Source organism: Pelmatolapia mariae, linkage group LG8 (assembly GCF_036321145.2).
Source record: "Pelmatolapia mariae isolate MD_Pm_ZW linkage group LG8, Pm_UMD_F_2, whole genome shotgun sequence".
Lineage (NCBI taxonomy): Eukaryota > Metazoa > Chordata > Actinopteri > Cichliformes > Cichlidae > Pelmatolapia > Pelmatolapia mariae.
The window spans coordinates 19,129,437-19,373,229 of NC_086234.1; the positions used below are offsets into that span (position 1 = coordinate 19,129,437).

Sequence of the window (243,793 nt, forward strand, 5' to 3'; positions counted from 1 at the left end):
TACATGAAACTTTGTCTGTACAAAATCACAGTGACTCACTGCATGGGATCATGCAAACACTGCACAGTTTTCTCTTACAAAACTGTGACTAGACACGTTTATTACATGGCTTGATTCTCCTGACCTAGTTGTCAGCACAACAGCTGCGAATAGACGTTGATTCCAGTCCTATATTTTCATGTATTTTGTCCCAGGAGACATGCACGGTGCTCACTCTTTCCCTCCTTTTTTTTAATTATGAATAGAAATGAGGCAGAGAGGGGACTGAGGTCTCAGGAAACGTGAGTCATACATGGCACATCCCCAGCCCTATGACCTTTAGTTTAATAATGACCACTCGCTTTTATAAAGCCTGGCATTAATGAAAAGCTCCATTATTTATGACGTTCTATATATTAATGTGAATAATTTTAGTAAGCTAGAAGATAGGACATTGATAGTTGATATGTAAAACACTATTTAAGGAAACTGTGCTGAAAGCAAGAAAAACTTACAGTCAGTATTGAAACTGATCCATTAAAGAAATCTGGATTATATGAAATGTTAAAGTTATTATAGTTAGTTCAGCTGGTGACTTAGCTGGTTTTTAGCAAAAGATTTAGGTGTTACTCTATGCTACTTTTTTTTGGCCCACTTTCTTCCAATTTGAGGATATATTTGTCTGGATGAAAAGTGGGCCAGAACCTTCCCATGAGCCTCCACATGTAGACAGGAATTAGATTTATTACCCAGAGTGCCCCATAGGGGAACACTGTCCCATGACCTGTCTAGGCAGAATCGATGAAACATAGAAAAGAGAAAAAGAGATGAAGTTACAGCTATTTTGGAGAGAGAGACAGCGAGAGCATCTTGAAAAGAAATTAAAATCCAGAAGAAGAAAAAAGGAGCACACAGTGCAGAAGCAAGATGATCGGTGAATTCTTTTATATAGATAAGACATGAAGGGCAGAGAAGCTCTACTTGTTTTTAGGAGGAAACATGTCAGCCGTTCTCAGCTTTTAAAACTTTTTAATTCAGAATATGAAAATGAAGCCCGCATAACCCCAACAGATTTAAAGCAGCTACAATCAATCGTTCCGTGCAACAGCAACCATCCTCACTGACAGCCATCCATCTGTCTGCGTTTCTGATCAACAAAACTTATTAACTGATTAATTTCTACAGCATATCTTGTTCGCTTCTGAATCAGTGAATTCACTGCAGTTTCTCTTCCAAGTCCAGATGGTTGTGGTGATATGATTCTCAACTAAAATGCTTGTTGAGTGAATAAAAACACTTTTTAATCAGTTATTTTCGTTTTTCCGACAAATGGCTCTAATGCAACATTGTAGGTTTGCATGGTGACCCAAATTGCCACTGTGACTGCATCATTTACGGTCACAGCTGGCAGCTGTTTTCAGCAAAAATCTCTTGAACTCCTGCTGTACATTTTCTACTCTCACCAAACAGCAGACAGACACAGTTAAGCCCCTTATTTGACATGCACTCCTTTTCATTAATCTGACAACATTTGAACAAGTCGGCTTCATGTTGGTGTGAGCGCCCTGGTCACTGTTCTCTGAACAATAGTGAGAACAGTCTTTCTAGGTCAGACTATGCAACAGCTTTGCATCACCTGCGATAGAGCTTCACCCATATAGGATTTTTTTAGACCGATACTGATACCGATATTTGTTGATAGAAAAATCCGATACAAACTTCTTTCAGCTGCTCCTTTATTCAGATTGTCACAGTCACAGTATTTATTTTTTAAATTGATCACAGATTTGTATGTGGAGATTCTTCTCAGAGAGATTTGTGTCTCCTCTGCAGTTCAAACCAGGAATCCCTCACGCCTTAAATCCAAAAATCTGATATATTGGCCGATATAATTTTTTTTCTTTCAGACACATGAAACAGAAATATGATGATATAGTTCAAAAATAAGCTGGTGTTTGATTTGTTTACACTCTGACCAACTCTGCTTGGATCAGTTGGTTCTGTTTGTGGCATTCCAAACACGTTACCAATAGGGAAGCTGCACAGTGCCCTCTAATGGACAAACTACACCACACTGACACTCATAACACAGTTAAAGCATGTTTCTCCACTCTACTTTCTTTGCTTTTTACATTTTCTTTTTGCAGATTTTATAAATGCCAGTACCAATATATTGGCAAATAGCTAATATCGACTGACATATCAGCTGATAGTCTGGTATATCGACCCTGCAGATATAAGGGTCCTTGTGGGTTCTAATTTCCAACACAGCAAAAGTCTGAATGGCATGCTGTTACACTAACTGCTGGGCATCCTCATGGCATAGCAATCCAACTTCTTCTTCATTGTCTTCTGCTGATGCTTCTCTTAAGGAGATGCCACATTGGGTCATCTGCCTCCACCTCAACCTAAATATGTCATGGTCCTCCAGTTCTCATGGGCATCTCTGCCTGCTGTTTCTCTTTCTTCCTCTCTGTCTCTCATGATGTGTGTGTGTGTCTGGATAACCACACCTTACCTTAAAGGGGCGGGGTCTTCCTGGATTTCCGCCCTGTTCATCATCAGCTAATCTGCTGGCAGCGTACTTAAGCTGGAGGCAACCCTTTATTGCTTATCTGAGTGTTGCACTGCGTTAGTAAGCCTGCTGGCCTGTAAGTCTGTTTTCAGTTGTTTATCTAAAGATTGCTAGTCTCTCATTTCCTCTGTGCAGGATCCTGGATGTTTCCCTGCTATGGTGTTCATGTGAGAGACACAATTGTAAAGGAAACTCTGCAGACTTGGATTTACTAATGGACCCACTACCTGAAGACCAAAAGATCAATGTATTAAAAGAACGTGAAAGTATTTTCATCATTTCCTCATAACTTCATAACTGCAGAACCTAGTTACAGGAAGTCAGAGCTGAAAAAAGCAAAAATGACAACCAAATCAACTTCACACGTTGTTACTGGCCTTTAACGTAGATTCAATGTCCAAAAAGGAACAATTTAATGTCTATGATGCAGAAACGAGCACCAATACCTTGTTTTGTCCTCATTGTTGATGTTTTATCTATTTTCACCTTATAGTCATGATTCCAATGATGGGATGAATTTTCCTTTAGTTCTAAATGACAGAACACTGTCGCTTGAATAAAATGATAATTCTAGGAATGTTACATGTCTGAAAATGCTTTTAGTGATCAGCTGGTGAACACAGTGAAGCATTTTGTTGCCAAGGAGGAGAGGAAAACAGAGCTAAATACAGAGGGCATATTGGACCCAAATTCATCAGACAACTGGAAACATGTGTCCAAATAAGTGTCGGGGTAGTTTGGTTTCTTTCTATGGCAACAGATAGCTGTGAGTCATATTAACTCAGTGTCACAGTTTGTTTCGTCTGTGAGCAAATTAAAAACTAGTGTGCCGACTTTCATTTATCAACTCATAGGGCTGATGTTAGCCGTGCCATTTCTGTTATGATAAAACAGAAAATCAAAATAATTAATTTACATTAGTTACGTTTTTATTAATATATATGAACCACAGATCGTAATTTATTCTCATCATGTCAGCTAAAGCAAATTACCGACCTGTCTGGTTCTCTCCACCCTGTCATTCACTGGCTATTGATAATCTATCAGCAGGCTCCACTTTGTGCTGTTCTGAACTGGAGTGATGGATGGTGTTAGAAAAGCAATTTACAATCAGGAAGTGGAAAAATACATCAAAAGGTTCATCTGGTGACAAGCGGAGTGTGTACGTTTATGTGGATTGGTGCTGGAAACAAATGAAAATAGGCTCTGAGGTTTGTTTTATTCATTTTAATGCTACTTATTTTATATTTACAAGTGATTAAAAGGTGAAATGTCTTAATAATGGGTAGCTGCTTATTCTAGTAGCTGCAATGACGTGGAAGTAGAGATCCTGTTTCAGAGTTGATGTATAACATAACTAATTTTGCATCAAATAAAGGTGGAGGTAAGGTTAATATTGACATATGCAAAACTTTGGTTTATAAAGTCCCATATTTGAAGCCTTGATTTTAACATTTAAGCCACTGATGGTTTATTTTTGGAGCCAGATGTGAACATGTTTGGGTGAAAGCATCGAGTGCTTATCGGCTAACTCTAGTCAGCTTTGTTATTAGAAGCTACAGCCAAGAACTGCATGGGTGCAATGCAATCCAGCATATAAAAAAAACCTCAAAGCAGCCACACCCCTAATAATGCAAACATTAAGCCTTAGTTGCATGTAAGTAAGTGACATATTTAAAGGAAAATCCCTTTGTGCCATTGTTTTAAAGATGTAAGCCAGTAACAGTGACCAGCTACAAAAAGAAATTCTGCTGTGAAGTGGAGAACTTGGGGTCCTAAATGTTGCAGCTTGGTTGATTCACTAACTTTTACTAATTGTTGTCCTACAAATGTACCTCATAGCACCAAAGCACCCTAATAGAGCACTTTTCTCTCAGACTGCTGGTTTACTTGTGGTTTGTAGAGTGTCTAAAATTAGAATGGGAGGCAGATCTTCAGCTTTCAGGCCCCTCTCTGTGGAACCAGCTCCCAGTTTGGCTTTGGGAGACAGACACCCTCTCTACTTTTAAGATTAGGCTTAAAATTTTCCTTATTGATAAAGGATATAGTTTGGGCTGGATCAGTTGCTCCTAAATCCTTACTTAGTTACACTGTAATAGGTTTCTTCTTCACTCACTATTGTCACTCTCTGCATTGAATTATTCAAGATTCAAGATTCTTTATTTGTCACATGCATAGTTATACAAGTATAACACGCAGTGAAATATAACCTGACATGCTCCTCGACTTGTGCAAAAGGGGGGAGAGAGGAAGAACATTATATATTATATACATTAGGTGAATGTGCAGTGGTAGCATTGTATGCAGCAAGCAGGTGAATTCTGTACATTAAGTGAATTAAATAAGAATAGAGAGTCTGAATTATTGGTTATTAGCAGAGGTGGAAAGTAAGGAAGTACACTTCATTACTGTACTTAAGTACAATTTTCAGGTTTTTGTACTTGAGTAGTTTTTTTCTAACTACTTTTTAACTTTTACTCCCTACATTTTTAAACAAATATCTGTACTTTTTTACTCTCTACTCTACTCTACTACTTACATTTTTAAAACTTCTCCTTTAACGCATTTGAGAGAAGTTATCATTTCGCCTCCAAACATCAAACCGATTTGAGCCTAAACAGTAACACGTGAAAGGCAGTCCTGTTCTTGCACCAGAGGATGTGGCATAAAAAGAGATGCGGCAAAGTCTAGCTAGCTCTACTGAAGAGGAGCGAGCATAAAGGGAGTAATGTTGTTTTAAGTAGCAGGCAATTTCAAATGTAACATTCCTATCAGCTCAACAAACATCAGCAAACGCACAAACTGTTTGTGTGCAGTTTGTCACACAGTGTGTTGCTAGCTAAAGGTTCAACTGCTGTATTTCACAGGGAGAGAAAAGAAAGAGAGCTAACTTCATTCAGAGATGGAGAAAGATAAGAAATACAGGACAGGAGAAGAAGAAGAGAGGTTAGATTTAGAGGTAAGGACTGCTCAGTGGGGTTTGATAAGCTGGAAATTTAAAGCTTACATGTAAGTCCTCATGTTTTTAAATCAGATATTGAGTCTATACATGCGACATTATGGGTTTTTTCACATTGTGAAACATACTGAGGTAGACTAACTGTGTTATTTAAAAACTGCATGAAAATCCTCTGCAGGTTAGTGCAGGATAAACAGGTTGCTGTACTGTGATGGATTTAAAGTAAAGAACAGTTTGTGACTGGTGCACAGTGGCTGTGGTTTCATGGTCAGAGTTAGGTTACATAAAGTGCAGCAGAGATTCATATGAATTTTAGCTGATGATGCTGAGATCCATTTACTAAATTCCAACTTTATACCGTCTAGGAAAAAGACAACATAAACAGTGTACTGTCAGTGTAGAGGATGGAAATCAGCCAGGACAACTCATGAAACATCTGCTGACATTTTGTTGAATTCAGTTGTGTACATCCACAAAGAGCAGCAGGTCAGCTGATCACAGCCTGCACACTAAGAAAATCTACTGGAGCTCTCAATAGAAATTATCATGAGTTATGATTCTTTTCCCCACGCTGAACCATTACAACGAATTTTAGGGTTCTTCCACCTGCTGAATCCACTTTAATCACTTTAATCCCCCTGACTGTACACATTTTCCTGTTTAGAGGTAAAGATGCCCTCTACAATGTAGGAAACAGAAAATAGATATATATATATTTTTATTTTCCTTCGTTTTCCTCAGATTCAAGCTGAATATGATTAGAATTTTTAAAAAGACTAAGGTTTTTATTCTACTGATATTATTTTATCATTATGTTAATATAGCACAAGGTTCAGCTAGCTTTGCACAAAATGGAAACATCCTCCAAACTTTTTACTTTCTTACTTTGAATACATTTCAGAGTCTGTACTTTTTTACTTTTACTTGAGTCGAGAAGTTGAATCAGTACTTCAGCTTTTACTGGAGTATTTTTTAACAGTAGGATTTGTACTACATAAGTACAGATTGTTTGTACTTTTGCCAGCTCCGGTTATTATCATCTCTGGCTCTCTTCCACAGCAGGTCTTTGTCCTGTCCTGTCCCCCCCGGTTGAGACAGATGGCTGCCACTCCCTGAGCCCGGTTCTTCCTGTCAAAACAGAGTTTTTCCTTCCCAATGTCACCAAGTTCTTGCTCATAGACCAGGTCAACAAGTAGATCACCTGGTCATAGGCGGTCATCTAATTGTTTTTCCTCTTTATTATTGAAGAGTAAGTAACTTACAATATTGAGGTGACTGTTACACATAGATCAAATTGAACTGAAATGTTATTAGGTAAAATCTACCTTAAAACTGTAATTGAGTTTCTTGAGTAACTTTACTTTCCAGCATTTAAGTAGTTATGGCAGTTTATAGGATTGGTAAGTTTTGGGGCACTTTGCTGGTACTACATATCAGGTGTCACCATATCTAAAATAGTGTCCTCTTATGTTTACAGTGCTTATTACAAACACACAACATGCATCAGTGTGAGTGGCGGTCTCTGTTTGCACAGCTCATGAGAAATGGTGAAAAGCAGCTTATGGCTCCTGTGTTTGTTCTTGTAATTACCAAAACTCATTACGCAGCTCCTCAAAGTCCCCATGAGCCACTGTACGAAGCAACAGTAGCAGATGGTTAGCACATGTTTGTGTACATACAGCACATATATAGGTCAGGTACGCCACAGTAACTGGTTGCCATGGGAACTGGGTATCAAACATGAGTGCAATCTCTCGGAGAAATCGACTCGTGGCCGAGCTCTCGCTCCCACACCTCTAATCCCCCTTTTAGCACTTAACCATTTTGGATTATCCCAAGATTATGATGGAATATAAATTTAAATGTATGAGCTTTGGAGGGTTTTCTTGGAGAGAAGGGAGATGAAGCATCACTTTAGATTAATAATCCAAGGCAAATCTAGCCAACGAGAAGCACCCTTTTATCTTCCCTTTGCTTCCATTAACCCTAATGAACTGCAAGCAAACAAACAAATCACACACTTTGACCTGGAATGTCATTATTTCCTCTTGGTGCCTGTCTCAGATGTGTTCATACATGACCTTGGGCATTCACAGGCAGCACAAAGGGATTCTCCCTGCCTGTCTCTGCCATTCTCCCATCATCACACACAGACTTTATACACACACACACACACAGTCACAAATGTTCGCTCTGTATGGTGAGAGCACGTGATTGGATGCAGTGAGCTGGTGATGCATGCTGAATGCTGATGAGGTTCTTTCTTGAAAAAAGGAAAGCGGTAGAAAGCTTCCTCTGTGCCTCTAAGACAGAGAGGACGGAAAGGAGAGGGTGGCATTCATCAATGTCAAACCCTGCTCTCACCTCCTGGTTAGCCTGTACTGGTGTGTGTCTTTGTGTACCGCCACATATCGACACACACAGGCAGGAAATGCTTTCTTGCACTCACGTGTCACTCTGATGTTTTGGGGATTTTTTTCCTCATCACCTAATTCCTTGTCTTTATGCTTCTGAGAAGTGAAGTATTCAGAACACTCCAGCTCTTTCTCCGCTGCGTTGTCCCATGCCTTCCTGCTGTGGATGTATACACAAGCTGGCTTTGTCCTCACGGTGGCCCAGTTTTTATGTCTGCCCAGGCTAATGTGGTGAAAAATTAGCTTGAGGCACACCAGGGAAGGTTTTCGGGTCAGCGGCATGCAAAGCACTTTCTGGTGTGAGACAGCTGCATATATGGATATTGAGAGTTAATACACAGGATTAACAACCAATCATCTATAAGACCCCTGTGTGTCAGGTCAGGTTATTTAGGTCAAGGTCTGAAGTAGCAATTTTTCCTCCATACAAAAGACCTCCACCGTCGTCTTTAAATTATTAAAATGCACACCATTAAATCTTTTACATGCATCTGTTTTTAAGAATTGTGCAATACTCATAGATTTAGTGAAATTAATGACAAGAAAATCAAACATAAATACCATATTTCCATCGTGTTTTCTACATTGTTGGACCGCCACACTGTTAATGGCATCACTTTATGGTGCCCTCGTTTTCTGCCATGACTTAATGCCATGTGACTGAACAATTAATGCCACCAGCTGTTTTTGAAGCAGCTGATGTCCATGGCAAGGGTAGTGGAAGAAGACATAAATTCCACACACTGCAGTTTAAACTTGCATGATGACCTGAAACTTTCCAGTTTATGTTCTGTTTTTTTATTTACTTCTACAAAACCAAATCTGAGAAATTTGGGATGCTGTGTAAAATATAAAAAAAACACAGGAAAAACCCAACACAGAGGGTATATCAAGTGATAAAACTGACACGTTTTATTCTTTCATGAGAAATATTATATCATTTTGAATTTGATGGAGGCAATACATCTTAAAACACGGCTTGGACAAAAAAGACAAAAGCCTGGAAAATAAGGAGTACTAAAAAACACAGCTGGAGGAACATTTTCCAGCTAATAACACTGTTATTAATTAAAGGTCAGTAGCATGAGTGGGTATAAAAACAGCATCTTCGAGATCTTAGAGAGGCAAAATTGTGAAGACTTATATCTCATCAACCGCTTACAAAAATTTGGTGAAATCTCTGTACGTGCAAAGTACAAAGTCGAAAATCAGTCTTGGATGTCTGTGATCTGTGGGCCCTCAGGCAACACTGCATTATAATTGGGCACTATCAGTCAATCACTGGGAGTTGAACACTTCCAGAAATTACTGTCTGTTTGTTCACTGTACCATCTACAAATACAGCTTAAAGCTTTATCGTTGCAAAGAAGAAACCATATGTCGACCTGTCGTCTTCTCTGAGCCAAAGCTCGTTTAAAAAGGACTGAGACAAAATGAAAAACTGTGGTCAGACCTCTGGAGTAACAAGGAGAGAGAGCCTGCAGCTTATTGTCAGTGCTCAGTTTTTAAAGCCTGCATTTCTGATGGCACCTGTGTCTGTAAAGTTGACAGCATGTACAGGTTTTAAAACAACATATGTTCCCATTCAGGTGATTACTTTTTCAGGGTAGGCCCTGTAAATTTCAACAAAACAATGCTAAACTCCATACTGCATGTATAACAACAGCATGGTTTTGCAGTAATAGAGTCTGGATGGTGAACTGCCCTGCCTGCAGTCAGGACCTTTCTGAAAACATCATGGGGAAAAAAACTATGACTAAGAAATCCCAGGACAGTTGTGAAGCTACCGGTCTCCTCAGTTCTCAGAGGTTTATGGCCTATTGTTAAAGAAGAGCAGGTGCTCCAGTTTTTTGTTCTTCTTGTTGTTTTTTAGAGATATGTTACTTCCATCAAATTCAAATTGACTCAACATTTTTCTTAAACTCGTTAGTTTGTTAACCTTGTCTGTGTTCTATTGTGAGGGGTTTATGAGATAAGCAAATCGTTGCTTTCTGTTCTTATTTACATTTTACCCAGCGCCCCAACTTATTTGGAACTGGAGTTGTACTTATAAAGGTGTTGATGTTGAAGATTTCCTCAGCTATAATAGGCCTAATCTGCTCATATCCATTTAAATATTTGCACGACACAGGAGGGCGAGACCACACAACTGGAACTTGCTTTAGGGAACTAATTCCAGAGTAATTCCAATTTAGTGATCTGCTTGTGTAATGCCATCTTTAAACACTAACAGTGCACAACTGACAGACATCAGAAATCATCAGTAGTATTTATTGGCAATAAAATAAATCTTTATTCTTTATTCTTTAATTCCTGCCGTCAGCCGGTGTTAGTTGAAGACTCAACAATTGTAATAAATATACAGTACCCTTGAGATTTGGTTGTCAAATATAATCCTCGGGCTGTCTTAAATGTTAGAGTAATTAACTACTCCACCACTATTCATTTATCTGGTGAAAGGATTTCATAAGATTGTGGTTTAGAAAGTTTAAAGAAATCCCCACGAAGGATATGCTCTTAGATTGACTTCAGCAGGTTATATTCTGCTCTGAAGTTCCCTCAGGTTAGTCACTCTGCATCCGAGCACAATTTTGAGCTTCGGTGTGAGGAGTAATTCTAATACTGCAATACTGCAACGTGCCTTGCTTTGAGCTGCAGGTGGCCCTCTGTGCTGAGTCTGGGCTAGGATGCTCTGTGGTTTTATTAGACCGTGCTCACTCTGGCATTTGCACCACACTCCCAGTGGGTGAAAATATCCTACCAAGCATGCTTTTGCTTTTGCTGGCCCTCACCTTCATCTGATGGCTGAATCAGGGACGATGCCGGCTGTGCTCAGATCCAACACTCACATCCAGTCGATGTCACAGTCTTTGCTGTGATCGGAAAGTGACACGACAGCACACTCGTCTGAAATAAAAATGCGCCGTCCTGCTGTATTGTGCTGAGTCGAGCACACTTTTACACCACTAGTTTTTGTTTCTCTGATGAGTAAATACACCAGATTCAAGGAAACACAGGGGTCAAGGTCTATGAGGAAGAAGACTCCGTATTACACTGAACGGGTATTTTAAAGCTATACATAATTAATAGTTTACTAGATTGGTTACCTCTAAGAATTAACTGAAATCCAATTATCTCACTTAAAGTCTCTTCTGGACAAATGAGCCCGGCATTAAATCTTCATGTTAATTAAATCCATCTCCAGTGGTATACATCCCAGCATAGCATACTGTCTTTCCATATTATCTGTGAGGAGGAGCATTTTCCACCACAGGCAGGGGCCCGGTGATGAATCAGAGGCGATGACATCTAAATCGTGAGTCATCAAAACAAACCAGCCAAATGAATTAGATGTACCTTGTCAATGGGCTGACTCCTGAAAAGAGAGCACCCCTTTTGACAGCAATTCAATTGCTTGCACTGCGGTAAAAAAAGAAAAAAACTTTTAAAAAAACATACCGTGTGCACACCACAAACAAAACGTGTACATCATTAACATTTCAACTGACCTTTTTCTGTGTCAAAATACACCCGGTGATGTCAAATAGCATAACACACACACACAGAGGCACACAAACACCATCAAATACCACCCACCCTTGAATCAGAGTCACGTTTAAAAGGCTTCACTTCAGGGAGCCACAGTTATTAAAGGCACTTTTACTTATTTTCCCCCAGCTGACAGTCTCATTTCATCTTCGGTGCAACCCATCAGACACACTCCAATGATTATAGGGCCATCTTGTGGTGCTCATAGGCAATAAACCCAGTCACCAAGCACTTCAAAAACACCTCTAAAGTCTTAAAAACAGGAGGAAGCGTGTGTTTTTAATGATGATGAGCAAAAATCACAGAAGTTGCTCAAAGTTAAGTCTTCATTTCATGTTGAACATCCAAGCTTGCCACATATCTAATGTGTGATATGCATCATCTCCACTTCCCTTTTGGCAGCTCATATTTTTAGGTTAGGCTGCGTGATCTTGCTGACACCTTCATCTTACCCCATCCTCCCACCTCCCGAATAATGCCGTCATATGACTGCCTTCATAGGAAATTATCATTAGAAAGGAATTTTCTCAGTTTTTTCTCTTTTTCCTGCCTCTAACATCATCACACACATGACAATAATCTCCCTTTATACTCATAAATGTGTCTTTAATGATGTAATCTCATTCACCTGAGCTCAAGTTGCAACGACCCCAAATCCAACTGTATTTCAAATTTATTACAATCACACTGGGACAACGTTTGCTACGACAGATGCTGATGTTCATAAAGTGAAACTATTGTAGGTGTGGCTGGGAAAAAATGAGTCATATAAGGGTGGCATATAAACATGAGATTCAAACTAAAAAAAGAAAAAGTTCAATCATACTTCCATATTTAGTTTTAAATTTAAATTAAGAGAAATTTGTGAAAGATAAAAAGAAACCTAATGCTTGACACTTACTGCTAAACCAGTCGCCCTAATAAAAATATATATTAGGAAAGGGATAAAAGGGGAAAAGAATACGCACTTTCATCATTACAAAAACACCCAACTGCAGTGATTTTGCAGTTTCTAGAGAGCAGAAATGAAACTGTCTCATTCACTCACGGTATTACACAAACAGTGTCCTTGGACTTGGTTGGTGTGGTCAGTTTTGTATCAGATGATTCCTCTGGGAGCTCAAATCCCAGCAGAAGTCTGCAGGAGTAGCGAGGGCGAAAGTACCACAGTAACTTTGGTGTTTTGGGACTTTCATTTTCACAAATATTAACCCTCTTCAGACACTCTGAGTAGCATTGAAAGAAAGGGGAAGAAAACTTGTACAGAGGAAATTTATGGTTAAAGAAATCTCCTGAAATAATCATTAAGATTATTATCATTTATACTGATTTTATTTTAGTAACTTTTCTGTTACTTTTCTTGAAAGTTAAGTAAAGTTTATTTATAAAGCACTTTTCACAGATATGTAGTCCCAAAGCTTTGTACTATGAAAATAATACAAACTATAAATAACTGCAATAAAATATAATAGAAAATCAATAGATAGATAGATAGATAGATAGATAGATAGATAGATAGATAGATAGATAGATAGATAGATAGATAGATCCAAGTTGGTGTTTAATTTTATTCAAATTATGCTGTTTATTTACATTTGGAGGGCACTGCCTATATATGAATATAATGATTTATATTATTTGAAAAATGAAGCAACCTGGCACATTATTAAGCCGGGGCTTTTGTTGTGGGGGTCAGGGGCCCCATGTCAGTGGTCTGCTTGGCCCAGTTGGTGATCCAGCTTTGTATTCATCTCCCCGTGAGTTTTTGTTATGCCTATGCCCAAAAACAAATAGGAGCTTTATTGTTGTGCATGAGGCGTATATAACTAGATATACCTGCTCAGCTTTCTAGTCCACAGAAATGCTTGTGAAGTTGTGCTTTTTAATGAACTTCTCTTTAAAAGACAAACCAGCAGTAAACAGTGTAACCTGGCGCTGGGAGGGACTTGTGCTTTCATTGAAGTGTTACTGAAGCCACTCTCCCCTAGTTCACAGAGCGGGGTCAGGGGCCCCCTTCAGGTCTTTGAAGGCGTCTTTCACGGAAGATTATTAGGCTGCTTAGCGCTGCAGACAGTCAGTCAGACAGACATATTTACAGCATTCACACACAGCTGTGGACTAAACTTTGTTTTCTTGTTTTTTCCTTCCTGCTAGCACTGCGTCTCTCTGTTTCTTTCTTTCTTTCTTTTTTACTGGCGTTTTGTCCTCAGCTGCGACTGGCCTGAGCCTCCCTGGCAGGCATCATCCCCCTCAGTCAGTCTGACCGCCCACAGCACGGTGGTGGTGTCGGAGGTGGGGGGAGAAAGTGCTGCTTTGTGAATGACGGGAGCGGCAGAGCACAGAAAACAAACTTTAGCAATAATATTTCCGACGGGGAAGTGATTTTACATCCACTCGAGAAGTTTGAGCTGCCGAACCAGCGACACCTGGACGAAGAGGACCGAGAAAAATCTGTAAGTCGCGACGCTTTTTAGGACCTTGTGTGGCAATGATAGAAATCAGATTGACAGCCTTTTTTTTCCTTCTTCTTTTCGACGGAAAGATGCATGCATAGCAGCCTAACCGTGACCGGAATAACTGCAGTGAGATGGGAGATAATTTGGTGAAAGAATTTAACTCCACAGGCGTTTTTTCCCTTCCTCTCTCCAACCAAGAAGAGTGACTGCCGTGCAATCTAATGTAGCCTCTTTAACACACATTAAAAAAAAATAATTAAAAGCTAATGTTAAATACTGTGAAGATTAAGCTTTAGATTGACTCAGAAATGGGATAAGTAAATAAGAAAGGCTGGGAATGCTGATGCCTCTCTCGCATAGTTCAAACTATATGTGGCCGTTTAGTTTCTTAATGCCATTTATTCACTTGTGTGGCATTTCATCGTTTCATGCAAAGTTTCCTTCTGCTTGCCTCTGCGTTTCGCAACAATTCATGACTCATTCAGAAGACGTGCATTCCCACTGTCACCATGAACGAAAAAAATACACTCATAGAGGACTCATTCATGATATTATGAGGCTTCTCCTCAAGTGGTGAACAACTGTGAAATGTCACTCAGTCTTATTAATACTCCTTAACTAAGTTTATTTCACTGAGGAATGCAACTGGTGGTCCCCCCCCCTCTTTTTTTTGTCTTTGCAGAAGCTTCCGAGCTGCTTCAGTGAAGCTGTGAACCATGGCGGTCAGTCTAGCCTGCATTGCCTGTCTCTGCCTGGTGGTGATGGTTGGAGGTGACCCCTGCCTCATCATCAGCGAGATCAATGCTGACAACCCAAGACTGGACACCACTGAGTTCGTGGAGTTGTATCACACCAGCGGACAGCGGGCCCCGCTGGACGGGTACACCCTCGTGTTCTATAATGGAAACGGAAATATAGCCTACAAGGTGCTGGACCTCAAGGGCCACAGCACGGATGACAGAGGTTTCTTCTTGGTGGGCTCGGTGGACATGCTCCCCAAACCGGCCATCCTCCTGCCGCCAAACACAGTCCAGAATGGCCCAGACGCCATTGTCCTCTACCGCACATCTGCCGCTCGCTATAATGAGAAGATGAACGTCACGGCTGTTGGGTTAGTGGACGCCGTCGTCTACATGACCCGCCGTACTGGAGGTGCAGAGTTCCTCGCGGAGATGCTCACGCCCGGGGAGCCGGCTTTCGTCGAGGATGAAATGGCGCTCGAGGGGGACGAATCGATCGAAAGGTGCCTGCTGTCTGAAGATCGGTGGGGCTTTCAGGTGTCCTCACCCTCCCCTGGTCAGCGAAACAACTGCACCCCTCCTACTGCTCCGTTGACCATCCCTTTAATTACTGAGCTGAAGCTAGGCGGAGGGCAGGTGGAAGGGCTGGTGGAGCTGACGGAGGCTCCGTCTGCAGGTTCTCTGGTACTGGTAGTGTGGGATGGCAAAACAGACCGGGTCAGTGTCAGCGTGGACGTGGACGTGGACACCTCCAGGAACGGGTTGATCTCTGTAACCATAGAGAAGAGCTACATGAAAGGTCAGTGTGTACTGATCCAGTGGCTTAATTATTGTAGTTTAAGCTTATTGTTTGTGGGTCTAGGTTTCTTCTGCTTTTATAGGTTTGACGTGTGCGTTGGTCATTTTTCATTCGTCTTTTCTTATGGCTTCTCAGGAGATGAGTCTGGGGCAGTGGCCATTTACAATGGAAAAGCTACAGACTTTCCTGTAGGCAGTCCACTGAGCCAGATACAGCCTCTAGATGCATTTGTGTATGCCGGACCCGGAAACAAGCCTAGTGCCAACCTCACAGAGACTCTCATACCAGGCAGGCAGCCGTACCAGCTCAGCAACAGGCAAGACTTGTTGACAGTTTAGTGTTTTTTCTCGATTTTAAGCCAAAAATTAAAACTGTAAAAAAATATATCTATATATATTTGTGTGTGTGTATATTTTAACTGTCAGCAATATTCTGTGGTCATTTTTGAGCCAGTAGTTTTGTTGTGCAACATGAGGCTGAGTCACTCAATGGAGGGGAGAGGGTCAGCTTGTGACCAGTGTTCCTCTTTTCTTCACTGTGTGGTCACAGCAGAGCTGTAGTGAGAAGTAGCCTTTGACTTGTGCTGATATTTGCACTTGAATTTGAACACTGCATTTCATTAACGCGTCCCTGATAAAAATATGACCGTGTTTTAGAGCTGTTTTAGCTCTGTGTGGATGTACTTAAGTGCTCTGAGCGGATGAATGTATGGTTTACGTGGGAATTCTGACCTACAATCAAAGTTATCAAACTTTATGGAATTAATTAGTTCCAAATTCCAAATGACATTTTACTAAAGCCAAAAATGTCTTAGCCTGATGGAAATTTGTTTGCCCATAGTTCACTATGATTGCTCTCCATATGATTTCTTTATTTTGTCAGTTTGAGGGAGGGCGGCTTCTATCTCAGTCGCTGTGGTGTGGCTACCTGGGCCAGAGACCCTGGCATCTTCTGGGAGGCTCCACAAACTCCTGGGCTGCCCAACCAGTGCCCCTGGCCAAAAATCTGCCCTCACAGCAATGGTAAGTGTTTTGAATGCTTTCCAGGCATGCATGCACGTTTTTGGATTAATCTAATGGAAAATCTTAAGTGTTGATTATACTCCATTGCAGACACACATAGCTAGAGTCCTGATGGCGATGTAGCAGTTCCTGTTATACTTCTTCAAAGTCCACTTTAGGTCTGCCACCTGTGGCGTGTGCATATTTGGTGTATTGAAATGCAAACTCTCAGCAGTGTCTCAAAAATAGGCAGACACGCATACGTCCACATGGATGCTTGTGCTTACGGTATGATGGTGAAATTTACATCACTCAGACCTGAGTAAGTTCTCAGATGTAAGAGGGTTTAAAATATAACAGCAGAGGCTTTAATTTACAACTCCATTTCTAACCAGTATTGAAAACAGCTTGTTGCTGGGTCTACAAATTCAAAATAAAACTATGTAAAAGAAGGTGAACAAAATCTAGAAAACACAGCTCCCATGTAAGTTGGACTGAGGCATAGTTGAAAACTGGTTTTGGAAATCACACATACCGCATCCTCTTAGCTAAAGAGAAGGAAGAGGAGTATCCTGGTTGTTGTCAGTACACAGTTCAAAGGCCAACCTGTGTGATGGTATCTGGGTGCATCAGAGCACATGGCACCATTGATGCTGAGTGATACAACAGGGTAAATAATCATTTGATCCCCTGCTGAATTTGCAAGTTTCCTCACTTTCCAAGAAATGACCAGTCTAATTTTTTATGGTTGTTTCATTTTAATGGAGAGAAACCAAATATCAACCAAAAATCCAAAAAAACCCCACATTAGATAAAACTTATAAAAAGATTTGCATGTTGTTGAGTGACATGAGTATTTAATCCCCTAAAACCCAGCCAGAATTCTGGCTCGTACAGATTTATTACAATCAATCAATCAATTACAGATACTCCTGATCTAAGCTCCTTATGTGTATAAAGGACACCTGTCCACAGAATCAATTTCTTCCACCATGGGTAAGAACCAAAGGATGTCAGGGACAGTACTGTCAACTTGCACAAGGGTGGAATGAGCTACAAGACCATCAGGAAGAAGCTTTGTAAGAAGAACTGTTGGTGCGATTATTCAGAAATGGATGAAATATGAAATGTCCATCAGTCACCCTCAGTCTGGAGCTCAATGCAAGATTTTGCCTCATTGGGTGATGATGACTGTTAGAAAGTTGGTGGATCATCCCAAAACGACAAGGGAGGAGCTTAGTTAGAGATCTTGAAGGCAGCTGGGACCACAGCCACCAAGAACACAAATGCAATCCATTACGCTGAAATGAATTGAAATCTTTCAGCACCTGCGAGGTTCCCCTGCTCAAGTAGGCAGATGTACAGGCTGTGTTAAGTTTACCAGTGAACATCTATATGATTCACTGAAGTCTTGGCAGAAAGTGCTGTGGTCAGATGAAGCCAAAATCAAGCATCAACTCCATCCGCCGTGATTGGAGGAAGATAAATGCTGAATATGACCCAAAGAGCACCACAGTCAACGCCCCACAGTTATGCTTGGGGCTGTTTTTCACAATGGACCATGTGCAATAAAATCTTAGACAATAAGCTCCTTCCCTCAACCAGAACGTGGAAGATGGGTCATGGATGGGCCTTCCAGACCCAAAATATACCACCGCAGCACCAAAGGATTGGCTAAAGAAGAAGCACATTAAGGTTAGTGACTTGGCCAGTCTTCAAACCTCAGTCCTTTAGAAAATCTGTGGGGGGAGCTGACACTTTGAGTTTCCGAGTGGCAACCAAAAAACCTAAAGGATTTAGAGTTTCTCTGAAGAGGAGTGACGAACTACAGGAAATGTCTTAGCGCTGTGCTGCCAACAAGGATTTCTCCACCAAGTACTTAGTCATGCTTTGCTTGTGGATCAAGTATTTATTTCACTCAGTGACATGGAAATCAATTTATAACTTTTGTTTTTTTTTCTTTATATTTGGTTGATATTCTGTTTCTGTCCATTATGATTAAACAGGCCATAAAAATTGGAGACAGTTCATTTCTTTGTGAGTGAGCAAACTTACAAATTCATCATAACATGGAATAATTATTTTCCCCATTGTTTATAGCCTGCAGGTTTTAAACTGCCAAACTAAGAAGACTTATTTTCAGGTAAAGGCCTGATGCCACCAAACCACATTTTGCACATATTCCAACAACATGACTCCAGATGCTAAACTGCGCTGGTTGGAGTCCAGATCTTAGTGCGTCGTGAAACAATAACATGACAAAAAAAACAAGGTTGGATTCGTGGTGTATGAAAATTGTCATCCATGAGTCATAAATAGTAGAACAGACATGTGAATGTATTTATGAGAGAAGACTTTTCTGTGTAGTAAATAATGCAGCTGGCTAAAAATGCTTCATCCTGCTGCTCACCCACCAAGTTTTTGTGGTGCCTTGGTGTGTGGTATTGTGAGGATTTGCCAGTCTCTTCACGCGACGAGTCGTCACATGCACCATCCCAACACAACTGGCAGGAAGGATATCGGTTAGCAGCTTTGACTCCAACAGATGGGAGTGCAGCAAGAAGACGTATTGCCATAATAAAAAAGCATCCAATGAGTGTCCGTGGGAAAATCTGTGTGAGCTATTTGCAGGGAAAGACAGTTTTTGATTGTTGAATTCTTTGGCACGTGTAACATAAGGAGCTACATGCATAGGCATGCAATCATGGATGCTTTCAAATTGTTTTTTTTTTTCTTTTCATCTCGTCGCAGGAATTTTCCCAAGGAGACGATGAATTTGGTTATTCAGAATTTGCATGCTGTTATAGTTGTGACCAGACGTTGATGCAAACGTTGAAATATTATGTTGTTTAGATAAAACTGGAAATGAAAGATTTTATGTAGATCATGTGATTAGAGGGAAAGCTCAGGAGAAGCTGGAGGTTTATTATCTTGTCTTATGTCCCAAGACAATAACCTAAAGCTCGAAGTGGGATTGTTGAGCATATGTGGCTCAATCATTTCTGATTATCATGTTTTGTCATGCCAACATGTGCCTTTGATTAACCTTTATGCATGTTTTTGCAGCAGGGTTGATTTAAAAAAAAAAAAAATCTATCTATCGGTCTGTCTGTCATTTATTTAAATGTTTTAATTATTTTTTAATTATTATTTTACTTGTTGTATTTTAATATTTTATTGTTATTTTAATTTAGCTTTATTTGTATTTTCAGTTATTTTTTATTATTAAATATTTTTTGTTAAATAAAGCTTATAAGAAAATGGAAAATTGAATGTCCACTTCACAGGTTATACATAAAACCAAAAAAACTAAATGTCCCACTATTTATAGGAGAGAATCCTTTAAAAAAAAGAAAAAGGTTACTGCTCACAAAGATAACAATGCAAGAGTTTTGTCTGTGCAGCTGTTATGTATTTACTTAATTATGACCATGGTGATTCTTCCTAAGGCAGAGATTTGGGTTGTTTATCCTCTGTGACAGTGTGTGGGAACTGTACAACGCCCGCCACTTTGCACATGCTCTGTGTGGTGGTGGCTGCCTAACAAATGCGCTGTCTAGGCATGCCTTCACAACCGTTAGGATCAGACAAATAAGAAAGAACTTTCAAGGAGTTTGTAATTAGTCAGGTCGCAATAATGATAAAAAATCAAATCCATTTCTTTAAGGCCCCAAAATAATTTCAGTTAATTGCTGCTAAAAAAAAAAAAGACAGAAAAGTTGCTGAAGTCCTCAAATTACCAAGTGAATATGAAAGCAGTCACACTATGTATGGTGGATGATTTTTTCTTTTTTTGGGGGGGGGGGATAAGTGGTCAATTTGTTTACTGTTAAGAGTTAAAGTTAGAACTGTAGCCAGTTTGATTGACAGGCATGCAATCATGGCCATGTGGGCATGTGACCTCACCTCATGAGTCACTGAACTGATCATCTCTATTGTGCTGTTGCTGCCTTTTGTAGCGTTTTTATGTACTTACCTGTCAAATATTATGGTTCGCTGTGTGGTACATCCACATGGAACTTGCTAGCATTAGCTAATAACTTAGCAGTGCATGTCCTCATCCAAATATGGTCAATTCTGGCTTAAAAACAAACAAAACAAAAAACCCTGTCATGGTTGCAACAAAACATTCAGGCTTAAAAATCCAAATTTCAGAAACTAGTAGGTAATGTCATGAAGGCTGGGTCCATGAGCTGTAAATGTGGTGCATGAACATTTTTCCACAATAACATATCACTAAACTGTAAACCACAATAAATCAGAAAGTGACACATCCAAGAAGTTCAATTAGATGTACACACGTAATCAGACTTGGCAGGAAAGTCATGACGGTTAGAATGATCAGCAACCTTGTGCTTTTTCCATTGTTGGCTGTCATTGGTCAGAGTTCAGTGAGGTGTTTGTATTTCTGCATTGTGAACTTCCAACCTTCTCAGTGAGGGATTTTAAGTTGGTTTTAGGATAAATTAGGTGTTTACTTATGATGATTAGTAAGGCAATGAAGATATGAGTTGGTTTTATGGGATATGGCTGTTTATTCTATAATGGTGGAGCTGATGGATGGAGGGTTTTGTACCCTCGAGCAGTGTTCTCATTGAGCACCCAGATGGCCAGTGGGAAGAAGCTTCTCTTGAGTCTATCCATGTGCATCTCCGGGCTAAAGTAGAGCTTTCCTAAAACAGGCAGCTATCCCGGTGTTTGGGGAAATATGGTCCTCATTAATAAATGATACTGTGCCAGTCTTATTAAGCATGTAATGCTATAAAAATTCATGTTTTGGTACTTCATTACAGAAGTCACAGTTTGGGACAAATGCAGATATTTTCAGTTTCAGTGTTCTGTTGCATCCCTAAATGATAACCCACTGCATAAATATTGCATGCGACACACACACACACACACACACACACACACAAAAGATCAGCTAATGTACTTGTTTTTACGTTTACATACAAACGTGTTAAACCCAAATCTTGTCTCTCCTCTGCATCACATCAGAATCATCTTTCGCTGCTCATGTAAAAAATATCAATAGAATCTCTCATTTCAAAACAATCAAATATTTTCAGACTGCATAACCTATTTTATCACGTTGGAAATCATTTGTGTGTATTATTTAACACTGGCTGTCATTTAGGTATTAATAGATTGTAGGTTAGGTCTTATTAGCGACTGCTGCAGTAAGCGGTGTTGAAAATAAAGAGACTATGAATCTTGTGATGTATTATTGTGCGACTGATATATAATAGTCATTAAAAAATAAATGTTTGTGTTTTGAATAGAATTTTTATAATTCAGTATCCTAATATAAGCATGTACAAGATTTTGAAGACTTTATGAGATATGCTCTGAATGTGATGCCAGCAGTTACCTGTCCAGGTCTGCTGTTGAGGGAATTGCTCTTCATTTGTGGATGAGTGAACTCTGAAGCTGATGAACAAATCAATTATTAAATACATAATAAATATGTTAAGGACTTCCTTACATGTGTTTCCATAGTGCTCTGAGGTGCAATCATCTATTTAAGAAGTTTCATATGTTTTATCTGGAATATTTTTAACATTGCTCTGTAGTATTTTCCTTCTGAAGCAGCTATGTGATGTTTCCATTAAGGTTGTTCAGCCCTATGACAAATCAAACAATCTTGAATATGATGACAAACGTGATCAGTGAGATCACTAGTAGTAGAGGTGACATCATCATTACTTTTACCACGGTGTTATGTTTCATGATTGCACTGTATGTGGGAGTTTAAGAGTGGACATCGTCAGCTGTAGGAAAACATCACCTTGTTTTTGAGCTCCAGTGGCCTAATAAAACCCTAATAAATTCCTCCTTTTATGCTCCAGTGGTTCCAGGAGGCACAGACTCGCCGCCTCACCTCCCACCCTGGGGCAACACTGACTTCCTGATCAACGAGCTGAACACTGATACACCCGGTGCAGCTGAGGACGGGGAGTACATCGAGCTGTGGCACCCATCAGGCCGCCGAGTCTCCTTGCAGGACATCTGGATACTGCTCTTCAGTGCGCACAATAACAAACCGTACAGGGAGATCAGCCTGAGCGGACACTTCACCACCTCCAAAGGGTATTTTCTGCTAGGCAGCGACAGGTTGGTGCCAGCCCCATCGCTGCGCCTGCCTCCCAACACCATCCAGAACGGCCCAGATGCTGTGGCGCTCTATCGCAGCCCCTTCGGCCCACCGTCAGCCGCGCAGAGGGGGATTCCTACTAAAGGCCTGCTGGATGCTGTGGTTTATCGACAGAGAGGGTCAGACAGGGAGGCACAGGAGCTGAGTAAAGCTCTGACTCCAGGACAGCTGCCACTGCTGGAGGACCCGGAGGTTCTGCCTGGCGATGAGGCCCTTAGCCGTTGTAGAGGCCTTTACCCCTATGACCTGTCTGCTTTTTCAGTGAGTGTTAACATTTCAGACAATAAAGCACTAAGTCAGGATTGGGTGGTTTATTATCTTTTCTGGTTTGTCACAGACATTTTTGAAGTTAATATAGGTCTGCGTCTTGTGTCATCCCGTGTAGGTGGCTCCACCAACCCCTCTGAGGGAAAACAGCTGCCCTCGCCCTCCTCCTGCCCCTGAGGGTGTGGTTATCAGTGAGGTGGCTAGCAACCACTGGACCAATCACAGCCAGCAGCGGGCCTTTGTGGAGCTTCACGGGCCACCTATGACAGACCTGCAGAGCTTGGTACTCTCTGTGTTTGACCAGGAGCGTAGTGGGACTGTCATTGCCCTTCCCTTGACCGGATCTATTGACCGGGACGGATTTTACATCATTGGAAATGTCACCGGTGCAGGTGAGAGCAATTGAAGATTTTCTTTCTTAAAACCAACCAAATCTATTTGTCTCTCTGACTCACCTCACTTTTTTTTGTCTGTAACCGGTTCACCTTCTCTCTCTGCATAGATCAGACCTTCCCAGAGGGCTCCACGATTCCCGTGCGAGGAGCTGTAGTCCTGTGCTACGACCTATTCAGCATCTGCAGGGCTGGAACCGCTCTGACCAACTCCAGCCTCAGAGATGTGCTTGTGTTCAGTGAGAACCGGCAACTGCTGTCCTCTCTGTCCACCACCAGGGGGAGACAAGTAATGCCAGCTCTCAGGTACACAGACATGACTCAACACATGAATCACATACTTTATAATTAACGATGCCACTTAAACCACAGCTTTGTAGAGATATTTCAAGACTTTGTCATTAATACAAAAGATGTCCTTATTCACAGGAAAAAAGATCCAAAGAACATAAAACAACACTTTTAAACACAGAAAGTGACCATTTATTTAGCCTTTTCATACGTTTTAAGTAGGCATAGCTGCCTCCATTGCTTTAGACAAATATAACTCACTATAGTGAAATATAACCATAGAAACCTGGAGCAAAAATGTTTCCTAGTCACAGCAAATGCCATATTTGATTAATCAAAGTCTGTCAGACTTGCACATGTCTATGATTTGATCAGAAAAACACATTTCAAACATGCATCACTTCAGGTAATTAGAGCTTGGAAGTGAAAGTAGAAAACCATTTTCCACAGGTGGCGGTAAAAGGTTCAATCAGGAACAAACAGCTGGAGGCGTGCGTGTGTTTGTGTGCGTGTGTTTGTGCTGAACTGTGGAGTTCTGCTCATATTCTATCAGCACAACTTTGGAGAACAAGAGGAATGACTGCCAAATGCAAACAGACATTTGTTTATAGGCTACACCATCTGACCGTACAGCAAAATAATAGTTGTTTTTATTAAGAATTTTATTTTGGGGGGCTTCAATTTTTTTTACACTTTCTGGAAAAGATTGGCCTGATGGACAAGTGCAGAGATCAACAGAGGTCAGGGTCCAAGAGGCATAGCAGAGTGTCTCTGAGACAAGAAGATTGATGAAAAGATTGATAAGTGTCTGAAGTGATGCACACTATAGTGCAAGTCTTGAGTCACCCCACATATCTTTATATAATTTTTTTCCAAGCAACCAGATTTTCTTGTTCTTCTTTTAAAGTGCACTTCAGCAGTGGCTCTCCAGGCTTTCCGAATGTTTTCCAAAGTTTTTCTTTGCTTGGCTGCTTTTTCACTCACTTTCAGCCAAGTCAATATAACTGACCATTTTCTAAGAAATAGTTTTTTGTTAAGCTGTTTAACACTGACTGAGTCAGACAAGCATTTAAAAATGTACCTAATGCACCTTTGGCATTTTGAGGAATGCTAAATTACACAAGAAAGAAGGTTTGTTCAAATCACTGTCAGTATGTGTGCCATTCAAAATCAGTGTGCTCAAACATGTGCTGTACATGCAGGTCAGTGGAAGATGGTCCCGTCACACTTAGCCGGTGTTCATGCTGTGAGGTGAGGAGCCCCTCATCCTGGACCACCTCGTCTCCCACACCTCACAGCACCAACCTCTGTCCTAGCTCCACCTTCTCAAGTCAGATTGATCTTTGCCTCGGACCGCTGTCCACTGACTGGCAGGAGCAGGGGGGAGGTAAGGCATCTTAAAATGAACGTTTATAAAAGTAAAAAAAAAATGTTATGGATTATGGAAATTTACATGGAAGTGGCCTATACCTGCATTCTTTCTGACTGCCAGCAGAGGGCAACTCCTATGTTTGCAAAAAGAAGTCCAAATTTATGAAGAAATGCAAAAACAGCCTGATTTCTCATTTTTGACATAATCAGACATTATTTTCATAGTAAATCTGATGTTAGTTTGTGCTCATTTTTAGCGTCATTGAACACAATTTAATGCCCATTTCGTTTTGTTTGTCAGATTCATCCCTTGCTTGTGGCGTCCGGCTTAAAAATAAATAAATTAATTAATAAAATCAAGATGACAATAACCTAAATGGTAGTCTGTAAACTAATGGATGATGACATGGTGGCTCGTGTGGTATTTTATGTATAATTTTACAGTTTCAGAGATGCATTGCTTTTGTTTGTTGTGGGGTTTTTTGGTCTCATTATAACGCAGTAACTAAGAGCTCACACTCTCTTCTCTGTTTTTCACAGACTGCAGTGGTCTAATCCAGGGGAAGGGGGTCTCTGAGGTGGCAGACTACTTAGAGCAGCGATGTCATTGTGGCATTTCTGCTCTGTATCTCCAAGGTGAGCCACTTTTCCACAAAACCAACCACCTAGGCTCCTATTCAATGAAAGACTGTAGTAGCTCATCCCTGTTCTTTGAAACAGCTCTAGAAACTTATAGTTGGAGAATGAAATCATTAGGAGATAGGCGGGCTCAGGTGTGGCTTGTTTCCTTTCATCATCATGCCCTATGTCCCTCATAAACACTGAAAAACTGCCACAAATGCTGCTGCTCAATAGTAAGCTCCAACCTCCCAGGTTTACAGAGTCTATATGTATACAAAAAAATGCACATCCTGAGCAATTTTTTGTAGAAGGTGAAAAATGTGTCTATCTGTTCTTGTTCAAGGGGCAAACTTTTCTTGTGTGTCTGGCTGGCTGCGAGTTTCGGGGAGCATTCAGGCTCTGTCGGCCCATCAGAGGGCCCTGATCATCCAGACATCGCACATGAACCTGTCGTCCACCCAGGGAGACGTCTGCTCCTCCCCCACTACCGGTCGTTACACAAGCACATGTAAGAATGACCTTGCAGCAGTTCAGCATCATTGTTTCAAAAAGATTAGCTACAGCAATCAGTCAGGACCCTGTAGTCTGCAGTGTAGTGCTCAATTTAGCAGGAAACCTGCATCATAACCTACCTCGTTACCTGACGTGCACCTCCCGAGAAATGTAACTGGCTGGCTGGCACATACCACACAGTAATTAGCATGTAATGCAGCACACATAAGCATAAACGTCATCGACTACTTAGGTAGGCTATGTAAGAAATACAAAGACTTAATCAGGCATAAGTCTAAACTTCTAAATTTGGTTCTTCAGGTCCCAAATTCCACTGCATGAAATCAAAGAAATTTCTTGTGTCTCCACTTGTTTTAAAAGGTAATCGTGGCATGACCTGTCAGATTTTGGCACACAGGAATTTGTTGTACATACCCTGACCTCTGGTTCAAAAGGCTCATGTAAGACAGAATTTGCCTCTTTGAAAACAAAAATTAACAAGTGTAAATCTGTCAAATGTAAAATAGTGGAAAATGTAAAATTTGGAGAGCAACCAGCCTGCCACGAAGTCTGAAAGTACTTAAAGTAATCATTATGATCCTAAGTGTTAACTGCCATCCTGATACTACGTTTAATTACATACAGTTCATTTTTAAAGTACTGTGCTGCCACACTTTACATCTTGGCTTTTATTGTGAAACAGTCGCAAGAAATGTGACAGCTGGTGATTGCTCATCAGAAAGTTATCAAAAAAAAAAAAGTGGAAATGGTAATTTTTAGATTAGAAATGCTTCAGCAGGCTTATTACCTTTAACTTTACTATGTCTTGCTCTCTGGGGGAAATTATTAGATCATATAATTAGATCATTGTGTTTCATGCATGATTTATAAAGGTGAAATACTGATGGACCTCCCTAATTAGAATGAAATCTGACCTGCTCTTACCTGTAGTAACAAAAAGGAAATGAGAAAATAACTTGTTATTATGTTATATTTATATTAATAATAATTTCTTCTGTTAGTTTAAATGTTGGAACATTATGCATATTTTTATAGTAGGTACACACTTTTTACAGTGGTTTAAACAAGAGTATTTTAAAAAGTTCAACATAAGAAGTGAAAGACCCTGATTTAGATTCAACACAGCAACATTTAAGCCCAAAAATGTAATTATCAGTCAAGTAAAGGGTCTTGTGCCTGTGAATTTTGGCAGCGTAAGGAACGATTTATAAAGAACTGATCCCACATACAAATACAAATACATGACTAATAGTACAAAGTGAAAATAGACTGAGGAGAAAATAATATGCTGTTAATTAAAAACTCTCCATAAGACAGTTGGAGTTTCTGTTACGCTGCCATGTGAAGTGTAACATCCACCTTCCCAAAGTTCCAAACAGCCACAGGAACAACTTGTTAGAAATGTTAAAATATGTTGTGTGCTTTGGAGATTTATAGGAGCTGGAATGAGAATCGGGGCTAGCAGTGGGCAAAACAAATAAATCTGTAAAGCATTATAAGCTAACCAAAGAGCACCAAACAAATCGAACAAATTGCCTCCTTATCTAACATAAGCATGAGAAAACCTTGTCATAGCAAATAGGAGCTCACCCCCTCAAACACCTTCCGACTGGCAAGAGCTGCAGGTGAACACAGGTGTGGCTGGTTGGAACGTGGGAAAGGCGAATGAACCACCTGTCTGGAGCGATGGCTGCGTTGGCTTTTTGCTGCGTGTAGGAGGTTGAATGTTGCAACACCAATCTCGACCAGGACAGTGTAACTTATCTTTGCTCTTCTTTTTAGCATCTGCCCTGGGGTTGCAGATAGGGCTGATAGTAGCTGTGATCCTGGTGCTGGGACTAGGAGCTGCTCTGGTCACATATTTCTACAGGAGGAGGTGAGATCTCCTGCATCAGCCCCCCCTTTCATACTACATATGAATGTAGATTATAGACATTTTTAAATATCTTATCACAATATGGCTAAAGCCTTTTATGGATGTATTATTTGCTATATAAATCTTTTCAGAAATTTGTGTAATCGTTTGATTTGTAGTGATTCCTGTGATTTAAAATATGTGTGACAGAGTTCATAGCACCACAATGGGCACTGCTCATTTAGCCAAGACCACTTGTCCAAGTTATAATCCAGCCTTGAGCTCTGACTTTTGGGTGTACACTTCCAGCTGTGAAAGATTGAGTAAATAACAGTTGTAGTCAGACGTTTACATGTACTGACTGGTTTTGGAACACATAAAGCAGGCTAACATGAAGCTGCTGGATCAGCCTTCACAAAGTCCTGACCTCAAACCTGTTGAAAATCTGTGGACTACTCTTACAAGCCGGGTCTGTGCCAGGAAACCAACCAACCAATTTAAATGAACTTTGACCACACTTCTTTGCACAATTGGTAAATATCCAGACAGAATTGTAAGAGAGGCATCTGGCCGAAGTGCTAAGAGACATTTAACAAAATATTAGTTGGTTTCTGTGTTTATCTCTGAGCGTGTATATATTAGAGGTGGATTAGAGAAAATCCAAAATAAATTCAAACTTGTGCTTCCACTTCTTGTTTTTTAAAGTAATTAAACACAACCATTGCACCATGGAGAAAGAGCAATTTAAAGAAATCATTAAAGCCCCAAATTACCATGAAGTTCCTGCTCATCTGAGTGTCTGTAAACGTCTTCAGTAACTATTTATAAAAATTGACCAGCACTACTTGTGAAGTTCCATGACTGTTGTAGCACTCCTGCTGCATTTAGATTACATTGAACTCTTTTTAGCCACTTGCATGCATGTGTTTCAATTTAGCTGCAGACCTCAAACATGCACAGAGTTTGCACAACGTTGCCTGACGAGCTGACCTGAGTTTCATTTTGAGGATTACGGTTAGTAACGAGAGCTGCAAGCCAGACACCAGATAGCAGTGTCTAAGCCAGGAGCATAGGCCAGAACTGGGTTCCTGCATGTAGTGCACATGGAGGAAGACTAACTGATTATCAAGGATGAAAAACTACCACAGGGAGGAAGTAAAACTCACAGGACTATATAAAGACCAGTGATTAAAAAAAAAAAAAAATCAGGAAATGACTTCACAGAAATCCATCTGTCTGCGACTTTCTCCTCTAAATGAAATTCATGAGCTAAGGGGTCACCGTTGGGACTAGCAGGAGTGCTGGAGTCCTAGAACTTTCTGATCACACATTGTTATGTGTTATTAGAGGTATATTAAGTGTATCAAAGAGTGAAACAACACAAGAGCAGATTTAAGGTTCAAACATCCACATTTTCAGGTTTATGGATTGCAGGTTTTGTTTTGAGACACTTTTTCTCAGCTGTTTAAAAAATAAATGTTTTACATTTTGTAACGCTGCTGTGTGCTTTCTCAGGCGTCCTCTGGACTATTACACCATGGAGCTGAGTGAGCACGGGGAGGGACTGTCTGATCTATAATCCAGGCTTTGGGCCAGCAGCTTTTTGCATGTGGTAGTGGCCACGTGCAGGGGAGGACTTCAGCAGAGAGAGAGCTACTGTTGTGGGTAATCAAAGGGTTAATTTGACCTGTGGGTAACTAAATGTGCGGCTGTTGTGAAACAAACGCCACCAAGTGTCCTTCTGTCAAAATGACTTGTAATTGTTAACTATGTGGTTGCATCCAGCGTGTGCGTGACGTGACATTTTATAGCTTAAGTGACATGAAATTAGGCAACCAGTGTGCTGCGTCTTAAAAGTCATAACCTTCTTCTTCTTCTTCTTCTTTTTTTTCCCTAAGAATCGACGTGCAACCTTTGCCTGTGAACAGTGCTGGTTACTACTTTTAAAAGAAAGGAAGATATAAGAAAGGGATTTATTTTTAAGTACTTGAGTCCTAAATAGTTTTTCTTTTATTGAGTCGTTACTCGTTGCTATGAATGAAGCTTTTAAATTAAGACATTTAAAACAACAATGCTTCTGATTTCTGCAGGAATGCCAGCTGGCACTAAAGTGTTTTTAACACCAGGCTGTATAACAAGATTACATTCTGTTCACGTCTTATGTTTTTGACTTCCTGCCTTGTTTTTCTGCTCTATATTTTGATAGATGACTTTGAACTGTAGTCAAAGGGCCTGATTGCCCTTTAAATGTGAATGTCTCTAACCTGTAATGAGTGTCTGTAACCACTTTTGTACTCTTGGTCAAAGAAAACTGTTTACAGTGTCTCGTTTTTGAAAATTAGAAGAAGGGATTGTGCGAGACGTATGAAGTAATTCCTTAAATAGGGAGAATTTGTTTATAAGAGATGAAATAATGCTTATTCTGTGTTTCGCTTGTGTTCTTAGCGGCTCGGAAACCTCTCTTGTGCCTTTGCCCGGTGTTTCGTTTGATCAGTTGTTTCTCCACTTAATAGAGGGGACAGCACAAATTAGCCATAAGTGTCAGTACTACAGATATGACGTTGGTATTCTCAGGGGGGGAAGACATTCTTAGCAGTCTGAAATGATAAGTTATTGCAGGGATGCAGAGAGAATTTTATCGGTTGAGTTAGTTTGAGTTCACTTTTAATAGATTATAAATATCAGACCTAAAATAGTCAAAATTGCCAAGATAATGTGCCATGAATGAGCATGTGTATGCTTTTTTTGATTGTGTTGATGTGCTGTTTGCCTCTTTGTGTTGCTTTTCTCATCAATGAAATGACCCCCCCACCTCCCTGTACCTTTCTCCTCAACTCTAATCTCACAGTAATATTTCTTAATACAACCATGTAAAGCTACATCAGTCCTGTCAAATAGGATTTCAGTCAGGACCACTTATTTTTTATGTAGTTCTAGATAAGCTTGTAAATAAGTGGAAAGCCAGAGCTGGAGAGAGCAGCAGAGATCTGCGTCAGAAACAGCATGAAGAAGGAGGAGCTGTGGGTGGAGGTTTGCACATGCAACGGCAAGTGTATGCAGGCTAAAGCAGCTTAAGTAGCGTGGCCTAAGTAAGACTGGATGCACAGAACGGTATCAGCTATGCTATCAGGTGACGTGGGCTCGCGCCGAAATCAGATGTGAGGCCGAGCTAGACTTCGTGGGCTACTGTGCTTGATTTATTTTAGAGATGCGCTGCTGCTTTCATGCGACTTCTTTTCTTTTACGTCAATTTAGCCAAGTCAAGGCAATTTAAGTTTTTTTTGTTTTTGTTTTTTTTAAGCGTTCGCAGTGATTTAGTGGTGTGGCTTTCCACCTTGTAATGCCCGTTAAATGTCTTTTCTGGTATATTTTAGGTTTTTGTGAAACGCAGTGCATGTTGATAGGTTAGAAAATGAAAAGACAGGATGAAGAAGTTGCTCTTCAAGATTACAGATTATACACGGACATGCAAATGAGCTCGCCGCCGAGTGCAACTTTGATGTCTCTAACCTAAAATAAACAATTGTGAGAAAATGGCTCATGTAACACTACTGCGTGTCGGCTTCTTGCTTTATAAACCTGAGCTGACTCATTCACAGATTTGGGTTTTGCAGTATTCAAAGTCTAACAAAACTAGGAGTGAAAACAGAAGCGTGCGAATGTGACTGAGGACTAAAATGGTGTGTACATGCAGCAAATACTCTCAGAACTTTACACAACAAACAACATGTCACAAAAAAACACTGGAAAAGTTAAAAAAAAATAAATAAAAAACTTTTTATCATCTGCATGCACAAGTCATGAATTACAATATGTTTTAGGGCTGTTCGATATAACGATATATATCGGATGACGATATAAAAACATCTATCGTTTCATTTTACGCTATCGTTTGTTTCGTGGTGTCGCAAAATAAACTGTTTATGGCAATATTTTTTCATTGTTTTGATGGTCAGTGTAGTGGCTATATTAATTTCTTAAAGTTCTCTCTTTCTCTTATATTTTATATAACCACACTACGGATGGACAAGCGCCTGTTTTTATGCGTTGTGGTTAGCAACAACGACGGTAACAGCATCGCGTGTCCCCTTGTTTATGTTCCACATAAACCTTTCACAATAAAGCTCAAGATCCTGTTGAGACTTTTCAAAATAAACTGAATGACGTGAAAGAGCAGATTATTTACGGATGAGAAGTGAAAAAGAGCCGCCAGGTGCTAAAAAATAAACCTTAGACTAAAACGTTAGAACAGGCTTTTCCCCGCAGCACACCGTGTAATAAATACTCACAAAGAAAACGGTGGCCGTTATGTCTAAAAATGTATCGTTTCATGCATCGGTTAAAACACTCGACTCCAGCTACATGACGCGCAGCTGGAAACACTTCCCGCAAGACTAGCTTCCCGAGATTCACAGAATTTACAGAAAATGTTACATTTTTGTGATTTATATCGTTATCGGGACGATAGAATTCTTATATCGGGATATGAGATTTTGGTCATATCGAACAGCCCTAATATGTTTCTCTTTTTTTTTCTTCTTTTTTTATGATTTATTTTTCATGTTTTTCCTCAAACGTTTTGCACATTTATTTGAAAAAAGAAGTCAATAAATTTGAAATATGTGCAGTTATGTTTCAGCAGTCTTTTTTTAGTACAATGTGACAACCTGAAATAACATGAATTAATATAATTTTGATTGCAGATGTTCCTACACTTATGTATGAACACAGCAGGCGCTGTTAATTACTCATATTTGCAGCATGTTTACTGTTTATCACCTTGCTCTGTTACTGCCTGACATGTTAGCGACCTGAAGCTCTTTATGCTTCCTCCTATTGACCCTTGATGTGTCGTGTCAGCCCTCTGCCTGTGGTTTGACAGCATCTGCACAGCGATGAAGAGACGGGGCCTGCAGTGCGGTTTTCAGGTTTTGGAGAGCATGACTTCGTCTGCACACACAGGAAGCAGTTACTTTTTCTCTCTCTTATTGTCACTGTTCAACCTGCCAACCACAGTGCAAAAATGCAGATGAGGCACGACACCGGAAAGGAGGTGCAGCACGAAGCGGTGTCTCCAGCAGCAGACTTTAGACCTACTTCAGCTGCTGTGTTTTTGAGGCTCGCTTCACTCGCCTGCCAACTCAGAGTTGTGTTATAATCTTTAAAGATTCGTCAAATTTGCACTTCTACTCTTCAGATATGTGCTTTCTGTGATAATCATGTGGCTACTTTATGAGACCGCGGTAAAGGAAGCATCTTTCATCCTTTGAAACATTCAGACAACTTCCTCTAACCCATGGTGAGTCACTCGAGTTTTCCTACTTTTTTTGTTGCAGAGCGTCTGACTTCATGCCATCAGCAGCTTAAAGAGTCGTAAACTTTACTTTTCCATCATGGCTTTGAGTCAGCATCAGCTCCTGCTAGTGAAAATAGAGTATGCATAGTCTTAACAGGCTTTCACTTACTTTTACAATAAAATATGATACATTTCCAGCAAACACTCATATTCCTGGCTTTTAATTCTTGCTGTGTAATGCTGGCATTTTTGTTTTTGCTGCTGCAAAATACTGTAGTTTGGAAGATTTCATACCGTCTGAGGCTCCTAATGATCTTTACTGACTTATCTGTGCTGGATGGCCTTTTAACAGTGACGTGTACTTTATTTTGTATACAATAGTTCTAAAATATCACATGTAGGACCTTATGAGGCTGCTAAGGATATAAACTTTCCTCTGGCTACTAAAACTGTCTTCCTTTTAGAGACATGATGCAATAAGCAACAAACCGCACAGGAAAGCATTTGCAGTTTCCCGTTTTCTCGGCACAACCTCAAACAAAACTTGAATTTTTCTTTGCACTACTTTCGCTCCGCTTTAGTAAAATTGCAGCGAAAACAAGAAGAAGCTCCTTTCACACTTTTCATGTTCATGCAACAAACTGTCAGCTTAATAATGTTTAATAAACTGTGAGCAGTGCAGGGAGAAGATATTTACTTTTATCACACAAGGCAAGGTAGATGTACTTCTTTCCCTTAACAAATGAAACGGCTGTTTAAAAGCATTTTGTATTTACTCAGGTTATCGTTGTCTATTATTCAGATTTCTTTCCTGATCTGAGGCCATTTAAGTGTAACATGCAAAAAACTAAGAATACAGGAAGGGGGCAGATACTTTTTCATGTGTATAGTTTACATATTTGCCTGTTTAATAGTATGTTTGTGTGTGCACAGTCTTCTGCAAAGTCCAGGATGTGCACCAAGCACAACATTACCGTAAATCTGGTTATTTGAAAGGCTGTGCACACTCATGGTTAAACTAGTGGGTCTTTCCAGCGGATTAAACTTGAAAAACTTAGCCTGGGCACATTGTGCTCATCTCATTTGTCTTTAATTTATAAAATCTTTTTGGTTCTTGAAGTTTGGGGATAATATGTAACTCCCCAGCAAAGCTGCATCAACTTAAAAGAGGCAAACACTGCACAGGATCACCAGCAATGTCTAGTAAAGGGATTATAGATTCTTAGTCCATGTTGTCGTGTCAAAAATAGGCACAAAGACCACTGGAAAAATAGCTCATTGAAATACAGTTTCAATAAGATATAGACAAAACCGACAACAAGCATCCCCGGGGGATAAACAGACTTAAATATAATCGAGCAGCACCAGCGACTTGGGTCCTTGGGGGGCAGGCAACCTAAATTTATTGAGAAGGGTCTTTCAAGATAACTTAATCGGTAAGTTCCACTCCGTGGTCTATCCTGGCAAAAGAAAAAGATCAAAAAGTCTGATCCTTCTGGTTCTCTCCCTATTCCACATCTCCTATGTAGACCCATTGCTCATAACTCTCCTACAGGGCCCCGCAGACTTGTGTATCCCAAGCCAGCTAACGCATCCTTCTGCCCTGAGAAAGGCCTTAAGGGGGTCCAGGTGGTGTTTGTCTCCTGCTGTGCTCAGAGTCACAAATTTTGCATGTGGTGAACTCTTCATACAATATCAACACAAACAACAAACACAGTGTTCAACTTGTGCTTGTGTTCTCATAAGGTCTCATAAGCATGTGTTACTGAGGTGAATGCAGGTGTACCTTTTTAATAAACACACTGATTAATTGGAGGTGACTAAGTAAATAATAATGATACTCTGCACACATATTTCTAAAGGAACTGGTCGAAATGATAATGATGATGCTTTAGACTTTGAGTTAAAGGCGAAAATTCATATTTAACAGTGTGCAAAAAGTGTTTATTAAACTCTAACAACATAGCAGTTTAATTTCTCACTTTTATTATAAATATGTATTAGGGTTAATAGTAGCAGTATTATACAGCAAACTCTTCTTCAGAGCTTCAGCAGGATGACTGAAGGCAAAACTTGTTTGATTGGCTTAACCCCCATTGATCACAGCCCATAATGTCCGGTTGCATGCATTAAGTAATGTGTGTGTGTGTGTGTGTGTGTGTGTGTGTGTCACATAGATAAAAGCGGGAGCATCAACGGTAGACATATATCAGAGTTTCTCATGGAGAAGACACATTACGATTCTATCCTGGACCGAAGCAAACGCATTACGTGGCAGGACGACTGCTATGTGGATCTTCAGTCTACGACCTCATCGCAAGCAGAAACGGAGGGTAAGAGTCGAAGTCGCTGTGTCTGTAATGGTTTATTTAGCCTTTTAAAATAATGTTTTGGCAAAAATTTAATAGTGATCGTTAAGACAGCAACATTTAGTTCAATCAGTCGTCATCAGTGGAAGTAAAGTGTACTAATACTGGCATCTAAATACTTCATTACACGTAAAAAATCACGTAAGTACATACAGGTTTATACATACATATATTTTCAATGTCGTGCATGCATGTGTATCTGTCTGTGTATGTTTGTATGAGTGCATAGGTGTGGGAACTTATGTATATGGGTAAATTTATGTATATATATATATATATATATATATATGTATACACATGTAGGTATGTGTATACATATATATATATATATATATATGTATACACATGTAGGTATGTGTACACATATACATCTTTGTGGTATGAACACATATATCAAGGTTATCAGCACTGATATTGCTTCTTTTTTATCTAATTTGATTCCATTTACATCTCAGTACCCTCGATCTGTCCCCGTCTATCTGTTTCAGCTTGCCGTGTTTTGCTTGTTGTCTGTCCTCGTCCTGAGCTGCTGTTCTTTTGTTAAAAATACAATTTATGAATTGACAAAAAAGGACGTAGTGCGTCAGTGATAATGGCAGGATCATAAAATTGACTTTAAATGAAGTAGTTATTTTAACATTAGTGGTGCACATCATATTCTGCTCTTATCAGCAGTGTTGAGCTGCAGAGGTGTCATCTGTAGGACAATCTGATCTCTGTGGTTTAGCTTTCAAGTCTTTCACCATATGGTTTGCAAACAAGAAAACAATGTTATCACGATTCAAGATGCCGACTTCTGCTGTTGGAGAAGAGAAAAAGTAGAATTGCATGTAGAGAACAGAACTGTTCTCTTACAAATATGAAAAAATGTTGTAGATTTACCTCAATCTGGCAGTTTTATACCTGAAAAAGCGTTAAAGTGTGGAGATGTTCATACTGTGTGCAGTGACAGGTGCTGTTTATGGTTAGTGTGTTTAGCCTGTCACCTAGTTACCATTAACAAAACTCTGACACAGTGCTCACCACGTCCGCTTGCAAGTTTCCTGTAGGGGCAAACCCTAATACTTCTCAGTAAGTTTGCAGGTTTTTAAAAAATCACTTTGATCTCCATCCAACCATCCAGCCGTATGTCAGCTCCGAGCAGCAGTCTGAGCAGAGACTTTGATTGATCTTGTAAATTTAGGAAAAGATTAAACAAACCTGTCAATCCTGGGATCTCATTAGGTAAACACTTGCTTGGACATTCGCCAGTTTTTAAGCTGAAGATTTTCTGATTTAGGATTTTTAAGCAAGATCAGAAAAATGTGCGATCATAGCAGATCCTCAGTTTTCAGGTTTGTATTTCAAGCTTTCCTGTAAACTCGCTGATGCTCTCTCTTTATTCTTTCCTGTTATTTTTTCCCGCTTTGTTAAGAGACATTTACACCGTTTCTAAATGGCAGCTTGGTGGTTTTGATGGATTATTGAAGTGGTTTTAAGGACACCACAGGCTCTGATTGTGATGTGGTGATTTCTACTTTCCAAGAGGAATGTGAAAATATTTATCTGTCTCTTGGTGTTTTACACAACAAAGAAGAAGCTGACGTGTCTGTAGGGAAAAAATAAATGAGGCAAAGGCATGTTATTTCTTTACAAAATCTGGTGTCCTCTTGTGTGCAAAGTCTTTTACCATCATCAGACTTTTTAATGAGAATAAATATCCGACAAAAACACAAATAATCATGCATTGTCCCAGCTTAAGGAAGTATCTTTGCTCATGAGTTAACACCACAATAATCTCATCAATCATAAAAGTCCTAAAAGTGTTCTGTTATTCTTTAGATCTTGGTTGGATCCAAAAGCATCAAGACCAGCTGCAGAGCTTTATTACGCCCTCCTTCCTGGGGGAGATCTTAACCCACATGAGAAACCTGGATGTGCTCAGTTCAGCTGAGGAGACCAAGGTCAAGGAAGCAGGCCGACTGCAGGATCAGGTTAATATGCTCACCACTATTGTCACCGCCAAGGACAGTCAAGGCTCTGACGTCCTTCAGGGTTTTATAGAGAGCTCAGATTCTCAGGTTGCCCAGCTCATCATTAACCACGGTAAGAGGCTGCTACTCTCTGTCCTGTGTAATTCTTTAAAATGGTTATGGGGGGTATTAGCTCAGGCAACGAGTCTGGAGGAACGAAACTGCAAAGAAAATAAATCAATAAAATAATATTCTGTTAATTCTGCCTGGTTCTGCCGGAGGTTTCTTCCTGTTAAAAGGGAGTTTTTCCTTCCCACTGTCGCCAAAGTGCTTCCTCACAGGGCGCCATATGATTGTTGGGTTTTTCTCTGTATGTATTATTGTAGGGTCTACCTTACAATATGAAGCACCTAGAGGTTACTGCTGTTGTGATTTAAACTGTATAAATACATTTGAATGGAATTGAATTAATTTGCCATTTTTGTTTACTAATTAATAATTTTTCAAATGTTTATTTGTTTACTTATTTCTGCTTTCTTGCTTGCATATGGAGATATGTATATGAAATGTAGATATTAATACTTATTCTGCCAGTTTGGTTCCTCCATAGACCCGTGGCTTTTACAAGTGTTTCTATAGTGTTTAGTGTATGATTGTGTAAGTTTAAATGCAATATTTCAAAGCACTTTTCACTCACTGGGATCAAAGCTTAATACAAAATTAATGTTCCATGTTAGTGTCCTTTTTCCAGAGAATAACTGGGGTGAATTTCTTTTGTTTTTGTCTGTAGATGCCATGGTAAAAGAGCACAAGGAGGTCCTCTTACGCCGATATGAACAGTACAGAGACAGAGACTCAATCAGCTGCCCCAGACTTAACATCTCATCGAGAACCTTACTACTTGTCGATGGACTTTCTGACCTCCAGCAAAAGGAGCATGACCTGATGCAGGTGGGAGTGACTCGAGGAGAGAAAAGAAATCATCTAAGGCAGCTGGGGTTAGCAAAACTGTTTGAGCCCCTCACCCGAGTCAGTATGCCTCCTAGGGTCTCCCTCACAGTTGGGGTAGCTGGTATTGGCAAAACAACCTGGGTGAGACACTTTGTCCGGCAGTGGTGCCAAGGGATCATCTGTACAGACATAAACTTTGTGCTACCGTTCACATTTGCTGAGCTGAACTTGGTGGACAAGCTTTCTGCTGAGAGGTTGGTGAAAATGGCTTTTCCTCATATATTCGATCCCAGTCTGGTCCTGAACAGCTCCTGTCGGACTCTGCTCATACTTGATGGTTTGGACGAATTCCGCTGCAAATTAAATTTTTCCGACGCAGCTCCTTGCAGCGACCCAAAAAAAGAAGTGCCTATTGACGACTTAGTCACCAACATCATTCGAGGGAATCTGCTTCCCGATATAGCAGTCTGGGTGACTTCCAGGCCAAGACTAGCTTCCCTTATCCCCGGAGGTCTGGTTGACAGGGTGACTGAGATCCCAGGATTTAGTCCCAAGGATATAGAGATCTTTCTGAATCACCATTTCTCTGAGAAGGATTTTGCCAGGAAAATATGGTCACACTTGGAATCCAATAAGATCTTGATGGTGATGTGCTACATACCCAGCATTTGCTGGATAGTAGCTGATACTTTGTTATACATCATGCAGAATGAAGCACAGGAGAGTCTTCCGAGGACTTGCACTGAGCTGTATGCCAATTTCTGTTCAATGAAAGCAGAATTGGGCGAACCAAGAGGCAGAGAGCCTGTAAAAATGGAGCAACTTCACGGGAGCAATCGGAAACTGCTGGGGAATCTCGGACGACTGGCTTTTTATGGGCTTCTTAAACACAAGTATGTCTTCAGTGAACAAGACCTCAAGAACTATGGGATTGAGCTACTGCTGACTCAAAGCAGTCTCGGTTCTGGAGTTCTTGTTCGGGAGGAGTCAACCATCAACACGACGTACCGCTTCACACATTTGACTCTGCAGGAGTTTCTTGCAGCTACCTTCTACCATGTTTCCTCAAAGCGGGCAATCTTTGACTTGTTCTCGGAGAGCTCCATGTCCTGGCCCAAGATTGGTTTCCAGAACCACTTCAGAAGTGCCTTTCAGCACTCACAACAAGCTGAGGATGGTCACCTGGATGTGTTCGTACGCTTCCTAACAGGCCTGCTGTGCTCAGCTGCAATCAAACCTTTTGCTGGACTTCTGGCCCTCGGGAAAGACGATGGCAACAACAAGGCATGGGCAGCAGGGTTTTTGCAGGGTCTGTTGGTCAGCGGGGGTGCTGTGGTCTCCCTGCGTGCAGTCAACCTAGCTTACTGTTTACAGGAGCTGCAGCACACAGAGATGCTGCGGAGTGTAGAGGAGGATTTACGGCTCGGCAGTCTAGCAGGAAAGTTAACCCGGCCTCACTGTGTGGTGCTGGGTTACCTGCTCCACGTGTCTCCAGAGTGCAGCGAGCAAACCAACCTGACAGCCTCTCTGAACGCCTCGACAGTGAAATGTTTGCTCCCGCAGCTGCTGTACTGTAGCCATCTAAGGTGAGCTTCTCAACCCAAATACAGTCAATAAAAGGAAAACTCCAGATTCAGCGGTTTTATCTGCTCATCAGGTTGGAGAATAATCACTTTAAAGATGATGTCATGGAGTTGCTGGGAAGTCTCCTGAGTGCCAAAGACTGCCATATCCAAAAAATAAGGTGAGTCTTTTTTTTGTGGTAAAGCATCATATGAGGAACAATCGTTCTGAACAACTGTATCACATCAAGCTGCTTTATAAACTCAGACAAACAGCGGAGCTTTTAAATGAAGTTATGATTGACCTTGCTGACTACTCTCAGTGGTTGTGTGACTGTATGATTGGTGAAAGTATAATTGTGGTTGTAATTATTATTAATACCTCGAACAACATAAATACAATTTCTTTTATCCCTCCATCAGTCTGGCGGACAATGCCATCAGCAACAAAGGAGCCAAAGCCCTGAGTCGAGCCCTCTTGGTGAACCGCACGCTGACTTCTCTCAAGTGAGATCTGCACTGTTTGATGTCTGAATAGAATGAACAAATAAAGTATTTCCAATTATCTGTATATAAAGGATAGCTGCTGCCCCCAGGTCTGGAAAGTATATTTTATGGTGTCAGTAGCTAGTTTTAATTCATTTATTACAGATGCTCAAAGCCAAGTAAGATAAGATAAGATAACCTTTATTAGTCCCACACGTGGGAAATTTGTTTTGTCACAGCAGGAAGTGGACAGTGCAAAAGTTATGAAGCAAAAATTAGAATAAAATAAAATAAGAATAAATACAGTACACAACTGTACAGAATAGAATAAAATAAAATACTATATACAGTAGAATAAAATAGAATAAAATATACAATAAGATAAAAATAGAATACAAATGCTATATACAACTGAGTAAAAATACAACGATGCCAGAAAAGATTATTGCACATTAGTGTTATTGCACAGGAAAGACCTGCGAAATCTCTCCGTCCCACACCGTGGGTGCCGCAGTCTCCCACTGAAGGAGCTGCTCAGTGCTGTCACAGTCTCATGCATGGGGTGGGAGATGTTGTCCAACAGGGATGACAGCTTAGCCACCATTCTCCTGTCACTCACCACCTCCACTGGGTCCAGAGGGCATCCTAGAACAGAGCTGGCCCTTCGGATCAGCCTGTTCAGTCTCTTCCTGTCCCCAGCAGAGATGCTGCTGCCCCGGCAGACCACACCAGAAAAGATGGCTGAGGCCACCACAGAGTCATAGAAGGTCTTCAAGTATGCTCTAGAGGAGCTATTCCCAGTCAAGAGTGCTGTGACCCATTTAATAAAACAGGAAATCTCATGGTGCCCTCCCAATCTTAAATCTTCACTCTAATCAAAATACAGGAGTGGGAGTATTAAGGCCAATAGGTGAACCACCTGCCACTGGGACACAAGCTTCAATAAAAGAGCAGTGAATTTAGGTCAGAGTAATATCACTAATAACCACCTCCAAGTACCAGTTTTAATTCACTTTTTATTTAAATCAATTAATATAAATAAGTAACTGTACATTATTTTTGAGTCATTTCAAACTCAATTTCTTGGGAATCACTGCTCTAGAGCTTGGCTAGCTGTTAGTGTGCAGGGTCTCAGTTTCTCTTGTGTCTAGATTCAAAAACTAAGATGGCAGTGGATAAATTGCTCACACTAAGGCTTTAAAAGATGAGTAACCATGACAACATGGGGGCTACTTCCATCTTTTATATACAGTATATAATGTTTTCCAAAAACAGAACCTTGTAATAAAAATGAGTAACCTGAAATGGGGCAAAGGCTTTTAGTTTTGATGTAGTATAGTCATTCAAGAGTTGATCATAATACTTATTAATAATAATGCTAAACCTGCATCTTATAATTTACATCTTATTATTGCTAAGTAGAGTTTTAGTAAATCATCTAATGACCTGTTTATGTTGTTTTAGTCTTCGGAATAACAACATCGGCTCCAAAGGCGCAAAGTTCCTAGCAGAGGCTCTGAAAATGAACCAAGTCCTGACATCAATCAAGTTGAGTATAATTGCTCTACAGCTTAACTGACACACACAGAATTCCAGTTTATTTATTCTAGTTGGTGTATTTGCTCAATTTCTCCGACTTCTCATCAGCTTTCAGAACAACGCCATCGAGGAGGAGGGTGCTCAATCGCTTGCAGAAGTGCTGCAGTGCAACCGCAAACTGGTGTCTCTGAAGTGAGTTTGGTCTTGTTTACAGATGTTGTTTTAATGAATGTCCCGTAGATTAATGTGCATCTTTTTTTTTTTAGTATACGGAAGAATGCAATCGCAGCAGGTGGAGCCAAAAGGATTGCAGAAGCACTGAAGACCAACCGGACTCTCACAAAGTTGATGTAATGCAGAATTAATATTCATTCAGTGATCTTGGAGATAATGTACTGAACTTCTAGCCCATATGGAAAAGAAATAGTAAAAACTTATATGATTTACTCATGAAAGTGGCCACTTTCTCATTACTTTCATATATTGTTTTAGTAAGTATCCAAAACATACAAGTTTCATTATATAATTTTTCAAGGGATCTTATATCTGTTTTCACTCTTGTATGCTTTTCATACAAGTTTCACACAAGACAGATACAAACTTTATAAGATTTATATATATCTTTTCCATATGGGAGGCCACAACATTTAAAGACTAAAAGTTGATCATGACTTCTTCACATTTTTGCAGATTGATGAGGTGTACAGTTATGATAGCTCAATGACACACTAGCTTGTTACTAGGCTTCATTTGATCTTGTTTACCACCACACCTGAACCTGGTTCACATACTGATAACTCAGATTAATGGCTTTCTTTCTCCTAATGTGTCGGGTGTATTTGTGTTCTTGCCTGCAGTCTTTGTGGTAATCAGCTTGGGGATAAAGGGACGGTAGCTCTGGCCGAGGCTTTGGCGGTCAACCACACTCTTCTCTCACTCCAGTTAGTATCTTCTGCCCATGAGTGCAATGCAAATGCATTTTAATAGTGTGGGAAGTGACATTTCAGTTCACGCACCACAGAAGGGGAAATGGTGTTTGCTTTGAATGCTATTCATTACAGCTGCATTTAACTTTTCATCTCTTTTCACAGACTTCAGAGTAACTCGATCAGCAACAAGGGAATGACAGCCTTAACCAAAGCACTGAGGCTGAACCATGGCCTTGTCTCCTTGAAGTAAGGACCAAGCTTAAAGTTTCACTCTGTTTCCCTGTTTGTGCTTGTGCATTAACCCAAGAATATTTTGTCTTTTTTGGGAGAACGTGATTTTCCAACAAGCAACTGTCAGTTAAACTCAGAAGAGAGTTACTTTAGCTAAGAAATGATTTAAAAAGCTGATGTTATTTTGAGCTTTAGGTGACCAATCAGTGATCTGGGTCAGTTCTTTGTCTGACTTAGCTTCAGTAGGCATCTTGAAGTCCATGCAAGCTTTTCCTCAAGCTTTTCTTTCTGTGCAGATTAATTTTATTAGCACTGAAGAAAGTTAGCATGTTGTTTCCCTCTGCACCTCCGACTCTTTATGTATGGCTAATTAGCTGCAGACTTTGGTTCAACAGAATAAAGTTTAAATGCTTTTACAGTTACATCTGCATGTTTTGGACAATTACAATTTTTTCCCCCATTATTCTGCCTCTGTACACCACTACAGTGGATTTTAAATCGGTCAAGATGTGATTACAGTTTAGACTTTAATTCAAGGGGTTTAATTAAAAAAATAACAATGTAAGAATTATAGCCATTTTATACATAGTCTACCATTTTAAGAAGCTCAAAATTAATTGGACTTAACTAATAAAAAAAATTAAATAAAAAGATTGTTTTTAATACTTGGAGGAAAGTCATTTGCAGTCAGTGAGTACCTGCAGGCATCACCAAATGCTGTTTCCTCCCTTTTTATTCTTACTTTTTCAGAACTGTGCAGTTTCTTTTAGATGTTTCCTGGCGAAGGCTACGTTAGCCTTCTTATTCTTGAGTGTAGTTATTTGCACCTTCATTTTAAACCCTCTCTATTTCCATTCATGAAGGCATGTGTTGACTGCAGACTGATATTTATACGCCTTCCTCCTTGAAAAACAGTTTTCACTTGGTTAGATGTTTTAAAGGTGTTTGGGGGTTTTTTCCTTTAACCATAGAAATAATTCTGTCATCATCCACTTTAGTTTTCTTCTGTGGTTTTTCTTTTTTTGTTGCGGAGCAGGGGGGCTTTGCATTAAGATGGCTGTAATTCCTGATCATTTAAGGCACAACTTTTGTTAAACACCTTAAAAGAAAACTGAAAGTCTGCACGTCATTCACACTTGATTATTTGATATAAAATCCACTGATGTGGTGTGCTGAGGCAAAATGACAAAGATTGTCTCGCTGTCCAAAAACCTATAAAACTAACTGTATCTTATGTGCAGTATATCTTATCTGTTAGACACATGTGATCAGTATTCATATTTTGTGTCTCAAAAAAGGGAGTGAAAAAGCCTCTCTTTGGAAAAGATTTGCCAAATTGACAGTATCTTGGCATTTTAGTGGCTGTAAAGTTGTCATGCTTGTGTCTTATGTCACTTTTCATGTGTTTTTCTGTCTATTTAGTCTGAGGGAGAACTCCATTGGGGTAGAGGGAGCAAAGAACATGGCCCATGCCCTCCACGAGAACAACACTCTGCAGGACCTCGAGTGAGTCAGCTCGTTAATAGTAGTACAGTATCATCCCTCACAGAACTGCGGGAATACCCGACTGTTCAGTAAATGTCACTCCCCCAGATCATGCCGTGTCATACAATACTGCTGCATGATGAAAAGCACAAAAACTGCGAGATAACTGTTTGTATTGTGTAGCTCTTTGAGGTAATGTGGGGACATTTCCAACATACTGCAACACTGGCAGCAGCAGCCATATTCTAGCGTTATAATACTTCCTGTATTCACCTTTTTCCAGTGTTATTTTCAAAACTTGAAGCTTCTGTGAAAGCAGACATGTTGAAAACGCTCTGACAGTCTTTGCATTACATACAACAGTGCTCATATTTGTGTTTTTGTTTGCATATTTGTGTGTTTTCCAGTCTCACAGCCAACCTTTTACATGATGACGGAGTTCAAGCTATCGCTGGTGCAATCAAGTTTAATCGAGGCCTGACCTCCTTGCAGTAAGTGGAGCTTGAATCGGAAATAAACACATCCAAACAGATGCACACAAGTCTGAGAGTAGAACTGGTCTGCACTGCACAGCAACCGATGCATTCTCAGCGATGTAATAAAGTTCTAGTAAACAAAGCAGGATATTTATACCTATATCTTTAAGCACACACTCTACCCATAACCCCGATAAGGACAAGTGGAAGAGAATGAATGGTTAGAGTCTTTGATTCTGAAATGTGGTTGAGCAGAAATTTGAGCTAAATCAAAATAGTAAACGATTTGGTTCTTATGTAGCACTTTTCTACTCTACTTGAGCTTTTAAAGCGCCTCATTCAACACGCCTCATTCAACCATATTTTTTCGACACCTAAATTCTTTCTGTCTAAGATTCACACGCTGATGGACACATTGGAGAGCAACTTTAAGGTTCGGTATCTTTCCAAGTATACTTCGGCATGCAGACTAGAGCATCCAGGGATTGAACCAGCAACCTTCTGATCATCATTAATAAATCTTTAATGAATTCAAGTGTATTTGCTTAATAGTGGATCTCTTCTTATCCTCTCTTTTCACAGTCTGCAGTGGAATTTCATCAAGTCCACGGCCACTAAAGCTCTGGCCCATGCACTCCTCTCCAATTCCACAATGCAACTCCTGGAGTAAGACCAACAAACCTTTTTCACTCCTTTGTTTGTAAATATATCGATCTCACCCAAAATTTCAAAACTCTTTCCTGTCATCAAAGCCTGCGCTGATATTACTTTGAGAAAATGACTCGCTCCAGGCTTTGAGTGAACATGTTTCATCAGCAACCATGCAATTATGTAAAACTTTATCCGCGAGGCTTTACTGTTATTCATAGCAGTTTCTGTGTGTGTTTCTATCTCCATCCTACAGTCTTCAAGAAAATGCTATCGGGAATGAAGGTGTCACTTTTCTCGCTGAGGCTCTGAAAACCAACTCGTCACTGCGCACTTTATGGTTGGCATAACGAACGTATACGATGACAGATCAATCATTTTTGTGGTTGTTTAGGTTGAAAATATCAAAACTGAGGACAGAAGTCTGTTTTTATACGTATAGAATAAATATAGAACTGTGAACAAACATGTCCTGTATGTGTGACCCTTCTGTGTTACGTCTCTTCAGTCTTCAGGGAGTCTCAGCAGGGACGAGTGGCGCCATTAAAATGGCAGAAGCTCTGATGACCAACCAGACCCTGCAAACATTAGAGTGAGTACAAATTTTTCCTTGTGTCAACCTTTCCTTTGTTTTAGCCGCATATCATTGACACGCTCTTCGGCAGTTTAGCTTTGTCAGTTAAAGCCGGCCTAATCAACAGCAGAGTGAAACCAAGCAGCACTCGTTAACTTCTATCTGAAATTAACTTCTAGTCTCTTATCTGTCTGCTTCTAAAGATTAATAGTTTTTGATTGGTTCCTGTTATGAACTTTGTTTATCTTCATTTGAGAATCCCAGCATGCAATTTAAATTTACTGATTGCAGTCTGGCAATGGTGTGTCTGCTTGAGGTAGATATTATTTTAAGAAGGCAGTTAGTTGTCTCTAACAGATCACTGACAAGTCATGATTACGATCACTGGATCAGATGAGTGCGGATTAAATTTCCTCCCTGGAAATGTTCGTTATTTCCAAATGTTAAACAATAAAAGTGATGATTCATCAGAATACCTCCAGACCTTCTCTTTGTGAATAATGTGAGAAAATTCAGCACCTAATCCTCATCCACTTTGAGACTATTTAAGCTCTCCTGTTGCTTGATGATTAAATGACTCGGTGTGTTTTAATGGCAACTTTATTTTTCTTTATTTTTTTCACATGTAATGACTTGTCTATATTCACTCTGATTTTATAGAATTAAATTTAAACATACCATAAAAATATTACAATGCATACAGCCATGTGAAAAAGAAATGCAATAATCCCAGTAATGTGAAAAACACCGAACTGCTTCTATAAGACTTAAAAGGCAGGTGCTGCTAATCAAATACACTTGATTAACTGATCATCAGCAAGTGCGAGCACCTCTGTAAAAGCAAAGGTTTTGGCATTTTGCTGGTTTGGAGAATTCAGGTGTGTTAACGCAATGTCACAGTCTTCCCAAGAGTGAACGGCCCACCAATTTTCCCTGAGGTCAGACCATGCAGTGCTCAGAGAAACTGCAAAACAAACCAAGAGCTACATCACAGACTCTACAGGCCTCAGTTAAGCATTACATTTCATGATGGTGCAATGATAACAAGATTGAACCAGTGTGGCTTGTTCAAAAGGGTTGCCAGGACGACACCTCTTCTCTCTAAGAAGTGGCACAGGTTAGGATAGTAAAGTTGTATTTGAACAAAACACAAGATTTCTGGGACTTTGGACCTCATTTACTAACAATGTGCACTCAAAAATCCGACCTTGTGTACAGACAAATTAAAATCTGGCTGTCGTAGGAAATTTCTACACAATGTTTAGAATTACAGTTATTTTTTATTTTAAAAAAAGCCTTGATATTAGTGCTGGATGTCATCACTTACAGTCTAATTTCTTGGCCCTCTCTCATGGATGCTGAAAAATAGAATTCAGTGAGTTTCTTATCACAGATTGACAGATATGGTCCTCTTTGTTCTTTTTCTCTCATTCAGTTAGACTTTTTTATATCAACTTTGAGTTCCAAGCAAGTCTCAGGGGATGTGATATCCCCTATGTGATATCAGTAGGAGCCCCACTTTTCATTTTTCTTTTAAACTGTTGAAAACACTTTGGAAAGCTGTGCCTTTTCCTCTTTGGACAATTGTTTAAGTTTCTTCAGTTGGATTTTCTCCTGCTTTCCTCTTTTAGTGGTGCACGGTTCTCTCTTGCAAGATAGTAACTGCTTTCTCTGCTTTACCTGGAAGTACTAGAGTTGAATGTCTTGAGACCGGTCTTGGTCTCGAGACCACTTTTACGTGGTCTTGGTCTTGTCTCGGTCTCGGATCCCTCGGTCTTGTCTTGGTTTCACTGTCTCGATCTTGCTGTCTCAGATCAACATAGTGGTCGGGAGATTTGGAGTCAACAGTATCCATGACACACAACGTAACGTTCGATAATGTGTCATGCGCAAAAGCATCAGCTCTAAGAGCCGTGCTTAGAGAGTGCTTTGTAGTGAATCAGAAGAGTCGACTCCCATTAAGCAAGAGCCAGCTCCTCACTTAATTTCCTTTCACTGCTCAGCTCTCACACAGTGACAAAGTCTCGTCTCGACTTTGTCCTGGTCTTGACTCGATCTGTCTTGGTCTTGGTCTTGTCTTGGTCTCGATACCCTCTGGTCTTGGTATTGTCTTGGTCTTGTTTTAGGCGGTCTTGACTACAAGTCAAGGAAGTACGTCTGAATGACATGGAGACGTGACAATATCCAGATTTTATGGAGATTGCAAAAGCCTCTTTGTTTAGAAAGAGTCTGATTTATCAACATATAAACTGTGGTAAGAATAAAAACAAGCTGGTGCACATGTTTCTTAAATCTAAGAGTAATTTTGCATAGCCACTTGTTTGTTTGAATAGAGTAAGAACTCCATGCACATTAAATGAAGCTCATTGTCTTTTAAACAGAAAAGACCAAAGTGGAGATGTTTGGCCACAATGCACAGAGTAACATTTGGGGAAATTTGAACACAGCACAAACACTTCATAACAACTGTCAATCACTGTGTTGGAGGGATGGTGATTTGGCCTTGTTTTGCAGCCACAGGATCTGGACACCTTGCAGTCCTTAGGTCAACCATGACCTCCTCTGTACCTGGAATAATTTTGGAATCAAATATGAGGACCAAAATTCTTCCACAGTGATGTGAGACACTGATAAAGTCATGCAGAAATGATTATTCCTGCTAGAGGTGACTCTACAAGCTACTGAAACATGCAATGTAGTTAGTTTTTGATCAGTAATTTGGCATTTTTGTTGATCTTATTGTACATTTTAAATGTAAAATCTCTTTGTTTATTCAAACAACTTTTTTTTGCAGCAGTGAACAAAGATTGGTCAGCAGATTTAAGAATGAGTTGGACTGCCTCTTATATGCTAACCAAAACAAACTTTCTTCATTAGTGACTTTTTATCTCAAGATTTTCTTGATGGGTTTGTCATAACTTTTCAGGAACTTCACTAAAAGGATAATTAATTTTTTTTTATAAGCAACAAAAGAGACAATTAAAATACAATTGCCTCTGAACAGAACAACACCGTGCTAAAGAAAAACAGGAGCAAAGAGGAATATGCGCCAGCTATGGACGGAAAAGTGTTTGAAAGATTTTCAGAAAGAAAACAAAAGAAGCGTTCTAGTGTGTGAGCTCTCTGTGACTCCCATTTACATTTTCCTTCTGCTGAGCAGTGTGCACACAGCAGCTCATTGCAAATTGTCGTTTTTAGTCCTGGTAAACAACCAATTTCACCTGTCATTGGAAGACAGAAGAGAAAAGTGAGAAAAATGATAGAAGGCTCATTTTCCACTATGTTTTTCAGTCTGCGTGGGAACACTGTAGGAATGGAGGGAGCCAAGGCCCTGGCCAACGCCTTGAAATCCAACAGAAGCCTCAAGTCACTGAAGTAAGCACAACTGGAACTTCATTTCATGACATAAACTACATTCGTATATATTCAACCTGTGGTAGAAAAGTAAATGCACCTGCTGATTTCATTGCTTTTACTCTGTCACGTCAGAGCAGCTTCACCCAGTGATTTAAAAAAAATTATAATATGTAACCTGTATTTTACGCTATGACTTCAGAAAGAAAATCACTTTAAAGCAGCAGCCTCCTCCAGGGTTCCTTACTGCAGATTGACATGCTGCCTGATTTATCTGTTTAATCAGGGCTTAAGTTTATTCTCCCACACTCTCCTCCGCTGTTCATCCATTATTTGGTTAGCTGCAAATAACCCCAGTTACAGAGATGCATGTGTGCTGAACTCCCTGTTTTTGTTTTTCTTCTGGAATCCAATATTCATCAATATCCAGACCTTTACATTTGAAATCTATAGAGTTACTCACAGATATCGCTACATTTGATCAAAAAATAAATCTTCTGTGTGTGATTCATCAGTCTGCAGGAGAACTCTCTGGGCATGGATGGAGCCATATTCATTGCAACAGCCTTGAAGGGAAACCACCAACTGACATACATCAAGTAAGTTTTCTTTTACCGTTTATTTATAATTATTTATCCGTTTATTGATTTGTCGTATTAAAACTGTTCCTTCAGTTTGCAGGGAAACGGCATTGGAGAATCTGGAGCTAAAGTCATATCTGATGCTATAAGAGCCAGTGCTTCCGGCTGCGTGGTGGATATCTAGCCCACCAGGGAGAGCAGCCTTCACTGAGGAGGGTCATACTACCAGCACGGGGATAACAGCTGCCTTTGTTATACAAAGCAAATGTAAACTATGTAATTTAACTCATTCTGTATAATAGTTCTGACAAGTTATTTGGTGCGTTGCATTTTTATATAGATTCTGTAATATTTATTAGGTGACTAAACAGCTGTTTTGAAGTTGCAGTTCAGCTTTAGACAAACACTTGAGAAGCACAATATGTAATGTAATAAACACACATTAAGCTCAGAAAGTTAAAGTAAAGCAGAATTCCTCCATTAAGATGCCATTTTGTACATTTGCTCTGTTTGCACAATTAAATGTGGCAAAAAAAAGTTATTTCAGGAGGACCAAACTGGTTTTATAACCTTTGTTGTTCTGTTTGGTTTATTATGCTTGTCTTACAAGTGTTAAATACCAGAAATACTGACATGACACAAATACACTCCAACTGAGCAGAACTGAGTAAAACTTTTTATTTATTCCAACGATTTTTGTTGCAGTCGACCTTATTGGAAATGAGGCTTTTGGCTTTTTTAAGCCTGCATGTTATAGATGCAGTTATTATGATGTTTGGAGCCTCTGGAGACAATGAACTGAGAAGGAGAACATGTATTTAAAATTGTAAGAAGAAAACGATCTGTGTCCTTTGACCCATATTCAGTTTGCTTTGTGGACCATTATGGTAACAGCAATCCAGTTCATTATTTGTCCTGGCGTGTTAAGCTAGCACCTCAGTGTGCCAATAACAGCATGCATAAATATATATATATATATATATATGTATATGTTTTCCAGTAATAATAAGAGGACATGTAATGTGTACAGTTTTTGTGACATATGTGGAATGTAAATATATGGACTTAATTGAAACAGTACCTGTTAATAAATGTGTTATATACATGAAGAATAAACTTGACAGTCTGTGGTCATTTAAATGAAAAAATTACATATGTACACCAGATTCTCAGATCAACAATTGACAAACACGGGTTCCTTAGGGAGCTGCAGGTGGAGCTCTGACATCTCAGGTCTGATGTGATACTGAAGTGAGTATGTACTGTCATGGTGCCAAGATCTAAAGAGCCTTCGAAGAAAAAGCTGTGGATAGTGAATAAATGACCGTGTAGAAAAGCAGGGGCAACAGTTTCCAACAGGAAGAAGAGTAAGAATCGACTGAAGTGTCAATTGCAGGAAAAATGGTATAACAGAGGAAAAACACAATGAGTAAAAAGACAAAAGTCTGTGCCAGTTTAAATACTGCCAAGTGTAAATGAGTGCAGATTTATCTAAACTGTACTAGTCTCCCATTATCCAGACCTCCCACAGTGACAGGTGTGGAGTCAGTCAATACTTGAATATTTTCCAGTTACAGAAGTAGCCTTGTACACTGCAGGTGCAATACAAAAGCATTTATCTGCACTGATCACAATTTCAAGCTGTTCGAATGTTCTTGTGAACAATTATACCCACTGCATCAATGGAATCCTAGTTGCAAAGCCAGCACAATGCAATCTAGCTCCATTAAAGAGCTCATGAGTCAAATTCTTGAGTCTGAGTAAAGGAGAGTTTTTTTAAAGGTCAGTTTTCGTCTTCTACTCAGATTATAAAGCTGAACCCCACAAGAGGCAACGTTTTCCTTTTGTCCCCGGAGCTCCGCACATGTTCGGCATTGAAAAGTGCAAAATTATTATCGGTATTCTAACTGAACAGCCTACTCTCTTTTCATCTTTCCTCAACACAAAGAAACAATTCAGACAGGCATTTCGAAATTACATCAAAAGGGGGAAAAACAGGCAGCAGAATCAAAGATATGAAAAGATGCCAAAATGTTCTCAGAGAGGTCGTGCTCAGGCAACCTTTAGTGTTGTTTATCTCTTGGGATCACGTCAGTGTAATCATTTCTTCTTCTTCTTTTTTTTTCTTTTTTTTAACAGAGAACAGTCATGAAAGCTCATAGCTGTCATGGTCTCATCATCGGTCTCAATAGAATGGCTGGTTTGTTTTCTTCTTGTGTGTGTTAGAGTTTGTGTGCATCATGCACATCGCTATCCACCTGTGTTTCTAAAACTCTTACTTATGGCTATTTATGACTCAGTATGTTATTTAATATTAATTTTCATAATTAGAAGAGTGCATGTTTTGTACCATCATCAAAACTGTATCTTCATAACTCAGCAATACACAAGATGAGGCGTCTAAATAAGAATTAAAAAAAAACTAATCTCTCAACGCTTGTTTAGCCCAGATTTCAAAAAGACGTATAAGTATATAATGTTATAATTATCAGCTACTATTATTTTATCTGAACTGAGCAATAAACCAGATAAAAAAGACTGAGAAATCAGATGAAAACTCTGAGTAAGGGCAGGTGGATGATAGATAACAACAAACTACAACCCTTTTCCAGTTAGGGACAGGTCTAACAGTCAGGCTTTGAAATGAAGGCTTCCTATATCTGACAATGTATTTATATAACACATAATACAATTAATATACACAGACTTGAATGATTTGTGAGACTCATGATCTGACAAGAAACTAGAAACCCTTATTTAAATGTTACTCTAACATTTAGAAGTACAAAGTGTAAAACTGATTATATATATTATATATAAGTTGTAAACTTACTTACTCACTGATATGTGACGACAGCTCAGAACACATGCTCATACAGAATTACTCATACCCTCACTAGGGACCTTACCACCCTTGGTGACCACAGAGCTTATCCATGCCTAAAACTGGCCCTGGTTCAATTTGTCAGAAAGTTCAACATCTGCCAGCATTCTGAGTCCAATAAGGCACTGACCTTCACTGAAAGAGACAACCATCATGGTTACTGTGCAGCATGCCGTATGTGGGTTCAAAGTAAGCTTTAAGGATAAGTCTGTGTAGTTATATGGCAATAGAAAGCTTTGGTAAATTCATTATACAACCTGCGCAATGATAACATATTAAGCAGTGATGTTAAAAAAACAACAACAAAAAGCTATAAAGTGTTAGCATTTCATTTGTCTTGTCACATTCTAGCATAGCTCTGCAAAGTATGTCAGTATTGTGATTACCAGAGCCCGCTGCCCACAGCAGGCAAGAATAATAATAAATGTCACAATAAACAATAAACCTCTCCATTGTGGCAGGGAGCACATGTCAGGCACACACACAGGTGAGGAAATTTATTATGAAACCATAGAGAAGCATACAATAACCCTATGTACATACAGAAGACTAGAGCCTATTCAAATGCATATGCATATTTTTACCAGGTTTAAAAAACCAAATTCGCACAGCATTCAACAGTCAGTTTTGTAGCAAAGATAGCATTGTGAAATTTCTGCTTAATAATAATGTTAAACCGCTCAGCAGCAGCTCACAAAGGCATGAAGGGTTACATTCATCTGGGTGCACAAATATAATACCCCAAATGTGACTCTGTGTTCAGAGGTTTAGGTAATAAATGAATTCTCAATAAACAAAGTGCACTCAAAATGCTCAAAATGTCTGTGAAGGTATTCATTAGGGGAAGGTTTGTAAGTCTCTTCTGCTCCATGCTGGACTAAAAACATGTTTTTAATTACAAGGTTGAAACTAATCATTCTGATGAGGCCAACAAAGGGACAATTATAACAGATTTTAGGGGGATGAAACTTATTAATACTAAGCAAACTGGTGGTTAACAAACAAGTAATGCTTTTTTTTGCTATTGTGATAGCTAATCACATTAGCTAATAGCTCATTTTGAAAAAAGCACATTTTTTTAAGTATTGGTTACTACTATGTAATGTAATTTGGCTTGTGTTAGAATTTAATTAAATAACTAAAGCTTTTAAATAAATGGTTGGGCAAAAGCTCAATATTTGTTTGCAAAAATAAAGTGTAGCAGAAGCAGAAAGCAGCATAACATGGCAATATTTCAATATTTGTTCATCCAGTCCGAGACACGGTCAGTGACACCCTCAGCAGTTGTAAGTCACTATGGAAAAAATGTTTATTTTCTGACATAAATAAATAAATCTCAGCTTCTGGTTTGTTGGTGAGGGGTGGTATTGTACAAGTAGGGGAGGCATCATTGGGGCCACTGCCACCCCTGCCACTACTCTTGACACACCCCTGCTCCATGCTTCGATTTTAATCATGGAGCAAAATACAGACACAGAATTGTAATTACGTATGACTAAGACAATATACTACTCAAAAAGATTTGATAGTGTCACTTAATGTACATTTAATCAATGGATGCTTTGACAGCAAGAAAACTAAAATTTTTCAAACAAGAGAAAAATAACATAGAGTTATAGTCTAAAAATAACACCAAAGGAGAAATCGGTACATTCAAAGGCAGATGGTGGGCAGGGCATCATGGATTCATCCGTGGAGCTTCAAGGTGCAGTTTCTTCCACACACGCTCAGGACCAACCATCTCCACACAGCATCTGAGAGCAGCAGCAGTTCATTTCCAAAGGACGTAAAAGCTGTAAGTAAATACATGTTTTCTTTGTTTTCCATAACCTGTTAGAGCTGTTCCACAGATGTCCCCAAATACTGTTGTTATTTCTTTATATAAAAGGAAAGTGTTAGAACTCTGCATAAATATGCTGCAGGACTCGATTAACCATTTTTATTTACTAACGTAGCGTCGCATTTTTAAGGGAATTTCCGAGGTTGAAAATCGACATATTTAAAAGAAAAAAAAGTTCATGCTTTCTTGAAAAATTATAGCTTCATATTTTATTTGGTGCAGCTTAAAAGCATTGCCTTTGCAAGTATAAAAACTGTTATGTTTTTAAGACTTCATACCTTCATGCTCCTCCTGTTTGCTTTGAGTTTCTTGCTCTAATAGTTTCATTCATCTTTGTGTTCCTGTTAAAATGCATTAATCTTAATGGGAAGACGCACAGCTGCTGTGTATCCCTTCACAGCAGTCCTTTCAGTGAAACTACACAATATTAGGAGGTTAGTTTTCATCTGGTTTAATGAGCAGTTTAGGATAAACTTATTTTGGATTGGGGTTTAAAAAGCTGGAATGAGCATGTAGAGATCCCACACTTGGAAAGAAACATTTGTGAGGGAAATGCTGTGCTGTGTTTATCTTTGCAGTGCTGGAAGCAGACAGGGTTTTTTTTAATAGTGGACTCTGTCTGAGATGATTGCTGATATCAGGGCAGCAAGGACAGCTATGTCCCCTAAATGCTTTTTTTTTCTCCCTCCACTGTTTAGTTCAAATATTTTTTTTTCTGTTAATCTTCTCATTTGCTTTTGAAGCCATGACTCTCATGCAGATGCACAGTTTGCCTAAGTTATACTTGATGAATAGCCAGCACATCTCACAGGATTATTACAGTTAAACTGCCAAACAAACACCACTGAAAGATATTTTAACTAACCAAAGAAAGAAAGAAATACAACACTGCTATTTTACTACACATGACCCCAGTTCAATGAGTATGTGCTAACTCTCTAATCGCCTTTACCATTGGTTGAGTGGGGTGGCCAGAGGGGTGTCGTGAGTCAAGCCTGAGGTAACCATGGCCACACTTAGCAAGTCCCTGGCTCCAGTTGTTTACAAGAATCACATTTCTGTCTTTAAGTTGTAGTTTTCTTTGGATTTTTTTTTTATCACTACGTGAGTGACAGGCTAGAGGAAGCTCCACATGGGGCAGGTTAGAAAGAAACCAAGCCCCATGTGATGCTTCACACTGCTGCAGGGGATGATTCAGAAATGCCGCCTGCCAGGAGACAGAAATCAGTGTTTTGGCAGCTTATTGGTACACAATGGCGGGCTGCACTCAGCCTAAGGTGGACCTCCCACAGATGGTTGGGACACCGAGCCCCCTGAGAGGCTTTTGCTAATAATGGAGTTCCTGTGCAGTAGCACCAGTGGGTTAACCTTTAGCCATGTGACACAGCACAGGGGTAGAGAGGCGGGGTATACTCTGGACAGGTCGCCAGTCAGCATTATTGTATTTAAGAAAGTCAAACGTAAAAGTTAAATTGCTGTCTGGTCAAAGACTGATAATGAGATTTAAAAGCAAAACAAAAAATACATACAGTATAAAAGTATATATCCCTGGAGAAACCATGGGGTCAAATTTGACCCCATGGTTTCACTAGAAAACCAATGGGGTCGGCTCTGACCCCATGGGTTCTCCAGGGTTAAATAAGTCAGATTTTAAATGAGTATGTGCACGTAATCTTGTGATTGAGTTTTTTTTTTTTTTTTTCATTTTTATTACCTGCTAAAATGTTTGTTAGAGCTCTGATCTTTCTTAGTTCACCATTTTTCAGACTACCAGAACAAATCTGCCCGACACATTTGTGAACAAGTATTTGCATTCGCAACAAAACCTCATTTTGCTGTAGGCAACTTCAGAGGACAAAAGTATTGACTGATTTGAACTTCTGAGGTAGCTTCATTTCCCGGTGAAAAGGCCAAAATTAACTATCAAAGAGCTACAACAAGATTGTTGAGCACTGATCCACAAACTATGAATCATGAGCTGACTGAGCTGCGAGAGGCCCTTAAAGTGAAACGGGCTGAGAATTTTTAGTTAAACAGGATGCATAAAGAGCGAAGCAAACCTTGCAAAGCCTGCTAGTTGAAAGAGCAGATATGTGCATCAAACTAGACAAGAACAAGGTGACAATAGGGAAACTCAGCAAATCGGAGGGCCCAAAAAGAGGAATTCAATGAGCTGAGTGCAAAAAGGATGCAAATTATGCAAAAACACTTGAAAGGAGCAAAATAGGAATTCATTTGACAAAGAAGGAAATGTAAAAAAATACAAAGAAGCAAATTGTTGGAAGTCCAGAAACCACTTGTACACGAAAAGATCGAAGTGATGGAAGAGTGGGAGAGAGTGGTGATCCTTTGCAAACCCAAATGGTGGCATCCTGAAAACCACAGAGACAAATGATTAGCCTAGCCAACACAGCGAAAATGCACCAAAAACAGGATGTTGCCATTGAGTCATTTTGATCTTTTATTAGTTTGTTGAGGCTAATTCCCCATTAACAGATTTACCTCCTGTAAATGATAAGATATAAGAGTTCAGTACAAAAACAACCCTAAACAGAATAAATACAGATAACAGAAATAACCATGAAGTTGAATAAAGAACTGAGACTCAAGATACTGCCAAATTTTGGCATTGCAGTAATTAATAAATAAACTAAGAGCTAAATTAAACATTATATAATAGAAAATAATCCACCAGTCCACAAACCGAAAACCCTGGGTTCAAAGCCCAGGACCATGACTGAATGTGTTTTAAAAGTGTTTTACCTTACTGTTAACTTGAGCTTCAATGCCGTGGTTGTATTATTAAGGGTAAGTTACTCCTGTGTGCTGATGGAGGCGGAGGTCTGTGCACATTAAAGTCATTACACTTCACTCAACTTTCAAGCCATTCTCAAGTGCTTTTGTTTGATTTTTGTTTGTGATGTAATTTTATGATTTCCCCTTTGACGTCTTGCCAGACCCCCCATGTGCCACCCCATTTATATATTTTAGTACCATCAGAAACGATTAAACTTAAGCAAAATTGGTTGAATTAAACTGAATAAATTAAAAATATCCAGGACTACAGGACAAAAGGTGCCGATGGTCGGTGCTTTTGGAGCTGTAATAGCTCAGATCCATTTTGAAGTTACTGGAGTGCTTTGGAAAAGATATGGCCATTGAAGTTCAATTCATGGATGAAAAATCACTCTCTCAAATGTTCTTACGCTATGACCATAACCACTTTCTAACAACTTACTTCCATCCGTCACAATTATTGTACTTCACTGACTCCTCTCAATCTTGCAGATAAAGAAGAACAAGTCTGCAGCGATGGACGTTACTCACAACTTTATAGTGCTGACCTGCCTGCTGTTCCTCCAACCTCTAAAGGTTAGCCAGTGAAAATAGACAAAAAAGATATCTACGGCTACATCTCTTCAATTAATCCTCTTCATGAAACAAGCCAGTTTAGCTTTTCTGGTTATCACCTGTTTTAATAGTTTTTGTTCTGATTGGTTGCCCTTCATAAACAAAAGGTTTAAAGTGAAGGTCTGAGCCTGAGAGCGAGTAAATCATGATAGAGCGAGATCTCCTCTTTGACATCATGTTCTGAATAGTGTTTTTATATGTTGAAATTTCATTACAGGTTGAAAAGGTGACCGGTAAAGTTCTGGAGGAGACTTATCGAAAGTGGGTTCAGTACAAAGACGACTGTTTCAACACGATAAGAAATGAGTCACTGCCTCAAAGTAAGCAACTGCGTGGTAGAGGAAATATGGCAATATGTGATGGAAATAGCAAAGGAGTTATTGAAATGTTAAATCAAACCTGGAGTTTTCTCCTAAGTTTCTTTTTGTTTGGCCTTCCAGCGGGCTTGTTCTGTAACCGGACGTTTGACAGGTATGCCTGCTGGCCAGATACTCCTGCTGGTGTTATGATCAACATCTCATGCCCTTTCTACCTGCCCTGGTATGACAAAGGTAACAACAAAAAACTGAAATATCTGTCAGTTTGTCCTTTTTCCCTTTCAAAATGAAAGTAAAGCATACACTAAGTGTTGGCAGTGAGAGCTTAACTAGAAAACAGGAGATGGTGCACATTCTGTCAGAGCTAAGCCAACTGCAAATAGAAGTTATGCTGATCATCTACAAACCAAATGTTTGGATGCTGTGTAAAAAGCAAATATTTATGAGATATGCAAAAGGATTTACATATCTCATAAATCCACGTTTTCCACATAGAACACAGGAAAAAATTAAAATGTTTAAACCAAGAAAATATTCTACAATCTAAAAAAAAAGTTGGGCTGGGCCCATATTTATTTTCATTTGTCATTCATACGATCCTCATTCAATCCATAAACGTCTGAGGACTGTGGAGACCAGTTACTGGGAGAAAAATATTTTCCTTTAGTCCAAATGAATTGCATCAATGAAAAAGAATTTCAGGTTTTTTAAATTTCAATTCATTTGACCACAGAACAGTTTTACACTTTGCTGCTTTCCATTTTAAATGCACTTTGGCCCAGAGAAGACAGCAGTGTTTCTGGATCATGGTCATATCTGGGTGGTGGTTCTTCTTCTTCTTCTTCTTCTTCTTCTTCTTCTTCTTCTTCTTCTTCTTCTTCTTCTTCTTCTTCTTCTTCTTCTTCTTCTTCTTCTTCTTCTTTCTGGAAGAGTTGCAGTGACTTCCAGGACAGAATAAACTATGGGTTTTTATACAGTAGCTTTAAGTCAGGTTTTTTTCCTGTGTTCATCAATCATGAACATTATGCATCTTTATGTTTCTTTTCTGTGAGCAGTGATTTAGCTTGCCTCTGCATGCTTGAGCCCCCAGTTTCCCTTAACTGGTACTAGGCAGGTGGTGACTGAAGGACTAACTGTGTTTCATCCAGTGTCCCAGGGTGTTGTGCGTAGGCGATGTGGATATGATGGCCACTGGGAGAGAGAGGGCAACGGACAGGTGTGGAGGGATATGACACAATGTGAGGAGGAAAAAGAGGTTGCGTCTCAGGAGGTATGGCAACAAAGTAGGTTTTTTTTCCTTTTTTTTTTTTCCTCTGTGGGGAAACATAGTTTCTTTTGTTTAGTGCTCAGTGTGTGTTAAAACTGTGGTCATTTCTTATCAGACACAGGTCTCCATGAGTAAACAACTCAACTCATTCCTGACAATTTGACTTGTGGAACAATAAAGTATCAATTTGTATGGCACTAAATCACAGCAATAGTCACCTCTAGGCTTGTTTTATTAATAATATTAATAATAACACAGTTGTGTACAAGAGCGTAAGGGGTTACACAAGTTCTTTGTACAAACAAGAATACATCAAAGTCATAAATACATATACAAAATGCACATTAACCACTGAACAAACAGGAATATAAAAAAACATTCAGTCCTGGAAAAAACTAAAATGTGAAAAAATCTAAAAATCTAAAGAATTTATTTTTAAAACTTGGGTAAATGCAACCTATGACGACCTGCTAAACATGACACACTACAACATATCGTTGTTTATCAAAAGCTAAGCCAAGCTTCAGCATATTTGCCTTTTCACAGTTTTGCCAAAAACTCAGTGAACTGGAGCAACTTTGTAGATGGGCTGATAAAGTCAGACAGGAAACAAATACTTCAACTTATCGCTCCTAAAGGTGGTTCTACAAGCTACTCAATCACTCTGTGTACTTCATCTTTCACACATTGCTTCTGCTTTTCGGGTTAGCGTTTGTGAAATAAATATCTACACGGTGTAAAATATCAAATGTTGTTCCATTGAAGTTTTTTTTTTCAAATGATGTCATATATGGCTTCAGCTGTATGATATGTTACTGGATGTGATACCAGTCACTAGGGTTTATTCCCTGCCTGGACGCCAGTGGATCCTGGTGATTGCTGGATCTCGCTGAGTGAAACTGGCTGCAAAAAAGATACTGTAGCAAAAACCTCCTAATGACTCCCGCTAGTTTTTCACACTTGTCTACAAATACTCATTAACTACAAGCCAAGCAGTAATAAAATTTTAAAAAATACAACACAGAAGGTTAAAAGTTAAAGTTGCCCCTCAGTGCTGCAGTCAACGAGTTTCAAAGGGCAAAACGTTTACTTTGAAGTCAAACGGTCTCCATTTCCATTTTGTCTTGTACTTTTGAAAGTTTCAATAAAGCTTGAAGAGTAGCTGCTTGTACACAAGTCCTTCACTCCCATTCAAACTACAACTTCAGCCACATTTCTTTCACCCTGCAAGAGTCTGAGTCACTGTGAAAGCTTCCCATGGCTCCCATATAACCGGCAAATCATTCATTCCTTCAAAATGGCTCAATTAAGAAAATTATAAGCCTGCAGTGAAAAGAATCCAGGACGGCTTGCTTCCAAGAGCACTGGTGTATTCAACTTGTCCTGATATGGTGAATGACAATCATCTGATAATGCCAGAAGTTATTATCTGCAAACAAAGCAGAGGCCCTTCCTGATTTGGCTTTTATTCACTCTTCACTTTAAGTAATTTTATGACTTAATAAAAGTGAAAATTTGTCTTTACAGCTGTGGTTCAAACAGTTAATGGTGAGCTTCAGGATGCTGTACACTGTTGGCTATTCCTTGTCCCTCTTCACGCTTATAACAGCTCTCATCATTCTTCTAAGCTTTAGGTAAGTAAGCTCTCTGACAGATGTGGAAATCTTGTTTTTTACTATACTGTCAAACAAAACTCCACATAACATAAAAAGTTTGTAAAAAGTCTGCTCAATTCTGATCATCAGATCATCACATAACATGCTGAAACTTTTATTTCCTAACTCAGTGACCGCTGCTAAGATCCTTAATCCAAGAATCTAAAAGCACAATAGTTGTAAATTATGTTCCTTTGTAAGTCAGATATTTTTTTTAAAAGCGCCAGAATCCACAACATGTTTTTAAATCCAGGCAATTTGAAATTGTATTACTCTGTGTTCCTTGGCAGGAAACTGCATTGCACCAGAAACTACATTCACGCTAACCTCTTCCTGTCCTTCATCCTGCGAGCTGTAGCGGTCATTGTTAAAGACACAATGTTGGAACATCACTGGGGAAGAGAAATCATGAAGCCGACTGATGTGAGTGAGATGCTCAGTCATCAGGTACGTCTCGAAATTTACTGCTAATTATTTACTTAGATTATTTGGCAATAGATCAATATGTAGAGCGTACTGCTTTGATGCTAGTGCATTCAGATAACTATGTAAAGCATGTTTAAAGACCACTCCCATGGAAATGGGTGGCTAATTTGCAAACTATTTTATGAAAAATAGCAAGTTTTAGGAATTTTACAAGTGCCATGCAAAGACCTTTGATATGCAATTTGTATTTTTTATGGGTTTTTTTTTCCAATTTCTTTTAGGCTGCTGTTGGTTGCAGGATAGCACAGGTGATCATGCAGTACTGTGTCCTGGCCAATCATTATTGGTTCTTCGGAGAGGCTATTTATCTGTACTCAGTGCTTATTGCTTCAGTCTTCATTGACAGCAACAAATACCTACTTTACATCTATCTCGGTTGGGGTGAGTTCCATCTCTTTGTAAAAAAAAAGAATCATACATTCAAGGGGTTAAATCTGCTTTTTGTCGAAGAGCACTTTATCATGGCAGTACTTTAAGCTGACATGTTGCAGAATAGTAGAAATTTGTCACCACTACGCCACTGCTCCTCTTTAGCGCTGCCTTTACCTGAGCACTCAAAGGACAAAGCACGCTCTGCATCAGCAGGAGAGCTTTTATAATATGGATACCATGGAAACATACACACAGCATGCTATTTCATTCTTAAACTTATTCTTGAAACCTGCAGTACTGCACCTGGTGATCTCTGATGCTTTCACATTAGGAACTCCACTGTTGTTCGTTGTTCCCTGGGTGGTGGCGAAGATGTTGAAAGAAAACAAAGAGTAAGTGATTGTGTAGACGTGTCCTCATGTGACAGAGCACTATGGAGAAGGGGTGGTGACAACAATTTACCTTTTTTTCTTAGGTGTTGGGCTGTCAATGAGAACATGAACTACTGGTGGATTATTCGTTTCCCGGTTCTTTTAGCTTCACTTGTAAGATGATTTCTGCAAATAGTCCCAGAAGTCTGCATTTATATTGCATGGCTCATAGTACTTTGCATGATATACATCTGAATAAATAACAATAGATATTATGATTTTCTGATCAACAGATAAATTTTCTGATTTTCATGAAGATCCTGAAGGTCATATTTTCCAAATTGCGAGCCAGCAACCCAACTCATTACCCCGATTACAAACTTCGGCAAGTTTTCTCAACATTTGTTTAGTGAGCTGGATCAGAGAGAGACAGATAATAGTTTGTGCAATAGGACAAGTTACCTATCTGTTTAATTTTCATTTTTTTAGGCTCGCCAAGGCAACTCTTACCCTCATTCCTCTGTTTGGAATTCATGAGGTGATTTTCGTCTTTGCTACAGATGAGCAGACGACAGGCGTTCTGCGCTACATCAAAGTGTTCTTCACACTTTTTATCAGTTCCTTTCAGGTACGCAAGAACTTGTGAGTGACCGCTGGTTTTGCAGGCACACTGATCAGCCATGACGTTAAAACCAAGTGCGTGATACTTCCCCCTCTGATGATCAGACTTCCCTGGATGCTTGTGTGGAGTTTTTTTTATGGTGTGACAGGACGCTTTGTTCACCTCAGGGAGGCACCTCAGTGTCGTGGTCTGAGTCTTTGGCCCAGGTTTTTGAGTTTGTTTGGACTTTTGAGATGGTTATGTTTAGTTGTTATGTTTGTTGATGTTCTTTGAGTTTTAGTTATCTTCTAGTTTTGGCTATTGCTTTATTTCATGTATGTTCCCCTTTTCATGTCCAATCTGTGTTTTGTCTCCCAGGTCTGTCATGTATTTCCATCCCCTGTCCTATTATCAAGCTCACGTCCTTGTGAGTCTCACTGTGTGTGTCACTTCCTGTTTTACTTTGACAGTTCCTCGTCTCATGTGCATTATGTTCAGTTTTGCTTCCCGCTTCATTAGTCGGATTTGTTCCAGCGGTGTTTCCACCTGTTGCCCATCCTTTCTTTATTCTGTGTTTATTTAAGCCCTCAGTCTCCCTCACTTTCTTGTCATGTTGTCCTCATACTGCGTTTCATGTTGCGTGTGCGTGACTGTCTGTTAGTTAGTCAGAAAGGAGCATTAGTGGTTCAGTTAGTTTACTCCAGCTCTGCTCTGTGTTAAAGCTGAGTTTTGAGTTAACCCTGTCTGCAAAGTCCTGCATTTTGAGTCCTCTCTCTGCCACACAGCATTACATGAGAAGTCAGGGAGTACACTGGTGGTGTGGGGCCAAAGTTTGTGCTGTGACAAAGCTGTGACAATGTGATCATTGTAATTCTAAACACATGTCAGAGACTTTAATGTTGTGGCTGAGCAATTTATGTTTGTCACTGGAAAAAAAGAACAGAAAAGCTGCCTAGATGTGATCTAATTGATTCATTAAGTAAAGAACATCTTGCTCAAACTAAACTGGACTATTTTTATGAACTGGTCTCTCCAGGGATTTCTCGTGGCTGTGCTCTACTGCTTTGGCAATAAAGAGGTTTGTTGTTTCATTTCTTTCTCAGAAGGTGCTAATAACTGTTAGCCATAAGTGATTTTGTAAATAACAGACAAAATACTTAAACCATGGGTGTAAAAGTATATTTAAATGTTGAGACGTTGTTCTTAGGGCCGATGGGACATTTGGAGTTGTCAAGGTGCAACAGCGTCACAATTTAAAAAAAACAGGCAGTATTGTTTCTGTATTTTTTTTACTCTAAATGTTCTGTTGCAGGATTTGCATCCTTAATCCTTAATTTTAATGACATCACAACAAATGAGCTTTAAGTTTACATCTAAACTGCAGGAAGCTTTATGAAAAAGAACATTAATTCTTAAATAAGTTATCGTCCTCTTTGGGTGCAGGTGCAGGCAGAGCTGAAGAGGAAGGTGGGCAGCTGGAGAATGGGGACAGAGACTGTATGCTGTGGACAGTGACTAGCTGTGCTGGATCCTCGAGAAGACAATTTTTCCATTGCCACAGTGCCACAGCGCAATGGATCCTTTGTGTCAGCAAGTCGACCGGTGGCTGATTGTTCCCTGAGTCCTGGTAGTTCACACATTTTGAGGCATCAGCAGCCACCAACCTCTCCACAACCACACACTTCTTTACAGCACTTTCCATCAGAGTTAGAGAAAGACAACATCCAAAGCCATGTGGATCAGGATGCGAGTGGATTGGACAAGTCACAGGGAATGCAGGTGTCCTTCCTCATTCATCTTAAAGACCCTGTGGAGCTACTCCCACATGTTGTGAATACAGATTCAGACTGAATACAGCCTTGGGTTCATTGTACATTTCATTTTCGGTGAATAGTAAATGAACTGGTACTTATATAACACTTTTCCACTGAACAGTAATTATTATAAGCTTCATTCACCCACTCACTGGCACATTCATACAGCACGTTCTAAATATCACATACACACATTACATTACATTACATTACACTTGGATGGCTGCATCAGGAGCAATGTGGTGTTCGGTATTTTGCCCAAGGACACTTTGTGCACTCGAGGAGCCAGCGATTGAACCACCTACTGTAGGATAATCCACTAAACCTCCTGAGTCCCAGCTGGACACTACTTAGTGTAGTTTGAATGTTTAAAACTGTGAATATGAGGATGCACTTTGTAAAAACAGGTGACAGCGACGAGTTAAAACATGAGATAGTACATGAGAAATGAGCGTAATAAGCAGAATAAGGATTGAATGAGTATTTGTTTTTATTGACTCTTTTAATGTGTGAATAAAGCAGCTCTACTAAAAAGTTTATACATCAGCCAAGCAAATAGATTTATGGGTTGATGTGACCTTTCTTCTTCTTTTGGTTGCTTTAGTTGTCGCCACAGCAGATCATCAGCCTTCATCTCACCCTGTCCTTACCATCCTCCTCTGTCACACCAACCTTCTGCATGTCCTCCTTCACTCCATCTATAAGCCTTGTCTGTGGTCTTCATCTTCATCTCCATCTTCAGCATCCTTTGTGCATGTCCAGACCATCTCAGCCTTGCCTCTCTAATTTTGTCTCATGCCTTTTTGGAAGTACCACCATCTTCAAATCATATATCATAGCTCTCACTCAGGTCTCATTACCATCTTGCAAATCTTCCCTTTCACTCTTTACACGTGTGACACTCATCTCCACCTGCTTTTCCCTGCCTGCACTCTCTTCATCACCTCTCTACTTCACTTCTTCACGTTTGCTTTGGATGGCTGACCCCAGGTATTTATACAAAAATATGACCAATGAGTAAAATAAACTGTCAAGTAAAAACAAGAACAGTTCGATCAAGTCAAGTCACAAACTAGATCGCAAACCTAAAAGAAAAAGCAGTTCTATACGAAAACTCGATGTAGAGTCGTCTTTGCAAGATGTCCTGTGATATAATTTGCTTTTTTCATTATTAATTTTCTTCTATAAACGTTATCGCCCAGGAGTACAGGGATTGAAAAACCCAGCTTTGCTTTATGGGAAGAAGGCAAATGTGCTAAATTTGTTGCAGTAATTGTTAAAAAATTAATGCGATCGATAGATATCAAAAAGACTCATAGAGCATGCAGTATCTTTACTTTGGATATAGATTGTGCATTGCTGGACATAACTCTGTACCGAAAGGGGGATCACATGTGCATACTGCCATGTGAAACCGAGGGAAGAAGAAGAAGGAAGCAACCCGCTTGCATGCGTCATGACGTCATGGCCGTCGTGCTGTCGTTGGCAACGGCGGAGGCTGGAGCGGGAAGCAAATAACAGCTTTGATATGTACAGTTGAACGAGCTGCTGTTTACACGGTACCGGGAAAACTGGAAAACCCCGCATCTTATGATGTGAACAATAAAAGGTTATGTTTTGCTTTGAGCTCCGGAGAAGGCAGAAGGAACTTTCCCGGTTATTTAGTTAACTGTCTGCTTGCTAGCTAACTTCCAGACTGGGATATCAACAGGTGGATTTTCTGTTTGCTGCATTTATCAATGGCCTACAAAGGTAAAGTGCACTTTAAAGGTTTGAATGAAATCCATATAAAATACAACAACAAAGACCGAGAGACTGAAACCGTGATTTTAAACGAGAGTTAAACGTTGTTAATAACTAGTTAAACCTAACTCCAGCTTTTCTAATTGTGCAGATTGGCAGCATCCCTACGTTAACATATTCAAATATGTCCGAGTTGAAGAGTGGAAGAGGTCGGCAAAAGAGGGGGATGTGTCAGCATACACGGTAACTTTGTACGCACTACACTGCCTGAATTACCCTTATGAAATCAGTAGAGACTAGTTTGTCTCCTCACACAGGTTGAGAATTAGTTTTTCTAAAGATCAATAGAATTGTAATTGTTGAAATGTTTTGCCCAACATTGCGTCTCTCAGGATAAGACACTGAAGTGTCCGGTGTTCAGGATCAGGGGACCTGTTCCTGCCAACAGCTACATCCTGCTTCCCAAAAACAGCAGCCAGTCCCTGGGGCTGACAGGACGCTTCTTCTACCTCCTCTTCAGGCCGACCCCCGGCAAATACTTTGTGGTCCACCTGGATGTCGCTGCAGGGGTATCATCCCTTATTTGGCTGCATGATCCATTATTCATATCATTCATTTTTGCTCAGAGAAATCAAGACTGCTTTCCCTCTTTCTTACATTCTGTGTTTTATAGGAGGGCCAGGTAGTCCGTATCTCCTTTTCCAACATGTTCAAAGAGTTCAAGTCCACAGCTACATGGCTTCAGTTTCCTTTCCTGTGTGGAGCTGCAAAGGATTCAGTTTATGAAAACACAGCTAAATCTGCAAGACGGGGTAAAAACTATGCACACCCATGGTGCCTGGTATACTTAATCCATTTCCAGTATGTGCACAGATTGTATAAGAAGGATCTAAAAAGTTAAGCAAATGCAGAAATGCCTAAAATCAGCATTATTTCTAAGGGCTGACTTAGAGGGGTGTCAGTTTGGTTGCATAAAGAAGCCCCATCTCTGCTTTTGTATCAAAGTCTATGAGAAAACAACCCTACTGCTTACTTGAGCTATGCCCTCAGACGCTTTTTTAATGAGCTTGTGGACTCTTAGAAATCCTATAAAAGTATTCATATTTAATACAGAGGGACTGTTACTTTGTAAAAATCACACATTTTTATTTGATATAGGTTTGGTGGGTCCAGCTCCTACATCAGTGCGCTGGACGTGTCTGATGCTGGACCTGCAGCTCACGCTTTCTGACTACATCAGCCGCTCCTACAGTCACCTGAAGAACATCAAGTTATGTGCCAACATGACAGTGAAAAACATGTTTACCAGTGACTTACTGCTAGACCCAGGTGAGGGCAAAGACTTTCAAACAATGGACGTCTTATTGTGTATGTGTATACTTTATATGTGCAGTTAGTTTCTGTATTAGAGAGTTGTTGGTTGTTTTTCGTTTAAAATGGCTAACGAGCAAAAGGCTAAAATGTACCTATATATTTTTTTTAATTGTTATAATTAAAGGCCAGATCAAGTTATGAAAAAGAAAGCTGGACAGTGTTTTTCTGTGTTTCTGAACAGAAAAATGCAAAACCAGTCAATTCAACAAGCAAAGATGATGAAATACAGCTGCACATAGACACACATGTTGAAGCTTTTAAAATCTTTAACCCAATCATTGCACATTCATTGTTATTATCTTTTAACAGGAGTTTCCTTCAGTCAAGCTAAGTTAATGGGTCTGACCTCGTCTCAGGGAACAGGTGCCATACCCAGAGAGATGTCATTTCCTGTGCCCAAGGGAGGCTCCTGGCATGACCTGTATGATTACATCAGGTACAGCTATAGATATTCAGTTTAAGACAAAGTCCAGAAAAAACACTTTTCTTGATACAAAAACTGAAATTTTGGTGCACAGTGCTAAAGATTAGTCTCATAGCCAAGCTGAATATTTGTAATCCATATCAACAACTTCTTTGTTTGCAAAGTCATTTAGGCTCTCAATATGTGGACATGTACTTGAATACTGTCTTAAGGGTGGATTTTTCCTTTTGCTATGATTTCAGAAGTATTTACAGCCTATCTGCAGCCTAAATTATTATTGATTTAATACAGATGGTTATCTGCCTTTACCACTGCTACAAAGTCTTTTCCTAACCCAACAGGTTTCCCTCTGAAGGAACAAAGTTACCATTTGACTCCATTCAGAAAGGCAACCCACAGTCAGAGCGTCGTAAGTAATGAAAAGGACACTCGCCTCACCTCAAAACACAATTATGCTTAAATCAGTTCTTTCTTTCTGGTGTTAAATTAAGTCTTAACTCAAAGAAAATGAAACTACTGGCTCAATATTACATGCCTGATTCATGGAATCTGAGGAGTTTTTGGTCATCAAGGTAATAATATCAGTAGTAATGTATTGTAGATGACTGGTTTCCATTTTCCATTGTATTCTTCAGGGTCTACTCCCAGCCTCAGCAAACCAGTTCAAGATCGTGTGTCCCTCATCCACCAGCTCACCAACCCAAAATTAGTAAGACTGATAATATTTAGCACGTTTTTCCTTCCATGGTGACTAGTAATCGTAATAGTAATAGTGACTAGTAATCGTGCTTTTTATTTGTTTTTGTTTTTAATGTCTCTGTAAAGCACTTTGAATCACCTTGTTGTTGAATTGTGCTATATAAATAAACTTGCCTTGCCTTGCCTAGTACAGATACTTTTACCTGGATAAATAAAGGAAATATGTATCTTTGAGATTAAGAATCCTTTTTTAAAGAGAGACCAGGCCAAGAGGGCGGCATAAATTACAATAAATATTACATTTAACACGTGAAGGAAAAAAATACAGCTGACAGTCAGTACGGGCAAACATCTGAATCATGTGCAGTAACAGTGCAACATCACAACCAGTCACTCTGACCAAATGAACTGTTTTCTCACCCCTTTAAAACAGATTTAAACACCTGTATTGTAACCAGATGTAACCAGACCACTTTTAAAAGCCCCTTTTTCCTTATTTCTCACTTCAGACGGTCATTAGTAAAAATACTGTGAGAGCATTTGCTGTACTGGTTGTCATTTTTACACATATAGACACACAAGTAAGAAGAAATTAGTCCAAGCAGAGAGCTTTCAATTGGACCAGTTTTCACTCCAAGTATATAATTAGGTGGCTTATGATTTGTGTTTTAGTATACATTTTTTTATATATGTTATTTTCTTCTTAGCTATCAAGAAATAACACCCCTGTGGTGGCCAGCATACCTGAGCTGGGTGTAGTCTCCACTCACCAGAATGACCTGTTGGGATCCTCCGGTTCACACAAATTCGCGTCCAGGCCGCCTTCTGAGCCTGATGATGGTGGAGTTCATGTGTATGTGCACGCTGATGAAGGCCTGAGCAAACACGGGGAAGAAAGTGAAGAAGAGGTGATGCTTCAGTCCTCCTGTTAAAATAAATGTGCAAGCTTAAGATGCCCTGTTATATAGCACATTCCATTCTTTGTACTTTTTTCTGTATTTGGCCTTCGGTGCTCTTTGTACAGTTGTGTGTGAGCTTGAGAAAACATGTCGACCTTGTTATGTTCCAGTTTGTGTGCACTCCTGTTTCTCAGCCCGTGGGTCTGTCACTGTCCAGAGAAGCCAAACAGCAGGTAAAAGGGTGAAGATGAAAACGAAAACAGCCGCCAGGATGTGGTTTGTTTCTAAAATCTTAGCATTTGTTTTTGTTTTTTACCTGCTCTTTCTTTTAGAAGCTGCTGCCAGATCCGATTCTCAGGCTCAATCGAATCATCGGCTTTGGAGGAGCTACTTTTAAATGTGTATGGTCCTCTGGAATTAAACCCCTAAATAAAACACATAACCATCAATCCTGAAAAAAATATTAATAGCTGCACTTCATTGCACCGTAGGCCCTGTGGTCCAAATCAGGCGATGAAGTGGTGTATCCGTGCCATGCAATTATCATCTCTATGAAGATATCCTCTAACCAGCAGAGATTCTTCATCGGCCACACCGATAAAGTAAATGTGATCCGGTGTGCTGCTCCAACTCAGCAATGTGAAACATCCAAAATAAGATACTTAAAATTCAGTATTACACTTGGTGTCTTTGTAGGTGTCTGCGCTGGCTTTTAATGGCAACACAACCCTCCTGGCCTCAGCGCAAACTGGCAACAACAGTGTAGTTCGGGTGTGGAACTATCACAAAGCAAACTGTGTGGCCATGTTCAGGACTCATGCACATTCATTATCCTGTCTTAGGTAACAGACTGCAATCACACAGAACAATAACGTGTACGTTTGTTAAAAACCTTGTTTTGCTAAATTAGAGTTTTCTTCTATTCATCTCTTCCTATTTTGAAGCTTCTCCTACGGCGGTGGCATTCTCTGTGGAGTTGGTAAAGATAAGCACAATAAAACAGTGAGTTCCATTAATTCAAATCTTATGAAAATCCAAGGCCTTATATGAAAAGAATTATCTCTAGATGTAGAGTCACAGAGGTCGTTAGATCAAGATAAAACAATTCTAAGAAGCTTTTGATATTATTAACCCAAACTGACCCACTTTATTTTTATCAGGCTATAAATGGCTCTTCTTGTTGGAGTCTGATTCTGCAAAGCTGTCGGGTGATTGCTCCTGTGTGTTGTTTTACAGATGGTGGTGGTGTGGAACACACTGAATGTTAGCAAAGGTGGAGAGGTGTCCATCTTGGCCAAAACGCACACAGATGTGGACATTCACACCATGAAGGTCGCCTTCTTTGACGATACAAGGTACCCTCCGTACTGCATATGTGTGTTTTACCATTTGTACTTGTGTAAATGTTAAATCACACATTCTACCATACTGTATGGCATCATGCTATTAGTCTGCAACGAATGGATTGGCACTCTCTCAGCTGTTGGAAGCTTTGAGGACACTGCCCTCTGAAGGTTGATCAGTTTGATCTCTAGAGCTGACATCATGTGGATCTTGTGAAGCTCTTCATAAGCTGCAAACAGGTGAAGGTTTATCAGATTTAAATGCAGGCGTGCAAAGATTGTGAGGAAGAGCCAAAGAATGAAGACTTCATTGTGGAGTGAGATATTCTGCAAGGACAGTTTCAACCAAACAGAAAGTACACCCTCTGTCAGTGCTAAGGTTTTTCATATCGACTCATCATTTATAACAATTCAACCTCAGATGACCAACAGTACACTCTGCCATTAATTATTTATTAAAAACAAATAAAAATGCAGAAGCAATGTGTGAAAAATTAAGTGTATCGCAGTGTAGTCGAGAATGGAGACAATGGGATAATCTGCAAGTGTGCTGCTTTTAGGATGGTGTCATGTGGTCGGGGAAATATTCGTCTGTGGCGAGTGCGGAATGGCACACTGCGTTCCTGTCCAGTCAACCTGGATGAATACCAAACACTGGATTTCACAGATGTGGCCTTTGAGGAGGGAAACTCTGACGAGCAGCATCTTGATGATCGAACACTGTGAGCGAACAAATCAGCACGCAGCACTTCTTAACTTCAGGAAAAGTGTGAAACTAATCTGACTCCACTGAACATGTTTGCTCTGTAACTTCTTCACCATAGATACGCCAGCACTCGGAGTGGGCATATCTTTGAAATAGACTACAGCACCGTTGTTATTAAAAACGTGAGGAGGCTGTTACCTGCACTGACGCAACATGCTGACCGCAGAGAGAAATGGACTTTTAATACAGGTGGGTTGTTAGAATTTACAGTCGTGTTTCTCTTCAGGTGATATTATCTAAACTTAACTTATGTCTTCAATTTAACATTTGATAATTTACATGATTAAATAAGTCAAACGACCATAATGTGACTGTGTTCGTCCCATCCCAGGTCCAGGCATTGCCATCAACAGCATCAGTGTGTCCTCATCATTCTGCGCCACAGGCTCTGAAGATGGCTTCCTGCGGCTCTGGCCCTTTGATTTTTCTACAGTCTTCCTGGAAGCTGGTAGGCACAGTCATGAGATGGCCTAACATTCACCTGTAGCTAACAGTTACCAGAGACAGCGATTTAATCTTTAGGTGATGAATATTTAGAGCTTGTATGGGTAAGATTTATTTTTGTTTTTGTTTCTCAGGCCTTTCTGACTTAACTAATGTTATAGACACACATTAGATAACTATATTAAAACATTCTCACTACTTTTATGACATTGTAGATGGATGGATGAGGTTAAGCTAAGCTGTAAGTGTACTCTCTGTTTCAGTGCTGTTTAACTTAAGAGTATGCGCAGTATTTGCCTGATATGAGAAATCTGTGAACCCGATACACTCAGTTTCCATCTTCAGGAGTTTTGGTGTATGAGCGGATTTGAAGTTGTGGACCCAGGCAGCCACAGCTCACCTCTACAGGCTCTCCATCAAGGAGTACAGCAGCTACGGCATTTTCTGCTGTTAGTGTGGCTAACTGTTGGTGATCCTGGGCTGTTTAAAAATAGCCGGCTATGTACATTATTTGTATTTTTTCCAGAGCACGAGGGACCTGTGAGCATGGCGCTAATCTCATTTGACAGCCTTCGCGTCCTAGCTGCCACCTCTACCGGTAACCTGGGCTTCCTTGATGTGAGCAGCCGTGGTTACAACACACTGATGAGGTCACATACAGACACTGTGCTCGGCTTCAGCGTCGACGGCATTCATCAGCATCTCACAACAGCCTCTTCTGATGGCACAGTGCGAATCTGGAATATGGATTCCCTCCACCAGGTCCAACTAAAAAGGAAAACGAATATACAGAAACTGTCCCCATTACCAGTAGCACATTTATTAATCAGATCAATGTTTCTCTTGTCTTGTGTTCAGCTGTATGATTTTGTGTCGGAAGACAGCCCCTGCTCTGTAGCCTTCCATCCGGGGGAGCAGATCTTCTCCTGTGGTTTCAGCTCTGGCATGGTCAGAGTCTTTGCAATCTCCAGTGCCAAGCTGCTGGCTGATCATAAGTACGTTTTAACTAGCCCGGAGTCGGCACCGGTGGCAGTGAAGAAGCTTTTTCAATTTATATTTATTTATTTTTACACAGGCAGCATAGAGGTGAAGTGGTGGGTCTTGCCTTTTCTCCAGACGGCGAGTTCATGTACAGCGCCGACTCACAGGGGTCTCTGGCACTTTATAACTCCTCTGAGGAAGAGCACAGTGTCATCAAAGTTGTGTGTATGTATACAAACAACCACTTTAAGTTATTCTTAGTACACCATATGTTACTCATAAGTAGAACTTTCCTGCATCAAATGTGAATAACTCACTGTGCCATAACATGTACTGTTTAATTTTAAAAGCCTATGAGATAATGCTTAAACCAGACTTTTAGTTTGGTTATTAGTTTTAGAAAAAGTGTAGTTAAACTGAACTCTTATGTCTATCTACCCTCTGCTGCAGGCTGCTGCAGAGCCACATGTTGGATTTTTCTGCCCACAAAGCTTAAAAGCTGTTATTTTTTGTCAAGTGTTTCTCTGTTTTTTTTCTCTTTGCTTTTCCTTTGGATTAGTTTTTTCTCCAACATTTGTTTATTTGTTTAAGTGCTGATTTTCATTCATTGCACTTCTACTAGGAACAACTGTGTTATGTAGATATTGTTTTTTATTTGCTTGAACATGGTCAATTACTTAGACTATTTTAAATTACAAATATAAGTTGGCTTGACACTCTATACCTTTTCGGTTAGGTAATGTGGTGGCTCGAGGCACTGAGCGTGCTCCAGACGCGCTAACAGTAAGCAGCGACAGTCGCTGCCTGGCTTTTGTCGGTCCCTCGGAGTACACTGTCACCGTTGCTGACGCACGGACTCTTGATGAGGTCAACTCTCACACTGTACAATCTGCACTTTTCGCCTTGAGCGTTAGTGTCTGGGTTCTTCTGTCTTACGCTGTCCACACTGACACATAACTTCTTCTGTAGCTGCTACATGTAGATGTGAGTATTTTGGATGTAGAGAGTCCCCGTCTGGATTCTGCCCTGAAGGTCTGCTTCCCTCCGGCCTCCACCAAACACTTGTTGGTTGCCACATCTGGTAACAAGATCCTCTGGGTTTGCACCAAGACAGGCCGCCTCCTCCGAGAGGTAACTGCCGAGCTTTGTCGTGAAATCCAAAAATTACTTGTTGAGTGGTTCCAAGACTGAGTATTTGCTTAAGACAGAAACATAGGAGATAGAAAGACTAGTCAAAAAACATAAAAACAGAGTTTTTCTATTTGAAAGGTAGCCCTGTTCACTCAGTAGTAGTAATCTTAAAGTGTAAGGATTGCAAAGAGGTATAGTTTTACCTTTTACCAGTTATTGAGATCATGCACAGTCCACAAAAACATGTTTCTAATAACAAAGAGATGCCCAGGGTTGGCGTTCTCTTAGGAGCTATATGGTGCTACAAGAAAGAAGCTTAGAAGTCTGTAAAAATGTCATAATATAGTAACTAAGATATTATTCTATAGTTTTATGAACACAGTTTATATCTGTTTGTTTCTGAGTGTTGTTTTTCTGTCCTGACAGCTGTCTAAAGTGCATAAACACCACTGCTCGTCCCTGGCTGTGAGTGACGATGGTCGATTCCTGCTGACAGCCGGACACAACGCTGTGAAAGTGTGGGATTATAACATGCAGCTTGATATTAACTCACAGGTAGTCAACAAAAGACTAACTTAGACTCTTGGTAAAACTTTACAATACAGCTCATGACAAAAGGTGTAGTTTCAATATGATTATATATGATAATGATCAGTATAATTACATGAAATTTAAATGTATTTTATTTTAAATTACAATATAATTTCTACCTATTAATGAGACACTAGAGTAAGAGACAGTTTTGTACAGGAAGCAACCAAATATTTATACTTATATAAATATTATACTATACTACATACTATAATGTAGTTATACTTGTGCAAGTATTGAGTGGTTACAGTTGTACAGTAATGTTTCACATTGCGTTATTATTGATGAGGATTGTAGAAAGTATGTCAGCTGTAGATAACAGACAGTAGTAGGAGGCTGATGTTTTAGGAGTTAATGTTGTGAAGTTAAAATGTGTTTATTTCTACCAGATGTTCATAGGCCACAGTCATCCTATTCGCCAGCTTAGCTTCACCCCTGACCAACTGGGAGTGATCTCAGTCGGGGACGCCATATTTCTTTGGGACTTCCTGGCAAATCCTGTAAACTCTTCAGCTCACAGTTGGTAATAATCACTCTGAGTCTTCTTAACAAATGTTCATAACCTATATTGGTTCATATTTATTTGTCTCTGTCTTCACTCACAGCTCGCCTTTCAAAATAAGCTACGCTTCAGCTCCGAAACCAGGTGACATATTTAGTTTGCTCCAGTTCAGTCTTGCTTTAATGATGCAAAATGCATCTCATCCTTTTGCTTTTACGAATTTGAAATAAATAGTTGGTCTTGCAATTTTATGTAACAACTTAACAGACGCTGAAGTTGATGATATACAATTTTCCAACGGTATGCCTCGAAAGACGGCGCCGCTCCCCTCCTCACCACCACCGCGACTGGACATCAGCAGCATTGACCGGGTTGGCCACCGAGGTAAATTTGTTTTTGTTTGTTTGCTTTCGCTTGTAGATCCTGTCTGTGGTGGACTGTATGATTAGCTGATCAAACTTGGAATATATGCTGATGGTTTGCTTTGAGAAACTGATAAGCCAATCTGTTTGTATATTTTTAGTTGTTAGAGTTACTGCCATTAATAGTCTTTGTCATATAATCTGTGAATTTAATACAGTCAAGTTTGCTTTTAAAGCACCAGTTTTTTTCTGTCTCACTCAGCTTTGGGGTCCTCGTCTTCTTGTGGTAACACCCCAGCAAAGACAATCGCAACTGCAACAGCACCAGAGACTGGTTCAGGTTTTTCCTCTGATCCCAGACCTGCTGTCTCCTTCCTCAAAGTGACAGACCTGATCAATGGTTCTCCCCTAAATAGCAGTTATATGGACACTTGTAAATGCAATGTTTTTGTGGTGTTTTTTTGGTATTATAAATTCTGTTGTTGTTGAACTTTTTCTGCTTTTTTGCTTGTTTGTTTTGTTTTTAAATTGGTGCCATTTTGCCTTTCAGCTGAGTTGAAACAAAAGAAGCCAGTACGTCCAGATTGTTACAAGCACTTTATCCCACGTTTCAAGACATCATCACTTGATCAGGTAAACAGAGACTGCAGCCAAAATATGCTTCTGTAGATTTGCTGTCCTGTCTTATTGTCTTCTCTCTTCTAGTCTGTTGTAGCTCCAGAAGCACAAGAAGAAGGCATAAAGCTCAAAGCAGTGATTGGCTACAATGGCAATGGGCGTGGCAACATGGTGTGGAGCCCCGACCAAGGTTAAGATGATATTCTGAAAGAAAAACATAAAGAAAAGCTGAATATATTGTGTGAAATCAGAGTTATGGTATGAACTTAAGCTTGATTAAACAAATAAAAGCAACCTAAAGCACACTGAGTACTACTATTAAAACTTAAGTAAAACTCCAACTTTGACATGAATGCACTAAACACTTTTCTACTCATACCAGCTTTTAAAACAAGCCACTGAGTATTGCTTAAACCCAGCAGTTATTTTCCATTGCAGGTTTATTTGCATACTCTTGCGGATGTGTGGTGGTCGTGGAGGATCTTCATACAGGAAGTCAGAGACACTTGCAGGGCCACAGAGAAGAGATCTCGTGCCTTGCGGTTACAAATGATGCACAGGTAGTTTTTTTTTAGTTCGAAACTCAGTACTCAAACTCTACAGGTATGATATCTGAAATATTATCTGATATGAAATGACTGGTGGAGCATCAGGTGTGGTCTGCTATGATCAAGGTACAAAATAACCACATTTTTTAGTTGTGTGCTGAAACTAAACACTCCTGGTCATTATAAAAAGACTTCTCTAGTAAAATCAAAGAGAAACGAGAGGGAAAGTGACCACAACCAAATGGTGATTGATAATTATATTTAATTAAAAATGAATGCACATATAAGGAACTAGAGTTGTATTATATGAAAAGTTTCTAAAAGATTACACTTTTTTGCTTTGTATCCAAGAAGGCAACTGTTGTTTGGCCTGACAAAAGCCAGAGGAACCTGGGTACCCTGCAGTCATTGAGTCGACCATGAACTTTATCAAATTATTCTAGGGTCAAATGTGGGGACAGCAGCTACAGCCTGGCTGAAATGATCCCAAGCACAGCATCAAATCTACAACAGAATGACTAAAATAGAAAGTAATCAGAGCGTCACGATAGCACGGTCAGTCCAGACCTCAACCTGACCTCAAGTAGGACCTTTGGAGAGCTGTGCACAAACAAATGCCCACAAACCTCAATCAACTGAAGCAATGTTGTAAAGTAGGTCAAAATTCCTCCACAACAATGTGAGAGTCATTTGTTTTTTTCCATAGAGTGTAATACTACCATCACTGAGAGCTATATGATGTAACTGTCAGCAATATGAATCAACTGTGTATTGCGTTGTTTGTGTCTTTATCTCTTTCTCAGACTATAGCATCGGCTGGTGGCACTAACTCCAGCAGGAGCCTTATCTCCATTTGGGACGTCCAGAGTGGAACGTGTCGTCGCAGTGTCTCCTACCACAGCGGCGCCGTCCAGTGTCTTGCGTTTTCCAGGGATGATCGTTTCTTTCTCTCTGTTGGTCAGTGTTGTATCCGATTGCAGTTGAAGTTTTCTTTTCTTTGTGTTTGTACCGTATTATACTTGATAAAGTAGCTGACAGCAATCGTCTCATCAGCTGCAAATCGTATAACTGCTACTGGCTTGTGATTATTCACCATTACACAGGAGACTTCTCTGACCCGGAAGTGGCTCTGTGGAGCAGTAGGAACTTCCAGATGCTGTCAAGTGTAAGGGTATCAGGACCAATCCACGATGCTGCTTTCAGCCCGTCAGCAGCCAGTCAAATGGCCTGCGTGGGCACCGATGGGGTATACTTCTGCTTTATCCACACACAGGGCCAGGATGCAGACCTCAAGGTTAATGACCACAAAAAAATTCACAAACAAACACAAAATGAGATTTTCTTACCTGATCAGGAGCTTTGGGCCACATAATATAGCCGTCATTAGAATTTGCTAATTTGCCAAGAAACTTTAGTCTAGCTATAGGCATATATTGGTTTAAAATGTGTTAAGCATATATTTAAATGTAAAAGAAATGCATTTAGTTTTGGAGTGGGTGAAGATTTTACTTTATTTACATGAAGATTGACTTTTTCTTTACCCATGTAGGTCCAGAGGGTGAACACACCAGCAGAGGTGGGTGATGTGGAGCTGACGGCTCTCTGCTACCACATGGATAACTTCCTGTTCACCGGCACAAACCGAGGACATGTTTGCACCTGGGATGTTAGAACGCAGTGCTGCTTAATGACCTGGGAAGCCGACGAAGGAGAAATTGGTACAAATAGGCAAAATCCCCCATGTGTTCATGATAGCATGACATTTAACCACACAGGAAAAAAAACACAACAACATCACTAGTGCAGCTTAGATAGAGATATCTTGGATATACAGCTTCTGCCACAGGAAACTGAATTGATGTGTTTTCTTGGTGTAGGTGTGCTGCTGTGTCGAGGGAACCGCCTCCTCACAGGCAGCAACACCCGCTGGCTGCGACTGTGGGAGGTAGAAGCGGTTCAGAGCTTGAAGGCTGAGGAAAAGGGCAGAGGTGTGGAAGACAGGTCTGTTGCTCAATTTTGAATGATCCCTCCTGTCTCATTATATCATCTCATTAATACAAATATACAATCCTCAGTCAGTTTACTAACGAGAATACATTGCAAAAGGTAAATAATGTTTAACTGTTTTACTGCTTTCATCCATTGCACTGTCTGGGTGTATGTTGCAGGAGCAATCACATAATCATAGCGTGTATTTACAGGCAATTCTGTATTTTGATATTTTTATATTACTGACTTGTAAATAATGGGTAGAAGAGCATAAGTCTGTGTCAGGTCGTGGTCGACTTGAACTCTAGAAAAGAAGAGAAATGGTCATCTTTGATTCCTGAAGATCTTTCATCTCTCATCCCAGAGGTCTCTTTAATTCTAGAAGAGGGGGAAAGCGTTAGAAAGAGAAGATGTTTGTCAAGTGTGTGCAAAACAACCAAGTAAAAGGTAAAAAGTTCACAGGTTATGGACAGTTTTTGCCAGTTTTCCTCCGATTCAATATTGTAAGTCAAGAGAAGAATACTGAAGGTGTGAGCACGGTAAAATAACCCATGTGGAAATGTGCAAGTAAGAGAAACTTGTAAATTAACCATGTTTAAAATTTAGTGTTCTTCAAGTTGGCTGACATTCGATTTGTTTTGCACATACTTGCCATTCTCTCAGCCAGCTTGTTGTCATCATCGGATAGAGTCTTGAAATATTTTCCACATTTGCAGAACATTTTATGACTACTTCTCCTTCACCATGGGCCAACTCGCCCCCCACCCCTTTTCACTTTAGGTCTGTTTTCTGTCCTCTGTCTTCATGAAAATAAGTTATCTGGGCGGTTGTCTTAAAATGTGCTTAATAAAGCGGTTGTCATTGGCTGTCTGTCTCTAATAGTGAGCAGTGTTATTTGTGTTATGAATAAGAACAAAAAAATGAGAAAGGATTTATGCAGATTTCTTTTTCACTTCTTGGTTCACTTATAAGCTGACCTCTTTCTGTGCATAGTGCTCTGTCGTGTTTTTTTAAACATTAAGAACCAGGTAAAGAATAAAACAGACTTGTCTCTATTTTAATGGTGGATCAGTGCTTATGAGCACCTCTGTCTGTGCTTCAGTGGGACAGCAGTAGTGTTGGAGCAAGAGATAATGCTGGATGGGGCAACAGTGAGTGCATCGTTCGATAACACAATGGACATGGGCATCGTTGGAACCACGGCAGGAACCCTCTGGTACATCAACTGGTCAGATAACAGCAACATCCGACTGGTCAGCGGCCACAAAACTAAGGTACCAGTGTGACATTTAGGAATCATTAGCTCATGACACAGAAATAATAATGTTCTTGTGGGCTGACTTGACTTGACAACCTTTTCCTTTTTCATTTAGAAAATGTTTCTTTATAATTGTATAGCTGCAGGTATAATCAATCCAACCAGCTGATTTTACCCCTCACAGATCCAGTCCATGTATGATAAGAATCTAAAGTGCTTCAAGCTCAGATGTTGAAGACTATTAATCATTTCCACTTCATTTCAAATAAATTAGCCCACCATCATCTCTTTTATACTCAGCAGAAAACCTTACTGCCACTCTGCCTCTCCTGCTAATAGATAGAGTCCATAATCCTGTTTGAACAGGGGAAAATGATAAAGTAAAGAAATAACAGGCATCAACAAAATTAACACTTAAATGATTATAAAGCATTAGAGACTTGGAGATTCTGGTAGTTCTAAGACAAAAACATAAAAATGACTCCCTGGAGTTCAGAGGAACAGAAAATATTAAATTATTAAAGGCTTTAATCATTAGTTAATTGGTTTCTTTGTGAAATTCAAAGGCTGCCTGTCATTAAGTAAGTGCAATCTGTCCGCAGCACAAAGAGTAGACTGAAAAGCCTGACATTATCAGATCAGTTTTTATTTAATACTTCTTTTTTCGCTATGATTCTTTGACATTGCTTTTGGTTATTCACGTTCAATTTACATATTGATTTGTCTGTTTATCTGCCTCACTGGTTTAATGACCTCCCACAGCTGTTCTCTTGTTTATTTTGGGGGGTATTTCTGTAAGCCTTTTTTCTGTCTTAAGAGAGATACACAGCAGGCATTAATCACAATAATAATCTGCGCCTGATACAACAGAACGGGCTGTTGTGAAAAATATGCAGAACCTGTAGGAAGAAAATTCCAGAAATGTCTTAATAAGATCTCTGAGGATGCTCTGTTTGCTTGTTGAATGTTATCTTCAGGCTAGAGAAAACACTTGCGTCTCTGTGTGTTCTCTGCTCTCCAGGTGAATGACGTAGTGTTTAGCTTTGACGAGAGCCACTTTGCTACCTGCAGCGAGGACGGCAGCGTGAGGGTGTGGTCAACCTTGAGCTATGAGCTGGTGGTGCAGTTCCAGGTGCTCAACCAGGTGAGTGAGTACACTCAAAGGGGATTTTGCCACAAGCATTGTGTTGGATACTTTCTATACCAACTTATTTTCACGCATCAAAGCAAAACTGTAATGAACACATTGATATCAATGCTAATCTCAGTAATATCACAGAATTATTGAAGCTGAAAATTAATAAGCAGCTCATGCATTTGTTTCATGTCTTCATCAGGCTTGTGACTGTGTGTGCTGGAGCCCTTTTTCCAGTGCAGACAGCACGTACGTGGCTGCGGGATACAGTGACGGGACTGTAAGGATCTTTCGGCTCGCCTCAACAGAGATGGAGATGAAGCTGCATCCCCATCACGTGGCTATCTCTGCCATCCAGTACTCAGCTAATGGTGAGAGAGGAGAGCTGAATGTAGTGTATTTACATTTTATCTGCTTTGCAGGAATAAGAGTGTGATAATATATTTCGGCTACGTCACTTTGTTCAGTGAAAATACTCACAGGAAGGACTTGCTCTTGAATCTCAAGGCTCATTTGTGCATTACTGTTCTGGCAGTAAAATTTAATGTTTCATCCAGTTTTAGCTTTGGAACTTTTTTTTGTCCCCCCCCCCCTCTACAGGTCATGTGATCCTTTCAGCCGGGAAGAATGGTCTGGTAGCAGTCAGCAGCCCGGTAAATGGAGCAACTATTCGAGTCATAAAGGACCACAAAGGAGCGATGATCACAACAATCCAGTGTGTGAATGAACAGGTCAGTTTGCTGAAGTCAGAACAACCACAAGAGATTAAAAAATATATATGAAAATGATATATAAACAACCTGCAGCTGAGGTCGTTTCGATAGAACCAGTCACAGAATCAAAACAGTGTTCTGAATCATTCCTTTTTGGATATATTCATCCTTAAGTTTAAAGTTCCTCAGAGACTTAGTCTCACATGTTGCTCGTAGACCCCACAGCACACGTTCTCACACCTGCCGCGACACTGATCTAGGTACAACGTGCAGGCAGGACACATAACCCACACACTTGCTGTTGACACATGGGCTTAACTGGACATCACATAGAGTTTGTGCTAAGTGAGGTCTGATTCATTTGGGCATGTGCATTGTCACTCCTCTGGGTAATGTCTGCAAATCCCACTGCATGTGTGAAAATGAAGCTGAAGATATAAATGTGAACTGGTAATAAACTCTATAGTCAGTATTAATCAGTGACAGAAACACTAAAATTCATCAGTGAACCCCCACTCGTTGTTTTTTTTTTCTTTCTTTCTTTCTTTTTGGTCCCAAGTGTCGAACATCGTTTCATTGCTGACACTGAAAACTCATTATGCACAATAATCCCCGCTTCTGAAATGTATTAGCTACAGAGTTAATGATCCTGTGTGAAACTATTTAAAAGCAAGCTCTAACTTTTGTGATACTTAAAACCATTTTTCTTTCATCAGTACCTTTCTCACACTTTTATCTTCTCGTCCCCAGTGTAAAAATTTTGGGCTGGAAGGAAATGACCTGTGGTTGGCCACGAGCGCTGACAGGCGTGTCAGTGTGTGGGCTGCCGACTGGATGAAGGACAAGTGCAATCTGCTAGACTGGCTGTCATTTCCTGCTCCCGCCCATTTCACGGTATGCATTAGTGAGTAGTGCGCTGTAAACAAAAGATTGCGTTGCTCTGTACAGTGGAAGGGAAAAAATATTAGAAAAAAAGTTTTAAAAAAATTAACTGCCCTCCTACTGTAATGTGCCAGATGACACAATGATGAGCTGATAATATGCTGATGATACGATGATGTATCTATATGTTAAAACCAAGAAGCAGGATTCTTCTGCCCCTCCTCCTCCTCTTAATGAGTACATTAAACACACAACCAGAGCGCTTTCCAGAGGTGACTGTAAAATATGCCTCAAGAAAACTCTTTCTCTAAATCTGTAAAACCGTGATTTTTGGATAAATATGATATATGATATTAAATAATGTCACTGAACTCATCAAGAGATTTTAGTATCTGATCTTTAATATTGGGTATGTGTTTTATGTTACATGTGTTTCTGTCTTTAATTCTGCTCACATGGCTCTGTTTGTTTGGTTTTGTTGATGAATTTAATATGCTATCAACCAGCCAACGACTGCAGATGAAAATGAGTCTGTGTGGCTACATCAGGCATATTTATATGATGAGTTTAAGTTCTCTTGTTAATTAATAAACATTTTTCATTTTGAATAAAAAGAAAAACAAAGCTCAATCGTTTTTTTTTGTTTTTTTTTACCCGTCTCCATCTAATATTTTTGCTCCTTCCATATGTTGTAGGGTGACAGCCTGCCACCCAGCATGGCTTCCTTCTGCCCAGCAGACCACAGCCTGGTGGTTTACACCGGATATGGAGTAGAGAAAGAGCTGTCTTTTTATAGCCTCATTAAAAAACAGGTATCACTGTACATTTTCTCTTTGCTTCACTGCATTAGTGCTTGGTATGATTCTTTTTTTTTATTCTTATTTTTTATGAACATATACAAAGCAAATGTTGCAGACAGACTGTGTGTGAAGCCTGTTTTTATTCTTATTTGCAGATAATCAAGAAGATTTCCTTGCCCCACTGGGCCACATGCATTAGCCTGTCTTCTAAGAGTCATCTTGTAGCTGTGGGATCACATGGTAAATGCTGAGGGGTTTTTTTCTTGTTTATTTGTTTGCTTATATTTTAAATGTGTCACATGGTTCCAGTAAAAACATTAAAGCTGCATTGGTTGGCTTCTGTCCAGTGATGAATTGTTCGCTGTGTGTCTCGTGTCTTATCAGAGCGAGTGCTGAAGCTGATCAAGTCAACAAGTGGCAGGTTTCAGAACTTCTTGCAGCACAGCGACTCACTGCAGACGTGCCAGTTCTCTCCCTCTGGGACACTTCTTTTCTCTGTGGCTTATAATGAGATCCTGCTGTGGGAAGTGCGAGGCCTCTGACCTGATCTGTGCAGGCTCATTATTTTTCACCTAGGTTTTATTTTTTTATGTAACCCTACTGTTTCTTAGATCGTTCCATCAGTTGAATATTTTTGGTAGAACTGGTGTTGTTTGTGGAAGACTTGTTGGAAGATTTGTCACATAAGTTTATCGACTGAATCATTTTTATATGTATGTTTTTGAAATATAATATTTTTTATTCAAGATTTTTAGTATGTGTCTAGTTATTTCTATATATAGAGATGTATATATTGTGAGTTTTTGTACTGAGTGTAAGAATGTGTGTTAGTGTAAATGAGTGATAAACAGCTCTTGGCATTTACTATTTTTCCATTGGTGTGAAAATAAAAGGCAAATGTAAAATTACAACATGTTTTTACTAAGGCTGTGGACCAGAATGACAGGTGGACAGGTGCCCTCCTCAGAATATTTTGTACTCATTGTCCCCGTGTTCCTTCTATAAAAGGACACACACAAGTGATATTCTGTGACAAAGACTTGAAGTCTGGCTTCCCAGTCAATGACAGCCTCACCAATTACCAATACTAGTCACCACTTCTGTCAGGGGCTTTTCATCAGTTTGGTCTGAAAAAAAGCCAATCATCTTTACACCCAAATTATTCTGTTTACAAAAATAAGATTCTAATGAATGAAAAGCAAACTCTGTAATTATAGTATTGACTGACAACAAATGGGACAAATATTAAAATATAGACCCCGATGATGTGCTGCATGTATTTATATTTGCGAGGATGAAATGTGATTAAAAATGCTAAACTGGGAGTGATGAACACAGATTGATGTGAAACCACATATCATGTTTGATATTATTTTTTTCTTGTTTGCACGTGTTGTGTATTCCCTGTGATTTCAGTGTGTAGTTGAGCAAACAAACCCTGATCCAGTGCAGTAAATCCAAAGACAACAGTGCAGTGAGTAACGCCTGGCCTGTGCCCAGCAGAGGGCGTGGTTTCACAGTCTCCTCTGTGAACCGGAAAGATATGATTTCACCTTGGCTGCATATCGCTGTGGAGAGACACACGTTTGTTTTAAGCTAGAAATTTGACATTCAAATGAATGGTGGATGTCACTTTAGTGCCGCGACGTGTCTGACTGTTCTCCAGAGAGAGAGGAAACATGAAGCAAGATGTCAGGATACTTTTACTGGGGGAACGTAAGTCATTCACACTGACAGCCGAGCACAAGCTAAGCAACTAGCAGCCATTAGCTCCCGTTGCTAACTAACTTTTTGACTTCTGGTTGAATATGTTCTGGGTTACTGCTGATGCCAAGAGGCGATAAGTGTCTTTAAAAGGAAAGCAGTTACTCATACAAAAATATATGTTTTATGCTGGTACAATATACTTCCCGTCTGTCGTTTATATTTCGCTAGCTTGGAATATTTGACTGGAAAGTTACAGTTAATAATGCGCTGCTGGTTTCTAGCACGGAGTAATCGCAATAACGTTATTATTTTATGTATTTTTATCTTATTGACTGAATGAACAGTTTTAAGCCACACTGCGCAAAACATAAATATATTTTATTGGTCGTTTATTGTTATTTTGGAAAGTTTGCTTTGAGTTAGGTAAGCTAACACATGAGTACTCTCTAACGGTCGATACAGGAGCCATATAAACTAACTAAAGGTAAAACAGAGTAACAGTTAGCTGCCAAACAATAGTATGTCTTTTATATAATCATGCTTTCTTCTAAGTGAACACGTTTCAATTAAGTGAACTTTATGAAGCGGTCACTCTGCATAATAACTACTTTATAACTAGGTGCTATCAAAATACGAGCTAGATTAGCGCCTTTCATCCTCTCATTTTCTTCTCTGACAGCCAAAGTGGGGAAGACATCTCTCATCATGTCTCTGGTTGGAGAGGAGTTCCCTGAACAGGTAACTGTAAGCACAGCTCACCTCTGCTGTGCCTTTCTAAGCATCAAAACATTTGCCTTTTCTTCCTATGTACACTTTTTTAGGTGCACCTGTTCAACTGCCTACTAACACAAATATCTAAGCAGCCAATCAAATGGCAGCAACTCAGTGCATTTAGGCATGTAGACATGTTCTAGATGACAAGCTGAAGTTCAAACCGAGCATCACAATGGCCAAAAGACGTGATTAAAGTGACTTTGAACGTGGCATTATGGTTGGTGCCAGACAGGCTGGTCTGAGTACTTTAGAAACCACTGATCTGATCTTCCCACGCAAGCATCTCTGGGACTTGGTCTGAAAACCAAAAAATATCCACTGAGCAGCAGCTCTCAGATTAGGCATCCTGTTCATGCCAGAGTTCAGAAGACAATGGCTAGATGGGTTCAAGCTGATAGAAAAGCAACAGTTACTCCAATAACCTCTTTTTACTACCAAGGTATGCAGAAAAGTAAAGCTAAAAGCACATTTTGTAGAACACTAAAGTAGATACCACTCCTGTCATTTAAGAACAGTAACATGAAGTTATAGTTAGCACAGACTAACAGCAACTGGATAATTGCAGTTTTCTGAGTCACGACTTCTGCTGTGACATTTGGATGGCAGTCGCATTTTTGTGTAAGCAACATGAAAGCATGTAACCAGCCTGCCCTGTAGCAACAGCTCAGGTTAGCAGTGGTGTAATGATGTGGGGCGTATTTTACTGACGTACTGCTTGACACAAATTGAGCATGGGTTAAACACCACGGCCTACTTATTGTTGCTGACCATATCCATCTTTTTATGACCAGAGTCTTATTATGACTGCATCCAACAGTAGTTTGTGATTATTAATTCAGTTAATGATGTTTAATTTCTAACAGGTTCCCCCCAGAGCTGAAGAGATAACCATCCCTGCTGATGTGACTCCAGAGAAGGTTCCCACACACATAGTGGACTACTCAGGTAGCACATCATTATTACACTATTGATTTGTTCTTGTTGTACACTGTGTGCAGTTTGTTGAAGTTGCAGATTGTGCACATGTGTCTGAATGGCATGACTTTGAGATGAATGTTTATCTTCAACTTCAACAGAAAAAGAGCAGAGTGACGAGGTCCTTAGAGATGAGATCATCAAGGTAAATGCAGCAAGCAGCAAGAGAACATAATAAATGTGATTATTTCCAGCTGTAGTGCACCTTTGCAAACTTGATGGAAAAATTAAATTCAGAGGTTGAAAAGAGTTGGAATATTTTTGAACAAATCAAGCAGCCTTGAATAAAAATATGAAAGCTGGGGGCATAAAACTTCAGACTGATCGTTTTCCTTTCTCTGGCTCCAGGTACATATATGCACTCTTGCACAATGTAATCAGTACTTAAAGTTTTTTTTTGTTGTTGTTGTTGTTGTTCTAGTTTTTGTTTTGTTTGTCTTTGAAATGATGAGTGTAAAGTAGCAATCATTTAAACCGTTTGAACTGAGTCTGCTCTCAGTTTTTGGGATTAAGATCCAACTTTCTTTTTACACCCCTACAGGCTAATGTGGTGTGTGTAGTGTATGATGTCACCAATGAGGACACAATAGACAAGGTAGTAAACGACTGTTTGTCTTATATTGTGTCATACTGTACAGTGATCCCACGCACATGTGTTACATGCCGCCTTTTCTTTTTTCAGATTAAAACCAAATGGATACCTTTAGTCAACGGAGATGCAGAGAAGGGAAACAAGTAGGTATTAGAGGCTGTGTGTGTGTGCGTGTGTGTCTGCGGCTAGGTGTCCTATAATCTGTTGAACTTTGCACTCTTTTACAGTGTTTGTTTGCATATGATGTTGGCAAACATTGTAATCTGGGAACTGGAGCTTCTTGTGACATTTTATAAAGTGGAACTGAGCGCATCAGTGAAATTCCCAAAATGTGGAGCGAGTATTGGTATTTGAATCCCACAAGTGACCAGGAGCTTGGGTTGTGATGTATGTGTTTAATAAGTCCCGACGGTGTTGTGCTGAAAGTTGTTCTGTCTCTGTTTGCTACATCAGGGTTCCCATCATCCTCGTGGGAAACAAATCTGATCTGCGCTGTGGGAGTTCCATGGAAACCATTCTTCCCATCATGAACCAGTTCTCTGAGATTGAGACATGTGTTGAGGTGAAACTTAACTCACACACACAGATCTAATCTCTCCTGTCTGTACACACCTGCTTATTTTACCCGGACTCGCCTGGATTCATAAAAATATTTACACATGAACACCTTATCTGCCTTTGGGATTTCTGTGACAATGATATCTGAACCACTCTTTGCACTTTGTCTCTTTTTTCCAAGTGCTCTGCAAAGAACCTAAAAAACATTTCAGAGCTGTTTTATTATGCACAGAAGGCAGTTCTACACCCCACTGCTCCTCTTTATGACCCCGAGGACAAACAGGTCAGCCATTATTTTTTATTTATTTATTTATTTATTTTGGAGCTGCATGCCAGGTGTGGTTCTTCCTGTCTGTCACACTTCACATGTATGCGTGCATACATTCAAATTAATTAATTTTATATCTAATGTTTATCTCTAGCTAAAACCGTCGTGTGTCCGAGCCCTCACCAGAATATTCTACATTTCCGACCAGGACAACGACCGCATCCTCAGTGATGCTGAACTCAACAGCTTTCAGGTGCTCATTTTAAACAAATCAGATGTTTTCTCAGCTTTTACTTCAGAAAAAACATCTGATTTGTTTACTAAAAACACATGTCTTCATGTAGAAATCCTGTTTTGGGAATCCTCTGGCACCACAAGCCTTAGAAGATGTAAAGACTGTAGTTTGGAAGAACACCTGCGATGGAGTCCAGGACAATGGCCTGACCCTAAATGGTTAAAAAATAATTAAATAAAAAGTTATGAATGTCAGCGTGTAACCTTAAACCAGGTTGTTCGAGGGCCGTATTCAACTAATGGTGTCACTTTTCTTTTTCTTCTTCTTTTTTTCAGGTTTCTTGTTCCTTAATACATTATTTATTCAGAGGGGTCGACATGAAACCACGTGGACTATCCTCAGGAAGTTTGGCTACGATGACAACCTTGAGCTGACTGATGATTACCTTTACCCTGAGTACGTGTAGTGCCTGCATCCTGTCTCAGTCCAAAAACATAACATTGCTGAAGGCCACAGTAAACCAGTGGGGCATATAATTACACTGAAAACATCATTGCTCCTGTACAGTTACAGTAATCTCAGTCATCCTGTTCATCCAGGTGGTTTTGACTTTGTTTGCTTTTCTGCATTAGTCAGAGAAATATTGAAATATCTAAATGTTCTTCTGTTGTCAGACTCAGAGTTCCTGTTGGCTGCACCACAGAGCTCAATCATCAGGGTCACCAGTTCATCCAGCAGTTGTTTGAGAAGTATGATGAAGTAAGTAGCAAGTTCAGTTGTCTGAGTCATGAGCTCTATTCAGACATGGGGTATGTAACATTGACTTTAATTCAGATTCCTCTTTGACCTTGATGCTTCAAGGTACCTCAGTACTTGTGCAATTTTGTCTATTATGCGCAAGATTTGATGTATGTAGTCAAGGGAAAGTGTCCGTACACACTTAGGTTTAGTAAATTGAATGTTTATATGCCTCTGACAACAAAAAGTGCACAAACTGGCTCTTGTTCTCTCTGCTTGTAATTTTATGTGTGCTGTTAATGTGACAGTATGGATTCAGTTCTGTGTTAAAGGAGGTACATAAGATTTTTGTAATGACTGCTGTCTCAGCTTTGTTATGAAAAATAAACAGGGTGCCACTAACACATGAAGCCAGATCGATTAATAGAATGCAGTGAGTGTTTGAAAGGGTCTCGTTTCATGCTGCACAGTAAAATTAGTGTAAACATGATCTCCCTGTTAAATAGTAGCTCATACCATGGCGAGTCCATCCATCCATCCATCCGCAATTCACAGGATTCACTACTCCTACGGTATTGATAAGAATTTAATCAAAGTTACACTCAGTGATCATCTATAGGGTCTCACAACATTTGTCATAATAAACAGTGAACTGTGATGGATTGTGAGCCAGATGAGCTGTTATGTTACTGATATTCTGGTTTTGAAGAAGTGCATTGCTTTCCCTCTTAGGATAAGGACTCCGCCTTGTCACCGAAAGAGCTTAGAAACCTGTTTTGCGTATGTCCTTACATGCCATGGGGTCCTGAAGTCTACATGACTGTCCCAACCACAAATGAGGGCTACATCTCAAATCACGGCTACCTCTGTCAGTGGACGTAAGTTTCTTTGTAAATTATTGACTTTATGTGTTAAGTAAGCTCTGGGTTTACACTTTAATGCACGTCCAGGAGTTTATTGTCTGCACACGTATGACCTTCACAGGCTTTCTGCATACCTTGACATCCACCGTTGCCTGGAGCACCTAGGATATCTAGGCTACCCTATTCTCACTGAACAGGACTCACAGACTGCTGCAGTCACAGGTGTGTGTGTGTGTGTGTGTGTGTGTGTGTGTGTGTGTGTGTGTGTGTGTGTGTGTGTGTGTGTGTGTGTGTGTGTGTGTGTGTGTGTGTTTAACATGGATGGTGAATAAAAGGCATTATTACTGTGACACATGGGAGATATCAGTACTTCTTAAATGTAATTCTCATATGTTAAGCTCTATAGGAAGATCAGTCTTAATGCTGTTGAATAAGTTTAGCTTGTGCACGTTGATCTGATCTAATAGTTCACTTTGAAATGGAAGTTTATAAATTGCATGTGTTTCAATACATTTATGGATGCATGGGTTGAAGCACAGTGCACTCTCCGCATGGCAAAGTAACTGGGCATTAACTCAATGAGTGATGAAGTTTGTATTTTGTGATTGACAGTATATGACAGGATGTGACTTAAAGATATCTGCAGACACACTGTGGGCAGTTTGAGAACAGTTTTATAAGGAAGTGTGATGTAATGTTACACATATTTGTCAGGAAAACATAAAAAATCTTTCATTTTTGCAAAGAGACTTTTTGTGTATGTGCGTGCTGGTTTTAGTTTTATTTTAGGTAGTTTGATGTCCATTGGTGAGTCAGCCTTTTTTGTGCAAGAAAACCTGAACTTACTTTGTTTGGGGTTTTTTTAGGAGGGAAATCTGGAATTTTTTTAAATAAATAAAGTAACCTCTTTGTGTACTTTGGTTTTAGCCATGTTAGCAGAATCATTCAGGGGAAGTCTGCTTAATAACTGCATGTCATCAGGGGTTTTTGTGTGGCTTGTGTGCCTTGGGCACACCATTGGTGATTTTTATATATATATATATATATATATATATATATATATATATATATATATATATATATATATATATATATATATATATAGTGCCACAGCTGTTACGGATGACAAACTGCAGTTTAGTGTAATGAATAGTTGTATCAAATGTGAGTTTGCTGAGTGGCCCTGGTACTTTGCGCAGGATAAAACTTCTTAATTTTAGTGTCATTGAGAACTACATTCAGGCTAAAGATTGCACTTAAGTAACATCAGTGATTAGAAGCCATTGTTTTGCTCTTCTCTTTATCTTTCCTGATAAATTTATTTTAAAGTTTAAAGTCTTAGCTCTATTTCTATTGGTTGCTTTGAGCACAAACTTTAAGTTTTACACTTCATTAAAAACAAATGCAGTGTTTAGGTGTACAGGTATTGACAACCACTAGAGGTCACTTTACTCAAGGTTTATGTTCACCAGCAACTTTCTTGTCAAATGTGAAATATGGCAAAACATTTTAAGACAACTAGAGTGGATTATCAGATGAGGGCAATAGCAAGTACATGTGTTGACCAGTTTATCTTTGAGTAACTTCTACACTGTTTTTACAGGCTGATCTTTTGGCATCTTATGTTTTGGTGATCAAAACAAAAACAGTTAAAAACACAACAGAACTGAATTGAAACAAACGCTCATGTTTCAGTCTTATTTCCATCAACTTGTGTAGTAACATTTTCTGCTAAGAGCTTTCCAATATCAGTTGTCGCCTTGTACCTCTGTGTTTTCAATTATCTGAAAAATGAAGAACACATTTTTTTTTCCAGAATTTTAACATCTGAAATGTTTAACTTTTTTCTTTTGATGAGCATCGGTGGTGCTCTTACAGCTAAGCCAGTTGAATTCTAACCAGCTTCATAGGAAAAAATAGCATATCAGTGTTTTGGCCCGTTTTGTGATTTATTTGTTTGTTTGTTTAAATGTTCATATGTGAAGTGACACGAGAGAAAAAGGTGGACCTAGAAAAGCGACAGACACAGAGATCAGTATTTCTCTGCAAAGTGATTGGACCAAGAGGGACAGGCAAGTCGGCCTTCCTCCAGGCCTTTTTGGATCGCCACATTGTGGTATGTCCCCATCACCTAGTCTGGAGCTGAATGCCATATGTTGCATTCTTAGGTTGTGATAGACAAATACTACTCTTTACTATTAACTCTGATCATGCTAAAGTGTCTTTTTTTGCTTTAATAGAATAAAGGCGATTCCAGCAGTGCCTTCTCCCCTTATGTCATAAATACTGTACAAGTCAGTAACCAGGAAAAGTACCTTATCGTAAGTAGCTCCCATGGGGATTTTTTTTAAATCACTGTCTCTCTCTATCTGACCCTGACTATAACCTGAGCAACCTTCTCTTCTCTGCAGCTTAATGAGGTAGACGTGGAGACAGAGTTCTTGAAGAAGTCAGACGCCTCCTGTGATGTTGCTTGTCTCATGTACGACATCAGTGACCCCCATTCCTTCAACTATTGTGCCAGCATATACAAGGTCAGTTACTGGACCATTTGAAGGACAAAGTGTCAATTTCTATTTATTTTTAATTTCGAGATCAGTTCTACTTTTACTGTGTGTTTTGCTGCTGTTTGCCCACAGTTACCCTATCTGATAATCCAGCACAGCTCACTTTGCAGCCTCTCCCAGTCTTTACCGTTCATATATGTAATTACAGAAAGATAATTTTGGAGAGCTGAAAATTGCAGAGGTTAGACGGTCCAACATATTAAATAGACTTGAGACAGACATCCTTCCAGCATCATTATTAGTTTTTTAATATTTGTTTGACTAAAGAAAGATTCAGTTACAATTACTCTGCAGTTACTAAGCAACACATAAACATAAACTGTGATTTAATTTGCTTGTATTCGGACCCACTGGCTGTAATTAGTTAACAACCCCAAAGTTATGTGTTATCTGAATTAGATTAGGACACCCTTTTATATAAATTTACTTCTCTCTCAACTCAGCTTTTCACTGTTTGAACTTTTTAATTTTTTTTATTTAGCAACATTACATGGAAAGCAACATCCCATGCGTGCTGGTCGCCTCCAAGGTGGACCTTCCTGAAGTGAAGCAGTTCCACGGGATGACCCCAGCAGAGTTCTGTTATAAGCACAGACTGCCTCCACCGATGCCCTTCTCCACGCTGTCCCTTGACTCCACCAGCAAGAACATCTACACAAGACTTGCCTGGGCAGCCATGTACCCGTATGTTTCAGTTAGACAGCCTGCTGCACTCAGTCACCACCTCCTGTTTTCAGTCACCATTTAGGTTCTTTGGTACAGGGAGAACATCCCAGGTTGAGCCCATGTTAGATTCATTAATAGAGAAGTATATGTTAGAGAAATGTCTCTATATATTCTATATACACCTATAGGAACCCTATATTGTTTTAGGTAAACTAAATCTCCTTTAATAATGCAAAACCTTCATTTTTACTGTGCACAGATTAAAAATATCCTAAGTGCTGTCAGACATTAGATAACACTTGTTACCTGTAACTGTATAGTACCAATGACAGTTTCATAAACATCATACACACAGATTCTGACAATCACTTTGGATTGCACGTGCAGAGGGAGATGATGGCAGGCAGGCAGCAGAAAGTCGAGGCAGGGGTTAATTGCATATTTATGGCTCTGCACATACTAAATAAAGTGTAGAGTTATATCTACCACATTTTATTATCATTAAAAAATGTCATTTTGATATACAGAGTTTCTAGGGGTGTGTTCAGGAGAAAGTTTCATTAAAACTGTAGAAAATATAAAGCTGAATGAATAAAAGGTGCTAGGTGAAGGTGTAAAATAAGCTAGATGTTTGTAATATTAATGCTTGTTCATGTCTTTTTTTATTGCTGACCCTCTGTGATTGCTCTTTTTCCCTTTCAATCTCCAGGCACCTGAATGGTTCAGACATGAGCAACACAACATTCTGGCTGAGAGTGGCTTTGGGCTCGGCTGTGGTTGCAGTTTTGGGTTTTGCTATCTACAGAGCTGTTGCCAGACTGAAATGACTGACAAGCTGGAAAGGCTTTCCCCCCCAGCCTGATGCTCCATCCGTCAAGACCAAACCTCTGTGACCAGATGCAGAACCGCCACAGCTTGAACTAGACAAAGTCCATGTCATCTTACTTTTTTTTTTTAATACCCTGAAGGCTTCCAGGACACTTTCCATATCTCTGCCATTTCCATCATCTGATCTCTTCTCCACTTTGAAGTCAGTTGATCACATCACACCAGCAGCAAGCTGATGATCGTATTATTCCCCATGCTGCCGTGCCCGGCTCTTTCCGCCTTACATTGTTCGTCCAGGCTAAGTAGTGGGTAGCCTTTCTGTGCTTGACACTCCAAGAACTGCTACTGTTAATATCCAAAAAGGTGCTTTATCAGAGGGGAGGAAATGCAGGAAGAAAGCAGTGTCAAGCCCATTGCTTTACCCCTCAGTGTCAGTATAGTGCTAACGATGAGAGATTTTTATATACGTGCATAAAGCAAAATATGCCAAATTGAATCAAGAACCAAAGGGCAGCATGTGAAGCATTTTGGCAAAGACTACTTGCTGATTGGCTGCTGCTGAAACCCACACATGAGAATCGCTGTTTCTTCTGACCGAGATACCAGAGATACAAATTAATCATATATGATTTGCCAAATTAATCCAGTGGCAGTGAGTAGTCGTAGCATGCTACTTTCCTCTTAGGCATGCTGTTTGGACTGATGAAGTATTGTTTTTCTTTTTTTTTAGTAGCGAAGGTATTAATGGGAATGCTGTGGCAGGGAGAGATTTCTCTGTGTGCGAAAGAAACTTTCCTTTCATGTGGAAGATGGTGGTTTTGCATTTGCATCTGCCAGAATGTAGGAAATATTTTCTGCTCTAAAAGGAGACCAGGCACACCTAAAAACTTTTACATTTTTAATGAAAAATGTGGTCATTTATCTTTGCTTCTGCTAGGTTTGTCAATTTCACTTTGAAGTTAAATTAATTTTAATTGATTTTAACTGTTTGATTTGTGCTTTTTTTTTTTTCTCCCCCCTAACAGCCTTCCGATGGTTTTACTGTGTTACAGAGTCCACCATTGTATTGTTTTCCCACTATGACTCTTTGATTATTATTATACCTGTTTTGTTGACTGATTTAGCTCTGAACCCACTGTTTCCCCCGGACATTTGTTTGACTTTTAAAACAGTTTTCTTACTGATTTTAGTTGCTTAATAAAAGACCAGACCAGACTGGGTGGAGACGTCATGACTGTTGAAAGAGATGTTGTGAAACTGTAATTATTATTGATGTTTGATAGTTGGCACTTTTATCTTTGGGCCAAGTTTCAGTCATTACTGAAGTTTTTTGTTTTTAGCGCTCAAGCGAGAGCAGATGTTTTTAATATCTGGCATCCGAGTGTATATGAGTCACAGGAGGAATGGATTCTCTGTAAACTTAATCACAAAACCTTATTTATTTATATGCGTAAAGTGTTAAAATACTGAAAATTAGATTACTCCTCATTGATGCGGTTTCAACAGTGGCATGCTTTGGCTGGTCTGCCCGCTGCACATTGATTGCTCAGCAGGGAGCTTTTAAACAAGGTTAGTGCAGCAATCTTCCATCCATATATGAAGATAGCAACAAATAACACCACGTGGAGAGTGATTTACATGTAATCCCGACTCTCATCATCAGTTGGACTCCAGTCTGCTGCCGCCTTTGTGCCGACTGCAGTGAAGAGGAGTCCGTTTGTTCCTTCAGGACGCCACAAGATGGCAGAGTTGCTCCTCAGGTAAGGAGGAGGACAGCAAACGATGGGTGTGTCTGCAAAGGCACCTCCTCGGGGATCTGCAGCCCCTCTACATGATAGATTTTGAGTTTGATGTGCGAATGATTGCTGCAGGTTAACCTGTATGTCCTCTATGTAGGAGCGTTTGAATTGTGTTTAACTAAAAAGCGTTAACCCCCAGTTATTTAATACCCCTGCCATTGTATACAACTGCATTTTCATTGTATTAAAGTGCTTTATTCCTGTGCACATTTCCCGCTCTGTTGTGTGCAGGCTTCGTGCTTTATGTCACTCGGATTATAAATCAAACCCATTGTCTGCACCCACGGAGAGCAGGTTGCACTTGATAAGTAACACTATTGCTTCATAGTGTAAATTGCCATGTTATAACTTGAAGTCATCTCAAGTTTCACTGTATTTAATCAGCTCTTATGCGATTAAAATATCTCATTAAGGCTTCCGTAGGTGGGCTTTGTTAAATCCCAGCGCATAACTAATACTATGGAAAAGAGGGTTTATATGTCATCCCAAATATCCACACATCCAAAATTGAGGACACTGTGTTCTTTGTCCTTGCAGCCAAATAAATGACATATAAGCCTTTAGAGTTTTGCTGTGCACAGTATTTTACCCATCCGCTTCACGAAGCGAATTACGCACATGCGCGCAATAAGTTGAAAACACTTTTTTGTTTTTTAGAAGATGACAAAGGTTTATTGGGTCGCAGTGTAAGCAGTCTTTAAAAGTGACTGAATACAGAGTGGTGCTTGTACATCATGAGTCGTCTGAACATGGAAAAAAATATATACAGGATGGAGTCTGAATGACCACTATAGAGGCTTTAGGAAATTCTTGCTGACGCTCGCCTCCTATGGTCTGTACATTGTGAAGGCTCAACAATGCTCAACATTGAAACATTTGTATTTTCAGCATGACCTCGTGCACTAACAACAACTATTCATGACTTCCACTGTATATACAAGTTTTCCTTATCAGCAAGATCTCACTCTAGCCTATAAGTAACCGAGGATCAGACGGGAATTAACAGTATTATTATTAACGCAATAATTAAAAAAAACAAAAAAACAATGCTCACAATTATTTCTACAGCTTTTTTAGGCTATAGTGCAAATGGAGAGAAAACTACTGGTAAAAACAGTATAAGTTTGCATGACACCTTACAAAAATAATACATATACGAAAACATTTCCTTAAGTATTTACAGTGATTTTGCCTCCGCTATTGTCCATTCACTTCTTTTTTGATGTCTTGGCTGCCTTTTTGGGTGTCTTTGCCTTGGGCTTGGCTGCTTTCTTTGCTGGTTTTGCTTTGGGCTTGGCTGCCTTGGGTTTCTTCGCCGGTGCCTTTTTGGCTTTTACTGGCGTCGCCTTCTTCGCGACCTTCTTCACTTTCTTCGCAGCTGCTTTCTTGGGTTTCTCCGGTGTCTTGGCCACCTTCTTGGGCTTGGCCACCTTCTTGGGTTTGGCGGGCTTAGCCGCTTTCTTTGGCTTGGCGGCCGTCGCCGCTACCGCCTTGGTGGACTTTTTGGAGTCCTCCGGTTTGGTGAGCCTGAAGGATCCGGACGCGCCGATTCCCTTGGTGTGGCGCAGCGTCCCAGCCGCCACCAGTCTCTTCAAGGCCATTTTAATCTGGACATCGGCGTTGTCGCCCACCTTGTAGTTTTTCCTCACGTACTTCTGGATGGACTGACGGGACGCTCCGCTCCGGCTCGCGTCGTGAACAATAGCCGCTTTAATCATGTCCGAGTACTTGGGATGAGAAGCGGGCTTCTTGGGCTTAGATGCCTTCTTGGCTTTGGCTGGAGCCGTGGATGTCTCCGTCATGATGACTTTTTTCTTCTTCTTTGTTTTGAGTAAGTTAAACAGCAAGTCCTGGAAGGTGTAAGTGTCACCCTGCTCTGTGCACAGGAACGTCGAGAAGAGCGAAATAAACGCGCAGTCAGAAATAAAGCTTTCCCTCTAAGTCCAGGTTATCGGACAATGCGCTACTTTATTTCTGCTTATAAATAATAAAAAATCTCATCCACACAAAGTCACGCTTTAATACCCGGGATCAGTTTAAGTGTCTTATTCCACAGGCGCGTTAGTGAGCCTATGAAGCCTATCTGCGGACGTGATTGAGAACACCAACTGCCAGCAGCTGATCTAGCGGACTCCATGGAACTGGCGCCGTCCCGTTTGTGTTTCTTCATCCTCCAACTCCTGACAAATATAAAAACTCCCGATGAATACTACCGAGCGGAACATCACGGGCTGATAGCAGAGACATTGGGCTTCACGCCGGCACACTCGTTGTCCTCCGTCCGCGCCGGCCAACAACTTTTATTCCAGGAAAACCCGCTGGAAGTAACGCGTGTCGTGAACAATTTTGCACAATTCGCATTAAATTGACCCAAACACGCGGAATCTGGGACAAAATCACCCAACGCACATCGAAACTGCATCTATGCTCGTGCTGATGCACGCGGTTCGTGCAGTGCAGGAGTCCGTTTTTCCTTTTAATACATGGATACATTTTCACAACTAACACAGTCCGGCCATTGACTTTGAGTGACGTGGTCGAGATTATTTACTGTTAAACCACGTATAAATTAAATGTCACGGTATCCAAGTTGCAGGTGACACTCGGGACGGTAATGTGGGTTTATTCGGATCGTGACACGCTTCGTGGGGTCCCCGTGTTTGCTCATTTTGAGGTAGAATTGGTTATAACTGTCACTATGGCAGTCTCCACTCGAGCTTCATTGTCAGGAAAGTTGCCAACACCTTCAAAGATCAGGGATTCTGATAGCGGGTCTTAAAATTGATCACACCGTTTCTGACAGGGGTCACGGATGAGTGGTCGCTGTATGACCAGGTGGGAGTCCAGCTGCACAGGGGGGACCGCAGCCGAAACCAAAGTCCTTCAGTATAGGGCGCAGTGATGGCTTTCTTTTGTTCAGGAACTGGCGCATTAGACCACAGTCAATAACAGGTTGGACGTGTGGTTTTGCTCATGATAGTGAGGGTCTGGGGTGCCGATGCAAAGCAGCCAAAAAATAGATCCCAGATAATCAACTTTGCAACAATTCTGCTGCATTATTTTTCATTTTAATATCAGGTTTACTGTCCCTCCCTGCAACGCCATTTTGATTCCTATATGAAACTCACAGCCACAGGAGTAGTGCTCTCACCCGACTTTTGTGACGTGCTTATCCAAGTTATTGGGGACTAATTTTTGGATGGATACCAGTTTCTGTCCTCCTGCGCATCACACTAAATGGTGCACACATACACACACAAAAACCACGCCGACAACTAGGCAGCTTTTCACAGAGGAGGTCCTCCACTGTAGGCTACTGCAGGATTCTGCCCATTTTGGAGTACCCACTAAAGTACCCACTATTATAAAATTACATTTAGCTGGATTGCAATAATATCTCACGTGTCTGTTTCTATATAAATATATATGAATGATATATAAATGATTTCTCTCCCTTGTTTATCCACCTGTGTGTTTATAGTGAGTTTTAAGGACTGAGTGGGTTTTGTTTTGGGGGGCTTCTGGCGTGTGTGTTTCTCTGTTAACCACAGTCTGGGTGAGTTAGTGGGTTAGTGAGTGAGGAGGGATTGAATGGGTGAAAACGATCAGAGAGGGGAGGGGGCGTAGAGTGAATGAGTGAGTGTGTGTGTGTTTTTTCCCCTTTCATGTGGTACACATGGAGCTTAAGAGGGACGGAAAAGATGAAAGGATGAGTTATGAATGGATGAGTGTGTGTGTGTAGGAGGGTCCATATGAAATAGTATTTATACTCATATAGCACAAGTGCACGGGTGGCGTTGGTGGTGTAGGTAGGTGAAGGAGTGAATAACTGAGCTCAGGCGAGCTGGAGGGAACAAAAATATGAATGTGGTGTAAGTGAATGGAGGAGAATAATTGGGCCGTGCGTTGTGCGTGTACGCGTTTGACTGTATAAACACTCACTGCTGGTTTTATGATAATATGGACAACATCTCTATTGTTTGTGACTCCTTTTCGGGGTCAGGAGTAACACGAACAGCGTTCGCGTTTCGGCTTGTTTGATTGGAGTGGAGGGCTGACTCCGGGGCCGTTGTTTTTGTCACCGGTTGCTCGCAGTGACGCGTCATTGTTTTTGGCCGCTTGTGCCCCGTTTAGGAAGCGGTGCTGAAAAACAGCAGCCAAACACGGAGTTGTAGTCCAGTTAGACCACTCCCTGCTTCCACCGGCAGAGGGACGTCCTTCACACCGGCTGGACCTCCCGAGCCCCGCTCAGCGCGCAGCATCGAAGTGATTATCGGGGTAATGATATGTAACTTGACGAACGTGGCACTTTTATTAGGACCGTCGCGGAGGCGTTTCTGTTTCACAGGCGACTCATAATTAACAATTATCCGCTGATGGTCTGAATCCCTGCCACAATTATAGCCTGCTGTGGCCCCTTCCCCCCACCCCCTCCCCTCAAGCATTAGAGTCTCAGTGGTGTGGGACAAGTGATTAAGTCGATTAATCAATTAGTTGCTCGAAAGGAAATAATTTTTGATTGATTAATATTTTATGCAAACATGGGTTGGTTCCCTTGCGCGGTATTTGCTGCTTTTTGTGTTTCACATTACAATAAACTAAACAAAAGGAGCTGTTGAGGTGGCTTTGGACTCTGTGTAGCTTCCGAGCCTTTTTAATTACTCCTCAGTTTTGTTCAAACCTTTAACAAAGGAAATGATCAGCAATCGTGAAAGTAATAGTTGCAGCCTTATGTAGGCGGCGCTGAGATGGTAGAGCGGGTTGTCCACTAATCAGAAGGTTGGTGGTTTGATTCCTGGATCCTCTACATCAGTATAAGTATTATTGCGCAAGATGCTTCAATGTATTTATTAGAGTGTGAGTATGTGTACATTAGGTTAAAAAAGAGAGATATGTTAGTGTTTAGAGTGTTCAAATAGAGTAAAGAAAAAAAACCTCACTGCATAAGTACCAGTCCATACATGCTGCCTGTGATCTTAAACAATTCCTGATGCCATTTTGGTGTTGACTGTGCATTTATAGGTCATGTGTGTGTCTGAGATCCGCCTTACATAATGTTTGACCCAGTGCTGGTGTAGTTGTCTAAAGTTGGAGAGAGTGGAGTCGGCGTTATGTTACATATGTATTTACAGAAGACAGCTACACCATCACGTCACATGTGTGTTAGCGTTCCCACTCTAAATTTATCTGATGCCAGTTTGTAATTTTAGCTGAAGTAAACCATCTCAAGTCTCGTCCTGTCGCTGCATGGTCCAAAGCATTCTGGGTAACATCATCCACCATTTTGCTTCTGAAGGCCTCATTGTGCTGCCTATCAGAGAAGTTGATCGGATGTCAGAGGGTCCAGAACTGCCCAGCACACAATTACACTGTGTGACGTTTAAAAGAGCACTGCTTTAAATTCAGTATTTGTAAAACTGGTTTTGTTACGGTCTCATAAATACACCACACAAACAATTTCCCTCATTGTTTGAGCAGCTTCAGTGTAATTTGTCATATTTTACTTCATGTATATTTAGTGAAATTATCCTATCTGGAAGAGTTTCCAGTCAGTTACAGTAAAAGGACTGTTTTAAACTAAAATGTGTGACGGGAACATCTCTCTATGAATACATTTTGAGCATAAGGTTGGAAGCGAGAGGGATGTAAAAGGCTTGCTCCAAATTTGTTTAGCTGCCAACAGTTAGTCTCAGAATCCATGTCTACAACTAAGATAATAAAACAGATGACTACACCACCTCTTAAACAGCAGAGGTGGGAATCGCCAGACATCCCATGATACGACATATCACAACACTCATCATATGATATGGCAGTTTTTAACATTTTGCAATAATTAAGTAAATCAACATTGTCATTAAAATTGGCTGTAAATGTTGCCATAAGACTGAGTCAGTCTATTAGTCTTTGCATGAATGCGGTCAAGTTGGAAATGACATGCAATCTGTTTCTGACAATACAGCAGTTAACTGTGATAAATCGTCAAAATCACACATCTGTTGTTGTCCACACAGACTGAAATTTACATTTAACTGTTCCATTTGTGCTCAGCGGTCTTCCTGTACCACAGGAATATAACCAGTTAGTTGCCTCTAAAACTCTGGTTACAATTTCTTAACAAGAATGATTGGAATGAAGAGGCCAGGACCTCAAGATGGTGCACTTATGATCTTGATTTTTTACCCAATAAAGTAGATGCAAGTTATGAAAACTGGGCAGGACAAGGCTTAACAGTATACTGTATGTTTTATGATAAGGGAACTGGGTTTTGATTCACTCTGACTTACAGACAATTCTTAGTATACAACTTCCCTTTAATTGGGATGAACTCTTGTTTGGTTGTTTATACTCAGTAAACGTGGATAAAGTGACCAAGCTGGCTCCCTATTAAAAAAATGTATATTTTTGGTAAATTCTAAATAATAATAATTAAAAAAAAAAAAAAAAAAAAAGGAATATAACCAGAATATGCCAGAATCAGCTGGCAGCCTGTCCCCTCTAGTTGTGCTCATTGACGGGGACTCATTCAGACTAATGCCAACATGTCGGCAATCTGTCTGCATTTATAAATTAGACAAATTATTTATTATTTGCAAACCTTTGACAGTCTCTCTCTGAGTGATTGCAGTCAGTCCAAGTCAGACTAGTGCAGAAAGCTCACCTCCCATCAGGCAGTATGAGCTGTCTTGGTGGTAGCATTTCTAGACTATTTTAATATATTTAATAAAATATTGATATTTGGTGTCCTTGTATCGATATAGTACTGACAAACAAAATTTCACAATATTATGCTGTGTGAATATTTTTCCCCATTCCTGCTAAACGGTGTAAAAACACTGAACAAAAACCAGAGCTATTACCTGTCAAGATCATCTTTTCCACACAGTATGTCAGTTGATGGTCTGTACCATGATCTGCATGTGAGATAGTGTAACATTGCTCCCAGAATAACCTAAATAATAAACACAGATCCTTGTACACTGTATAATTTATCCATGCTAGAAAAGGGCAAATCAAGGCTGAATACGAAATGAAGCGTTGTTAATCTTTTAACACTCGCACCTTCCAATAAATCCACTTTACTTAAAATCTGCTGTTTTGCATTGCTTTATGATAGACTTGAACGCAGGCCAGCCCTTTAGTGTTTGTGCAGCAGCACATTTTTGTTCTTCTGCAGGCTTTGTGCTTCAGCTTCTTTAAAAGTTCACCAGTTAAATCTTTCAAACTGCCAAGTCTGGGCTTTAGTCTGGCTGGTTTTATTTGAAAGAACCATTTGTGCCATGTTTCAGCACATAGTGGCAATATGGCAAGTCTCCAGAAGTAATCGGACACTTGGCTGACAAATCTGTGTTTGGTTCGCTGTGTGTCATTTCTGTGTTGGTTCACGCTGCTGTGGATCACAACTGTTGTACTGATTATCAGATCCTCTGTGGATCTATAAAATGTAAGCCCCTGGTAAGCCTTAGAAGCAAAAAAACTGAGTGTAAATCACAAACATCCACAAAGAAATGAGAAGAGTTCATATGAAGCTGTTCTGTCAAACATGGTGGTGCTTCTTTCCTGGGTTGGGTTAATAAAGCTGACAATAGAAGTGGCCCAGTGGCATCTGCCTGCGATTTCACAGCTAATGGAAGCAACAAGAAGAATTCTTAGATTAATCAAAACTCCCCCACTCACAGCCAAAGCAACCAAAGAGGTTTTAGGATGAAATTACGAAATATTTGGTCATTTTTGCTTAATCTGGTTGCATCAGGAAGTCTATCCGGAGCAAAAATCTGCCAAATCAAACATGCAGATCGACCTGCTGTGGAGCAGCCAAAAGTAGTTTGTTTTTGCTCACTTAAGGGAAATGGACTTATAGAGTTCTTTTCTACTCTACCTGAGCACTCAAAGCTCTTTATACATGCACCCATTCACACACACTGTTTTCCACACCTAAGTGCTTTCTATCCAGCATTCACACTCTGATGAACACATCGGAGAGCAGATCAGGGTTCAGTATTTTGCCCAAGGATACTTTTGGCATTCAGGCTGGAGGAGCCAGGGATACACCCACAAATCTCCAATCAATATATGACCACCTCTAGCGTGTGTCAGCTTGGTGCATGCATAAGATGATTCTGTTTATGATGTGTCTCACTACTTTAGAAACCTTTTGCACTGTCTGTATGACAAGTTGTCTGTCCTTCAGTTTGTGCTGAGACTCAAATCTCTCAGGCTGATTTGAATTGTGATGCAGTAGAGGGCCCGAAGAGTGAGAAAAATGTGCAACTGCCCAAATTGTTACTGTCTGGACTGTATATCATCATTTTATCCCTGTTCAGGCTCAAAATGGCAGTTATGGATCTGAGGTGGACATTGTTTAGTTGAACTGTCATTTACGCTGTCACAGCTTTCTGTGAGATTAGACCTTTACCACAGTGACGCTAGGCCTTGCTGAGAAAGTGAGAACAGCTTTTTGACACTCCAGTGGTTTTAATATTGTTGTCTTCAGGCCAGCTGGGTGTGTGTGCTCTCCGTTCAAGTCTAAGTGTGTATTCTGGTTTTGACAGCTGTGTCATCGCTTCGATGTCGGAGCAGGTGTCAACGGCCAAGTGCTGCGCTGACTGCTGCGCATCCAAATCAACAGAGGCCGTCAGTTCGCATCGCACCAAGAGGTTCTTTGTGAGCGTCTCTTCAAAAACGTCCTCTGTCATTTTGGTATGTAGAGTAGTTAACTATTTCCACAATGTCAGCTGTCAAACCACCTCTCGTATAACAGGCTGCTCACTGGACACAGTGTGTCAGAGCACCTGTGAGCTGTCAGTCACACCAGCAGAGGCTTTGGTGAGGTATTGTCAGCTGACAGTTGAAAGATTGTTTTGTTTTTTTAACTGAAGTGCTGAGCCAAAAGATGATCAAGCAGTCATCTGGAGTTCTTTCAGTAAACTAAAGTTATCGTATTAAGGTGAGATGGCACAGGCAAAATCCTGTTTCATACTACCTGAAAGAAATAGTTCCAATAATAAGTTTAAGTCTTTATCTGCAGTGAATGGGTCATTTGGGCACTTTGCAAATTTGCAATTGTATCAACAGTTCAGGGTGGTGGTGCTGTAATGGTGTGGGGCATATTTTCGTGCCCCTTACAACAAGCTGAGCATCATTTAAACATCACAGCACCTTGTTCAAACTACACCATGAAGAATTAAAGCAGTTCTATAGGTACAATCAGGTACTAGCAAGGTGTACTTAATAAAGTGGCCCACGAGTGTACACTGACTTTGTCAAATATACAAATGCAGCATTGGCAACTTGCATTTAAAAATCTAATTTCTGTCTGTGTTATGAATGTTTTACAGTCGGGTTTGTTTTTATGTCATCCAGAGCCCGACTAACAGAATTTTTTTCCCCCTTTAAAAATGGCAAAAATGTGCTTTTTCTGGCTTTTCCCGTTTGTGGAAATCTGAAACAAGAATTTTGAGCAGTTGCTAATTTGCAACAAACATTCAAAAAACTTACAATATAACAGGAAATGATTCTTAACTGGGGAAGAGCCAAAGTGATAACTGTTATTAAAAATGTAATTCGTCTGCAGTGTCTCTCTCTCTTTCTCAGTAACAATAAAACTAAACCAGAGCAGCATTTAGTTTGTAATCAAACACTTATAGTGATATTTTGGTTATATGCTGTCACATCTGATTGACACTGGCACTCTTAAAGAATGCTGAATTTAGCTCTAATCCTGACTTTAACCTTTGCCCCTTTAATACACCGGGACTTACAGTAGGTAGAGAACATGAGCAAAACAAGCTGCTGCAGCAGTCAGACACTAACTCTGAGCTGTGCAATGTGTGCCAACTTCATTTTAATTTAACTTTTCTTTGGTTTGTCTGGGGTTATTTTTGTTTTTGCGTTTTGGTCTTTCTCCCATTAGTTTCATGGTTTTATTTCAACATCTCCTATAAAAACTAAAATTTGATTGATTGTTTTTTGCTTTTCCTGTGCTACCAGAATATTTTGCAAACTTTTTTTCAAAAAATCTGGGAGAAGAGTTTTGCACAGAGTGCAGTTCTGGCGTCTTGAGGTGCTGATTTTTACCAACAGAGGGCAGCAGCATTTTAAACACACGCTAGAAATTGTGTTATTTGGCATCTATCAACATAATCACTGACTTGATGGGAATTAAAATTACAAAAAATGTGTCAGAAATTTTTGCCTGTGTCAGATGATGATGAAAGTAAATGGTTAAAAAAGAAAAAATAAATGCAGGCAGTAGAGACACTTGGGTTGTTTTGTTCATTTGCAGTTCTGCCCAGATGTTTTGTTTTATACCACCAATAATAATCAGTATTTAGTCTGATCACTGGTGGTCACGGTTACGGAGGATGCGGCTTTGTGGGGCATCCTTATGATCCCCTCTTCTTCTTGTTCGCTGAAGACAGCTCTTTATGACTCTGATGGTCAGAGCGGTGCAGCACATTGAATAGAAATATTTACATCTGTAGGGCCTAAAACTTTAATCGCTGTACTTCATGTGTAAAACACATGAAAGCACGTGGAGGACAAACTTGGATTCAGATGGTGCAACTGCAGCCTTAAACAGCAGAGGTCTCTCCATGACTCCCAATCCTATCAATGAGAAGATCCTCGGAAAATCTGATTTTTACACCACATTTGTAGCACTGAAAACAAAATTTGGGTCTAATCTGCACTTCATGTTTTCGTGTGTGTGTGTGTGTGTGTGTGTGTGTGTGTGTGTGTGTGTGTGTGTGTGTGTGTGTGTGTGTGTGTGTGTGTGCGAGAGAGAGAGAAAGAGAGTATTGTGGAGCTTACTAGTAATTAGTGCCCTCCTATGAAATGAATCAGAGTTGGCAGAGATCATAGAATATATAATACAGTCCTCTTTTTAGTAATTTTCCCCTCTACTTTTCCTTCCCCCCCCCCCCCCCCCCTCCTCATTTCCCTCCAATTTCTGCCTCCTTCCTCTGACTCTCTCCTTCCTCTTCCCCTCCTCTTCTGTTTTATGTCCCCAAGAAATCTTCTAAGTAGAGCAGTTTGGATTAAAACTGTGTCATTCAGTGACCTGATTCATTTTTCTGCCATTTTTATTTATTTTTTTTATCATGTGGGTGATTCCCTCTATTGCACAATACCTGCTGCTTGACATTCAGTGGCTTGAGTGTGAAGCCCCTCATCTATTTTAATCCTTGTGATTAGCGGAGGCTAACGGGTTATTAGAAAACCCCCTCCTGGAACAAGCCGTGTCCTTAATTTACAGAAGATTAGATTAGAAAACAATAGAGTAACACTTGAAGGCTGAGATCAAGCACACTGGCAGCATGCTGAGCGTTCATTATATTGTGCAGACTGGATTATATTTTCACTCCAAAACAACTTTCAGACCAGCCACTCTCCCTGAGTTTATTGTCTCTTTTCTCTCAGTGAATTCACAAACTTTCTCTTCCCCCTGGTTGTTTTCCAGGAATGTTTCCCAGCGCGCACCGGACAGCGCTCCAGCTGAGCGTCCACACAGAAACATCCTCAGGTGTCGATGTGTCTCCTTCCCACTACTCCCCTTTCAACAAACCAGACAAATAAGATTTCACGAGGTAATTTCTTGTTATTGCTTTCTGCAGCGCGGTTTATACTCTTCATAGACGGGGCCAGGAATCGATGAGTCTGGCTGAGATGTTTTACTTTACTGAATATGAGGTACAGCGAGGTAAACAAAGGCTCAAGAGGTATAGTGTATCATCTTGAAGCAGTATGCAATATCGGGGCATTCACGAGTGACTGTGCAAGCTTTTGATTGACTGGAGTGTTTAAGCGTCTTGCGTGAAATGGTATACTAGGCATGACACATGACACATCATAACAAACATCTCCACAAAGGGAACAAAACAAAAGGCAAAACGGATTTTTCTGCCTCTTTTGTTTAACGGACGTCTTTCAAACACTGAGATGGCAAATTGTTTGTTTTGGGGGTTTTTTAAGCGTTATTTTGTGAAATAGTGGCTCCTTACTTAGAGTAATGAAACAAATACAAAAACATCATGACTGCGTGTACTCCAGCTTTTAACACAGTATGTTTATAGGGTGAAGTGTAACTTTCAAACTGGTTGTAGATTCCTTACATATGAAGTTAAATTTAAACCTAAGGATCTGATCTGAAAAGGGTGACTCCAATAACTTCGTCTTCAGTTATGAAAACTCTAGATTTAGCCGATCAAACCTTGCTCGGTTGTGTTTTAAAAGAATTTATTCCACAGCAGACATGTGACAGCTGCCTCTTCCCAGATGCTGTGTTATTAAAGCCAAGTGCTTTAAAAAAATATATACATATATATATAAAATCTGTGTAGAACCTCACATTGCTGCAACAATCAAAACTGCATCGTTAACAGAGCCTTATTTTCAGTCCAGACTGAGCAGCAGGTCTGAATATCAATTAGATTTAATAAAGATTGGAACGAGATTTAACAAAAGTCTTTTAAAGATTGTTTAAGATAAACAATGATTTTTTTCCCCACCCTGTTTAAAATGAATCCATAGTTTGGAGTCTCTGCTTTGTAAACAGACGTATCCACCTCTCGTGCTAATAATGCTAGTGCAGGCTGTGTACAATTAAGCACACTGAATTCAGACCTTTTAAGGCATTCATTTATAGCTTCATCTTACCGCACTTTCAGTGAAGGACAGCTATTCTCACAGACACCTGCCTTATGGACCCGCAGGTCGTTAAGCTGGTGAGAAAGAGTGTAGACTGGTGGTCTAATTAATGTGCATTTCTGCCTTCCCTGAAAGGCCTTGTTATTCTCTCCCCATTCTCACGCAGAGGCTACACCAGTGTTTTGTCTGCAGCTCTCAGGGCTTGTTAAAGAGGAGCAGGTCTGCCTGGGCTCATCCTGCCGTCTGCATCCATCCACCAGAGGTGAAGGGTTTAGTCGGGCTCGTTCAGTCGGGGATGCTTCAGGCAGTCGAAGACTGGACTTTCTTTGGGTCGACTAATGTCACTTGGTTTCGGTGTAATGGCAACAATGATGCTTGTTTGACCTTTGGTGGGGCCGTGAGCCTTGTTGGCATGTTATTTACACCGCTGAAAATGCTGTTTACTTGCATCAAGTGCCATTTTGTTCCATCGAGGGCATTTGACTTGACGTAGCGTGACTGAATAGTGCGGTATGTGTTTAATTTTGGATTTCTATGCTAAGAAATCTCATGAAGACTACATTAAATTCACCTTTTGTGTTCAGTTTTCCAAAGTCTGGGCGTTTCTCTTAGGAGGGTTCGCTGCTGTTTTTCTTACCGCACTGGATATATATTTTTTTACTTGTCTATCATTGTTTGATGGAAGTCCTTTGAGGTTACCAAGGCAACAGTTGAATCCAGGTTCATTTTGGCAGCTTTTTCAATCTGTCTCGCTCATTGCAGTTTGCAGATCCTCCAGCAGTGACCTCGTAATTAGATCGGTCGTATTCAGGCTCACAACTACCGAGTATTGGAGACAAATTAATTCTTAACATTGATTAGTAGTCGAACAAAGAACCTCATGGCGTGACTTCAGTCTTTCCATGCAGGGAGGGAAAAAATGGAATCCTGTCATCTCCATAGACTTGGAGACTAATTATTAAGGTTTTGTTCAAACAGGAGTGTCAGACTGGCATAATGGGAGGTGACAAAGAGAAGGTCTGGGAGCTATGCCATATTCACTGTGGCCCAGGCCAAAACCATTAGAATAAATATGGCAGTTACTTATGGCTTTGTATAGCTCGCAGGCTCCATCTGACCCAATAAAGCACAAGACAATACTGTCCTTGTAATGAGGTATATATATTTTTTATTTATTCCTTTCTCACATTGAAGAGAACTTATAAACCACTTTGCATCTATATGAAGAGAAAGGTCCGAACATGTGGTGCAATCACTGCAATCATTTAAGCAAGCAGAGGGACTGTGAGCCACACAGAAGACATTAAACATCCCTGCCTCACCCATTATCTGTTAGCTGAAGTGGTCCCTGAGTCACAGCCTTGTCACTGTGCTCCACTGGAGAGGGTTTAAAAAAATAAAATAAAACTGAGATTTACATTACACTGCCATTATCACCATTGTCCTGAGGAGGAGGGGTCACTGTGGATTTGTGCAGGAAGAAAACACCTTTTAAACGATCTCAAGAAAGGACTGATGCCCACCTGAACGCTAACAACTTCAGTTATTTTTATGTTCTCCTCCCCGCAACCGGTTTCTTTATTACCTGTCAGGTGTTGTAGATTGAACCGTTGTTCTGATATTACTTAATGAACTGTTGCGTTGAGGGTTCTGGGTCGGTGTTATTGTTGTTGTGGTATTCGTCTGAGCTCAGTGGACGATCAGTGAGCCAGCCAAGCTGTCTGATTCAATTTCATGTTTGTGCGTGCTGGAGGTGGGAGTCCGTTTGATCATTAGAGCAGTCCTTACAACGAGCTAATGTGCCAGAGATTATAATTAGAACAAAGACGTAAAGGGCTGCAGAACAGTTAAGTTTTGATCAGTGGTATCAGTAGTTCTTTTTCCTTGTGATCCTTTATGTAACACATCTTGTGTGTGACTGAAATTGACAGACACAACATGGATAGTATTTTACCATATGTCTGTGTATTAGTAGCTTTTGTCTTGTTTACACTGTGTGGGTTTGTGTATGTATGAATGTAACAGACCAGACATGTGTCTGTGTGTGTGTGCATGTGTGTGGGTGGGGGGTGTCTGTAGCAGTAGTAAGCGCAAAGCCGCAGTGGAACCCATCCTCTCCTCCTTCCCCGAGACGCCTTACTTGTAGTGAGGAGAGGAGCCGCAGCCCCTGGCCACTCCTTCCCCTCCTGCAATTGGAAGCGAGAGGCCGCCTCCCTCCTCTGCCTCATTGGTATGCAGGCGGTGCAGTGTGTGTGTGTGTGAGAGAGAGAGAGAGAGAGAGAGAGAGAGAGGGGAGAGGGATGGGAGAGGGATGAGAGAGAGAGGGAGAGCAGGAGAGAGAGGTAGCAGTCAGTGCAATGGGATAGAGGAGAGCAAGAAGGAGGAGGCGAGTGAATGAGAGCTGCTGGATCTGCCTTGCCTTGCGTGCCTGCCTGTCGTCTGCTGAAGCTGGGTTTACCACCGCGCCACGCTGTACTGACACGGAGCAGAGTCACAGCCCATTTGCACCACCCGACGAGCACTCAGCACCCCCGTTTATCACCCCGGCGACGCCACTAGCAAGAAAACCCAGGGACCATTAACAGGAAAGGGGGGGGGGAAACACGGCAGTAACGAAACGGCCTGACGCTACTATTTAGGCACCAGCGGCTACCTAACCGTATCTCCCCCCTCCACCTTCTCCCATCCTTTCCAACCAGACCACCACTCCTCTCTCTCGCTCCTCCCTATGCCCTTGTCCTCGGCGGCTCCTCTCACCTCCCTGGCCAGTATATGGATAGAAGCTCCCTGTTTCAGCTCATACAAGAGCAGGTAAGCAAGGAAGCAGCGGCAGAGGTTTCTATGGTTACAGGATCCCGGCCACCTCGACGTCTACCCAGGGACTGAGACATGGAGGCTGTGCTGAGAACTGATGTTGGGATTGATAGCAGGGACTATGCGTGCACGGGCACAAATGAAAGCGTCTCGGAGCGATGTTGGCCGCAAGAATGTGAGGTCAGATCTTGAGCCACAGCAGGAGGGAGACCATCGTGTCACAGTCTATAGAAGGAATTCTGAAGGAGATGTGTGTGCTGATGGATGGATACTGAATATACTGAATGAATGGATGCTTGGATAGACAGATCGCTGTGTTCTCTAAATGAAGGATGGTTTTTAGTCTTTTGGTCAACTGTAAATGCTGCAGCAATCCTTCTGCATGTGTATGGTTGTGTTTGTTTTTCCTGCAGTTTAGGTTGAGTTGCTGCACTTGCCACACACCCAATATTAACACCAGAGGGTTTTGAGTTTGCAGGATTATTTAACATTTTATTTCTGAGACAGTTTCCCTGAAGCCCTGGTTTTATGTAAATATATATATAAATTTTTCCCCTTTAAGGTCAAATAACAGTGTCTGTTTTTAAACTTTTCCATCTTTCTTTTTTTTTGTCCCCAGCCATGTTGGAGGTTCTTGCCAAGTTGAAACACAGGGTTTGTGACTATATTTAGGCCAGTGAAAAATGTGCCTCTTGACATCTGTCCTCAAGCCAAGCTGCCATATTTACTCTTCAGTCATATTTATCTTTGGTCTGCCTTCTCCAAATTTACCAAAACCAAAATGGTTTCAACCAAAAAATCGTGTGCACGCTTGGGTTGTGCTGCTTGAAGGCAGACGTTCAGCTGGATTTTGATGTCTGTTTTTTAACTAGCATGTCTTCTGTTTTTAATGAGAACCCGGCTCACTGATTGTCAGGGTGTATGGACAGTCATTATGTCCAAGAAGGAAGAAATTGATTGTGTGCTGCAGAGTCTAGAGGGGTCACTAGTGGCTCATCTGCAACATATTGACTCAAGGGACTGCAAACATGTTAACATTAAAGTGCTTACACAGTAAACTGCCTCGCAGACACACACATCTAGACTTTGTACTTAGGATGCGTGTGTGTCTGTGGTTGCGTTTTTTATGAATGCGTGTGATTTTTAAAGTAATTGGAAAAAGCCTGTGTGGGTTATTTGAAAAGATGCAGTGTGGTGGCACCGGTGAGTCATGCACTGTATACGCGATTTAAGATTAAATACATTAGTGATTTAGAAACAGTTCATATTCCTTCACAGATACTTTGCAGTGTGAGGCTGACTAATCTCTGTCAATATCCATTTTCAGTGTAACAGGTCTTTAGCCGGGGGACAAAGCCAATATTTCCACACTGTAAATTACTAGTTGTTTTATTGATTCGGGGGTTTATGTTTTTTGTTTTTGCTTGGGCCAGTATTTGCATACAGTCAGTTTGCAAGGCCACAGCTGAGCATTTCTGTTAAGCTCAAGTCTAGACCAAAATCATTCACACTGGCTGACGACAGGCTTTCTCCACCTTTGGGACTCCATGCGGCGGCCTTTGATTTGGAAAAGGTCTCTCTAATTAAACTAAAATGAGGTGAAATCTGCCAACAGCATTTGGACGGAGAGCAGGAAAGCTTGGATTTTTTTTGTTTTTTGTTTTTTTATAAAGCCTTCTGCCTGCCTAAACATCGAGCACTTTCCTCCCTCATCTTTATCCAGGAAAATGTTTTGCTGAACATGCCTCATGTTGATGCAGTTCTGCCCTCTAGATTTCTCTTGTCACATTCACTGGAGGCTTTCCACAACAACAGCAATATCCTGCCAGCTTCTAAGCAAATCTACAAGTGCACCTGGAGATCAAGTGCTTCTCTCAAGGGTATTTTAACTGTAGTCGGATGTAAAGGGAGATGATCATGCAGTCACTGTCGCCTCTTAGTTTTTCCGCTGTCTAGCATGCCGAATCTGCCGTCTTTTACTTTTAAAGAAAAATAGATTTGGATATAACTTGAATGCTATTTCCCTTTGTTTTAGAGTGATGCATTTATCAGACAATCAAGTCAACAGGCAAATAAAAGGTATATGTTGGAGGGATAGGTCCAAACCAGGAATGTTGCAATTATGCATCATTCATTTCACTGCCGCTGGAAAACTGAGGCAAACTTGGCCTGATAGATCCTCAGATCGAGCATCTTTTAGTTGCTGTAGAGTTTAAGCATTTGGGAGTTTCAGTGAAGTCTTCCGAAACCACTATAGGTGGAGACTTGACGTCTTATGCATATGTAAGGACTGCAGGTCTGAAGAGAGGGGTCGTTGCGGGTCTGTCAGACTGAACCACATGAAAATGCTGCAGGGGGAGAAGAAGGCGAGCGCAACCGTAGAAACATGAGTTTATTAGTCTTTGTCTGCAGGAGGTTGTAGTGCTGAGCGTGGGCTATTTCTGGCCTATGCAGCCTCACACATAAACGCGTGCTTACGGTGGCCTTTCTATTCTAGTGTCCCTGATAAGGTAACTTGATGGTTGGCAGCGTTCAGCGACGAAAGCATTCAGGTCTAATCGTATTTAGATCTCACCCATAAGGCCTTGGGGTTCTGAATGCTTTTCTGACACATTTCTGTCCACCACTCTTTTTTTCTTCTTCTTTGTATTCAGCTGTATTTGAAATTGAAATTCCCTGTGTCTTCATTGTCTTAACATGAGAAAGTGGAGTCCGATGACCGTTTGCACCGTTTGGGCGCGATTTAGATCTTAGGCCTGTGACGTCGCAGCACTAGAGCGGTAAAGTTTAAAAACACGCTGATATTAATAGCACAGCAGAACAAGCATTGTGATAATTACGGAGTCAGTGGCCCAGTTGTTGGTGAACACCAGTGCATCCCGAGGGCAGCAGAAACAATTCAGAGGGTTTTGTTTTTTTTAATCTGATGTCATGCAAATACGCTTTGCCCTGTAAATGCCACAGCAGCGTTCAAGCTTGGTGCTCTTGTTCACAGACACCAAAGTGGACTGTCTTTTTTTTGGCTCCGCGCCACAGGGTTAGCATTGTGTCACTGAGTGTGTACCAGGGAGCCACACCAGCAGTGCTGCTACGTTCCTGTTAGTTAGGCGTTACTGAAACCACTATCCTTCCAATGACTAAATGCTATTTATCAAGCAACCATTCATTTAGTACTTGTAGCTACTGTGCATAGCCTGTATATAAAAGATGGACATGTCCATAAAGACACTGTTTACTTAAGTCACATTATGAAACTACAAATATGACTAGTGTGGGGCTAATTAGACTTAGAAACTAATTTGTTCAAATCTGCTCGATAGAGACTTGTAAATCCACTCACGAAAGTGTTTTCTTTATCCTACTTTTTGACTCTGAGGACAATAATTTATAAAATGAAGATCATGCAGTATTTTGTAAAACTTGAGACGACAAACTCATCAGGAAAGTGTCTTCTTAGGTCACAGATCAGGGGAGCAAGGGGTTGTTTTCTCTTAAAGTTTATACTACTGCACTGTAAAATCTAATTAGTTCCCAGAACTCAAAAAAATTATGGAAACTCGTTGCCTCAAAAAAATTGAGTAAAGCTTAGCTAAAAATGACTAAGTTAGGACAACGTATTTATTTTGAGTATTCTGTACAAGCTCATTTGTTCCCAGAACTCAAAAAAATTGGATCAAGTTTACGTAAGATGACCAAGTTAGGGCAACTTACTCATTTTGAGTACACCCTACTCAAAATGTACACAGCCGTGTTAGTTCCCAGAACTCAAAAAAATTATGGAAACTCGTTGCCTCAAAAAAACTAAGTAAAGCTTACTTAGGATGACTGTTAGGACAACTTATACATTGCAAGTCTGCAGTATTAAGAATAACTTGATATTTCTGACTTTCTGACAATACTAATTGTTTACCTACTGACAAACATTTCAAGTTCAACTAAATGAAAAAACAATTTGTGGTACCATGAATATCATTAAAAATAATTAACAACACTTTTGTAATGATGTTAAAATGAGCACAACTTTTATTTTCAAACACAACAAAGTACAACAGCCAACATACTGGACACTGTTCTGCTGAATAAAAATGATATTGCCATCACTGTTATAATCTTACAACGAAACAAAGTCTTAGATGTAATTATTCTGAAAATAAGTTTAGGCCTACCACAAGTTTGTTTTGTACTTACATTATTTATATAATCAACATAAAATATTTATTGTTCTGTCACAAGTGCAGTCTCTAATTTAAACAACACATTCGTTTTTCATTCCAACACAGGAGCTGGAATGTTGTAATATTTTAAGGATGGCTTGTTTCCAGTCCAGGCATTACTGCCTGAATGACTATCATGGATCGAGGTGATCCAAATGTAAGTGCAGAAGAAAGTCTTTAACTTCCCTTAAGTACAGTCGCAGTGGATGTGGGTTGGAGATGCAATGAGCTTGAACCTGCAGGCGACCATCTTCACTGACCACACCATCTGTGACGGAGGACTCATCTCTCCTGGTGTCCTGCAAGCAAACAATCATATTTTTTGGAACATGAACTTAATTGCTTTCTTAAAACATTTTTTCTGCATTTGGTATAAAACAGACTCCAATTTAGACAATCTCAGGCTCCCTCCCCGCCGGAGAGGTGACATTCAATGTCCCAAATTGTCAGTCTGGATAGCCGTGACCACCACGCAACACACAATATTGTCATGAAAGAATAATTTTAAAAAGGGCTATGCAAACATGGGCAATAACTTTCATTCTAATGATGTGCAAAATGATTTTGGGCACAAAACAAATTTTGCTGTTAGAAAACTTGCAGACTTCACTATATACAGTGTAGACCCTCTAAACTAAGTTTGGGGGATGTGATCTTTCAAGAAATGCAGACCAAACTGTTGTTGTTTGTTTACTTACACAGCATGTCTTGTAGAATTAACTGGAGTCACAGCAACAGCACAGTGCAGTCATATCTCAAGTCTAATAACAGAAGACAGGAAAAGATCAGTAAAGAAACAACTTCCCCAAACCAAAGCACAAATAAAACAATAAGTAAGACAGGCTGATCTAAAGTATGATTAAAGTTCAGCCTGATTAATATAAATGTCACTGACAGTTGCTAATATATTGGAAAACCAAAAATACTTACCACTGAGTTGATGTCTTTCTGTCCAACAACAGGAGTGCTGGTCCCGAGCCTCAAAGACAGTAAGAAGCAAGCAGAGGGAGAAAAAAACAGAACATTGATTTGATCCTTAATGGCTGTGCAATCACTGTAACATAGAGTTCGCTTATGTTGTTAAATAAAGGCTAGATTTGACATTAATAGATGCCACAGATGTTCTAAAGCTGCCACAAAGCATGAAAAAATAGACGTCTCCGAAAACGTCGGAGCATTTTTGCAAATATGTGATGTCTTGATAAATCGAGCAGATATTTGAAATTTACACAGCTACATTCTCGCCTGAAAATATCTTAAAAGTTTATTTTGTGACCCAGAAAAAGTAATACGTTTTTCAGCAGTGCTCCTCCGCCATTGCCGCGCTTACAAGTGCGCACAGGCTCCGACAACCGTGGCCGACAAATGCGATCCTCTTTTTCCCCAGACTACCCTTTCTGGGTCACAAAATAACCTTTTAAGATATTTTCAGGCGAGAATGTAGCTGAGTAATGCTCAAATATCTACTTAATTTATCAAAATATCACATATTTGCAAAAGTGCTTCCACGTTTTCGGAGAGCTCCGTTATCCACCCCCCACACCACACCCACCCCACCCCTAACGGCTGCACCTCCCAAAGAATTTTGTCTGGGCTCTTATCTCACTTATTTATTTCAAACAATCAACAAAAAAATTCACCGACGTAGTTTTATGTAAGGTTTTTAAGGCTGTGGTGTTAATTTTTAAGTAACATGAGCCCAGCGGCAGCAGCAACGCTAGGCTAACACTAACTAGCTAGCAAGATTAGAAACCTGGTGCTAAACTAAGAGAAGCCACAAAATCAGTTTGAATAAGAGTAAACATTTACTCACCAAGTCAGTAAAGATCCACAGCAATGACAACAATAATATCTCCAGGTTTGCTCAATATATTCCATAACAAATGCTGGTGCCATGAACATGCGGACTGATCCGGGAGGGAGGAGAACGGCAGTCACGTGGCATTTTCAAAACACATCTTTCATCCTTCCGCCCTGAGAAGCAAAACTTCCAGCTTACTTAGTTTTTCTAAGTTAGGACAACTCAAATTAATCGAGTTTATCAGCATTTTTGCATAAAAAGTACTGGTAACTTATTTAAATTGAGTTCTAATAACAAATTGATAAAAATTGAGTTCAGCCTATTTAATATTTTTAATTAAACACAATATTACATTTTACAGTGTGAACACATTTTGAAAACTAAAAGCGGTATTCATCAGAAAATAGAATCCTTGTTGTGCTTTTTATTGTCAGATCCACAGTCCAAAATTAAGAGCTTTTGTGTACTTTAATCAATCAGTCATCAGTATTGTTGCTGAATAATTTTCTTTAGATCAAAGAGCCCAAAAAGCAGTAAAGATTAAACTGTCTACAAGCTGTAGACAGTTTAATCATCTCTGCTTTCTGCCCTTGATAATGTCACTGCAGTGTTAGCTACAGCTCCACTGACAGAGCAACTGTCAGTGTCATGTGTTCTGCATGTAAGATTATACACCAATTTAACACAGCATTTAAACCGACTGCCCTATTGTATTCGTCCCTCTTGTAACACCTAAACAGCTCTGGATGCAGACCCTCTGGAGGGTGTCCTTCAGTGTCTGACACTGGGACGTTAATAGAGGATCCTTTGCGTCCTGTGTGTTGTGAAGATGAGCATCCATGAATCAGGCTCTGATTCTGAATGCCAGGTCTCGAGGTTTTCACAGCAAAATGATCAATGTTAATTCACGTCATCTGTCAGTGGTTTTAATGTTATGGCTGAACCATGTTTCAGCACTGCTGTCTGTATCCGTGTCACAGCTGGGGGTTTGTGGTTTGTGTCTGTTCTCGAGGGTTTGCCCTCGAGTTCCTGTGGAACAGACAGATAAATCAGTCTTTGGCTGGGGTCAGTCAGAGTCGCTGTGCTGAAGGTAATGGAGGTCCCAGGGGTTAACACTGAGATCATTTCCCTGCAGTCAGCACTCTTCTCCTCTCTACCCTCCTCATGTATACATTTTCATCCTGTGTCTTGTCCACCTCCTCACACTTGCTCTTGAGGCAGCCCGATTTGGTTGATCCGTCTGCCTCAACACCATCATAATTTCCTGCTCCGCCTCCCTTTACATCTACACCCAGAGTTCATCGTAGCACCGCCTCATTCTTATCTCGTTGGTCTCTTTCTTATCCATCTTCATTTTTATTTTCCTTCCCTCCGTCTTTCCCCTTTTTACAGCCTTTTTCTCTCTCGCCCCCCTCTTTGTTGTGTCTTTCCTTTGCCTCTCGAATGCCAATATGTTTGTAGGGGTAAATGCAAGAAAGGGATGACACGCAGGCAAACCATGTAACCATGGCAACGCATGCAGCTTGTCAAAGTGTCACCCTCACCAGTGTCGCCCTCACCAGTGTTGGATCGCTTCAATAACTGCTTCCCTCTCAGTGCTTTTCCCTCCTTCTTCCAAACCCTTTCTTCCCTCTGTTTCTCTGCCCCGCTCCCTTGTTCATGCACATCAACAGCCTGTCCAAGGGAGGGGGGAAAAAAGAAAAAAATCAGGCCCTCCTTCTTGCCAACACTCATTTATCTCAGTGTGCCTCATCTTGGTAATTGATAACCCTAATTGGCTACAAGAACCAATCCTCCACCTTCATGTATCCTCTGCAGACAGTCTCCCCTATGTGACGTTCTTCCTAAATAAGGTCATACCATGGAGGGAGAAGTATCTGTGCAGTATGACAGCTCAGTGTCAACACTTGTGGTTTGTGTAAATGTGCACAGCCATATACAGCGTGCCTGTGCGCTTCTGCTGTATGTGTAGGGTAGTGATGTGCTGACATATGGAGGCTGACAGTAATCAGACGTCCCCAGTGTGGCTCTCTGTTCCCCCTGTCAGCCCGGGCTGAGCCGGGAGCACATTAGAATCTTATCTATCTCTCCTCTGTGGCAAAAGGATGCAGAGCACTGGAGTGTGTCACAGCCTTCTTATAGGAAAGAGAAGTAGAGGACTCACTGCCAGACCGCTGGGTTAGCCAGACGTGCACAGACGGCAGTGAGGCATTTTTACTTTCAGTCCCGTCTCCGTTCTGGCGCTCTCCCCCCTCTTGTTTCATACCTTCTCGTCCTTCAACTTTAATCTCGGCATTTTCCATTTTCTTTCATTTCATCAACCCGCCAACCACCCACCTACCTCTTCCATTTTTCACCTCTTGCCTCCTTGCTGTCACCCCCTCCCCCCTCTATATCCCCCCACATATGATCTTGGTACACTACACATCAACACTGAAGATAACTGTGCTGCTGCGCTCGGTTCTTCTCAAGGGAAGAATGAGGCCATGTTTTAACAAACATCCGTGGAACACAGAGTTAAGGAGATTACCTAAAAATAAACGGGGGGGCCGTGCTGTTCCTATTTTGGTTCATTTGTGTCCACAAATTTGGTAATATGTTCATTCCAGTCTGCCATGGGAGTGCTGGCTATCACATTCACAGTCAAGATGTGATGTGTAAACAGTCGTCAGTCAAACATAAATGTAAATTTAGTAAGTTTATGTGAGTACAAACACTTTGTTGAGGGTATAACATTTATTTTTTCCTGCTGATGAGTTATTTAGTGGTTGTAGAGTATTAACAATATCCCTTCACTACATCATGTAGCAGTAGAAAACACTCATCCTAATTAAATCATTAAAACTTACCATGAACTTCCTGCTTTCACTAGCGCTCTCCCAGGTGACTAAACAGTGTCCAGGGAGTGAAAATCTGAAATGCATGCTCTCACACCGATGCATTCCCTGATTCATGTTCTTTGCTCCTTCGTTGAGCAGTAAAGCCTTTAGCTTTGAGCTTCCTGCAGTAGAGACCGACACAGTGTCGGTGCAGATCACGTCCAGACTAAGGCAGCTTTTAGATCATATCCATCTCATGGACTTGTGACACGACCAACGGTGATCCAGCATGACTGACTACACCCTGACGCAACATCTGAAAAGCTCCCCCCCCCCCCCCCCCCTTTCCTGGGGTGACAAAAGGCCGTCGGTATGCTCTCCAGAACCTAATGAGGCACTTTAGCATTCAGGAAACAGTTAAAAGAGAAGCAGCAAGGACTCTTCCCATGCGGTCTCTTTGTGCTGCTTCGGTTTGTCCTCGGGCACAGTCTCACAAACACAGATGCACTAAGGAGAGTGGGCATGAGAAATTAACGCTCCATTGCTCCAAAGTAGAGAAGAAAATGAAGTAGTGCTGTATGTTATGCTGGAAAAAAAAGGTGGGGGGGGGGGAGACCCACATTACATAAACCAAGCATAGACACACACCCTATACTTTACAAGCCATTTTTAACCTGGTGCTATTTCAAACAAAAACACTCAGACGATTTTATGACTTTCTCCTGCTTAAATCAATTACAAGGAGCAGCTCTGCCATACAGACATCAGCAGTAATAACCCACGGGGCTGTGGGTCTTTGTGAGTGGCGATTATAAAAAAAAAAAAACCACACTGACTGTGAGTCGCAAATGTGGCCAAAAACAGACTCGTGCAGTCAAAGGAGGCACCCACACAGGAATAAAGACTGAAAAGTCGGTCAGGATTTTTGGGGGGGTTTGATTTGTTTTTCGTGTTTTTAGGAAACCTAGAATGACAAAAACTCGCCCGTCTCTTGTTGCTGCTTTCAACAGCCTAGCATGTTGGGTTTCAATGGATTTGCTCCTTTTATGAGGTTTAAAGTGTCTTTTAAAGACATCATATAAGCATCAGCTTAATGAAATCTGGTGTCAAGCCCCGAAGAGACTGTTGTGTCTGTAAATACTGGTACACCCCAGCTGTCTATTACTTGATGTGTTCTCCCAGAGGGCAAACTGACACCTGCTTATTAAAAAATAAAGATGCATAATAGTGCATTGTAGCGGCTGCCTTGCGGTTTTTACTCCAAGGGTTTTGTTTTTGTGTTTTTATTTATTTTCAGCTGGACCCAGAGAACACCGGTTTCATTGCAGTGGAGAACTTTACCAGTTTGGTGGAGCACCATGAGCTGCAGCTGGACCCATCCAAGCTGGACATGCTGTTAGCCCTCGTCCAGAGCAATGAAGACGGGCAGGTGTGCTACCAGGAGCTCATCGAGTTGGTGAGTGGAAACCGCGAGCGCGCGAGCGCGCGTGCACGGGCGCAAATAGCGATGCGGAGGGGGGAGTTGCTTTGTATCCCGCTGCGCACAACAACACGCACACAAACATCCCACCTTTTTTTTTCTCTTTTTGTTGGATTTCAGAAAGGTTACAGAATTGATTCAGACAGAGCCGGCGAGCTCTGCAGTGGCAAAAATTGACTCGACCATTTAGGTCGTTGTCCTCCAAAAGAAGGATCAATCTTTCCAGTTAATGTGTCGGTAAATCCAGACACTTAACCTCACAAGCCGACAACAGCAAGTGCGGGAAACACCCACACCGAGCTGGCAGAGCACAGGGTCGAAGCAATAGATTCTGTTTATTATAACACATATATACTGAAACACACTAATACTGTAAGGAGTAACATATTAAACGCAATATGGCTGAATAGTGTTGTTTTTCCAATATTCCAGATACATCTCATGGTTTAATTTGAACCGTTTTCTAATGTTTGACTCCCCGATGAGTGATTATGTGCCAGAAAGTGTTCTATAAGCTGATGTGAGGACAGTCTGTGTGCTGTCATCTCTTAACCACAGCCACAGATGACTTAATGTGAAGCATGCCTTCCTTTTAATTCATTCCCTGCTCTTCTTGTTGCAGTTACAAATTCATGTAGAGCTTTATATCTGAAAGCCTGAGTCTCTCCAAGCCCACAGATGAGCACCTGCTTTTGGCTCCTGGTGCTGTAGGGTGTAAGCATAGTGATTAATTCAAGGCAGTGCAATTCCTGGGATGTTTTCTCTTCCTTAAGCTCATTTTCCCCCGCTCCTGCTTTCTTTTTCTGTTTATCTCTTTTTCTGTGTGTGTGTGTCTCTATGCATGCTTCTGTGCTTGCATGTTGTGCTCCCTATGATTTGTAGCAAAGGCCACATGAGGCCATTCAATTTGGAGCTGGTCCCATTTCTGAGGTCTGTGCCACTACAGACTGTAGAGGTGCTGCTCCCACAGAACAGCCTCTCCTAGAATTGTACATCTCTCTTTCGCAACCATTGTTGAAGTGTGGGTTGGTTTTTTCCCGTATCCTTCTCATCTCGTTGCATCTCATCTGAATCCTCCCCTTCTGAGTCCATGCAATATCGCCTCCCCTTCATTATGAACCTGTCTCCTTGAGCCCTCGGATCTCATTTCCTTCTCTTTCATTCCCTTCTTCTCTTTTTCTTGTGAACATATGTTCTGCGGAGGAAAGAGGTAAAAAAAAAAAAAAACAGCCTCGCCTCCAACATCATCAGGGAGACACTTTTAAAATTGCCCATCAGCCAAATGCAAATTGCCTTCGATTAGCCCGGCATTGGTAGTAGTCGGCAGCAATCTGAGGTAATTTGAGAGCGCCCATGTCTCACACAGATATCGACCCCCAGGTCTGTTTTTTAAAGATTCGTCCGATTCGCACATGTGAATGCGAACAATACCCCCGCTGTTGTGCACATGCGTGCGATTTGCATATATGCAAACATTTTCAAGAAGTTTATTATTAATTGATGCAGCCTCCCACTTCCTTGCTGTCTGTCTCACCGCCTCCCCTCTCCCTGATGTGTACAGACACACACAGACACACTGCAGGCAGACTCTCATTCATACACATGAGCCCTGTGTGTGCAGATTTGCTGAGTAATTTAGAGGATATTTGAATGTTGATGCGAATCTGGCCTCTCATCGTGCGGCACGTGATGCGCGAGCTCTGCAGACAGAGTGCAGCACGTAGTATGACATTTTCATCCGGATCATGGGCGAATACCTTGGGCCTTCTTTCCCCTCCTCGCTCTGCGTGGCTCTCACCTCATTGGCTTCTTCGCCCTCTGAAGATTGGATTTAGTCCAGTTCTCCCTTCCCTTATTTATTTATTTTGCTTGCTTCTTTTCACATAACTGTATCTGAAGCAGATTTGTAAGTGGTACTCCACAGTGTATAACAGATGACAGTCGTGTTGTCATTTGGAAGGTTCAGTGCTGCTACAGTGTTATAGCCGCTGCCTGAAGTCTGGTGTCTGTATTGATTTTGTGGTCTGGCCTCTGTGGAAAATGTAACACCCCTGCACATTATTAAAATGGACATAGCAAGATGCATTGTGTGTCTGTGTGTGTGTGTGTGTGTATTCTCAATCTGTGCCTTTTCAGCTCACAAGCTGGTGAGATTTCTCTCTGTTGTGTCTCTTAGCGGCTGTGTTCAACATTTTTCTTTTTTTTCCTGATTTGTTGTTCTACATTCGCTCTGTGAGTTTTGCAGCCGTGAATTCACACTGCCTCTCTCGACCTCAGTGGGTGTAAATGTGTTTTGAATCACACCGTTAGGCAACAGCTTCTCTGGTGTCTGCGCGAGAGCGTGCGCGCTCGCACTAGTACAAGACTGCCTCGCGCGTCGTTCACGTTCGAGTCATCTTTCATGCAGGGCGATCCGAGCCAGAGAACTCCATCAGTTCAGCCAGAGGGGTGAATAAGTAACGCTCTGCTAAAGCCTCTCTTGGGGAACTGTGCATACACTCACGCACGCCTGCACACACACACTCGTACATATACGAAAGACTAGTGGTCTGTGTCTGACTGCTAATCAGTGCAGACTTCTGCACAAGGAAACCAATAGACATTTTCAAGCAGCTCCACAGTAAAACGCAGACATTTGATCAATTCAGAAGGCTAAAAGACACCTGAGGTTTCAAAGGTCATACATTAGGGGTTTGGAGGGGATGAAAGTGTGAAAGATGAGCATGGGTTTAAGAACTCAGGGAAAAAGGATTTCACCGGGGAAGTCTGATGTATTCCTATGTTTAATTTCACCTATTGAGCCCTCTGATGCTATCATGTTCCAGCTATGTAGCTGAAGAAGTGTGTCACCGCACTCCTTCGGGTGGTAATTTGGCTAATGTTCGAAAGAGATACAAAATGGCAGCCATGGTTAATTACATGGGTGAAGTGTGTGTTTCAGAGATTATAGCAGGGGTTTCTCTGTGTTCAGGTTGAAGGATTTTTAGGACTTCGCCTTTTCCTGTTTTCATTTTTATCCTTTTGCCCAGATGTTGCGCTAATATTCTCCGGTCCCTCAGGAGGTGATGTTAGGGAAACACTTTTGAATTTGAATAAATATTAAATGTCTTAAACTGAGCGTTTGAGATCCAAAAGTCTAGTTAAAGTTTCATTCTGGAAGTAGGCGATTACAGCATTTTTAAAGTTTCCAAGGTCTCCCAAGTCACAGTGTTCACGGGGCATCTCTCTCCTGGGACACAGATGCTACCTATCAGCATCCCACTGCACGCTAAACTCCAGTTGAAGCTTTGTGTTGTAGATGGGTTCCCAACTAAAGTAATGCACTTTGCCTAAGTGTCCTGGAGTAAAGACCTTTTTTCTTTTTGGAGTTTTAGCACTGCAACTATTAAGCCATGAAGGAAGGTTGTGGCCGCAAACTGCTGAGAGGGAAAGGGAAAAAAAAGAAAAAAGGTGGACTCTGATTTTTAAAAAGGATCTTGAGTAAGAAAGAACCTGAGTATCTGGGTCAGGGTAGAATCAGCGAGGCTGAGATCCGCAGTGATTTAGAGGCTGCTGCGAGAGAGCACGACAGAGTGAGAGAGAGTAAAGGAGAAGGGTGCTTTTGGCCCTTTGGATGACTCGCAAATTAGATGGTAAATGCAAACAGTGACACTGTTAGCCTGGTGATGGTGAATCTGTAGCACGGTTAACTGGCACAGCTTTCGATTCTTTCGGCATCAATAACTGATTCATCGCAGGAGGAAGGAAAGTGGGCATAATCAGAATCATTTATGGATTGTTTTGCAGCTGCAATGCAGACATCTGGATGGCCTTTAAGATGCTTTTTTCCCCCAAATTGTTATTGCTAATTAGTATTGAGCTGCATGGTATTGACCATGTGGTGTGGCTAATTAATCCATCAAGAACGATTGACTAGAGCTGAGAGCAGCACGTACAGTAGGCAACCTGCAGCCACCATGAGGCACACACTGCTGTCAGTCTGCTCCAATCAGCCATCCCTAAAGGGGAATACTGCCTTTATATGTGTTTGTGCTCTTTGCCTCACCATCACTTATTTCCCAGCAGACTGTGCCCCATCAGGGAACTGATGCACACCTCAGAGATTTTCCCTTACAGCGCTATACTGATGTCATGTGAATTTATTTTTTCCTCCCTGTGCACTTTGCTTTGTCACTCCTCAAGTTTTGACTTTTGACGTTTATGTGTGTGTGTGTGTGTTATTGTCTGGTTGCCGTCTCTCTCCTGTCGTCACATCAAAAGGCTGCTAATGCTCACTTTAGTGTCGGCAGTCCTGCATGTCAGAGAAGGTGAAGCAGAGTGACAGCCGCGCTTAACCGTGCCTTCGGGGAACAACTTTTCACTCAGGCAATATGAATGGGAGAGAATACAGTAGCAATGTAGAAAGAGGCAGTAGGTGCTGTCACTGAGCCAGATTAAATAAGCTGTGATCTTATTTGTAAAAGAAGCCAGTCCCATTTTCTTTGTTTAAACTGTACATTCAGTTATATTAAGACATCTCACCTTTCACTGTCCACTGGTGGCCTCAGAAAAATCTGTTAATCAAACTCACACAGACAGGCATCTGATCTCCCCGTCTTATGTTTCCCATCTCTGCCTTCTAATGTCCCCATGCTCCTTTTGCTCCGCTTCCACTTCCTGCCTCAAGTATTGTATAATTGCATTTTCCAGGCCTGATTTCCATACTAAATATGCAACCCTCCGTCTGTGGGAGAGCCAGCAGCCCAGCTCGACATCGTTCTGGTTATCACTTTGCAACAGGCCCTTACACCCTCGCTGTACAACCACCAGTATCATAATTACCCACAGTTAGGATAGTTACCACATCCTGCTCTGCTAGCTTCCAAAAGGGATTAGCACTTTTTTTACCTCCCGATTTTTGCCTGAGCGATTTCTTGAAAAGGAGGAAGAAACAGTCGCCGCTATTCGCATTTCTTCATTATTTGTTCATCTACATTTACAGATTTTGTCTTCTAGCATGTTTAGCTCATTAGCTTTTATAGATATTGACCCACAATTTCTTCCACTGTGGCTCCTGCTGTGTCTATGTATAATGAGTGTACAAGCAGCAGGGCCTGGCTAATGAATTACTGATGGTGTACCTTTAATGGTGGGTTGTACTTCCTGCAGGTCCCCTGAAGAGGTTCTGTTACACTTCACATGAGGCTGCCATGTTTGTCTAAAGTTACTGTTACGTGAAACCCATATGTACAGTAAGGTTTTCTGTTGTAGCTGCTGCCTTCTTACTCTTTCTAGAATCTCGTTTCATCATACATTATTTGATTTTAAGATAATTGTTTAGTCTGCCAGCTCGCCTCATATGTTTTAGCTACACCAGAGATTTCCACCATCATCATAGCTGTGACTCATGCGTGCTGATTTTCTATTAGGAAATACAGATATTGAATCTAAAGTGCCCCTGCTGTGGGTAGCCGGTCAGGCAGTATTTTCAGTGGTAACTCTGGTGGAAAAGAACTCCGTGTTGTTATCCTGGCAGTTCTCTGGCTCGGCTGTCAAAATCGTGGCATTAGGATAGTTTTCATCCTAAGCCTCTATTAAAGAACTTATCAAGAGCTGGTGCTGTCAGCCTGCAAGCTTCTGCACAGGCCCTGCTCACTAAGCAAACCTGGAGTCCATGATTAAAATGAAGACATACAAACACACATGTACAAACGCCTTCTTTCTTTCCATGCAATAGTTCCTTTCAACTAAGATTTGCTTTTCAAGGGCGGACACACTTCAACAACATATTATTACAATGCCTGAGGCGTAATTGATCTAACCAGCAGTCAGGCTTACATTTGTCTAAATTTAAAAAAAAGACCCTACTCATTGAATAACTTTCTTATCTCTTTTTTAAAAATCTGTTGTGTGCTAAAACCAATCACATGTTTTTAAACATGTAACATAGCTTTTGTAGGAGGAAAAATAAAAATTCACGTGCTCTCACAGATTCATTAAGCACTAAATACCTCTCAACTTCTGCTTTAGTTAGAATAAGATCTAAAGCTAGTCATGAACATAAACTGTGTAGTTTCTGAAAGAAGCGTTGTAGTTAAATTAAGTGCTGGCAGAGAGATTTGCCATCATTTAACTGTTGTTTTACAGTGTACCTAATGTAATCTGCAACATTCTGCACTGTAAAAATATTACTGCCTTGTGCTGTATGGAATAAAAGCTTCACAATATAATATTGCTGGTTGCCATTACGCTGACATTATACTCAGTCATGCTGGTCTTACGAACAAAACTGTAACAATGTTCTTGGGCGCACGAACAATAAAGGTTGAAACGCAAAATAAAAAGGAAAACGATAAGCAAGATATTTGTATTCAATTAGTAAATGTATACAGTAATTCACTATCAAAGGAACAGTAAGTAAGCATCTGAATAAAATATCCTCCTCATTTCGTCTTCCTCACAAGCTTCATCTCCCTAACTGAAGTCAGTGCTCTAAAACAGAAAAACATGCCTAAACATGCTCATATTTAGGCATGATATTGTCGCAATTGCTTATTGTCAGCAGATTTACAGACAACTGATAAGAAGTGGGTTAAACAATAAGAGCAGCTGGTGATGGGCTAACATTATGCCAGCTAATGTTTTGCTAGTGTCCTAAAAATCGCACATTCCCTCTGATAAACAGTTTGATTGCATTCTCACATTGTGTTAGAGCTTTGGGGGTTTTGTTTGCCAATTTCCAAGTCCAACAATGTTAAATCCACTTCAAAGAAAATTTTAGTAGCATCAACTAACAGCAGCTAACATGGGTTAACAGCAGCTAACATGGGCTAACGGCAGCTAATATGGGCTAACAGCAGCTAACAGAAGCTAATAAGGGCTAACAGCAGCGCTCACTAATAGAAAAGTTCATAATATCATCAGCAACTCACCTCAGTATTGCTGTCATTGGACAGAATTTACAATATTCACAAATAATAATGCATTCCTTAAAAAATATCCAGTCTTTTTAAACTGCTGTGTATTTGTTTTACCAAATCCCTTCTGTACCAGCGTTTGTCTATCATTCCTGACATACAGGCATGACTGGCTGTCAAAGTGACAAACTAATAAACTCAATATTTATAACTTTACTTTGTCCTGCGTAAGCCATTCCACTTAGTCTAAGTTTGCAAAAACATTAATTAAACATATAGAAATCATCCATAAATGAAGAATAATGTAATAACAGGCAAGAAGTTAAGAAAACTACAGTGTCCCTAGTCTTGCCTTTGTGAAAGCAGAAGTTTATGACTGTTAGTTTGTTCTGATCCAGGGTGATTAGTCACACTGATGAGCTTCTCTCAGATTATGTGAGAACAAACCCTCCTTTGTTTTTGTTTGATCCACTTAGTGTGAGGAAAGTTATGGATTTAATTGCTGAAATGAGACCAGCAGGCGAGATGAGATCTGTTTATTCTGGCAAGGTGTTCTCCAGCTGTTGACAGTAATGCTTCTAAGGTTCTCTTGTTTGCAAAAAAAAAAGAAAAAAGAAAAAAGTATATCATCATATAGCTAAAAAAAAATAGCAAATGAATAAAGGATGCAAGGTGCTGATTCCTTAAAGTCTTTCATCCTTTCTGAACACAATAATTCGGCGGAATTTTGGATAATAAGCTTTTGTGTTCTCTTGTTGAAAGGCTGATACCGCTCTCATGCCAGTCTTGCAGCTCATTTAGCTTACTTAGCATAATGACTGAAAAAAAATAGCCTAGCTACATCCAAAAATAACAAATTCTCAACATGTTATGACTCATCTTGTTGGAACCGTACTAAAACTTAGCTTTAAAAAAGACAACTTGGCCTTTTTTTTCGACCTGTGTTTAAACTTTACCAATACTGCTTGGTGGAGAAAAGACACTGGCTGCCTGACAACCACATGTTTATGTCAAGATTTCAGGAAGTTGCATGAGATGTGGAGTGTTGTATAGTAAGCTCTAAAGGTGCTGGTACACAAACCTGCTCCCTTTGGACAAACCCAGGCTTAGTCTTTCCTCCATTTTCCTGTGGATATCTTTTATATTTAACCATAGACTGTATATGAAAGATGGATGTAGCCTCTGAGCCTGAAAAGTGAAGCATGTTCTCTTATTCTGTCGAACTGCCAGCAGTTGGTTGAATTTTCCACTTGCACAAAGAAATCGGTCTATAGAAGTATAATGAAAACCTGCTAAATTGGATCTGTCCCCTATGTAAATACTATCCTGATGACTTCATGGACTAGTTTAAAGTCTTATTCAATACAACATAATGCTTATTGGAAGTTACAGCACAATTTTGAGTCACAATGTGGGATAAAGCAGAGTTTGCTATGAGCATGCAGTCCAGTCTGGTTTCAAGACAGCAGGAGGACAGCAACAGGCACATTCAGTTCAACAGCACTTTACTAATCAGCTGTGGCTATGTCCATCATTTGTGTACAGTCTTTGTATTTCGCATACAGGCGAGAGAATGTTATTGAGCTTCTTATCTGGTGTTTTTCCCCTGAAATCAAACAAAATAAACTGAAGAAAAACCTTCACATGATCATTAAAACCTCACAATAAACAGTAAACAGATGTTTTTAGATGCCATTAGCCTAAATTAACATTCAAACATTTACCAACAAGATGTTGCACACACTGAATTTATGCATGTTTTTTTTTTTTGTTCTTTTCCTCAGATGAGCAGCAAACGCTCCAGCAGTTTCCGACGAGCCATCGCCAATGGCCGCCGTACACTGCAACGGGAGATCCTTCTGGATGAGACGGGGTTGGGTCTTTATAAACGTTTCGTCCGTTATGTGGCCTATGAGATCCTGCCCTGCGAAACTGACCGGCGCTGGTATTTCCACCAAAACCGCCTGTGTCCCCCGCCCGTCTTCATCGCCATCGTCACCATCGTCCAGGTTAGTGGGAGACATTATCAGCTGGTTTCAGAGTGTTATAAAGTGATGGAGGTTATTCTCCTGATTTATCCACAGTGATCTGGGCATTCCTAGTACTTTTGGCCCCCAGCATTTTATTTAAGATCCACAAAGTCAGCATCCAATCCCCTAAATATGCCTTCACACTGTTCTGTTAGCTCAGTTGTTCGCCTTAGACGGCCTGAAAAGATTTTCTGCCTTTGATCACACACTTTTACTGTGAGCTTGATATGAGCTGGTAACCCATTTGGGAGTCGGAGGCTTAGTGGGTGCATTTAATGTCATTCCTCCAAGCAGAAACCTTGAGCCAGCCTGGGTGTAGGATTTTTTTTTCTTTTTTTCTTTCAAACACTGGTCTTGGAACTTGGAAACCAGGTCAGTAAGCACCCTGGCCACCACCACAGTGGCTTTAATTGACCTATTATGTTAATTTTGAAAAAAGAAAAGCACTAGCACAAACGCCCTCCGAGACTACAGCTGAATGGTTGCAGATTAAGCAGCGGAAATAACCTACAGCTTCTTAACAAAACTTCATCATTTTCCCTGAAATCATCTTAATTCTTTGGGAAAGAAAGCTAAGTGCTCTTATAATGCCTCCAAATGGCACTGAATGGTCTGTAATGACAATGAGAATGTGATAATAACAGTTCGCATTCATTTTAATTCACAGAAACAATGAGTCATTATTTTATGAAAAGAAATTAATGGAATTGAACCAGATGTGCCATTTTTTTTCTTCTGTGGGCAGTAATTGTCTGCAAGACTCTAATGAGCATCAGCTGAAGAATACAAAGAAGAAGAGAACCTCATGCGCCGTTCATAAAGCACAATGGGTTTTGTTTTGCGGGGCACTTTTCACCTTCCGTACCAGCAGTCTGCAGAGAGTGCGTGTACTCGGCACAGATTGACAGTTTGGTGTCATCTTTGTGTCTGTGTCGCAGATTATTGTCTTCATGTGCTACGGCATCATGCTAAACAAGTGGGTCCTGCAGACCTATCAGCCTGACTTCATGAAGAGCCCCCTGGTCTACCACCCCGGCCACCGTGCACAAGTGTGGCGTTTCTTCAGCTACATGTTCATGCACGTCGGGTAAGCTCTTGACTCCTGCGGTACTGGTTTAGAGAAAATTCAGGTTAGCTGCTGCTGATGACACACGAAGGCCAATGCTGGCAGTTTTAATCTTACTTTCATTGTGTGCTCTGTCCTCAGTTTGGAGCAGCTGGGATTCAACGCTTTATTACAGCTGATGATCGGCGTTCCCTTAGAGATGGTCCATGGCATCCTACGAATAAGTCTGCTTTACATGGCAGGAGTGCTCGCCGGTGAGTTTTTCATTAAGTGTTTTATTGTAAGTAAAGCAAGGAGCATTATTCAGGTTTCTTACATGGTGTCATACACAAATTGCTTGAGAGAGCCATATTGGATGAACTATTCACTATCGAAGGTCTACGTTCTTGCTTTTTCACTCAGTTCTCATGATTTATATCATTTATTCTTAATGTTTAGGAGGTTTATCACTTGCTCACATCCCAATGATTAAACATGCCTTGATTATTGTAATTCATTATTCCTCTGCCTCAGCAAATCTTCCCTGGATCACTTGCTAATGGTCCAGAATGTGGTTCAGAAGGTCACCGGGTCCTCTAAAAGGTCCCATGTGACACAGATTCTGTCTTTCTTTCACTGGCTTCATATAAAGTTCACAGTTCAATCACTTGCAGAGCCCTTGGTGGTCAATATGCCTCCATTTATCAGTGAGCTACTACAATCACGTGAAATATCTGAGTCTTTGAGCTGATCAACGCTTGTTGTCTGTACCTAAATCCAAGTTAAACTCGCTTCCACTGCACCTTAGATCTGTGGATTTAAGACCCACCTGTGCAGGCTTGCCTTTATTTTGTTTTATCTCTTTATAACATTTCAATTGTTGTATCTTATTCTATATTGTAAAGCATTTTGTGACTTTTGTTCTTGAAAATCACTACGTAAAAATAAACTTTTTGATTAGATTTTTGTTCCGTACATTTTTGACATCCGCAGAAAAACATTTTTGCTTTACAATTGCAAGCATTAAAAAAAAACCCAAAAAAAAAATAACAAGACTACTGCTAAATGTGGTGACATAATGGCTTTTTTTTTTAAATTAATGATGAAATGGCACATCTAATTTTTCATGTTTAATGTTTATCTCCAAATGGTCATAAATGCCTTCTTATGTTTAGAGACAAATCAAATTGTGTGTTTAGGCGGGTTTATACACTCCGTGTGTGTGAGTATGTGTGAGTGTGTGTGGTTTAGGATTTCTAAGCAAATGGCGAGACGAGTGGAGATGATTTGCAGAGCGATACGGACCGTGCTTCCCTTAAAACAATAACATAAACAGAAGAAAGCTGTTTCTTCTCCGCTCTGCTCTTTATTCATGTGCTTGTGTTTCTGCCAGTCTGCAGCACATCGTACTGACCTACTTTGTTTATACTTTTATTACTGTTTGTACAGTCGACGCCTCAGAAAAGCTTTGGGTTTTTTGTTTTTTTGTTTTGTTTCGTTGGTGGTTTATCATTTATCAAGTTAAATATGTTATATTTCTCTTCATGTTTGCTGTATAAAAAACCCACAACTATCCGCTCCCATCTACTCCCAGTGAGTCAGACTGAATTTTTTTAGCTTCTTGTCCTCGAGCTGACATGTGCGGCTGCCCGATTTGATGCTTCTGATAAATCTGACCCGGCCCGGCCCTCCTGGGGAAGAAAAAAAAAGTGCAGAATGTAAATACAAAATATGCCAAAGTGAACTCAGCAGAGTGACTCACATCGCCCAGAGGTCGAGCTGCAGCGCTCAAGTCTTTGTTGACGGGGAACCTCATTAACTTTCATCGAGCCGGTTCGGAGATTGGAAATTTTAAATCCACACTGATTGTGAAAAGTGGATTCTCTTTCTGAGTAAAGCATTTGCATTAACAGCATTGCATTTGCGAGACCTCATATCAACACTGCTGCATTAAATTCCTTTTTCACTCAGCTTCACTTCAACAGTTTTTATCATTGGGTTTCATAAGACTTGCTAACAATTATTTAATTACTGCTGAGAGGAGAAGTCCAATTCATACTGAGCTAATCATCTATTATTTTCAGTAACCTGTTTTTTTTCTTAGGCTCCTCTTTCTGCGTGACTACAAATTCAAACTCTCCATTTCTTGCCTTTCCTGGCGCCTCTCTGCACACAGTAAGATGGAGTTAAAGCTTCTCAAAAAAATCCCGGTACTCTGCAGAAAAAAGTAAAAAAAAAACATCCCCATTCCTCCACGCGCTCGCATGCATGCACACTCTTAACACTCATGAATTATTGTAGCTTTGATTTATTTTAGCAATGATGACAGAGAGAGAGAGCAAGCAAGCGTGGGACTTAGAGGAGGAAATATGGGAGAGTAATGCAGGGTCTCTCTCTGGAGAATTAGCCTAAGTGCAGTTTGAAATGCTGTTTGGAGATTTAAGCTGCAGCCTGAATCCAAAAGGAGGATAAAGCAGCAGGCGAGGTGACATCCGTACCTCCAGAGCACGGAGTCAGAAATGCTTTGAATTTGTGTATAACATATTGAAATCAGAGATGTGCCTCTGTTGAATTAACTCTAAAGGTCAACAGTTTATGATCAGGAATCTATAAATATGTTTGTCGTATTTGATACTTTATAATCAGCTCTTTATATCTGCAGAGGGAGCGGCTCCTTTTCCACCATGAAGAAGAGTTCGCTATGTCCAAAAAAGACTAGCCTAACATTGCTCTATACCACTGATTCACCTACCTGTTTGTAAGGACGGGAGAAGGTGAGGTCATCTGTAGATGCCAGTAAATCTTACACACATTTATCTTAAATTTTATTGCATTTACCCAAAGACATGTAATCATGTTCATCATCAGTGCTGCTCAGGTGACAGAGCGAGATGTCACACTATGTCAGCTACCCGGCCAGTTTTGTGTGTGAGGGTGTGTCTGTGGGTGAACTGTCAAATCATTTTGACTATTTTTATAAGGAGAGGATTTACCATTAATCATTTAGCTAATGGGTTAATTTGGGATCAGCGTTTTGGGCTAAAGAGTAATGGCAAAGTTAGAAATTGGGAGCTGCACAACTCCAATTCCATAAAAGTTGGGATGGGTCCATCCACAAATAGCTGCTACTTAGTTCTAAGTAACAGAGGTAACACAGCAATAAAGCAGAACTTTGCTCAGTAAAACTAGAGCACAAACGTCTTGGATCTGGTTTGTACGACTCAGCGGGTCATATCATAACTCAGATTTTTTTAAAAACTAACCGTGGTGAGGATCCATACACATGTTCATGTTCATTTCACAGATACGCAAAATATGCATGGGCCTTGATGTGTGCAAACGTTAGTTTAAATGCTGTCTCCCTCCCACAGTTCTTTATTACCTGAACTTGTTAGAAGTTACCCTGTGCTAGATTGCGCTGTGAAACTCTTGATTTTTTTTTCTTCCTTTGCATATTTCTTGCCCATGGCGATCTCATGTTTATATTCATGCAGTCGTATTCTAGCTTATGAGTTCAATCATGTTGCTTGTTGTTTTTTGTAAGGCAGCAGAAATTTGAGTTTATAGTTACACTGAATGGATGCATTTATGGAGCAAAGTGCTGCAGGTATTGTGCCTTTATGTTCGCCTTAATACACTACATGAATTTCTGCACTGCAGGGCTCGCTCTAAAAGCCGAAAAGAAATGTCTGCTTCCTGTTGGGATTTTTTCTTGGATGCCTTTAAATGTTGGGAAAAAATACCCATGCTTCTTCTCTCCAGTTATCTTAAAAATGAGGTCACAAAGATTTTGGTTTGGGCTGCTGATGCGTATATGCAGACAGTATATAAATCTTTGATGTGGGCCCGTTCGTGACTATGTTGTGTTGGTACTAAATTACAGTAAAAAATGAGACATTGTCGTTAGATATGTGCTTACAAAAGTATCGGTTCTCTAATGATGTTTCCACAGTGCTGTTCAGACCCCGGTACCTGTCCTTGCTCATTTTGCATCCTCTCAATAATTCTTTATGGTTCTGCTGCACAAAGACTGGATGAAGAGCTCCACTTGGGTTTCATGTGGAGAAATTTGAATAATGTCAGTCAGAATTTCAGACTATGTTGGCGAGATGAATGTAGAATCTCATGCCATGTTCCAACTTTTCAGTCTGTCTCCACATTAAAGAGAAGCAGCAGGGAATCCTTTTTTTTCCATCGACTTTCTTTTTTTTTCTCCACTCTCTCTTTTGCTTCTCCTTCCCTCGGGCCGATAGCTCACTTGTGGTGTTCAGGACATCAACAGGTGCCAGAACACCATGTTTTTCCTCGTAGCGCGGTGTGAGCCTCAGGGTGTCTGCTGCCTGTAACACCTACCGTTCGAGACGGTCCAAATCTTCCAGCAGCCTCTCATACGAGCGAGACGGGCTGCTGGAGGTATGTCCCGCTCAACCTACATATCAGTGTGATGATGAGGTTTTAGTGTTGACATTCTGTGCTGTTTTTTTACCTCCTTGCCTTTTGCTGGAGTTTATTCTGCAAATAGCTGGGGTAAAAGATTTACTTTGGAAAGTAAAGAGAATTTGTTGTAATACCAACACAGACTCGAAACTTCACATTATGTCGTAAAGAAAAGGTTATGAGAGGAACAAGATTAAACCCCTTATTCAGAGAAAGCCAAGGCGTTAGTGCACATCATGTAAAGTGCATTCTCTTTTCTGTTTGCTGTTGCAAGAAATACATTTTGCTTGGTTTTTTCAGAAAGATGTTTCACTCAGCTTTGTTCCAGTTTTATTTTCGTGTGCGCAGAAGTATTGAGCAGAAAAAAATACCACGTATAATTGGTTTGCTATGTTTATTCTCAGATGGGCTTTGATAACGAATGCTGTATAAACACAATAAAACTGAAAGAAAATAGATCTGGAAATAAAACAAAGGCAATACAACGATAATTAAAGTGACTTGCAGAAGGTGCAATTTTAAACACAAAGACTTCAGTGATATGCTGCTCTGTGCACACATGAATAACACACACACGCACACAGGCAGCTGAGGCTCAGGTGTTGTGGATTAATATCAGGGTTGGCAGTTCGATCTGGTCCCCCCACATGCCAGAGACCCCTTTGTAAAGATTCTGATCCCAAAGCAGGAGGTGAGCGCCTTGTATGGCACCACCACTGGTTTGTTGAAATACGCCTATGGGTACTGCCAAGTTGGAACAGCATTGCGTAGGAGCAGACCATTTACCTTATTGCATAATGGACCCAGTGTTGACTGATTATAGCAGAGCAGTGTGATAAGATGTTATTTATATGTGCGCGAGTGATAATTTCTCATTAAAGTATTTGCAGACGAGAAATCTGGGATCAAGCATTTTCTGAAGTTCTACAGAAGCCTTGTTGTGTGATAAGTCTGACACATCTGAGCTAGCATCACGAGGACCTGCTGTAATCCTACTACCAAGGTAATTGTTAGAATCAACATATTGATAGTTAGCATTATACCATCTGATTGGAGGCAGCAGTCCAGTGAGGCTACATCCAGGAGACGGCAATTAATTTTTGGTTTTATTGAATGTAATGTAATTCAAAAAGCTTCAGATAGGAGGTTGCTGCTAAGTTGCTTCCACTGGGGGAGAAGATGATACATATATAATCTGCTTAAAGTGGAATTTGCCCGGTCTGACAGCCGACTCCTGACTCACCGAATATTTATAACACAATTTATAAACAAATGAATTAAACGGTAAATGTGACAGGCCGCACGCCATTATTTACTACGACAAAATCAGAAGACACACACATCCATCATACACAAAACTGATGCAATTTGTCTTTCCAAACGAGGTCTGACAAACGGGTGCTCGACTCTCCCTCCTCATTATTATCTTATGCAGAGCACTGACTGGACTTTGGAGGGTTGCTCCTGAGCTACCAGACGGAGCTGCTGTTTTGGTCACACTTTACTTTGCAAATCCCAAGAAGACGTCTTCACACTACTTTAGACACTAAACACTACTTTTTTATTATATTTTGGCCGACTAAAAGTCCCACACTTAAACCTATTCAGTTAGATGGTAAAGACAATGAGAGATTGTTATTTTCACAGTACATTTCTGTCGAACGTTTAGACATATTGGTCATATTTTGACTTAAAGGTACCAGTAAGTAATTTCTTTAGGTTATGTAATAGGAAAAAAAATGTTGCACTCATAAATATACAGTGATGTCTTCTCATAAACTTAGAATTAACCCATTATAAATACATAGGAGTGGGCGCCATGTTGCCCCCGTGAGTACACTGGTCAAGATGGACATTGCAATTCCATAATTGCCTCTTGAGACTGACCATGTGGTATGTCTTTATAAGGTACTTTTCATTTAAAGATCACAATTAGATCATTCATACTGCATATGACCATTTAACATTTGCACATCTATATTTTTGTCATGTCTTTCTGATTATGTTTTTGTCCTTCTCCACCACTGCTCTCTTTCCTGCACGTGCTTATTCCCAATTATGTAACAGGTAGTTATTGTCAGCAGATTAGACATTACCCACCCCCCACCCCCACCCCCACCCCCCAATGTTAGCTCCACTTTAAAGACCATTTGATTAACGTCACCTAACAGTAGCTAACAGAGTCTAACAGCAGCACTTACAGAAAAGTTCAGCCTAACTCACCTCGGTATCGCTGCCATTGACCATAAGTGAGCTTCACTGACTCAAAAACTCCTTTATCAAAGTTACAGCCACCCTAGTTGGCATTATGCACTTGAATTCGGAGGGATATGATTTTAGAAAGTTTAAGTAAATATTTGAATGTAAAATGCTTGAGTGTTTGCAAAATAGTAGCTCCATATTTAGTAGCAGTGTATGGGAGAGAACAGGAATCTTTGAATTTGGTGGCCAGACCATGAGAAAAAGGTCCATGCTCACCCCACTTATTGAGAGACACGTGGCCTGATGGGAAATGGTAATGGAAATATGATAAATGGCTGTATGTTAGTATAACCTCATTGTTGCAAGCTAGTTAATGTTGTCATTACTTAAAAAGCATCACACCAGGTTACATGTAATGTTTAATCCTTCAGCAGTTGATTAATGTAGCTCTGAAATTGGGCAGGACTGCAGGAGTGTCAGATTTCTCCCGCAGCCATGAGACGCGCTCTATTGTCGGCCCTAATTTAGTCTAATGATTGTTTCTGCGTTCGCTCAAGGTAATAAAAGCCCGTTCCGTCTCTAAATGACTGAAGGTCTTCTGACTTTTTTTTCCACCTGTTATAGTACTGTGTTCACATTCACAATCTGATTGATGCTTTATGAAAGCATGCTGCACATATTAAGGCAGGGTAAATTGATTATATCTGCTGCCAGTGAATACAGGGCCTTGGTGCATGGCCAAGAGTGGCTTTGTCTATCATCCACTTTGCTGATGTTTGATGTTTAGCTCAGGCACACAAGCTAAGAGTTATGGATGCCTCCCAAGGCCTAATATTGTATTTCGGGGTTAAAATTGAATAAGGATATTTAATTTTGTCATTGAAAAAATTCTTACAGTCAAAACTAGAGCTTTATTACTTTAACATTTCCAGTGTATTTGTTTCAGCTCGTTCTTTATCTCTGATAAATATGCGGTACTACGCCACAAGCAATTTAACTGTATTTTACTTTACTATTTAAAAATAATATGAATGGAGAGTGTAAGTATGATTTAAGCTTATTTGCTAGCGTTTCCTGAGCGTTTAGTTGATCTTTTTTCAGATGGCTTTTAGTTAAACTGCAAATGAAACTCACTGTTTGTATATTCCAGTGCAGATGTCCAAGAAGCAATGACATGAAATGTTATTGCTTCTTCCAGATTATGGATCCTACTTCCTTTGGGGTTTGACATGCAGGGTTACACATTGAATGCAGCACTCAAATGTATGTAAAAGATGGATTCACTCAATCGTACAGACAAACCGACTGTGGGATTCAGGGTTAAAATAGTAAATAGCTGCCATGCCGACGTCACACTGCATCAGCAGCATCTGCAACCCAGCACGTTTAATGAGCGGGGGGAGCAGATAAAAAGACAAGATGGGCCGGGACAGGAGAGAGGAAGCATTACAGAGCAAAGGGCCGAATTAATCACCCTTATTGCCGGAGGGATGTGACTCGTTGTCTGACTCTGGCTTTGGCTCTGACTCACTGGTGTAGAGATATTTAACAACATCACTGATTTGCCTCTCTGAGAAGTTGTGTTACTGTGACAATGCATTGTTGCAGTGTCTGTAGTATGCAAGGTGAGATTTCTGTCTTTATAGTCAACCTTGGCAGAGCTGCAGTGTGTGTGTGTGTGTGTGTGTGTGTACAGTGGTGCGAATGAAGAGCCTGGTCCTGCGTTTCTGATATACTCCCCCCGCTGCTGCTGAGACTGAGGAAGCAGGGTGACCTTGGAGCTGTGCAGAGACCGCCAGTGTGATTATGGTAATTCCCAGTCCCTGAATTCCACCCCATAGTGAACTCTTCCTAGGTGACACCAAGCTCACTTCCTCCAGCCCCACTGATAACAACGTGAGGGGTGGTGAATATTTTTACTGTAACGCAGCCTCAATTAGTTTAGCCCATTTGTATGGAGCGAGCTGCCTGTGTTCATAGCTGTCCGTGTGCATCTCCTGTGTGAAAGCAGCATTTGTCAGGCACTGTGATGGAGGCACAGAGGAAGCCGTTTCTCCGCTCGCTCTGTATTCCCTTTACTTCAGTGGTTAGTTTCAAGGTTTTTCCAATGAAGCAGCACATCACGCTCCCTGTAGCCATCACTGTGGTGTAATATCCTTGAGCACTGGAAGTGATTTTATGCTTTTTTTTCTCTTTTCTGTATTTTTTTGCTCTGGGATGTTGGAAGAATTTAAGTAATTTCCCACCAAGGTCAGCTATTGTGATCTTTATTTGAAAAGTAGATTTGATTTATAATTGAGCAAGTGTTTTCTTTTTCTTGGGTTTTTTTTCCAGCTATTCTTATAGTCTGAGCATTTGTTTGTTCACTCTGTTCATTTCTGAACATTGTGTATCTGTTTCTTCCATTTCGGGCATTCTCATATGCCCACACACTCTCCCAGATCAGATTTAATTGTACTTTACCCTGACTGTTGGTGCTCTGCTGTGCTGAGCTGTTTCCTCTCAGCAGCTCTGAGGACGTTTCGAGTGGATGCTATTGATTTTTCTCGATGCCCCCTGGTCTCATATATTATCATATATGTTTTTTTTCCCCCATGTGTAAATTTTGGACAGGGTAGAGAAATGCAAAATCTCTGAGGAAACCGTGGCGCAGAGTGCTTTCACACTGACCCTGTTATCTCACCGTGAGGCTGATGAATCGTTTCTGTTCCTGCAGGCCTGAGCGTGGCGTCAGCAGCGCTGGATTCTGGCTTTTGTACATGTTGACAGGAGCCATCCCGATTTATGTTCTGTTTTAACTTTGGATCCGTGTTTCTGTTACTGAAGTTGTTCCTCTAAAGATCTGCTTTGACTGCCGTGCAGGAGCGAAGGTGTGTAGTGTTTTGTCACTTTGAGGAAACTGACAGCGTGGCTGCTCCGCCACAGCTTGACACTGCAGATAAGTAAAAAAAAAAAAAACAACTTTGCAGACTCTGTCTCTACGTGCACATCATCTTAGGGTTTTCATCCTTTCACGCCCACGTTTCACCAGGGCACGCAGAGATGGATGAAGATGTTAGATTGGATGAGGACTGATTGCAAGCCACGCTGCTCGACTTCAAGGAGCGTACCGGCGGCATAGGTGATATTTCCCTTATCTCTTTTTTGTGTGGATGACACAGAAGTGTCCATCTCCTTCCCCGGGTGGAAAATATCTTTAATGGAGCTCCACCAGCCTGACAGCACTATTATAGTTGAAATGAGGCTCAGAAATGGTCGCAACTATGGTGGATGGCATTTGAAGCTATGAGCTTTTCAGACTGTAAAGTAGACAAAAGGCCGTGTGACATATAGCCTACCTCCAGCTTAGTCACCCAGACATTTACTTGTTTTTAGTCCAGCCACTATCAAACTCTGTGCTCATGTATCAGACCTATAGAAAGATGTCTTACAATCAAATTGAATCAGATATTATGTCCTGTGCATTATAGATAAAGCTACTGCATAGTTAATCAGTTGAGCTGTTACTACAGATCCATTTCACAGCTATTTATATAATTTATAATTTGTTGTAATCTTTTTTGTTAAGTCTGTTTTTTCATTAATGAGGATGTTTGCTTTTGTTTTTTATGCTGAAAGCATCTTTACTTATTAAATGCCTTTACAGGGTTCATGATTAATCAGTATTTTTATATATTTTTAAAGTGCATATTGGACTGTTGGCTATAGGATTGAGCATTGATGTATATGCTGATGTATTGGTCAATATTTTCTCACCAGTAATAGATGAATTGATCAGTGCATTCTAAAATGATTACAAAGTAATTTCTTTTTGACCCTTACACAGATCACTATGACTATGAAGTTACAACCTCTCTGAGGTTTTACAGTTTTTATATATCAGCACATTACATATCATCTGTTCCTTACTTGTTTTTAAAGGCAGGTAAATACAACCTCAGGTAAGAAACAACTCCTGATGTAATAAATTTTATTTTAAAAAAGCCTAAATGCAGAAGCAGCGTGGAACACTAGGTATAGAGTGATGCGAAAAAGTGTTTGCCTACTTCCTGATTTCTTATTTTTTGTATGTGTTCAGACTTAAATGTTTTAGATTATCAAGTAAATGTAAAAATTAGACAAAGATATCACTAGTGAAAACAAAAGCAGTTTCTAAATGAAAGTGTTTATTATTAAGGGGAGAAAAATCCGCCCTGGTGAAAAAGTGATTGTCCCCTAAACCTTATAACTGGCTGGGCCACCCTTAGCAGCAACAACTTCACTCAAGCATTTGCGATAATGTTGGCGGCAAGGAGTCTTTTACAGGCCTGTGGAGGAATTTTGGCCCATTCATCTTTGCAGAAATGTTGTAATTCAACTACACTGGAGGGTTTTTGAGCATGAACCGCCTTTTTAAGGTCATGCCACAGCATCTCAATCAGATTCAGGTCACGACATTGACTAGGCCACTCCAAAGTTTTTATTTTATTTTTCTTAGGCCACTCAGACGTGGACTTGCTGGTGTGTTTTGGATCATTGTCCTGCTGCAGAACCCAAGTGCCCTTCAGCTGGAGGTCACAAACAGATAGGCTGATATTCTCCTTCAGGATGTTTTGATAGATAGCAGAATTCATGGTTGCATTTACCACAGCATGTCTTCCAGGTCCTGAGGCAGCAAACAGCCCCAGGCCATCACACTACCACCGTTATATTTTACTGTTGATGTAACATTCCTGTGTTAGTTTTATGTCAGATGTAACGGGACTCAAACCTTAAAAAAGGTTTAACTTTTTGTCTCATCAGTCCACAGAATATTTTCCCAGATGTCTTGGGGATCATCAAGATGTTTTTTGGCATATGTGAGAAGAGCCTTTGTGTTCCTTTTGGTCAGCATAGGTTTTGCCCTTGATCTCTCCCATGGATGCCATTTTTGCTCAGTCTCTTTCTTATTGTTGAATCGTGAACTCTGATCTTAACTGATGTAAGGGAGGCCTGCAATTCTTTAGATGTTATTCTGTGGTCTTTTATGACCTCCTGGATGAGTTGTCAAAGTACTCTTGGAGTAATTTTGTTCGGCCAGCCACTCGTGGGAAGGTTAATCACTGTTCCAGGTTTTTTCCATTTGGGTATAATGGTGGTCTCACTGTGGTTTACTGGAGTCCCAAAGCCTTAGAAATGGCATTGTAACCCTTTCCAGGCTGATAGATGTCAGTGACTTTGTTTCTTAGGTGTTTTCTTTAGATCGTGACATGTCGTATTGCTTTTTGAGCTCTTTTAGCCTGCTTCACTTAGTCAGACAGGTTATATTTAAGTGATTTCAACAGGTCTGCCAGTAATCAAACCTGGGTGTGTTTAGTGATTGCAGTAATTGTGGTTAAGTACAGTTCATGATTTAACAAGAGGGGCAATTACTTTTTCACGCAGGACCAGGTAGGTTTGGATAACTTTTCTCCCTTAACCAATGAAATCATCATTTTAAATACTGCATTTTGTATTTACTCAGGTCATCTTTGTCCAATATTAACATTTGTTTGATGATCTGAAACATGTAAGTATGACAAATATCCAAAACAGTAGGGAAACAGCAAGGGGGCAAACACTTTTTGACACCACTGTATCATGATTCAGTAGCCTGTAGAAGCACCTTTAGGAGCACTAACTTGAGCACTATTTATTTTCTGCATGATTTTTTTTATCAGTCTCTCGCATCATTTTGAAGGCATTTTGGACCGCTGTTCTTTGCATCATTGCTTCAGTTCATTGATCTTTGCAGGCATTTGTTTATGCACAGCTATCTTAAAGTCCTGCCACAGAATTTTGACTGCGTCATTTCCATTTGGCCATTGATTCATTGATCATTGAGCCCAGTTTTAGCCTCACATTTGACTCTAGAATACTTTGGTATACAGAGAAGTTCATGATTGACTCAATGAATATAAGGTGCTCAAGTCCTGTGGCTGAAAAGAAGCCCAAATCATAACTCCTCTACCACCGTGCCTGACATTTGGAATGAGGCGTTTGGGCCAATATGCTGTTTCTCACCAACTGTGGATCTGTGCATCATGACCAAATAGCTCCACTTTGGTCTCGTCTGCCCAAAGGAAACAGTTCTGGAATTTGTTTAGATGCAGCTTTGCAAACTTGAGCAATGTTGCCATGTTCTTTTTAGAGAAGAGCTGAACATTGCACCGTCTGACCTTTGAATGAATTTGCTAGGATTTCCACTCCTGGGAAGACTGGCAACTGTCTCGAATGGTTTCCACTTGTAAATAATCTGTCTCACTCTAGAATGATGGGCTTCAGATTGTTCACCAATGGCCTTGTAACCCTTCCAAGACTACTGGGCAGCAATAGTTACTTCTCTAAATATCACGGTCTTTCATCCTTGGCATTGTGTTAACACAAACCTGAATGCTCCAGAGCAGCAAACTGCCAAACATGCTGCTTTTATAGAGGTGCTCACACTTGCTGATTATCAGTTAAGCAACTCAATTTGCTCTTACGATGTAGTTTTTCACACACTGCTTCTGCATTTTGGCTTAACTGTTGTTTAATAAATAATGATATTATAATATGTCACGTGTTGTTGGTCATGTGATGTTATATTAAACCCATTTTAAGACATGCAAAAATTAGAATTTATGTACTTTCTTTTTACTATACCAGTAACTTGAGCAGATTTTGAACATTATTATTTGAGGGTCATGCATATTAATTACAGACATGACATTTTATTCTTTCACATGAGTTCATTCAGTAAGGTGTGAAATAATGTCATCCTAAAAGATCTAACACCATCACCATATGTGCAGCTTTGCCTATGTATGGTGGTGTTTTTTGTTTTTGTATTTTTGTATTTGTTACTTAATCTGATTCTTATTAAAACAGCAGGTACAAGCAGCAGCATCGTGATTAGCTTGTTTAACAGGAACTCTTCTAAATGGACAGCAGAAAATTTAAATGGCAGCACACTGAGGTAGAACCTGCAGATCTGATTGCATGATTGCAGCCTGACTGTGGCACCATTCCTCATGCACTCATTCTTTCCATCAATCTACCCCTCTTCTTATTTGTGCTTAGTAAATAAATCTGATCTGGCATTTCTTCAGTTTATTAGCCAACACAGGCAGCCCTGTGATGCAGAGATGCTGACTACAGCACATCTCTGTGCAGAGCCACAAGATTTAATGCATACAGGATGTCTGAGGTGACTGTGTACACATAGAGCAAACCTAAAAGCTAACAGTCTAACAGTATCAGTGAGGAGATGTTTTCCTGCCTGATAGTTTAAGTGGAAGCTTCTTTCCATTTTAAGTAATTGAACATTTTTATCAAGTTAACTGTTTCTCTCAAATTCTTTAATGTCTCACAGTGAAATGTATTGAAAATATATTTCAGGTCGTCTTTCTTTTGAACTTAAACCGGCAGACTGGAACAGTGAATAGAAACAGATTTCTCTGTGCTCTTTACTGACTCAATCACCTGAATAAATAAACACTCATTATCCTTTAATTGTCCTCTCCTGAGTAATTTATTGGCTGACCAACCTAGAAATGCATCTCAATCTATATTAATGTTTTCAGTCGTACTTTACATTCCTGAATGGAAATCATCTTTAATGCGGCATCTGTTTTTCTTTTTTTTTTTCCTTTTTGTTTTGTTTTATTTTTTTAATCTGCAGAAGTCAATATTTTTGTATTAGGAATGACTCAGATGACCAACCTTAATGTGACAGTTGTGACACATACTGAAACACCCACAGATAAATCGCCAAACTCTCCGCTTCTCCTCAGGGCTTTAGAGTCTTTTAGCTCATTATTTTGGTCCCATGGCCTGAAGCTTTGCTGGCTGGTCCACTCTCATCGATACAGTTTCCAGTGGAAAAATTGCTAAAGCCTGACTGTAATGTACCTGACCCGATAGCTATAACACCCAGAGTGATTATCCGGTAAACGCGGAGCTTAAAGCAGTTGAGAAACCAGATATTTCCCTCAAGAGTTGATGAAATCCAAACAAAGATTAAAAGCAAATACAATACTGGACATTTGTTGGGTTTTTGGAATATTGAGTCTTTAGTAGAACCACCATTAGCAATAACTTGAGGAAACTGTTTTCTGCATCACTTTGTCAGTCTCTCACATTGTTGTGGAGGAATTTTGATCCACTCTTCTGTACAATGTGCTGATGTGCTGTGTTTGGTTTTCACTAGTTGTGTTGAAACTAAACACAACATATCAGTTATTTTGAGTTCATTGAGGTCCCACCACATCATTTCAGTCAGGTTAAGATCTAGACTTCGACTGGATCATTGCAACCCTCTGATTTCTTTCTTTTTCAGTCATTCTGTTGTAGTTTTGCTGCTACGCTTGAGATCATTGTCCTGTTGTATCTCCAATCTCAGGATCACATTTGACTCTAGAATACTTTGGCATACAGAGGAGTTCATGCTCAAGTCAATGAATCCAAGGAAAAACGAACCCAAATCATCACCTCTCCACCACCGTGCTTGACAGATTATATGCTGTGTTTGTGCTGATATGCTATGATGGATGTTCTTCCAGGAGTCTTGTGGTTTGTTCAGATGCAACTTTGCAAAACCCTTTCTAAACATGCCTGACTTCTTTTTCAAATTGTACTTTTATAAACTTTAACATTTCACATGCTAAATAACACATGTAGAGTCTCAGAAGATTTTTGCAGTTTCTCTGAGCATTGCACTGTCTGACTTTGCAAAATTGTACTATTAAAGCTGCAGACCAGCAAACTGCCAAAGTGTTTGCTTTTATAGAGGTGCTCACACTTACTGATGATCAGTTATTCAAATGTATATGATTAGGAGTACCCTCTGAAATACCCTCTGAATTTTCTGTTGAAACAGTAAGGGTGCATTTGGGTATTAACATGAGTGTATAAAGTCCCTTGGAAACGTTCTTTTTCACAGGACTGTAAAATGCTTCCACTATCAGCTGCCCAGGCGAGCATAGGTTGTATATGCTATCATCTTGTTCCACTTCATAGGTGATGAAAAAAAATCAGTTAAAGCAGACTATCTGAAAAAAACAGTCAAAAACTCTTTTTTTTTTTTTTTCAGAAAGCGTTTGCTAAATTTATCATGCTGTTCCCTCTTGAACCCTCACTATCTCAGTTTTAACCTAAACTATCTACAACCATTAACCTGCCTTTTAAACATCCATTTAATAAAATGTTCTCCTTAAGTGCTTTAGCTATGAAATAAATAGTTGAAGTAGCCACGGTTGATAGTTGGCCACATAGCTGCAGACACTGAAGAGCCTCGTGTCATGTTTCTCCGTATTTTTCAAGGTTAGAACATTTACTGTACTCGGGCACAGCCTGTATTTTACTGGCTACACAGCAGCGCAGCCTCAGGCACTGTCAAACTCTGGCCTGCGATCACCTTACCACCACTTGTCTATACCTTGTCCCATAGAGACTGGAAATCCCAATTTGACCCATTGCTTAAGGGCAGCCTGGAGTATCCATGTATGGTTTGACAGAGAGGCTCAGTTCTCTGAGCAGCATTGACTTTACTGCAGCAGACAGAGTATAGCCCTGAGTGTGTAGTTGACCTATACACTCTATAAAATGCATCATTTTTACTGTCTACATTGCAGTTGACTTGAGGATGTTGCAAGCTCACAAAAAGATTTGAGGATGTTGATGATGATGACGGCGCCAATAAATATCATGTGCTTGAGATGGAAAGTGTTGGCTCACTGCTGAAGTAATCGCACACCTCACGTCTCAGCTCCTGCTGAGTGCGAGAATCCTAAATCTTAAATCCCCTGAGGCAGAAGAGCCCACATGATGCGCTTGTTCAGTATTCATACTGTATTCAGAAGCCTCTCACCAAAGTCGGGTGAGCAGGAGGAGATAGCAGTTCGTATCCTCCCTGTGGGGCTCTGCTCTTCCTCCGAGCCGGAGGTCCCAGGTTGTTTCCTCTTCCTCACCTGCAGATGGTGGTGTCACATCCCTGAGTGTCTCCTCAAATGAGGTGATCTGTACTGGAGTCAGCAAGTCAGAAAACGTCTCTGCTCATAAAGCTGTTCCCAGCTGTATTTTGACATTCATTTTGGATCCTTTGAGGTCACATATATTAGGTTTTGCTGATAGTAATGAACCCACTGAGAATACCCTCTCTGCAGTCCCTACAACTATGAGGAGATGTAACTTATTACTTTTAACTTTTGGGATTTACTGCAAGCAAATCATAAAAGCGCTGATGCTAACTGGCCTGATATCAGCCTAGCAGTAAAATGCAACCAGTCATATTTGGCTAAAGTAACTAAGCACTTAGATGTTAAAGGGCCAATAATTCCCTTTAAGAGAGAGTGAACATTGTACTTTACATCTGTTAGGTGACAGAACTATGACCCAAATTCATATTTTCGGTTGGATATGTAAACAATATTTTGTTGATTTCTCAAAAGCAATGCAACTTAAAGTTGAGCAACCACTTTAAGACATTAGAAAATACATTATATGACACTGTCTCAGATTTAACACTGTCTGTGAAGCTGGATTTAAGAAAAGAGTGTTTAGACTTCAACTTTTTGGAGCATATGTAGTGCCATCTTGTGCAAGTACATGATGTGATCACTGGTTTGTTTGGTTGCCCAATAGTCATACGTTAGTTCAATTTAGCTAACTAGTAACAGTATATCAGTAGTTGGAAAATAGCCAAACTAAAACTAAAGAACAGTCTAAAGGGCATGTGTACTATCCACGTAATCTCCCTCTTAAGTAGCAAGTGGTTCTTCATCGCTAACTAGCTGCACTGAAAGGAAGATTCCACTAGCTAGCCGCAATGCTAAGGTTTGTAGCAAGCAGTTTATAAATGACAACTATGTGGAGGAAAAGGTCTTTGAGTCAGGTGCACTGATAGTTCACAGGACCAACAAACTGAACTAATTCTGGCCCCTGCGTATTTGATTTTTCCTGTATTAAAGTCGGTTGAACAGAGCGTGTCAACCAGATTGCTAGCAAAGAATTAGCTGAGGATGAGCAGTAAGCTTGAGAGGTGCACAAGATCTGACCAGCACTATTTTATTTTTGTTTAATTTTGAAGTTTTCTTTTTAATTCAGTTTAGTTTGAGTTGGTTTTCTGACTGTTCCTCTGTGTTAGTTTTAGTTAACTATTTTAACCCATTAGTTTGAATTAAGGATGTGGCTGCAAACAAGCTACAGCTTCTAAAATGTGGATCCTTCATACACATATCCAACCTAGCAGCACACATCACTACAGACAAGTTGACTTTTCAGATGTAAACTTTTCCTCATTATCTAATAAACATTTGTGTCAATATTTAAATGAATGTATGAATTCTTGAGGTATTTTGTGAGGTCACAGTGACCTTAACTGTTAGACTTTATAATCTAACCAACTCATCCCTGACTCTATAGTTGACACTGGGTACAAATGTGTTTAAAAAAAAAACAAAAAAAACATTTCCTCAGAATTCCTTAAAAAATGGGATGGATAACGGAGCAACTGGAAAATATAATGCTTCCAGCTATAATTGCAGGCAAGCATGGAAATGGATTGGAATCTGTTAACTAAACTGAAATTCAAAGGCCAATAAAAGACTATATTTAACAACAATTGCATTAGCATAACTAAAATCCCAGATGATATCTCTCATATCAATATATCACCCAGCTCTAATGCATGGAAGTAATAAATTAACTGCAGGAAAGTCCCAGAAGAAGCGGAAAAGGGGAACTCAGAAGTTGATGCTGCTGAAGTTGCTCCAAATCAATTTTTTTTCTTTACTTTGAAGAGATCAGAGACCACATACTGTATGCTACACTGTGTAATTGCAATTTGGTGGAGCTACAAAAAAATGGGCCACTGTGAATCTTCTCAAATCTTTTTCTGAAGCACCAACCTTCATATGCACCATAAATCCACATGAAATAGCCCATAGGTGTCAGAGCGAAGAGAGATGAATGGCTCAGGAACACATTCTGATTACCATCTGTCTTTCCACGATCATCACCAGCACCGCGGGCTGACAAGTCGTTCTTTAAGACCGTGTTTACTCTGTGCGGTCCCAGTGTGCGTGCATACACACACATACAGAATGTGAATCTTCCAACATGCATTATAGATCTGAGATCACAACTCCAGCAAATCCCAGCTGTGATTAAAAAGAAGCTGTGTTGTTTTATCAGCCCTCTCCGCTTCCCTTATCAGCTCATTTGCATAATTAACAGGGGCTAACGTCGTCCTCGCGAGCAAACCGCCACAGTGATTTCTCCAGCCTGGAATTCTGTCCTACTTCATAGCGTCACAGCAATCCTTTTTTCTCATAACAATTATACGGTTATACCTTTTAAACACCGTAACACTGTAAATGTGATTTTGTGTTGTGTTTTGGCTGCTTTGGTTCTTACCTTTTTTGTGAACAAACATTTATTTGCCTTGGCATTCAACTCGTATAGCAAAATGTTGCACTGTCAAGTTCGCTGTCACATTGTTTGAAGGCACGGCTCTCAAAACGCATCCTTAGGGACAGTGTGAACACGCGATGCAGCCCACAAGCATTCGAGCTCGTATAGCGGTGCAGAATGAGCTCAACTTTTTCTGGTGTCGAGAAATGTGTCTCACTTGTCAGAGCAACAGTGAGCAAGGCATTTTATGTTCTAAGGGGAAGATCCTACAATATTAGAAGCAGATGAAAAGCAATGAAAAGATGGTCCCCTTTGATCAAACACTTGGCGATGTTTGGGTAGGAAGAATCCCGTTTTTAAAGGAAGAGACCTTTGTTAGAGCCAGGCTCAGTGAGGGGCAGCCATTTTCCAACACCAGCTGGTGAGGGGAAAGAGATGACAGAAAAGAGGAGGAAAGAGACAGATGACAAAGGAACAGGACTAAATACGAACCGTGGGATTTATTTCATCGTATTTCCTGTCACTTGATTCTCTGGGTTTTGCTTTTTGTAAGGCTAATTTTAGGAGCTGTGTTTACATGACTAATGCCTTGCCAATATTTACAGGTTATTGTTTGTTTCTTTGTTTTTTAAATGCCAGTTGCCAGTGCTACATTTAATAGAATAACTGTTCACTTACACTAACTGGACCTTTTGTTAGGTACAACTCGCTAGCATGACGTTGGACCCCCTTTTTGCCTTCAAAACTGTCATAATTCTTCCTTGCACAGATTCAACAAGGTGCTGGAAACATTGCTCAGATTTTGTTCCATATTGACATTAAAGCATCACACAATTGCTTCAGATTGGTAAGAAATTACTTCCCAACACCATTACAATGCAAAGCAAGGCAGGGTGTTTCAGACCATGTTGTTTTTTGGTCCAACATCTGACCCCAGAAAAGAAGATCTTTCAGCAAAAGTCCAGAATCATCAGACCAAGCAATGATGTTTCCAGTCTTCTACCAGCCGATTTTGGTGAGATCATCTGAATAGTAGCCACAGTTTCCTGTTCTTAGCTGACAGGAATAGCAAGCCTTTGTGGTCTCCTGCTGCTGTAGCTCATCTGCTTCAAGTTTCAAAGATGCTCGGCTGCATAATTTGGTTATAGCAAGGTATCAACTAGATATTCACATAGAGTACAGCTGCTCGATGGATATTTTCTCTTTTTCAACCCATTCTCTGAAAACTATGGAGATGGTTGTCTGGGAAAGTTCCAGTAAATCAGGAGTTTCCGAAATACTCAGACCATCCCACGCTATGTTCAGTGTCATTTCTACATGCCTTAATACATGCCTAAACAAGCTGCTACTAAGTGATTGGTTGATTGTATATATCTGTGTGTTAATGAGCAGTTAAACAGGTGTTTCTAATAAGTTGGCCTGTGATCGTACGTCATAAACACTCAAAGTTTCAAGGTTCCCTAGTTGTGGTGCGAGCCAGAACAACCTCTATTAGTGCAGAATATGTCTGCTAATTAGCTACAGACTATATCTTCATCTCTCATGTACAGAAGCTTTGACTGATCTCAGCATTGCTTGATTGACTGACACGCACTTGATGCAAATGTTTGCAATTTCAGTGACCCTTTGGTCTCGTTATAAATAGATCTTTACATTTTTTTTAACTGTTGCATGTTGCGCACCAAAATACAGCCTCAGTAGGTGCAAATCCTTATTTCACAGGGCAAGAGAGAGGCCAAGAGAATTATGTAATTTAACCGCAAGACATGTTGTGTTTTATGTAAGTGGCGCTTTTTCTCCATTTAATTAATAGTCGACTGTAGAAAAATGCTCTCACTTAAACAGATCATGAGGCAGGGTGAAGGTTAAAGCTGCCACACAGCTCTAGCTCACCCACACGTGTGCTTTGACTTCTGTTGCCTGATCAGACCTCTTCTAAACATGGATTCGGGGTGGGCGTGAGTGACAGCTCCTTGAAATGCACCTGTAAGGATGGGACAGGTTACATCACCGTAATTGTTATAAGGCCGTACACTCAGACGACATCACAGCATTTTAAACGCTGCTCTGCCAAAACCTGACCCGAGGTTCACAGTAATTGAAGACACCTGTGCACACAGTGGCTTTAAGCGCTCCACTCCAAAGGAGTAAATTACAAGGCACCAAATAACTGCTGCTGGATCCCGGCTTGCTGGTAAATGAGCCTCTTCATAGCAGGCGTTTTGACGTGTCATAGTAGGAAAAGTGCAGGTGTAAATAATCCCGTTTTTGTCCCACTAAGCCACAGCAGCGTGACCGTGAGCCAGCGAATGGCATTCAGCCATTGTTAATTTTATCATTTACACCTGCTGTTACAAGTCAAAACATATTCTGTGACCGTTACGTAAGAGTGCAGTCACTCGGTGTTGTGCCATTATGCTCTTCCCTCTGTCACTGCCACTCTTTTTTTTTATGTTTAAACGATCATTTTAGACCCATTTGGCTTCTTTCCATATCTCCACGTCCCAGATTAGACGTCGCTCATGAATTTAACACAAAGCATTTAGAGCACACAAATTGGACATTATCCTCCTCGGCAAGGTTTCGCTATGTTCTTCAGGCCCCGCTTTGATCAGACATCAGCCTCCCGAAGGAAAGTCCAATTAGGAAACATTACTTTTCAGCCCTCTACGTTTTTATGTAATCAGTTTTAGCAGACTGCACGCAAACCTGCCTGAGTGTGTGTGTGTGTACATATTTAGGAGTGGGCCATGGATTTAATATAAAAGGGCACGTGAAGGTCGGCTGATGTAGCACAGCCCCTGTGAGCGTTGTGATTTTAACACTGAGACTGTTGGAAAAATGCTGTGAGGAAGGTGACTTGTGCTGCTGCGTGATGAGCAAACTGACGCTGCCTTTGTTTTGTTTTTTCCCCCCTCTGCTCTAAAATGCTGTCTGTTGCTCGCGCTATCTCTTTCACTAAAACACACAAAACACACTCTCTGTCTGCATTGTGTGCGCTGTCTCACACCTACACTCCTAATATGCTTCTCCCTTTCTGTCTGTGCAGGCTCGCTGACAGTGTCCATCACCGACATGCGTGCTCCAGTGGTGGGGGGCTCCGGGGGGGTCTACGCTCTGTGCTCAGCGCATCTGGCCAATGTCGTCATGGTAACTGCAATCATCATCATCATCGTCACTTCCATTGTTATGTCTGAAAACGGTTTTTGGTAGGGAAAAAATGTCAGAACAGACCAACAGCGTGGACTTCACTGTTTTGTTTGTTTGTTTTTACTTTTAGAAAATGCTAGCCCGTGAACAAGGGTATAATTCTCCTCTAATTAAGTGGAATTTCAATGTATTTTACTTGAAATTACATTCTAATTATATTTATCTTGACTTACTTAAAGGTAGGTACACTAGAAAAAGGAGGTAACAAGTCAGTTTTTTACAGGAAATAAAGGAATAATTATACTGTAAAGTTAAGTCGCGTGTAAGGAATTTTAAGTAGTGCGTAATTAAGGAATGGAGACACAAACTGTTCTGTAAGTGATTTGCAGTACTGCATAATTTCCTGGTAATTTACTGGAAAGACAAACAATATTTCCCAAACTTACGTTGTACTTTTCAGGGAGTGGGCTCTCTAATATAGTGGCTCAACCTTGCCTAACTTCCAGATATTTTACAGGAAAGGAGACACAATGTGCTTAAAATTATTTACAGTATAATTTGTGTTTGCATTCCTGTAAAATACCTGTAAGTGGAAATGTTAAGAAACTCCATAAGTTATACAATGCTTAAAATCACAAACTTATGCAGCTTTTAAAATTATTTACAGTATAATTTATCTTCTTTTCTGTAAAATACCCAGAAGTTAGACACTACTTCAAATTACCTTTATACTACTTATTATTACTAATTATTCCCTTGTTTTCACTAAAAACACAACTTGTTACTCACTTATTCTAGTGTACCTCTAAGTATTTGTAGGTAAATATAGTTTTATTTATTTTAAGTTGTGTGTAAAGAATTTAGCAAACCACATGAATAATTGTAATAATTTTAGACTGGAAAGAAGAGAGAAATAAATGATATTGTAAGTAACTATACTGTAAAATTTGTTGAAAGTTAGGCAAAGTGGAGCCACTCTATAATATGTCCTGTGCCTCGAAATGTACAGTGTTACAACTTAAGATGAGGAAATATCCTTTGTTTTTCCACTAAATTATCCAATACTTAAAATTACTAGATAGATCACTAGATAAATTTACTTACAGTATAATTACTTCGTTGTATCCTGTAAAAACCTGACCTGTTACCTTCTCATGCTAGTGTACCCACCTTTAAGTATTTGTAGGTAAACATATCTACATTTTAATTAAAAAAAAGATTAAATCCCATGTATTTACAAGAAAATTACGACATTATTCAGGAAAAACCACTGGTTATAAAGTGTACCAGGTAGTTTTTCTGCTGCAGCAGGATCACGTGTACACACGAGCGCACAATATTCGCTATCTCTTATCATCTTATTAACAAAATAAGGTTAATTCTTTAGGTTGTTTAAGGCTGGTGTACTTCAGACACTAGACCCTTCCTTTTTTCTTTTTTGTCATCTGTATTATTAACTCTCAAGTGAGCAAGTATTTTACAGGTTTTTTGTTTAATTATTCCGTTTATTTGTGTCCGCTGAAGAAACAGGAAGTGAATTCCCACAATGCTGCTTTGAGAGCCTTCTTTCTTTTTCCCAGCGTTCAATTATGTGTATTTGGCACAAGGCGGCTTCTTCATGCTCCTCTAAACTCAAGGCGGTGTTACATCTGACGACTGGCTTTAACTAATCACTGTTGACTGTGGGCAGCGAGGATGCCAGCAGAAATGGAAATTAAAACGTGCTGACGGGCCCAAAGCAAAGCCTCTGTAACTGTAACTGTGTGCTCACAGCAGCTTACAGTTTGTTTGGTCTGTTACGCTTGATGCCGGTTTGTTGTTGGGAAATCCTTTAAGGCGCCTCTTAGTTCTGCTCTGATGAGTTTTTGTCTAGATTGGTGGGGAGGGGTTAAGAAATTCTGAAACCTGTTCCAGTCTTGACTTCTTAAATTTCAAGAAACCAAGACATTTTCAGGTTCAGTAAGGTTTCAGGCTCTGTACCTCACTGCCTAGAAGACGTACAGCTCTGGATAAAATCTTTACAATCTGTCTTGGAGCCACATTAAACTTTCTTCTTATAGTTAGTGAGCAACTCTTAAGTTTTGTCTCTCTCCATTTCAGCCCTCTGAATATTATAACACGATCTGTAACAGACAAAATGCAGTGGCCGTGCTCCGGCTACAGATTGCTCTTCACCTCCTACAAGAGTGGAAGCATCAAAGCGAACTTTGTCCCATCAGACAGAAGCAACATCACATCACTCCCAGCTCAGACCTCCTCTCCCGCTCTGCTGTGCTGACCTCTCCCCTCCTCGACATTAATCATTTATATTTTTCAAAAAAAACTACTTTAACTTTACCTGCATTCCTGCTCTTGGCTTGTTTTAAACCTACGGTCACAGCAGGTTTTATTTATACACCCCTCCTGAATTTTACATGGTATTCTCCATTTCTTTTTGTGCCGTGAGAGAAAAAGAGAAGCGCTGGGTCATATTCCCAACAGCTGGGGACCTGAGAAAGGATGGGACTGGTGCAATTATTCATCCTGGAAAGTAAATGTGTTATTCTAAGACAGGATGCCATTGTTCTTTCCCCCCCGCAGGGATTTACAAAGGCTACTTATTGGTCCATTCTGCCATTCCCTTAAATTATCTTAGTCCTAATTAATAGAGTGCTACTGGATTGGAACCAGTAAGTGGAGAGCAGCCAGGTGCATAATCGCGCCTCTGTCTTGTGTAAGCGCTGCCGCCTCTCTCTCTCGTGGATGTGGATTGTCTTTCTTCATAGTCTAAATATGGCCCGAGGAGAGAAAGTGAGGTGTTCCCTGACGGGCTGTTATAACATGGTCAGATATTCCGTGGTTATTTGTGCTGACAGGACACTTCTGTGTTGCAGAACTGGGCCGGGATGCGCTGTCCATACAAGCTGCTCCGCATGATCCTGGCGCTAGTTTGCAGTAAGTTTTCTAGATTTTACTCTCGTTTCTATTTCTGCTCTTTTTCAACATATGTTTAATGTAAGCAGACATGCTGACACTTCAGTATAGCTCATACATTTTCTGAGTGGGGTTAAAAACACGTAAGGCCGATCAACAGATGTGCCGCTTAAGCTATCATCCGTAATGGCTCAGAGCGAGAGGCTCCCTGGTTGAACATGCTGCTTTGTTTTCGAAGCATTTGAGTCATACTACTTGTCCCTTTTCTCCACACGAGGGCCGATACACTCTGACTTTCATTAGTGAGCAATATGTTCCCTCCATCTGTCCAAAGCCTGCCGCCCCCGAACCGAGAGAGTGGCGAGTCTCTGCTGGAATTTCATATTTCTCCTCAGTGTTTTCCAAACAGGGGATGGATATTTCAAAATAAAACGCGACAAGTTATTTGTGTGTGCAGCTGTGAAAACCAAATTATAATTTGCTCTGTGTTTATAGTATCAGTGCTGAGTGTTTGTTCAGCTAAAGAGACTTTGGAATAGCCCCAACGACCACAGGCGAATAATATTTTGAAAGCAATTTTTTCGAATAAAGTTCCATTTAAATCCTCCCGAGACCTTTGTCTGCAGAAGCAGACTTTGATAAAACACTTTAGCACAATCCCCCACACAGATCATCTTTAAGCAATCACATTAACCCAGCTCAGACCTACCGTCTGATCTTTATATGATGCAAAGTGAGTGATGCACGTGGCGTCTTGTGCTTAAGGACAATAAAAAGTTCTTCTTTCAGAATCTGTGTGTGGAAATCTGAATAGACTTAAAGTTATAGATCACTGAAAGATTTGTCATTCAAACACTCAAACATAATGAATAATTTTCAGAGTTTCATATATTTACCAACCACTTTGTGAACACTACCTGCCACAGTTCAAACTGAGCATCAGAATGAGGATAAAAAGGTGATTTAAGCGACTTTGACTTTGGTATGGTTGTTGGTGCCAGACAGGCTGGTCTGAGTATTTCAGAAACTGCTGATCTGCAGGGATTTTCCCACACAGCCATCTCTAGTGTTTACAAGAAAGGTCTGAAAAAGAGAAACTAGACATTTCTCTCACTGCTCTGGGTCACGATGCTTTGTTGATGCCAGAGGTGAGACAACGTTAGTTGGACAACTTCAAACTGATAGGAAGATAACAGTAACTCAAATAACAGCCTCCAACGTCTAAGGAGTGCAGGTGGAGCTTCTGTCAGCTAAAAAAATTGTATGATTTGAAAAAAACATTGTGGTGTGACAAGTCTTGATTTCTACTGCACCATTTGGATGGTAGGGTAAGAATTTAGCATCAGCTACATGAGAGCATGGCTCCATCCTGCCCTGTATCTATGTTTCAGACTGCTGGTGGTGTAACAGTGTGGAGGTACATTTCTTGGTACACTTTGACCCCCTTAGTACCGGCTGAGTATTGTTTTAACGCCACAGCCCACTTCAGCGGGAGATCGGTATCATGGATGTGCAGCTGACAAATGTGCAGTGACTCCGTGATGCTGTCACGTCAATGTGGACCAAAATTTCTGAGGAATGTTTGCAACCTCTTGTTGAATCTATGCCATGAAGTGTTGTAGCAGATCTGAAAGTAAGAGTAGGTACACCCAGTCCTAGTAGACTAGTAGAATGCCCGGTCATATAAATGCTATCATGTCAAACTCAGGATGTTACTGGTCCCACCTAAGAAATGCTCATTAGATGACTTCCTTTTTTGACTTTGAATTGTTACTTTTTTAAACATTTTTTATGAATTGAATAAATTAGATATAATGCGTTATTCAGTGTTGCTGATAGCTGGAGTTTGTGACCTTTGAAAAGAGCCAGGCCAGCTGTTTCCCTCATGTTTCCAGTCTTTTTGCTTAGATAAGCTCATCAGCTGCTGCCTGCACCTTGCATATTTATCAACAGATCAATCAGAGACTGGTATCAGTCTTCCCATCTAACTCGCTCTCCTTCACAAGTATGTTTCCCAAAATGTGGACTTAGGAGATGATTTCCTCACAGCTGCAGTGATGACAAATATGTCTTCTCCCCTCTTCCCTCTGCAGTGAGTTCAGAGGTGGGTCGTGCAGTCTGGCTCCGTTTCTCGCCGCCGTTGCCCTCCTCCGGACCGCAGCCCAGCTTTATGGCACACCTGTCGGGGGCTGTGGTCGGCATCAGCATGGGCCTGCTGATCCTGCGCAGCTACGAGGAGAGTCTGCAGAAACAGTGCTCCTGGTGGGTCATCGTCTTCTCCTTCATCACCTTCCTTCTCTTCGCCATCTTTTGGAACATCTTTGCGTATGAGCTCCTGGGTGTACAGATACCACCTCCCCCCTGATGATGGGCCCCACCCTCCCCCCTGCGGTCATATACACGATGACTTCAGAGGTTCCCCTTCGACCATAGTTAACTTTACATTTCCTCTCAAGTTTGACCCAAATGAAATCATCTAAACTAAAAATCGACCAAGAATCCTTTTTACAAATACTTTGCAAATCAAAGAAATATGTCTCTTTTATTAAAGAGGGATTACAGTAGCAAGACGTACAGGTGAAAGGTCCTCAGATCCATTTTGAGGAGCCTAATATCGTTTTTATATATATATATAAATATATATACGAAAAAAGCTCATCCACATTACCAGCACTAACCTTTCAATGAGCATTTAACCATTGTGCTCTTTTACTATCAGAAGCTTTTTTTTTGAAAAGCAGTTTTCGTCACTTATTTCTTTGAGTGCATCTCTCATTCATGTAAAAACCAAATTAGAAGAATCTGAGCTCATGACATGTGCCTGGGGCGGAAAGGAAGATGAATTAAAAAAAGGATGAGAGGTGAGAGATCAGGATAAGCCGCAGCAGTGACGCTTTAAGCTAATAAGGTGTCGGTGTTTTTCGCTTAGAAACGCCTCAATCTGTGCCACAAATCAGACCCGCCTGAGAGGATTTTAGGAGAAATTTCAGGAAATGCTTGTTTTGTTTTTTCTTTTGTTTTTAAAAGGCAGCAATAAAAGCCCACAAAAGCAGTTAAATCTAAACGTCAAGATAATGTTTTTGTTTCATTTTCAGCTGAGAAATGTTACAACTAGCAGAGCTTTTCCCTCAAACTGAGCTGCCACATAGGACAAAAAGAAACCAGTTAAAATCGATGAAAGAAGTTTGTTACAGGAAGAAAGAAGGAAGGAAGGAGGAGGTTTTAGATTCATGATTTCTTACCTAACGTCTGTCATTTTCAAGGTTAGAAAAATTTCTGTCATTTTTCGCTTCACGGAGTCCTAAAAGCAAAGACAGACGTCACTATTTCTGTATTATTTCCTTGCTAATATACCTACACTGTGGATACAAAAACACACAATGACATCAACATGTGGAGGTGGGAGATTAAAGTGACCGCGTGACAGGAAGGGAAAGAAAAAGATGAGAAAATGAGAGCTGAAGTTTCCTGGATGGTCATCACTTCGGCGAGCGAACTCGGACTTCAGCCACCAACTTGCTAAACGCACCATGTAAAATATGCCATGTCATGCTCTGTGGCACTCAGCGAGATAAAGACACACACACAAACACACACACAATCTTCTCCTCTTTGTCTTTGAGAGTAGCCGCGGCCTGATTCTGCAGGTCATTGTGGGCAAACTGAGGAGAAAAACAACACAAACACACACACACACACTGGCCTGTTCTCGCTGACAGACTGAACTGGGGAGGGCACGGATGTGTCATCACCTGACCTCTGACCTTTGTTTCCCAGAGGGCATTGGGGTCTCTACGTCAGGCCCAGTCGATACCTCAGTTTCTCATTCTTAGGGACTGTATACATTTGTAAAGGAATGTACCTATAAAGAAAAAAAAGTGTTATAAGTTGTCCCCGTTTTTCATTTGATCGTGGATGTGTATATTGTATGTTCATAACCAAGAGTATATTTATTTGTATTTTTCCCCCCTCTTTAAAGGGGAAAAGAGAAAAATGGTGCAAACAAAACTAATGCTATGATTGTTGTCCTTCTGATGACTCCTGTATGGCTTTGATCCTCTGAAACACAGAGAGGCAGAATCCCCCGGGTTTGTTAGGCGACCACCAACAAGTCGAGCTCACCTGGTTTTATAAATCTTCAGTGCTTTACAAAATAAGCCATAGAAAGAACTAAAAGGAGACGGCAGAAGCAGAGGAAGAAAAAAAAAGGAGAGAAAAAAAACACATTTGTTGGTTTGAAATGCGCTGACTGGTAGCTTCTGTTTAGACTTCATGGTTGCGCGCGTGTGTGTGTGTGTGTGTGTGAGAGAGAGAGAGAGAGAGTGATGAAAAATGATTTCCTCTTTGTGAATATTCAGCAGGTGAAATGAAAAGAAGACACGCCTGTGATACCTTGGACTGTTTGAGATATTTTCATGTAGCTAGACTCATTTTCTTTTTCCTTTTTATTTATAACTTGTTCGCCAATTCGTTTGCAGCCGATGCAGCTTAATTCTGCAAGTGCCCACATCTCCCAGACTCTCTTCCCCCTGCGGCGTGCGGACGCTTCTCTGCAGTTCCTCTTCTGCAAATAACAAATTATGGACAGGGCTCCTGTCATATATTTTATCTCCTGAGTGATTCGGGCTTTTTGGAAAGCCGAGGCGAGGATGGCAATTATATTTACTCAATGCTACGTTCCATTTTTCAGTCTTTCAATCAATAATTCATTTGAATGTCCACTGGCTGCCTGAGGGAGGAAAAAAAATTTTTTAGCATTTGCCAGTCTTGCCGTCCTCAGCGTTTACTTCCACATGAAACTGTCAGTAGTGACAGAGGACTCCATGTTAAATGAGGGAATGGGTGTGAAATAGCCATAATAAGCCATTTTCAGATACATTTAAACAAGACAAGGTCAGCCAGTAGTTGATAGCGATGTATCCCTGATGGAAACTCTTGTGTTGACTAGGAAATATTACTGCTTGGGATAGCAAAGATGTGTTGATGAATAATGCATACATACCCTGTTAGCCTATAATGAAGATAAAGCTGATGCCTGAGAGGAGGTTAATGTGCCTCTTTAACTTAAGATTCATAGGAACCCGAAAGGGTTGTAAAAAGGGCTAGTCAGTGGCTATGTTTTTGTAGAACACGTCAACTGTGAATATAACCACTCCCAGAACTAGATGCAGGAATAAAGTGAAAGGCTGTACAAAGTGAAACGGCTAGTGTTTGAATTTATTCATTTCAAGAGCAAAGCGTTCAATAGCATTGGCAGGAAAAGAAAAAACCAAGTAGGTGTAGAGAGACGTTTTTAGGATTAATTTACCAGTTTCCTGTAAGCCAACTCTCCTGGCCCCTGAGCCTGAGCCAACATCAGCAACAACACACCTGGATGCCCCTGCTTTACGTCCTCCAGCTCATCTTAAAGGAGGGAACACTCTCGCTCTGACAGCATGTGACAGTTTGTGAGAGACACCTGAAGCTTCCCCCACCCTGATCCCCCCTCCCTGTGCAGAGTAGGGCTGATACATGGTTGCTACGCCGACCAGAGCCCGAAGCCAGACCCTAAACAGGATGTCTTCCTTTAATAAGTGGATCTGACAAGGCGGCATGATGTTAATTTAATTGCTGTCGTTAGGTGACGTAGTTGTTTTCGACAGTTGGCAGGAAGTCTCTGTGAGGGATGGCGTGAGCAGCCTATAATCCATCACTACAGATGATCCACGTCCTCCCCCGAATTGTCTCAAAATGGTCACGATGACTGCGTTATGAGATCAGGCTAAAAGTTTCTCCTCGCCTCATTCGAAATGCAACTTTATAGCTTCATACTCGACACTGGCTGTTTCTGACTTCTTGGTTTTTGTCACACGTGTTTTGTTTCTTGTTTTTGCACTTCTTATAATGTACTTAACTGACACGTTGCTGTGTGCCATAGTCTCATTTGACATAATCATTCTTCTGAAGCTTTTTCCTTTAACCTTCCTATGCCAATCCATCGTGCTGTACGCCCAATGCCTTGTTACATAAATGAGCTCAAAGCAAAGCACCAAGCAGAAAGGCTGGTTCGCTGTCAGCCATCTACACGATGATGCAGAGAATCCATAAGAGACGGAAACCACAGTGCAAATATCCGTGTGTCCAGTAGCTCCTCTGAACTGCTGTGTGCCACAACAGGCCGGCCAGGTCGCCTTTTCTGTGTGTTTAGTTCTGCTTAGATATAGCACTGTAGCTGATCTACAAACAAGAGTGAGTGGATGCTCACCAGTGCTTACATTTAAACCCTTAGGAGACTTAGTAAAGGTTCTTAAAGGGCCCCAAAAGATATTTAGTTTGATTTCCCACATTAATCTCAATATTGATACAAAAGAAAATGATAGTCAGGGCCCACCTAGCTGCTAAAATTTAAGATACACTTGCAAACCACACAGTCGTTAGTGAAGTCTGTCTTAGAGTACAGATGGAACAAAAGATGGAGAGGAGGGAACACTGCTGAAACCTCATTTTCTAGCTTTAGTATGATCGCAAATGCTGAGCCACACGATATCATGCAAACATGTCATTTCATAAAGCAAGAGTTGAACCCCTCCCACAGTTTAGGATGACAAAAGTCGTACCTGCGCTGCTCTGGTAGTTTCTCATGAGCTGCTTACTCGTATCTATAAAATGGTGCCAAGCTTACGAGGTTCAGCCTCTCAGACCCAGACAAGAGGTTGTACCAACACAGCGTTTACAAAAAGAACAAGCAGAAGAAGCTATTTTTTTTCCTCTCTGTCAAGAGGAAATTGAAGGACAACTAAATTTACCTATGGATAATTTATATCAAAGTCCTCATTAATGATTTCACAATCTATTGTACTTTTTAAATGTTCTGAACGGAACCATTTTATATTGTGTATATATATGAATATATTTTGTTTTATTTTGTACTGTTCATTGTACTTTGCTTTAATTTAGAAACAATATAAATAAAGAACAATACTGTGGCAACATCCTACTGCTTTTGACGTTATTTAACTGAGACACGTGATGGATTAGTCGATCCGCAACACTTCACCACAAAAAGGTTTTATTATCATTTTGGAAAAAGGAAAAAACTACAAATTTTAAATCGGCATTCATGTAAAATGTTCGGTTTTATGCAGATTTGAGTTTCTTTGTTGGTCTCTGGTCAGCTTCACTGTCGGAGCACTTCTTCCCCACTGCGCTCCCCCTCACATCGATGTCCTTTAGAAGTTGGAGATGCAGCTGTGTGGCTATGCTCATCGCCCACAAACACAGCTCCAGCCTGTGGGGCGTCCAGTCCTGCAGCGGATCCACTGAGGGGCGAGAGGCAATACAAAAGCTTTTTTTTTCCCTTCCTTTTTTGGTAAAGCACTTTTAACAACACGACCATTCAAATATATAATAAAGGCATTAAAATGGCACATTAAACACAGGCCAATGTGGTATTTTAATGAGTAGTGTCTATAATGCAGATGACGACGTAACCAGCTTGGTGTCATTACCTCTGTTTAGTTTTTCGGTCCTCTCAGTCATCTTTTCCAGGTACACTGTGTAGTGCTTGGCGGTGTACTGGATGGGCTTCAGTCCCGGTACGCTCTCCATGGCTTCATCAGACATGAACGCAGCCTGTTCTGGAGCTCCTGCTGCTAACACAGCTGGAACAAAATGGACAGTCAGCCTCAAGCTACGCTGAACGCAGCCAACGAGTGCATATATTTTTCTACACAGAGTACAGAGCGTTCCAGCCTACTCAATCTATGCACTGTTCTGTAAACTTGGAGAGGATCACAGAGAAATATTCATATGTTTGTCTTCATATCCCAGAAAAGATGGTGTGCCGACCTGAAGCAGTGGCTGGGCCGACTCCTTTCAGGGAGCTGAGCTCTGCGATGGCGGCCTGCACGTCAGGGAGAAGGCTGAAGGCCTTTCTGGAACATTTCTCCACCTCGTCCTCGCTGTTGGAAGCCACCAGCTGCTGCAGCCTCGGCCTGAACTTCCCTCTCTGCAGACAAGCCCACAGGGCCACTCAAGGACACATCTGATGAAGGGAGTGCTTTAAGACTCTTCATGCTATTTCAAAGCTATACTACGTGTTTGAAGGAGTAATTACTGGTGCATGTGGTTGAAATGTGTGAGACAGATGCACTTGTAAAGGAGGCAAGTGCTGAGGAAACATACAGAAGTACTCAGACTTTTACACACACTCACTATGGGCATAAACGTCATGGTGATTTTGGATTTTTAATGATTACTTTGAACTGTTGTTTTCCCAGGATGTAATGATTGTACAGCATACATCTTTAATGATTTTAAAAAACAAGATCTGCCTCAAAGTCAGCACTTTCAAACTCAACTGAAATTTGTAGCCACCCACATGGACCTGCCAAATGCCTTTTAAAGAAAAGTTTTACGGTCAGTCAAGGCAAAGATTGAGCTATTTGATCACAATGACAAGAGCACAAGAGGTATCTAAAGGTGAGGTTATCTTATGCTGGAGATTTCTTCCTGTTAAAAGGAAGTTTTTCTTTCCCACTGTTGCCAAAATGCTTGCTCATAGGGGCAGTCATATGACGGTTGGGGCTCTCTCTGTTTTCTTTGTATTATTGTAGAGTCTTTACTTTACAATATAAAGTGCATTAAGGCGAATGTTGTTGTGATTTGGCGCTCTATAAATAAAACTAAATTAAAAAGCAGAGACTGTGCCAGGAAGCCAACTAATTTAAATGAACTCTACCAATTCTGCCACGAAGAGTGAGCCAGAATTATGCCAGAAGCATCTGGTTGAGGTTGACATTTAACCAAATATTAGTGGGGGTGTGTGTATAATCCTGACCCTGTGTGGGCAAGTGAAAATCCAAAATAATTTCAAACTTGTACACAATGTTATTTTTTTTAAGTCAATAAAGGATGATGTACTATGTGCAATCATTCCACCCTGGAAAAAAGAACAGTCCAAAGAAATCATTAAAAGCCCCAAATCACCATGACATTCAAGCCCACAATGAAGGGACGTAAACCTCTAATCACACCTGAATGTCAAGTTTTCATTTTTGATTTAGAGTTCAGAAATAATAACTCACAGTGAGCTTCCACTCCATCAGTTTCTTTAGCTCTGATAGAGAGACGTGTTTGTCAGGCCGACTTGAAATCAGTGAGGGCAGCTCCTGTTGGTACCTGATCACAGAGACACTGATTAGGATCTGTGTACCTTTCATCTTACAGTCAAAGCAAAGCCAACTCATCCAAGTTCAATTCAATTAAAAAAGCACATTCAATTTTAAATTAACAGTCATCAAGAGGAAACTGTGGTAAAACCAGGTCAGAAGGAAGGTATCCACTATACAACCCCAACTACAGGTCCGCTCGCAGCTTTCTGAAGACCTTTCAATCCCAGCTGACATGGATAAAAAGGTGGAATAGGGGATTACCACCGCTCAAGGTCCAGCAGCTTCCCAGGTTTCTTGACTTTGGCCTTGGCCTCCACTACATCCCAGTATTTCTCATACACTTTCCTCCATGCGGCTGGCTCCTCACAGGCAAACAGAGCGCTCATGACAGCAGAAAGCTCACACCATCACCTGCAAACACAGAAGCATTTATTTCACACAGCCAAATAAATCAATAACATTGAGCTTAACAAGTTTTGCTTTCGCCCTAATGTATTGCGGTGATTCAGAAAATGTCACCTTTATTTTGAAGTACACATGACATAAAAACAAACCCACCCAGATCGTTTCTAACGTCTGCTCAGTAGTAAGTTTTTGCCGCGTGATGGTTGCTTCTGTTATTTCAGACGGAAATCCCGCGAGATGATAACAAAATACTACTTCCGGTGCTGCAAGAAGGCGAGCTTCACAGCACAAGGTTTGTCCTTAGAAGTTGTTTGTGTTTTACTTTATGCGCGTGAATTTTCTTAATTTGATAGATTTTTTAATTATCTGTCAGACAGTTTAAATACTTGTAGCATTTGCGCTTTGTCTTTGCAAACCTGCTCGGCGAGTGGTGCTAGCCAGCTAGCACTAGCATGTCATTCCAGTCATGTTTATGGTCAAAGTACAGAGAGTCATGCAGCTTGTGGTCAACTCAGCAGGAGACGCGTAAACTACAAGCCGATTACGAGTCACAAATAGATGTGTAAAGACAAATTTAGAAGTAACTATAAACACCAACAACACGTGGCATTAAGAAGGTGAACGGTTAAAGTGTTAGTATGCATAAACACTAGCCACATTGCCAGCTAGTGTGTGTTTATGTTACTTGGTGGAGTAAATCACGTGAGCACCAAGCGGCTACAAGTCGTAAGAGGATGAGTATATTAAACAAACCCACAGGGTGAGCTTGTACTAAAAGCAGGATACGTAAGAGTATTTAGAAACTGCATGCACTTAAAGCAATAACGTGTCGGGTAGTGTAACTACACTGCAACATTTCTATAAACATTCACCGGCCACTTTATTAGGTGCACCTTGCTATTATCGGGTTGGAACCCGTTTCTACTTCAGAGGTGCTTTAATTAAAAGTGGCATAGAGTCAGAAGGTGCTGAAAACATTTCTCAGAGATGTTGGTCCATATTGACACGATAGCATCGCAGAGTCGCTGCGGATTGAACAGGTGCTCTAGTACACTGAGATTTGGTGACTGTGGAGACAAAGTGTGCCAAAAAAATCCCCCACACCGATCAGACGTCCATCACCAGGCTAAAGCTTTGATACAAGGCAGGGTGGATCCATGCCAAATTCTGACCCTACCATCTAAATGTAAAAGCAGAAATTGAGACTGATTTTGTGAGCCTGGTTGAATTTGAATTGTATCCTCAGTTTCCTGGTCTTTTCTGACATCAGTGGTACTCACGGTTAGTGGTCTTCTGCTGCTTCAAGGTTCGATGTGTTGTACATTCTGAGATGCTCTTCCGCATGGTCTAATTGTGTTGGGTTGTTATTTCACATACTGTTTCCTTCCTGTGAGCTCAAACCACTCTGATTATTATCCTCTAACATCAACAAGTAATTTTCACCCAGAGAGTCGCTCACTTGGTAGTTTTTCTTTTTCAGACCATTCTCTTTAAACCCTAGAAAATCCCAGCAGGTCAGCAGTTTCAGAAATACTCAGACCAGCCTGTCTGGCACCACCAACAATGCCACATTTAAAGTCATTTAAATCCACTTTCTGTCCCATTCTCATGCTCAGTTTGAACTGCAGCTGGTCATCTCCAACAAAACAACATGCCTCAGTTCACTGAGTTGCTGCCATTGGCTGATTAGATATTTGCATTAATAAGCTGTTACACATGTTTAACTAACAGATGACATACATATGACACAGGTTATTATTGATTTGTGACATGCTGCCACCCAGTCTAGGAAGTGCTGTATAACTCTGACTTATTATTTTGCTTGAGTGCCACCTGCTGGTGGAGTCTAACAGCCTTATTGTAAGTTTGTATTTGTAGCTCTGTACCTAATGCCTCATGTCACATTAACTGGGTTTGACCTGATAGCGGTGACAAAGTATATTATCTTTACTATTATTATTATTATTATTATTATTATTTTTGCAACAGAAACATGGAGAAAATGTCAAGGGTCACCACAGCTCTTGGCAGCAATGCGATCAGTGGGAGAACCATGTTCTGCCACTTGGACGCGCCGGCTAACGCCATCAGCGTGTGCCGTGATGCCACGCAGGTGGTTGTAGCAGGACGGAACATTTTTAAGATCTACGCACTCGAGGAGGAGCAGTTCGTGGAAAAACTGAATCTCCGTGTTGGCCGCAAACCGTCGCTGAACTTCAGCTGCGCCGATGTCATGTGGCATCAGATGGAGGAGAACCTGCTGGCCACGGCGGCCACCAACGGGGCGGTGGTGACGTGGAATCTGGGAAAACCCTCTCGCAACAAGCAGGACCAGCTGTTTACTGAGCACAAGCGCACCGTCAACAAGGTGTGCTTCCACCCAACAGAGGTTTACATGCTGCTAAGTGGTTCACAGGACGGCTTCATGAAGTGCTTCGACCTGCGCAAGAAGGAGTCTGTGAGCACTTTCTCAGGTAATTTAGTTTGCAACAACTCTTTCATGTGTAATGTAACGTAAGTCTTTGCATGGAACAGTAGCGCTGTTTCTTCTTAATATGTTGAGAATATGTGAAGTGAGAACTTTACAATGCGTACACTACAGAACGCCCTCTATACTGACACCTTTGTCTGTGGTTTAGAGCTGTAAAGGGCTGGATTGCTGTAGTTGTGGTAGAGAGATACAAAATGTAGAATTTCTCACTAAACAGTGAAAATAAAATCATGTAATTAAAGGAAGACCTTTTTTTTTCTTTACAGGAAAAGAGTGATTTAATGAAGAAGGAGTTAACTCCAGTTTTAGACTAATGACACTGAGCGAATAACACTTTTATGGTTCACCTAATGTAATGAAGTCTTTTTCACTTGTCAGAAGTAATGCTGTCATCCCTTAACTTCCCCTGTTTCTTCTAGGTCAGTCAGAGAGTGTAAGGGACGTCCAGTTCAGCATGAAGGATTATTTCACATTCGCCGCATCCTTTGAAAATGGCAACGTGCAGCTGTGGGACATTAGACGACCGGACCGCTATGAGAGAATGTTCACTGCTCACACTGGTCCGGTGTTTTGCTGTGACTGGCATCCTGATGACAGGTAAGACAAGAAATATGAGACATGAAATAAGAAATTTCAGCCTTTCTTTGCTAACATGTTTTTTGTAACCTTGTAGAGCAGTAGACACATTTTTTGAAGCCTGGTTTAATACAGTTGTCGCCGTTCAACTCATTTCATTCTAGGGGTTGGCTGGCAACGGGGGGCAGGGACAAGATGGTGAAGGTTTGGGACATGACCACTAACAGAGCCAAGGAGATCTACTGCGTCCAGACGATTGCTTCAGTGGCACGAGTTAAATGGCGACCTGAGAGAAAGTTTCATTTGGCCACCTGTTCCATGATGGTGGACCATAACATCTATGTGTGGGACATCCGCAGACCTTTTATTCCCTTTGCTACCTTTGAGGAACACAAGGATGTGACTACTGGAATTGTGTGGCGACACCAGCATGACCCTCATTTTCTGCTCTCTGGCTCTAAAGACAGTACACTCTACCAGCATATGTTCAAGGATGCCACACGTCCTGTGGACAAGGCTAACCCAGAGGGCCTGTGCTTTGGACTGCTGGGTGACTTGGCTTTTGCAGCCAAGGAGAGTCTAATCACCAGTGATGCCAACAGAAAGCCGTACCCCGGAGGCGACCGCCGCTACCCCATGTTTTTCTTCAAGAAACCCGACCCGACAGAACAGTTTGCACATGTGTCCAGTGCTCTCAGCGTCTTTGAGACGGACTTGGACAGTCACCGCATGGACTGGTTTGTCAAGACGGCACAACTCTACCTCCTGAGCGGGAAGCCGTTTGCTGAGTTATGTGATCACAACGCCAAAGTGGCCCAGGAGCTTAAAAGACCTCAGGTCAGACCGATCGGCACAGGAACAAATCTGTTATGTACTGCTGTTTGTTAGTGATATGAGACGTGTAATGCAGAGATTTATATATTAAGCTATTGAATATTTTGTGTTCAGTAACAACATCAGAGTGTTGAAAAAACAGATTTTTTTTCTTCGGCTTGTATTGGACGACATTGTGAAAAAGAGTTTGGTTCTTTTAAATAATATTTTAGATCATAGTAAATTGGGCGATAGAGTAGCTGGCTGTGTGGAGTTTGCATATTCTCCCCTTTCAGACTGAAAACATGCAGGTGAGGTTACATCAAGGTTCCCAGTTGGCCATAGGTGTGCATGTGTTAACCCTGCAATGGACTGGTAACCCCACCTCTCACTCCAGTCCCACTATGACTCTGGAGGAGAGCGGATTATGCTAAATTTTGAACAACTGGATTAGCAGTCTCCTGTTAAAAATATTCATAATATCATAGAATATTCAGAAAACGTTTGTATTTTTACATCTAAAAAACTGGAACCAAAGGTTGTTAATCACTGAGACTTCAAAAGATTAATCCTTTGAGCTCAGATCAGACTGTCTGTTCCAGTCACTCACTGCATCATTAAATACAGAGTAGATTATAATTTAAGAAAGGGGGTTAGAGCAGGAGTGTCAAACATAAGACTCAGAGGCCAGAATCGACCTGCCAAAGATTCCAAACCGGTACACTGGACAGCTTTGGAAAATAAGGAGGAAGGCATAAATTTTGGACTTTTAATTGTCATTTAATACGCTTTTCAGCTCAGCTATACCAAAGTAATTAAGTAATAGATGATTTTTTTGTTTTTTTATGATCTACTGCAAAATTTCTGCAGTTTAAAAAAACCCCAAAAAAAACAAAAAACTGGATATTTTCTCTGTTAACAGAAACAAACTTTTTTTTCTTTTTCTGTAATTTTACACATTTATATCTTCCAATTTTAAATCATCCTAACATTTCCTTCATTTACCACAGCAGAATTTTTTTGTCATGTAAAAATATTGTACAAATTGCTCCTCTTTTCTTATATTCAGCTATCTCAGAGGTTAACTGTGTAGTTAAACTTCTTCATGCTGACGGAAAGGGGAGTTTCACTGGCCTTGTAAATGAGTTTGCCATCCCTGGCTTAGAGTAATTGAGTCGTGTTTCATTCATTCTTTTATGAACATATTGTCTGCATTATTTAAAGTTAGGCCATATTAGCACACTGTAAGTAACACAAATGAACCTGTTGGATCTGTAACATAACGCTGAAATTGTGGCTGTGATCCCCTTTAGGAAATACTACTGCAGTAACTCTCATTTGTAGTATATGTGCCGTGAATAATCACTTTTTTTTTTATTTGAACCAAAGGTTTCCACTACATGGACAATGTTGAGAATAATGTTCTCGGACCCTGCAAACCTCGCTACGCCCGGTCCCAACCACAACCTCGGTAAACTCGGCACCTTGCCTTTAATGAACAGGTAAACAGAGTTGTTGGGGGTTTTTGTGCTCCATTCATGTGTGCAATTATAGACTGAAAGGTAAAGTTTGTGTCTGTTGCTGCTTTGTTTTTTTTAGTTTCAGTTTGAAGGACCTGGGTTCAGGGATGGGTACAGAGAGCAGACTGGAGCGCAGTAAAGGTGAGAGCAGGCAGGACAACATCCACCTGGAGCCTGGGAACTCATACATCAGCAATAATGAAGGTGAGCTTTAAGAACGCTTGAGAGGCCGATCTGTGTGGGTTTAATTGGCACCGAAGTTATGTTCGCATGTGTCTGTGTCAACCGGACTTGTCACTAAACAGCCGTCTGTGGCGATGGCACGCGAAAGAAATCACTGTAGCGATGATGGTGCAATATTTACAGAACATTAAAAAATAAGGTTACTAGTGAGGATTAATCTGTATTGTTTGACTTTGACCATCATTATATGATCTGTCAAAGCATTCTTGTCACGTCTGAAGTACGGTCCAAACCCAAAGGATGTAGACAAATAGTTTCTTAGTTATTCTTATAAAAACCAACACTCATCACATTCAATTCGATTTTCTTCCAGAAAACGAGGAGACGGAAGGCAGCGAGGGCCATCCTGAGTATATGTTCGGCGACGCCGAGTTGGATGACGACGACCTCTATTCCATGGAGCATGACAACCAAACAGGTCAGTCACAGCGTCGCCTGCTCAGTAAGGGGTTGCCGACGTCAGCGCCTGCTATTTATAACCGTCTTCCTGCTCAGCGTCCTTTTGTCTCTTATCTGCGCTTCTATCCTTTCAACAGAGGAGCAGGAGTACACGCTGCCCCAGGAGGCCTTCCAGCTGCGCCACGAGATCGTGGATAACCCGTCCGCTCCGGAGCACCTTCAGCAGGACAAGGCCGACTCCCCGCACGTCAGCGGCAACGAGGCCGAAGTCACCTGTTTGACACCCATCGAATCTTTCTCTCTCATCTCCATCTCCCAGCCGCTGTTCAGTCCACATCTGCCCGCCAGCTTCTTCTGCCCCATTGTGCGGGAGATGCTGAGTTACTACGCTGAGCAGGGCGATGTGCAGATGGCCGTGTCGGTGCTTATTGTTCTGGGGGATCGGATTCGCAAAGAGATCGATGACCTTACCCAGGTCAGTTAGTGAAACAAAAAACAACAACTCTGTTTTGTTAAATGTTAGAAACAAGTAAAATTTAGCATGTTTTCCTGTCGGCAAAGCTGAATTTTGAATATAGGCTTTAAAAAATGAGTAGAATAAAAATACAGCAAGTTTTCAGCAGCTTTAAGGCCTTTTTATATGACTTTAAATTGTATTTGTAGCTTAAAAAACATCCAAGGTTAGCGATACAGTGACAGCACGGATTGCAGTCTGAGCAGTTACTTTTATTTTTCCGTTTCAGGAGCACTGGTACATGTCCTACATAGACCTGCTGCAGCGATTCGAGTTGTGGAACGTGTCCAATGAGGTCATCAAACTGAGCACGTGCAGCGCCATCACTTGCCTGAACCAGACATCAACAACACTGCACATCAACTGCAGCAACTGCAAGCGACCAATGAGCAACAAGGGCTGGATTTGTGACAGGTATGAACACTGTGGCACCGTTTAATTAAGATGTATGTGCTGAAATAGTTCTAGGATGGTGGTTTGGGTTCGTATGGTCAGGATTAATTGGACCTGTTCCCAGTGAGCACTGGACTCTGGCTGGTTACCGATTCAGTTCATCAATAGAATTTTTAGTTGCTGTCCACTTTGGTGCCTCCATCTCTGCTTTTTGCAGATGATGTGGTTCTTCTGGTTTTATCAGACGATGACCTCCAGCTCTCTTTGCAGAAAAATGTGAAACGGTGTGAATAAGAATTAGCGCTTCAAAGTGTAAGGCCTCGGTTTAAATACCTCAGTGTCTTGTTCATGAGTGAGGGAGAGTGGTGCAGCGACTTCCAAGTGTAGTGCCGCATCTGCTGCATCAGTTGTGGTGAAGAGAGAACGGAGTGAAAAAGTGAAGCTTTAGATCTCTGTTCCTACTTTAACCTGTGGCTACAAGCTCAGCGTGGTGACTGAAAGAATAACATTGGGGACAGAAGCGATGTAAATCAGTTTTCTCCAAAGGGTGGCTGAGCTTGATCCTTAAAGGTGGGGTCAGAAGGGGATGTTGAGCTGATACTCCTCCACACTGAAAGGAGTGACTTAAAGTTCGAGCACCTAATAAGGATGCTTCCTGGACGCTTCCAGTTAGGTGCTCTGGGGGTGTCCAACCTGGAGGACTTTTAAAGTGACCATAATTCCCTTACCGTTTATGCTAGAGACAAAATTTAAACTGTTTTAGAAAGAACAGAAGACGATAATTACAGGGATATTCTGTGAATCATGGTAACATAAAGCATTCACCATGTATCACTGTCTGAACACAAACAGAAAAATCAGTTCCACCTAGATTTTGCCCTGTGTGCAGAGCAAATTGTGAGAAAACCTGAATGGTTTATGAAAGATGAATTATTTTGTAATTTTACAGATTACAAAATAAGTCCAGGCAGCCTGCATGATATTTGGGTGATCAAATGGTTAAGGTGGAAACGGGAGTAAATATTAAGCCTTTGTCTACGAGCTCCTCTGAATTTGGAACTTGTTCTTGTTTTTAATATAAATAATACCATTTTCATTATTTTTAATTGTAATTTTATTATGCTTGTCTGGAACAGGGCTTTCTTTTAAATGAGACATTGAGTTTCAATGATATTATCTGTATAAATAAAGGTTTTACATTGTCAAAAAAAATACCTGTCTTAAAGCAACAAAACTGCTTCTTTTTTCTCCTTTAGTCAGGAAGAATACCTGCTTGGCCCAAGTCTGTTTATCATCATCATTCTGATTTAATAAAGACCACAAAAAAAACAAACACCTATAAGCGATAGGGCAGTATGGACCAGTGACTATACTGGTTGGGTTCCAGAGTTGCAGCTTGTATGTGCTGCGTGAGTGTTGGTTTCTCACGGACTGACAGGAATGAGCTCTGACAGCTGCCGTGTGTCTCTCCTTCAGGTGCCACCAGTGTGCCAGTGTCTGCGCCGTGTGTCACCATGTGGTGAAGGGACTGTTCGTGTGGTGTCAGGGCTGCAGCCACGGCGGACATCTGGAGCACATGATGAACTGGCTCAAAAGCAGCGCTCACTGCCCTGCCGGCTGCGGTCACCTGTGCGAGTACACCTGAGCTGCTCACAACTACTGTTAACACAGCTGGTCCTCTGTGCGAGTGCGGGAAAACACACACACAAACAGCCAGACAAGATGTCTTTATCCTTCTACGTGGACCTGGAGTGTTTGCCCACCAGAAAAGAGGACAGCTTTGAAGTGAGCTTAGACCAGAAAGAATCAGAGGTTTACATGTGTCTCCTGGACGGCTACGCAAGAACAAATACAATCACGTATTCGCAAATGACGTTTGATTCTGTTTGTATGAGCAGAAGTTTATATACATGTATGCTGCTTTTTACAGTTTTTAACCTCAAATACTGTACAGGAAGAATTGTTTGCTCTTCTTCCTCTTTGTACATAATGTTTATTTTGAAGTACTGTAGATATTGGTGCATTAATTTATACTGGAGAGGACACCTCTCTCTGTTCTAGCAGTATGTTAAAGCAATAAATACTAAATTGACACTTTGATTCTGAAGTGCTCATTATATAGAACATCCAATCTCCACGAGTCAGTGTGAATAAGCTCACATTCGAGGTAACCTGACCACACATTACTCCCATGGGGCCAGAAATCCCAACTGGCTGCCTGCCAGCATGTCTAGTCTCTAGTCCAGCAGCTAAACACACAGTGCGCTGGAGTGCATGTCGTAGTTTGTGCCTCACATTTGGTGAGATTGAAAACGGATCAGAGTTGGAGCCAGCAGAGAGTGCTTCTGCACTGATGAACCTCAACAAAACTGCTTTTTCTTGAGTCAGTTTTAAAAGTGTAGCCTGAAGGCAGCTGTTTGCTCATGTACATCTCAGAGATTTTTATCAGCCCAGTCCTAAGTAACTGTACATCATTTTGGACACCCCTGTGACTTCAGGTGTTATAGATGATAGTCGTTAGCTCACTGATCTTTTCTACTGTACATTTAATAAACAAACTAGTGATTTAGGGAGCCTCACACAGTGTTTAAACAGGAAATACTACATAGATTTCAGATCATAGACATACCTGAACGTCATCTTTTTCTAAACTTAAAGTGTAGTTTTACCTCAGCTAAGATGCACATTTTAATAGTGACATAGATACTCGGCTGGCAGTTCTGCCAAAAAAAATTAAGACTGGGACTTTAGCCAGGTGTTTAAAGTTTGCTTATGTCACATTTTTCCATCTGAAGTAACAGGAGCTGTCCTGCTGTGAGAGGAGAGCAGTGATGTGTGAAGGCTGTGCTTATTGCAAAACCTGCAGGCTAAAAATCGGCCAACATCCACAATGTGCCAGAATTGCAGCTAAGCAGTAAGTGTGACTATTCCTGAACTAGCGCCAAGGCCTCGGGCACAGTAGTGGATTTTCAGATGAGACATTTGACAATCAGACGGGTATTCCCTGACCCCGAGGCTCAGCCTGTGCAGAAGCGCCCTGTAGTGTTGACAGATTAAATATTGACCACACAAATAGACTCGTTTTAACCACCACATTAATTCTGTTAAATGTCATTTTAGCACCAAATCTTATACTTATAAATCATCTCGAGGCACTTTATAGTGTAAGAAAGCCTGGAGTGTCTGAGTCATACATTAAATACAGAAGTGACAAGAGTGATTCAGGATTTAAGAGGAAGACTCTGAAGACATTTGTAAATGTTGCATACATCCCAGAACACAAACTCCCAATGAGCACCGCAAATCCCAATAAGAGTGTTAGAATGAAATAAAAATTAAATTTGGGCACCTTTACTCCAAATTTACTTCTTTTTTTTTTGCCAAATAATTTATCACATAATTAAAACTGCTGTGGACAAAGTTCTTCAAGTTTGGTTTATAATTACATCCTAAAATATCTGTACAGGTAGGCAGGTTTTAACTGATATTCAAATACAGAAATTCTTTTTAAATTTTGGGGATTTATCAGTCCCCGTAGCTCAGTGTCTACATATGCATATGTCTGCAGAATTAGAAGACTTGTGAGAGTAATAATGCATCACTGTAACACTGAAGGACCTATAATGCTTTTCCCTGTGTGTACTATCATACTATTACCACAGTGGGTGCTCACATTTTTCAGTCTTGGGTCTTTCTGTTGATACAAAGACCTGTGAGTGTGAGTACAGCAGCCTCACGCCTCATGTTCAAACCTTGGATGGTGTCCTCAAACGTAAAGGCTAAAGCGATCCAGTATATACAAAAATTATTCCAACTCCTGCATAACCAAAATATGCAGTTTGAAATGTGCATAGACCCACTTTAATATCTTCTCTAACATTATTTAAAAGGCATTCAGCAGGACATTATTTTCAAAAACATAACAACATACAAATGACAAGATTTCATTCAAATAAACTGCAGAGCTCATTTTAAGTTTGACTACTAACCTGCTTTTATAATCCAACTCTCCATCTGGTGGTATAAACATCACTTCAACCACATTTCATACTTTTGAGTACAGTTACGTAGAAATATCACAGTATTACAACCCCTGATCCACGATTTCCTCCATCACCTCTGTCCCCTCCATCACCTCGTGCATTTTCACAGCCCATCTACAGCATTCCACAAACACCAGCACAGGCATGTCAGGGTCAGGTACCCTTGTGCCTGCTTGTCGTTTTCCTGCAGCAGCTGCGTCACCCTTGTTAGCCTCGTCCACATCTGGCGAGCTCTGGCCCATCAGCCAATCCCAGATGATCAGCAGAGAGGCTTCGCTCCCCCGAGCCGCTCTGGCCCTGGTGTGGCTGGCCTCGTATTTGGCCTTCTCCCATTTCAGTGACATTGTTCAGGGTGGCGAATCACCCTCCGTCGAGTGCTCCAAAAAGGTCCTTTAAATATATGAAAATAGCAAATTATGTTCAGCTATTTCAGATGCTAAAAAGCTCCTCAAATCTTCTGTGCCAGCAAGCTTGTGTCACCTGAAAAGCTTAGGGTCGTTCCAAGCTATCTGAGACTTTTTCTGGGGCACTCAGTCGCCTCAGATTCTGAAGCAGCGTTTGCAGACTTCCAGCTGTAATGATGTAACACGGGGGCAACGCCATTATACTTGAGTCACTGCACTAAACACTTAAAATCCCTGAGTATTAAACCTTCTTACCCAGTTCTTCTTCATACAAATCCATCTTCTTCATCAGCTCTTGAATACTGGAACGCGTCGCTCCCTCCCCAGCTACAAAAAATAAATTAAAAAAGTCACCGTTTGTAAACCCAAAAATTAGCACAGTCCACCTCAACTCACCTTTAACACCAGTTCCTTCCCCAGCAGTGGCAGAGCTGCTGATCCCATCTGTGGTCAAACAGGAGATCAGTTCACCGCGGCACGCCCGTTCCTTCCCCAGCATGGCACTCATGTTTTGAGCCAGCCGGTGGTTCTCCACCAACTCAGCGTGGACCTTCTTCCATGCCATTTTGTCCTCCATTAGACATCCCTCCATTACTGTGCGCAGCTCCTTCTCCTGAGACACCTGGCTCTGCAGGCTCTCAACCTCCTCACAGCGCTGCGAAGGTGAGAAAAACATGCAAAAGGTTTTCAGCAAGGTGAGAAAAACCCAAGTCACAAATCTCACACTTGCAATGCTTCATGTTTACCTTGTGTAGCTGAATGGCCATCTCTTGCATCTCAGCCTCGAGCTGGTCGGCGTAAGCTTGTTCCAGAGCATCGCTGGGTGGTCGAGCGTTGCTGTGCCACCTCGCAATGGCTGAAGTCATTTTGCGTTTGGGTCCAAACAGACTGGAGGAGAGAACAGAGTTTCAAAACATGAGACCACAAACATGGATCATACTGGGGTAAATCTGAAATGATGAGGGAAGGTTTACGAGATGGTACTGAGACGTGCTATGATGTATGGTTTGGAGACGGTGACAGTGACAATAAGACAAGAGGCCGAGCTGAAGATGCTAAGATTATGATTGGGAGTGACCACGAGGGACAGGATTAGAGAGGAGTACATCAAAGGAAAAGGTCAGGGTGAGAGTTTTGGCCACAAAGGCTGAGATGGTTTGGACATGAGCAGAGGAGCCTGAGTGGATATACTGACAAAGGATGCAAACGATGAAGCTGCCAGGCAGGAGGAAAAAATAAACAGAAGGCAGAAGATGATGCTAGGGATAGGGTGAGACAGAGGCAGATGGTCCGCTATGGCAACCCCTATAGGGAACAGCCCAAAGAGGAAGAAGCAGCATCTTACGTAATCCCTATTTCTTTGAGATCATTTTCTGTCAGGGTGAGAAAGATCCGCAGGTCAATATCTTGCTCTTCAAGTAACGGAAGATACTTCGAGAAGCCAATTTGCTCCAAGAACTCTGCCAGATCCTACAGGAAGATGAGATTTTAGTCCTTGCCAGGAACTCAAGGAAATCTGAATAAACGTACTGAAACCTGAACAAACACAAACATGCCTTTGGGCCAGTGTAGGAAGGCGGAAGACAAGCGCCACAGTTTGATGTCCCGCTGGAGTGAGCTCCATCGCTGTTCCAGTGGCGAGTCTTGCCTTTTGAGTGATGACCCTTATTTACTCTGCGAATGCTGCTCTTTTTACACTGGTCAGAGTCCTGATGGAGAAAGATGCAACTATTTATCACAACACACTGACGAACACAGTTTGCGTCCAAACTGCAGGCTCTTGTGTTCACCTCGTTACTCTCCACAGAGCCTTCCCAGTTGAGGCCGATCACATGAGGCAGGCCTTCGCTGCTGCTGCTGCTGCTCCTCATGGTGGGCATGTCATGGTCAAAGAATGGACTGTCATCTGCAGTCATATTGAGAAAAACACAATCAACAAAGTTTGCACTCAAGTTTCGTATTTTATGGGAGTTGTTCTCTCAGACCTCCCCCCTCCTGCTGCATCTGAAACAGCTGTCTGACGATCCAATTACATTCCTTATTCATACAGATGTATCAAACCACACAGTTTTTGTTGTGATCTGTATTTTTTCAGGTGACAGCTGAAAAAAATAAGACCTAAAACACAAGTTCACATTTCTGGTAGAATTTCTGTATTATTTGAAATTAAGTTGGGTACATAATGACTGTGTGGATGCTGCTGAAATTACTTTTTCTTCTTCTGTTTTTTTTTTTAAGAAACTTTGCTTTGACACACATTCATATTTCACAGTCAACTAGACGCTCTTCTCCATATTTACCGGTTGCCATGGTGACTCAGACCCCACACACATGCACCCAGAGTTGATTTAACTAACTCCCATCAGGTTTGTAAAAAATCAGAGTTCAGGGTTGGTCTCAGAGGTTATTTTTGTTTTTTTTCTTAAATCACTCACACACACCTCTGCTGCTGTTGCTCTGGCCATCCAGTTCATTGATAGGCGAAGTCACATCACGGTAGCAGAGACCCTCGCTCTGTTCCCCAATGCCACGAAACATCATGTACCCTGGCAAGGCGGCAGGAGGATCTGTGAGGGCAAATGTGACATTAACAACACACAGCTATTATTATAAATGGAAGCATGAATAATGTGCTCTACTTTACAGGGGAAAAAATGCTTTCCACCCTCACATTTATAATTTTAATTTTTAACCTTTTTGGTTTCAGCTCCACAAGGATTTTGCAGAGTACAGTAATGCAGGAACACACGATCACTTAAAGCTTGCCCTCAGTACTTTGGAGGGATTTCACACCTGCTGTCACCGTTAACCTTTTTTTGTTTACCAATGTAACAAACATAATAAGAGTCAGATGAAATATAATGACCTAAAAGACAAATTTTGAAAAGTTGAATGTAAAACATCTACATTGTATCTGCTGTAAGTGCCCCCTAGTGGTGAATTCATGTAGCTACAATTTTAAATGTGTATGCGTAAATACCTGTGATAATAAAGAGACTGTAACTCAAAACAAATCACATTAAAGCACAGTAATTTTTAAAAACGTAATAAAAATTAATCTAATTTTTTCTACCAATCTTAAAAATAACCACCTAGAGCAGATTTACCTGCAATGTAAGGCACTTACGACCTTTATTTATTTTACTTTAATTTCAGACTCTCTAAGAACCCATGGGAACCCTTAGAAACAGCTTCTTCTTTTTTTTAATGCATTTTAACTTCATAACTAGAACAAACGTGGTGTTCAAAGTGTGGCTCAGCACAGATACGCGTTGAAGACCTGATGTTTTACATGACACTGTACCACACAGTTTGCTGGTGCCTCCTACTCGGAACTTGGCGATGGCCTGAGGCCCATCGTGGATGCTGATGCCTTTAACTCTGTTTCGGCTGGGCCGTGTCCTCGGTGGTGCACTGTCCGAGTCCTCGGAGGAGCTCAGATCTTCAAAGTGTCCTGACAAATCAGAACACACGTACCAAACCCCCCCCCCAAACAACATTAGAAATTAAAAGACAATGAAAGACCTAGTAAAGACAGGAATTTTAGATGCTGAGCTGTTTAAACAAGTACCTGGTTTCATTCTTGGAGCACGTGAGTCAATGAGGCTGACAATTTTGGTATAGCTGTACATCATAGCCAGAGCACGCGCCGTCTCACCTTTGGCGTTGCGTTCATTCACTTTAACTTTCTGAAAATTCAAAGGATTACCAAATTGTGAGAAAGTATCGTGGTGTGCGAGTCATGTCAGTTACATTTTCCAGTGATGTGGCTCCATCTTTTTAGATGTTGAAGAGGGACAGGAGATGGAGATGTGGCAAAAAAAAAGGAGAATGACATGGTCTGGCTCATAACCACTTGCACTCACACACGAGTGTGTTTCAGCACACTAACCTACTCACATGATCAAGTAAGTACTGAACAATGATTTCATGCCCAGAAGCAGCAGCCTCCATCAGTGGCGTGAAGCCAGAACCTGGCTCCCTGTGTATGAGGGAAGAGTCATGAAAATCTCAAAAGTGTGAACAGATCATTATTTTTTGATGGTCTTTTTACAGCAAATAAAGACACTCACTTGACATTGGCGTCAGCATTGTTATCCAGCAGGAACTTGACCATCTGTTGGTGGCCTGTGCTTGTGCAGTGGAACAGAGCGGTCCAGCCTCGAGAGTCCTTCAACTCCAAATCAGCCCCTTGCTTTTGGGGTTTTAACATGGAAAAAAAAAAAGAAGAAAAGAAAAAAAAAAATGCTGAATGTTCACAATAAAATTTAAAGCTCAAAAAGAGTGCTGAATCTAAACCCAAGGCCAGATTTACTAAACAGGGCAAAATTACACATGAGCAGTAGTGATGATAGGTGTGGTTAGTTTTAGAGGCAATTTTTAAAACACGTCTTCGAAACACAGGCAGTTATTTTCAATATCATGCAGAAAAAACATTGACATTGCTACCCCTCAGCCTCCTCCTTCAAGTGACATCCTTGAGTTATTGCATTCACAAGAAAACTCGACCTCTAACCCTTGACCTTGAGGTCGAGGTCACTGAGATTCAAACTCATCCAAGACAACGCCCTGTCATCCTTTTATGGCTGAGGGGTAAAAATAAAGAGCTTTTACAAACTGAAAGTGTAAAATTTGCGCTTTAAAAATATTTTTTATCTTTTCGTAATGCAGTCGTTCACACCGACTGTGTAGTTTCACAGGGCAAATTTGCAAATAAACACATCTGACCAATCAGACCACCTCACTTGGCAACATTCGGAATTTGAATTCTTAATTTCATGTCGTTTTTTTTTGCAATGTGCTTGGTGTGTAGAGGCCTTAAGCCTCCTGAAATAAATATCAGCACAATTAGGAGTAAATTGCATGTCACAAATGTTATCAGATCAGTTTGCACACCTGATTTTATATTTTGCCCGTGACAAAGGAAGTTCCAGAAATACATATGGAACAGGATCAGTCACAAAAATCTTATCCCTGTGCTCTCTTTGCAAATTAAAAGACTGATTTACACCAAGTAAATCTGGCCCTATATATAAATGACAATAGCCTGTTTTGGGGGCACTCAGCTTTAAAAGTCAGAGGTCTTTGGATATTACAAAATGCAGGCACTTTAACAAGAACCAAGAAAGGTAGACTAAGATGCTCAGTCAGTCCCCATATATATATATATATATATATATATATATATATATATATATATATATATATATATATATATATATATATAAAGATCCAAACTCTTGGAAATCCACAGTGGCAAAAATAAGCTGCTGTATGTTACTTTAACCTCTAAGACAAAGGTTACACGTGGGTAGGCTGTGAGAACACATACCCCTGTGGCCTGACATACCCTTCAGAGAAGTGATGCTCACAGACTAAAAGACCGCATGCAAGTGTGCCTTGTGTATTATTTGCTGTTTTAATTTGCCATTATAACTGCTGGGGTTTATTTTGCTTTTTTTTTTGGCTGGATCTACCCTTCAGTTACTGTCCATCTGCTTCTCATCTAATTCTTGGAGCTTATTTTAACTTGTTATTTGCTTTCTGTCTCTTTTCAAACTCTTTTTGTCATTCTGATGCTTCATCATCACAAATCTCTGTGCCATTGTTTTGTCTCCTTACCCCCCCATTCAGGGTGATTCTGTACCTGAAGCAGAAAGTATGCGATACTTTCGTTCCCACAGCTTGCGGCCAACATGAGGGGTGTGAGTCCTTTGGCAGTGGTGGAATTTACATTCACACGGGCCTCCAGCAGCAGATTTGCAATGTTGTCATGACCAATGTAGGACGCATACATAAGTGGGGTCCATCCTCCAATGTTCTTGCCATCCAGGTCCACTTCACGCCTGAAAGCAAACACAGTTATGTGAATAAGCTGTGGAGGATATAACCCCGTGTGGAAATGTTGGTATTAAGAGGCCCTCACTTTTTAATGCACTCAGCCACCACGTCGTACTGGCCGATGGAGCAGGCGGTGTGAAGGTCCAGAGGGACATCCAGCTCCTCAGCTCGCACCAGGGAGTCACCCAGCCACAGGGAGAGGCTGGCACCCAGCTGTTCTGACTCACTGGCCTCATCGCTTAACTCGGACATCTTCACTCTTTTCTCCTGGGAAACAGAGACACCATAAACTGCTCTAAACAAACTGCAACCCCCTGGTTTCACACTTTAAAACCAGGGGCTTACGAGCATGCAAGAAGCCCCAAATGCTGTAGCTTCAGTTGATGGAAAACATAAACAATGCTGACTTATACAGGCTCACGAATAGCGGCTACTTTAAAGCTAACGGTAATTTCACAGGGCTCACTCCTCTGGCTAATTTAGCTTAGCGAGGTGAGCGTCTAAACTTTTGGTCTCTGGAATAAAACCAACACAGTGAGCTAAACTAATTAAATGCACAGACGACAACAGAAGCAAACGAGTATTTTAGAGTGCAGAAAAACATAACGAATTCAAACTTACCGTCAGCAGGTAGTTTGTTCTCTCAGCAGCCGAAACTTTTCTAGTTGTGTGTCACACTCTAATGTGTCCGTGCTGAGCCTTGCACCACCCTATCCTGTCTGAGGGACACTTTAAAGGGGAAAAAAAAAGAGGAATCACGCTTCCTTAAACGGGAAATAAACACAGGAATGTATGTTCTTTACACAAACTCTTGATTCATGTTTGCTCTCAAGGTCAGCTTCTCTGTTATACACACACAGGCTGAATTTAAAAGTCTATGAACCATTTACAACACATCCAGTGTTATTGTCTGCTTTATTTGTGTGTACATTTTCATTCATCGTAATTTTTTTTGTTTGTTTTTTAATTGTATTGTATTTTAGAGACAGTTCAACTGTGTTTGTGAGTGTAGCTTTGTAAAAACGTCACAAAAAGGGACAATTTAAGAATCAACCTTAACTCAGTCATTAATAATGACATTTTAATATTTGTATAAAGTGAACATTGAACATAAAGTGAGATTAGTGACTAAACTTTCAAAATATATATGATTAAATCAGAGCTAACTCAACCAGTTTCCATTTTAATAAAAAGCGGTACATACAGTCACATGACAAGGAAGGTTTTCAGTTTGCTGTAGCATTAATGCTATAATCTTCCCCAGGAGAGGACATTAATCCCAGAAAACAATTAGTGCTCAAGTTGTTGCTCCTAAAAGTGGTTCTACAAGTTACTGAATCATGAGGTGCATTTTGTTTTTCACATGAATGTATAAAGCCTTTGTGGAATATATGTTAGCCTTAGTGAAGAAAAAAATCTATTTATCGATTTGGATTATTAACTGTAAACTGTAAGATTTTACTTAGAAATGTTTAATTCATTTTATCATTGCATTTAATGAAGACACTACAAGCAAAAATACCAAAGTTTTTTTTTTAATTTATTTAGCAATATAGCAATATAATACAAAAAACCTCAAATGCTTTGAACCATTTTTTCTGAATTAACATGATTATTATCTTAGAAGTCCAACAAAAACGTATTTGTCTGTTTTTCTAAATATACAAGATATTTTGGCACCTCAGGTGTAATCGACAGGAATCCAGTATTTATCGTAACATGGTTCGAGTCGCCATGCTGTCAGCCTGAATGGACTTGAATACGTTTCTCTTGAGATTTGAGCAATCACATTAATTCAGTGAATGCATCACGCTTTCTAAAAATGTATTAGTTAAAGGTTTTGTCTGTAAGCACAGAGATTTTGACGTCTTCTCTCCTCATATCTTCAGCGTTCACCAGAAGGTTGTCCACAGATCTCTGACGGTGCCGTTCTGCCAGCCTACGTAGCACTTTATCTCCAGCATGCTGCATTGTGAAGGATTTGGCATCAGGACAGACAAATCAGAGAAAATTGAAATGAAACTCCTCCTTCGATGGGATAAGAACAAAAACCGGCGTCGCCTCTTGAGTCTGTGGCGTCAGCTCTGCACAGTGAGCTTCAGTGCGCTGCAGCTTCTCCTCGGCGAGTGATGTCTGAGTTTTGACTTCAGCTCTCCGGTGGAAAACAGACTTCTTTGGGGACTCTGACACAAGTTTGACCTGGGCTGATGCGATTTCTGTCGGGGCACGGAGAAACCCGTTAGCCGGTGGCAGTTTTTAACCATTTTAATGAATCCGCTGGTACAAAATTCACTCACCGCTCTGAATGAGTCTGAATTGCTTGCTCTTCTCCTCTTCCATCTTCTTTCTGTAATCTCCAGTTACAGCTCTCATCACCTGCCTCTTCTTGGGCAGAGGAGCTTTGGAGCTGCGCAGAGTCTTCAGAGCACGAGACGCCTCGTCATCTGAAGGGAGAACATATTCAATAGGTGACACCATGCTTAGAAGTTTACTTTTTGTATGACCTTGTTTAGATCATAGATTAAACATTAAAGAATCCTGAATATTAGTTTAATCTAGGCTACGTTCACACTTGGATTCACTATATGTCCCTTCCAACCATATCATAGTACTTCTGAGGTACAAATCTCACTAACTCTGCTTCGGTGTGCCCTTCTGGGACTTCAGGCCCAGCTCCAGCTGCTCGATGCACCAGTCCAGCTCCCTTTTCAGCTGCTCTTCTTGACTCTAAAACACATTCAGACATAAAATCAACCAGTCGAACTGCTCACCTCAAACCCACTGTAATTACTTTAAAGCACTGCACACTGACCAGCTCCTCTGCAGCACCTTCACTCTCCTCAGCTGGCTTCTGCAGTGGCTCAATACTGGAGGGGTTTTTCTTCCCTGACTTCTTTTTCTTCTTCTTTGTTTTTGATTGCTCAGATTGTTCAGGTGGAGACTCAACCTCCTGCGAAAGGGGAGGCTTCTCCTCTGGGACGCGCTGTCGGTCACCTTGAGAAGTATTTGGAGTGTCTGTTGTGTCCATGTCTTCTGCAGGAGGGATTTGAAAGTTGAAGGCAAAAGCAGAGCTTTGTTCGGTGAAGGAAATCTGGCTCGTTGGCTCAGTCCTGTCTGATGCAGGTGTTTTCTCTGAAGTTGCTGGAGAACTGTCAGGGAAGAAGTTAAACCTGAAGACGTTATTGCTGCGAGTCCAGAGGGGCTTCTCGGATGCAGCAGGTGTGGAGCTGTTCGATTCAGCTTTGATATCTGTTGAATGAACACAAAGGACACACAAACATTAGTTTATCTCACTTTTGAGAGCAATGTAATTTCAATATAACACTTTAACTGTGAGAAATGATAACGCCGACATAAAACCCTCATGTGCGTTTCAGTTGCTTTTAAGAGTTCACTTAAAAGATTTAAAACCCACGTTCTGTCCAGTAATAACAGGTCGAACACATGCATGTGTGTTATTTCGTTATAATATACCGATGTACAACAGCCTCTGGTCGGCCATGCTGAGTCTTCAGAGCTGTAGTTTTTCAGTCGAAACGCGATTTTCCGGTTTTTTAACTCGATGCAAACATATTCAGTGAACCCCGCATACGTTTTTAAACATTTTTAAAATTTCTTTAGCTCTTCGGTCTCTTTAAAAACATGTCCAGTCCCCAAACCAGACACTTACCAACGGTGTTACCCGAGAAGAGATCCGTGTACTTACACTTCCTCAACGCCCGCTTCGTTCCGCGCGTGCATGTTCTGTGCTCTCGCACTTATTTGTCTATTTCTTTTTCTTTTTAACATTTTCATTGAAAAATCTTTAAAATAAGACCACTGTCTATTTATGTACGCTTTTAAAACAACTTTTACCTGAGATAACAAAAAGGCTTATTTTTTTAAAATATATAATTAAATAAATAAATAGTGTACAATCATATCGCTGTGCTGATAGGGCTTTATTCGAGTGCATCATTGTTAGATTATTTCAAATACAAATAACCGAGCCTTTTTCGTTTATGATGGTGATGAGAATGACTTGGTCCGCTCCCGCTTCTCTCTGTTTGTTTGTTTTTTCACAGCAGGCACAAAGAGTTGGAGGAAATGTGTCCTAGGTCTGTTGGACGAGTTTCTGTCAGCTCCAGAATTATGTATCACACTAAAGCTTCCCATTTATATATGTAGAAGTTTATGTATGGAGCGTGTATGTGGATTTGTGAGGTGCACATATGCTTTTTCAGAATGTCTTCTGTGTACTTCATTTGCCTTTTCACATAGTACAGGCTATAACAAAAGTATGGCAGCATTGTTCCCGCTTGTCTTAATTAGTTAAAAGACGGGGGCGGTCAGTGACCACCATGTTTTCAGAAAGGAATTCCCAGGTTCTATGATTACACAGACAAAATTATATGTATAACTGTGTGGAATAAGAGAGAAAAGCTGTGGGTGAATAATTAAAATCAACCTAAAGACATGCTTCTTTTTAAAATAAAGACGGTCCGCTCTAACTTCACGCGCAGAGGCAGAGAGCCTCCTTTTTCCTGAACTAATCATATTCCGTTAGGGATTTCGGTTTGGACCAATTAGATACGTTCAGGGGCGGGCTTTGAGCGCTGCTCCGCGTAATCTATAAATACCACCTCCTCAGCCCTCAGGGCAACATAGAGAGGTGACTAACAAGGAGGACGCATTGAATTTCCCCGAGCAACGAGAGTAATCCGAGGTATGGCTGTTATGTTTGTTTATTGGTTTTATTTAAAATCATCAGTATGTGAATTGGATATATTATCTATTTGAATTTTGGTGTTGATGAGAAGCTTTGAAAAGCGGTGGGACTATCGTTAATCGAAAGACTGACAACAAAACGGCGCGCTCTATAGCTAAGAGCTAGCTGATGGCTTACATTTAGCCGATTTGACTGCTCTTAAGGTATGACTACATAATTATAAACTAATGTTAATGTTCACTTATACGACTGAATGCCAAGTTGTTTTTGGTGACATTAATTGGTTAATTTTAGTGTAAATGTTCGCGGTAACTAGCTGGCGCCATTTTGCAACCGTCCATGCTAGCTTTAAAAAATGCTCGACAGGCAAGCAAAGAAACGTGTGTGTCTCCTGTAGCTTAATGGTGGCGGTGCTTAGAGGTTTGTGTACGATATTTGAATAAAACCATAAAAGTGGTAACTGTAACTTGTCGTCATTGATAATGGTATCACCACCGATGAATGAGGAGTTGGCACCCTTTATGGTAGTTTCTTTTCAATATAAACAGAAGTGAAAGGTAGGAAGGTTGTTTCGCCACCTTTTAAAAAAAAAAAACAAAAAAAAACGACGTGAGTCATGTGTCATAGGGTAGAGCCGCATAAAGGGAATATGCTCTCGTTCAGTGATTCGTTAACGTAAATAACGAGTTTTTGTGAAGTTTTTCATAATTCACTTTGTTTAAATGTCCACGTTTATATATTTTTCAGACTTACAGGTGAGAAATGGCTCGTACAAAGCAGACCGCTCGTAAATCCACAGGAGGAAAGGCGCCTAGGAAGCAGCTGGCCACCAAAGCAGCCAGGAAAAGCGCGCCATCTACTGGTGGAGTGAAGAAACCCCACAGATACAGGTACAACAATCATGCCTCTGTATTGTTGGTATAGGCATAAGTCGTTACACTGGCTGTGGAAACTAACTTTACTTTTGTTTTCTAAAACTGTGTAGTTGCTACAATGGTTTTGTTTCTGGGCACTAATTCAGAATATGGCTCGTTTCATAGGCCCGGTACTGTTGCTCTGCGTGAGATCCGTCGGTACCAGAAGTCCACTGAGCTGCTCATCAGGAAGCTGCCTTTCCAGCGTCTGGTCAGGGAAATCGCTCAAGACTTCAAGACGGATCTGCGTTTCCAGAGTGCAGCCATTGGTGCTCTCCAGGTCAGAAAATGCGCCTGTTCATGAAAATATGAATAACATGTTCTTGCTAATTTGTTCTAGTATGTAATGTTTTCTTTTGTCTTCCCTATAGGAAGCCAGCGAGGCCTACTTGGTCGGCCTGTTTGAGGACACCAACCTGTGCGCCATTCACGCAAAGAGGGTCACCATCATGCCCAAGGACATTCAGCTGGCCAGGCGAATTAGAGGAGAGAGAGCATAAATGCTTTTGGATTTTTATCTTTTTATTGGGTTGGGGGTGGGTGGGGGACTGACTGGGGTTTGTTTTGTAAATCTTGAACTATTTACCAGCATGTGTGCCACCTTATGTGATTTGTAGTTTGAGGCATGTTTTTGTACTTCCATTTCACACACTTCCTTCAGCTGTCCTGTTCACTAGAGTAGTGCTTCATATCTGTAAATCCTAAAGCAGAATATCTCACTTCCTTCCTCAGGTCTGCAAATGTATTTTAGGGTCTGTATCTTTTTAATCCTGTGTGTGCATGTCATAGGATTTCTCATTGTGCTGTAAATAAACTTTCCGCTACCTCACCCTGACTTGAGTTTACTGCAGTCAACCTCGGGTACAAGTACAAAGTAGGGGGACCCATTGGTTCAATGCCAGGGCTTCTTTGCACTATAACTTTGATTTAACAAGTTGGATGTTCATCAAGTGATCATGTGCACTTTGAAACAGTGATTCAGAACAGAGTGGCAAATGCCTGTTCAAGTTTATTGACATTTTAAGCCATGACTGGCTAAAACTGCTTAAAAAGGAGTATTTCCCAATTAATGTTAGCTCTTAAACTCAAGACGTACAGCATCATGTAATAACCTGCATCAAGCATCACAAGTAAATAAAGCCCAAAGTGAACAGTATTTTGAAACTGGATACAGTCTGCAGAGAAATGTGAAATGGAAAAGCCTACAACAGCTGTAGAGTAAACCAGACCCTGACGAAAACCAGGAGTTAAACTAGACTCCAGGTTGAATGAGTTGAACTGAGGCATCTTAGTCCAGGTTTGAACTAATAACCTGTAGTTATTGGAATATTTGTGACATTCATGTATCAGTGGACGGCCTTATTTCCACACATAGCATTGATTTTGTTCCAGGTCCACACAGTACAATTCACAATAAATACAACCTGATGCAACACATGTCCGCATATTCCAATAAGCGCCTTTATTTTTTAGCTGTATCCTCTTCATTTGAAAGCACGCTGGGTACATGCTCATGCAGCTGCTTCTCCAGAGCTGCGTCAATGTCCGTCTCATCCCTGAAAGTGCACCACAACAGGAAGGCGGTGGCAAACAGGCTGATGGGCACAACTTTCCACAAAGGACGCTCGTACTGGCTCCCCATTGAGCGGTCGACTCTCCAGGTCCTGTGGCTGGCTTTGCTGGTTGAGAACTTAATGGGCTCGCTCTTCACCTCCTCATCATCAGCAGATTGTTTGGACTTGCACGACAGCTGAGAGCTCAGAGCTAGAGACCGGACACTCTGAAGTCTTCCAGCAAGAAAAACAGAGAAGAAAGAAATTAGTTTAGGTTGAAAGACTTAGTGGTTTGAAAGTACACTTGGTGCACTTAAACACTACTTCACCTTAGATAGTATACTACAATATTTACTTGGATATTAATACTTGTGGACTTTTGCTTAAGATTAGAAGTGAAATATATTTATGAAACTGAAAACACTTTTTTAAAACTGTTGTTTTGTTTTTAAGAAGCTGAAACATCCACAGCTGGAGATTATAGTCCTTAATGGGCACTAAAAATATTAATGTGATCATCATTTTCACTTATACACTGGATTTATGATCCATTTCCAGAGGTCAAATATCCATAAACGCACATAATATGCAATAGATGTTTTATAGAAACTGATGTTCAAGATCAACCATACAGATGATCATAAGTTCCAGAGGTAGATAGCTCCTTACATAATAAATAAATAAAAAAAGCAGTAGAAAATAAAATTTCGGAATTATTCCAATGCAAAAAATGAGTTTATGTATAAAACATTTTACCTTTGAATTAAAAAAAAACTTGAGGAGTGTGTCCATCTGTAAATTGTTGCTCAAAACACAGTGATGATGCCACCTAGAGACAATTCCTGAAGCTGCTCTATTGAAAATGATAAATCTAACCTCTGACACAACGGCAACACACGGACGGTGACTGTACTTTAGTTAGTCATACGTCCTCATGAAAGGAAAACTCCTGATAGCCATCCAAAGCCTAGTAACTAGATTAACGTCGAAGGACCAAGGTGTGTCTTCTAGGAAAAATTAAGAAAAAAAAACCTGTAATGTTTCATTTTCTATAACTGTAAATGTGGTAACATCTAACCAACACCGCTGGGTCAGCTTTCTTTTTTCCCCCTTAATAAACCACTTAAGAAGCTGACCAACAATTAAAGATACTAAACTGTCATTGAACCGCCATTACACATTGAATACATGCTTTCCATGAGCCGGGGAAACACATACTGACACTCACCTCACGGTCGCTGCACCGCTATGAATAAATGTGCCTCGACTCAAAGCCACTCGTGTCAGACGGGCAAAGACTGCTGCTGTAGACATGATGGACAACCGGTCATCTTACTCAACACTACGAAACTGAAGCTTTGCCCAGCAAAACCTTTTCAGTCAGGTCATGTAACACACCATTGTGCAACCTTCAATTCTCTCCGGCCAGAAACAGCGAGAGACGCTGGTTATGACCGACTGTCTCTAACCCACAGAATAATTTATTATTCTGTTATTATTATTAATAGTAGTATGACCATACCTAAAGATAATGGCACATTTAGGCTTGAAAGTATAATTACTTCGATTTTACACCGTACCACTAGTCTGCATTTTATTTTATTTTTGAGCATTTTAAGTACTTTTGAGCTACAGCGTATTGTCTTATTTATAATATTCTTTCTTTTTTATTAGTGAATTAATTTGTTTGTTTTATTGTGGCTTTTGTTTATGTATTTATTTATTATTTTTTGATTTTAAATAGTCTTCAGATTCCCACTTCATTTAATATTTTGAGTTTTCTTTCAGTAGTTTGTTCTTCGAGTTTTTAAACGTGTTACACCCACCGACCAATCACAAAACACGGGTAGCTAATCGTCCAATCATGCTTCACTTGAGCGGCACCGCTTCCTGGTTGACTTTCCACGCGCCTGTGTGCTTTCCAGAGTTTGCACGCAACGCAGCTCAGGTTGGTTTAAGGTTTTTAGTAAAAGCAACGTGGTCAAAGTAGTGTTTAGCCCTTATACCTGCTGTTTGTTGTTATGCCATAAAATTTATAATTTGTTTCTTTTGACCTTAAGCCTTGTCCGTCCGTGTACTTCATTCAGTAAACGTGTGTGCTGGTCTTCAGTAATATACACGCTTGTGTTGGTTTGCAGGAGTAATTTATCTCATGGCCAAGGACAAATCGTTGAAATCAAAACCTCATAAGAGGAAGGATCTGGGTCCATCTGATGACAGTACAGAAATAATGGACACTGAAGTAAATACGAAGAGGAAAAAGATGGATGCAGATGTGAGTAGCACAGAAAATGGTATTTTACAGCACTACCTGAAATCAGTCACAGTATCATTAACACTTTGTTTTTTAAAGCAGGAGGCTCCTGCTCACATGTCTCAGCTAACAAACACAACAGATGATAAAAAACGGAAAAAGAACAAGAAGAGTAAAAAGCAACAAGTGAACCAAGCCGCAGAGCAAGCAGAGGTGAGAATGTTCACTGCTGAAAATGTGACTTAAAGACTTTATTTGGCTCTTTGTAGGTTGTCAGCTAGTTTACAGTGTTTTACCGTGAAAAAATCTTTTTTTGTGACATAATCATGGTAAAGCATAGAGCAGCGTGGCAAACATGTAATAACACAGCTAATGAATTGACAGTTAATAAGTTTACATTTTTGGCACCGAGACATGCTGTCATTCAGTCCAGAGAGACTTTTATGCTTGCATGATTCATTTAAATAACACTGATGTGTCTCAATTTTACATTAAAAACGGTCAGATCTGTACATAAGTTAGGATCCTTGCTTTGATATTTAGCACTGAATGGCGCTTTTACCCCACAGCACAGGTGTTTTTCATGTGTGATTGGTGAGAACATGTATTTATTAGGGGTGCAACGATATTGAACCGTTCATACAGTGCTTTCGGTTCGGTACGCATGTGTATGAACAATACAAAATTTTTAATTTATTTTATCAACTTTTCTTCTGACGATGCTGTCTGTGTTGAGCGCTCAGTGGATCTGCGTTCGACTACTCCGCCTAGGCTGCACTGTCGAGCTCAGGGCAAGCTAGCAAGACAGAAGCTAAACTTGTTGCAACAAAGCAAATTGAACCTCCCCCACCCTCACTCAGATCTGGCCTTTGGAACTATTTTGGTCTTCATGTGAAGTATGACCCTGAAGGTAAGCTCGTCATGGACAAAAGTAAAACAGTATGTCGGATGTGCCACGCAATGCTCAATTACATGGGTGGGAACTACTGCGTTAGTGCAGTTTGCTCGTTAACGTGTTGACGCCGTCCAGCCCCACGCACGGGGCGATCCGCGGTAGCTCGTTAACGGAGATTTGCCGTGTTGTGGCGTTAACGTCATTTCAGATTAACGCTGACAGCACTAGTGGGAACACAATGAATATGACTGCACATTTACTCCGACATCATCCTAGTGCAAAGACAAGTGGAAGCAGACAAAAACAACAAGCACGCATGCTACAAACTTTACCCGAGTCATTTAGTCAGCCGTTAGCACATGATTCTCCTTATGGGGACCTGATATGTTTAATATGCTGCTGAGAATATACCCCACAAGAAGCGTATAGTATAGCTTTTATTTTGGAAAGAGCCATTTCTCTGTAATAAACTCTCTTTTCCAAAGATGAGGGATTTCTCCATCAGATATTTATTTTTTTATTACTTTGTCGTTTCAGCAACATTAAATTTAAAAACTGTACTTTTGTGTTAAAATATATATTTATAATTTTAATAAATGACAAATTAAAAGAGCATGAACATTTTTTGTATCGAAAAAATATCGAACCGTGACACCAAAGTATCGAACCGAACCGAACCGTGAATTTTGTGTATCGTTGCACCCCTAGTATTTATGTATTTACAGTTTATTCAAGGGGGGTACATCAGTTGGCAAGGGGATGTCACAGTTTGAATGTGATGAGTTGCTCGTACTGTCGTCCTTTGCTCCTGGTTCGTTGATGGGTTTTCCCGAGGGGGTCCTGTTCAGCTTGGACCATCGGCTTTTATCCTGGAGAAAAAGCCTCAGCTTTTTCCTAAAGGCCTCCCCGAGGAAGCTGTAGATGAGAGGATTCAGGCAGCTGTTGGAGAAAGCCGCCAGCCTGACGGCGTGACCCGTCAAGGGGTAATCCTGCCACAGCGTGCCCCCGTTCGTGTCGCCCCTCACGAGGTGCACACTTATAAACATGTTCTCTGGCAGCCAGCAGAGGAAGAAGACGACCACAGCGGCTGAGATGAGTCGCAGGGCTTTCTGCCTGCGAGGCCTCTGCAGGGTGCTGTTTAGCTCCCAGTGGCTGCACTTGAGCACCCGTGCTATCCTCCAGTAGCACACCCCCAGGATGCAGAAGGGTAGCAAGAATCCCAGCATCACCTCCAGCCACTGAATCTGAGTCACGTTGGCGAAGCAGAAATGGAGCTCTCCGGCGTGTTGCACTTGAGCTACAGCGAAAGGCAGCAAGGTTAGCAGGGACGAAGACGTCCAGATGAGGCAGCAGCTGAGGCGTGCGCGTGGTATGCTGCGACCAATGGAATTGGTCAGTGCAACAAAGCGGTCGAGGCTCATCCAGGTCAGAAAGAAGACGCTGCTGTACATGTTGGCCTGTTGGAAGAGGTTCATGAAAGTGCAGAGGCCGGCCTTGTCGTAGTAGCCCTTCTTAAGATTAAACACCTCAATCAGAGAGTCAGCTACCAGAAAGAGGTCAGCCATGGCCAAATTCACGAAGTAGCGATCTGGAGGTGTCATGCGGCCCCTGTGGTTAAGGTTGACCACTATAATAAGGATATTCCCAACGAGACCGACAGGAAACAGGACTATGGTGTAGAGGCTGGAGAGGATGAGGCTGATAAAATAATAATTATCTGAAGCTGCCTCCAGACAATTGGAGACGACTGCCTGTGTGTCATTTGGATGTGCACTGAAGTTATTGTCAGCAATGACTTTGTAGTCCACATGCATGGTCATGTTCATGTTCCCCTTTTGTCTTTAGCTGTTGTTAGCAGTATCCAAACACTAGGTTGCCATAGTTCCTAGAGTTTTGAAGACTAAGTAGTTGCTGAGGAGCCTGCGGTACCATCAGTTCCCTCTTTGTGTGAGCGGTAGCTTTTGGATAGAGCGAGGTGCTGATGCCACTGTTTCCCCTAGACAGAAAGAAGAAGTGAAATGAAGTCAACAGCCTGTTTTCACTTTCTTAAAACATCAATTAATTTCAATTCACATCAATACAGTTGCATTTATATAGCACAAAATCAAAGAACAGTCAGCTCAAGGAGCTTTATTTTGTAAGGTAAAGACTCTACAATATTAGAGAGCAAACCCCAACAATCAGACGACCCGTGTGAGCAAGCCCTTGGGAACAGGGAGAAGGAAAAACTTCCTTTTACAGGAAGAAGCCTCAAGACTAAAGGAGGGGCAGCCATCTGCCACAACCGATTGGGGACTGGGCGTCGAAAAGTAGACATCCAGGAGGTAATAATTCTGTACATAACATCAATAAATACATTAATTCCCCGTTTTCCCCCCCCACTGTTGCCAAGGGCTTGCTCAAAAGAAAGTTACGTGCACTGAGAGGATTGCTGTTATGAACTGAACCGAATAAAACTGAGTGAAATGTGACTGGCTGTCACTGGCTTGCTTCTAAGAGGTGACACAGATTGTTGCTCGCTGTGGCGGGCAGGTCGTGCTGTCTAGCAGGCAGCCTTCTTTAGCAGCTTCCTGAATCATCATTATAATATGACAAATTACAAAACTATGTGATAGTTCACTGTGTTTTACTTCAGCTCTAGTTATTGCCCAAACGTTGGGAGCATCACAGAATTTTCTTGCCTTTAACAAATGACAAAGAATGATTAATTAAACCGTTAATCACTGATTAGTTTTTAATGGAAACAGACGCAGAGGTACTGCAGTGACGCATTACGTTCCTTCATGTAAGATGAGCAAAGCTAACTTATCATGTTAGCAGAGCTGAAACGAGCAGTCATACTGTCTAGTTGACCGTACCCTTGAAGAGATATCCCATAAAAATTCATTAGTGATGCGACTTTTAAGTGGACGTGTATCTGTTTGTCGTGCAGCCGCTTTGAATATAGTCATACAGTCAAAAAGAATACTTTCCGAGATCCTTCATCTAACTTATCAGATCTTACAGATGCTTACGAGCGTCTACAGATTTAAACTCCCAACCAGAAGCACCTCCAGGCTGTAGGATTTGATGTATGTTAGTTATAATTGCTTTAATATCAAACAGGTAAGCCATAACATGCTGAGGAGATACTTGGAAACTATAAGGAAAGCTAAACTGGTGATAAACAAATTAAGGCGTCATATAAAAGAGCTTGGACTCACCTGTGATTTCTCGGTCCGCGCTCAGTCTGTATTGTCCTCCCTCTCCGTTAATGCTGACAGTAAAAAGTGGTTTCAGTATGAATTCGGAGAAATGTTTACAGCCACCCACCACTTGCAACAAGAAACACAAACACACAATGCAGGCGCGTCTTCATATCGCAGCTTTTGAGCCAAATATGTAAAAGTGTTTTCAAAATTAAACCTTTACTACTTTTTATTGGCAGTACTGTCACTTGGCAATTTGAACATCCCCTATTTATATCTGTGTGTGGGTATAATTTTATTGCTTATATGATTATATCAATTTGAGACATGAGGTCATCTTGTCAACACTGGCATGAAAGCACGCAAACACGGTCATGATTGTGTAATGTTAAAATATGTAAATATGGGAGTCGATCTGTCTCTGGACAGCACATTTACACTAAACAAGGTGGACATGCAGACATGCATAATTTCACTTAGTCTCTCCTGGTTTCACATTACTTGAAAACCCCAGAAAGACGGTTTGTGCAGGAAAACAAACTGTGCTTTGTTCTGGTTTGTAGGGTGGTGTCTGAATCTTTTATCACTTTATATGTGATTTTAAAACTGTAAGTAGCATTCATAAGAGCCCCGATTTCAGCAATCACTACTGTGACAGTAGTTAAGACCAGCTTCTTATGCAACCCTGCTCCTGCATTCACTTTCCTGGTTCCTGGGTTTGTGTCGCTCCGTGTTGCCACCGATGCAAAACCTTATCCACGCAGATCACTTATTCCTAGAACTGGTGCCCATGAATTTCTTGAAAAGTGTTCATCTGATTCACTAACACTTTTTTTTTTTTCAAGCATAATTACATGAGGACTCGTTGACACTGTTGGCATAAATATAGACTCTGACTTTGGTCTTCCTAGACTTAATTTTTCCTATGTGGCATTCAGGGAGCTGCAGAGGTTTTTCCAAGCATTTGTTTTAATGGACTTCTGTGTAAATCAGGCTTATGCAAACAGTTTCCAAGAAAAGATATTTGCCCGGGAACAGGTTAAAAATTCATACAGAATCTCATGTACTAATAACTCCTTTTAATTCCCTGATTAAAGAAATAAATCCTTCGAATTGACATAACATGGCAAGATGATGCACAGTAACAAGATATAAAGAATTTTTTTCTCCTCTTTTTGTACACTTTGTAAATGAAATGTTAAAAAAAATGCATTTGATGAGAGTTCTGCAAGCTTTCAGTGACTGGATAGATAGTAAGGTGGTCCATAACAGGTAAGACATTAAATCTGATGCATGGGAAGAGCTCTGTCCTAGCAAACAGACACATTTCTTAAGACTCGATGTCCTCCAGAGTGTCTGTGATCTCAATGTGCGGAGCTATGATGTTCCTGTTAGGCTGTGGCCCTGGACGTCGGCAGCAGTCCCGCAGCCGCCTGATCACTCCACAGAGGCTTTCCCGACACGGCCTGTGCATGAACAGGACGAGCAGCAGGCTCACGCTGCTCCCTGAGAACAGCACAAACTCAGACACACTCAAAAATGCTTTCTGGTGGAACGTCAGCTGTCCCTCACTATTAATCAGAGCCCCTCTAAGCAGCGCCACGCTGTAGAAGAGCTGGCAGATGAGCGTAAAACCGGTGACTGCCAGGAACACAGGGCCTTCCTCAGATCCGGAGAGGAAACGTCCATTCGACTCCCTCTGGCGGACGCAGCCACCTATCAGAAGTCCCAGTTGGAGGATGTAGGGAATCAGGAAGACCAAACACAGCCTAGCAACTGCGTATGAAACACCATCTGTGGTGGGATCCATCAGACAGTTGCCCTCTTTCTGCAAATCTCCTCTGGGTCCACGAATGCCAGCCAGCACCAGAGAAATGAGTACAGAAGTGATGCCCACTAGTGCCGCACAGACGCGAGACTTTCTCAGCAGGTGATTGGATGGAGGATCAAAGGTGACGACGGATGCCATGAGCACTAAGACCAGCAGGCCACACAGAGAGGCTATGTTGATGGTAAAGGAGAGTGTGGCACAGCCTAAAGCTGTGGTGTTTAGGTAGTCAGGTCTGTGGGCCACCGTGTGCAAAGAGAGGAGCAGGAGCAGCAGCTGGAAGCCACAAAACACCCAGAGGAGGCAGCCGAGCCAAGCCAGCCTCTTGTGGGCGCGATAAGTCTGAATGAAACTGTAAAGCAGGAAGCAGCCTGCTAAGAGACCGAAGGTAGCAAGCAAACTGTAGACGTAGTTTGCATTGCTGATTAAGTCATTGGCTGCAATCTCGCTTAAATCAAAGTTTTTCGTGGTCTTGACGCTGCTCTCTGTGATGTTGACGCTGCTCTCTGTGATGTTGACGCTGCTCTCTGTGGTGTTGACGCTGCTCTCTGTGATGGCAGAAGAGATGGAAAATTGAGGTCTGGGGCTCGTCGGAGTGGTAGGCGAGCCTGTGCTGTAATCAGACTGAAAATCAAAGCAAAAAACAGCCACTGATGAGAATCAGAAGATTTCCTCAAAAACAGAAGTCCAGTGATTTGAAAACACTTGAATATACGTGCATGAATCACTATGAAGACTTTCCACAGGAACACAGAAATTACAACACACAGTTCCTTCCTAAATTAACTCAAAGTTAAGCTAAAATCTTAACTGTATGCAAAGAACTTTAAAAATACACCGTATATGAAGACGTATCAAGTAAAAAGTTGTAGTTTTGTTTTCTGTGAGTATTTTCTGTGAGTCTTTGTTTGCTTCCCTTTGAGGACCTGCCCGTTCAGTAGAAACACATGTTTCCACTTACCATTTTTGCTTCCGTCACCCGCTCGTCTGTTTTGTATCCACCGGCCCGACGCTGCTACCGCCTGAGTCAAAGCTCCGAAAACGATGCTGTTCGCATGGACACAAGTGCTCACCGTACAAAAGGGTTTTCTATTTCTGTGGGCAATGCCCAGGCAGCATACTTTCAGAATGACTTTTTGGCCATGTGACCAAAATCTCTTCTTCCCCTCCCTTTTTTTTTTTTCTTCTTTTCATCACCACCAGAGGTCGGCTAAATCGGAGAGCATAGTGTGTCCCTTGTTAAACTTCCCCTGGCATAGAAGTCTTTAAGTTGTGCTGTGTTTACATCCTATAACAAGGAAATGTTTTTCAAATGATTATTATTTAAAAACTTCTTCAGCAGTTCTGTGAAGCTGAATTGTTTCATTGTCTTTTTTTTTGTTGGCTATTTTTAAACCATGCAAGTGCATGTACAGGGGTCTGTATGGTCTGCAAACGCACTGCTGAAACTGTCTGGGTACTGCACAAAAAAAGCGTGCTATGGTGAACTCGTAATACTGTAGGCACAGGAAACGTCGCCCAGAGCTGCAGAGCAAGAGGAAGTGATCTAAACCTGAAAACTGCTTTTGACTTTTGACTCATCTGTCTGCAAAAGCAGAGCAAAATGTCACATTTAGTTTGCATTTAGCGGAGTTAAAATTGGCATATGCATAAGGAGCAGTTTGTGATCAAATGATTTCCTTTTCGCAACTTATTTGGGGACGTGTGTTTGCTTTGTTGTGACAGGTTCTTGATCCACCCAGCTGTCCTGAGGGGACAGCTGAGGCAGAGGGGCTCGAGGACTTGAGTCCTGAGGAGAAGAGGGTCCTGGAGAGGAAGCTGAAGAAGATTCGGAAAAAGGAGGAGAAGAAAAGGCTCAAAGCGGAGGGAGTGACTTTGGAGCAAACAAAACCATCTGGACCCAGTGCACAACAGCAGGCCTTAGACTACCTCAAGTGGTAAGAATAGGGTCCAAAGGATTACCAGGATGCAATCAAAATGCATTATGGGATGTGTAGCAGCTGATTTATGAATTAAAACCCAGGATATCGTATAATTATTCTTTTTTTTATGTTGTAAAAGCTCACCACTAGATCACTGGATCCTCTTTTTTACTCAAAATATTTTTATTAAACAATTATGAATACAGTTAACAAAAAAGAGGGGCAATTGATACCAACAAAACCTTTCCTTGCAAACCACACAGAAGTTAGCTGCAACACAACTGAGCTTCACGTTCCCATTAACACAGTAAAACATACAGAACGGTAGGTCGTCTGACCTCTATGGAATAAGCAAATGTGATAGTCAGCAGGAAGATCCTTAAATTGAAGGTCAGAGAAGTTTTTATTCTGCCTGGAGCAGTAGATCTTTTCAAGACTGAGACACGACATGAGATCAGCAAGCCGCTGAACATGGGTGGGCGGGGCAGCAGCCTTCCACCTCGTCAAAATGGCACGTCTAGCCAGGAGGGAACCAAAGGACAGCACCCGATGTTTTACCCCGGTGATATACTTATCATCCTTACCCACTGTACCAAAGAGAGCAAGTAGAGGGTTGAGAGCCAGTTTCAGGCCGTCAGCCTTGTTCACGGTGCAGAAAACCTCCTCCCAAAAATTTGCCAAGGCAGGGCAGGTCCAAAACATGTGGGTAAGATTGGCATCATCAGACCTGCACCTGTTACAGCGAGGGTCTAAGCTAGGATAAATCTTAGCTAATTTGGATTTAGATAAGTGGGCCCTATGAACTACTTTGAATTGTAATAGGGAGGGGCGGGCACAGAGTGATGTGGAATTTACCAGAGGACTGAATCCCAAACGTCATCTGACAGAGATATACCTAACTCCTTCTCCCATGTGTGTTTGAGGCCTTCAAATGGAGCTGAAGTTACACTGCACAGTTTGTTATAGATGCGAGAGATTATACCTTTGCCTGAGAGTTGCAAACTAAGGAGCTCGTCCAGTAAGTTAGCATCTGGAGCTTCTGGAAAATTTGAGAGGTGGGATTGCAAAAAATGTCTGAGTTGTAAATATCTAAAAAAGTGAGTTTTGGGAAGAGTGTATTTTGCTGACAGCTATTGTGTATAAAGAGATCTTTAAAGTAAATAATACCTGCTCGAAACCAGACCTGAAACAAATTGTCCAAAGTGGGAGGGAGGAATAGGTGATTTGATAAGATGGGGCTTTGAAGTGCAACATTTTTAAGATTTAAATGTCTCCTGAACTGAGCCCACAGCCTGAGGGAGTGCTGAATTATCGGATTATATGTGAAGTCCATTGTCCATTGAAGTTGTCAATGGATAAAGGGAGAGAAGAACTGAGAAAGGAGGCAAGAGAAATACCCTGAGTTGAGTCTAACTCCATTGCCAGCCAAGTGGTAGGGCCCGCTTGGCTGGCCATGATTTTAACTAGTAGGTCAGGGAGCAAATATTGGCAGTCCAATAGTAAAAGCGAAAGTTGGGGAGTGCCAGACCCCCTTCAAGGTTAGGTTTCTGTAAATGCACCTTAGCTACTCGAGGTCGTTTACCCTTCCAAATGTTGGAGGAAATTATAGAATTTAGGTTTGTAAAAAGAAGGACTTAGGGATAAAGACTGGTAAAGACTGAAATAAGTATAAAAACTTAGGAGGAATATTCATTTTATAATCGAATTAATTCGACCGACTAGAGTTGTGTTCAGGGGTGACCACTGTTGAAGGCCTTGTTTGACATTCTTCAATAGCGTAAAAAAGTTGGCTTTGAGAAGTTGATTATACTTTCTTATAATTGTAATACCCAAATAGGTACACTGCTCTTTGACCACTTTAAAAGGGAAACCAGACAAATCTATTTGAAATACTTCTTCATTTAACAGACAAAGTTCACTCTTGGACAGATTTAATTTATAACCAGAGACGTGACAATAGCTAGGTCGAATACCAACGGGCTAAGGGGGCGACCCTGTCGTGTGCCTCGTTTAAGTTGGAATGGTTTCAATTCTGGCTATTAGTACAAACTGAAGCAACAGGAGTCAAATATAGGTACTTGATCCATGAGATGAAATTTAAACCGTACCAAAATCTTTCCAGCACAGCAGATAAATAGTTCGATCACTGGATTCTCTTAACATAACATACACGGGAAGACTTTCTCAGAAATGATTCATAAATCTAGCATTTGATAAGGTGTTGTTGTAGTGAATCATGGGGGTGGAAGTATGTACTTTCTGCAATAGTTACCCTGCAGCCCACAGCGGTTTTTGTCTTTGCAGCTGGGCTGAAAACCGTTCACAGTGGAAGTTCCAGAAGACGAGGCAGACGTGGTTACTGCAGCACCTCTTTGATTCTGAAAAGGTAAAATTACCCAGCATTCTTCCTGAATGATGGGGGTGACAGGGGGTTTTCTCAGCTTTGCTTTAGACTGGTCAACCGCTAAGCTCTTTCTTCCTCTTTCTGTTATTAAATAACACTTAATCTCTATTCTCAATCCAAAACTATTTGTCATTTTTAAGCAGAAGAGAATAAGTAAAAGCTATAAAAAGTTGAAATGTTTACAAACATTTTCATGTAATTCATGTTATCTTTGCACCACCCCGATTTTTGAATCTGTCTGAAGAGAACACTGACAGGAGACACTGACTGCTCCGCATTAGTGTCACTAGTATCGTAATGATTTGTCACCCTGTAGCCAAGAGTCTCTATAATATGTATACAGAGAATCAACAAGATTAAAGTAGGTTCTTCTCAGATTCCAGACGACACGTTTTCGGTGCTGCTTCAGTACCTGGAGGGGCTTCGTGGAAGTGGGAAGGACACAACCGTGCAGAAGGCCTTATCCCTGGTGGAGGAATCTGGAAAAGCACCAGAAGACACAGTCGTCCAGCAGAGGGCACACAGAGCCAGAGAAGTTATCCAGCTATTATCCTGAGCCACAAATATTACAGAGAGACTCGCAAAAAGACTAAACTCTGTTCACAGGACTGAAGGATTGGCCTGATCTAAGGCTTGGGCTAAAGAGGTTTTAAATGTAACGGTCCCTGTTTGTGTTGCCAGTATTATTCACCTTTTTTAATAATTAAAAGTGTTACTTTATCACCTCTGTTTCTTTACATTACTTGTGTGTGATGTTGGTTGGTAGTTATCAGTCAGGAAAGCCATGTCATACAATATGAAGGCAGATTAATGTTTTATTCAAATGTACAGAAGCTGTTTGTAAATCCTTTTTTCAACTCTAGCAAGTAACTCAGAGGTTACTGTTCAACTTTGCCAGTATGGGCAGATCACTTCGGAGAGATGTGAATCCCTCAAAGTCAAACAGATAGCTGGAAGACCTTTTGAGTAACATCTCAGGAATGTTTGTAGCTAAGACATGTTTGTGCACGTCAAGGCCCATAATCAGTGAAGCCACTGAACTGAATAACTTTTCTTTTGCACTCTCCTTGTAATCACAGTAGCAAACACATACCAGACTACTGGGTTATGTTCTCTACATACATTTTATATTTGCTTATCATCTGGTTCTTGTGACTAACTCAGTAAGTGTGCGGGTGATTAATTTTACCCGCATCTTTCACAGACTATTAATATAGCCGTGTTGTGCGTATCACAATCGGGCAAAAGTGAAGTCGGAAATGACCGGCTGTTACTTCTTTGAGTGCAGTATGACAGGAACATGTGTTTGAGTCTTAATATAGGACACAAACACAGAGGAAGGAAACAAAGTCAATATCTAGCCTAGCTGTGATGACTTCATTTCCTATACAAATGCACCCAAATACAACACAAAGACATAAATGCTTTTCAGCCACTTTGTATATATGGACACTGTTTTTCGGTTACTTGCATATGTATGAACAAAAAAATTTACTCATTTTATTATATTTTGTCAGGATATTGAAATATGCAAACATGGAAATGCAGAGTAAAAGGCAAAAACAGAGTCTAAGCTTGAAAATCAATATTTTGTGTGACCACCTTTACTCTTCAGCACAGTCTGAACTCTTTAAGTCTGCTTTCTTGTCATTTCTTCAAGTAGTGTTCAGGAATAGTTCTCCAGACTGGCTTCTTGAAGAGTAGCTGTCTGACAGCCACCCTTCCACCTTTGTCCATTTCTGTTGAGGCTTCAGTGAACAGTAGGTGCTTCTTAGATCCTGTGTCAGGTTGGCTGGATTTTTTCCCCTCATGTCTTACGGACATGACATTCTGCTGTCGATTTATTGTTTTAGGCTTAACAGACAAACAAAACTGGACTGAAAATAAGTTTAAAACAAGTTAATAATAAGACGCTAGCTGCAAGAAAAACTTTGAAAGACCTTTAGAGAGCTAAACTGAACAGAAAAAATCTAACAAAATATAAAGAAATAAGCTTTGCACAGTATTCTATGTCCTGTTAAAAAAAACAAAAAAAACCCCTGTACACTTTGCAAATAGGCCCATGAAGATTCTGTGCCTCTTCCCTGACACTGCATCTACTTGTCAATACTTGAAAATGTAGAGAAAAGAGAAATGTGGTGCAAGTCTACACCAAGTAGTTCTGCAACAACAACAAAAAACAAACTAAACTTACTGATGAATTGAAACTTAAGATGAGACAGCTGTAAACATTTTCAAAGCTCATTTTATTTCTCATGCACGATGGTGTCTTTTCATAGTCTTGGAGAGTTCCAGCTCAGTGATGAATCCTCGACAAAAAAATAAATTAAAAAAATTACCCACTCTCAGCTACACTTGCAAAATTTTATTCTGCAGTACCAACAGCCTGAGCACTACCAGTGTTGTCCGGTTACTTTATGTGTCTCTCTGATGCTGATCAACAAACTTCGCTCAGGTGCTTTGGCTTGTTTTTGCTCCAGGTAATCTTCACTGAACATCAATGAGTCCGTTGTCTCCTCTTAAGTGTTGATCCTTAACCGTCACACTCACTGTACCTTTTCCATCATCTGTCACATATAGGGGAAAAAAAATCATTCATATAAACTGTACGAGACTTAAATGAGTGAAGACTGACTTCACTCACTTGTCTCAGAAGTAAAAGGAATGTTATGTTGAGTAAGAAGAGCTCGCAATCTCTCAGTCTCTTCTCTCAGTTTTTGGTAGTCCTGTAGAAAACATATACAAAAACAAAACAAAAAAAAAAAAAACACTATTGAGCTTGTATTGTGATTTTGCTGTAATGTTAGAAGAGATACTACTTTGAAAGGTTACACACCGCTTTACATTTCTCTAAAGAGTTTTGCCTTTCTGAATCAGCTGCTGCCTCTTGAACCTTGACTTTTACTTTCCGACTCTTCAGCAGTCCGGCGTCCTCAAAAATATCCTTTAAGAGATTGTTGTATCCCTGGAGCACATGTACAAAATGCAAACATAACAATTCCACAAATAATTAAAATGTACATAACAAAAGACACCTTGAAATGTGTGTACCATAACAGAGCTCAATCAGAGGTGTCTGATTTTCAGTTACAATAACTGTACATAAAAGATGGACACAAAGCCGTAAACAGACCGTTTTTGGTGTTGTCATATTTTTGACGTTTTGAAAACTCATGTGATGAATGAGGAAACTGAAGGACGCTGCATGATAATATGGGTGCACTTGTGAATCACAAGTATTCTGTTTTATGCTCATTTTTCACTCTAATAGACATGATAACAGATACTGTACTCAACAAAATTTGAGTACAGTATCTGTTAAGCAGCTGAGAAGATGAACTAATCTGGAAGGTGTTTACTGATAATGTAAATGAAGTGAGCAGCAGACTTATTTTCTCCTAGACATCTGTACAACTGGACATCTTTTTGCAAACAGATGACTCGCCCCCTGGTGGCCATTAAAAAGAATGCAGCTTTAAGGCACTTGAATTTTAGCTTCACTAAGTCTATCGTTTATATCCACTATATTTTCTGCGTCTACATTTCATCATCTCACAGGTGGCATAAACTGACATAGATGAAAAGCATAGAGGAAGCAAGTCATACTGCAGTATTTGTTTACCTACCAAACTGGCCCTCACCTGTTCAGTTATAAGTCCTTCATAGCGAGCCTGCTCCGCTTCATCCCATTCCTTCTGTAGCTCCTCTTTCAGAGTTGGATACACTTTAAAAGAGCACAGAATTTATAAGTAACCCTATCCCCATTGGCATGAAAGTAAGTCCTGCTTAACTTACCTAAAAGAGAATGTGGATGGCAAACAAGTGGGGTCTCAAAGGTTAGCGAGTACACACAGGTACTGGGCTCTGAGACTTGAGCGAGCTTGCTTCTTGTGCTGCAGACCAGAATCACCTGCAGATCCACGACAAGAAAGAAAGAAAACACAATTTCTTATTCATGTTGCTGAGTAAGAAAGTAATTCCCAGTTCCACATATTTATTCTTAGACTCTAGTCGAGATCTCCACTGACTGAAACAGCTCCCTTCCCCCACTCACTCTAAGCCACTTTTGTTCCAATTGATTGACCCCCATAAAAGGCAGGTGTGAACAGCAAGTGAGTATATGGCAGAAAACAAGGAAAAGCATAACTTTAAGGGCTGATGGGATGATTTGCCAATTGTCTTTGACTCGGTTTGGAACTAGTTGTTATGTTTACATGCACAATACATTCAAGCAATAATTAGCTTTGCAAAGTGTTGGCCTCATATTCAAGACGGGGCACAAAATTTTGTCAGTGGAATACCAGGAGGATTTTAAAGGTTTAGATACCTTTGTTTCTCTGTTTCTGTTTCCACAAGTGTCGCCGTCTCTCATCCACATGCCGGTGAAAGTGTTGTTTGCCATTTCCCACTCTTGCCAGATCCTGCAGGGACCAAACACAAACCTGACTCCCACAAGAAGCCAACAGCTTGCTTCACACATTTACATCTGGTTTGTGTTTTGTTTCTGGAGCTTCTTACCCCAAGATCCCACTGTAGGCATTCCACCTAAATGTTTGCTCATGCTGAGTGACGTTGTGAAATGGACAGAATTCATATTTATACCTGCAAAGTGAGGACAACATGCTATTGTTTGTTATGTATTTTCCAGACGTTCAGATCCAACATGGAATAATCTAATGGTCTGCACTGTGGAGAGATGGTGGAATATACTACTGTATGACAGGTTAAATACATACGTCGACTCCGTGAGACTGAAGCACTTTCCAGCAAGCTGATGAAGGTGCACTGGGCCTTAAGGAGGAAATCATTGCTCATATGATGAGACAGAAAATCTAAAGGACCCTTTAGTCAACATTTAGAACATTTTACATATGATTTAATGAATTGAGGCTTTAAATCAGGGATTAACCTTAAGTGGGCAGAAGCAGTGAAACCCCCCCTTTTGTCAGTGTAAAGAAATCTAATAAAACATTTAATCCCTAAAACGTCACAATATAAGAAAAAAAAGTGCAAAGATAAAGAAATGCTGCTGTGGCAAACAAAAGAAATCTGTCAGCGTTACTCTTTAGACTTTAATTGTGAGAAATAAATGTCAGAAATGACAGAAAAAAGTTCTGGTAGTTCATCGCCTTGAGTGTACTACAACTATAAGACAAAGGTTTTGCTATGGCATAAATGGAGGAAAACTCATGAAATACACTTATAAGTCAGAAATCTACGCCTCCTTTCCTCTTTATGTCTGACACCCCCGGTTTAAATATTTAAATGATGAGTTTGTTTTACCAGATACTGGAGCTGGGGTCACTTTAGGTTGCAGTCTGCTGCCCTGAGCCACAAAAGGGTTGTTCAGCCTGGACACAAAGTAGATCCATTAGCAGCAGGCCAAAGTCAACAAAACTGCACAATGTGAACTTATTTTGCTTCACGTACCCAAATGTGTTTGGCTCTTCGACTATCTTCATTTTACCGGCGGATCCATAGTTAACTGCATTAAAAACAAGCCGAGATCAGACACACGGAGCTCTGTTTAGATTAAAATCTCTGAATGAAGCTGCGCAGTAAAGCTGTACTTACTGAACAGATACACGCAGACAAAACACAACCTTATTAAATGAGCTACTCGGTAACTAAAACAACGCATTATTATTTACGTTATGAAGGCGTTAAAGTGTTACTTTTCTGTCTACATTTCCTCTTTTGCTCGTTCCGGTCAGGTGACACGCCACGTGATCAAAATAAGCCGTGAGCATGCGTGTTTTTCATATGGGACTACGACGTGCTTACCACGATACGAAGCCAATCAAGCTAGGTTATACTTCATATGAAAGTGGTGCCGGATGAAAGGAGACTACTACTAGTTTGTGATAAAGTCTTGAAAGTTGCTCATGTCTAATTCGTATTGCAAATAAGAAGTTTTTGTTTCTCTTTTTTGGGCAGTTCTATTTGTTAGACGAACTGTTGTCAGCAGGATAGCCAGATAGCTTAAGTCATACTTGTTGGTCAGTTCATTGCAGTGACAGTCGGACAGTGACAGTTAACTAGCAGCATGGGACGAAAAAAGCAGGGAAAGTTTGTCCGTCCTGACAACAAGGGCAAAGACAAACGTCACAAAATGAAAGGGAAATCTTTAGAGGCCTTTACAGAAGAAATGCACACTGCTTTGGAAGGTAGTGTATTGATGATCTCTAATGCAAAAATGTTTAACATGTTGGCTGTAAGGCATGCTATTTACAATAGCGTCAGCATCATGAAATGCTGTCTACACTAAGAAAAAGTGTCCGTTGCTCAGGACTGATAACACTCGATATGGTGTAAACACTTGAGAAATCTGAGATTGTGAACTTTCTCTCCTCAGCAAGTCTTCACAGAGAGGAGGGAGCAGAGGCCCCTCAGGTGAAGCTTCCTTGCCCACTTGCCATGTGGGAGCTGGGTCATTGCGATCCCAAACGTTGTACTGGCAGAAAGTTGGTGAGGAAGGGCTTTGTACGCAACCTGAGACTCAATCAGAGATTCAACGGGCTCATACTTAGTCCAATGGGCACGAAGTATGTGACGCCAGCAGACAGGTTTGTTCAGCTGTTTCCTCTGTACTTCAGCCAATGAAATCAAAGAATCTGTAGCCATAGACCACCTCCTATAACTATTTATATACACATTTTGATGCACACCTGTTTAGTTACTCATTAACGCGTGTTCTCAGGGTGAAAATGTTTTTTTGATGCCAGTGTTCAGAGTAACAACAGTAGGTGAAATAAACACGCATTAGGACCAAGAAATACAGAAGAACATCTATTAAAGTACAATGTGGACTCTTGAAGTAAATTAGATACAGCAGCAGAAGACCACACTGGGTCAGCTAAGAACAGGAAACTGAGGCAACAATTCACACAGGTTCATCAAAACTGAACAAAAGTTTTTGGAAAAATGTTGCCTGCTCTGATGAGTCTTGATTTCTGCTGACACATTTGGATGGTAAACAACACAAAAGCATGGCTCCATCCTGCCTTGTATCAGCAAGTCCAGCTGCTGCTGGTCAGTGTAAATGTGTGGAAATATTTTGTTGGCACACTTTGGAACCTAGAGACAGAGTAGTGTTTTAGCACCACAGACTACTTGAGTTTTGTTTCTGATGATGTTCATCCCTTTATGACTAGAGCAGGGCGATATGACCAAAAATATTTATCACGATATACATTTGAAAATTTGCGATAACGATATAACTGACAATATAATTGACACTAGACAAAATACTTTACAACTCCACAACTTTATTAATGCAAAAAAAAAAAACCATCAATGTATTTCACTTAAACAAGCAGCTGTTTTTTGCATTAAAGTTATATAAAAATTTAACAGTGCAAATTCCTTACTGACATTTTAACGAAAAGGCATTTCCAGTGGAAATTGGCCGACATATCCTCAGCATAACCATGTATAATATCCACAAAACTTAAAAAGAGGTTATACACACGCAATACGGTAATATTACGTTGAAGCACAGTACGTATCAATCCGCGAGGCTCCTGCCTACGGTAACCGTAAAGCTCCGACAATTCATCAAGCGGTGCGGCTTCGTAGCTTAGCAAAGTCGTACTAAAACATTTGACAGATTTTCGAGCGCCGTGTACCACATAAAATCATTTAGAGGTGAGTAAACACAACCAGAATTCATACATAAGGCACACGGGATTATAAGGGGCACTGTCGATTTTCAGAAAAATCAAAGGATAGATTTTAAGTGTGCCGTATTTTCCAACAAACACGGTAATAACGACGGCCCGCTAGCATGCTCTACCAAAAATAGTGCTTTGTTGTGTATCTGACGGAGGAAAGCTAAACCAGTTCCGCACCACTGAAGTTGCAGCATTTTTACAAACCAATTCTGGTTCATCCTTTTCATTCAATGATCCGCTTTCGCCCTTCTCATTCTCCGTCACCGCCATGCTTTTTCCGCCATGTGCATATGAAAACAAAGGCACTGCACATGCGCGTTTTACCCATATTCTATCGCGATATTTCATTTTCTTATCGTTGCCCAACATTATACCGGTATTACCGTGAACGGTATAATATGGCCCAGCCCTATTTATGACCACAGTGTACCCATTTCATGGTAGCTGCTTCCATCATCTCAGCCTGGTTTCTTGACTGTAGTAAAATGACAGCTTCAATTGCCAGATCTCAGTCCAGAAATTTTGAATCATGGATGTATATCTACAACAACTGTTATATTCTGTCATGTCGATATGGACCAAAATCTCTGAGGAACAAGATTTCAAACTCCTTGTTGAATCTATTCCATGAAGAATTAAGGTAGTTAGGAAGGCAAAAGGGGTACAACCCAGGACTAGCAAAGTGTACTTAATAAAGTGTCCCCTGAGTGTAAAGGCCCTCCTTTTAGATTTAATACTTGATTATTTACCCCATGTAGAGCTTGAGCTTAAAGATCAGTCATATTAAAAACTTGAGACATTCCAATGCATTGTTATATTAAAACAAATGTTACTATATCGAAGTGTTTTGTTGGTAATGAAAATTAAATAAATTCTATAAGTTGTGTCACTGTTGTGATCCACTTCAAAGCAATTTTTTTTTCTCCATGTTTTGTCTGCACAGAGAGATTGTGGCCAACAATGGGCTCGCAGTGATTGATTGCTCCTGGGCCAAACTGGAGGAGACACCCTTCAATAAGATGGTTGGAAGTCATCCCAGGTTACTGCCGTACCTCGTAGCTGCGAACCCTGTAAATTATGGCAAGCCTTGCAAGTTGTCCTGCGTTGAAGCTTTTGCTGCCACGTTCTGCATCGTAGGTAAGGGTTTAGGTTTAGTTATTCAGGAATACCACAGCAACTGCTTTTTGTGTCTTATTTTGGTTATGGCAGTTAAACTGTGACATATTGTTTCTGATATTGCAGGTTTTGAGGAACTGGCATTGCTCTTATTGAAGAAATTTAAGTGGGGGACAACGTTTCTGGAGCTCAATAAAGTCCTGCTTGGCCGCTACGCTGCTTGTCAGTCGGAAGAAGAGCTCCTTGGTGTAGAGAAAGAGTTTCTCACTTCTAAACCAGAGGAAGAGGAGGAGTTTGGTAAATAACCTGGGGTTCCACGCAGTGTCTGGGTTTGTGTAGCAGTGGAGGTAGAGGGTCACTGTATTTTGGTTCAACCTCTTTCTTATTTTAGCTGTAGTTTGGCTTCATGTACAAGTAGTGGCTCTTAAATAAATCACATTTATTGGACTTTAAGAGCTTTCAGATGACAGTTTCCAGTAACTGTTTTAGTAACTGTTAAGTTTTAGTCGCATTTTTTGTATCTTTGTAACTGTTGCAAGAACAATAAAAAACAAACAAACATATAGCATATGAAACATACAATAACAAGGCAAACACTGGGTGTTGCGATAGCAACAATATAACAATAAATAACAATATAACAATTTGTGTATATGATTTAGTGCAAAATGAGACCTGCTGTAGGGCAGTTAAAAGTGGGCATGGATCATCAGTGTTTGCATTAGCTCTTACTACAAAGTAGTGATTTTTTTCTGACATAAGAGAAACTTTGATTGTCTTTTGGGGTTACTGGTAAAACATTAGCTGTGTTAACCCTAAAACACTAAAACAGAACGCAGAAATCACGCAACAGCAAAGCAGAAAAGAAAGAAAACAAAGAGGCTGAAACAAGAAAATAAGACTAAAGCAGGAAGTTGTGTTGAAGTGGCTAGCTGTTGCATCACTTTAGATTTCCTAATAACAAATACAAACTAGAAAAAAAGGACTTAGAAGGTAATTAGTTCTTGAAGGACCTCCTGAGTGCAAAAATCTTGAGCCACTCCTAAGTTTTTCATATTTTGCGTAGAAAATGCAAAGTAGGTGCAGTGATTTATTCAGACACATGCAAACAAATATGGAAATATAGCGTATAACTCTAATACTATTCTAATGAGGTTGAAAGTGAATATTTGATGTGACCACATTTATTCATCAACACAGCCTGAACTATTTCTGACTAGATTTCTGGTCCTTTAAGTAGTCTTCATAAATGGTTCTCCAGGCTTCTTGAAGGACATTCATTCTTGGATGTTGGCTGCCTTTGGTTCTGTTCTCTGTCAAGAAGATCCCATACTGCTTCAGTAATGTTGAGGCCCAGGCTCTGGGGAGGCCAATCCATGACTGATAGTGTTCAACTGTCTGTTTTTCTATCCAGTTATGCTATTACTGCATTGACATGTGTGTTTGCTGAAAAATTGAAGGCGTTGCCAATTAGATGCTTTCCACATGGTGGTATCACCAGATAGTGGATGAAAATCTGAATGTACATTCTTAAGTGTGTAAATTTTGGCAAGATACATTTTCCCAACACCTCTCTCCTGAACTTCTCTGTATATATTGATGATGATTTGAATCAAAAATGTAAAAATTTTTAATACTCCATTTTTTTCAGTCCAGTACTTCTTGTTTCCCTTCTTTAAGAATGGATTCTTGACATGGATTCCATTCATCTGACAGCATTGCTGATGAGGCAGTAGATGGATCTTTCTTTAAAACATGACTTCCAGATGTTTCTGTTTACTGTAGGTAGTATTTTTAGGCCTGCCACTTTTTCTTGTCTTCAATTTGTCTAGTTTCTTCAAATTCTTTAAGGACATATGCAGACCATTTCGAGATGTGCCAAGGTTTTAGCTAAAAGCTCTTTGGGAATCACCTTGTTGGTGTAAAAATACTATTTCATTCTTGTTAAGCTGTTATCTTTGGGATTTTCATAAATTCAACAAAATAAATGAGAACAAATGATGTGTTTTTGTAACAAGAAAGTGCCTAAAGATACAAATTAAAGTTGGTTCTTGGCTTAATTTTCTGCAGTGTAGAAACAACAAAGGTCATCTCTTGAGTTGGGTCCCTTTTTGTGTTTGATTAATTCACGAGTCTGTGTTAAGTGGCTTAACAAACATTCCCTTGAAAATGGTCAGGTATTGGACCGGATTAAAAATGAGTGAAAAAGCAGCCACTATCCAAAGACAAACTTTGAAAGAGGTTCAGAGAGCCTGGAGAACTATTGCTCGAAACCACTTTGGAAGCAAATATTAAGAAATGAGGGATTTTTGCACAGTATTGTTGGTCATAATCAACTGTTTGATTCAAATGTATTTTTATTTTGGAAAGGTTCACTTTGGAAATGGCTGAATCTGAGTAGTTGATAATGAATAATTAGAATAATTTTTATAGTTTCCTGTTGTGACTCACATTTGCTAAATTGTCACCGGGAAACCAGTGTTCTCATATTTGTTTATAAGATATAAAACTCGTATTATTCTTAAGACTTTAAAGACAGTTAGTAATGAATATTCCAAGGGGAAATAAATGTCATTATGAACTGTTGTATCTGAATGATTATTCTGTGGACATTGATATAACTGTTCCTTGCATTGTTTCCTTGCCTTGTAATCAGGCTGCCTTGTTGTTTCTTTTTCCTTTCTTTATTGGATTTTGACTCATTTGATTTTGCTTGCATCTCTGAACAAATCTGGCTGTGATTAGGAAGTCAGTATCCAGGCTGATTGTCTGGAAATGTCTAGAATCTGGATGTGTATTTTTGTTGCTGAGTGACCTGTAGTGCTGAATTAACTGTCCTCGTAATGAAAGCTACACATCTGTTTTGTTCACAGATCCATTTGATGTTAACTCTGGAGTAGAATGCATGAATCTCAACAGACGTCAGTGGTAAGTATTGATCTAGCATTCACGTATCTATTACAATAATTAAATAAATGTACCAAGAAATCTTTGGTTATATTTGACCTTATATAAGTTAGTTCTCTTAGTGGTGATGTCTATATGGCATAAAAATTACCAGCATAATTTTCAAAATGGCAAGAATTCTCTTAAAATAGGCTTTAACGATTTGTTTCCTATGTTTACTGAGTTCATTTCTGTGTTTAGTGCACCTGTAGAAGATGACTCCAGTGAGGACACAGACCCCTCAGAGGAAGATGACGAAGATGAGGCAGAAGATGAAGAAACGGAAAGCAATGACAAGACAAGAACAAGCTCACATGACCTTGATGAAGAGGATTGAATCAAAGACTTTACACTAAATCAGATTTCAACCGTGGGTTCTTTTTAATACACGACTGTTTTAAAATGCTCAAAAAATATTTTGGCACATATGAATGGTTATGTTTGGGTTTTTTTTGCTTATATGTTTATGTAAATTAATGAACTTTGTGATGCAAGTCAACTAAATAGAAATAAAATAAGGGTGTTTATTATTATTATTATTATTTTTATTTATTTTTATTATTATTATTATTTTTATCATTGGCATTTAAAACACATATTCTTGGTTTATTGACAAAATATTTATTAGATTAAACTTGTGTTTGTTGGAATATACTTGGTTGCCACAGTTTCAGTTTCACACAAAGCGTTTTATGGATATTGGTCATTTTTGTCAGTTTGGGTATTTAGGAGTGCTTCTTCACTTAAGTTTAGTTACACTTGAATAAAAAAGACCTGTAGATCCTTACTGCCATATATTCAAAGTTGGTCTAAAACGGGAGTTTGTAGGCCACGTCTACTGCGGTATTTGAATATCCACAACTGCTACCGTCTGACTCCGGCCCTATCAGTAAGATGAAGTTCAGTAGGTTGTTAATGTGGCGAGGGGGCGGACACAGCGGGACTCTCCTCTGCTGTCCTGCGGTAACATTGTTGTGGAACGACGTCACAGCTCGAAAATGAAGGCGCAGAGGCAGCCATTACTGGAGCTTCTCTAATTATTTTATTCCAAATAAATACTCGCTGAAAACTCTCATGGCAAGAGCTACAAGTCAGGTGGTAAGTGTTACAACTTTGCCGTGAATACCAGCTCGAAGCCGGTGCTCAAAATGGTCAGTGTAAAGGCTGTGTGGGGATAAATAGTTACGTCGGGCCTTCATTTGAAGAGCAGTGCTAGCTGCAGGAGATCGCTTAGCCTTACGACTCACTAGCAGCTTGCTAGTTTGCTAATGTTGGCTATCGCAACACCCAGTGTTTGCCTTGTTAATTTGGATCGTCAAATCTCACACAGTATTCATGAGTCACACTTTCTCGACTTATTTGGGCCTTTTGAAACGTTTACTAGTACACGATAATAGTTACAGGGGACACATGAGCGTTTTCCTCTACTAGTAACTATTGGCTATTGATAGCTTAACAGGTTCGCGCTTTCGATATCCCCGTTTGCTAGCAGGCTAGCATTAGCTTTATTGCGTTCTTCCATTGGTTAGCATATATTTTGAAGGAAAGCGTTGTGCTATTCGAGTGTCAACTTTCAAATCTTCATATAAACGGCAGGAAACTAACTTTGAACACGATTAAGTGACGTTTCTTGAAAATGCCACACGGTTTTGAAGTTGCTTGTGTTGCCTGATTTGCTAACGTTAGCTAATTGGCTGTTGGCGTTAAGTTTGTAACTCACTGTCAGCGATGGCCGGCATTATTTGACAAGCCAACAGGAGCTAACATTAGCTTGTTAGCAAGGTAAGTTCGCACAGTGCGGTTGTTTCACGACTTCTCAGAGTTAGGAAAACGTTATACGGCGTTTTCCTCCAACCATTACATGCCTGACCAATAGCAGTGACTCAGTAGGTAGTTATATGGCTAGCTGAAATAGGCCGGAATAGGCAGCTAAAATAATGGCCACACCTTGGTTTTGAATGAGAAACAGCTAGGCCAACTGAACTAATTAAACGTAAACTGAACTGCCAGCTAAACTACACACTTATTGTTCGGGTAATTCAATGTGTTTATATATAAATGACACCGGTACCGGGAATTTTAGGAAGCACTATCTTTAAGTTTTAAACAGGCAGTTGGTGTGCCTCAGCTGCCATGTCAGTTTGATTATGTACACATAGATGGTGTGAGTTCAGCGCAGTTTATGTCTCAAGTATCACTGTCACATGAAAAATTAACTTTGACATAGTTTTTACAGCTTGAACACAGGTGGGTGGGACCACCAAGCTCAGAAGTGGCTCCTTAAGCAGTTCCTTCTTATCACTGTTAGACTTTGGTCTACAAGTGGTCTTACTTGTAGTAGTTGTATGTTTAGGTTATTGTAATTTACAGAACTATAAGCAACAATAATTTTAAGCCAGCAGCCTGTAAAGTGCTTCGTGTAATATGTGAGTACATTTCTTTCTCTTCATGTGTCATATGTATACTTTGTGAAAGAGATTTAAGATTCAGGATTAATTATTATCATAATGCAACGCAAGGTTGCACAACAAAATTCTACATGGAGTTCCTTCATGCTAATAAAGAACTGCATAGCAATGTAGATATCATTGGCTATCATTAAAAAAATAATTAATTAATTTAGTTAATTTTCATGATGGAGTGCAATGAGAAAGTTCAGAGATTTCAAAGCATATGAAAAAAAATACTTCAAAGTGTTGTTTACACCAGTGGGAACTTTCAGGTGTCAGTAGAATGAGAAGACTGTGGTTGTGGTGGGTAACTTCTTTTAGTCTCATCTATGTAAACATCTCAACTCACCTTTGTCACTGGTGCCGGTGTTGTTCTAGGAAGCTCATGTTTTTCAGTAATTAAGTTTAGCTGCTTTTGTCGTGTGCTCTTTGGGCCATCTAATCTGTATTTTGACAACTAATAACCGCATCAATTACTAAATCCATCACAGACTGATAGAAAAACCTGAAATCCCTCATTTAAGTGATAGTTTAAAGTGCTGAATAACAAAACACATTTTCTTTATGCATTCATTTTCATTGAAAACGTTATTGAAATGTTAAATTGTTACTATTTTATCCTGATATTTTTGTCGTCACTGTTATGTTCAATCCAGTAGTAGTTCAGATGGATATACAGTCCCTCAGCTTTCTCAAGTAAAGAGCCTTTCCACATGTGAATTGTTATTTACCTGTGTCACCCTGCTTAATAACACATTCTTTATGGTCCCTCTTTTTCTTACAGTATGATGTTGTGCCCATTCAGCCCAGCGTTGTCATCTGTTCCTGCTCGCATCCATCAATGGTAAGAAACCACCCTGACTCCTGCTCGCCACTTGCAATCCCAGGCGCAAGCAGCAGCCACTGCCCCAGCATGGAGGGCGCAGCCTCACAGGCTTGTGCTGTAGGAGCATCTGCTAGCAGCCAGGCCCCACAGCTCTGCACACAGCCAGCCGTCCAGGCTTCTCAGCCACGCAAAAAGAGGCCAGAGGACTTTAAATTTGGCAAGATACTGGGAGAGGGCTCCTTCTCAACGGTATGTAACTTACATTCCACTTAGCTTTTGAAATGTGCCGAGGAAGATGTTGCTACATGCTAGCGTTATTTTGATTAATGTGCTTGGATGAGTCATGCTGAGTTCATTTTAGGTGAAGTGACAAGTAAGCCCAAGGAAATATTATTATTATTTCCCCTCAACATCTGACTGGTTGGTTACATGTCATATCATCTCACTGTTGTTTCTTATTCTAAGGTTGTCCTGGCAAGAGAGCAGGCAACAGGGAAAGAATATGCAAGTAAGTAATAACGTATAATGAATTGAGTTAGACTAAAATGAAAAAGTTGCTGGGTTTACGTTTACTAATATTCTCTTTTCTCTCCTTTAGTTAAGATTTTAGAGAAACGCCATATTGTGAAGGAGAACAAAACCCAGTATGTGAAACGAGAGAGGGATTTGATGTCAAGTCTTGATCACCCGTTCTTTGTCAAACTCTACTTCACATTTCAAGATGATGAGAAGCTGTGTATCCTTTTAACAAATTCAGTCTATCAAGGCCTATTTCCTAACACGTGTTTTACTGTTTTGTTTAATAAGTTTTCCTTAACCAGTCTGTCTTAGATTTTGGTCTTAGTTATGCTAAGAACGGCGAGCTCCTGAAATACATTCGCAAAATTGGTTCATTTGATGAGACCTGCACTAGATTCTACTCAGCTGAAATAGTTTGTGCTCTAGAATACCTGCACAATAAGGGGATAATACACAGGTAAGACAACACCCTTTGTTATGTCCTTTTTGCAGGTTTTGCTATAAAAATTTCACTTGCTGCTAAGCGTTTGTTTTTGCTCACAATTTTTATTGTTTTCATTTCAGAGATCTGAAACCAGAAAATATTCTTCTGAGTGAAGAGATGCACATTCAGATAACAGATTTTGGAACAGCAAAACAGTTACCATCAGACAGTAAACAAGGTATAATCACAGTGCTGATTTTCTTTATGTTCCTTATGGTAAAGTATGACCAGCATAAATATAGGGTCTTAACTGACCTCAAGGACTGAGCATAAGTTTCAGAAATCTGCTGTTATTAATATCACTGGCACTAAGTGAATCCAATATAAGTTCACTTGTTCATGCTACTAAAAGACTTACAGCTAACTTGGGTAACTGCCCCTGCTTTTGCTTTGACTGTAGAAAGCAGTTGACGGTTATACATCTGCTTTGTTCTGTGGTTATTATGGCTGAAAGCAATGCAATCTTTGTAGCTGGTGAAGTAACTTGCAAACTTGTCACCTATGTTAGATTACAATCTTTTTGCACAGTAGAAAAGCATTTAATACATGCTGCATAGAACATGTTTAAGAAAGGAGAACTTGTCTTTTTACCCTTTTGTTTGTTTTTTGGCAGCGAGAGCAAACTCGTTTGTTGGAACAGCGCAGTATGTGTCTCCAGAGCTACTAACAGAGAAATCAGCCTGCAAGAGGTAATGAGATTTTTATTAGGTTTTTCAGCTCAGGGTGGGCATCATTCCTGCAATTTTATAACTGTTTACTTTTTAATTTTTAGCTCTGACCTTTGGGCCTTGGGATGTATTATCTATCAGCTGGTGGCTGGTTTACCACCATTCAGAGCTGGGTAAGAACTACTGTGTTTACAAAACTCAATTTTTCTTAATTGTTTTTTTCAAGTGCAAAAAATCCGAACCAAACACACCAATGTTCACTTGTTACACTTTTTCTTTTCTCTTTAATTGCTGTAGAAATGAGTACCTGATATTCCAGAAAATAATAAAGCTGGAGTATGAATTCCCAGAGAAATTCTTCCCCAAAGCTAAGGATCTTGTTGAACGGCTTTTGGTATGTCATTGCATATCACAATAACACATTTCAACCTCCTTTGGTAATAATTTGGAAATAAGTTAATCAGTTACCTGTTTAGAAGTTGGCTATTTACATTTTATTTAAATTTCAGTCATTGGACCCAACCAAGCGGCTTGGCTGTGAAGAGATGGGAGGGTACGAACCACTGAAGCAGCACCCCTTCTTTGACACCATCTCCTGGAGTGACCTTCACCTACAGACACCTCCCAAGCTCACACCCTACCTGCCAGCAATGTCTGAAGATGATGAGGACTGCTATGGAAATGTAAGATATTTTACTTTACTATGGTAACAGTCTTGGTATGTTTTTTGTTTGTTTTGGTCTGTTGTTTGCTCATTCAAAGAGAGCATCAGGTTTGAGACCTTGTTGAAGCTTAGAGATTCATCCAAACCGTAAACAAGTCATAAATTATCAGCATAACATCAATGCACCTTTCATAACGAGACACTGTCTCTTTATGACTCTCAGTACGATGACCTCCTGAGCCAGTTCAGCAACATGCAGGTGGCCCCGTCCAGCTCATCACACTCCCTGTCGCCACATGACTCGACGCCGCCGCAGAGGTCCAGCAGCAACATTGAGCAGTATATCCACGACCTGGACAACAACTCCTTTGAGCTGGACCTGCAGTTCACTGAAGAAGAGAAGCAGTTATTGCTGGATAAACAGACCACTGGAAACCCCTGGTAAACCCCTTCCATTTCTCCACCCCTGTTAAAATGTCTGTGTCATGTGCTGTTCTTTGTTGGATGTATATCAAAACCAATTTTGAATCAATGTCTTGCTTGTATCCTGGAAATATTTTTCACTGCACTGGAAACCATAAGAGATTTTTGGTGAATGATTTAGAAATGTGGATTAACAATTAGTTATGTTACTTCGTTTTAAAAAATTGTGTAGTTACCATTTGCGTTTTTGTGTATCAACACAGGCACCAGTTTGTGGAGAATAACCTAATCCTGAAAATGGGCCCAGTGGATAAACGAAAGGTGTGTGTGAATTCTACGGCATATATTTGAATCCTACTGTATTGCATTGTTTCAGTATTTAAAAAAAGACATCTTTTAGTACTTTACACTATTCTGCCAGCTAGACTCTGTGGAGTTTTCCAGTTTGAGTTGGCTACAGATCAGTGAAGTCACTTCCCTTTGCTTTTCACTGCTGTCAAATGGGAAGTAAAGGGGAATTCCCTGTTGTACTGTGCAAAGTGTCACTGGCCTCGTAGCCCCCTCTGTTGGTGAAGCAATGAGATGTTTGCATTCCTTGGCAGGGTCTGTTCGCCCGACGGAGACAGCTGCTTCTCACTGAAGGACCACACCTGTACTACGTGGATCCTGTCAACAGGGTCCTGAAGGGGGAGATTCCTTGGTCCTTAGAGTTACGCCCCGAGGCCAAGAACTTCAAAACCTTCTTTGTTCACACGGTACACAATTATTGATTTGTGATGCCTTTTTGACAGATCTTAATATTTTCCTTCAGTTTTATATAAAATAATAAAAAAATATGTAAATGTTTTTCCTATGATGTTTGCAGCCTAACCGGACATACTATTTGATGGACCCCAGCGGGAATGCAGACAGATGGTGTAAGAAGATCCAGGAAGTGTGGAGAAAGATCTATCAAAGGCACCAAAACCCTGGCCTATAGGAGCACAGGTTCACCCTGTGCCCACTCCTCTTTAGCTCTGAGGCCAATCACTGAGCAGAGTAACACCCTCTTTAGTGCCCTTCATCACCGCAATGTAAACAAACTCTTAGAGACGCTGGCATCTAGACCTTGTTTGTTTTCCTGAGTAGAACCATGGGAAAAATACAACTTTGGATTTAGGGTTGCTTTGCTTGTTCTTTGTGCTCTCTGTGAGGCTTCTATTGCATTTTTCCATGTATGGATGATAAGACTTCCACCATGCACATCTGCTTTTTGTACATTCTGCGGGGGTGGGCAAGGGGGGGAGGAGGACAAGCTTTGTCTTGTAGAGTGACAAGCTTGGGTACCGCTGCGACTATCTCAAACGCAAGGACTGGTTTCCTGCTTCGATGATGACACAAAATCTTGCTTTTGTGAACCAGCGCCTCTCATGATATCTTTATTAAACCATATCCTAATCCTACATTGTATGTGCAAGCTGTAGTCAAGCCCCACTTTTAGTGCATATACTCTATAGATACTGTAAAATGGTTCAGTCTCACACGTTTACCAAACTCAGATCCTCTCTATTTTTGTCAGAACCCAAATATTCCCCTCGGTATTTGAGTTGTTTTTTTTAGTCTCTCGGTACTTTGCTTATTGCAGTTAAGGTCTCTATATAATAATGCAGAGTGCCGGTCTGCAGTGAGACGTGGGTCTGAACCAGTCTCTGTATAAGTATGAGCCTTCCATAGCCGAGGATGTTTTGCTAACAGGGGGGTGGGTAAACATGCCACTAGCTTGTACTTCCTAATCATAACTTGCTTATCTTTCCTGCATGGCCAGTTTTTGTAGCTCAGCCTTGTCCGCTTCTCTCCTAGGGCACTGGAGATAAAGTTTATTCAAGTAAAGGTGGGTATTTTTGACTGCATTGGAAACCATAGAGACTATTGTTGAATGATTTGGTTGTTCTGTACCATTCACTGGCTATTTCTTTTGTGGTGTGAGTTCTTAATTTTTTTTAATTTTTCTTTGTTTTTTGTTTTTTATTTGGTGGAATAGTTCACTCATCTTCAGTATGCCCTATTCAAAACAAAATCTTATGTGCTGACCACCCCATGCTGAACAGAAAACCACCATCATCAACAGAGATGCATACACATACTATCATTTTCAGAAGCAATCACAGTAAAGCTGTTGTCCCTGGACAATATGGCAAAACTGCCTCATTGGGCTCATTGGCCTATTATTTTTATTTTTTTTTTATTTTTTATTTTTTTCATTCTGATGTTTGGCCCAATAGAAATTAAAGCGATTGATTTAACTTGTGCTCTTGTTTTAGAAATATGTATTATCATAATGCTTTTAATTTTTTTGTCATAGTACCTTACGGTCTTTCCAAAGGTCCTCTTCCTTCAGCTGAGTCTGTATGTGCAGTGTGTGACTGGGGACCCTCTGGCCCAGGGCCGGATGTGGTTGGATGTCAGTCAAAGAATATCTATCTCATCCAAATAACCGATGAAATTGCTGTATCTGTCTATAAAGTTGAGGAAGCACGAGAAGTGTTTTCCCCTCTAGTTAGAAAAATTGTTTGAATCAAGTCGATGGCAGTCGGTTACATTGTATGTAGAAGCTCTACCTGGCTTGTAACTGACTAGAACTGTGATGTACAGATGATGTATTATTAAAATCTGAAGCAAGTAATGCAATGATATTAGGATACAGTTTTTGTATTTTTATTCTTGTATAAGGTTATTTGATGGCTATTGTTTAGCCTATAGTTCATTCTGTGTTATTTAAATTCTAATATATGAATCATATTTGGATTGAAGTCATGTTCAGGGGCCATGTTGTGTATGTATTGAGATGTAAAGCCTTTGAATGTGAATAATTATTGTAAACTATAATATTTTACAGCTTTTTTCTTACTATATCATACATTTTCTATTTGCTCAGTGATTTAATCATATTCTGATAATTTAATGAATCTGTTCATTCTCTCTGATTATTTGTGCGCTAGGTCAGTAGATGTTGAATGATGAATTTTCCACTTAATGCTTGGTAGTCCAGTAATTAAAGCATGTAGGGATTTAGGCATACCAATAAAGCCATGTGTCCTGTCTTCTGTCAACAGCCTGGGTCATGACAGTTAAGAAACCGCATCATTCAGTGGCAATGGCATCTCACATTTTGCAGCATGTAAATAAAGTACCGGCTCATTATCACTGTTTTTGTGTCCTGAAAATTACTTTAACGCGCTTTAGTGCTAACTTGTGTAAATACTTTAAGTATTCAGCGGCAACAGTAGGAGTACACGAAATCTAAGATTAACTTTTTCCACCTCAGTTCCAAAGATGTGTATTTTCACTCACACTGATATTTACAGGCTCTCCGTATCAAGAGATTTTGTTCTCCATGCTGACGCGTCAGAGATCAAGCCGGGGAGGGCCTCTTTTCTCTGGAATAATTTATGCAAGTGTCTGTTAGTGCTGGTGGAGTGGGTTAGTAGGAGTGGCTGAAGTGAGGAGCTGGCAGTTTGCTTTGCATGAATCGCGGACTCGAAGTTGGTGGCTGCACCTCCGATATTTCCTGTGAGCCGCACAAACAGAGCCGTGCCGAGGCGAGGGCGGAGGAGGCGAGGAGAGGGATGGCAGAGAACAGCTCCGAGACAAGCGGCTCCGTTCACCGGAGATGTTTGGGCCATTCTTCGGCGGAACGAAACGTTTCAGCTGGGGTCGGGGCTTCAAAATGGATTCGACTAAATGTCGGGGGAACCTATTTTTTAACTACGAGACAGACGCTGTGTCGAGACCCAAAATCATTTCTGTACAGACTGAGCCAAGCTGACCCCGAGCTCGACTCTGACAAGGTAAATGCTAAGCTAGCCGAGCTAGCACTCTAGTTAAGAGCAGTTTCCTAACTTTAAGTTATTTTCTACTGAATATGCTTATATTTACTAGCGACATTAGGATGATTAATGACGGCATATATCATCTTGTTTATTCGGATCTGCGGCATTGTGAAAACCAGTGTTTATCTAGGTACTTGGTGTTAACTCAAATTTTTGTGGCTCGCTAACATTAGCAAGCTAAGCTAGCTAGATTCCGACAGTCAACCTATGACATACGATCTTGCTAGCTTGCGTGTATCTCTTTGTTGTGTCATTTAGCACAATAAGTTGTCAGATAATGCGGTTACACCGCTATGCTGTTGAAGGTGTGGGACAGTGTAGTGGGTTTTTTCTTTTTTAAATATATAGGCTTCGCACTGAATCTAATAAGTCGCCACAGTAGTTGGAAACTTTTTCTCATCTGAGGCCGTTGCATTGCGCTGCACTCAGCGAGGTGTCAAATGTCAAACAGTAACAGTTTACAGCAAGCTTTTTTTTTCCTTTTTTTTTTTTTTTTATAAACCTAGTCAGTTTTCAGTACTGAAAACTAATGCTTTTATTGTGGTTGTATATAAATTAGTGTAACTACAGGAGTAAGTTTTAAGTTTGATTGGCTGTAGTCTAATGTTCATATAATATTCGAAATTTATTTTAATGATATATTGACGTGTTTTGAATGTACTGCACACCTGTGTCCCATTTCTAGCCTTTCAGTGATTATAAAACTACTGTCGGATTTTTTTCTTTTCTTTTTCCTCTCCGTCTCTTGAGGTTTATCTGCTTCACAGCTTTGTTTGCTCTGCAGTAGTCTGCCTCTGTACACTTGGTGAAGCTCCCCTAATTAGTACATAAGTCATTGTCAGGTGGGGTGCGGTGCTGCTGACAACTGGGATGAAGTCACTTATCTCCCTGAATGACCCCAGTGCTTCAGAAGGCGGCTGTTGGCCCATCTGCCCACTTATAACAGTAGTGCATGTGTGTTTAAAGGCTCCCCAGCACTGTCAACCACAATGTATTACTGTCCACATACATAGTGTATTGTGCTCTATTTTACATCTCCATTGTTCACTGTTTTCATCCACTGGGACATTTTAAGCTTTGCCCCTGCCCCCCTTTATGCTAAGCTGAGACAATGGCTCATCTCGTATTTTCATGCAAATATCTTAATCTCTGAATAATCAGCTTGCTTTTTTGGTCTGTATCCTTCATGAGCAACAAATCAGTCTGTCTCAAGCCCTCGTCTTAAGTGTGTATCGCACTCTTGAGCCATCTCTGGACCCCACTCCTTGCAGACTATCTAGTTTAAGGTAACTCCCACTGCAGGGCAGATTATGCCTAGGTATTACTTCACTTGCCACTGCCAACTTATTTACAAGTGACCCAGAAAAGAGAGAGAGAGATATCTATATATAGATAGATATATAGATATAGATTTAGATATATATAGATATAGATATATACACATATATATATATATATAATTTAAAATTTTTTTTTTTTAGTTTTTCGTTTCTCACACAGGCCTGCATGTGAATAAGAAGCTCGGCAGAGCGACAGAGCAGTGAAGAGCTCTGTTTTTGGACGAATGCGGTGTTGTTTCTCCCAGCCAAGGAAATGAGTGGTTCAGTTCTCAGTCACGCAGGCTGACGTGCTTCAGCAGGACTCTTGAGGAGAACTGCATTATTCATGTTGTTGACTGTAACTTGTTTTGCACAGCGGGGTGGACCAGGGAGAAAGTGAAGGAAGTACTGTCATGTGTACAGCCACAACAGCTGACAATCACGCGTTTCTAAGTCTTGTTTTATGTAATTTTAGTCCTAGCTGTCATGCTGGAGTGATGTAGATATTAGGTTGTTTGATTTGCTGCTCAGTCATGAGCGGGCATGTAAAAATTGTCCAGTCAACAAGCTGAGTGATGCACTTTAGTGGGCAACTGTCTCACTGGCAAACTTCTTTTAATCTACTCTGAACCTCTTGAGTAAGGGCCCAGCTTTGAGTACCACATCAATTTTTCAAGCCACCCATCACAAAGGATTCTTGTTCTTTCAGCGTCTTATTCTTTTCATATTCATATCCATTTGCAGCCTTAAGAAATTCTCCCTGCAGCATGTGAGAGAGAAAAATATGGCTGCATTTAATGCTGGATTCAGGTTGTGTGTCATGCCTGAGCACACTGTGGGAGACGATGTAAATATTTAACGGCGAGATATCGTCTGCTCCCACACTGTCTTCTCGCAGTAAGTGCTCAGCAGGAAGCTGCAGAGTGCTATTGACAATTTCAGGTGTGACTCCAGTCGGATTTCATCGCCTTCACTGAAGTAATGCACATAATCCAGGAACTCGCCATTACTTTTTGCATTGTACTGCAGAGGGTTTAAAGATTCTGTAACAAAATCAGTCAGCATGGTCAGTTTTTCACTTCTTCTTCAGTTATGATGCACCTTTCATGGTCTGTCTATTTGGGGGGGGGAAAAAGTCCACGTCGCAGTGATTTCCTAGTTTGCCAGCAAAGCTTTTAGTGGCCTAAAAGGAGCTTTTCATTTAATGCCAGAAGCACTCCTCAGTCATAAGTTGGTTCTGCCTTTCAGATTTGAAGATGGTTAAAAAGGTGTGAAATTTCTCCTATGCTTAGCAAAGGGTTATTACTCATGTTCAGATTATCAGCGTCAAATAATGTGAAATATGAGATAGTTTCGCATAATATAGCCGTGATGCGAAGCGTGTATTATTTAAAAGATGAAGGCCTATTTGACTATGCCATTACTGCTTGTACTCCAGAGGGATTCCTGACTCCTACTTTACAAGGATCAGACTTCCACTTGGCTAAGTAGCTATGGTCATGTGACTTGGGTATCTGCTGCAACATATTTGAGCTCTGTTTCTGCCAGGCGTTTGTACTCTAATTCAGGCAGAGCAGCATTTGGAAATGTCTTTACATTCCCTCAGAATTGCCTGACCACCTGCACTGCTTCTACCTGTCCAACATGCATTCTTGGAATCTGTGACAGCCCATAGAACCATATAGCAAAATTTATCCACTCATTATTTGGAAAAAAAAAAATTCAATCACACAGAGCTGAAGCAACCTATGGTGATTTATATGGAGGGGGGAAAAGTCTTGCCTTTTTCCCCAAGCTCCAGGGTCTATTCAAAAAAACAAAACAAAAAACCCAGCCTAAATGTTATTTTTAAATTTTTAAATCCATCAGAGCAAATTAACACTGGTGGCAAAATAAGGCTGCATTATAGTAATGACCCTGTCTAACAAAATCAGACTTGGTCCTTTTATTCATGACTTTTTTGTTTTTAACTTTGCAACAGTTCCTTAGGAAAAATTGTCATTTGGCCACTGGGGGCGCTGCAATAAACATGAACACATTTTTATTATGAGTGCTTACATCTGTACTTTTTAAGGTGATCAGATCAATGGATGTGGCGCCTGCACACTGTTTGCAGCTCTAATTTATTTATTTATTTTTATGTCTGCAATATAAAGTGGCTCAGGTGAAGGTGGAAATTGCTTTCACCCCCCTCCTCCTCTTGTTGTATGTGTTTGATCATTCCTGGTCACTAGCATAAGTCTGTATGAAATTTACCGCTATAATATGCGCTGCTGTTCCTGAAGTGATGATGCAGTGTTTTCACGCACACCTAATTTTCTTCTCAGAAGCAAACGTGCAGCGACTTGTAATTTTTATTTATTTTTTTTCCAGTTGAATGAAGGATTGATTTTCAGTGTTAATGTGTCTGCAGAAAGCCTTATTTGGCATCATGTGTACGAAGGGTTGGGTCACTGTGGTATTTCCTGTTGAAGGATATGTACTGTGTGTAGAAAGAATGATAAGGTTCATACAATACACTTCCCTCTTCTGTGAAGCCCGCCCTTCTAATTGACTTTTGTTTACCTAAATGTTTACTTGTCTGAGGTCATTGTCAGACCAAAAATAATAATGAAAAAAAAAAAGTATGCAGTTTCAATATTTCTTAAATGCGGTTTATTTGGTTCCTTATTGGTCTTGCATTTTCATTTAATTGAGGAAATATCAAGAATGTATAATTGAGGTTTGACTTTTTCATTCTGCAATTTCAGCATCTTTTTCAACTTTCTTCTTCATTTCTCATTTCTGCCCGTCTGCTATGCATCCCAGCAGCAGCCGTCCTCTGTCTCACTCACTGTCCACACCCCTTTGTTTGTTGCCCAGTGCTCCCCAGCCTGGGCCCCCGGAGACAGTCTTTTGTTTTTAATTAAAAACACGCTCCTCTTTGTGCACACAGGCTCATATCAGAACTGGGGGTGGGGGTGGTCACAGTGACCCGCTTCGTATGGTTAAATACGAAGCGGGTCACTGTGACCACCCCCAATCTCCCCATAAATGTATGCATACTCACAGGGCCAACCCCACTGAGCTCAGGGGTTTCATGCAGCGTCATAGTGGAGCTTAAAAATATGCAGCAAGTTTACAGAAGTGCGCATGCCCTCGTGTTTCAGGAGTATGCAATTTTTCAGTTAAAGCTGCTGATAACTTTTGGTATGTGTGTCAACGTCAGGCTTATTTGTATAGTGCATACAACATAATGTTGACTTTCATAGTAGGTGAGCACAGGTGTTACTAATAACACAAACAATAGCCATGTTTTTCAAGTCACTCAATGAGCCAATTCACACAATACTAGGAACCCTGAAACCAAATCAGCTAAATGGAACCAAGCCATCTTTTTGTTTATTGGGTAATGTGATGATGATCTGAGGAGCGGGGGGGTGGGGTGGGGGATGATGCAAACATGTAGTTTCATAATGCTTTTCAGCTCTCTTCAGTTCAGTTCTACCATACACGTGAACGTTCACAAAAACAACCTGCTGTGGGTGTTGGTGGTGGTATGACACGCACAGTAACTTTTGGACAATTTTTTGTTTTGTTTTTTTATATAACCCTTTTTTGCAAGTGTCCTGGCTGTGGTAGGCAGCAGTGAATCTCCCTCTTCACCCATTTTCTACTAGGGCTGTTCGATATAACGATATATATCGGATGACGATAGAAAAACGTCTATCGTTTCATTTTACGCTATCGTTTGTTTCGTGGTGTCGCAAAATAAACTGTTTACGGCAATATTTTTTCATCATTTTGATGGTCACTGTAGTGGCTATATTAATTTCCTAAAGTTCTCTCTTTCTCTTATATTTAATATAACCACACTACGGACGGACAAGCGCTTGTTTTTTTATGCGTTTTCGTTAGCAACAACGACGGTAAAACCACGGCGTGTCCGCTTGTTTATTTTCCACATAAACCTTTCACAATAAAGCTCAAGATCCTGTTGAGGCTTTTCAAAATAAAACGAGTCACGTGAAAGATGCAAAGTATTTACGGATGAGAAGCAAAAAAGAGCCGCCAGGTGCTAAAAAATAAACCTTAGACTCAAACGTTAGAACAGACTTTTCTCCGCAGCACTCTGTGTAATAAATACTCACAAAGCGGCCGTTACAACTTATGTCTAAAAATGTATCGTTTCATGCATCAGTTAAAACACTCGACTCCAGGTACACGACGCCCAGCTGGAAACACTTCACGCAAGATGAGATGCCCGAGATTCACAGAATTTACAGGAAATGTTACATTTTTGCAATTTATATCGTTATATCGACGATAGATGTCTTAATATCGGGATATGAGATTTTGGTCATATCGCACAGCCCTATTTTCTACACAGTTCTCCAAAATTCTTGTTGAGATGTGTCGTCGTAGAGTCACTGCAGTCAAAGTGAAACTAAAGTTGAATATACCTCATCTGAGTGCAGACATGTTGACCAGTCAAACACGGGTGTAATCACTGAATTGGTAGTTGACCGTAAGTGTTGCAGTTGTCTTCTTTCAGCTCCTCCCTTGAGGGGTTGTCACAGCGGATCATCTACCTCGATCTAACCCTTCTCTGTCACACCAACCATCATTTAAAGTCCCCACTGTGTTCTGTGGACTCCTACCTTCACTCTTAATCCCTCCAAACATGCATTTTTTTCCCCCCCTCTCCTCCTCTGTCTTCAGCAAGCGGTAGTACACTTTCTGCTGGTAAGTGTACTACCGGTGCTGTTGACCAGCACCAGGTCACTGTGTTAAACCAGTAGTTTTTCCAACTACAAAAAGTCAAAGTAGTTACTGTGACATAATGACCCCACAAAAAGCAAGAATAGTTGTTTTGTTGCTTGCAAAGATCTGACATGCAAATTGCATGATTGTGGATGGGAAAGAAAGGGGGGAAAATTGTGATAATCAGGCAAACAGCTCAGTCATAAAAATCATAAATGTTGAAACACTTTTGTGGCTCTAACAAAGGTGCGTCCATACAGGAAACGATTCACTCATCGTTCACTGCTTGAAAGCTAACGATGAGTCGCTAACGGACATCTCATCGATGGTCATTTTGATCTCTTGCCTAGAAGTTGAGAGAAATCTTTTAGGACCTAACTTTTTTTTTTTTTAAAGTCACTTGAAGTCACAAAATATCTTTCATGTTCTTTGGTCTCTGGTCACCGCATTTCTGTAAAACACTTCCTGTATAGATGCAGCTTAAACTTTATTTATGGTATTGCAAATGTGTCACATTCGCATGCAGGTGATATAGCCTCAATATTATGTCACAATAGAAGGGGGGGGGAAAAAAAACTGAAGACATTTGCAGGCGGCAACATTTAGAAGTGTAAGTGAATGTAGGGTATTTTCCGTCCTTCATCTCCAGTCAGCTGCTGTCATTGATGACAGCTTCCTAATTTAAATTAAGGTGGCAGCAGCATTATCATGTAACATTGTTGGACACATTATATCCAGTGGCAGCATACATCAAATATAAGCACAAAACGAGCCTCTAAATTTTAACTACAAGCATAAAATAATTGCCTTAAATTTAGTTTAGTAGTAACTAAAGTATTTTCACTCTTCGGGAGCTGCACAATAAAACTGAACAATGTTTTCTACCTGGGATTTTGTATCATGGGTCGAGCTTTTTAAACCACCTGACTTGCTACTGTGTAACCACGTCAGTGATTTCCATCCATTGATGGGAAACTCCTGTTGTGTTGAGTGTAAGTAGTGAGTGCTGCAGTGATGCTTGTTGGAGTCATTTGTTTACATTTGGTTTGTGCATCACCACCTGCTAGCATCTCCTCTATCATAGCCTAATTTATACTAAACGGTGTGTCTTTTGCCTTAAGTTTGTTTTTTCTGCCTTCAGCATGAACAGTTTTCATGCACGTTTTGCAGAGTGTTCTGCTTTGTAGGATGATATACTAAGTCATGCTTGAAGGCTGACATGGCAGCTCTTGCGGGCCTCTGATATACCCAGGCTTTTCTTGTTGTTGCGTGCACTGGTGAGCATAAATACATGGCATTGCTATAAGAATGACATAGTGATGTTTTTATATCCCCTAAAACTTTATACCAGTATTATTGGGAACAATGTGATATGAAACTGGGCTAATTTTCCTATGAAGAGCCTACAGAGAGAGGTTTTCAACCAATGAAAACATGCTCCTTTGCATTCCTGCAAAATCCGAACGTTGGTCAACGTGGGTGATGCTGTGCTTTCATTGAGTGCTAATTGGTGAGTGGGTCAGAACAGGGAAGGAGTTCACCAGAAATGGAAGAAGTGAGAAGAAAACGGTGGGGAAATCAAAAGATAATTTTAATCAAAAGATAAAAATTTAAGTATGAAAGTTACAAAGAGTGGCTGCTGGGTTTTTTGTTGTTGGGGTTTGTTTGTTTTTTTTTAACACTTGGCTTCACTGCAGCTTTGTGTATGTCTATAACTTCGCTCTTCTCCACGGTTTGGCTCACAAACCGGTTGTACTACATATTTTTGTCACTGTCCCCATCTGACAACAAACTCGCTGCCTCTGGTAGACGGTCATCTGTAGCTACCCAGACTACCCACGCACCCACAGGCTGAACCATAGTTTCCCCTTTTAAATTTAACAGTGAACCATTGTAGTAAAAAGTTTTCTTGGCAAATTGGGGGTGTTTGCATGTAGTTTAGACAAAGACTTACATTATCTATACTTTCCTGTCATTTCTGACCATTTTAAACTGCATTTCAAGCTTGAGTGATGCACAACTTAAAAGAACAGGTTGAAGGTGTTTTTATCACCTTTTTTCCTTTTGCAGAATAGCAATGATAATCTGAAGGAGAGAGTGGAAAAACATACGTTTTTTGTTGTTGTTGTTATTTCTATGAAACTCCAATGAAGATCTGCAGTGGGATATTTGTGTGACTGAATAGATAGATGGAGCTTAAGCTTCTCTATGAAAGTCAAACCATCACGTACAGAGTTATGTGGATGAATGTGATGAGTTGTGGAGTTGCGTTCTCCATAAAGGCGTACCTCTATACGTGCTTAATCAGTGACTGTGGACTTGTAAGAATCTGACACGGAGCACTGAGACCAGAATAGAGCTCCACTGGGCTCCTGTGGAGTATTTTTTGCCATGGAAAAGGGGTCATCCAGCCAAGAGGGCTTAGAGATTCATTACAAAAGAAACTGCACTGGGACATTTTCTCATTATTGAAAATATTAATGGGTTACAAAATGAATTCCTCTCTGCACGATGAACTATCTCTGATTTATGTAGTGTCCTGAAATGTATGACTTATTGGCGGTGTGTTCTTGGGCGAATAATGTCAGAAGAAGCATAAACCAGTAATGCTGCAAATTTGCAGGATTGTCCCCTGAAGACACATGAGCAACTGTGTCTCAGAAGCGTTTGAAGACGAGCTCAAAATATGCTCAAGGCCTTTCCTCTGCGCCGAGTATTTCATTGAATGTTACAGCACATTTTACTCACTAAATGTGGCATTGTACTAAACAGCTTGTAGATTCAGTCTGGCTATTGGACAGCTGTACAGACTGTCTTTTATATTATGTGTGAGGCCAACTGTGTAACGGCCAGACTAGGCTAATTTTTGGTTTTAAGCCAAGGTGCTTTCTCCTGGTCCCCGTGGTGGGTTAGCCCTGCTGTTCCAAATCTTTTTCTGTTCTGCTCTAATTGTTTTAGCCGCTTCTTCCCTCATGAGACGAAGACAGTCTAATCACAGAAATAGGGGAATACCCAGTGGTTGTGAAGGAATCGGGATCAAACCCAAGGCCTGTGGGAATAGCACAGTGATATCCCAGAGTGCTTGTATGTGTGGCTCTGTGTGTGCATGTCTTCTCAACCAATGTGGGGATTGTAAACGCTCCTGCGTTTACAATCCCATCCCATGAGTTTTGTTCACTGACATGCAGTGGGTGTTGTTTGTGCTCAGATTATGTTTCACTTGAAAGTACACAGTGGCTCATGAGAAAAAAAAATCCTTTCAATGTACAAATGTAATTTAATTAAGTTGTGTCATATCTATGGGAGAGTTATAAATATATTAAAACAATCCTAAATTTACCTAAAATGCTTGTTTGGATTTAAAAAAAAAAAAAAAAAATACAAAACAATGATTGCAGTTTCTGTTTTTTCTAATAACTGTACTTGTTTGTCTCTTTGATTTTTCAGGATGAAACTGGTGCCTATCTCATAGACAGAGACCCAACGTACTTCGGGCCAGTGCTTAACTACTTAAGGCATGGCAAACTGGTGCTCAACAGGGACTTGGCAGAGGAAGGTAATGTCTCTGTGGAACATGAAGGAATGCTTCAGTTTAATCAAACTCATGCTAAATATTTTAAACAATAGTGATGATCATTACGCAAAGCACCCATGGGAACTACTATATGTAAGGCTAATTTTGATTTCAATTGATTTTTGGCTTTCAGTGAATATAAAAAACAAAATAATTCCCTTAGAAAGTGATTACAGTGGTGCACTTTTGACCCCCCTGTAAAAACCCAAACTCACTCAATGTTCAGCACATCAAGATGACCCAAAGAGAGCATTTGGATATTAAGATTTATAAGGTTTCAATTAGTAAACCTGCAAAAGCTTCATTAGTCGTTGCCTGTTTGTCTCCCAGGGTGTTGTCTCTCAAATATTTGTTTTTGCATTGCAGCATTCACTAGGTGTAGCTGATCGCAAATAAACATATTGTGCTATGCTGAAAACCTTGTGATTGCTTTAGATAATGGCACACTGCCGCGATTGCTCCTAGTTTGGAAGATGCTGACTTGTCTGTAAACACTGGCAAACTTGTCGCCAAGCAGTTGTGAAGCTTGGAAAAAGTGGAAACTGAATATTTGCTGTCAAAGTAAAAGTTGCACTTTTTGAGATGTGCTGGTTGCAGAGCTAAGGCACAAACATTTTCCTTTGCTGGTTTGCTTCAAAGGATGCTTTGGAGTGTTTGTTGTCCAGTAGAATGCCTGTCTGAGATCCTTTGCCTTATTTCTCGTTTTAGGAGTGTTAGAAGAAGCCGAATTCTACAACATCACATCATTAATAAAGCTCATCAAGGACAAGATCAGGGAACGCGATTGCAAAACATCACAGGTACATGGATTTATGTGACGTTTCAATGGATTTCTCAATAATTGTAATGCCTGCCTTTTTTAAAAAAAATAAATACATTATGTGCTCATCCTTGCTATCAGGTTCCAGTAAAGCATGTTTACCGGGTGCTGCAGTGCCAGGAGGAGGAGCTCACTCAAATGGTGTCCACCATGTCTGACGGCTGGAAGTTTGAACAGGTAAATCTCCCCCGGCAGGGTCCCAGCAACAATCGGCCTTCCATGTGCTTCACCCACCCCGCTATGCTCACGTTGACCCAGAAAGTGCAATTGTCCACATTGGAAATGGTTTAAAAATATATAAATAAATAAATGATTAAAAAAATTAAAAAAAAAGCCAAAAAGCAAATCACATCTTTCTCAATGTCCGCATACATGATCCGGGCATCCCTTCTGTGCTCTGATTGGTTGTTGCAGCTTGTCAGTATAGGTTACGGGCGGGCCCACCAGTCAGAGTTTCTGCTGATTGTGTCAAGGGAGGTGAAGGGAGAGGAGTCTGCTTTGCCAAACAACAGCGGAGAGGTGTGTCCCACGAATCTCTGTCCACGGGCTGGTCACTGCATGATCCCCATGTTGTCCGTACACACCCCGTTGGCCATTGTTTGTCCCAAGTAGACACGTAGCCATCGGTTAATTTTTCAGTTGATAATTTTCCGTGTTCATGTATACTGCTTGCTCACCAGTGAGGCCAAGAGACCCCGACACCTTTTTGTTTTTTGTCTTGTTTTGGTTTAGTTTTACTTTAGTTTTTTGTCGTTCTGTATTCAGTATGTCAGCAGCTTTATCTGTTTTGCTTTGATGTAGTCACTTTTGGAGGAGCTGAGGGGGGGTGGGCGCTGGAATCTAGTACTGGTTGTTTAGAAGTGCAGTGTTGCTTTTATCTGCCGTTTAGGTAATCTTCTTTGTAACTGATTTTGTCGAGCATTACAAGGGAATCCAGATGGAATATTGAAATTATGACGAAGGCTAATTATTTTTCTTTTCTTCAAAGAGAAACCGCATGTTTGGCTGTTTGGAGTGCGTGTAATGTGTGACTGAATCTCTCTGCAATGTGCGATCATTGGCTCTCCCATCAGAGCTGAAAACCCACTAATCTCCTTATACCCGTCAGATGGGGAAACTCTAAAAAAACAAAACAAAAAAACAAACACTCCCAATGCAAAGCCTAAAGCTCCATCGTCAGACGAGGAGAGTCTTCTAGGACACGCTCCGATTATATAAATCTAATTTGTTGTTTAACTGATGGTTCACTGAGCTGTGTGTCAAGTGGAATCCAAGATAACTAGTTGAGATTATTTGAGGGTTTTTTTTTTTTTGTTTTTTTTTGCTGTGTTAATGTTGGAGAGCTCGCTGACAACAACAAGTCTGTGGCAGCAGGGCTAATGAGGCGATGCATGTCTGAACATGCACACCTGGGTACAGACGGTATACATGCAGCCTGCAGTACACACACTTAATGTTCAACAGCAAAAGCGGATGATCACGAAATCAAATCCAGAAGTAGCCGTTTCTTCTTTTTGTTATTTATTTTATTTTTATTATTTTTGTATTTGGTTTTTTTTTAATCTCACTTGGTCATTCTTTTATTTGTCCCCTTGTGTCCTTTTGGCTTTTGTTTAGACTGATGTGACTGGGAAAGAGCAGAAATTATTGCCATGTTTTTTAAGACTGATGTACAAAGGTTTTATTTGTAGGCTCTTTTGCTTACCAGAAATAAACCAAGGTGCTGTGGTTTCATTGAGGTTTTCATTTGGTTCAAATTGTACTGGCCTACTTCCACTATCAAGTGTTGAGTAAGCCCTTGAGACAAAACAAGACCAAAAAACAAACCATTAAAGCGGGCCCATTATGTTTACTTATGCCCTCCCTTTAAGCCAGCTTTCTTCCGATTGGCTGCCTCCCACACACTTGGTTAAGTCTGAGATGACGCTTTTAACAATGTTGCCTTTGCTTCAGCCTTTTTAGTTGAAGCTTGATATGTTTATTAAGATGGAAGTAAAAGAAAAGCATAATAGGTCTGCTTTAATGAGAGTACAGCCCAACAACAGCAACAATGTGACGATTGCAGCATTGGTGAAAACTCCAACATTTGCCATTCGCATTATAGTAACGCTAAGGGTCAAATCATGAGTCAAAGAGCTTTAAAATGGATCTGAATTGTTGGATGGAAGTGAGTCTGCGGTTTTCTCTTTGTAGGAGATGCTAAGCCTGGTCCTGTCAATCCACCATTCCCCAGTGATTTTTATTTTAAATGTATTTATTCTTTTTTTTCCCCCTCAATCAGCATGTTGCTTCCTGTGATCCGTCCCTTGCACTCGTATTCTGTCAGTAACTATCTGCTGTTCATCCTTTTCTTTCTTTTTTAATTTCTACAGCCTTAATTTGTGAACCACAGATTATATTTTCTTTAGTTTCCTTTGAGCTTTCCCATGTTTTATGTTGAAATCAGTGCTGGCATGTCTGCAGGTCCTGAGATCATGAATTCTTTTTAAATGTTGTTTTATACGACTCTCAAATTTTCAGTGTAGCCATTTTCAAAATGGCTAGCTTTAACATTTGAAATGGCACACCCTGTTGCCCTCAGTGCACCATATAATTGTGCAGCTTTGCCATATTGAGATTAAATCTGACCGCGGATCTGTTGTCACTCGCAAACCTGTCCTACATTGCTGTCTACCTAGTAAAAGCGCTAAATGTGATGTAACTAACCCCGACTTTAGGGTTAGGCTTTAGGGTTTCACTAAGAACTGAGGCAGCTTAAATTTAAGGACTCTCTGTGCTCCCTGTTTGGTTTTCCGCCTGTTTTACATTAGTATAAGGTATCCCTCCTTGTGTTTTCCCACCACAAGTAACCCAGATTTTTGCCTTTATCAGTCTAATTCTAATTCTTCGTCTTTGCTCTGCTCTCATCTCTCTAGCTCGTCAGCATCGGCTCATCCTACAACTACGGAAACGAAGACCAAGCTGAGTTCCTGTGTGTAGTCTCCAAGGAGTTGCACAATCAATCATACGGGACAAACAGTGAGCCCAGTGAGAAGGCTAAGGTAAGTGCGTGAAAGGGCTTGTTATAAGTCCATAGCAAACATCGGTGAAAGATGGCCTGTGCTGGATGCATGTACATGCCTCCAGGGAGCTGAGAGCACATCTACTACTTTCTTGATGAAAACTCCCTGTAAAGGAATGCATTGTGCTGCTTTTTTTTATTTTGTTGACTAACCAGAAAATTGACAAACAGAAAAACCACAAGCAACCATAGAAAAAGAACTTAAAATGGAAAAATATTACAGAGAGTAATTATTTCAGTTGAGGCATAAGCAGAACTTTGTCTTCACATCACGTAGACAAACTAAATTTAACCTGCTGTTGAAATTTCTGTTAAATTTGACCTGAAGTCTAAACTGTGTAATCCAGCTCCGAGCATTAAGATGGCACAGGTTTGTGCTGCTACTGGCAAAGTGTCTTTTTAATTATTATTTTTTTAAAATTCTTCTTATTATTATTTTTTAATTGGGGTAATAGTGGCCCACTCTTTAGAGGAAGCAGCACATGAAGACTAATATTGTTACGCCTGTATTTATGGTTTTATTTTCCTGATTATTAAAGAGATTAGAGGCTGCCAGAGCATATTTGAAGCAAATGTAGACTGCAGAGATTTTGTTGTGCTCTATTCATTTAGTCTCTCCAGGGGCATCCTATCCAAATCAAGATCTTATTACTGGTTTTATATTCTGTACATTATTTCTCAGTCCATTTTGTTATGTAGCTATTTATTTGTTTGGGACCTAATATCTAGATTTAACATCCAAAACAAGGGAACTGACTTTGGTTGGGAAGGTGTCCTTGGATTATGTTTTTGTGTCACTCTGACGCACTTCACATTGGTGATTTAATGATAATCCCCTTTGATCCGTTGTTAGTTTTACTTTTCACCTTGTTCTCCTTTTTCACCTTCATTCATTTCCATTTCTTTTACAACATGCCTTTCTTGTCTTCTTCTGTGCTGTCTGCATGCTGCATGTTGCTCAGAGCGAGGACGAAGAGACGGATTATGAAATGAATGACTCTGATTAGGGTTGAGCACTTATGACTCACTGGTGAGCGCTCAACTGCTCGTAGTCCTTCCCAGCACACCTCCTTAGTTTTTCCTTCCTTCCTTTTTCCAAGATGCCTTTTTAACGCTCCTCAAAATGTTTCACATTTGTTTTCAAAGACGGCGAGAGCTGAGCTCTTATAAGATGGTTACAAAAGTCCAATGATAGAATCAAGGTTGCAAATCAGCTTTGGACATTGGAGTCTGCAGGGCAAAGCTGGATCAAAAGCCTCACTGCTCCTGCTGAGGCAGGAGACTTTATTGCAGGTGAAGCTCTCTTTGAAACAAATGGAGCTCTTCCCATCTGGTTTCAGACCCCTGTAATTATTGACATGCTCACAGCATTGGTTAATGGAAGGCATGCTGAATCATCAGCTGCTGTATTTTGACTCATTTTCCCTGAGAATGACATTGAAAGAGACGGGTGGCTGGTGTGCACCCTCTGCCCTTTCTTTGTCATAAATAGCTGTAGGTTACAATGGTTTTGTTGTTTGTTTGTTTGTTTGTTTTTAAGTCAGACCACTCATGTGTCTGTGCTATGTTGGTTTTTAATGATTAAATCCGGGGATTTCGATATTACTGGCACATTTTTATGCATCAAAAGAAAAGTAAAAATCACATTTCACAAGGAAATAATTCCAGTAAATATTTGTCCTTGCCAAATATATTTTCTTCCCAAAATACTTAAGAAATGAAACCAGTTAAACAGCAGGTATTTTCTTCTTAATGTGCCTCACATTGAATTACATAAATTTTAACTCAGGAGAAAGCCAAAGGACTCAAAGGAAAAGGTTCCCACCTGCCTGTCAAAATCAGCACATTTCTTTGAACTTGAATATATTTAAAAAATGGATGTACATTTGTTTTTTTAACCTTGTTTTTTGTTTTTTGTTTTTTTTTGTAAAATGTTAAAAAAAATACAGCTCAAAATATGTAAAAGAAGGTTGACATTTTACATTTTTTTTTAAAATTTCCTGTATTTTCACAGTATTTTTGAGCCCTCGTAACCTTTCTAATACAGCTCAGTCGATAGCCGCGTGAAATCAGAGCTAAAACACATTTAAGCTCTTAAAAAACCTGAAAAATCAACTTCACACCCACTCATGGTGTCACAGTTTCAAGCCAAAATCTCATTTTTGCTCAGCATTAGTTTTTCTCTGACCAACTTTGGGCATCAATATCACAGGATATGTCACAGCATCAACAGTAAATGAGGTACCCTCGATGTTTAGTCCATTTTCTCAAAATTCACTGAAGGAAATGTCAGAGATTCTTCGTTTTGGGTAAACTTTTAAGTGTTGTGTCTCTGTGTGACGTAGGTGTTTGAAATGATGTAAAAACACTGGTGTTTACATGTGTTCTTTAGGTCTTGAAGAACTCCTTAAAATCCTCAAAGTATGAGCATGTGTCACAGATCACAAATCTCTTAGGGTCTCTGAAAAGTCTCACAGTATGAAAGGAAAATTGTGGCTTCATTCGATACAGTGACATTATTCTACAGAAGCCCAAAGTCATTCTGAGGCCGACCCTATCATTTACAATTAACATTTTGAGCAACTGCTGCTTTTCTAGTGTTGTGGGGCTGTTACATTAACAGAAAAGGGGGGATGGAAGTGGTTAATGTCAAATTTTTTTAAAACCAGAATGAGTGAGAAGACTTGAAAGTAGAAGATAAAGACTCTTTACTACTTTTACTCGTGCAAGCGTTTCCTTTTTCTTTGCCCCCTAATCGGTGTGTTTGTTTCAACCGCCTTGTGCTTTAAGTGTGACAAACACTGTGACATTAATAAAGAGGTGGATCGGTGCTGGGGGACACTAAAAGTGACTGAACTGCTGCAGATTGTGTAGTGTTGAGCATTTTTGCTGATTATCTAATGTTTCTGTCTTTGCAGATTCTTCAGGAAAGGGGTTCCCGGATGTGAAAAGGACTCAGTATTATGAGCTCCAGGTGTTATGATGCAAACATATCATCTATGTGGAAGAACGTGTGGCACAATGGAGATTTAAAGTGGGGTGTGCATTTATTTTGTTTTCCCTCCACTTTTTTTTTTTTTTAAGTTTTTTGATGTAAATAAGTCTGTTTACTGACAATTTGTGCCTGTACATTTAAACTGGACCTTTTTATTAAATTAGCGGCAAGTTTTTTTTTTTCTAACTGAAAGTAAAGAATTGTAATCTACAAATGTTTTATGCTATAACAAATGGCCGCCATCATATAAGGCCAATGATTCACTCAGGGTCATCTGTTGAGTTAATTCTTATATCCTCCAACTCAAGGGTCTGGTAAGGGATCAGTGTGGTCTTTATAACTCCGAGTATCAAACACAAAAATCATTGTTTCAGACATTTTAAAGAAGGGAATTGTTGTATTTGCTCAACGCCTGTGAGTCAGGCTATTAAACATAAAATTGAGCCCAAAAGCAAACTGGTTAAAAATGGTTACCCAAAGACTTCAGTTTTACTGAGATTTGTGATCATGAGGACCTCAAATGCACTTTTTTTGTTGTTGTTGTTTTGTTTTGCTTTTAAATTTCAGATGTATTTTAGGATTATAACTTTTTTAGTTTAAAAAAACGAGGAATGATCACCTTAGAGTACAAGAAATCTTGACTGTAGATAAAGGGGCATTAGGTAATCAGAGGTAGGAAATGACCTATAATAAACAGAAATATCTGCCCAATATGGCAATGTTGCAAAGCAATATACTTTTTTAAAATATATACTTCAGGTAAAAGTATACTACTAGTGTACTGTAGCTTCCATGTTTAGTAACCCAGTTAAATTGAGGTGCTTTTTTTTTTTTTTTTTTTTTTTTTTTTTTTTTTTTGTCCTGCTAGGTCAAATTGACTCTTTGCTTGAAAGTCAACTATTCATATTTGAACCCTGACCCTCTACTGCTATTAGTTTATATAGTTTGCTTTTCTAGGGAGTTTAAAATAATCTATAAAATATTCCCATGAATTTAATAGAACTATATGTAGCTAGAGTATGACAGATATATCTGCATTTATGACAACTAATACCTGAAAATTAAAGAAGAGACCAGAGAAACACCCTTCAGCCATGTTAGCAGTTTTGATGTTGCATACTTTGTCCACCAGAGGGCACTGCAACTTCGCTGGAGGCAACATAGCTGCAACCAGCTGATTTGAGC

General features: G+C 40.5%; 20 protein-coding genes across 33 annotated transcripts; 12 read left to right on the plus strand and 8 right to left on the minus strand.

The window, feature by feature from the left end:
- The first annotated feature begins 13,746 nt into the window (after window positions 1-13,746).
- On the plus strand, window positions 13,747-32,517 carry si:ch211-183d21.1 (uncharacterized). Its single transcript, XM_063481391.1, has 12 exons — window positions 13,747-13,929; window positions 14,615-15,471; window positions 15,607-15,787; window positions 16,354-16,493; window positions 22,322-22,887; window positions 23,012-23,285; window positions 23,396-23,591; window positions 24,779-24,963; window positions 25,488-25,583; window positions 25,912-26,076; window positions 27,864-27,957; window positions 29,452-32,517. The coding sequence occupies exons 2-12, from the start codon at window positions 14,649-14,651 to the stop codon at window positions 29,513-29,515; spliced, it is 2,784 nt and encodes a 927-aa protein (XP_063337461.1). The 5' UTR covers window positions 13,747-13,929; window positions 14,615-14,648; the 3' UTR covers window positions 29,516-32,517.
- A 607-nt stretch (window positions 32,518-33,124) lies between these two features.
- nlrc3 (NLR family, CARD domain containing 3) lies at window positions 33,125-51,423 on the plus strand. Its single transcript, XM_063482067.1, has 19 exons — window positions 33,125-33,235; window positions 35,410-35,565; window positions 37,423-37,686; window positions 38,344-40,090; window positions 40,162-40,248; window positions 40,490-40,573; window positions 42,017-42,100; window positions 42,200-42,283; window positions 42,358-42,441; window positions 42,949-43,032; window positions 43,183-43,266; window positions 44,674-44,757; window positions 45,144-45,227; window positions 45,795-45,878; window positions 46,117-46,200; window positions 46,369-46,452; window positions 49,726-49,809; window positions 50,304-50,387; window positions 50,463-51,423. Exons 2-19 carry the CDS (start codon window positions 35,454-35,456, stop codon window positions 50,551-50,553), a joined length of 3,393 nt encoding a protein of 1,130 aa, XP_063338137.1. The 5' UTR covers window positions 33,125-33,235; window positions 35,410-35,453; the 3' UTR covers window positions 50,554-51,423.
- A 4,923-nt stretch (window positions 51,424-56,346) lies between these two features.
- LOC134632980 (glucagon receptor-like) lies at window positions 56,347-65,088 on the plus strand. The gene is made up of 14 exons (XM_063481856.1): window positions 56,347-56,388; window positions 58,382-58,465; window positions 58,722-58,824; window positions 58,945-59,055; window positions 59,970-60,091; window positions 61,616-61,722; window positions 62,034-62,190; window positions 62,451-62,610; window positions 62,933-62,993; window positions 63,077-63,146; window positions 63,266-63,357; window positions 63,462-63,600; window positions 64,610-64,651; window positions 65,017-65,088. Exons 1-14 carry the CDS (start codon window positions 56,347-56,349, stop codon window positions 65,086-65,088), a joined length of 1,362 nt encoding a protein of 453 aa, XP_063337926.1.
- Window positions 65,089-66,882: 1,794 nt separating this feature from the next.
- Window positions 66,883-85,818, plus strand: wdr90 (WD repeat domain 90). 3 transcript variants are annotated; one of them, XM_063481392.1, is made up of 43 exons: window positions 66,883-67,139; window positions 67,282-67,373; window positions 67,523-67,699; window positions 67,804-67,942; window positions 68,289-68,459; window positions 68,814-68,940; window positions 69,270-69,337; window positions 69,564-69,637; window positions 70,335-70,535; window positions 70,697-70,759; window positions 70,859-70,927; window positions 71,018-71,128; window positions 71,223-71,368; window positions 71,471-71,528; window positions 71,763-71,881; window positions 72,430-72,591; window positions 72,694-72,824; window positions 72,967-73,083; window positions 73,606-73,841; window positions 73,938-74,074; window positions 74,155-74,285; window positions 74,797-74,927; window positions 75,030-75,191; window positions 75,618-75,746; window positions 76,172-76,305; window positions 76,388-76,428; window positions 76,552-76,668; window positions 76,909-77,079; window positions 77,197-77,279; window positions 77,352-77,454; window positions 77,703-77,824; window positions 78,616-78,769; window positions 78,916-79,106; window positions 79,362-79,530; window positions 79,690-79,813; window positions 80,904-81,075; window positions 82,081-82,203; window positions 82,397-82,565; window positions 82,795-82,925; window positions 83,658-83,801; window positions 84,485-84,601; window positions 84,745-84,829; window positions 84,974-85,818. In XM_063481392.1, the coding sequence occupies exons 1-43, from the start codon at window positions 67,127-67,129 to the stop codon at window positions 85,129-85,131; spliced, it is 5,472 nt and encodes a 1,823-aa protein (XP_063337462.1). In that variant the 5' UTR covers window positions 66,883-67,126; the 3' UTR covers window positions 85,132-85,818. The 3 variants fall into 3 exon arrangements, with proteins under 3 accessions (XP_063337462.1, XP_063337463.1, XP_063337464.1); XM_063481393.1 differs by having other exon boundaries at window positions 76,909-77,046; XM_063481394.1 differs by having other exon boundaries at window positions 76,909-76,986.
- Window positions 85,819-86,137: 319 nt separating this feature from the next.
- On the plus strand, window positions 86,138-96,614 carry rhot2 (ras homolog family member T2). Its single transcript, XM_063481395.1, has 19 exons — window positions 86,138-86,305; window positions 86,976-87,034; window positions 87,934-88,015; window positions 88,147-88,190; window positions 88,587-88,640; window positions 88,728-88,780; window positions 89,091-89,199; window positions 89,377-89,478; window positions 89,618-89,716; window positions 89,808-89,916; window positions 90,034-90,154; window positions 90,373-90,457; window positions 91,169-91,314; window positions 91,421-91,521; window positions 93,285-93,415; window positions 93,540-93,620; window positions 93,711-93,833; window positions 94,348-94,550; window positions 95,242-96,614. The coding sequence occupies exons 1-19, from the start codon at window positions 86,269-86,271 to the stop codon at window positions 95,357-95,359; spliced, it is 1,857 nt and encodes a 618-aa protein (XP_063337465.1). The 5' UTR covers window positions 86,138-86,268; the 3' UTR covers window positions 95,360-96,614.
- Window positions 96,615-97,807: 1,193 nt separating this feature from the next.
- Window positions 97,808-99,212, minus strand: LOC134633196 (histone H1.0-B). The gene has a single exon (XM_063482068.1). The coding sequence runs from the start codon at window positions 98,959-98,961 to the stop codon at window positions 98,368-98,370; it is 594 nt and encodes a 197-aa protein (XP_063338138.1). The 5' UTR covers window positions 98,962-99,212; the 3' UTR covers window positions 97,808-98,367.
- Window positions 99,213-112,148: 12,936 nt separating this feature from the next.
- On the plus strand, window positions 112,149-165,915 carry rhbdl1 (rhomboid, veinlet-like 1 (Drosophila)). 5 transcript variants are annotated; one of them, XM_063481399.1, is made up of 9 exons: window positions 112,625-112,801; window positions 122,753-122,911; window positions 131,616-131,840; window positions 132,800-132,948; window positions 133,069-133,181; window positions 154,985-155,085; window positions 157,959-158,019; window positions 160,092-160,260; window positions 165,808-165,915. In XM_063481399.1, coding segments are annotated over exons 1-9 (1,083 nt in total). In that variant the 5' UTR covers window positions 112,625-112,696; the 3' UTR covers window positions 165,809-165,915. The 5 variants fall into 5 exon arrangements, with proteins under 5 accessions (XP_063337468.1, XP_063337469.1, XP_063337467.1 ...); XM_063481398.1 differs by lacking the exons at window positions 112,625-112,801; window positions 165,808-165,915 and adding an exon at window positions 112,149-112,618 and having other exon boundaries at window positions 160,092-164,944; XM_063481397.1 differs by lacking the exon at window positions 165,808-165,915 and having other exon boundaries at window positions 160,092-164,944.
- zgc:112496 (uncharacterized protein LOC541336 homolog) lies at window positions 165,037-169,273 on the minus strand. Of its 2 annotated transcripts, none has more exons than XM_063481403.1 (6): window positions 168,836-169,273; window positions 167,412-167,561; window positions 167,064-167,157; window positions 165,826-165,985; window positions 165,486-165,638; window positions 165,037-165,296 (listed from the first exon to the last, which is right to left on the minus strand). In XM_063481403.1, exons 2-6 carry the CDS (start codon window positions 167,534-167,536, stop codon window positions 165,115-165,117), a joined length of 714 nt encoding a protein of 237 aa, XP_063337473.1. In that variant the 5' UTR covers window positions 167,537-167,561; window positions 168,836-169,273; the 3' UTR covers window positions 165,037-165,114. The 2 variants fall into 2 exon arrangements, with proteins under 2 accessions (XP_063337473.1, XP_063337472.1); XM_063481402.1 differs by lacking the exon at window positions 168,836-169,273 and adding an exon at window positions 167,709-167,816.
- wdr24 (WD repeat domain 24) lies at window positions 167,803-176,576 on the plus strand. Its single transcript, XM_063481396.1, has 10 exons — window positions 167,803-167,847; window positions 169,545-170,029; window positions 170,466-170,643; window positions 170,787-171,459; window positions 172,825-172,937; window positions 173,035-173,159; window positions 173,512-173,616; window positions 173,735-174,072; window positions 174,341-174,525; window positions 175,981-176,576. Exons 2-10 carry the CDS (start codon window positions 169,549-169,551, stop codon window positions 176,147-176,149), a joined length of 2,367 nt encoding a protein of 788 aa, XP_063337466.1. The 5' UTR covers window positions 167,803-167,847; window positions 169,545-169,548; the 3' UTR covers window positions 176,150-176,576.
- Window positions 176,577-177,164: 588 nt separating this feature from the next.
- anks3 (ankyrin repeat and sterile alpha motif domain containing 3) lies at window positions 177,165-185,458 on the minus strand. The gene is made up of 16 exons (XM_063482069.1): window positions 185,414-185,458; window positions 184,878-185,059; window positions 184,599-184,797; window positions 183,025-183,146; window positions 182,852-182,933; window positions 182,523-182,640; window positions 182,256-182,405; window positions 181,393-181,518; window positions 180,742-180,857; window positions 180,508-180,660; window positions 180,297-180,421; window positions 179,698-179,839; window positions 179,348-179,606; window positions 179,207-179,278; window positions 179,028-179,119; window positions 177,165-178,937 (listed from the first exon to the last, which is right to left on the minus strand). Exons 2-15 carry the CDS (start codon window positions 185,042-185,044, stop codon window positions 179,037-179,039), a joined length of 1,914 nt encoding a protein of 637 aa, XP_063338139.1. The 5' UTR covers window positions 185,045-185,059; window positions 185,414-185,458; the 3' UTR covers window positions 177,165-178,937; window positions 179,028-179,036.
- An 864-nt stretch (window positions 185,459-186,322) lies between these two features.
- On the minus strand, window positions 186,323-188,450 carry lg8h8orf33 (linkage group 8 C8orf33 homolog). 2 transcript variants are annotated; one of them, XM_063482070.1, is made up of 5 exons: window positions 188,208-188,308; window positions 187,605-188,041; window positions 187,429-187,519; window positions 187,090-187,236; window positions 186,323-187,008 (listed from the first exon to the last, which is right to left on the minus strand). In XM_063482070.1, the coding sequence occupies exons 1-5, from the start codon at window positions 188,236-188,238 to the stop codon at window positions 186,794-186,796; spliced, it is 921 nt and encodes a 306-aa protein (XP_063338140.1). In that variant the 5' UTR covers window positions 188,239-188,308; the 3' UTR covers window positions 186,323-186,793. The 2 variants fall into 2 exon arrangements, with proteins under 2 accessions (XP_063338140.1, XP_063338141.1); XM_063482071.1 differs by having other exon boundaries at window positions 186,325-187,008; window positions 188,267-188,450.
- A 952-nt stretch (window positions 188,451-189,402) lies between these two features.
- h3f3d (H3 histone, family 3D) lies at window positions 189,403-191,243 on the plus strand. Its single transcript, XM_063481404.1, has 4 exons — window positions 189,403-189,497; window positions 190,248-190,390; window positions 190,541-190,694; window positions 190,786-191,243. The coding sequence occupies exons 2-4, from the start codon at window positions 190,263-190,265 to the stop codon at window positions 190,912-190,914; spliced, it is 411 nt and encodes a 136-aa protein (XP_063337474.1). The 5' UTR covers window positions 189,403-189,497; window positions 190,248-190,262; the 3' UTR covers window positions 190,915-191,243.
- On the minus strand, window positions 190,972-193,382 carry LOC134632670 (ubiquinol-cytochrome-c reductase complex assembly factor 4). The gene is made up of 2 exons (XM_063481405.1): window positions 193,196-193,382; window positions 190,972-192,201 (listed from the first exon to the last, which is right to left on the minus strand). The coding sequence occupies exons 1-2, from the start codon at window positions 193,279-193,281 to the stop codon at window positions 191,877-191,879; spliced, it is 411 nt and encodes a 136-aa protein (XP_063337475.1). The 5' UTR covers window positions 193,282-193,382; the 3' UTR covers window positions 190,972-191,876.
- Window positions 193,383-193,854: 472 nt separating this feature from the next.
- On the plus strand, window positions 193,855-205,816 carry LOC134632674 (uncharacterized protein C7orf50 homolog). Of its 2 annotated transcripts, none has more exons than XM_063481407.1 (6): window positions 193,855-193,915; window positions 194,106-194,242; window positions 194,321-194,434; window positions 201,858-202,069; window positions 204,359-204,440; window positions 204,835-205,816. In XM_063481407.1, exons 2-6 carry the CDS (start codon window positions 194,120-194,122, stop codon window positions 205,012-205,014), a joined length of 711 nt encoding a protein of 236 aa, XP_063337477.1. In that variant the 5' UTR covers window positions 193,855-193,915; window positions 194,106-194,119; the 3' UTR covers window positions 205,015-205,816. The 2 variants fall into 2 exon arrangements, with proteins under 2 accessions (XP_063337477.1, XP_063337478.1); XM_063481408.1 differs by having other exon boundaries at window positions 194,324-194,434.
- Window positions 195,836-196,942, minus strand: LOC134633395 (G-protein coupled estrogen receptor 1-like). Its single transcript, XM_063482250.1, has one exon. The coding sequence runs from the start codon at window positions 196,940-196,942 to the stop codon at window positions 195,836-195,838; it is 1,107 nt and encodes a 368-aa protein (XP_063338320.1).
- Window positions 199,446-201,259, minus strand: LOC134633333 (uncharacterized). Its single transcript, XM_063482206.1, has 2 exons — window positions 201,094-201,259; window positions 199,446-200,756 (listed from the first exon to the last, which is right to left on the minus strand). Exons 1-2 carry the CDS (start codon window positions 201,094-201,096, stop codon window positions 199,635-199,637), a joined length of 1,125 nt encoding a protein of 374 aa, XP_063338276.1. The 5' UTR covers window positions 201,097-201,259; the 3' UTR covers window positions 199,446-199,634.
- Window positions 205,817-206,685: 869 nt separating the features above from the next.
- On the minus strand, window positions 206,686-210,167 carry gnptg (N-acetylglucosamine-1-phosphate transferase subunit gamma). The gene is made up of 11 exons (XM_063481406.1): window positions 210,033-210,167; window positions 209,889-209,943; window positions 209,742-209,809; window positions 209,195-209,249; window positions 208,977-209,060; window positions 208,786-208,879; window positions 208,254-208,368; window positions 208,100-208,182; window positions 207,295-207,423; window positions 207,103-207,184; window positions 206,686-207,025 (listed from the first exon to the last, which is right to left on the minus strand). The coding sequence occupies exons 1-11, from the start codon at window positions 210,097-210,099 to the stop codon at window positions 206,946-206,948; spliced, it is 912 nt and encodes a 303-aa protein (XP_063337476.1). The 5' UTR covers window positions 210,100-210,167; the 3' UTR covers window positions 206,686-206,945.
- Window positions 210,168-210,228: 61 nt separating this feature from the next.
- On the plus strand, window positions 210,229-216,708 carry tsr3 (TSR3 ribosome maturation factor). Its single transcript, XM_063482072.1, has 6 exons — window positions 210,229-210,625; window positions 210,814-211,024; window positions 213,075-213,268; window positions 213,374-213,544; window positions 216,121-216,175; window positions 216,395-216,708. The coding sequence occupies exons 1-6, from the start codon at window positions 210,505-210,507 to the stop codon at window positions 216,528-216,530; spliced, it is 888 nt and encodes a 295-aa protein (XP_063338142.1). The 5' UTR covers window positions 210,229-210,504; the 3' UTR covers window positions 216,531-216,708.
- A 444-nt stretch (window positions 216,709-217,152) lies between these two features.
- On the plus strand, window positions 217,153-225,410 carry pdpk1b (3-phosphoinositide dependent protein kinase 1b). 2 transcript variants are annotated; one of them, XR_010094566.1, is made up of 15 exons: window positions 217,153-217,291; window positions 219,428-219,718; window positions 219,935-219,977; window positions 220,068-220,205; window positions 220,301-220,445; window positions 220,553-220,650; window positions 221,086-221,161; window positions 221,245-221,313; window positions 221,438-221,534; window positions 221,650-221,823; window positions 222,028-222,245; window positions 222,491-222,548; window positions 222,830-222,982; window positions 223,093-224,097; window positions 224,248-225,410. XR_010094566.1 is itself a non-coding variant. In XM_063481409.1 (14 exons), the coding sequence occupies exons 1-14, from the start codon at window positions 217,268-217,270 to the stop codon at window positions 223,204-223,206; spliced, it is 1,698 nt and encodes a 565-aa protein (XP_063337479.1). In that variant the 5' UTR covers window positions 217,153-217,267; the 3' UTR covers window positions 223,207-225,410. The 2 variants fall into 2 exon arrangements, 1 of the variants encoding a protein (XP_063337479.1); XM_063481409.1 differs by having other exon boundaries at window positions 223,093-225,410.
- A 278-nt stretch (window positions 225,411-225,688) lies between these two features.
- kctd5b (potassium channel tetramerization domain containing 5b) lies at window positions 225,689-243,407 on the plus strand. 4 transcript variants are annotated; one of them, XM_063482073.1, is made up of 8 exons: window positions 225,689-226,054; window positions 235,606-235,714; window positions 236,441-236,532; window positions 236,634-236,729; window positions 236,967-237,071; window positions 239,468-239,593; window positions 240,576-240,643; window positions 242,532-243,407. In XM_063482073.1, exons 1-7 carry the CDS (start codon window positions 225,731-225,733, stop codon window positions 240,618-240,620), a joined length of 897 nt encoding a protein of 298 aa, XP_063338143.1. In that variant the 5' UTR covers window positions 225,689-225,730; the 3' UTR covers window positions 240,621-240,643; window positions 242,532-243,407. The 4 variants fall into 4 exon arrangements, with proteins under 4 accessions (XP_063338143.1, XP_063338144.1, XP_063338145.1 ...); XM_063482074.1 differs by lacking the exon at window positions 240,576-240,643; XM_063482075.1 differs by lacking the exon at window positions 236,967-237,071.
- The last annotated feature ends 386 nt before the right edge of the window (window positions 243,408-243,793 follow it).

Bases quoted from the DNA above. Each gene is read 5' to 3' on its own strand.
- h3f3d (XM_063481404.1), top strand. From the start codon at position 190,263: ATGGCTCGTACAAAGCAGACCGCTCGTAAATCCACAGGAGGAAAGGCG. The intron at 190,391-190,540 runs GTACAACAATCA...CTCGTTTCATAG, and splicing joins AAGAAACCCCACAGATACAG to GCCCGGTACTGTTGCTCTGC. The intron at 190,695-190,785 runs GTCAGAAAATGC...TCTTCCCTATAG, and splicing joins CAGCCATTGGTGCTCTCCAG to GAAGCCAGCGAGGCCTACTT.
- LOC134632670 (XM_063481405.1), bottom strand. From the start codon at position 193,281: ATGTCTACAGCAGCAGTCTTTGCCCGTCTGACACGAGTGGCTTTGAGT. The intron at 192,202-193,195 runs GTGAGTGTCAGT...TCTTGCTGGAAG, and splicing joins AGCGGTGCAGCGACCGTGAG to ACTTCAGAGTGTCCGGTCTC.
- wdr24 (XM_063481396.1), top strand. From the start codon at position 169,549: ATGGAGAAAATGTCAAGGGTCACCACAGCTCTTGGCAGCAATGCGATC. The intron at 170,644-170,786 runs GTAAGACAAGAA...ATTTCATTCTAG, and splicing joins GACTGGCATCCTGATGACAG to GGGTTGGCTGGCAACGGGGG. The intron at 174,073-174,340 runs GTCAGTTAGTGA...TTTCCGTTTCAG, and splicing joins AGATCGATGACCTTACCCAG to GAGCACTGGTACATGTCCTA.
- nlrc3 (XM_063482067.1), top strand. From the start codon at position 35,454: ATGGAGAAGACACATTACGATTCTATCCTGGACCGAAGCAAACGCATT. The intron at 35,566-37,422 runs GTAAGAGTCGAA...GTTATTCTTTAG, and splicing joins ATCGCAAGCAGAAACGGAGG to ATCTTGGTTGGATCCAAAAG. The intron at 42,442-42,948 runs GTAATGCAGAAT...TCTTGCCTGCAG, and splicing joins CGGACTCTCACAAAGTTGAT to TCTTTGTGGTAATCAGCTTG.
- kctd5b (XM_063482073.1), top strand. From the start codon at position 225,731: ATGAATCGCGGACTCGAAGTTGGTGGCTGCACCTCCGATATTTCCTGT. The intron at 235,715-236,440 runs GTAATGTCTCTG...TTCTCGTTTTAG, and splicing joins CAGGGACTTGGCAGAGGAAG to GAGTGTTAGAAGAAGCCGAA. The intron at 239,594-240,575 runs GTAAGTGCGTGA...CATGTTGCTCAG, and splicing joins AGCCCAGTGAGAAGGCTAAG to AGCGAGGACGAAGAGACGGA.
- tsr3 (XM_063482072.1), top strand. From the start codon at position 210,505: ATGGGACGAAAAAAGCAGGGAAAGTTTGTCCGTCCTGACAACAAGGGC. The intron at 211,025-213,074 runs GTTTGTTCAGCT...TTGTCTGCACAG, and splicing joins TATGTGACGCCAGCAGACAG to AGAGATTGTGGCCAACAATG. The intron at 216,176-216,394 runs GTAAGTATTGAT...TTCTGTGTTTAG, and splicing joins AATCTCAACAGACGTCAGTG to TGCACCTGTAGAAGATGACT.
- LOC134632980 (XM_063481856.1), top strand. From the start codon at position 56,347: ATGGCGGGCTGCACTCAGCCTAAGGTGGACCTCCCACAGATG. The intron at 56,389-58,381 runs GTTGGGACACCG...TCAATCTTGCAG, and splicing joins AGGTGGACCTCCCACAGATG to ATAAAGAAGAACAAGTCTGC. The intron at 58,825-58,944 runs GTAAGCAACTGC...TTGGCCTTCCAG, and splicing joins AAATGAGTCACTGCCTCAAA to CGGGCTTGTTCTGTAACCGG.
- gnptg (XM_063481406.1), bottom strand. From the start codon at position 210,099: ATGCGTTGTTTTAGTTACCGAGTAGCTCATTTAATAAGGTTGTGTTTT. The intron at 207,185-207,294 runs GTGTGTAACCTT...TGTTTTCTACAG, and splicing joins CTTTAGAGAAATGTAAAGCG to GACTACCAAAAACTGAGAGA. The intron at 207,026-207,102 runs GTGAGTGAAGTC...TATATGTGACAG, and splicing joins TCCTTTTACTTCTGAGACAA to ATGATGGAAAAGGTACAGTG.
- wdr90 (XM_063481392.1), top strand. The intron at 77,825-78,615 runs GTAGTTTTTTTT...TCTCTTTCTCAG, and splicing joins CGGTTACAAATGATGCACAG to ACTATAGCATCGGCTGGTGG. The intron at 82,926-83,657 runs GTCAGTTTGCTG...TCTCGTCCCCAG, and splicing joins TCCAGTGTGTGAATGAACAG to TGTAAAAATTTTGGGCTGGA.
- si:ch211-183d21.1 (XM_063481391.1), top strand. From the start codon at position 14,649: ATGGCGGTCAGTCTAGCCTGCATTGCCTGTCTCTGCCTGGTGGTGATG. The intron at 15,472-15,606 runs GTCAGTGTGTAC...ATGGCTTCTCAG, and splicing joins AGAGAAGAGCTACATGAAAG to GAGATGAGTCTGGGGCAGTG. The intron at 15,788-16,353 runs GCAAGACTTGTT...TTATTTTGTCAG, and splicing joins CCGTACCAGCTCAGCAACAG to TTTGAGGGAGGGCGGCTTCT.
- LOC134633196 (XM_063482068.1), bottom strand. From the start codon at position 98,961: ATGACGGAGACATCCACGGCTCCAGCCAAAGCCAAGAAGGCATCTAAG.
- zgc:112496 (XM_063481403.1), bottom strand. From the start codon at position 167,536: ATGAGCGCTCTGTTTGCCTGTGAGGAGCCAGCCGCATGGAGGAAAGTG. The intron at 167,158-167,411 runs GTAATCCCCTAT...CTCTGTGATCAG, and splicing joins CTGCTGGACCTTGAGCGGTG to GTACCAACAGGAGCTGCCCT. The intron at 165,639-165,825 runs GTCGGCACACCA...ATTTTGTTCCAG, and splicing joins CGGCCCAGCCACTGCTTCAG to CTGTGTTAGCAGCAGGAGCT.
- rhbdl1 (XM_063481397.1), top strand. From the start codon at position 112,697: ATGGAGGCTGTGCTGAGAACTGATGTTGGGATTGATAGCAGGGACTAT. The intron at 112,802-122,752 runs GTCAGATCTTGA...ATTTATTTTCAG, and splicing joins GTTGGCCGCAAGAATGTGAG to CTGGACCCAGAGAACACCGG. The intron at 158,020-160,091 runs GTAAGTTTTCTA...TTCCCTCTGCAG, and splicing joins GATCCTGGCGCTAGTTTGCA to TGAGTTCAGAGGTGGGTCGT.
- rhot2 (XM_063481395.1), top strand. From the start codon at position 86,269: ATGAAGCAAGATGTCAGGATACTTTTACTGGGGGAAC. The intron at 88,191-88,586 runs GTAAATGCAGCA...ACACCCCTACAG, and splicing joins TTAGAGATGAGATCATCAAG to GCTAATGTGGTGTGTGTAGT. The intron at 91,315-91,420 runs GTAAGTTTCTTT...TGACCTTCACAG, and splicing joins GGCTACCTCTGTCAGTGGAC to GCTTTCTGCATACCTTGACA.
- pdpk1b (XM_063481409.1), top strand. From the start codon at position 217,268: ATGGCAAGAGCTACAAGTCAGGTG. The intron at 221,535-221,649 runs GTATGTCATTGC...TTTAAATTTCAG, and splicing joins ATCTTGTTGAACGGCTTTTG to TCATTGGACCCAACCAAGCG. The intron at 221,824-222,027 runs GTAAGATATTTT...TATGACTCTCAG, and splicing joins ATGAGGACTGCTATGGAAAT to TACGATGACCTCCTGAGCCA.
- anks3 (XM_063482069.1), bottom strand. From the start codon at position 185,044: ATGTCCGAGTTAAGCGATGAGGCCAGTGAGTCAGAACAGCTGGGTGCC. The intron at 181,519-182,255 runs GTACAGTGTCAT...TTGCCCTCACAG, and splicing joins AGGCACCAGCAAACTGTGTG to ATCCTCCTGCCGCCTTGCCA. The intron at 180,858-181,392 runs GTGTGTGTGAGT...ATATGACTGCAG, and splicing joins CCAGAGCAACAGCAGCAGAG to ATGACAGTCCATTCTTTGAC.
- LOC134633395 (XM_063482250.1), bottom strand. From the start codon at position 196,942: ATGAACATGACCATGCATGTGGACTACAAAGTCATTGCTGACAATAAC.
- lg8h8orf33 (XM_063482070.1), bottom strand. From the start codon at position 188,238: ATGTGTTCGACCTGTTATTACTGGACAGAAC. The intron at 187,237-187,428 runs GTTAGTGAGATT...TTCTCCCTTCAG, and splicing joins GAAGGGCACACCGAAGCAGA to ATGACGAGGCGTCTCGTGCT. The intron at 187,009-187,089 runs GTGAGTGAATTT...GTGCCCCGACAG, and splicing joins ATTCAGACTCATTCAGAGCG to AAATCGCATCAGCCCAGGTC.
- LOC134632674 (XM_063481407.1), top strand. From the start codon at position 194,120: ATGGCCAAGGACAAATCGTTGAAATCAAAACCTCATAAGAGGAAGGAT. The intron at 194,435-201,857 runs GTGAGAATGTTC...TTGTTGTGACAG, and splicing joins AAGCCGCAGAGCAAGCAGAG to GTTCTTGATCCACCCAGCTG. The intron at 204,441-204,834 runs GTAAAATTACCC...GGTTCTTCTCAG, and splicing joins ACCTCTTTGATTCTGAAAAG to ATTCCAGACGACACGTTTTC.